General features: G+C 48.4%; 2 protein-coding genes across 3 annotated transcripts; one reads left to right on the top strand and one right to left on the bottom strand.

Moving 5' to 3' along the window:
* Positions 1 to 38,588: 38,588 nt before the first annotated feature.
* klhl31 (kelch-like family member 31) lies at positions 38,589 to 83,176 on the bottom strand. The gene is made up of 3 exons (XM_072498584.1): positions 83,066 to 83,176; positions 73,561 to 74,760; positions 38,589 to 42,954 (listed from the first exon to the last, which is right to left on the bottom strand). Exons 2-3 carry the CDS (start codon positions 74,730 to 74,732, stop codon positions 42,222 to 42,224), a joined length of 1,905 nt encoding a protein of 634 aa, XP_072354685.1. The 5' UTR covers positions 74,733 to 74,760; positions 83,066 to 83,176; the 3' UTR covers positions 38,589 to 42,221.
* Positions 83,177 to 83,270: 94 nt separating this feature from the next.
* On the top strand, positions 83,271 to 227,968 carry eloal (elongin A, like). Of its 2 annotated transcripts, none has more exons than XM_072498583.1 (11): positions 83,271 to 83,374; positions 137,355 to 137,411; positions 143,295 to 143,407; positions 171,447 to 172,392; positions 182,054 to 182,159; positions 189,557 to 189,709; positions 190,187 to 190,284; positions 209,339 to 209,519; positions 211,097 to 211,220; positions 225,977 to 226,089; positions 227,627 to 227,968. In XM_072498583.1, exons 1-11 carry the CDS (start codon positions 83,303 to 83,305, stop codon positions 227,686 to 227,688), a joined length of 2,025 nt encoding a protein of 674 aa, XP_072354684.1. In that variant the 5' UTR covers positions 83,271 to 83,302; the 3' UTR covers positions 227,689 to 227,968. The 2 variants fall into 2 exon arrangements, with proteins under 2 accessions (XP_072354684.1, XP_072354683.1); XM_072498582.1 differs by having other exon boundaries at positions 189,554 to 189,709.
* Positions 227,969 to 229,069: the final 1,101 nt, after the last annotated feature.

The following is a 229,069-nucleotide window of genomic DNA, read 5'->3' as shown; positions in this document are numbered from 1 at the left end:
AATTTAGAATTTGTAGAGTGCCTGGGCGGCACGGCGGTGCAGTGGTTAAAGCTGCTGCCTATGGTGCTGAGGACCCGGGTTTGATCCCGGCCCTGGGCCACTGCCTGTGTGGAAATTTGCACATTCTCCCCATGTCTGTGTGGGTTTCACCCCCACAACCCAAAGATGTGCAGGTTAGGTGGATTGGCCACACCAAATTGTTCCTTAATTGGAAAAAAAAAATTGGGTACTCTAAAAAAAAATGTATTTTTAATTTAGAAAGAATTTGTAGAGTGCCTAAAGTTAATTGTGCTGCTGCCCAATAACTGACTAAACATATATTTTTAGTCCACTGCTGTAAAACTTTCAACTTAATGTGAAGCTAATGATGGAATTGTGAACTTTTAACTGATCAAATTAACCAACTAATTTCTGTATGGTGATATGTGGGTTAACATTTACAGACAATGAGTATATACATCTGAGCTTAGAAAAGTATTGATACTGTTGGGAAAGCTTCTAATTTTGTTATAAGCAAATTTATAACCTATATTTCAAGGATGTGGAATGAATTTGCTGAAGGCATGAGGCAGAGTATTGGCACACCTATGTTGGGATGAAAAGATTGCAGGAAATTATGGCATGAGTGAGTAACATCATTATGTAATCCAGACCATAATTGTCTGGAACGTTCCGGTCTGTTCCACAGAAAGAGTTGCCAGAAAATCTCAACAGCAACAACTTGCATATACATAGTGCCTTAAAGGTAGTAGAGTAAGAAGTAGATAAGAAACTATAGGCACCTAGTGGGTACGGGTGAACGTCGGCACTAGTAGAGATAGGTCACTATTGTAATATAGCTCTTGTATTAAACATCACTTTGATCACCAGCAGATCCTGTCATTTCATGGTGCCATGCTCTGCAAACCCCCGTGCTCACACGGCACTTCATCCCTGTCAAGTGTGAGAATGACAGCACTATGTCTCTCCCACCTCCCACACTGACAACGCAGTAAAGACAAGCTGCTGCTGGCACTGGCCCTGCCCACTCCAGACCCACTCCCCCCAAACCCCCATCCATGAAAGGTGTCACCGCCCCCCCCCCCCCTCTCCCCCCACCCTCCCTCCTCCTCCTCTTCCCCCCCCCGGCATCAAAGATTGGGGCTTTCATGTCTTCCACCCTTTGCCAGTGATGTGGAAGCCAAAAGCTGACAAAGTGTTGAGAGACTGCCCACCTCGTAAGCTGGAGGAAAATACCAGGACTCCTGACCCCGGAAATGGCTGCAGTAGATGAGATAAGACTGTTCATTCATAGGGCACTTTCAGCTCTCTGTCAGGCAACAGTCAGACATATCGTTGATAATGCTAGGAGTATCGCAGGTAAGAAAGGGGCGGCATGGTGGCGCAGTAGTTAGCACTGCTGCCTCACGACGCCGAGGTCTCGGGTTTGATCCCGGCCCCAGGTCACTGTCCATGTGGAGTTTGCACATTTTCCCCATATCTGCATGGGTCTCAGCCCCACAACACAAAAAGATGTGCAGGATAGGTGAATTGGCCACGCTAAATTGCCCCTTAACTGGAAAAAATTAATTAGGTACTCTATAGAGAAAATAAATCATAGGTAAGAAAGAACGTGTATTGTCCTGTGGATTTGTGATGTGGCCCAACAGAGATATGGCTGAGGGCGTGGCGGAACCAGCAGCTCAACATTCCAGGGTGGCACGATAGCACGGTGGTTAGCATATAGGATCTTCAGGCAGGCCCCCGGGGGAGGGATGATATCTTCGAAGGATCTTCAAATGAGTCTTTGTGGGTAGAATTTAGAAATAAATAAGGGGCAGTCCACTGGGAGTGTATTATAGGCCCCCCCAAACAGTCAGCAGGCAATAGAGGAGCAGATATGGAGACAATTCACTGAGGTGTGTAGAAGTAATAATAGAGTAATTATATTTTAATTTCTCCAATATTATTTGGGATAGTCACATTGTAAAGGGTTTAAAGGGAGCAGATTTCTTGAAATGTATTCACGAGACCTTTTTATATTAACATGTTGACGGTCAAACAAGGGATGGTGTAGTTCTGGACCTAGTTCTGGGAATAAAGCCAGACAGGTGTTTGAGGTATCGGTGGGGAAATGTGAGTGATAGTGACCACAACACCATACGTTTTGAATTTGTCATGGTTAAGGAAAAGGCAGGTCTTCAAAAAATGGTTTTGGATTGGGGGGAAGGTTGACTTTATTAAAATAAGGCAGGATCTGGATAAAGTAGACAGGGATCAGCTACTTCTGGGTAAATCTACAGCAGAACAGTGGGAGGGGGGGTGGCATTCAAAACGAAATTGGTGAGAGTACAGGTCCAACATGTTCCCTTTAGAGGAGCAAAAAGTTCAGTGAACCCTGGATGTCTAGGAATATTCAGAACTGGATAGGAAGGAAAAGGGAGGCTTTTAACAGGTACATGGGGAGCAAGTCTACAGAGGCACTTGTGGAGCATAGAAAGTGCAGGGGGATCTCAAAAAAAGAAATTAGGAGAGCAAAGCATGAGAAAGCACTGACGGGTAAGATTAAGGAAAATCCTAAGATTATCCATAACTATCAAGGGGAAGAGGATAACGAGGGAATTAGTTGGACCCATTAGGGACCAAAGGGGTCATCTGTGCATCGAGCCAGACGACATCGGTTGGGTGTTAAACGAGTACTTCACATCTGTCTTCACTTTGAAGACAGAGGGACTGTGAGGTCCTGAGCAGTTTGACACAGGGAGTAAGGAGGTACTGAAGGTTTTAGCCAGCTTACAAGTGGTCAAATCCTTAGCTCCAGATGGGCTATTTCCAAGCTGTTGTGGGAGGCGACAGAGGGAATTACAGGGGCTCTGACTCAAATGTTTTAATTCCTCGCTGGCCACAGAGAAGCTTCCAGAGGACTTGAGGACAGCTAATGTGGTTCCACGTTTTAAGAAGGGTGGTAGAGATAACCAGGGAATTCAAGACCAGTGAGTCCCCCTCCCATCAGTGGTAGGGAAACTACTGGAGATAATTCTGAAGGATAGAATCAATCTCTTCTTGGAGAGGCAAAGTTTGATCAGGGAGAGTCAACAGGGCTTTGTCAGAGGGAGGTCATGCCGAACAAATTTGACTGAAGTTCTTTGAGGAGGTGACCAGATGTGTAAATGAGGGTAGGGCAGTTGATGTAATTTACATGGATTTCAGCGAAGCTTTTGACGAGGTCCCACATGGGAGACTGATAAAGAAGGTAAAAGCACATGGGATCCAGGGTAACGTGGCAAGTTAGATCCAAAATTGTGATAGGAGACAGAGGGTGGTGGTAGAAGCTGTTTGTGTGATTGGAGGCTGATGTCCAGTGGCATAATAATGGCTGGTCCAGTATTGCTTATATATATGAACGAAAGAGAGGAAAATATTTGGAGGATGATAAGAAATTTTGCAGATGACAACAAAGATTGGGTGGTTGGCAGTGAAGAAGAAGGTCTTGGGTTACAGGAGGCTATAAGCGGATTGGTCAGATGGGAAGATCAGTGGCAGATGGACTTTAGCCCTGAAAAGTGTGAGGTGATGCACTTTGAAAGGAGTAACACGACAAGGGAATATTCACTGAATGGCAGGACACTAGGAAGAGGAATCTTGGGGTGCTTGTCCACAGATCCCTGAAGGCGGCAGGGCAGTTGAATAGGATAGTTAAGAAGGTATATGGGACACTTGCCTTTATCAGTCGTGGCATAGATTATAAGAGTACGGTTATGTTGCAGCTATACAAGAATTTGGTTAGGCCACTGCTAAAGTACTGTGTTAGTTCTGGTCACTGTACTATAGGAAGGATGTGGGTATAGGTGGGGGAGAAGATGAAGGGGGGGGGGGGTGGGGGAGAAGATGAAGGGGGGGGGTGGGGGAGAAGATGAAGGGGGGGTGGGGGAGAAGATGAAGGGGGGGTTAGGGGAGAAGATGAAGGGGGGGGTGGGGGAGAAGATGAAGGGGGGATGGGGGAGAAGATGAAGGGGGGTGGGGGAGAAGATGAAGGGGGGGGGTGGGGGAGAAGATGAAGGGGGGGGTGGGGGAGAAGATGAAGGGGGTGGGGGAGAAGATGAAGGGGGGGGGTGGGGGAGAAGATGAGGGGGGGGTGGGGGAGAAGATGAGGGGGGGTGGGGGAGAAGATGAGGGGGGGTGGGGGAGAAGATGAGGGGGGGGTGGGGGAGAAGATGAAGGGGGGGGTGGGGGAGAAGATGAAGGGGGGGTGGGGGAGAAGATGAAGGGGGGTGGGGGAGAAGATGAAGGGGGGTGGGGGAGAAGATGAAGGGGGGGTGGGGGAGAAGATGAAGGGGGGGTGGGGGAGAAGATGAAGGGGGGTGGGGGAGAAGATGAAGGGGGGGGTGGGGGAGAAGATGAAGGGGGGGTGGGGGAGAAGATGAAGGGGGAGAAGATGAAGGGGGGTGGGGGAGAAGATGAAGGGGGGGTGGGGGGAAGATGAGGGGGGTGGGGGAGAAGATGAAGGGGGGGGGTGGGGGAGAAGATGAAGGGGGGTGGGGGAGAAGATGAAGGGGGGGTGGGGGAGAAGATGAAGGGGGTGTGGGGGAGAAGATGAAGGGGGGGTGGGGGAGAAGATGAAGGGGGGGGGTGGGGGAGAAGATGAAGGGGGGGTGGGGGAGAAGATGAAGGGGGGGGTGGGGGAGAAGATGAAGGGGGGGTGGGGGAGAAGATGAAGGGGGTGGGGGAGAAGATGAAGGGGGGTGGGGGAGAAGATGAAGGGGGGTGGGGGAGAAGATGAAGGGGGGTGGGGGAGAAGATGAAGGGGGTGGGGGAGAAGATGAAGGGGGGTGGGGGAGAAGAGGGTGGGGGAGGAGGAGAGGGTCCGGGGAGGGGGGTAGGGAGAGATGGGGAGGAGGGTAGGGGGGTGGGGGAGAAGATGAAGGGGGGTGGGGGAGAAGATGCAGGGGGGGTGAGGGAGAAGATGCAGGGGGGGTGGGGGAGAAGGGGTTGGGGTGGGGGAGAAGGGGTTGGGGTGGGGGAGAAGGGGTTGGGGTGGGGGAGAAGGGGTTGGGGTGGGGGAGAAGGGGTTGAGGTGGGGAGAAGGGGTTGGGGTGGGGAGAAGGGGTAGTGGTGGGGGGAAGGGGGGAAGATGGGGGAGAAGGGGGTAAGGATGGGGGAGAAGGGGGTGGGGAGAAGGGAAGGAGGTAGGGATGGGGGAGAAGGGGGTGGGGAGAAGGGAAGGGGGTAGGGATGGGGGAGGGGGGGGGAGAAGGGAAGGGGGTAGGGATGGGGGAGAGGGGTAGGGATGGGGGAGAGGGGGGTAGGGATGGGGGAAGGGATGGGGGAGAGGGGTGGGGAGAAGGGGGAGGAATGGCAGTGGGGAGGAGGGATGGCAGTGGGGAGAAGGGGTAGGGGATGGGGAGAGGCTATAGGGATGGGGGAGAGGGTAGGGGGGGAGAGGGTAGGGGGAGGAGAGGGTGGGGGAGGAGGAGAGGGTCCGGGGAGTGGGGTAGGGAGAGATGGGGAGGAGGGTAGGTGGAGATGAGGGATGGGAGGGGTATGGGAGATGGATAGGTATGGGGGAGTGGGGTAGGGATGGGGGAGTTGGGTAGGGATGGGGGAGTTGGGTAGGGATGGGGAGGAGGGTGGGGTGAGATGAGGGGGGTGGGGAGACTAGGGGTAGGGTGAGATGAGGGGGGTGGGGGAGACTAGGGGGGAGGGGAGATGGGTAGGGATGGGGGAGTGAGGTAGGGATGGGGAGAGATAGTGAGATGGGGTAAGGGGATAGGATGGGGAAAAGGGGATAAGGATGGGGGAGGGAGGGTAACGTAGCGGGGTTGGGGGTAGGGATGGTAATGTTGGAGGGTAGGGGCAGGTGGGACAGGGGTGGGAGTTGTAGGGGGTGATGGGGTGGGAGGGCTAGGGGCAGGATAGATGTGAGTGGAGAGGCATGGTAAAGATGTGTTGCGGGAGACAGGGTAGAGGTGGAGGTTAGAGGTTGGGGCGCAGGATAGAGGTGTGGCAGTGTCGTGTAGAATTTAAAGAAATGGTGCCAGAGTAAGGGGAAGGACAGATGACGGCAGAGTAGAAATGTGGTAGGGTGGCGGGGTGGGGGTAGGTCAGAAGAAGTCAAGGTAGAGTAGAGGGTGACAGAGAGGGGCAGGGTAGAGAGGGTAGTGCAGAAGGTAAGGTAGATGTCGGACAGGGCAGAGGGCAAGGTAGATGTCGGACAGGGCAGAGGACAAGGTAGATGGAGGGCAGAGGCCAAGGTAGATGGAGGGCAGAGGGCAAGATAGATGTCGGACATGGCAGAGTACAAGGTAGATGGAGGGCAGGGCAGAGGCCAAGGTAGATGGTTGACAGGGCAGATACAAGGTAGATGGAGGACAGGGCAGAGTGCAAGGATAGGAATTATTCAAATTCAACAACCTTTAAAAAAAATCTTGAACAGCTTTTGGTTTATTTGTGTTCAATTTCCAAGAATCCCCCTTAAAATGAGACAAGACTTTATTCCAATACATGTGAGCAGGAGCTTGTATTGTGACCATTGCACCATAAATAGTTAGCGATGAAACAAAGCAGACTTGTTGCCATTGAGATCCTGTCCTGTTTGGTGATTGCCTACACCCTTGTTTATGCAAAGCAATTATGAAGTTGTTTATTAAAGGACGTAGCTATTATATAATCGTCATCCATTTTAAATTTGGGGAGTTGAATTACTTCCATTATTAACTATTTGGCAATCATTTTCTGCCAGCTATTTATTCTGTATAAAATTCACATGGTCCACCAATATCCAGATTTGCAAATACCTTTTGCATGAAACAGGTGGTGAAAACATTGCTTTAAATTAGCTATGATGGAGAACTAACAATTTCATTAAAGTAACAACTTGGGGGTGGGGGCTGGATTTAATATTACTGTCAATTTTGCCATTTTAAATTCTCATTTCATCTTTGCAAATATAACCTCTGCACCTGAGGGAAATGGTATTTTCTGACTGCTGAGAAGCTAGGAACTGTGGATTTTGCACAGATGTTTAGGGGTCAAGTAGAGAAATGACTAAAAGTGAGGGGACAGGTACAAAAATAATTCAGAAAGTTAATGGAACTGCAACCGTTATGTCAAAAGGGAGTTAGTCATGTGAAGCTCTCTCTTTCCAGAGCACTTCTGCTCAGTTCTAAGTATTGCACCTCAAACAGATGTATTGATGCAGTGGAGAGTCACCAGAGTGATACCGGGACAAAAATGGTTAAATTATGAGGGAAACCTGCATGTACTAGGTTGGCATTCCTTTGAATACAGAATTTACGGGTGATCTAATTTCCATCAAGATGATTTAAGGGGTAGGTGGTAGAGATAGAGGAAAATGATTTCCCTGGTGGGGAAGTTAAATGCAAAATACTGTGGATGGTTGGAAATCTGAAATAAAAACAGAAAATGCTGGAACAACTCGGCAGGTCTGGCAGCATTTGTGGAGAGACAAACAGTTAACATTTTGAGTTCATATGACTTATTTGAAGGTATAATTTTAAAATCAGAGCTAGACAGGTTACACTGATATCTGGAAGAACTTCTTCATACAAAGAGTGGCGGAAATCTGGAACTCTGCTCCCAAAATGTTGAGAATTTCAATTGAAAATGTCAAAACTGGGATTAATAAATTTTTATTAGACAAGTGTATAAAGGGATATGGAGGCAAGATACAGGTCAGTCATAATCTATTATTGAGTAGACGACTCCTGTTCCTATAATGGAAATTTCATATAGAAACTCATTACCCTGTGCAACAGAGACAATGTAGCACCATTGCTAGCAGCAGAACATAATTTGAGTATGCTAACTTTATATTATTAATGTAGACATAAGAATTAAAAGTGGAAATATAAGGACAGGATGTTTTATACCTATGGTCTAATTATTCCCTTCCCTCTAGCCCTGCTTCACCTGAAGATTACAAGTGGCCTTGAGTTCCCTCCCACATGCAATGTTCAACTAGTGAAGCTTTTGCAATGTGTGTTATGCACTTCTTACCTTTGCATCACCATTCTGTTGTCGAAGTGACATCACAATATAATTTCCCATGTCGCACAGTCACACCTAAAGCTTTAGGTCAGCTTCTTTAATTACAAATTCCATACCTATTTTATAAATTTAATGCACCCAATTATTTCTTTTCCAATCGAGGGGCAATTTAGCATGGCCAATCGACCTATCCTACACATCCTTGGGTTGTGGGGTGCGACCCACACAAACCTGGGGAGAATGTGCAAACTCCACACGGACAGTGGTTAACACAGTTGCTTTACAGCTTTACAGGGTCCCAGGTTTGATTCCCGGCTTGGGTCACTGTCTGTGTGGAGTCTGCACGTTCTCCCCGTGTGTGCATGGGTTCCTCCGGGTGCTCCGGTTTCCTCCCACAGTCCAAAGATATGCAGGTTAGGTGGATTGGCAATTCTATACTGCCCTTAGTGTCCAAAATGGTTAGGTAGGGTTACGGGGATAAAGAGGATAGGGTGGAGGCGTGGGGCTTAGGTCGGTGCTCTTTCCAAGGGCCGGTGCAGACTCGATGGGCTGAATGGCCTCCTACTGCACTGTAAATTCTATGATTCTAAGAGGTGTGGAATTCCCACTAATTTAGAAGGCAAAGAAAAACTTTGGGATGACACCAATAAAGGTGGCAGCTATTGATTAAAAGACATGATTCAAAAGACATGAAGAATTTGTGATCTTGAAAAGTTGAAAGCAACAAGACTTTCATTTCCACATTGAAGGGCATTGAAAGGCATTAAGATGCAGAGGTTTGGCATTGCAAAGCAAGGACAATTGGAAATTGTGTGGATTAAGTGTCTGAAATGCAAAGGAAATTGATGATCGGTGGGTGATTTGAATGACAGAGAAAAGAAACTTTAATTAAACTACTATTTCACCTTCAGTACCTACACCAAACTCTATAATGATATTCAGCCTAATTCATTACTGCATAGAAAAGCAAAATACTATGAACACCGGAAATATGAAATAGAAAAACATAGAAAATGTGGGATTGGCACCCCAGTATGTGAGGGGGAACAGAAGTGGGAAAGTGCATAATTCTGTGCCACTAACTGGCATGCCAGTTTGTCGGCAGTATCTAATTCCTGGCGTATTTTTCTGGAAACCTCATCATGGTGAATGGCAACCCACCTGGTGGCAGATTGTGAGGCCAGTGCTCCAGGCTGACTTTGAGGCCCCCACCTGGTTACAGCTACAGCCACATGCTGCCTCGGGATGGAGGCACGACCTCTCCCTTATCAGAAAGGTAAAGACAGGCCCTCCATGTGCGAGGGCTTTCTATTCCTCATGCCTGATTGAAGAGGCTCGATCAATAGCTCATTAGTGACTAATTGCTTGTCGGCATCTATGTTTTATTAATTAAGGTTTCCTTTCTCTGATAATGACCATGGTCACAAGGATTCAACACCTGTGTCCATCTGAACAGAGCACTGTGCTACCCTTCGATGTGGGCTCTCTACAACTGTCTTTATACTATTGTCCGCTCTGCACACTTGTAAACAGTGTCAGGTGAAAACCCAAATATTTGCCTAAGTGGACCCAATTAAGCACAAGGATCTGAGCTGGTTCCTTCTCAGCATGAGACCTATAATAGTACACACTCAGAAGGAATCAGCGTGTTGAGGAGTCTTCATCCAGTAGGTCCACCAGCTACTATATTTTGTCTTTGCATCCTGACAAAGTATATGAATTATGGCAAGATGAGAAAGTTGCAATTTAGCATTATGAAGTTGATTATATGCTGCTGAAATTAAGTCAACATGATATATGTATGACATATTGGTCACTGATATTCAATTCTGTCACCAAGTAGCTATGGTATCGTAATCTTTCCATTTTCAATGGTCATGATCGGCAACATGCCATTAATGTCCATTACTTTGTCATCTGCAGCTGCTAGTGGAAGGCCATCGCCAGCCTCTACTGTTCATTACTCTCTTCTGCAACAAGAGAGAGAACAGACCAAGGAATAATAGTATTGTCCTGTGATTGTCCAATGAATTTGATGAGGGTAATTTTCAGGGAGAATGGTAGAGGAGTCAGGGTGAGTGGCTGTGGATGGGTAGATAAGGATGTGAAAAGGTGGACAGAAAAATAATATCTCTGAAGTCTGTTATCCCACTTTAAATCTGGTTACTCCAGTTGCCTCTTTAACTCAAAATACTTTGTTTACTCTTCCTTGCATTCTTCTGAACAATACCTTGGTCTCTTTTCTTAACTTCGGATTCCTTGGACACTTCATTTCTATAGTTTCCTTAACTAGCTTGACTTTAGATTTCCGCCATCTGTTTTCTTAACCGTTACTCCGTGGTATGCCTTTTCTTCTAGCAAAGCTGAAATAGAGGAGTTCCCTCTCGGGCCTTCTATACCCACTGCTTCTAGCAGAGCTGTGAGAGGTGCCTTCTCTCCCACCACCTATCTTAAACTGCCCAGAACTTCAGCTAAAACTAAAACTTAAATGCTTCTCTACCTTACAAGGCCCCAGTTGCTAAGCAACACCCACATGCTTATGAGATTTATTTATTCTTCATGCAGCAGCCCTGTCTAAGCACAATAGAAACACAATTGGAATTCAATCAATCTCACCCATACAAACACCTTTGCTAGCATCAATCTAATTATAAATATTACCCTTCTCAGCACAGAAATATGAAATAAAACACATTTAAAACTATACCTTATTTCTAATATTTACCAATATAGAAATAAATCCCTTAAAATGTTTCCTAAAAGAATGTTTTCCGAAAACAATGCATTTCAGAACCATTAAAATGTCAACTCATTAGTATTTATGCAGAACAATTCTATAGGGTGGCACGGTAGCAGAGTGGTTAGCACTGTTGCTTCATTGCGCCATGGACCCGGGTTCGATTGCCAGCTTGGGCCACTCTCTGTGCGGAGTCTGCACATTCTCCCCGTATCTGCGTGGGTTTCCTCTGGGCACACCGGTTTCCTCCCACAAGTCCCGAAAGATGTGCTTGTTAGGTGATTTGGACATTCTGAATTCTCCCTCAGTGTACCCGAACAGGCGCTAGAGTGTGGCCACGAGATGATTTTCACAGTAACTTCATTGCAGTGTTAATGTAAGCTTACTTGTGACACTAATAAAGATTATTATTATTACACATATCAAAATGACATGCACATTATAGTAACCAGCACATTTTGAAGGATATTATAATATCAATTATTAAGTTTAACCTGCTGCCCTAGATGAAAACTTGGTTTAAGCGTGACTTATAATACAGTATAGTAGACCACAGAACAATTTAGAATTTGTAGAGTGCCTGGGCGGCACGGTGGTGCAGTGGTTAAAGCTGCTGCCTATGGTGCTGAGGACCCGGGTTTGATCCCGGCCCTGGGCCACTGCCTGTGTGGAAATTTGCACATTCTCCCCATGTCTGTGTGGGTTTCACCCCCACAACCCAAAGATGTGCAGGTTAGGTGGATTGGCCACACCAAATTGTTCCTTAATTGGAAAAAAAAAATTGGGTACTCTAAAAAAAAAATTATTTTTAATTTAGAAAGAATTTGTAGAGTGCCTAAAGTTAATTGTGCTGCTGCCCAATAACTGACTAAACATATATTTTTAGTCCACTGCTGTAAAACTTTCAACTTAATGTGAAGCTAATGATGGAATTGTGAACTTTTAACTGATCAAATTAACCAACTAATTTCTGTATGGTGATATGTGGGTTAACATTTACAGACAATGAGTATATACATCTGAGCTTAGAAAAGTATTGATACTGTTGGGAAAGCTTCTAATTTTGTTATAAGCAAATTTATAACCTATATTTCAAGGATGTGGAATGAATTTGCTGAAGGCATGAGGCAGAGTATTGGCACACCTATGTTGGGATGAAAAGATTGCAGGAAATTATGGCATGAGTGAGTAACATCATTATGTAATCCAGACCATAATTGTCTGGAACGTTCCGGTCTGTTCCACAGAAAGAGTTGCCAGAAAATCTCAACAGCAACAACTTGCATATACATAGTGCCTTAAAGGTAGTAGAGTAAGAAGTAGATAAGAAACTATAGGCACCTAGTGGGTACGGGTGAACGTCGGCACTAGTAGAGATAGGTCACTATTGTAATATAGCTCTTGTATTAAACATCACTTTGATCACCAGCAGATCCTGTCATTTCATGGTGCCATGCTCTGCAAACCCCCGTGCTCACACGGCACTTCATCCCTGTCAAGTGTGAGAATGACAGCACTATGTCTCTCCCACCTCCCACACTGACAACGCAGTAAAGACAAGCTGCTGCTGGCACTGGCCCTGCCCACTCCAGACCCACTCCCCCCAAACCCCCATCCATGAAAGGTGTCACCGCCCCCCCCCCCCCTCTCCCCCCACCCTCCCTCCTCCTCCTCTTCCCCCCCCCGGCATCAAAGATTGGGGCTTTCATGTCTTCCACCCTTTGCCAGTGATGTGGAAGCCAAAAGCTGACAAAGTGTTGAGAGACTGCCCACCTCGTAAGCTGGAGGAAAATACCAGGACTCCTGACCCCGGAAATGGCTGCAGTAGATGAGATAAGACTGTTCATTCATAGGGCACTTTCAGCTCTCTGTCAGGCAACAGTCAGACATATCGTTGATAATGCTAGGAGTATCGCAGGTAAGAAAGGGGCGGCATGGTGGCGCAGTAGTTAGCACTGCTGCCTCACGACGCCGAGGTCTCGGGTTTGATCCCGGCCCCAGGTCACTGTCCATGTGGAGTTTGCACATTTTCCCCATATCTGCATGGGTCTCAGCCCCACAACACAAAAAGATGTGCAGGATAGGTGAATTGGCCACGCTAAATTGCCCCTTAACTGGAAAAAATTAATTAGGTACTCTATAGAGAAAATAAATCATAGGTAAGAAAGAACGTGTATTGTCCTGTGGATTTGTGATGTGGCCCAACAGAGATATGGCTGAGGGCGTGGCAGAACCAGCAGCTCAACATTCCAGGGTGGCACGATAGCACGGTGGTTAGCATATAGGATCTTCAGGCAGGCCCCCGGGGGAGGGATGATATCTTCGAAGGATCTTCAAATGAGTCTTTGTGGGTAGAATTTAGAAATAAATAAGGGGCAGTCCACTGGGAGTGTATTATAGGCCCCCCCAAACAGTCAGCAAGCAATAGAGGAGCAGATATGGAGACAATTCACTGAGGTGTGTAGAAGTAATAATAGAGTAATTATATTTTAATTTCTCCAATATTATTTGGGATAGTCACATTGTAAAGGGTTTAAAGGGAGCAGATTTCTTGAAATGTATTCACGAGACCTTTTTATATTAACATGTTGACGGTCAAACAAGGGATGGTATAGTTCTGGTCCTAGTTCTGGGAATAAAGCCAGACAGGTGTTTGAGGTATTGGTGGGGAAATGTGAGTGATAGTGACCACAACACCATACGTTTTGAATTTGTCATGGTTAAGGAAAAGGCAGGTCTTCAAAAAATGGTTTTGGATTGGGGGGAAGGTTGACTTTATTAAAATAAGGCAGGATCTGGATAAAGTAGACAGGGATCAGCTACTTCTGGGTAAATCTACAGCAGAACAGTGGGAGGGGGGGTGGCATTCAAAACGAAATTGGTGAGAGTACAGGTCCAACATGTTCCCTTTAGAGGAGCAAAAAGTTCAGTGAACCCTGGATGTCTAGGAATATTCAGAACTGGATAGGAAGGAAAAGGGAGGCTTTTAACAGGTACATGGGGAGCAAGTCTACAGAGGCACTTGTGGAGCATAGAAAGTGCAGGGGGATCTCAAAAAAAGAAATTAGGAGAGCAAAGCATGAGAAAGCACTGACGGGTAAGATTAAGGAAAATCCTAAGATTATCCATAACTATCAAGGGGAAGAGGATAACGAGGGAATTAGTTGGACCCATTAGGGACCAAAGGGGTCATCTGTGCATCGAGCCAGACGACATCGGTTGGGTGTTAAACGAGTACTTCACATCTGTCTTCACTTTGAAGACAGAGGGACTGTGAGGTCCTGAGCAGTTTGACACAGGGAGTAAGGAGGTACTGAAGGTTTTAGCCAGCTTACAAGTGGTCAAATCCCTAGCTCCAGATGGGCTATTTCCAAGCTGTTGTGGGAGGCGACAGAGGGAATTACAGGGGCTCTGACTCAAATGTTTTAATTCCTCGCTGGCCACAGAGAAGCTTCCAGAGGACTCGAGGACAGCTAATGTGGTTCCACGTTTCAAGAAGGGTGGTAGAGATAACCAGGGAATTCAAGACCAGTGAGTCCCCCTCCCATCAGTGGTAGGGAAACTACTGGAGATAATTCTGAAGGATAGAATCAATCTCTTCTTGGAGAGGCAAAGTTTGATCAGGGAGAGTCAACAGGGCTTTGTCAGAGGGAGGTCATGCCGAACAAATTTGACTGAAGTTCTTTGAGGAGGTGACCAGATGTGTAAATGAGGGTAGGGCAGTTGATGTAATTTACATGGATTTCAGCGAAGCTTTTGACGAGGTCCCACATGGGAGACTGATAAAGAAGGTAAAAGCACATGGGATCCAGGGTAACGTGGCAAGTTAGATCCAAAATTGTGATAGGAGACAGAGGGTGGTGGTAGAAGCTGTTTGTGTGATTGGAGGCTGATGTCCAGTGGCATAATAATGGCTGGTCCAGTATTGCTTATATATATGAACGAAAGAGAGGAAAATATTTGGAGGATGATAAGAAATTTTGCAGATGACAACAAAGATTGGGTGGTTGGCAGTGAAGAAGAAGGTCTTGGGTTACAGGAGGCTATAAGCGGATTGGTCAGATGGGAAGATCAGTGGCAGATGGACTTTAGCCCTGAAAAGTGTGAGGTGATGCACTTTGAAAGGAGTAACACGACAAGGGAATATTCACTGAATGGCAGGACACTAGGAAGAGGAATCTTGGGGTGCTTGTCCACAGATCCCTGAAGGCGGCAGGACAGTTGAATAGGATAGTTAAGAAGGTATATGGGACACTTGCCTTTATCAGTCGTGGCATAGATTATAAGAGTACGGTTATGTTGCAGCTATACAAGAATTTGGTTAGGCCACTGCTAAAGTACTGTGTTAGTTCTGGTCACTGTACTATAGGAAGGATGTGATTGGACTCGAGAGGGTGCAGAAGAGATTCACCAGGACATTGCCTGGGATGGAGCAGTTGAGCTATGAAGAGAAGCTGGATAGGCTCGGGTTGTTTTCTTTGGAGCATGAAGGCTGAGAGGGGTCCCGATTGAGGTGTAATAAGATTATGAGGCATAAGAACTAGGAGTAGGCAATTCAGTCCCTCGAGCCCTCACTGCCATTCAATATGATCATGGCTGATCTCTTCTTGGCCTCAACTTCACTTTCCTCTCTTTCTCCATAACCCTTCAACCCATTACTAATTAAAAATCTATCTACCTCCTCCTTAAATTTACTCAATGTCCTGGTGTCCACCGCACTATGGGGTAGTAAATTCCATGGATTCATGATCCTTTGAGAGAAGTACGTTCTTCTCATCTCTGTTTTAAATCTGCTACCTCTTATCTTAAAACTATGGCATCTGATTCTAGTTTGCTCCACAAGAGGAAATACCCACTTTACATCTACTTTATCAATACCTTTTATCATATATATCTCAATTAGATCTCCTCTCATTCTACTAAATTGGAGAGAGTTTGGGCCTAAACTGCTCAAACTCTCTGCACAAACCAAACCTTCATCTCTGGAATCAATCAAATTAATTTCCTCTGAACTTTCTCCTCAAATAAGGGGACTAAAACTGTACACATCACACCAGATGTGGTCTCACGTGTATAGTTGCAGCAATAGCTTCCTACTTTTCTACTTTATTCCTTTAGCTATAAAGGCTAAAATTCCATTTGCCTTTCTTATTATCTGCTGTACCTGCAAACTATTGTTTTTGCTATTCATACACGAGGACACCCAGCTCCCTCTGCACTGAAACACTCTGAAGTTTCTCTCTATTTAGTTAAGAAATTGCCTTTCAATTTTTCTGACCAAAATGGATAACTTCACACTTCTCCATATTGAACTCCACCTGCCAAATTTTGGCCCACTCATCTAACCTATTTATATCCATTTGTAAGTTTCTTATTTCCACCTTGCAGCTTACTATCCCATCTATTTTAGTGTCAGCTGCAAATTTGGTTATAGTACCTTCTATCCTTGCATCCAAGTCATTAATATATAGGTGGGCACGCTAACACATTGGTTAGCACCGTTGCTTCACAGTGCCAGGGACCCGGTTTGATTCCCGGCTTGGGTCACTGTCTGTGCAGAGTCTGCATGTTTTCCCCATGTGTACGTGGATTTCCTCCGGGCGCTCCGGTTTCCTCACACAAGTCCCGAAAGACGTGCTTGTTAGGTAAATTGAATTCTCCCTCAGTGTACCCGAACAGGTGCCAGAATGAGGCGAATAGGAGATTTTCACAGGAACTTCATTGCAGTGTTAATGCAAGCCTACTTGTGACACAAATAAAGACTATTATTATATATTGTAAATAGTTAGGGTCCAAGGACTGAACCCTGTGGCACCCCACTAGTTACATCTTGTCAACCAGAAAAATACCCATTTATCCTGGCTCTCTGCCTCTAATAAGATTTATTAGTCTTCTATCCAACTAATAAATTACCCTTAACCCCATGTAATCTTACCTTGTGTATTAACCTTTTGTGAAGCACCTTATCAAATGTCTTCTGGAAGTTCAGATCTACCACATCTACAGGATGGCATTATCCACTTGGCTCGTTACATCTGTGAAGAACTCCAGCAAATTAGTCAAACACTTCATAAAACCCTGCTAACTCTGATGGAGTACATTTTGACCTTCTCAGTGTCCTGTTATTACTTCCTTAATAATGAATTCTAACAATTTCCCGACAGATGTTAAACTAACTGGTTTATGGTTTCCTACTTTCTGCCTCCCTTTTTGAATAAAAGTGTTGCATTAGAATTTTTCTAATTCATTGGAACCTTACCTGCATCCAGGGAATATTGGAATATTATAACCAATAGATCCACTATCTCCCCAGCCACTTCCTCTAAGACCCTAGGATGTAGGCTGTCAGGTGCTGGGGACTTATCTGCCTTCAATCTCAATAGTTTGTTTAGTACTTTTTCCCGACTGATAATGGATAGGATGGATAGAAGGCAGCTGTTCCCATTAGTTCAAGGGTCAATAGCAAGGGGGCATAATTTTAAGATGAAAGGCAAGAGGAAAATATCTTTTACCCAGAAGGTGGTGGGAATCTGCAATGCACTGCCTGGGAGGGTAGTTGAGGCAGGAAACTTCATAATCTTTAGAAAGTACTTGGGTTATGGGCTATATACTGGGAAGTGGGATTAGTATAGATTTACAGTTGCTATGAGGGTGCCCCTAGCCTGTCATGCCATGCGGGCCCAGGCCATCGCCCGAGGCCCTTTCTCCTCCTCCTCGTTAGGGACCCATTGACCTTAACGAGACACTCTGCGGTGGTGTACAGAAGTCAGATCCGGGCAAGAATGTGCATCCCCAACCAGAATGCTCGCAGAGTTCCAAATACATATTCATGATCCACCCTGTTGAATGCATTCTCCTGGTTAAGAGACAGGAAGGCGCTCAATGGACCAACTCTCTGGGAAATGTGGATCTGATTCCGGACCATTGTTATCTCAGGCCTGGATGTTATTATGAATGGTCCAGCCCTGGACTGTGTAGGACTGGTCAGGGTGGATCATGTGGTCTAGTTGGCACCGTGCCAAGGCAGGAAGACATTGCCATGGCGAAGATTTTGGAATCTGTGCTAAGGAGTGAGACTGGACATCAGTTTTTCAGCAGGCAGAGATCCCACTTGTTGGGCAGCAGGACAATAACGGCAGTCTGCCACGAAAGGGGCAGCTCATCAGTCATGGTACTCTCCCCCTCACGACCTCTGCAAATTCGTCCCCAGGATGTCTCACAATGCCCTGAAGAACTCCATGGTCAGCCCTGGGGTCGTACTGCTGGAGAGGCTGTTGAGGGTGTCGGTCAACTCCCCCAAACTGATAGGAGCATCAGGTTTTCCGGCACTCTCCGGGCCGAGTTGTAGCAAGTCCTCCCACAAAATTCTGTGAGCATCCTCGTTGGACAGACCAGAAGAGAAAAGAGCAGTGGAGAAATTTTGGGCATGGGCCCTAATGCCCTCTGCTCCAAGACGAGGGATCTGTCATTGCCAGCAATGTAAGGAGCTGCTGACAGACCCCGTGGCTTTTTTCCAGCGAGGAGGAGAGCCGCGGTCCACATCCTGAAGGAACCGGATTTGCGACCTCACAAATGCACCATGGGACCCGACGAGTTGCAGGTCCCTCAGCGTGCCCTTCCTCTCTCTGGGCTGGGTCCTCATCGGGCTGACCAAGTCGTGACTCCAGGTCGACCACCTCCTTCTCCAAGTCCTCAACTGTGGATTTTCACCTCTTTGGCGAACCCCTTGCATACTCCTGCTAGAAGACATGTGAGTCTTGCCCACATCCCACCATAGCCTCAAGGAAGGGAAGCCACATGGAATATATCTTAAAGGGTGCATGTGTAAGCCATACAAAATATAATATGGTGTGATTCACTCCAGCTATACCTGGAGGATATCATCTTCAAAGATAAAACAATCATAAAATATTACACTGTTGCCAATGTGGGCTTTAGTCACTACCACTCCAGATTTCAGTTGGCTATTGAAAGTCCAGTTTCTGTTGTCAGAAATAGCAGTAAACTACGCACAAGGCAGTGGTTACTGAATTATTACTATCAATGATTTGGTGATGCTGATGTAACCATGCTGAGTCATGCTGATATTAGGAAAAGGGAAATAGTTCTTGCATAAGCTCTTAAATTTACATTAACAAAATATATTTGTGCTAGCTCAGGGTGAAAGATCAACTTTCACACATAAACCCAACACTCGTAACACTTTATGACTCAATATATTAAGTATGTTTTGTTTGCACTGGAGTTGTATTTTGAGAGCAGTTTTGGAGCTGTTAACTTGGCTTCCAGGAAGGTTTAAACCATGAATATGTAATTACACCAGTTCCGAAATACTCCCAAGAATTAGGACTACAAACGAGACCACAGTAAAATGCAGTACCAAATGAGATTTTACGATTTAGTACAATATTCAGATTTCCTAAAACATAGATATGAAAAATTCTCAGTTTCGAGAGGCAGCATCCTAGATCTACTCCCAAGAAAATTCAATTGGATCAGGACTCCTCCAATTAGTTCATCCTTCATTTGCCCTGCCTCAGCAATAGCTTCTTGTCTGCTTAGGAGAGCTTTTTGTGATCTTGTCTGTTTATTTCTTGATTTTCTACGATCTGGATTAATTCCTCTGAACTGACAGGCAGAATTTTAATGGGATTGATCTTCTGGCAGGTGCCAGCAGCAGGTGAGGATCCCAATCATTGCAGCAGCTGGAGACTTCAACAAAGTACTCCCGGATCCCACCTCTGGGTTTCCTGGACAATCACTGAGCTTGGGCGTGATGACAACCTGTAGCAGTCAATGGAAGAATTTCTAGTTAAAGAAACCGTGTCGAGTCAGAATGGCAGAATTCAACATTCATTTTTGAGGTTTCAACAGCCATGTGAATGGAAGCAAGATGTGGGCAAGCTGTTCCCTAGCTCTCTAACTGTTCCCTGGGGGACTTGATGTCGGACTGCCATGAACTGCTTCCATTAGATAGGGAGGAAGATGCCAGGCTCTCAAACCAAACAGGTAATAATAATAATAAACTTTATTATTGTCACAAGTAGGTTTACATTAACACTGCAATGAAGTTACTGTGAAAAGCCCCTAGTCGCTACATTCCGGCACCTGTTTGGGTACACAGAGGGAGAATTCAGAATGTCCAATTCACCTAACAGCACCTCTTTCGGGACTTTTGGGAGGATTCTGGAGCATCCGGAGGAAACCCACACAAACACTGGGAGAACGTGCAGACTCCGCACATACAGTGACCCAAGTCGGGGATCGAACCTGGGACCCTGACACTGTGAAGCAACAGCGTTAACCACTGTGCTACTGTACCGCCCAGATGTGGATGGAAGTGGCCAAGGATATGAGCAGCAGGAGTATGGGCCCTTGAACATGTATGCTTTTGTGCAAGAGTTTCAAAGATATCCTGAGGGCAAGATATGTGAGTGGCAAACAATTTCAGGTGGCAACCCCTACACTCTGACATGCCTCAGCATTCTCCTGCACAGCACCCACACCTTGCAGCGCTACCCATTCCTCGATCCTTACATCCGCATCCGAACAGCAAACGCTCCACAATCGCCTCATCTTTCTGTCGTGTCACACCATGCCTCAGTCACCTGCTACAGACATTGCCATTCTCCACACATTCAATTTCTCACACTCAGCACTTTGTTTTCTCTTCTGGCATGCGAAGAGAGCACAGAGCAAGAGGCAGTGAAACAGGGGCAGTTGGGGGGGGGGGGGGGGGCAGGGGAGGGGGGGGGGGGGAGACAGGTCACCTTCCAATGAGAGCCACCACTGGCCTCTGCAGAGGACAAAGCCTTGGAGATCAGCAGAGTGATGGAGTGATCATTGGTGATGGAAAAATTGGGGTCTCACGGGTACCCGGTGACAGGATTGGAAATCACACTGCCACTTGGCATAAAACCATCGCTCCAATTGAGTTGCCATGAACTAAAATTTGAACTGTGGTTGTATTTAACCCTTTCCCCGTGTCAGTTCCATTGTACAGCGTTCATCTCTCACAGGTCCGTCGAGCGTGGCACAGGAGCTGGAGCATGAGGAGGACAAAGCACAGTCGTCCTCAACCATTGAGAAGACCCTTTCAGGAGTTAATCCTTGAATTACTTCTTCAGCCACCCAAGGCTTTCTATATAAATGTCCTTGCGCTCGTTGTTCCCTTCTTCTGCATTAGTGATTGAGTTCCTTACAGGTGTCATCAGCCATGTCCCTAGATAGTGGCTGTTGTCTTCAAGGAACCACCTGCTGACTCTGTTTTGTCAGTGCACAGGCCTGTGAGAGAGGTGACTGGTGCAGAATAAAATTATTGGGGCAGCTTCAGGATATCTTCCACAGACATGCATGAATCCCTTTCATTGGTCACGTCCAAACTAAACATTGATTTTGACTAATAAATGCACCTGGATATGCTGCCTCACAGGGCTGAGGTCCCAGGTTCGAACCCTGCTCTGGGCCACTGTCCTTGTGGGGTTTCAGCCATTACTCCCCGTGTTTGCGTGGGTTTCGCCCCCACAATCCAAAAGATGTGCAAGCTAGGTGAATTGGCCATGCTAAATTGCTCCTTAATTTGAAAAAATGAATTGGGTACTCTAAATTTAAAAATAATTTTTTTTTAATGTACCTGGATAACATGAGGATATCTTATTTGCCACATATATGAAGTCTGTGACTCCCCAGATCAATGGGAGTTCAGATATTACAGCAAAAGAAAGAACCCACTGGCACAGGCTGGTCTCATCGGTAACAAAGTGGTCCGTACTGACTGCCAAACATGGCATTGACCACCTGGGCGATACACCTCTGGGCAGCAGTTGTCGCCAACAAATTCCTGGAAAGAATCTTTGAGGAAATTTAGGAGTTTGGTGACCTTGATGGCATTGGCAAATCATGCGCCCTTGGGCCATTTGCAAAGTATGCCTCCTTGGCCCTCTTCGAAGGAGATCTTGTTCCAGGAGACTGCAGATGTTAGCAACAACCTGCCATGAAAACCTGAGCCATTTGGGGCATGGTTACTCTATTATTTTGAGGCAGCTGAATGAATGGCATTTTATCGCGGGCCAGGCCACCATGTGGGCACCCCCTGGGGCCAGATCGCCCCGTGCCCCCCGGAGCCCGCCTGTGCCGCCTTGTCCCACCGGTAAGGTAGGTGGTTCAATCCATGCCAGCGGGACAGGCATCCTAGCAGCGGGACTTCGGCCCACCTGGGCCGGAGAATCGCGGGGGGGGGGGCCGCCAACCGGCGCGGCGCCATTCCCGCCCCCGCCGAATCTCCGGTGCCGGAGAATTTGGCAACTGGCGGGGGGTCGGAGAATCTCGCCCTTCATCCCTGATGAGTCACTAACTATCCCCTGTGGGCTGCACAGACCAAATTCAAAGAGAGCTATACAAAGGTCACCTGCATTTCATAACCCAGACTGTCAACAGGCGTCTGCTCATCTGCTAAGATAAAGTGCCCCACAACCTTCTTTTCAATTCTTAATGATTGAAACATTTAAAATTCTCAGGGACCCAGACGAGGGGTACACATCCCTTGTCAAAGAGAGTATGGAGAGTTGGATGTCGTGTGGCATGGATCTCTGGCTTGTGGAAACAGTAATATTGCCTATCTGAACTACAAAGTCCCAGTCTGCCTTTTTACCATCTGACTTGCAGCCTCACAGGAACTCTGGTCAAAATTGGGCACCTGGCCCCATCTACACTGTTTCTGCTAGAAATTCTGTCCCATTGCCTCCAAGACTGATTTATCTCTGCATGTCCATCTCGTCAGATGAAGTCAGCACTAGAGAGAGAGGTCACAGATATAGGTTGAGGTGGTAGATTTAAAACTGAGATGACGCCAAACTACTTCTTGCAGAGGATGGTGAATTTGTGGAATTTGCTGCCCCACAGTGCGGTGGATGCTGAATGATTAAATGGTTTCAAAAAGGAGATAGATATGTTTCCAATTTTAAAAAATGGGTTGAAGGGATATGGGAAACAAACAGGGAGGTGGATTTGAACCTGGAAGTGATCAGCCATGATCTGATTGAATGGCGGAACAGGCTCGAAGGGCTGAATTGCCTACTTCTGCTTAACACCAATGGAAAATGTTTTCAACCTGCTGACATCCGTGAAGAAATACTTCATTGAACTTTGATCCTGGACTCTGGATCCCACGTGAGATAATATTTCTTTTCTGTGTTGGTCTGTGTCAATGTAAATCTTTCTTTTCTCTAAACCTCTTTTACTGTAAGAATGCAAAGGAGACAACATTGCGACCCTCCTCCTGCGTTTGAGTGTGTACAAATAAACTAACACTTTGGGATCAGCTTATCTTGAGTTTGCAGTGCAGTTTTTAATAGAAAAATGGATCGCACTAAAACCGGGGGTGGAGGGAAAGAGGGAAACAAATCAAAGTACTTTTCAGTTTACAGATAGATGGTGAGAAAATAACTGTTTAAATTAGCTCCCCAATCTGCCCATAACAAAAGCATATTGATGTTACACTAGTGCCATTATACTATTCCAGAGGCACAAAGCACGAGCTCAGTCAAAGTAAAAAATATTTTTAAATTTCCAATATGTCAAAAAGTGTAAGTCTTCTTTCGCCAACTTGCTTTTCTCTTTTTGCATAAGGGAGTCTTTTTACGAACTAACTTTTGAAAATAATTTCTTAAATCTGTTAGGAATCATGCAAAATTATCATTGGGGTATTTCTGTATCAGTGGAAACGAATACGACATTTGCTTGCTTTCAAAACATTTGAACTTTAATGTTGACATAAGCATAACCGTGGACTACAGTACACCAGATTATTACATTTATTTAAAGCAAACAAAAATGCCATTTTATACATTTTGTTGAAATATTGACCTTTGGAAGAACATGTATAATGCTGTGTTTAGTAAACTCAAAAGACGTAGGTAATTTTACAGTCTGCTCATTAGACAGTTAACTTATGCCTCATCCCCAAATACTGTTTAATACTGCTGAATATAAAATGTTAACATGGAAAATACCATACCGCTATTACTGGTATGCAGCAGGTACATTATTACTTTGCACAAATCAAGTTGCCCATCTGGAGCTGTTCCTCTGCGATGATTTTTGACACATCTGGCAATTCATGACAGACGTTTCTGAAAGAGGGAAACTTGACACTTTGCCAGTAACATATGTATACAAATCTGTCAGACAGAAACACAGCTACAGGTTGTAACACTACTTACTCCTAGTTCTAAGGACTCAAATATTGTGAAAAAAAACTGTCAACATATACAATAAGCAAGCACAGTGAATTGGAGCAAAAATTAGAATATATGTGTGGCATGGTGCAACAGTGGTTAGCACTGCTGCCTCACAGCGCCAGAGACCTGGGTTCAATTCCAGCCTTGGGTGACTGTCAGCGTGGAGTTTTCACTTTCCCCCTGTGTCTGCGTGGGTTTCCTCCAGGTGCTCTGGTTTCCTCCCATGGTCAAAAGATGTGCAGGTTAGGTGGGTTGGCTATGCTAAATTGCCCCTTAGTGTCCAAAAATATGTGGGGCTACGGGAATAGGTGGAGGAGTGGGCCTAGGTGGGGTGCTCTTTCAGAGCGTCAGTGTTGATTTGATAGGCCGAATTGCTACAGTGCAGTCCTTCTGCACTCTAGCACCTTCAAAAAATATATATTTTATTCAGACATTTACAAAAAAAAAACTGAAGCTGAAGCAAAATTATACAACATTAATAAATAACCAACACCCACTTCCCTCCTGCTCCCTACTCTTGGCCCCTCCTCCTGTCCTACTTTCCCTATTTTAATCCCCTTATCTCCCCTTTCCCCCCCCTTCCCCTTTTGCTGACTCCTCAATCCTCCTTAAAGAAGCCAATGAATGGCTTCCACCTCCGAGCGAACCCATCAACTGACGCCCTCAGGACGAAATTGACCATGTCCAGCCTCAGCAATTCTGCCAAGTTGCTCATCCACAACCTTGCTTTCAACAGCTCCGAGTCCCTCCATCTAAGTAAGAACCGTCTCCGGGCTTCGGGGAGGCAAAGGCCAAAACGTCGGCCTCTCTCGCCCCCTGGCCGCCCGGATCCTCTGACACCCTGAATAGCGCTACCTGTGGACTCAGTGCCACCTTTACATTACACCTCTGGCATTACGTCTGTGAACTCCTTCCAGAACTCCTTCAGCTTCGGACATGCATAAAACATGTGGATGTGATTCGCAGGCCTCCACGTGCACTGCCTACACCTATGCTCTACCCCCTCAAAAACCTACTCATCCGCGCAACCGACATATGCCCTGTGAAGTACTTTAAACTGGATGAGGCTTAGCTTCGCACACGATGAGGATGCATTCACCGTCCATATGGCCTCAGCCCTAGTCCCGGCCTCCACCATCCGACCCAGCTCCACCTCCCACTTCTGCTTTATATCTTCCACTGGGGCCCCCTCCAAATCCATCAGCTCCTTAGAGACCTCGGCCACCTTCCCCTCCCCTATCCCCTCCTTCAACAGCACCTTGCCTTGGAACCCCATGGGCGGTAATCCAAGAAAGGACGACACCTCGCTTTTTTCAAAATCCTGAACCTGCAGGTACCTGAAGTTGTTCTGCCTGGGCAGCTCATACTCTTTCCTTCAGGTCCTCCAATTTCCCAAAACTGCCCCCTACAACCAGGTCACCAAATTGCTCAATCCCTGCCAGCCGCCACCCCCAAAACCTCACATATGATTATCACAGATCGGTGCCCACACCAAGGCGCCCTCCAGTCCCAAATGCTGCCTCCACTGCCCCACACCCTCAAGGCCGATACTATAACTTGGCTCACGGAGTACCTGGCCAGCGGGAATGGCAGAGGTTCTGTTAATAACACCCTTAAGCTCGATCCTCAACAAGAAGCCGCTTCCATCCACCCCCACGCTGACCCTTCCCCCATTACCCATTTCCTAACCATGGCGATGTTCACCACCCTGTAGTCATTCATTATATTCGGCAACACCAGCCACCTAGCCCCCGCTCCAAAAATGTGGTTCTGAAATGCGAACAGAAACCATCGCAGCACCGTCATCCTAACTGTCTGCACCTGACCCGCCAATGACAGTAGCCGTACACCCCACCTCTTGAAGCCTCCTTTCATCTGCTCCATCAACTGAGTCAAATTTAACTCGTGCAGCTGCACCCAACCCCACAACACCTGAATGCCCAGGTATCTAAACCTCGCCCCCACTGCCATAAACGGCAACTCCCCCAACTTCCTCTCCTGCCCTCTCGTCTGAATCGGGAACACCTTGCTCTTTCCCATATTCAACTTGTACCTGGAGGACTGGCTAAAGTCGTCCAAAATCCCCATAATGTCCCCAATGTCACCCAGTGGGTCCGAAATATATAACAACAGGTCGTCCGTATACAGCGAAACCCTGTGCTCGATGCTGTCCCGCGCAATCCCTTTCCAATCCCTTGACGCTCTAAGCGCCATTGCCAATAGCTCTTTAGCCAAGGTGAACAGCATCAGGGTGAGCAGGCCTTGTCCCACGATGCAGCCCGAAAGGTCCCAAACTCAACCAGTTCGTCCGCACACTTGAGACGGGTGCCTTGTACAGCAACCGGACCCAGTCCACAAACCCCTGCCTGAATCCAAACCCCCCCAGCACCTCCCAACAGATATTCCCACGCCACCTTCTCCGCATCCATTTCCACTACCACCTCCACCTCCTCCCTCTCCGGGGGCATCATGACCACATTAAGCAGCCTCCTCAGCAGCCGACAACTGTCTCCCTTTCACAAATTCCGTTTGATCCTCACCTATCACCACCGGGATGCAGTCCTCAACTCACGAAGCCAACACCTTCGCCAGCACTTGCTGTCCACATTCAATAACAATATTGGGTGGTACGATCCACACTGCTCTGGATCCTTGTCCTTTTTCAGTATCAGGGAGATGATGCCTGCGATAGTGTAGGGGGGAGTTCACCCCTCTCCCTCGGCTCATTGAATGTCTTCATCATCAAAAGCCCAGGTCCCCACATAAAACCCCACCGGGAACCCTCTGAGCTCGGTGCCTTCCCTGCCTGCATCACCCCCATACTCTCCATCACTTCTCTCAACCCAATTGGGGCCCCCAATCCCTGCAACATCTCCTCGTCCACCCTGGAAACTCAAACCCATCTAGGAACCGCCGCATTCCGCCCCTCCCCCCCCCGGCCATGGGCTCCGACTCATAAATCTCCTGTAAAATTTCTCAAACACCTCAGTCACCCCAGCCAAGTCCAGAACCATCCTTCCCGTCCCGCCCTTCACTCTGCCGATCTCCCTCGCCCTCCTCCTGCTTCCTCAGTTGGTGTGCCAGTATCCTACTCGCCTTCTCACCATACTCATAAGCTGCCCCTCTGGCCCTCCACAGCTGCCTCGCCACCTTCCCCGTGGATGCTAATCCAAACCCTATCTGGAGCCTCTGTCTCTCCTTCAGCAACCCTGCCTCCGGGGCCTCCGAAAAGCTCCTGTCAACCTTCCGAATCTGTTCCACCACCCTTGCCATCTCTGCCCGTTTCACCTTCTCCCTATGTGCCCGAATCGAAATAAACTCCCCCTTGAGTGCCTCCCACAGCGAGGCGGCCGTGACCTCCCTCCGTGTCATTGAGCTCCACATACCCCGGATGGCGGCCCTCACCCGCTCGCACACCTCCTCCTCCGCCAACAACTCCACATCCAGCCTTCACTGCGGGCGCTGGGTGCTCCCCCCTCCCCGGTCCACTCACAAATCCACCCTGTGCGGTGCATGGTCGGAGACACTGATCGCCAAATACTCCAAATCGGCCACCACCGCCAACAACGCCCTGTCCACCACAAAAAAGTAAATCCGGGAGTACAGGCACATGGGAAAAATATAAAAGTTTCCGGAGGGTTAGGATGTTGGCTGTTTGTTTATGCATCGTGTTTTGGAAATAGTGAATGTTAGGTATTTAGATAGTTTGATGGATATATCAATTTTGTCATAAGGTATTAAACCTTTCAAAAAATGAAAGCCAAGAAAAACCTTGTCAACCTGACTGATAAAACCTCTACACTATGATATGTCAGGAAGAAATGGCATTATGTCAATTTATTTTTCTATTTATTCAATATAGAAAAAGCAGAACGATAACTAACACCTTTCAGTCTCACTATTTAAACTTTTGACGAATGGTAAAACTTTAATCTTTATTGAGCAAGCTGGGTCGCATGCCAGACTTGGGTTGGGCTCAGTTCTGACTTGAACATTATCCGGCTTATCTCCTACCACTATATATTTGGTATCAGCTGGTTCCTGACAGTTTCCTCAAGTAAACAAATTTTACTTTAAACTTGTGTTAATAGTCACAACTACACCCTGTGTAATGTTTATCTTGCCAAGATATTGTTTGCATTTTCTTTGTCAGTTATTTTTCCCTTGAACATGTTAACTCCTTGCTGAAGTAATCCATGAATCAGCCTCTGGATCGTTGTTCAAGTGGACTGCATCTCCTCACATTTAAGCCTCAAAGATGAGTGAAAGAGAGGTTTTAGACTATACATTATTGCACATTTGTATCTCATTCTGGTCCCATCAGACACCCACACAAGTGCATTTGAAGCAGGTGTTACTGGATAATAACCAAAGGGGGAACATTGGTTGGTAAATCTCCAAATTCAAACCAAGAGGAACTCAGGCCAATGCAATACAGAGGGATGCTGATTCAACTGGTTGGATTGGTTACCTCAGCGCAGATTGTAGGTCAAACTTGGGACCTTCCTGATCTGCACGATTCAGCTGCTCTCCAGCCAATAAGGAAGTGTGCCAAGATATTTTCAGAGTACAAGTTGGTCATCATAGATATTGCATTAGAAGAGTCAAGAGCAAGTACAATATTGTGAGTTTGATGGCGGTGGAATATTGAACTCAGGCAGCAGCAGACAAGGCAGATAGGAGATGCAGCAGAAGAGAAGGGAAGTGTGGGAGAGAAACGGAAGAGGAAAGCAGGATTCTGGAAATGGATTTGGAGAGGAGAGAGAGTAGAAGAGGGCTATAAATGGAAAAGGTGGAGGTGGAAGCGATGGCAATGGGGAAATAAGGCAGAGAAACCAGTTCAGCAGGAAGTTCATGTCAGTTTATATGTCCTAGCTACTTTGACAAGCTGGGAGAAAAGGCAAGTATTTAAGTGGTTGAGTATAATGAGTCAGGTCAGAAGGATGGGGGGGTCCAGCGGTATAGTTAACTAAGAGTTAGAGCTGGGTTTAATCCTTTGAACTTTTCCTGGGTAACTCTTGAACTAAGTGAATCAAATCCACCTGGAGTCCCTGACTTTTAGAGTTTCAGAGGGTTCCTACTACCAGTAATTGCCCAACGGAGGTTGGGGCTTCCTGGGAAATTCCAACAGAGTCCTTGCATCCGGGCTTTCGAAAGGGGTACCCCCCAACGCAGATTCTGAGGTATGATCCTCCAGAGGATGCAAGATCTTGGCCCGTGACAGTGTGAGAGCAGCTTCATTGAGAGGAAAACTATGAAGCTCTCCTCTATTGGGCTGGGCATTTGAGCTGGGTACAGGAAAGATGGCGGCACGGTGGCACAGTGGTTAGCACTGCTGCCTCACAGTGCCAGGGACCCGGGTTTGATTCTGACATTGAGTGACTGTGTGGAGTTTATCCATTGTCCCCGTGTCTGCGTGGGTTTTCTCCGGGTGCTCTGCTTTCCTCCCACAATCCAGAGATATGCGGGTCAGGTGGATTGGCCACGCTAAATTTGTGTCCAAAGGTTAGGTGGGGTCACGAGGATAGGGCAGGGGAGTGGGTCGACGTTAGGGGGCTCTTTCAGAGGGTCGGTGGAGACTGGGTGGGCCGAATGACCTTCTTCTGCACTGCAGGGATTATGAAAGAAACAAACCCAACAGCATCTATGTCATTTACATTACAATGGTGACTGCATTTCAAAATGACGTCATTAGCTACAAATCACTTTGAATTATTCAGTGATCATGAAGAACGCTACATAAATGTAAGTATTTCTTTCTTTCCTCTCATATCTTTCATGTCAGTATATTGCATGGCTCTTTACAGCCAGTGAAGTACCCTTGAAGGGAAGTCACTGTTGAGATATGGCAGCCAACCTGAATGCAACATGGTGCCACAAATAGCAATGTGATACTTGAACAGATAAAGATGTTGAGGGGTAACTGGGAAACTCTACTGCTCTTCTTCAACACAGTGGCCTGGGATCTTTTGAGGTTAACCTGGGAGGGCAGGTGGGTCCATTGGTTTACGATCTCATGTGAATAATGGCAACTTCAACAGTGCAGCACTCCTCTATACTGCACATGGAGTGGCAGCCTACACTATGTACTCAAGTCTCTGGGGTGGGACTTGACCTTCTCACTCTGAGATAAGAGAGCAGCCCTCTGTAGAAAGGACTAGATTGAAGTCTGTAGCGGTTAGCACTGTCTGTGTGGCGTTTTCACATTCTCCCCGTGTCTGCGTGGGTCTCACCCCCACAACCCAAAGATGTGCAGGGTGGCGGATTGGCCACACTAAATTGCCCCTTAATTGGAAAAATAAATGAATTGGGTACTTTAAATTAAAAAAAAAATTGAATGAAGTCTGTGCTCAGAAATGTTAGGGTGGAACAAGGTACAAAAAGGAAAAAATAATGTTGGGCTGCTATGGAGCTCTTTGTGTAAACACTGAGGACCCATGAGCAGCAATGCAATGATTCACATATTTATGAATTCAAGACAATGCCAAGCAAGCAGCAACATGAAATCCAGACAGGTCAAATCATCACACCACAGTTCAGAGCAGTTGGAAATTAAATACTTTTTGAGATCAATGGGCGCGATTCTCCACTCCCACGCCGGTTGGGAGAATCGCCTGGGCCGCCAACATTTCCGGGGACGCCGGTCCGATGCCCTCCCGCGATTCTCCCAAGCGGCGGGAACAGCCCGGTCGAGTTTCGCGGGCCGCAGGCCGGAGAATCGCCGGAGATACCCAAAATGGTGATTCTCCGGCATCCCCGCTATTCTGAGGCCTGGATGGGCCGAGCGGCCAGGCCAAAACGGCGGGTTCCCCCCGCCGCCGTCTACACCTGGTCGCTGCAGTTGTGGGTGGTGCGTGAACGCTGGGGGGCGGCCTGCAGGGGGGGGGGGGGGAGGGAGGGGGGATCCTGCACCGGGCTTCACCTGGAATGTGGGGTGGCCCGCGATCGGTGCCCATCGATCGTCGGGCCGTCCTCTCTGAAGAAGGACCTCCTTCCTTCCGCGGCCCCGCAAGATCCGTCCCCCATCTTCTTGCGGGGCGGATTTAGAGAGGACGGCAACCACGCAAGCGCGGGTTGGCGCCGGCCAACCCGCGCATGCACAGATGACGTCCGTTATGCGGCGCCAGCTGCGTCATCTATGTGGCACCGCTTTTACACGGGTGACAAGGCCTGGCGCATGCAGATGACGCGGCCCCGATCCTGGCCCATTGTCAGGGCCAGAATCGGTCGCGACCGGGGCCGTTCCGCGCCGTCGTGAACCTCGAAGGCGTTCACGACAGCACGGCCACTTCGGCGTGGGAGTGGAGAATCCCGACCAATTAGTTTTAAAAGGAGTGCTATTAGTCCAATGTGAGGGGGGATGCTTGGGGAATTTTCTACGCCTGTTTTGCGCCAGCTGGCTGGCCGGCGGTAGGATCTTCTGGTCCCGCCGCTGTCAATGGGAATCCACCCCACGCTGCCAGGAAACCCGCTGCGAGGGCTCGCCGTCAGCAGGACTGGAAGATCCAGCTAGAGAGAACAGCTGAAAAATCCCCCAGTGTATACATCACAGGAATCCAAGGCATGCAGACTTTGATGCAGGGTACAAAGTATCATAAAGTTGCAGAACTCTGAGCAGAGAGACGCCCTAATAGAATTTTGAAGTTGAGTCTGGGAGGGGTTGAGGTAATGGTTTACCACAGGAACTTAAAAGTTCAGAAGGGCACATTTAAAAGAACGATCAGATTAGTCCTCCTTCACTGCGCTTTCCCCGTATCCCTACATTCACTTTTCTTTCAAATAGTCTCCTATGAAGTATACTGTCGAATCTGCTTCTACTATCTTCTGAGGCAGTGCATGCCAGATCATAATTAACTGCAGAAAATTTCACCTCTCGGGCGGGATTTTCCGCCCCTCCCAGGGCGGGGTTTTGGGTGGCTCACCATGGCTGCTGGCGGGATGTTCCGGTCCCGATGTTCATGGCATTTTGTGTGGCCCGCAAATCCCGTCTCCGTCCAATCCGCCTACGGTGGGACCAAATCACCCTTCTGAGTGAAGTGTTGGTAAATCCCGTGTTTTAGACATTTTTCTTGGGTCTGGTTACAAATGCTTCTGCAGGTCTTGTTATTACTTCAGAACCCTTGAAAATTTTGATAACTTTTGTTAAATCGCCCCTTAAAATTCCCTGTTGTAAGGAGATTAATCCCATGTTCTCTAATATCCCACAAATCTGCAGGCCGTTGTCCCCGATATAATTCCAATAAATCGCCTCTCCCATCTCCAAAGACTCGCTATTTATTTCTCTAGAGCGCTGCAAACCCCCAGAGCTACAGCCCACAGGGAACTCGTGATTTCAATATTTATTAGTCTGAATTTGTTTACTTCAGTTGAAAGTGTCCGCAAACTGCAACTGTTTGCAGGGGATGCCCTAGTTCAAGAACAGAATCGGGAAGCAGCCCAAGAGTTATGGGGAAGGCCATGGGGAAACAAAAGATGTCGCAACTGAACTAGGAGGTGCAAGGAGAAAGCTTGCGGGAAATCACTGACAGTTGCAACATCTTTTTTCCCCAATTGCCTTCCCCATGCTCTACAGGATGATCACTTAAACTAGAATTTAGCTCGTCTCAACAGGCTTGCAATCAAATACCACATTCCGAACATTTTCAATGTTGAGTACTGTGATCAATAGATACCGAGACAAAACTGATGTATCCCAAAGTTCAGTTCGTCCTTTCCTTTAAGTAAGTACATTTCTTGCACACACATGGTAGAAAATAGAATACTATCAAAGTTTCATATACTACACTGAAACAAATTAGAAATGATGCACAACTTTTTCAGTTCTGGTCATTGTTAAAATGCCGAGAACTCTCAACATTTTCAATTGATGAATCCATGCCCTAATTGTATGTCTACTTCTTATTCTTTACCTCGTCTTTGGGATTAGTGTTGCCTTCATGTTCATCTTTTTTTAAAAACTCTGCGACAGGAACCATTGATCGGAAAAATACTGCCGGTCAACATCTTGTTTTGACCATCAAACAAGGATACCTATTGTTTAAATGTACCCATGATCTAGAAATACATGACTCTTAGCACACCTATGAGGGGGCATTAAGTTGGATGCAACCTTAACAAATCTCTTGGAATAACAGTGGACACCAATAAGGCTAGTAAAAGGGAATGCAGTGTGAGTTTAATGTATCTATTAGATGTTAAAAACAGTAAATCTCTGGGGTGGCACAGTGGTTAGCACTGCTGCTACACAAATCGAGACTCCAGGATGGTATGTAGCCTCCCTGGTGCAAGGGTCAAGGATGTCTCGGAGCGGCTGCAGACATTCTGGGGGGGGGGGGGGGGGGGGGGGGGGGTGAACAGCCAGCTGTCGTGGTGTACATAGGCACCAACGATATAGGTAAAAAACAGGACGAGGTCCTACAAGCTGAATTTAGGGAGCTAGGAGTTAAACTAAAAAGTAGGACCTCAAAGGTAGTAATCTCAGGATTGCTACCAGCGCCACGAGCTAGTCAGAGTAGGAATGTCAGGAGAGAGAGGATGAATGCGTGGCTAGAGAGATGGTGCAAGAGGGAGGGATTCAAATTCCTGGGACATTGGAACAGGTTCTGGGGGAGGTGGGACCAGTACAAACCGGACGGTCTGCACCTGGGCAGGACTGGAACCGATGTCCTGGGGGGGGGGGGGGGGGGGGTGTTTGCTAGAGCTGTTGGGGAGAGTTTAAACTAATGTGGCAGGGGGATGGGAACCGATGCAGGAAGTTGGAAGGTAGTAAAACAGGGACAGAAACAAAAGGCAGTAAGGGGGAAAGTGTAAGGCAGAGAAGCCATAGTCAAAAATCAAAAAGGGCGACAGTACAAGGTACAGTGACTGAGGGGAGCTCAGTGAATAGGACCAGGAATACGAAAAGAAATAAAACGGGAAGTGAAAACATTAATGGTAAGCGACGCGACAGGTTGTTACATGAAGATATGGATTCAACGACAAGGAAAATTAGGAGAAAGGTTAAGAGGAAATATAACTTAGGAGAGGTTACTGATCGAGGTGTTAAGATTCAGAACAGAGGTAAAAAAGCCAACATAAGTGTACTTTACCGGAATGCTCGTAGTATTCGGAATAAGGTAAATGAGTTGATGCCGCAAATCATCGTGAATGACTATGCTTTAGTGGCCATTACTGAAACATGGTTAAAGGATGGTCACGACTGGGAGTTAAATATCCGAGGGTATCAAACTTTTCGGAAGGACAGAGTGGATGGTAAGGGAGGTGGTGTAGCTCTGTTATTTAAGAATGACATCCGGGCAACAGTAAGGGATGACATCGGTGCTATGGAGGATAAGGTTGAATCCATTTGTGTGGAAATCAGGAATAGTAAGGCGCAAAAGTCACTGATAGGAGTAATCTATATGCCACCAAATAGTAACATTATGGTGGGGCAGGCAATAAACAAAGAAATAACTGATGCATGTAGAAATGGTACAGCAGTTATCATGGGGGATTTTAATCTACATGTTGATTGGTTTAACCAGGTCGGTCAAGGCAGCCTTGAGGAGGAGTTTATAGAATGTATCCGCGATAGTTTCCTGGAACAGTATGTAATGGAACCTATGAGGGAACAAGCGGTCCTAGATCTGGTCTTGTGTCATGAGACAGGATTGATTCAGGATCTCATAGTTAGGGATCCTCTCGGAAGGAGCGATCACAATATGGTGGAATTTAAAATACAGATGGAGGGCGAGAAGGTAAAATCAAGCACTAGTGTTTTGTGCTTAAACACAGGAGATTACAATGGGATGAGAGAAGAACTAGCTAAGGTAGACTGGGAGCAAAGACTTTATGGTGAAACAGTTGAGGAACAGTGGAGAACCTTCCAAGTGATTTTTCACAGTGCTCAGCAAAGGTTTATACTAACAAAAAGGAAGGACAGTAAAAAGAGGGAAAATCGACCGTGGCTATCTAAGGAAATAAGGGAGAGTATCAAATTGAAGGAAAAAACATACAAAGTAGCAAAGATCAGTGGGAGACTAGAGGACTGGGAAATCTTTAGGGGGCAACAGAAAGCTACTAAAAAAGCTATAAAGAAGAGTAAGATAGATTATGAGAGTAAACTTGCTCAGAATAGAAAAACAGATAGTAAAACAAATACATAAAACAAAAAAGAGTGGCTAAGGTAAATATTGGTCCTTTAGAGGATAAGAAGGGAGATTTAATAATGGGAGATGAGGAAATGGCTGAGGAACTGAACAGGTTTTTTGGGTCGGTCTTCACAGTGGAAGACACAAATAACATGCCAGTGACTGATGGAAATGAGGCTATGACAGATGAGGACCTTGAGAGGATTGTTATCACCAAGGAGGTAGTGATGGGCAAGCTAATGGGGCTTAAGGTAGACAAGTCTCCTGGACCTGATGGAATGCATCCCAGAGTGCTAAAAGAGATGGCTAGGGAAATTGCAAATGCACTAGTGATAATTTACCAAAATTCACTAGACTCTGGGGTGGTCCCGGCGGATTGGAAATTAGCAAACGTGACACCACTGTTTAAAAAAGGAGGCAGGCAGAAAGCGGGTAATTATAGGCCAGTGAGCTTAACTTCGGTAGTAGGGAAGATGCTGGAATCTATCATCAAGGAAGAAATAGCGAGGCATCTGGATGGACATTGTCCCATTGGGCAGACGCAGCATGGGTTCATAAAGGGCAGGTCGTGCCTAACTAATTTAGTGGAATTTTTTGAGGACATTAACAGTGCGGTAGATAACGGGGACCAATGGATGTGGCATATCTGGATTTCCAGAAAGCCTTTGACAAGGTGCCACACAAAAGGTTGTTGCATAAGATAAAGATGCATGGCATTAAGGGGAAAGTAGTAGCATGGATAGAGGATTGGTTAATTAATAGAAAGCAAAGAGTGGGGATTAATGGGTGTTTCTCTGGTTGGCAATCAGTAGCTAGTGGTGTCCCTCAGGGATCAGTGTTGGGCCCACAACTGTTCACAATTTACACAGATGATTTGGAGTTGGGGACCAAGGGCAATGTGTCCAAGTTTGCAGACGACACTAAGATGAGTGGTAAAGCAAAAAGTGCAGAGAATACTGGAAGTCTGCAGAGGGATTTGGATAGGCTAAGTGAATGGGCTAGGGTCTGGCAGATGGAATACAATGTTGACAAATGTGAGGTTATCCATTTTGGTCGAAATAACAGCAAAAGGGATTATTATTTAAATGATAAAATATTAAAACATGCTGCTGTGCAGAGAGACCTGGGTGTGCTAGTGCATGAGTCGCAAAAAGTTGGTTTACAGGTGCAACAGGTGACTAAGAAGGCAAATGGAATTTTGTCCTTCATTGCTAGAGGAATGGAGTTTAAGACTAGGGAGGTTCTGCTGCAATTGTATAAGGTGTTAGTGAGGCCACACCTGGAGTATTGTGTTCAGTTTTGGTCTCCTTACTTGAGAAAGGACGTACTGGCACTGGAGGGTGTGCAGAGGAGATTCACTAGGTTAATCCCAGAGCTGAAGGTGTTGGATTACGAGGAGAAGTTGAGTAGACTGGGACTGTACTCGTTGGAATTTAGAAGCATAAGGGGTGATCTTATAGAAACATATAAGATTATGAAGGGAACAGATAGGATAGATGTGGGCAGGTTGTTTCCACTGGCGGGTGAAAGCAGAACTAGGGGGCATAGCCTCAAAATAAGGGGAAGTAGATTTAGGACTGAGTTTAGGAGGAACTTCTTCACCCAAAGGGTTGTGAATCTATGGAATTCCTTGCCCAGTGAAGCAGTAGAGGCTCCTTCATTAAATGTTTTTAAGATAAAGATAGATAGTTTTTTGAAGAATAAAGGGATTAAGGGTTATGGTGTTCGGGCCGGAAAGTGGAGCTGAGTCCACAAAAGATCAGCCATGATCTCATTGAATGGTGGAGCAGGCTCGAGGGGCCAGATGGCCTACTTCTGCTCCTAGTTCTTATGGTGCTGAGAACAATGATCAAAATGGCATGGCAGCACAAAGGCCCATACCTTTTTTATTTTTATAAATTTAGAATACCCAATTCATTTTTTTCCAATTAAGGGGCAATTTAGCGTGGCCAATCCACCTACCCTGCACATCTTTTTGGGCTGTGGGGGCGAAACCCATGCAAACACGGGGAGAATGTGCAAACTCCACACAGACAGTGACCCAGAGCAGAGATCAAACCGGAGACCTCAGCGCAACAAAGACCCATACCTGATCTGTGCAGATGTTTATGTCACTTCTAAATTGATTAGGGCATTTAAAAAATTTTTTTTTTTTTTTTTTTTTTTTTTTTTTTTTTAAAAAGGGGGCTAGCCGTAGTCATTCCCAAAATAGGTGCAGGTTTCATTCCGATATTGAAATTTGGCATTTTGGTCTTTGGTCTGGAGCAACCTGGCTCAGGGTCCTCAAAGGGCCATCTCAAGGCTGCTCAAAAAAGAGCCGGATAGCTTGCCTAGTTTCTCAGAACACCCAGTTGTTATCTTCCCAACTTCGCCATCAAATCAGATTACCTTAACTGGCCACCCGCACACACCCAAGACTTAACCCAAAGCTTATGCACAGGATACAATCTGTAAGGGTCTGGCAATGATCTTTGTTAGAGCCTGCAGCTCAACTGATGAGGCCCGATAGATTTACTTTGGTCATCCAGCCGCTCTGTTTCATCTCATCTGCGCTATGTGCCACTGAAATCGTTCTTGGTGTGATGTGCTGAGGAATTTAATGCCCAAGATTCGGCTCAATGTGCTGTACTATGTTGATCACATTAAATGATCGGTATGTTGTCTGTACCAATCCTGAACATCTCCATCAAGGCAGTTCGAATAAAGTGTCTTTTGTTGTCTTCATGGAATTTATTCAAAAGTAGCTGTGTTCTCTCTGATTCTCCCCATTGATTTGCAGGAAATTGAATTGAAAAACATTGGAAATGTCTGCAGGACATTTTCAGATGGGCACGGCACTCCCCAAGGCTTATGCATCTGATTACAGGCAATGTAATCCGCACATTGACAGGAAATCTCACACCCTGCAGTTGTGGCATCAATATATGCAAAATTGAATCAAATATATTGCCAGTTGTATTCCAAATTAAATCAAAATGGCTACATTTCTCTGCTAAACCTATTGTGTAAAGATTGAAAAATTTTAGGAGATCCAAATCATTAAGCTTGCGGCTTGATTTAAAATACCATGTTTATAAGTTAAGAAACGTCTTCATTCTGAAATAAATCAAGACAACATTTGTGGACATTAAAGGATGCTGGTCCCAGTGTAGAATATATTCTATGTCATTTTTGAGGATCTTTTGCATGTTTAGTTCTATCGCAGTTTGTGCTGCCGTCATTGGATTTTGACTGGAGAAGAATAGCAGTTGAAGTTCAATACTTGGCCTGGTAATACACACGGAAAAGTGAAAAATAGTTGACGGAGAAAGCTTCAGCACACTTGGTATTATCACTTGAAGCCACAATATAAATTATTTCAAATTACAGGAGTAAATAAATGCATGTATTCCTCAGCAGAAAATATGTTGAATTTATTTGTGCAAGGGAAGTGACCGAATAATTGAATGATGACTTGCGTTTGCATGTTTGAGACAGTTAAATACTAATGTTAAAGGGTTTACTTTCACTGCTGGAGATATTTATTGCACATGTAAGATGATAATACAACAGTGTCTGTGGGCCTTCATTACATATTATTACAATTGTTTTGTTTCTACCAACTTCTGCTGATATGTTCAGGTGTGCACAATTTGAATGAACACAAAAATCTGGCTTAGCTGTGAAAGAATCCCTGCAGAAATTCTACCCATCCTCACCCAAGTTTGAAATCTTGACCACTGTTGTTAGCAAATGCCATTTAAGCCTTAAGATTTGTTGCGTTACACCAGAAATCCAACTGATTTGCAGTTAAGATTTAAGCTTTAAAAATACATTTTCCAAATTTGTGTAAGAGACATGTAAAACAAAACCCCAAGTTTAATGATTCTACACAACTCCTCTTCTTCGGCGATCACTGGTTCACGAGTATGACTGTCCACCACTGGTCAGGATTCTGGCATGGTTGATGAGCCCCATCCAAGAGCGTATCATTGACCGCATACTTGGCAGGTGTTCGCGATATAAAACCAATATAGTCCTGTTCACCATATTGAATCGTAGAATCTGTACAGCGTAGAAGGAGGCCATTCGGCCCATTGAGTCTGCAGCAATCCTCTGACAGAGCACCCTACCTAGGCCTAGTTCCCCGCCCTCTTTCCGTAACCCCACCAAACCCAAACATGGTTGGATGCTAAGGGGCAATTCTTGACATGACCAATCCACCTAAGCTGCACATCTTTGGACTTATGAGAGGAAACCGAAGCGCCCGGAGGAAACCCACGCAGACATGGGGAGAACGTGCAGACTCCTCAGAGGCAGTCACCCAAGGCTGGAACTGAACCAGTGTCCCTGGCACAGTGAGAGCAGCAGTGCTAACTACTGTGCCACCGTGCCGCCCCTAGCTGGGTTAAAATGGGCTGCATCAGCTTTTTGGTGCCCCAATTTAATCTGCCATCTAAATGATGTCTGGAAGTGTACAAATATAGGATAACCCTAATTTTTAGGTGGGTGTTGGGTGGAATTTGAGAGGGAAGCTGGGGTAATTCATGTAGGAGGAAGAGAAGAAGTCAGTTGAGATAGGGGAGTAGAAACAACAGAAACAAAAACATCCACGAGCAGGCAGGATGGAGGGAGCAAATGTAGGGAGGTAGTTGATCTGGGAGGAATGAGGTTGTCTTTACACTCCAGAAGAGAGTTTTGAAATAATGCGATGAGTTGGCCATAAAATGGAGATCTAGTATTTATTGCAAAATTCAACCCATGGTCAATTGTATGCCATGTGACACATTCAAATTTATATTTCATTACATGTCCCTTCGCTTTTTTCATCAGATCTGCAGCTAATAATCCCCGATAAGTGTCCAATCAGTTGCAGGAATGAGCCAATTTGTAAAAATTGCTTTAATTCAACAAATAATACAAGCATATAACTCAATGAAGCACTGCTGTATCAGCAAAGCTCAAGTCTGCTTAGGATAAATGTTTTTAAGTGTATCCGTTCAATTGCCAGGGTGGATTCACAATGAAACACACCATCCCTAGGCATAGGGTCCTGACTGACGCCGGGGGCGGGGGAAATGAGAGGGTGTCCCCCATCCTGGAACATTCCGCTGGCCTGAACGACATTTGAAAGAAAAGTGGTGAAGAATGCAGTGCAAAATCAGAATGCATTTGAATGAGAAGCAAGGAGTGGGAGGGAAGGTGGCAAGAAAGAAAAACTTCAAACGGCTGAGTTGGACTTGGACCCTGGCAGCAGGCTGGGAGAAGAGATTCACGCGGTGGGGGGGGGGGGGGGGGGGGGGGGGGGGTACCCACTGAGCACCAAGGAAGAGGCAGCGTGGCGAGCACCAGGTGAGGCAGCGGACACCAGCCTGGCGGGAGGCGAGGTGAGGGAGTAGAACCAAAGGTGGCAGCAGAGTGGACAGAGTGCCCCAGAGGTGAGAGTGGGACTTTGTGAAGGCTGAGTATGTGTGGTGCACAAAAGAGATAATCTTGGATTTCAGCAAAGCAGTCATACAGGCATGTTTTTACAAGTGAAGAAGCAGTGACCAATAAGTGTATTCTTATGGCTTACGCCTTTGCTTTCTTGGGGGTGGGGTGGGGGGGGGGGGGGCAGAACAAAAGGTGAGTGCTGGGCACCACAAACTGTAAATCCACTTCTGTCTATTACTGAGAAAACAAACTACTGAGAAAACAAACTATGCCACATGTGGCAAAACTAACTCTGAAACCTCACAAAAACCTTTTCAAAACTTTGCAATATTATCCACAAATTTCACCGCTTATCTCTGATCATTTTCTTCCTTCTTTTCATAGCATAGACAACTAAAACAGATTATATGACAGATTATATATACCCGGCCAGCTCCTCATGCCATTCAGAACTCTGAGACTGCTTTGCACCTTAGGTAAAGATACAAATGCAATCCATTAAGTAGAAATGGGCAGTTCAGCCTTTGGAAACACTGTCCCAGTTCCCTTGTTTGATGTTTAGCTGTTACTTCGCAACATCTTATAATCAAAGATCAACCCTTCACAGCTAATTTAAAAGAACTCAATTTCCACGAAGTAACTAGAAAAACACAGACTCTAATAAATGAATTATGAGACTACTAAACAAATCATTAAATTAGTCATAAAACCTGGCTGTTGTAGACTTAGAAGATTTCCCACGTCCAGAGACACAGGAGACAAAACACACTCTGGACTCTATTTTTCGTAGCTTGTTTGTCCTGGAGCAGATTGCTAGCCTGAAGCCAGGGCTAAAGTTTGAGTAGCACCATTCTCCATCAAGCATGTCTGAGCAGTTGCTCCCTCTCTGACTGCCCGAGTGTTGGAAGGATTTTGCACGTTGATATTCCCTCAATCTGTTTGGCCGCATTATGAACACTCCTTCTGTGGCCATCAAGTCCTAAGGTGGGACTCTAACCCGGAGCTTCTGCATCGGAGGCAAGGATGCTACCGACTGCCCCTCTAGTCTCCCCCTCCTCTGCCATTTTTCAGAAGACATAAATGCTAAATAATTAGTCATTTACAGGCGGCACGTTAGCACAGTGGTTAGCACCGTTACTTCACAGTGCCAGGGACCCGGGTTCAATTCCCGGCTTGGATCACTGTCTGTGTGGAGTCTGCATGTTCTCCCCGTGTCTGCGTGGGTTTCCTCCGGGTGCTCCGGTTTCCTCCCCCAAGTCCCGACAGACGTGCTGTTAGGTAATTTGGACATTCTGAATTCTCCCTCAGTGTACCCGAACAGGTGCCGGAATGTGGTGACTGGGGCTTTTTACAGTAACTCTATTGCAATGTTAATGTAAGCCTACTTGTGACAATAAAGATTATTTTTATTAATTGGAGTATCCTTGAACTGCCTTTCTGACTACTGATATCTGTTGTTCCAAGCCACGCAGAGTCTAAAAATCACACTATGATCGATACTTTTTCCCTGTAAATGACTAATTAAGCAGAGTTTCATAATATGTACATCTTTTCAGTGTAATGATCTGCACCATTGTTCCAGTAGTTTCTTTTTAAACGTAATTCTGAAAATCAATTGCACCTAATTGTGAAAGCATCAGTTTAAGCATCAGTTTAAGCCGGAGCTTTCTTTCTGTGAAATTAGTTAATTTTTGATTTTAAAAGCTCTTTGGCTGCAAATCAGATACTGACTGGGGCTGAAGATACTGAACTGGTCCTGGATTCTTGTGTTCTTTGACTAGGCATGGTGAAAACACAGCAGGACAAGCCAACTATAGCTTCTGGCAGGTCATCTTCACTGGTCCATTCATTAAGATCTGGGTTAAAACATTGGACACATTTCTTATATTTCTTTTCTACCTCATTCCAACCTGCCAGGAGATAAATTTTACCGTCCAGAACTGTAACCCCAGCAGTACTGACACCAATATGGAGGGGGGCGACATAGCTCCATTGCCCTGTCTGTGGGCTATAGCGTTCAACAGGGAGCACATCAATCCTCTCACCCCGAGCTCCAAGCTGACTTCCACCCAATGTGTACACACAATCTGCAAGGGAGATGGCACAGTGCCAGCCTCTGGGTGTGCTTAGATTAGCCTTATCCTGACAACTGTCTGCTGATGGATCATAGGCACAAACTGAACGGGAATATGCATTATTAATGTATCCTCCAGTTACCAGGATTTTTCCATCTATTACAGCACTGGCATGACAGCACCTCGATACCTCTAAAGGTGTCTTAAGATGCCACTTGTTGGTGGCTGGTACATAGCATTCAATAGAGGCAAGAGGACCATCTGAATTCCTTCCCCCAGTTGCAAAAAGTAAACCATTAAAAACATTTAGGCTGAAATGAGTGCGTCTCTGGACCATGTTTCCCAGATGAATCCAACTGTTGAATCGAGGATCATATCTGTAAAATGAATAAAAAGTGAAAAGATTTGGATTGGATTTGTTTATTGTCACGTGTACCGAGGTACAGTGAAAAGTATTTTTCTGCGTGCATCTCAACAGATCATTAAGTACATGGAAAGAAAAGGGACCTAAAGAAAATACATAATAGGGCAACACAAGGTATATATACAATGTAACTACATAAGCATCGGCATCGAAATGAAGCATACAGGGTGTAGTGTTAATGAGGTCAGTCCATAAGAGGGTCATTTAGGAGTCTGGTAACAGCGGGGAAGAAGCTGTGTTTGAGTCTGTCCGCGCGTGTTCTCAAACTTTTGTATCTCCTGCCCGATGGAAGAAGTTGGAAGAGTGAGTAAGCCGGGTGGGAGGGGTCTTTGATTATGCTGCCCGCTTTCCCCAGGCAGCGGGAGGTGTAGATGGAGTCAATGGATGGGCGGCAGGTTTGTGTGATGGACTGGGCGGTGTTCACGACTCTCTGAAGTTTCTTGTGGTCCTGGGCCGAGCAACTGCCATACCAGACTGCAATGCAGCCAGATAGGACGCTTTATATGGCTCGAATATAATTTTTCTTACAATAGCGTAATAATGTATTTGCAGTCTTAATAATCTTGACTGAAAAGCATGGAAAGGAATAAAAATCATTCAAGATCTATGGAATTGGTTAAGTGTTGAATTACTTTTCAAAATCAACCACCCTCCAGATAGTTAACAGTAACTTTAAAAAGAAAATTTAATTGTTTAATTTTTTAAAAAATAACTTTTAATTTTAATTTACTAATTAATTGATGCAATGTCAGTTAGAGGGGTGCAGTGCTCTGACTGTGAGATGTGGCAGGTCCGGGAGGCTTCCAGCGTCCCGGATGGGTTCATCTGCAGAAAGTGCACCCAACTGGAGCTCCTCACAGACCGCATGGTTCGGTTGGAGCAGCAATTGGATGCACTTAGGAGCATGCAGGTGGCGGAAAGCATCATAGATCGCAGTTATATAAATGTGGTCACACCCAAGGTGCAGGCAGAGAAATGGGTGACCACCAGAAAGGGCAGGCAGTCAGTGCAGGAATCCCCTGTGGTTGTCCCCTTCTCGAACAGGTATACCCCTTTGGATACTGTCGGGGGGGGATAGCCTATCAGGGGAAAACAGCAGCAGACAGAGCAGTGGCACCACGGCTGGCTCTGATGTTCAGAAGGGAGGGTCAAAGCGCAGAAGAGCAATAGTAATAGGGGACTCTATAGTCAGGGGCACAGATAGGCGCTTCTGTGGACGTGAAAGAGACTCCAGGATGGTATGTTGCCTCCCTGGTGCCAGGGTCCAGGATGTCTTAGAACGGGTAGAGAGCATCCTGAAGGGGGAGGGCAAACAGGCAGAGGTCGTTGTACATATTGGTACTAACGACATAGGCAGGAAGGGGCATGAGGTCCTGCAGCAGGAGTTCAGGGAGCTAGGCAGAAAGTTAAAAGACAGGACCTCTAGGGTTGTAATCTCGGGATTACTCCCTGTGCCACGTGCCAGTGAGGCTAGAAATAGGAAGATAGAGCAGCTAAACATGTGGCTAAACAGCTGGTGTAGGAGGGAGGGTTTCCGTTATCTGGACCACTGGGAGCTCTTCCGGGGCAGGTGTGACCTATACAAGGACGGGTTGCATCTAAACCGGAGAGGCATAAATATCCTGGCAGTGAGGTTTGCTAGTGTCACACGGGAGGGTTTAAATTAGTATGGCAGGGGGGTGGGCACGGGAGCAATAGGTCAGAAGGTGAGAGCATTGAGGGAGAACTAGGGAATAGGGACAGTGGGGCTCGGAGGCAGAGCAGACAGGGAGAAGTTGCTGAACACAGCGGGTCTGGTGGCCTGAAGTGCATATGTTTTAATGCAAGAAGTATTACGGGTAAGGCAGATGAACTTAGAGCTTGGATTAGTACTTGGAACTATGATGTTGTTGCCATTACAGAGACCTGGTTGAGGGAAGGGCAGGATTGGCAGCGAAACATTCCAGGATTTAGATGTTTCAGGCGGGATAGAGGGGGATGTAAAAGGGGTGGCGGAGTTGTGCTACTGGTTAGGGAGAATATCACAGCTGTACTACGGGAGGACACCTCAGAGGGCAGTGAGGCTATATGGGTAGAGATCAGGAATAAGAAGGGTGCAGTCACAATGTTGGGGGTTTACTACAGGCCTCCCAACAGCCAGCGGGAGATAGAGGAGCAGATAAGTCGACAGATTTTGGAAAAGAGTAAAACAACAGGATTGTGGTGATGGGAGACTTCAACTTCCCCAATATTGACTGGGACTCACTTAGTGCCGGGGGTTAGACGGGGCAGAGTTTGTAAGGAGCATCCAGAAGGGCTTCTGAAAACAATATGTAGACAGTCCAACGAGGGGAGGGGCGGTACTGGACCTAGTATTGGGGAATGAGCCCGGCCAGGTGGTAGAAGTTTCAGTAGGGGAGCATTTCGGGAACAGTGACCTCAATTCAGTAAGTTTTAAAGTGCTGGTGGACAAGGATAAGAGTGGTCCTAGGATGAATGTGCTAAATTGGGGGAAGGCTAATTATAACAATATTAGGCGGGATCTGAAGAACATAGATTGGGGGCGGATGTTTGAGGGCAAATCAACATCTGACATGTGGGAGGCTTTCAAGTGTCAGTTGAAAGGAATTCAGGACCGGCATGTTCCTGTGAGGAAGAAGGATAAATACGGCAATTTCCGGGAACCTTGGATAACGAGAGATATTGTAGGCATTGTCAAAAAGAAAAAGGAGGCATTTGTCAGGGCTAAAAGGCTGGGAACAGATGAAGCCTGTGTGGAATATAAGAAAAGTAGGAAGGAACTCAAGCAAGGAGTCAGGAGGGCTAGAAGGGGTCATGAAAAGTCATTGGCAAATAGGGTTAAGGAAAATCCCAAGGCTTTTTACACGTACATAAAAAGCAAGAGGGTAGCCAGGGAAAGGGTTGGCCCACTGAAGGATAGGCAAGGGAATCTATGTGTGGAGCCAGAGGAAATGGGCGAGGTACTAAATGAATACTTTGCATCAGTATTCACCAAAGAGATGGAATTGGTTGATGTTGAGTCTGGAGAAGGGGGTGTAGATAGCCTGGGTCACATTGAGATCCAAAAAGACGAGGTGTTGGGTGTCTTAAAAAATATTACGGTAGATAAGTCCCCAGGGCCTGATGGGATCTACCCCAGAATACTGAAGGAGGCTGGAGAGGAAATTGCTGAGGCCTTGACAGAAATCTTTGGATCCTCGCTGTCTTCAGGTGATGTCCCGGAGGACTGGAGAATAGCCAATGTTGTTCCTCTGTTTAAGAAGGGTAGCAAGGATAATCCAGGGAACGACAGGCCGGTGAGCCTTACTTCAGTGGTAGGGAAATTACTAGGAACTGGCTAGGTCATAGAAGGCAGAGAGTAGCAATGGAAGGATGCTTTTCTAATTGGAGGGCTGTGACCAGTGGTATTCCACAGGGATCAGTGCTGGGACCTTTGCTGTTTGTAGTACATATAAATGATTTGGAGGAAAATGTAACTGGTCTGATTAGTAAGTTTGCAGATGACACAAAGGTTGGTGGAATTGAGGATAGCGAGGAGGACTTTCAGATGATACAGCAGGATTTAGATTGTTTGGAGACTTGGGCGGAGAGATGGCAGATGGAGTTTAATCCGGACAAATGTGAGGTAATGCATTTTGGAAGGTCTAATGCAGGTAGGGAATATACAGTGAATGGTAGAACCCTCAAGAGTATTGAAAGTCAGAGAGATCTCGGAGTACAGGTCCACAGGTCACTGAAAGGGGCAACACAGGTGGAGAAGGTAGTCAAGAAGGCATACGGCATGCTTGCCTTCATTGGCCGGGGCATTGAGTATAAGAATTGGCAAGTCATGTTGCAGCTGTATAGAACCTTAGTTAGGCCACACTTGGAGTATAGTGTTCAATTCTGGTCGCCACACAACGATGTGGAGGCTTTAGAGAGGGTGCAGAAGAGATTTACCAGAATGTTGCCTGGTATGGAGGGCATTAGCTATGAGGAGCGGTTGAATAAACTCGGTTTGTTCTCACTGGAATGAAGGAGGTTGAGGGGCGACCTGATAGAGGGTCTACAAAATTCTGAGGGGCATAGACAGAGTGGATAGTCAGAGGCTTTTCCCCAGGGTAGAGGGGTCAATTACTAGGGGGCATAGGTTTAAGGTGAGAGGGGCAAGGTTTAGAGTAGATGTACGAGGCAAGTTTTTTTACACAGAGGGTAGTGGGTGCCTGGAACTCGCTACCGGAGGTGGTGGTGGAAGCAGGGACGATAGTGACATTTAAGGGGCATCTTGACAAATACATGAATAGGATGGGAATAGAGGGATTCGGACCCAGGAAGTGTAGAAGATTGTAGTTTAGTCGGGCAGCATGGTCGGCACGTGCTTGGAGGGCCGAAGGGCCTGTTCCAGTGCTGTACATTTCTTTGTTCTTTGAAATGAGGCTCGGATCTACGTTCAATTATTTGCTCTCCTTGTGACTAACTTTAGTGTGCAGATTCATGGGCAACAGTCATTTGCCCAAGTATTATTTGACTGTGGAGGAGCACTACAAATGCGATTCTGTCCCGAGCAATATCCACATATCCACCATACAGCAACCTGAACTGAGGACTGTGGTTGATTTCTCAAACTCCCTAACAGAGGTACTGACGCCATTTTGAAAAATTATTTTTGTAGGTGTCGCTGGCTAGGCCAGTATTTGTTCCCCATCCTCAATTGCCCTTGTGCGGGTGGTCGTGTTCCCAAATATCTGCTGCCCTTGTCCTTCTAGGTGGTCACGGTACTGGGTTTGGAAGGTGCTGTCGAAGCAATCACAGAATTGTTGCAGTGCATGTTGCAAATGGTACACATTGTTGCCATTGTGCATTGGTGATGGAGGGTGTGAATATTCAAGGTGGTGGATGGGGAGCCATTCATATGGGCTGCTTTGGCATGGATGATGTCAAGCCTCATACGTGTTGTTGGAGCTGTACTCATTCAGGCAGGTGGAGAATATTCCATCTCACTCCTAACTCATGTCTTGTAAATGGGAGTCAGGAGGCGAATTACTCTTTGCAGAATTCCCAGCCTCTGACCTGCTTTTACGGCTGCAGTATTTACATGGCCGGTCCAGTTCAGTTTCTGGCTAATGGTAATGTCTAGGATTTTGATAGTAGGTGCTTCAGTACCTGATGAGCTGTGACTGCGTGGAGTGAGGTGACATGGGCAAGATGCTAAATCAGTCATTTGCATCGTTCTTTACCAAGGAAGAAGATGTTGCCAAAGTCATGGTGAAAGAGGAGATAATTGGGAGGAGGCTTTCGGTACGCTGGTTATGTTTAAAGTTGATAAATCACCACTGCCCAATCAGATGCACGAGAGGATAGAGAGGGACAGAAAGGTGGAAATTACGGAGGCACTGGCCATAATTTTCCAATCCTTCTTAAATACAGGATCGGTGCCAGAGGTCTGGAGAATTGCAAATGTCACACCTTTGTTCAAAAAAGGGTGTAAGGATAAATCCAGCAACCACAGGCCAGTCAGTTTAACCTTGTGGTTGGAAAGCCTTTCGAGATGCTAATTCAGGACATCAGGACAAAAGTAAGAGTCACTTAGATAGGTCAATAAAGGAAAGCACGTATGGGCAAATTTTGTTTCACTAATTTGACTGAGTTTTTGATGAAGTAACAGAGAGGGTTGATGAGGGTACGGTTGATGCAGTGTATGTCGTCTTCCAAAAAGCATTTGATATAATCCCATATAACAGGCCTGTCAGCAAATTTGAAGTCCATAGAATAAAAGGGACAGCAGCAGCATAGATACGAAGTTGACAGAGTGACAAGAAACAGAATGGTGGTTGATGTTGTTTTCAGACTGGTGGATGATATATACAGTGGGGTTCTAGGGGTTGGTGTAAGGACCACTTCATTTCTTGATCTATAATAACCCAGGCATGGGTACGCAGGGCACAATTTCAAATGACACAAAACCTAGAAGGAGAGTGAGCTGTGAGGAGGATCATGATGGACTTCCAGAGGACATAGACAGGTTGGTAAATGGACAGATAAGTAGCTGATGAAATTTAAATAAGTATAAAGTGACACATTTTGGTGAGGGGAGGCAAGATAAAATAAAAAACAATTCTAAAGCAGTGCAGGAGCAGAGGAACCTTGGGAAATGTGCTCACAAGTCATTGAATATGCCAGGATTGGTTTAGAAAGCAGTTAAGATATACGAGTTCAGGGGCTTTATAAGTAGAGGCCAAGGGTACAAAAGCATGGAAGTTACCATCATTCTTTATAAAACACTGGTTTGGTCACAGCTTTAGAAATGTCTCTCATTCTGGGCAGAACACTTTAGGGTGGATGTGGAGGCATTAAGTGAGTTTACAGAAAATACTTTTGAGATTAATTCCAGGGCTGAGGTACTTCAGTTCTGTGGATGGATTGGAAAAAAAATAGGGCTGTTCTCCTTCGAGAAATAATATTTGAGAGGAGATCTGATAGAGGTTCTGGTATCTGGGCAGAGTAGATATGGAGGAACTGGCCCCATTGGAGCAAGAGTCAAGAATCAGAAGACACCCATTCAAAGTACAATGACAAAAGAACTAAAGGCCATACGTGGTGGAACCTCTTTTTTGCCCACAGCAACTTGTTAGGATTGGGAGTGAACTGTCCAAGAGGACAATTCAATTGTGGCTTTCAAAAAAAGGGAATTATATAATTAACCGAAAAGAAAAAAAAAGAAAGAGGGCTACAGGGAAAAAGGCAGGGGCGCAGGACAGGAGAGTCAGCATGGATCCGACAAGCTAAATAGCTTTGTTCTGTGTTGTGACCATTCTATGGTTCAATGAAAGGGATTTCTAGATGTCAAAATTGGGTTTGCTCAGTTCCTCAATATTGACCTTCAAAAGAAGCAAAGAAACATCACTAAAGCTGTGTTTCATATTCCACAGGCTAGTCAAAAGATAAATTTCTTATGTTAAATGTTATAAATAAATATCCCTGTTGTGGATCATTAATTAATGTTGCATTTTTCTAGGTTTGTGGGGCGTTAGGTCTTTTATTAAAGTTTGATATCGAACTTATTTTAACTTTGTAATAGTGGCTTTATTTAGAAAATAAATCTAAGCACAAGACGCACTTCATGACACACTTCACAATTTAATTTATTAATAGCAAAGATAAATAAACTTTTAACAAGATTAATGTTTGTATTAGCATTTGGAGCAGTAACTAATTTTAAAGTTATACTGACAGTTAAAGTTGTACTGACATGATTAATTGAGCCCATTACTGCTGTGTTGACCATCTCTAGACTATGTGGATGAAATATCAGCCATTAAACAATTAAACTTCTGGATAATTACCAAAAAACTCTCTCCCCAGGGCCAAGGAAGGTGCTCTTTCAGGGCTTAATACACTCCTGTTGATGCTTAAACATTGCATCAGAAGTTGGAGCAATGATTGCTTGCTTTGCTTTTACTGTAAACCATGAAGAAATACCTTTCTCAATTATTAAGATGCAGTTTGCAGGTTGTCACTCCCACCTTTTAAAGGAAAAAAAAAGTGAAGTAGAGAGGCAGAGAGAATTCCAGAGCTTTCGGGCATAGGCAACTAAATCCATATCCACCATAGTGAAGAAGTTATGATTGTGAATACAACGAGGCGCCAAAATTAGAAGAGCACAGATATTTCGGCAGGTCATGTGGCTGGAGGAGATTACAGGTACAGGGAGGGGCAAGGTCAGGGAGAGATTTAAAAACAAGTTTGAGAAATTTAAACTCAAGACATTGCTTGACTGGGAGCCATGTAGATTAGCGAGCACAGGGTCATAGGGAAATCAAACTTCCTGAGAGGTTAAGACATGGACAGCAGAATTCAGGACAACTTCAAATTTATGAAAGGTAAAATATGGGTGACCAGTCAGAGCGTGTTGGAATAGTTTAGTTTAGAGGTAACAAAGGCATGGATGAAGTTTTCAGCAGAAGATCAGCTGAGGCAGGGACGAAGTCAGGTGATGTTACAAAGGTGGAAGTAGGGGGTCCTGGTAATGACATAAGAGGATGGGGGCGGCACGGTGGCACAGTGGTTAGCACTGCTCATGGCGCCGAGGACCTGGGTTCGATCCCCGCCCCGGGTCACTGCCCGTGTGGAGTTTGCACATTCTCCTCGTGTCTGCGTGGGTGTCAGGTGAGAGTACCTTTAAGAAGTGGGTGTGTATATAAGTATCTGTAGTGAGAGTACCTTTAAGAAATGGGTGTTTATTACTGCAGTGACGTCAGAGAGTGGGTGGAGCTGGGCTGTCAGCTTTTTACTTTCGTTTTAGGCTGTTTGCTGCAGGGCGTGTTTTAGTTTTGTTTTCAGAGCTGGATAGCTGCAGTCACAGCCAGAAGGTGTATTAGAGTCGCTCTCTGTAATCTAAAGACTGTAAATCTATCCTGGTTATTTAAAACTAATAACAGTAGTGACTTTAACCTGACATGCTTCTGGTAAAAGGTGTTTCAAGTCTTATGGATGTTAAAAGGAAAGCGTAAAGGATTACTTAGTGTTGTATTCTTTGGGGGTTGTATTTGAATTAATGGTTGCTAAGATGTTCACTGTATGTTTTAAAAAGGTTAACTTGAGTTTATAGAATAAACATTGTTTTGCTTTAAAAAGTACTTTTCCATTTCTGCTGTACCACACCTGTAGAGTGGGCCGTGTGCTCCCCATACCACAATCTAGTAAAAGTTGTGGGTCAGGTGAACTCCATGATACACTTTGGGTTCTCTAAACCCTGGCCCATAACAGTGGGTCTCACCCCCCACATTCCCAAAGATGTGCAGGGTAGGTGATTGGCCACACTAAATTGCCCCTTAATTGGAAAATAAAAAAATTGGGTACTCTAAATTAAAAAAAAAATGAATTATGAATGAGGCTAGAAGCTGACCTCAGAATCAAATGTGGCACCAAGCTTTGAAACAGTTGGTTTAATCTCAGTCTGTTTTCAGGGTGCGGGAACTGAAAACAGAGGTTTCAATTGTAGCCACCTGGGTTGGCCGCTTCCTGACTTAAAATGGAGAATCGCAAAGACTAAAGGGAAATTCAGCCAACACAGGCAAAGACTAGCAAGTGCAGAAATTATATATATTGAAACCTGCATAACAACCAGACAGCACTGAAACCAGCAGCCATCTGCATAGTAATGCAGCAGCCATCTGCATAGTAATGAGTGATTCCAAGGCACAATGGCAACAGTTAAGGTGAATAAAGCCAAGCCAGACTCCTCGGCGCCAGCAGGAGCCAAGACAAAGGAAGGCCAACGAACATTTAGGGTCCGCCCAACGATCAGGGAACAACTCCAATATTGGAGTAATCGATCACAGTGATCGGAAAGCAGTCCAATCATTTGGAACCAGGTACGGGGTCCGCCCCGAAGGGCTAAAGCCCCTGGGGACTATAAAAGTAAAGCCCTCAAGTTCAAATCGTCCTTCTTTGGCAGGGTCACTCAGCAACTTGAATCAACCCGTGAGAGTGACCTGTCTCAGCTGCCGCCAACCAAGTAAGTCTCAAGTCAATGCGCGCTACGGGATAGGCGTTCCTAGCTACCAGTCCATACCAGCTTTTGAATCCTGCAGACTCAGGACCTGAACAAAAGGCTATTTGTTCCCCTGAGCTGGTGGGCAAGTCCGAAGCTAAGTATAGGCCTTTTAGTGAAAGGAATAGCCTAGAAAGTAGAGTTTATGCATGAGTAGTGATTTACTATGTATAATAAATGTGTTTTAATTTGAATCTTACTAATTGGTGTGTTGAGTTATTGATCATTACTTGAACTTGAACCTCGTGGCGGTATCATAAAGATACCTGGCTACTCTAGAGCAAAGGTTATAAAACAGAGCCAACTGAACCACCCAAATGTTAGCAACACAATCTTCCCAATATTTAATTGGAGAAAATTCCTGCTCATCCAACACTACATATTTGATAAAAAGTCTGATAATTTAGCAACTGTGGAGAAGTCAAGAGAGGTGGTGGTGAGAGAGAGCGGAGTGTCATCGCTATGAAGTCTAATGCTGTGAATTGATATGATGCCATGAAGGGGCAGCATGTACATCAGAAATGGGGAGGTCGCGCAAATGATTGATCCTTGAGGGACACATTAGAGAATAGTGTGGGAGCAGGAAGAGAAGCAGTAAGAGAAGTAAGTGATCGCTGACCTTGATTAGATAAGAATGGAACCACATGAGAGCAGTCTAACCCAGCTGGACAAGAGTGAAGATGGAGGTATGGTTAGCTGTATGAAACCCTGCAAACAGTTTGGGAAGCTAGAGGGTGAAAGGTTTACCTTTGCCACAGTCACATAAGATGTAATTTGTGACTTTGATACAGGCTATTTTGGTACTGAGGTAGGAATGCAATTCTGATTGGAGAGAAGCAAACATAGAATTCCTGGAAGGACAGGAATGGATTTGGGAGGTGACAATGTTCAAAGACTGGAGAATAATGGAAGGCTGGAGTTGGAATGGGAGTTCGCAAGGTTGGTGGGTTTAGGTGACAATGGCAGATATAAAGAAGGAAGGGACAACATCTGAAGGTAGAGAACCATTTGCAAGATTAATTCATGTAGGGACTAGGAGAAAAGGTTCGGTGATCAGCGAATTAGTTTAAAATATAAAGTTAAAACATTTTATAAAACCAAGGCAGATTGTGGAGGAAAGCACAAAGAAACAAAATGGTGCAGAATACAAATAGTAAAATTATTTTTCAACTATTTTCTAATTTAGATTTAATACTGTAAAATTAATTCTGACGTCCAAGTAACTTTGTTGCTGAGAGATGAGTGTCTGAATTAGAATTTCTTGGGAGTTAGAGTTAAATGCGATGTATTAAAGTTTCATAATAAATATTTGAAACAGTGTATCATCGAGTAACAGTTAAGAGTATTAATATTATAATTGCTTTGCCTTGGACTTTCAGTGGCGGCCATGAGCTCATGGGTCACACACAAGGTGGCTCCTACTTGGAGGCTTTGGTTTTGGTTCCTTCTACCCGGTTAATGGGCACTTTGTTTGTAAAAAGTGCAAAATAATTGGAGGGAGTTGGTTTCTCCCCCTAAGTGGAATGTCGGCGGGTTACAACTCAAGAGTAGCGCAAAAACAGAGCATGGCGGAGTTGGGAGCATCATCATATGCCTCCCCCACTGCCTATGGAGCAGTTGATGGAGTTCATCAAGGTGAAGATTAGGCACCATTGACAAGAGATGCAAGAGGCCTGGTCTAAGGTGATTGAGGGAGCAGTCACCCCTCTTCATGGGACTTGGGAACAGGTAGAGAAACTTTTGGATGATCCTTGAGGTGGAAAGGGCGGTATCTGACCACAACGACCTGATTGTGTCGTTGAGGCAGAGGGGGGCGACGGTGGGAGAAGCCTCCAAGGTGTTGAAGGCAAAGATGGACAATCAGGAGAAGATTGAGCACGTGAAACTGGACCTGGGCCCTCGGGAGGCCATATTCAGGGTGTCGGACCAGCCGGGGTTGGAAACGGGTTCGGAGGCAGATGTTGTAGCCTTGGCCTCGTTGATCGCCCAAAGGTGGATCCTGATGGGATGGAGAGCAACCTGGGATGGCATGGCGTGGGGGGGGGGGGGAACACCTTTTGGAATTCTTGACTCTTGAGAAGGTTACGTTTGAACTGACGGGAAGGATGGAGGGGTTCTACAATTCATGGCTTTATTCATTATGCACTTTCAAAAGCAGGATAGCATTGAGCATGAATTATGGAGGGGGGGGGGGTGGTCTGTGTGAGTTAATGGTGACTGTGGGTGATTCCTTTTTGTCATTTGTTTCTGTTAACATGTGGGCTAATGTTTGGGGTTTGGTGGGAGGATGGGATCGTTGTTATTGATATGGGGATTGACATTATATTTATTACTGATTATTGTTTATTGATGGTGGGTGCAAATTTGGGAGAAAATGTGAAAAAGGAGGAAAATGAAAATATATATATTTTTTAAAATCAGGAGAAAACGGAAGACACCGGAGGAGGCAAATGATTTTATGTAGGAGCATGGGTTGAGGGAGGGCTAATGGTGGGAACATTTTGGTTTGTAAGTGTTATGTTTTGGCACATGTTGGTCTTTCTGTTGTTATGGGGGGCGGGGGGGGGGGGGGGTGGGGGGGGGGGTGGGGTTGATGGGGGTCTGGGATGGGTTTCCCCTCCTGCTGGAGAGGGGGAGCGTGGGCATTATGGATGGGGTTCTGTATATGAATCTCCAGGTGGGAGTTGGCATGTTAACAGGGATGCTAGTAAACGGAAGCAGTGTGGGGGAGGGGACTGCAGTGGGTAGCCAGGGTATGGCGGGGGGGGGGGGGGGGATGGTGACACAGGTGACTTTGTGGTTGGGTGAAGGCAAGAATGGAGGGAACGGCCATTTTTGATGATCCCGGACAAGAGGGGGCCTGGAGGTACATAGAACGATACAGCGCAGTACAGGCCCTTCGGCCCACGATGTTGCACCGAAACAAAAGCCATCTAACCTACACTATGCCATTATCATCCATATGCTTATCCAATAAACTTTTAAATGCCCTCAATATTGGCAAGTTCACTACTGTTGCAGGTAGGGCATTCCACGGCCTCACCATTCTTTGCGTAAAGAACCTACCTCTGACCTCTGTCCTATATCTATTACCCCTCAGTTTAAAGTTATGTCCCCTCGTGCCAGCCATTTCCATCCGCGGGAGAAGGCTCTCACTGTCCACCCTATCTAACCCCCTGATCATTTTGTATGCCTCTATTAAGTCTCCTCTTAACCTTCTTCTCTCCAACGAAAACAACCTCAAGTCCATCAGCCTTTCCTCAGAAGATTTTCCTTCCATACCAGGCAACATCCTGGTAAATCTCCTCTGCACCCGCTCCAAAGCCTCCACGTCCTTCCTATAATGCGGTGACCAGAACTGTACGCAATACTCCAAATGCGGCCGTACCAGAGTTTTGTGCAGCTGCAACATGACCTCCTGACTCCGGAACTCAATCCCTCTACCAATAAAGGCCAACACTCCATAGGCCTTCTTCACAACCCTATCAACCTGGGTGGCAACTTTCAGGGATCTATGTACATGGACACCTAGATCCCTCTGCTCATCCACACTTTCAAGAACTTTACCATTAGCCAAATATTCCGCATTCCTGTTACTCCTTCCAAAGTGAATCACCTCACACTTCTCTACTTTAAACTCCATTTGCCACCTCTCAGACCAGCTCTGCAGCTTATCTATGTCCCTCTGTGACCTGCTACATCCTTCCACACTGTCGACAACACCACCGACTTTAGTGTTGTCTGCAAATTTACTCACCCACCCTTCTGCGCCTTCCTCTAGGTCATTGATAAAAATGACAAACAGCAACGGCCCCAGAACAGATCCTTGTGGTACGCCACTTGTAACTGAACTCCATTCTGAACATTTCCCATCAACCACCACCCTCTGTCTTCTTTCAGCTAGCCAATTTCTGATCCACATCTCTAAATCACCCTCAATCCCCAGCCTCCGTATTTTCTGCAATAACCTACGTGGGGAACCTTATCAAACGCTTTACTGAAATCCATATACACCACATCAACTGCTCTACCCTCGTCTACCTGTTCAGTCACCTTCTCAAAGAACTCGATAAGGTTTGTGAGGCATGACCTACCCTTCACAAAGCCATGCTGACTATCCCTGATCATATTATTCCTATCTAGATGATTATAAATCTTGTCTCTTATAATCCCCTCCAAGACTTTACCCACTACAGACGTGAGGCTCACCGGTCTATAGTTGCCGGGGTTGTCTCTGCTCCCCTTTTTGAACAAAGGGACCATATTTGCTGTCCTCCAGTCCTCTGGCACTATTCCTGTAGCCAATGATGACATAAAAATCAAAGCCAAAGGTCCAGCAATCTCTTCCCTGGCCTCCCAGAGAATCCTAGGATAAATCCCATCAGGCCCCGGGGACTTATCTATTTTCAGCCTGTCCATAATTGCCAACACCTCTTCCCTACGTACCTCAATGCCATCTATTCTAATAACCTGGGTCTCAGCATTCTCCTCCACAACATTATCTTTTTCCTGAGTGAATACTGACGAAAAATATTCATTTAATATCTCGCCCATCTCTTCAGACACACAACTTCCCATCCCTGTCCTTGACTGGTCCTACTCTTACCCTAGTCATTCGCTTATTCCTGACATACCTATGGAAAGCTTTTGGGTTTTCCTTGATCCTACCTGCCAAATACTTCTCATGTCCCCTCCTTGCTCGTCTTAGCTCTCTCTTTAGATCCTTCCTCGCTACCTTGTAACTATCCATCGCCCCAACTGAAACTTCACACCTCATCTTCACATAGGCCTCCTTCTTCCTCTTAACAAGAGATTCCACTTCTTTGGTAAACCACGGTTCCCTCGCTCTACGCCTTCCTCCCTGCCTGACTGGTACATACTTATCAAGAACATGCAGTAGCTGATCCTTGAACAAGCTCCACTTATCCAGTGTTCCCAACACTTGCAGCCTACTTCTCCAACCTATCCCCCCCAAGTCACGTCTAATGGCATCATAATTGCCCTTCCCCCAGCTATAACTCTTGCCCTGCAGTGGGGAGTGTTTCATGTCAGGTTGGGATGGCGGGCTGCGGGCCTTAATGGAGGGGGGGGGGTTCAGAAACCCCTGTGAGGACAGTGCTGTGGAACATGGACTTCTGGTTGCGGCTATGCCGAGGTAGGTCGCATGTTCGGCAGCTCCCGCCAGGAACGGACATTTGGGCTCTTTAGAGGGGCCCCAACGGCAATTGTTCAACGGCTCCCAGTGTGGGAAGATGACAGCAAGGTTCCCCCGGCACTGTATGGATTGGACCAGGAGTGGAGCGGTTAAGAAAGTGATTCTGGTGCAGCGGAAAGTGCGAGGGAGGAGAAGCAATATGGCGGCGGGTGGAGACCAAGCAGCGTGGGCGCAGGAGCAGCAGGACTTCCTTAAATGCTGCTTTGCGGAGCTGAAGACAGAAATGCTGGCGCCAATGAAGACGTTGATTGAGAAGCTTGTGGAGACCCAGAAGGCCCAAGGGGCGGCGATCCGGGAGGTGCAGCAAAAAGCCTCGGAGAACGAGGACGAGATCTTGGGCCTGGCGGTTAAGGTGGAGGCACACGAGGCGCTGCACAAGAGGTGGGCGGAAAAATTTGAGGACCTGGAGAATAGGTCGAGGAGGAAGAATCTTCGGATTCTGGGTCTCCCTGAAGGAGTGGAGGGGCCCGATGCTGGGGCATATGTGGTCATGATGCTCAATTCGCTGATGGGCACGGGAGCTTTCCCGAGGCCCCTGGAGCTGGATGGGGCTCATCGGGTCCCGGCAAGGAGACCCAAAGCCAACGAGCCGCCAAAAGCTGTAGTGGTGAGGTTCCACCGCTTTATGGACAGAGTGCATCCTGAGATAGGCCAAAAAAGAACGGAGCAGCAGGTGGGAGAACACGGAGATCTGAATCTACCAGGACCGGAGTGCGGAGGTGGCTAAGAAGAGGGCTGGTTTTAACCGGGCTAAAGCGGTTCTCCATCGGAAGGGGGTGAAGTTCGGGATGCTGCAGCCAGCGCGATTGTGGGTCACGTTCCAAGATCGGCACCACTATTTTGAGGCGCCTGATGAGGCATGGAACTTTATACAGACTGAAAAGTTGGACTCAAACTGAGGGTTTGTCGTGGGGGGGTGTTTACTGCGTTTGGGGAATGTTCTTTTTGTTTTGGTGCTGGGTGGGGATAGGTGAATGGATTTGATGTGGGGGCTGTGGGAGAGTGTGAGCGTTGGAGGGGCAGGGCCCCGCAGAGGAAGAGAGGCCCGGGGATGGGGAGTTGGGGTAAGGCCGCAAAAAAGGAGCTGAGCCAGAGGGGGCGGGGCCGGCTCAGACGGAAAGCGCAGGCTTTTTTCCACGTTAGGGAAGGATGGGGGCGGGGCCAGGGGAGGGGCGGTGCTGGAGAGGAGCGCACACTGATTGCCAACGGGTGGGGGGATTCTCACACTGGGGGGGTCGATGGAATGGCGGGAGAGGCCAGGGTCAGCTGACTTACGGAAGTGTCATGGGGGCAGCAAAATGGCTAGATGAGGATCTAGCGGTGGGGGGGGTTGCTGCTGCATTGGCCAAATGGGAGCTGGAAGCAGGAGAGGTAGTCGGGGCAGGGGTCCGCCGCCTGGGGGACTGGAGGGTGCAGGAGGCGCGGGCACGTGACTGGCCTAGAAAAGGAGATGGCTAGTCGGCGGGGGGCGGAGGGGGGGGGGGGGGGGGGGGGGTGCGAGTAGCCCCCTGATCCGGCTGATAACTTGGAATGTGAGGGGCCTGAACGGGCCGGTCAAAAGGGCCCGGGTGTTCGCGCACTTAAAGGGACTGAAGGCAGACGTGGTTACTTCAACACGGTGCTGGACCCAGCACTGGACCGTTCTAGTTCCAGGACGGGTAAGAGGCCGGCTGCGGCCAAGGTGCTCAGGGGGTTGACCAGATGGGAGGAGTGGATCCATGGAGGTTTGCCAGGCCGCTGGCCAGGGAATTTTCCTTTTTTTCCCATGTCCATAGAGGCTACTCCCGGATAGATTTTTTCATCGAGTAGGGCGCTAATCCCGAAAGTGGAGGGAACGGAATATTCGGTCATAGCCATCTCGGACCACGCCCCGCATTGGTGGAGCTGGAGTTGGGGGAGGAGAGGGACCAGTGCCCACTGTGGCGCCTCGATGTGGGACTGTTGGCGGATGAGGGGGTGTGCGGGCGGGTGCGGGCGTGTATTGAAAGATACTTGGAGGCCAACGACAATGGGGAGGTGCAGGTGGGGGTAGTCTGTGAGGCGTTGAAGGCGGTGGTCAGGGGAGCGCTAATCTCCGTTAGGGCCCACAGGGAGAAGAGAGAGAGGAGGGAGAGGTTGGTGGGGGAGATTTTAAGGGTGGGCAGGAGTTATGCAGAGGCCCCCGGAGGAGGGGCTACTTAGGGAGCGACGGAACCTCCAGACGGAATTCAACCTGATGACTACGGGGAAGCAGAGGCACAGTGGAGGAAAGCGCAACGGACGGCGTATGAGTATGGGGAGAAGGCGAGTCGGATGCTGGCACATCAGCTTCGTAAGAGGGAGGCAGCGAGGGAGATTGGTGGAGTTAGGGATAGAGGGGGGAATACGGTGCGGAGTGCGATGAGGATAAACAAGCTATTTAGGGACTTCTCTGGGGATCTGTACAGATCTGAGCCCCCAGAGGGGGAGTAGGGGATGCGACGATTCCTGGATCAGCTGAGGTTCCACAGGGTGGAGGAGGAGCAGGTGGCTGGTTTGGGGGCGCCGATTGGGCTGGAGGAGCTGGTTAAAGGATTGGGGAGCATGCAGGCGGGGAAGGCCCCAGGGCCGAATGGGTTCCCGGTTGAATTTTACAGGAAATACGTGGACCTGTTGGACCCATTGCTAGTGAGGACTTTTAATAAGGCGAGGGAGGAGGGGACCTTGCCTCCGACAATGTCCAGGGCGCTGATTTCTTTGATTTTAAAGCGGGACAAGGATCCATTGCAATGTGGGTCGTATAGACCGATCTTGCTCCTCAATGTTGACGCTAAGTTGCTGGCGAAGGTGCTGGCTACGAGAATTGAGGACTGTGTCCCTGGGGTGATTCATGAGGACCAGATGGGATTTGTGAAGGACAGGCAGCTAAACACTAATGTGCGGAGGCTCCTCAATGTGATTATGAGGCCCTCGGTGGAGGGGGGAAGCGGAGGTAGTGGCAGCTATGGACGCGGAGAAGGCCTTTGATTGGGTGGAGTGGGAGTATCTTTGGGAAGTGTTGCGGAGGTTTGGGTTCAGGGAGGGGTTCATCAGTTGGGTCAGGCTGCTATATAGAGCCCCTGTGGCAAATGTGGCTACGACCCGGCGGAGGTCGGAGTACTTTCGGCTGTACCGGGGGATGAGGCAGGGGTGTCCATTATCCCCCTTGTTGTTTGCACTGGCAATTGAGCCGCTGGCCACGGCACTGAAGGAGTGCAGGAAATGGAGGGGATTGGTTCGCAGGGGGGGGGGGGGGGCGGGGGGAGAGGAACACCAGGTGTTGTTGTATGCCGATGACCTGTTGTTGTATGGTGCGGATCCAGTGGAGGGGATGGCGGAGGTCATGCGGATCCTTAGGGAGTTTGGGGACTTTTTGGGGCATAAACTCAACGTAGGGAAGAGTGAGCTCTTTGTGGTGCATTCAAGGGACCAGGGAAGGGGGATAGATGAGCTACCCCTGAAGGGGGCGGAAAGGAGCTTTCGGTACTTGGGGATCCAAGTAGCTAGGAGTTGGGGGGCCCTGCACAAGCTCAATTTGACGCGGTTGGCGGAGCAGATGGAGGAGGATTTTAAAAGATGGGATATGCTGCCACTCTCACTAGCAGGGAGGGTGTAGTTGATCAAAATGACGGTCCTTACGAGGTTTCTCTTTTGTTCCAGTGCCTTCCCATTTTGATCCCCAAGGCCTTTTTCAAACGGTTAAGCAGGAGCATCATGGGATTTGTGTGAGCGAATAAGACCCTGAGGGTGAAGAGGGTGTTTCTGGAGCGTAGCAGGGACAGGGTGGGGGGTGCTGGCGCTGCCGAATCTATGTGGCTATTATTGGGCAGCTAATGTGGCGATGATCCCTAAGCGGGTAATTTATTTTATTTTATTATTACTTTTTCAGAGTTACAAAGCCAGGGCTCAGAGAGTGGTCAGGGGCGAACCTCTAATCCAGCTCCTTGCCTGGTCCAAAAACCAATTCAAATTCAAACTGAATCCAATTCATGGTCCCCACAAGAGAGACATACCAGATCTGAGCCAAAAGGGCGAGCAGATACTATTCTTGGACGTAGCCAAAAGGCCTAGAAGCGATTTTTTAAAAAGGTAGTATTTATGGTGGCCAGCGAGATGTAGGGCCCGAGAGGGAGATATGTGATGGTGAGTGGGGTTTCGCAGGGGCGGTCATTGTGTTAGCAAACGTCTATGCGCCCAACTGGGACAACGCAGAATTTGTTAGGAAGACGTTGGCGTCCATCCCGGACCTGGATTTTCATCAATTGATAATGGGGGGGGGGGCACTTCAATTGCGTGTTAGATCCCAGGACAAGCACAAAGTCATTGGCCAAGTTGGGAACGGCAGAACAGCTGGGATTTAAGGATCAGATGGGTGCGGGGGAGGGGGTGGGTGGATCTGGGAGAGAGGGCATTTTCCTCTTTCTCCCACGGGCATCGGGTATATTTGCAAATAGATTCTTTCGTGGTGGGGAAATCAATCTTCCAGGGGATTGTGGGGGCGTAATATGCAGCGATTGTGATTTTGGACCACATACCACATTATGCGGACGTGAGGTTGGAAATGGGTCGAGCCCACCTTGTGGAGGTGCTCCTGGCAAACAGGATGTTCTGCGAGAAGGTGGCCTCTGTGATAGAGGACAACGTGGAGTTCAACCAAAACAGAGAGGTCTCATCCTCCACGTTGTGGGAGGCATTGAAGGCAGTGGTCTGCTGGGTGGTTATATCATATAACAAAGAACAAATAACAAAGAAATGTACAGCACAGGAACAGGCCCTTCGGCCCTCCAAGCCCGTGCCGACCATGCTGCCCGACTAAACTACAATCTTCTACACTTCCTGGGTCCGTATCCCTCTATTCCCATCCTATTCATGTATTTGTCAAGATGCCCCTTAAATGTCACTATCGTCCCTGCTTCCACCACCTCCTCCGGTAGCGAGTTCCAGGCACCCACTACTCTCTGCGTAAAAAACTTGCCTCATACATCTACTCTAAACCTTGCCCCTCTCACCTTAAACCTATGCCCCCTAGTAATTGACCCCTCTACCCTGGGGAAAAGCCTCTGACTATCCACTCTGTCTATGCCCCTCAGAATTTTGTAGACCCTCTATCAGGTCGCCCCTCAACCTCCGTCGTTCCAGTGAGAACAAACCGAGTTTATTCAACCGCTCATCATAGCTAATGCCCTCCATACCAGGCAACATTCTGGTAAATCTCTTCTGCACCCTCTCTAAAGCCTCCACATCCTTCTGGTAGTGTGGCAACCAGAATTGAACACTATACTCCAAGTGTGGCCTAACTAAGGTTCTATACAGCTGCAACATGACTTGCCAATTCTTATACTCAATGCCCCGGCCAATGAAGGCAAGCATGCCGTATACCTTCTTGACTACCTTCTCCACCTGTGTTGCCCCTTTCAATGACCTGTGGACCTGTACTCCTAGATCTCTCTGACTTTCAATACTCTTGAGGGTTCTACCATTCACTGTATATTCCCTACCTGCATTAGACCTTCCAAAATGCATTACCTCACATTTGTCCGGATTAAACTCCACCTGCCATCTCTCCGCCCAAGTCTCCAAACAAGCTAAATCCTGCTGTATGACAGTCCTCATCGCTATCCGCAATTCCACCATACAAGGTCCACAGGGACATGGTTGAAAGGGTGGAGAGACTGAGGGTGGTGGAAGCCATCGTGGAACAGATGGTATTCAATGGCTCCGACTAGGGTGTTGTTAGCAGAAAGGAATTATCTACAAGGGGAGTTTGATCTAATGATAACAGGGAAGGCACTTGGCCAGCTTCATTGCTCACGGGTAGTGTTTTATGAGCATGGGGAGAAGACCAGTCACCTGCTAGCCCATCAGTTAAGGCAACAGACAGGTGAAGGAATGGGGAGGAGGTTTGGTGATGGCACGGAGAAAATTAACGAGGCTTTCGAGCCTTCTACCGGGGGCTGTATAGGTCTGAGCCCCAAGGGGAGGAACACACAGATGTGTTTTTGGGGGGGGGGGGGGGGGGGGGGGGTAGAGAGAGAGGAGAAGGCCATACTCGATCTCTTTGATCCCAAATAAGGATAAGGAGCCAGAAGAGTGTGAGTCTTATCGGCCCATCTTCCTGACACCAATGTGAAGCTACTGGCTAAGGTGCTGGCGAGGTGGCTGGAGGGGTGTGTGCCAGAGGATCAGACAATTTTGTTGAAGGGTGACAGTTGTTGAGCAATATTATGCATCTGTTGAATGTGGTGACAACTTCGTCTCGGGGAAAAGAAGTTATTATCTCAATGCACGGAGAGAAGGTTTTTGACTGAGGAGAATGGAAATAGCTGTTTGAGATCCTGGGGCGGTTTGGGTTTGCCAACATTCATTCTGTGGATGTGACTGCTCTATTCAACCCCCAACGGCAAGTGTGCGGACAAACACCATGAGTTTGGGATATTTATGTCTACATAGGGGCACAAGACAGGGATGCCTGCTGTCCTTGCTGCTGTTTGCACTGGCTATTGAGCCTTTGGCTATTGAACTCTAGGTGTCAACAGGGTGGAAGGGATTGAAAGGGGAGGCAGGGAGCATAGGGTGCCATTGCACACATGTGATCTGTTGTTATTCTCAAACCCGCTGGAATCTATGGAGAAAATAATGGACCTATAAGGAACGTTTGACACCTTTTTTGGGTATAAATTGATGTGGCAAAGAGTGAGGTATTGCAAAGGTGATGCCCAGGGGAGGAGTGCTAATTTGGGAGCCCTGCCATTCAAGCTGGCTGAAACAAGGTTTCGGCATTTGAGAATTCAGGTAGCCCATGACTGGGCCACAATGCATAAGCGGAAGGTTGGTGGAGTGGTAAAAGGGGATATGAATAATAATCTTTAGTAGTGTTACAAGTAGACTTACATTAGTCCCTGGCGCTGTGAAGCAACAGTGCTAACCACTGTGCTACCGTGCCACCCCAAAGAGGTGGGATGCCCTACCGTTGTCCTTAGGGTGCAGACCATAAAGATGAACATTCTCTGGAGGATTTTTATATTTCTTTTCTAGTCCCTTCGAATATTCCTTCCAAAGGCATTCTTTCGGGTGGTAGATAAATTAATGGGTGGCATGGTAGCACAGTGGTTAGCACCGTTGCTTCACAGTGCCAGGGACAAAGGTTCGATTCCCAGCTTGGGTCACTGTTTGTGTGGAGTCTGGAAGTTCTCCCCGTGTCTGCGTGGGTTTCCTCCGGGTGCTCCGGTTTCCTCCCACATACGTGCTTGGTAGGCGAAATACGTGCTTGGTAGGTGAATTGGACATTCTGAATTCTCCCTCAATGTACCCAAACAGGGGCCGGAATGTGGCGACTATGGGATTTTCACAGTAACTTCATTGCAATGTTAAGGTAAGCCTACTTGTGACACTAATAAATATTATTATTAATTTCAGAATTTGTACGGGCAGGCAAGATGCCCAGGATTCGGAGGGCTTTTTTGCAGAGAGGACTGAGGGTTGATGGGAGGGGGGAGCTGGCACACCCAAACCAGCTGTATTATTATTGGGTGGCAAATGTGGAGAAGGTGTGACGGTGGTGGACGGGAGGGGGTGCAGAATGGGTATAGGTAGAGGAGGCCTCCTGTGTGGGAGCATGCTTCAGTAACCTGGCAACGACCTCCCCTCCCATTCTCCCTGCTTGGGGCCCCAATATGCAGGAATCATAGATTCATACCAGTAGAGATAGGCGCGACATACAGGAGTTGGCATAGGGAAGAGGAAGAGCGGGTAAGGGAGCGTTTCATGGAAGGGAGGTTTGCGAGGCTGGAAGAATTTCAGGAGTAGTACCAGTTGTCGAGGCGAGTGAATTCAGGGACATAAGGTACGGAACTTTGTGTGCAAGGAGCTCCCCTAATTCTCTCAGTTCTCTCTCCACTGCAGGCATTTCCAAAGTGATGGTCGTGACCCGCGGGTGGGTCACAGAGCCATCTATCGCGGTGTTCCCCATCACGGAATTCACGTGCAACAGCTGGCTTTTAACAATGCCGGCTGTGAGTGGCTTTAAAAAGGATGGCCGGGACTTCCGGGTGCGGCGATGACCAGCTAAGTCGCACGTTTCGGCAGCTCCCGGTGGAACGGACTTTTGGCCTCTTAATAGGAGCCCCATCGGCAATTTTAACGGCAAATAACACTGTACGGTAATCCAGAAGGGAATCCCCCCCGGACACGGATGGAAAAAAGAGAGGAAAGTAGCCGGATTGCGGTGGATCCTCAAGAGCAGCGGCCAGGAAGGCAGGCACAAAGCAAGATGACGTCGGAAGAAGGCAGTTTAATATGGGGCCCTGACCAACAAGAGTTCCTGCGGCGTTGCGTAGATGAACTCAATAAGGAGATGAAGAAGGAGCTGTTGGCCCCGATATTACAAGCGATTGAGGGGCTAAAGGAGGAGCAAAAGACCCAGGAGCAGGAGCTTCGGGTCGTGAAGGCAAAGGCTGCTGAGAATGAGGACGACATACAGGGCCTGGTGGTGAAAACGGAGATCCGCGAGGCACAACACAAAAGATGTGTGGAAAGGCTGGAGGTGCTGGAGAACAATGCGAGGAGGAAGAACTTAAGGATTCTTGGTCTTCCCGAAGGTGCAGAGGGGGCGGACGTCGGGGCATATGTGAGCACGATGCTGCATTCGTTAATGGGATTGGAGGCCCCGACGGGTCCGCTGGAGGTGGAGGGAGCCTATCGAGTTATGGCGCGAAGACCGAGGGCTGGAGAAATTCCTCGAGCAATAGTTGTGAGATTTCTCCGATACAAGGACAGAGAGATGGTCCTCAGATGGGTCAAGAAAACTCGGAACAGTAGGTGGGAGAATGCGGTGATCCGCGTGTATCAAGATTGGAGTGCGGAGGTGGCGAGAAGGAGGGCAAGCTTTAATCGGGCCAAGGCGGTGCTTCACAAAAGGAAGGTCAAATTTGGAATGTTGCAGCCGGTGAGACTGTGGGTCACACATCTAGGGAAACACCACTATTTCGAAACGGCAGACGAAGCGTGGACATTTATTGTCGAGGAGAAGCAGGAGTGAGCGGGCCAGAAGAAAAAGAACGTTTGGGACAAAAGTGGGGGGGTCAATTTGTGGGATGAAGGGGGGGAAAAGGGGGAAGAGAAGACTTCCCAGATTGTTAAACCTGCGACCCTGTAACTTCTCTCTCTTCCCCATGTCGTGGGGGAGAGGGTGAGGGAGGATGAGGAGCTGTGGGCGCCGGCCATTGGGGGCGGGGCCCATAAGGGGAAGCGCGGGCTTTGTTCCCGCGCTATGGTAATCATGGCGGGAACAGGGAAGCAGGAAGAAGGGGGCCTCGCACAGTGTGAGCCGAGGTCACGGGGAGAAGCCGAGGTCGGCCAGAGTTTGCTGACTTCTGGGAGTAACATGGGGGGTGCAATTACGCTAGCTTGGGATCTAGCGGGGGGGGGGGTTAACTGGGTTACTGCTGCTGGGGAGAAGGGGGAGCTGGTATGGGAGGGGGGGGGGGGGGGGGGGCACCGCCTGGGGGGGATACAGCTACGTGGGAACCGGGTGAGGAGCTGGATTGAAAAAGGAAATGGCTAGTCGTCAAGGGTGGGGGGTAAAGAGCCCCCCCAACCCGGTTGATCATGTGGAATGTGAGAGGGCTGAACGGGCCGATTAAGAGGGCACGGGTACTCGCACACCTAAAGAAACTTAAGGCAGATGTGGTTATGCTTCAGGAGACGCATCTGAAGCTGACAGACCAGGTTAGACTTCGCAAAGGATGGGTGGGGCAGGTGTTTCATTCGGGGCTGGATGCAAAAAACAAGGGGGTGGCCATACTAGTGGGGAAGCGGGTAATGTTTGAGGCAAAGACTATAGTGGCAGATAGTGGGGGCAGATACGTGATGGTGAGTGGCAAACTGCAAGGGGAGGCGGTGGTATTGGTGAACGTGTATGCCCCGAACTGGGATGATGCCAATTTTATGAGGCGTATGTTAGGATGCATCCCGGACCTACAGGCGGGAAAGTTGGTAATGGGTGGAGACTTTAATACGGTGCTGGACCCAGGGCGGGACAGATCGAGGTCCAGGACCGGAAGGAGGCCGGCTGCAGCTAGGGTGCTTAAGGATTTTATGGTGCAGATGGGAGGAGTAGATCCCTGGAGATTTAGTAGACCTAGGAGTAAGGAGTTTTCGTTTTTCTCCTATGTACATAAAGTATTTTCACGAATAGATTTTTTTGTTTTGGGAAGGGCACTGATCCCAAAGGTGACGGGGACGGAGTACACGGCTATAGCCATCTCGGATCATGCTCCACACTGGGTGGACCTGGAGATAGGGGAAGAAAAACAACAGCTTCCACCCTGGAGAATGGACATGGGACTATTGGCAGATGAGGGGGTGTGTTTAAGGGTGAGGGGGTGTATTGAAAGGTACTTGGAACTCAATGATAATGGGGAGGTACAGGTGGGAGTGGTCTGGGAGGCACTGAAGGCAGTGGTTTGAGGGGAGCTGATATCTATTAGGGCACATAAAGGAAAGCAGGAGGGTAGGGAAAGGGAGCGGTTGTTAAAAGAACTGCTGAGGGTGGACAGACAATACGCGGAGGTACCGGAGGAGGGACTATACAGGGAAAGGCAAAGGCTACATATAGAGTTTGACTTGTTGACTACGGGTAAGGCAGAGGCACAATGGAGGAAGGCACAGGGTGTACAGTACGAATATGGGGAGAAGGCGAGTACGTTGTTGGCCCACCAACTGAGGAAAAGGGGAGCAGCGAGGGAGATAGGGGGGTGAGCGATGAGGAGGGGGAGATGGAGCGGGGAGCGGAGAGAGTGAATGGAGTGTTCAAGGCATTTTATGAAAGATTATATGAAGCGCAGTCCCGGGACAGGAAGGAGAGAATGATGTGCTTTCTGGATCAGCTGGAATTTCCTAAGGTGGAGGAACAGGAGAGAGTGGGGCTGGGAGCACAGATTGAGACGGAGGAAGTAGTGAAAGGGATTGGAAGCATGCAGGCGGGGAAGGCCCCTGGACCAGACGGATTCACAGTTGAATTCTATAAGAAATATTTGGACTTGCTGGCCCCGCTACTGATGAGAACCTTTAATGAGGCGAGGGAAAGGGGGCAGCTGCCCCCGACTATGTCAGTGGCAACGATATCGCTCCTCCTAAAGAAGGAAAAAGACCCGCTGCAATGCGGGTCGTACAGGCCCATTTCCCTCCTAAATGTAGACGCTAAGATTCTGGCCAAGGTAATGGCAATGAGGATAGAGGATTGTGTCCCGGGGGTGGTCCATGAGGACCAAACTGGGTTTGTGAAGGGGAGACAGCTAAATACAAATATACGGAGGCTGCTAGGGGTAATGATGATGCCCCCACCAGAGGGGGAAGCGGAGATAGTGGTGGCGATGGATGCCGAGAAAGCATTTGATAGAGTGGAGTGGGATTATTTGTGGGAGGTGTTGAGGAGATTTGGCTTTGGGGACGGGTATATCAGGTGGGTACAGTTGCTGTATAGGGCCCCGATGGTCACGAATGGACGGGGGGTCTGACTATTTTCGGCTCCATAGAGGGACGAGGCAGGGATGTCCTCTGTCCCAGTTATTGTTTGCACTGGCGATTGAACCCCTGGCCATGGCACTGAGGGGTTCCAGGAAGTGGAGGGGAGTACTTAGGGGGGGGGGGGGGGAGAAGAACACCGGGTATCTCTATATGCGGACGATTTGTTGCTATATGTGGCGGACCCGGCGGAGGGGATGCCAGAGATAATGCGGATACTTGGGGAGTTTGGGGATTTTTCAGGGTATAAACTGAACATGGGGAAAAGTGAGTTATTTGTGGTGCATCCGGGGGAGCAGAGCAGAGAGATAGAGGATTTACCGTTGAGGAAGGTAACAAGGGACTTCCGGTACCTGGGGATCCAGATAGCCAAGAATTGGGGTACATTACATAGGCTTAATTTAACACGGTTGGTGGAACAGATGGAGGAGGATTTCAAGAGATGGGACATGGTGTCCTTGTCATTGGCAGGTAGGGTGCAGGCGGTTAAAATGGTGGTCCTCCCGAGATTCCTTTTTGTGTTCCAGTGCCTCCCGGTGGTGATCACGAAGGCTTTTTTCAAAAGAATTGAGAAGAGCATTAAGAGTTTTGTGTGGGCTGGGAAGACCCCGAGAGTGAGGCGGGGATTCTTGCAGCGTAGTAGGGACGGGGGGGGGGGGGCTGGCACTACCGAGCCTAAGTGAGTACTACTGGGCCGCCAATGTTTCAATGGTGTGTAAGTGGATGGGAGAAGGGGAGGGAGCGGCGTGGAAGAGAATGGAGAGGGCGTCCTGCAAGGGGACTAGCCTGCAAGCAATGGTGACGGCGCCGTTGCCGTTCTCACCAAAGAAATACACCACAAGCCCGGTGGTGGTGGCTACATTGAAAATTTGGGGGCAGTGGAGACGGCATAGGGGAGGGACGGGAGCTTCGGTGCGGTCCCCGATAAGAAACAATCATAGGTTCGTTCCGGGGAGAATGGATGGGGGATTTGGAGCATGGCAAAGAGCTGGGGTAGTACAATTAAGAGATCTATTTGTAGATGGGACGTTTGCGAGTTTGGGAGCGCTGACGGAGAAATATGGGTTGCCCCAAGGGAATGCATTTCGGTACATGCAATTGAGGGCTTTTGCGAGGCAACAGGTGAGGGAATTCCCGCAGCTCCCGACACAGGAAGTGCAGGATAGAGTGATCTCAGAGACATGGGTGGGGGACGGTAAGGTAGCGGACATATACAGGGAGATGAGGGAGAGATCATGGTAGAGGAGCTGAAAGGGAAATGGGAAGAACAACTGCGGGAGGAGATGGAGGAGGGGCTGTGGGCGGATGCCCTACGTAGGGTAAACTCATCGTCCTCGTGTGCCAGGCTAAGCCTGATACAACTTAAGGTGTTACACAGGGCGCATATGACTGGAGCACGGCTTAGTAAATTTTTTGGGGTAGAGGACAGGTGTGCGAGATGCTCGAGAGGCCCAGCGAATCACACCCACATGTTCTGGCCATGCCCGGTACTACAGGGGTTCTGGGTGGGAGTGGCAAAGGTGCTTTCGAAGGTGGTAGGGGTCCGGGTCGAACCAAGCTGGGGGTTGGCTATATTTGGGGTTGCAGAAGAGCCGGGGGTGCAGGAGGCGAGAGAGGTTGACGTGTTGGCCTTTGCGTCCCTTGTAGCCCGGCGCAGGATATTGTTAATGTGGAAGGAAGCTAAACCTCCGGGGGTGGAGACCTGGATAAACGATATGGCAGGGTTCATAAAGTTAGAACGGATTAACTTCGTGTTAAGGGGTTCGGCTCAGGGGTTCACCAGGCGGTGGCAACCGTTCGTCGACTACCTCACAGAAAGATAGAGGGAATGGAAAAGAAGTAGATAACAGCAGCAACCCAGGGGGGAGGGGGGAGAAGGGGGAGGGGGGGGGGAGGAATCGGACGGACTCTCAGGGCTGTTATTGTATATGTATAGGTATTTGGTATATGTAATTCTATATTGGATTGTTGGACTGTAATTTTGGAGAGTACTTATTTTGGACAAGGCAGTTGCCATTTAGTTTTGTTTTTCTTTTGTTTTTGTTTGTATATATTATTTATTTATTTGTTTAAAACTGGCCACGGCTATTTATATTGATTTATTGTTGTGTAAAAGAAACACTACGTATTGTTATGTTTGGCCAAAAAACTCGAATATATATATTTTTTAAAAATAAAAAGGATGGCCGGGTCCAGCTAAAAAAAAATGCGGGGGGGGGGGGGGGGGGGGTGGCGTACGGCGCATGGGTGCCCGCTCATCAGTGCGAATGCGCGGAGCCCAGTGAGAATCACTGCCTCCTCCCGACGTCAGCGCGCTGACCCAGGAGAAGATTTTTTTTTAAATTCAATGCAATCTTCCTGCCTGAAGTGAGGCAAAGAGCAGGTCACACGCCCCAAACGCTGACGTTACTTGCTTTGGGCGCGATTGCTATTCCTCAATTTTGTCAGCAGCAAAGTAAAATTTAAAGTGGATCATTTTGTAATAAGGAAGAGAGGGCCAGAGACACAAACAGGCCAGGATCTCACAACTTAATCTGCTGGAGAGAGCTGTTCAGGAGGGTCCACACCAGGACAAAGCAATGCTGGTGTGAGCTCCAGGGCCTCTGGTGAACAGCGCATTAAGAGGAAGCTGAAATCAGGAACAAAGCAGTATAAAGACGATTTTATAAGGTATGGCTTTATTAATTGTACCAATGTAAATCAAGATGCCAAGCCCATGTATGTTATCTGCAGGGAAGCACTGGCAAATGAAAGTTTAAAACCCTCAAAACGTCAAAGACATTTGAAGACTAAGCATGGCGAGTTCGATGACAAACCTCTTGATTTTTTTTTCGAAGGATGCAACAAGGACTTAAATCATCAGCTGAAGTCCTCAGCAGAAATGTTACATTGAACGACAAAGTACAATTAGCCTCTTACATGGTAGCTTACCGTGTAGGTAAAGAGAAAATGCCCCACACTGTAGCAGAGAGATTAATTCTCCCTCAAACATTATAGATATAGTTCGTACGGTCATAGACGAGAGGTTCGTTGAAAAAGTGAAATGCATCCCACTTAGTGATAACACAGTGGCTCGCCGAATTTGTGATATTGCTGAGAATTTAGAAGCCCAGCTTATTTCTCGTTTTAAATCAGTGCAGGAGTTCTCAATACAATTGGCTGAAAGTACTGACATTTCAGATTGTGCAACCTTATTAGTTTACGCAAGGTATATTGGGCACAATGAATTTGTTGAGGATTTGCTGTGCTACCTGACTTTACCAACTCACATGACTGGCGCAGAGATTTTTTAAGTATTGAATAGTTTTGTGTTTGGAAAGTGCGGGCTCGACTGGGTTCGTTGCAAAGGAATCACAAGCGATGGAGCACCCAACATGACTGCGGAGTTATAGTAAGTATTGAGGAGGCAGCTGGTCAGGACATTGTTTGGAATCATTGTATTATTCACTGTGAGGTACTGGCATCAAAAGGAATTCCATCCAATCTTGAAGTGGTGTTGAAAGGAATTGCGGAAGTTGTAAATTTCATTAAACGCAGCCCACTCAATACCAGACCTTTTAAGACGCTGTGTTCCAATATGGGGGCTGAGAATGGACATTTATTGTTCCACACAGGTTAATGTCGTGGCCTTCACCATTCTGATCGCCCGGTGGCAAATTTTAGGTTGCAGATTGGCAGCGCCACTGGAAGTATTGGCGTGGTTGGGGGGATATGGCGTAGTTCTTATAATTGGAAAAAATTAAATTCTCTCTTAAGAGGGTTGGAAGAGGGATTTCATGTAAGATGGAGGCTGTTTCCGTCTCGATTCAAGGATTTGTTTGTTGCCAGCTGGTTGGGGGTGGGGGGGTGGCAGTATGTTAATTAAGAGGAGAAAAAGGGGAAAAAATGACAATCTTTTGTTGACTATGTGATTTGTTGATTGTGTTTGGTAAAATATATTTTATTTAGAATAAATAAATAATTGCTTTGTCTTAGTTAGGAAAATTCAACCATGATAATAACAAGCTAAATGTGAGATGAAATATTTTTAAAATCAGCATTTAAAGTTATTCAAAAGGCACATTTGTAAAATGAAAACATGAAAATCCAAAAAATGAAACGCTTGATGAAAATGACCTGAATGGGGTTCCACTATGATGAGAATCATCATCAAAATCTTTAATTTTAACCTGGTGAAAATGTTAAATTTTCTGCTTTCAAATTTATGCAAGCTCAGAGACTATTCTGTTCAGGAACTATGAGATTTTAAACATTTATGATATATTGACTCTTGGTAATGAGTGTAGCGTTACCTGCAGAAGTTGCTCACTGCATGCTTTGCCTGATTCCTGGCATCGTTTTGATCTTCGCCGCCAGCAACATAGAGGAATCCATCCATCACAGCTACACATTGATTGAAGGTCTTATAAGGCATTTCAGCAAGTTTGTTCCAAACACGTTCAGAATCTCTATATAGAATATCTCTGGTGAGTGACTTCTCGGATAGGGCTAGACGGCCACCCACTATTACTAGAACTCTGAGGCCGCTACGAACCTTTGTTCTTCTGGACTGTAAAGTGTTCTGTTGATAGGGAAGCAGGTGATAGTTCATTGCCTCCACCAGAAATTTGTGACATTCTAGGTCTTGCATCATTCTAGGCACAGTCTGAACATAGTTCACCAGGTCTTGTGCTGAGATTGTAAAAAACCGAATGGTGTTCAGTAAATCTGTTGCATACTTTATCCGATTATTGTCAAAATCCAGCCATTTCATTACAATTTGGAATGCTGTAATTTCTGAAGGCAATCGCAGGCTATCATCCAGCATAAATTCCATGATTCGTTCAAAGGGGAGTTTCAAGAACTGGTCTCTTTCTGAAAACTCTAGGAAATTGTTACTAATGAATTTATGTGCAGCTTCCTTGGTATTTTTGAGTCCATACGTTTCTGCAATGTTAACAATGTACATGCAATTCTCAACATTGATTTCTTGCATCAAAAAGTCACAGCACATCTTTAGTAGAGAGTGAATTTTGAGCAGGTTGGCTGTTGCTATTGTGCTACCAATGGTGTACAATGACAGCGTTATCTTTCCACAATAGGCATAAGTAATAACTGTGACAAGACCAACTGGAGATATGTCATTGAGGTCTACTCTTTGGATTGATGGGTCTTTGGTCAGAATATTCCTGAAGTACTCACTGGAAGAAGCCATCACTAATTTGTGGACATCAAAAGATTTGGTTTTTGTAGCAATGGTTAAATCACACAAAAACTTGTCTTGCCTCATTCTGCTGAGTGCTTCCAACAGACTGGAACTGTAGGAGGAGTTGGATATCTCTGTGGAAATACAGCTAAAACCATGACTTCCATCCAAAAGGCCATTCATGCCATTCAAATGGATGATTGTACTTTCTTCCACAATAACAGTTGTCTCCTTGCTCTCCATTTTATTCTTTTTAACATTTTTCTTCTTTGGTGCCATGACTGTAATTCTGTACCACAGTCAAGATCTGGAACACATGAATTTATTTACAAATTTAGCACACAACTCTGTTATGCCCTGAGTAAATGCACTAACATTTAATAATAACTTATAGACTTAAAACATGCATTATAATGGAAATTAGATTTTTGTAATTCTCCTCCCCACAGAAAATACCTTGCAGTTTTCTTCGGTTTATGCATGCACTAAACATGATGAGCATCTTAATAAGGAAAAGTTGTGAATATGGAAAATCTAAAACAAAGTCAGAGAAATTCTGGAAATTTACCTCCGTACTTTTTCTATTTATTCACGGGGTGTGGGTTTTGCTGGCTTGCTCAGCATTTATTGGCCATGCCTCATGCCCTTGAGAACGTGGTGGTGAGCTGCCTTCTTGAACCGCCGCAGTCCCCGAGGTGTAGGTACATCCACTGTGCTGTTAGGGAGGGAGTTCCAGGATTTTGACCCAACAACAGTGAAGGAAAGACTATATATTTCCAAGTCAGGATGGTAAATGACTTGGAAGGAAATATCAGGTAGTCTTCCCATGTGTCTGTTGCTCTTGTCCTAGATGGTAGTTGTCCTGGTTTGAAAGTTGCTGTCGAATGAACCTTGCTGAGTTCCTGCAGTGCATCTTGTAGATGGTACACACTGATGGAAATGTGTATGTGGTGGAGGGATTGAATGTTTGTGGAAGGGGTGCCAATTAAGCGGGCTGTCCCGGATGTTGTTGGGCTTCTTCAATGGTGTTGGAGCGGCACTCATTCAGGGGAGAGTATTCTATTACACTCCTGACTGGTGCCCTGTAGATTGTGGACCGGTTTTGGGGAATCAGGAAATGAGTTAGTCACCGCAGGATTCTGAGCCTCTGATCTGCTCTTGTAGCTACAGTATTTATATGGCTAGTCCAGTTCAGATTCTTATTAAGGATAATCCCCAGGATATTGATAGTGGAGGTTGTGTTGGTTTCATGCCATTGAATGTCAAGGGACAATGGTTAGATTCTCTTTTGTTGGAGATGGTCATTGCCTGGCACTTGTGTGGTATGAATGTTACTTGCCAGTTGTCAGCCTAAGTCTTTATATTGTCCAGGTCTTGCTGCATTTGGACTTGTACTGCTGCAGCATATGAGTCATCATGAATGATGAACATGTTAGCAAATATCTCCACTTCTGACTTTACGATTGAAGGAAGGTAATTGATGAAGCAACTGAAGATGGTTGGGCCGAGGACACTACACTGTGAAACTCCTGCTGTGATGTCCTGGAACTGAGATGACTGACCTCAAACAACCACAACCCTTTTATTTTGTGCAAGGTATGACTCCAACCAGCGGAGTGCTTTTCCCCTGATTCCTATCGACTCCAATTTAGCTAGGGCTCCTTGATGCCACACTCGGTCAAATGCTGCCTTGATGTCAAGGACAATCACTTTCATCTCACCTCTGGCATTCACCTCTTTTGTCCATGTTTGAACCAAGGATATAATGAGGCCAGGAGCTGAGTGGTCCTGACAGAATCCAAACTGAGCATCAATGAGCTCACTGCTGTACACTTCCAGCGTTAATCTTAAAAAGTAATATTGTAAGATTAAATCTATTTTTCCACTTGAAGCTACTATACCTACCTATTCATAAATCACAAATTTAGCTTTTAGATCAATGTTGAATAGAATTTGAAATGTTAGATAAATACTGAAACAGTGAGAAGCACAGATCAACCAAGTTAGTGATATTTTTATTTCAATATTAAGAGGGCATTGGCAATCATGGATTTCCAAATTGGATTAGTCCATGGGTATGCTTGGAAAAGTACTGCAGTAATTTGCCATTATCTTGTGCAGTAATGCTGACCAGAAAACTCTCCTGCTTTTACCATCTGCCATCAGACGTATTTGAAGGACGTATAGACTGATAATCAATGTTTGTCCAATGCACTTCTGTGGTCACCAATTACTGAAGTGGGGCTTGAACCCTGGGCTTCTGAAAATGGGACACTACTGCTTTGCCACAAGATCTACACTGTGGTAATTAATAGATTCCTGTACAATTTTAAGTTATACAGTAGTATCCTGATTTTGGAATTGTAGTAAAATGGCCAATGGTCTAAATTTTAGGCCCTATACAGAATTGGACACTTAAAAGTAAATCCACAGTCAGAACCACAGATGGGCCTGATGGGAACTCGAATAAACTGGACAGAGACAAACAAACAGAGAAAGTTTGTACCTGCCCTGTAAACAAGACATCGGGCAGTACGGTGGCACGTGGCTAGCACTGCTGCCTCACAGCGTCAGGGATCCAGGTTCAATTCCGACCTCAGATGACCGTCAATGTAGAGTTTGAATGTTCTCCCCATGTCTGCGTGGGTTTCCTTTGGGTGCTCCGGTTTCCTCCCACAGTCGAAAGATGTGCGGGTTAGGTGGATTAGTCATGGTAAATTGCCCCTTAGCGTCCAAGGGCACGGTGGGGTTACAGGGATAGGGTGGAGGAGATGGGCCTAGTTAGTGTGCTCTTTCAGAAGGTCGGCGTAGACCCGATGGGCCGAATGGCCACCTTCTACACTTTAGGGATTCTAGGATAATCGGTCCCATTCAATGAATCAATTGTTGTGAATTGCCCAGATGAAACCAGATTTTCTGGCACCTAGATTTCCCGCTGTTACCTTATATGGGATAAGGTTACCTGCTGAAAATGCACCCAAGGATGGCCCCTGGGTTGGGGGGGGGGGGGGCGAGTAAGTGTTGGGGGGGGGGGGGGGGGAATAGAATTCCCGGTGTCTTGCGGAGTTGCAATTGCCAACTCCATTGTGTGTTGCAACCCCACCCAGCGACTTCATTGGCTGAGGGCCAGAGAAGAGAAACTTCTGGAAGGGTGCGAAGAGGGGGATAGGAACAGGACATCCAGAGACTCCATCGAGCAATGACTTGAAGCAGAGGCAGCGTAGAAGACTCGATGGTGGGTCAGAGCTCGCTAAACATCCAAAACAAAAACAGAAAGCACTAGATGGACAATCAGCAGGCCAGGCAGCACTTGTGCGAGAGACTATGAGACCCAAGGTTGTGACTAAGGGTCACCAGTATGTAGCATTAACCCTACCTTCACCTCTTTACAGATGCTGCCCGACCTGCTGAATGTTTCCAGTATTTTTTGGAAATAAAGATGAATTGCACCTTCCATGACCTCGAGATGTCCTAAACCACTTTCGGATGAATTAAGTACGTTTGAAGTGGGGTAGCGGTAATGGTCAGTACGCTTCCAGGTGGAGAAGGTGGTGGCAGATCCGGGGGGTAGATATGTGATTGTGGCAGGGGCGCTGGAGGGGAGGTTAGTGGCGCTGTTAAGTGTATACGGCCCCAATTGGGATGATGTGGGATTCACAAAGAAGGTGTTTGAGGCCTTCCCCGACTTGGACACACACCAACTGATAGTGGGGAGGGGGGGGGGGGGACTGGAGCTTGGTGCAGGAGCCAAGGTTGGACAGGTCACGGCTGCGCTCGCTGGTCCCATCAGCGAGGTTTCCCTTGGCGGTTTCTGCACTCGAGGGAGTGGGAGTACTCGTTTTTCTCAGCAGTCCATAAGGTATATTCGCGGATCGACTTTTCCGTGGTAGGGAAGGCTTTGCTGGCTGGGGTTAAGGGGTCGGAATACTCGGCAATTGCAGTGTCAGATCATGCTCCACATTGGGTGGATATGGTGCTGGAGAAGGGGGTAGCGCAGAGGCCTGAGTGGAAATTAGATGTGGGACTTTGGGGGGACCAAGTATTCTGTGACAAAATTGAAAAGGTAATTAAGGAATATGTAGGTTTCAACTGTACGGGTGAGGTGTTGAAGGCGGTCGTCTGGGAGGCTCTAAAGGCGGTGGTGAGGAGGGGGGGGGGGGAGGTGATTTTGTTTAAGGCCAGGGTGGACAAAGAGGAGAGGCTGGAGCGGCAGAGGGTAATAGATGAGATGTTGGAGGTAGATAGGAGTTATGCAGAGGATGGGGACCCACCAAAGCTGGAAAAGAGGAAGGAACTACAGGTGAGCTTTGACCGACTATGTACCAGGAAGGCGGTGCGCCAACTGAGATGAGCAAGGGGTGCAGTTTACGAACATGGAGATAAGGCAGGGCATACGTTAGCAGGTCAGCTCCGGAGGGAAGCAGCGGCAAGGGATATTGTGCAAATGAGGGATAGGGCAGAGAAGTTGGTGATGGCTCTGGATCTGATTAACAAGGTTTTTGAGGCATTTTATGAGAGGTTGTACAGGTCAGAGCCACCTGGGGGAGACCGTGAGATGCAGGAATTTTTAGATGGGTTGGAGTACCCTCGGTTAGGGAAGGGGGACAGGGCTACATTAGAAGGAGCGATAGTGGAGCAGTCGGGGAAGGTGGCAGGGCCGGATAGGTTTCCAGTGGAATACTATAAAAAATTCAAGGATAAGTTGGCACCCCTGATGGTGGGGATGTTTGAAGAGGCGATAGAGAAGGGGGTGTTGACACAAACTTTGGGGCAGGCATTGATTTCCCTGTTGCTAAAAAAAGATAAGGATCCGACAGAGTGTGGGTCGTATGGGCCCATATCACTTCTGAATGTGGACGCAAAAGTATTGGTGATGGTACTGGCGAGTAGGCTGGAGGAGTGCCTCCCGAAGGTGATAGGTGAAGATCAGATGGGGTTCGTGAGAGGGAGGCAGCTCTTTTCAAACAGTAGAAGGGTATTGAACATCGTTATGGCACCGGCAGAGGGGAAGGAAACAGAGGTGGTTGTGGCATTGGACGCTGAGAAGGCGTTCGACTGGGTAGAATGGGGGTACTTAATGGCAGTTCTGGAGCGGTTTGGGATTGGACCAAGATTTGTGAACTGGGTAAAGCTATTATATAAGGAGCCGAGGGCGAGTGTCCGCACAAATAATATCAGCTCGAGATACTTTTCTCTCCACCGTGGGACTAGGCAGGGATGTCCTATGTCCCCCCTGCTGTTTGCACTCGCGATTGAGCCGTTGGCCATCGCATTAAGAAGTTCGGGGATATGGAAAGGAATAGTGCAGGGGCGAATAGAGCATAGAGTGTCCTTGTATGCCGATGACTTGCTGTTATACGTGTCGGAACCGAGTGTGTCGCGAGGGGGAATATTGGAGCTGCTTCGAGTGTTTGGGTCTCTCTTGGGATACAAACTAAATCTCGACAAGAGTGAGTATTTTGTGGTGTCTCGGCCAGGGGTGGGGGCAGGGGGGCTGCCATTCCATAGGGCAGTGACTCACTTTAGGTACCTGGGGGTGCAGGTTGCCCGCGAGTGGGGGGGGGGCTCCGCAGGTATAACATTTCTAGTTTGGTGGGGAGAGTGAAAGCTGATCTGGCAAGGTGGGACAGTCTCCCTCTGTCACTGGCGGGTCGGGTACAGGCGGTTAAAATAAATGTGTTGCCGTGATTTCTGTTTATTTTTCAATGCCGGCCGATTTTCCTGCCAAAGGCTTTTTTCAGAGAGATTGAGGGAAGGATTACGCCATTCATATGAGGCGGGACGGTGGCCAGAGTTAGAAAGGTGCTACTACAGAGGGGAAGGCAGGCAGGGGGTTTGGGTCTTCCGAACCTGATGTATTACTACTGGGCGGCGAATGTGGAGAAGGTGCAGAGCTAGGTAAGGAGTTGATTCCCAGTGGGTCAGAATGGAGGAGAGTTTGTGCAGGGGGTCGGGATTGAAAGCACTAGCAACAGCGCCGCTCCCGATAGCCCCAGGTAAGTACTCAGGGAGTCAGATAATAATAGCTTCATTGAGAATTTGGAAGCCGTTTCACCAACACTTCGGGTTGGGGGGCAGGGTCAAGGGAAATGCCGATTCGGGGGAACCACAGATTTGAGCCAGGGAGGTGGGATGGAAATTTTCGGAAACGGGAGGAGAAGGGGATTAAGACACTGAAAGATTTGTTTCTTAGGGATCGGTTTGAAGGATTGAAGGAGCTGGAAGTGAAGTGTGGGCTGGAGTGGGGGGAAATGTTTAGATACATGCAGGTTCGAGATTTTGCCAGAAAGGAGATACAGAACTTCCCGGAGGAGCCGGCCTCCACATTGCTGGAGGAGGTGTTGATGACAGGGGGACTGGAGAGGGGGGTAGTGTCAGTGGTTTACGGAGCTATTTTGGAAGAGGAGAAGGCACCACTGGAAGGGATCAAAGTGGGATGAAGAGTTGGGAGAGGATTTGGAGGAGGTGTTCTGGTGTGAGGTGCTCCGGAGAGTGAATGCCTCCACCTCGTGCGCGAGGTTGGGGCTGATACAGGTGAAGGTGGTATACAGAGCACACCTCACGAGGGCGAGGATGAGCCAATTCTTTGAAGGAGTAGAAGATGTGTGTGAACGTTGCGGGGGGGTGGGCCTGCTAATCACATTCATATGCTTTGGTCCTTTCCAAAGCTAAAGGATTACTGGAAGGAGGTTTTTAGGGTAATTTCTAAAGTGGTGCAGGTGAAACTGGACCCGGGCCCCCGGGTGGCCATATTCGGGGTGTCGGACCAGCCAGGGTTGGAAACGGATGCGGAGGCAGATGTTGGAGCCTTCGCCTCGTTGATTGCCCAAAGGCAGATCCTGATGGGATGGAGGGCAGCCTCTCCACCCTGTGCCCTGGCGTGGCAGGGGGACTTGTTGGAATTCTTCTTGAGAAGGTTAAGTTTGAACTGAGGGGAAGGATGGAGGGGTTCTACAATTCATGGACATTATTCATGCACTTTCAAGAACTGGATAACATTGAACATTAGTTGGTGGGAGTGGGTGGGAGGGTTGGGGGGCGGTGTGTGTTGATGGTGACTATGGGTGATTCCTGATTCCTTTTTGTTATTTGTTTATGTGAACATGCAGGCTACTGTTTGGGGTTTGGTGGGAGGATGTGATCGGCAGCACGGTAGCACAAGTGATTAGCACTGTGGCTTCACAGCGCCAGGGTCCGAGGTTCGATTCCCTGCTGGGTCACTGTCTGTGCGGAGTCTGCACGGGGTCACTGTCTGTGCGGAGTCTGCACGTTCTCCCCGTGGCTGCGTGGGTTTCCTCCCACAGTCCAAAGACGTGCGGGTTAGGTGGATTGGCCATGATAAATTGCCCTTAGTGACCAAAAGAAACATTAGGAGGGGTTACTGGGTTACAAGGATAGGGTGAGGGCTTAAGTGGGTCGGTGCAGACTCGATGGGCCGAATGGCCTCCTTCTGCATTGTATGTTCTATGTCTATGTTATTGATATGGGGATTGACATATTTGTTACCCTCTTTACACAGAGGGTAGTGGGTGCCTGGAACTCCCTGCCAGAGGAGGTGGTGGAAGCAGGAACGATAGTGACATTTAAGAGGCATCTTGACAAATACATGAATAGGATGCGAACAGAGGGATACGGACCCAGGAAGTGTAGAAGATTTTAGTTTAGACGGGCAGCATGGTCGGCACGGGCTTGGAGGGCCGAAGGGCCTGTTCCTGCGCTGTACTTTTCTTTGTTCTTTGTTTATTGTTTATTGTCGGTGGGTGTAGATTTGGGAGAAAATGTGAAAAAGGAGAATAAAGAAATATTTTTTTAAAAAGTACGTTTGAAGTGTAGTTACTGCTGAAATGTCGGAATCGTGGTTGCCAAATCGGCACGCTTCAAATTTCCATCAATTTGATAAATGATCTGGCCAGAAATACAAGCTAGGACTTTTAAGGAGGTGAAAATTGAAGTTTCAAAGTGACTTTAAAAGCGTAGGTTTTAATTTATGATATTCTGGTTAGTAATGAACACCTGCAAAGGCTGTTAAAGGAATAAGGTCTCAGTGAGATGAAGACTCGGCCCCTTACATTCTTTCTCTCCTTGCATCTGCTCAAGTACATCAGTCAGACCCAGGAATAGTAACACAGCAGCTTCCACCCCAGCAAATCTCACAGGGCTCTCCATATTAAGATCGTTTCAAACAGAGACATTGACATTCTGGCAGAGGCGGTTGGGGGGCGGGGGTCCATATTTCATTCATTATAATCAGTTAATCAGAATAAAACAATTATTTTAAACCAAAAAGTAGGTAATTTACTTCAAATGGGAATACATTAATGAACTCATGCAGTCAAGTTAAATAATTATTTAAGCTTTATAAAAAGGCAGACAAAAATTTAATACTTCGTTTAATACTTCCACAGTCCAAATAAACTGATACTCTGGATCCATTTTTAAAGAAATTTACAAACTCGAAATAATACATTTTTTCTTATTTCATGCATTCGTTCCTCTTGAAATGCAGACGTAATATAAAACTAAACGTTACCGTGCAGTTTTTAAAAAAATTGTTTGAATAGAACGTTTTGCAATGTAATGGACTACCGGTTCCACACATTTTGAGAGCCTACCCCAAATGATGAACTTTCCTCCTGTAAGTGTGAGCAAACTTGTCAGCCTGGTTCTCCACTCTCTATTGCTGAAGACGAGAGGCAAAGCCAGCGCCGGGTGGCTTCAAAAAGATGATTCTGCGCGCTACGTCCCTGCGAAGCCCGCGGTGGCTGAGAACGTATTTCCGGGCGTGCAGTGTAAGTTCATTCAGAGCAGTGGCTTCAGGTGATCTTGACTCACTAAATGAGGAGCCAGGTATGGCAGAAGAGACAGTGCAAAATGTATTGCATCTGCAACAACGTCTGCTCGAGGTCAGCGACTCAAATAAGGTGTGTTTGTGTGTTGTCAGGTAATAGTTTCAATGTGAGCCCCCCCCCCCCCTTGTAACTGTGCAAAGAGCATTATTATTGCCACCTTATCCGACAGGAGTGAGGGCTGAGGAATTGACCAAGTATTTGACCTCTGAGGTGGATAGTCACCATGTTCTGGAGAACTTCATGGGGCAACAGTGTTTTTGGAATACGTGTTAAAATAGGTGACAAAACCTATTTAACCCACTTGAAAATTATTTAGATATTGTTTGCACCTGAAGCAACATTTCCAGGTTTACTTACACACGTAGGGACTTGTGTACGTGATGGACGACAACCTAGAAAGTAGCAAAAGCTGGCCCAGTGGCTCCAACAACATTTGATACATTTTACCCCCCACATTGGAGACTATGCCCTACATTGAAAATGTGTGGTGTGTGTGGTGTCATGAGAATGTCATATAAACTATAGCTGTACATTACATCTTTCAGTTCTGGTAGAGAAATTGGAGGTTATTTTGCTTCTTTATTGTGTGTTGAACCAGAGAAACGTTATGGTGCAGAAAGAGACCATTCAGCCCATTGTGACTGTGTCAGCCAAATAAAAGAGGAAAAAGAAACTAACTGTTCAATTTCATCCCAATTTCAGCACTTGGTCTGTAGCCTTGCAGGTTGCAGCATTTCAGATGTAGATGCCTATGTTAAATAGAAAGTTATTGATCCTCAATCAAATCAATAGGGGTCTCGTTCATGACCATAATATTGTGTTCTCTCTCTTCGCTCTCTTTCCCCCCCCCCCAGTGTATCCCCCCCCCCCAGTGTATCCCCCCCCCCAGTGTATCCCCCCCCCCAGTGTATCCCCCCCCCAGTGTATCCCCCCCCCCAGTGTATCCCCCCCCCCAGTGTATCCCCCCCCCCAGTGTATCCCCCCCCCCAGTGTATCCCCCCCCCCAGTGTATCCCCCCCCCCAGTGTATCCCCCCCCCCAGTGTATCCCCCCCCCCAGTGTATTCCCCCCCCCCAGTGTATCCCCCCCCCCCAGTGTATCCCCCCCCCCAGTGTATCCCCCCCCCCCAGTGTATCCCCCCCCCCCCAGTGTATCCCCCCCCCCCCAGTGTATCCCCCCCCCCCAGTGTATCCCCCCCCCCCAGTGTATCCCCCCCCCCCAGTGTATCCCCCCCCCCCCAGTGTATCCCCCCCCCCCAGTGTATCCCCCCCCCCCAGTGTATCCCCCCCCCAGTGTATCCCCCCCCCCCAGTGTATCCCCCCCCCCCAGTGTATCCCCCCCCCCCAGTGTATCCCCCCCCCCCAGTGTATCCCCCCCCCCCAGTGTATCCCCCCCCCCCAGTGTATCCCCCCCCCAGTGTATCCCCCCCCCCCCCAGTGTATCCCCCCCCCCCAGTGTATCCCCCCCCCCCCAGTGTATCCCCCCCCCCCAGTGTATCCCCCCCCCCCCAGTGTATCCCCCCCCCCCCCAGTGTATCCCCCCCCCCCAGTGTATCCCCCCCCCCCCAGTGTATCCCCCCCCCCAGTGTATCCCCCCCCCCCAGTGTATCCCCCCCCCCAGTGTATCCCCCCCCCCCAGTGTATCCCCCCCCCCCCCAGTGTATCCCCCCCCCCAGTGTATCCCCCCCCCCAGTGTATCCCCCCCCCCCAGTGTATCCCCCCCCCCCAGTGTATCCCCCCCCCCCAGTGTATCCCCCCCCCCCAGTGTATCCTCCCCCCCCAGTGTATCCCCCCCCCAGTGTATCCCCCCCCCAGTGTATCCCCCCCCCAGTGTATCCCCCCCCCAGTGTATCCCCCCCCCAGTGTATCCCCCCCCCAGTGTATCCCCCCCCCAGTGTATCCCCCCCCCAGTGTATCCCCCCCCCAGTGTATCCCCCCCCCAGTGTATCCCCCCCCCAGTGTATCCCCCCCCCAGTGTATCCCCCCCCCAGTGTATCCCCCCCCCAGTGTATCCCCCCCCCAGTGTATCCCCCCCCCAGTGTATCCCCCCCCCAGTGTATCCCCCCCCCAGTGTATCCCCCCCCCAGTGTATCCCCCCCCCAGTGTATCCCCCCCCCAGTGTATCCCCCCCCCAGTGTATCCCCCCCCCAGTGTATCCCCCCCCCAGTGTATCCCCCCCCCAGTGTATCCCCCCCCCAGTGTATCCCCCCCCCAGTGTATCCCCCCCCCAGTGTATCCCCCCCCCAGTGTATCCCCCCCCCAGTGTATCCCCCCCCCAGTGTATCCCCCCCCCAGTGTATCCCCCCCCCAGTGTATCCCCCCCCCAGTGTATCCCCCCCCCCAGTGTATCCCCCCCCCAGTGTATCCCCCCCCCAGTGTATCCCCCCCCCAGTGTATCCCCCCCCCAGTGTATCCCCCCCCCAGTGTATCCCCCCCCCAGTGTATCCCCCCCCCAGTGTATCCCCCCCCCAGTGTATCCCCCCCCCAGTGTATCCCCCCCCCAGTGTATCCCCCCCCCAGTGTATCCCCCCCCCCAGTGTATCCCCCCCCAGTGTATCCCCCCCCCAGTGTATCCCCCCCCCAGTGTATCCCCCCCCCAGTGTATCCCCCCCCCAGTGTATCCCCCCCCCAGTGTATCCCCCCCCCAGTGTATCCCCCCCCCAGTGTATCCCCCCCCCAGTGTATCCCCCCCCAGTGTATCCCCCCCCCAGTGTATCCCCCCCCCAGTGTATCCCCCCCCCAGTGTATCCCCCCCCCAGTGTATCCCCCCCCAGTGTATCCCCCCCCCAGTGTATCCCCCCCCCAGTGTATCCCCCCCCCAGTGTATCCCCCCCCCAGTGTATCCCCCCCCCAGTGTATCCCCCCCCCAGTGTATCCCCCCCCCAGTGTATCCCCCCCCCAGTGTATCCCCCCCCCAGTGTATCCCCCCCCCAGTGTATCCCCCCCCCAGTGTATCCCCCCCCCAGTGTATCCCCCCCCCCAGTGTATCCCCCCCCCCAGTGTATCCCCCCCCCAGTGTATCCCCCCCCCAGTGTATCCCCCCCCCAGTGTATCCCCCCCCCAGTGTATCCCCCCCCCAGTGTATCCCCCCCCCAGTGTATCCCCCCCCCAGTGTATCCCCCCCCAGTGTATCCCCCCCCCAGTGTATCCCCCCCCCAGTGTATCCCCCCCCCAGTGTATCCCCCCCCCAGTGTATCCCCCCCCCAGTGTATCCCCCCCCCAGTGTATCCCCCCCCCAGTGTATCCCCCCCCCCAGTGTATCCCCCCCCCAGTGTATCCCCCCCCAGTGTATCCCCCCCCCAGTGTATCCCCCCCCCAGTGTATCCCCCCCCCAGTGTATCCCCCCCCCAGTGTATCCCCCCCCAGTGTATCCCCCCCCCAGTGTATCCCCCCCCCAGTGTATCCCCCCCCCAGTGTATCCCCCCCCCAGTGTATCCCCCCCCCAGTGTATCCCCCCCCCAGTGTATCCCCCCCCCAGTGTATCCCCCCCCCAGTGTATCCCCCCCCCAGTGTATCCCCCCCCCAGTGTATCCCCCCCCCAGTGTATCCCCCCCCCAGTGTATCCCCCCCCCAGTGTATCCCCCCCCCAGTGTATCCCCCCCCCAGTGTATCCCCCCCCCCAGTGTATCCCCCCCCCAGTGTATCCCCCCCCCAGTGTATCCCCCCCAGGTCCCCCCCCAGTGTATCCCCCCCCCAGTGTATCCCCCCCCAGTGTATCCCCCCCCCAGTGTATCCCCCCCCCAGTGTATCCCCCCCCAGTGTATCCCCCCCCCAGTGTATCCCCCCCCAGTGTATCCCCCCCCCAGTGTATCCCCCCCCCCAGTGTATCCCCCCCCCCAGTGTATCCCCCCCCCCAGTGTATCCCCCCCCCCAGTGTATCCCCCCCCCCAGTGTATCCCCCCCCCCAGTGTATCCCCCCCCCCAGTGTATCCCCCCCCCCAGTGTATCCCCCCCCCCAGTGTATCCCCCCCCCCAGTGTATCCCCCCCCCCAGTGTATCCCCCCCCCCAGTGTATCCCCCCCCCCCAGTGTATCCCCCCCCCCCAGTGTATCCCCCCCCCCAGTGTATCCCCCCCCCCAGTGTATCCCCCCCCCCCAGTGTATATCCCCCCCCCAGTGTATATCCCCCCCCAGTGTATATCCCCCCCCAGTGTATATCCCCCCCCAGTGTATACCCCCAGTGTATATCCCCCCCCAGTGTATATCCCCCCCAGTGTATATCCCCCCCCAGTGTATATCCCCCCCCAGTGTATATCCCCCCCAGTGTATATCCCCCCCCAGTGTATATCCCCCCCAGTGTCTCCCCCCCCCCAGTGTCTCCCCCCCCCCATTTCCCCCCCCCCCAGTGTCTCTCTCCCCCCCCCCAGTGTCTCTCTCCCCCCCCCCAGTGTCTCTCTCCCCCCCCCCCAGTGTCTCTCTCCCCCCCCCAGTGTCTCTCTCTCCCCCCCCCCAGTATCTCTCTCCCCCCCCCCCCAGTATCTCTCTCCCCTCGTTCTTTCTCTCTCTCTCTCTCGCCCACTCTCTCCCTCTCGCCCCTTCTCTCCCTCTCGCCTCGCCCCTTCTCTCCCTCTCGCCCCCCCCTCTCTCTCTCTCTCGCCCCCTCTCTCTCTCTCTCTCTCTCTCGCCCCCTCTCTCTCTCGCCCCCTCTCTCTCTCTCTCTCTCGCCCCCCCCCTCTCTCTCTCTCTCGCCCCCCCCTCTCTCTCTCTCTCGCCCCCCCTCTCTCTCTCGCCCCCCCCTCTCTCTCTCTCTCTCTCTCTCGCCCCCCCTCTCTCTCGCCCCCCCCCTCTCTCTCTCTCTCTCTCTCTCGCCCCCCTCTCTCTCTCTCTCTCTCTCGCCCCCCCCTCTCTCTCTCTCTCTCGCCCCCCCCCTAGCTTGCGAGAGATCGAGTATTACTATCCCAGACCAGGTCCCAACAGTGGCTAGGATATTGAACCGAAACCCCAATATTTTAAGAATGATTCACTCCAGGAGTGATTGCATAAAAAGAAAAATAGGGCTTTATCATTTCTAAAACAAAAATATTTTAGAAATGCAATATTAAACTTTCAACTTCGCACCAGAAAAAGAACAGCTGACAATTACGGCGATTCGCGAGCACAGTGGGTCGCACTGTCACATCACAGCACCAGGGACCCGGGCTTGATTCCTGGCTTGGGTCACTGTCTGTGCGGAGTCTGCGCGCTCTCGCCATGTCTGCGTGGGTTTCCTCCGGGTGCTCCGCTTTCTTCCCACAAGTCCCGAAAGACATGCTTGTTAGGTGAATTGGACATTCTGTGTACCCGAACAGGTGCCGGAATGGGGCGACTAGGGGCTTTTCACAGTAACTTCATTGCAGTGTTAATGTAAGCCTACTTGTGACACTAATAAAGATTATTATTACCCCTTAATGCTACTTAATTAAACAACAAGAAAAGAAACATACAGCTCTCAATCCAGCTTAGAAATTGACAGGGTTTATAGTAACACTTGCTTTACAGAACAGATAGCACAGGACCTGCAAGGGACACTCTAATAGGAGTGGAAGATAAAGCGAGTGTGAGGCATGGGGCCCTCACTCTATTCAAGCAGCAGAGAGCACCGGGACCTTTCTTGAGGCTCAGGAGCTGTTCAAGCAGCACGCTGGGTTTTGAAAAAAAAACCAAGTGATGTCTCAGGAAAGCGGTAAGCTGATTGGTTGGTGAGTAGCTGGCATTAGGACTGGGACCAAATAGCTGGAACTTAAATAATTGAGAAAAGATAATAGTTAGGGAATAAAACTGGGCGGATAAAGGAGAAGTGAATCTGAAAGCAGAACCAAGAAATCAAAAGAGCTGACTGAGTGAGTACATTTATATATTGTTCTATACTAACAAGGAGATGAGAAGAAGGGCCCCAGTTAACATTAGTTAATATTGTTTGATATTAAAAGGATAAATTTAATTTATAGGGTACGACATGACAGCAGAGCTCCAAGCCATGGTCTGCTCTTGCTCCATGTGGGAGACGTTTCCATTTCCCAGGGCCAGCATGTGTGCAGTAAGTGTCTTTAGCTGCAGCTCCGTGAAACCCGGGTTTCGGAGCTGGAGCGATGGCTGGGGACACTGAAGAGCATCTGCAAGGCGGAGAGTATCATGGATAGCACATAGAGGTGGTCAAATTGCAGGCTCAGAATCCACAGGCAGGAAGGGAAGGGTGACCACCCGATAGATAATAAAGAAAACAAATGGAATGTTGGCGTTATAGCTAAAGGAATAGAGTATAAAGGTGGAGTGTTGTTGCAACTATACAAGGCCACATCTGGAGTATTGTGCACAGTTTTGGTCCCCTTATTTGAGGAAGGATGTAGTGGCTTTGGAGGCGGTTCAGAGGAGGTTCACTAGGTTGACTCCAGAGATAAGGGGATTCACTAGGTTAATTCCAGAGATGAGGGCTTGTTGTATGAAGAGAGGCCTAGTTTACCTGAAAGGTATGAATAAAATAGATGTGGAGTGGATGCTCTAGAACGTGAGGTCATAGTCTTAGGATAAGTGGTAGCAAAGGGAGAAACTACTTTTCCCAAGGGTTGTGAATCTGTGGAATCACTACCCCAGAGTGCAGTGGATGCTGGGACAGTGAGTAAATTTAAGAAGGAGTTAGACATTCATTGGTAATGGGTTGAAGGGTTATGGAGAATGTGCAGGACGGTGGAGTTAAGGCCAGAATGACATCAGCCATGATCGAATGGCGGAGTAGACTCGATGGGCCAAATGGCCTAGTTCTGCTCCAATATCTTATTAACTTCTAAACATATAAGATATAACGAGTAGAGTTGACCAGGGAGAACAGGTGGTTTATTGAGATTTTCAGAAGGCTTTCGACAAGGTCTCTCATTGCAGATTACAATGTAAAGTTAAAGTGCATGGGATTGCGGACAGTGTCTTGAGATGGATAGAAAGCTGGTTTGCAGACAGGAAGCAAAAGGTTGGAAGAAATGGGTCCTTTTCCAATTAGCAGGCAGACTAGTGGGGGACCAGAGGGATCTGTGCTAGGACCCCAACTGTTCACATATATATTTTCAAAATTTAGAGTACCCAATTATTTGTTTTCCAATTAAGGGGCAATTTAGCGTGGCCAATCCACCTAACCTGCACATCTTTGGGTTGTGGGGGTGAGACCCACACAAACACTGGGAGAATGTGCAAACTCCACACAAACAGGGCCGGGATTCTCAGCGCCTTAGACAGCAGTGCTAACCACTGAACCACCGTGTCGCCCCACATTATATATTAATGATTTGGATGAGGGAACCAAATGTAGTATCTCCAGATTTGCAGATGATACTAAGTTGGGCGGGAAGGTGAGCTGTGAGGAGGATGGAGAGATGCTTCAGTGGGATTTGGACAGGCTGATTGAGTGGGCACATGTATGGCAGATGCAGTATAATGAGGATAAATGTGAGGTTATCCACTTCGGTAGGAAAAATAGGAAAGCAAATTATTATTTGAATGAGTGTAAATTGAGAGGTGGATACTCAGCAAGAACTTGGTGTGGTTGTGCATCAGTCACCAGAAAGTAAGTGTGCGGGTACAGCTGGCAGTAAAGAAGACCATTGGTACGTTGGTTTTCATAGCGAGAGGATTTGAGTATAGCATTCGGAATGTTTAACTGCAATTTTTTAGGTGAGGCGACACCTGGAGTGTTGTGTGAAATTTTCATGTCCTTATCTGAGGAAGGATGTTCTTGCTATAGAAGGAGTGCAGCGAAGATTTACCAGGCTGATTTCTGAGATGGCAGGACTGTCATATGAGGAGAGACTAAGCCAGTTAGGATTATATTCATTGGAGTTTATAAGAGTCAGAAGGGATCTCATAGTAACTTATAAAATTCTACCAGGATTAGACAGTGGATTCAGAAAGAAAGATTCAGAAAGAATGTTCCTAATGATGGTGGAGTCCAGACTAGGGGTCATAATTTTAGGATAATTTTAGGACTGAGGTGAGGAGAAATTTCTTCACCCGGAGAGTGGTGAATTTGTGGAATTCACGACCACCGAAAGCAGTTGAGACCAAAATGTTTTGGCATTTCAAGAAGGAATTAGATATAGCTCTCGGGACTAAAGGGATCAAGGGATATGGAGGCGGGGGGAGGGGGAGGCAGGATCAGGGTATTGAACTTGATGACCAGCCATGATAATGAATGGTAGAGCAAGCTCAAAGGGCCAAATAGTCGTCTCCTGCTTCTATTTTCTATGTATGTTTCAATTTTCTATGCATGTTTCTATCAGAACAGATTCTGGCTCTTGTTAGAACCCCTTCAGGCTCTAGCTGAATGTCTTCAAATAGCTGCTTTAATAGGGTTGTTTCAGCCTCTTCCTTGTCTTCAGGCAAGATTGCTCTGCTTTTAAGAATATTATCACACATTTTTAATTCTCCTTCTGGGAAAGAAAACTGCTTTGACTTTTCCTGTTGGTCTAACAAAAACAAGGGTTTCCAGAAAAGACTGCACTTCCAATAGCCTTTCTCCAAAAACCCTGTCTCTCTAATGCTTTCAAAACACCTCTGTGCCTTTCTTGGTTCCACCCAGCAATGATCTCCTCTCCCCAAGCTAAAGAAACAAATTTATAGGGGCGGCACGTAGTGCAGTGGTTAGCACTGGGACTGTGGCGCTGAGTACCTGGGTTTGAATCCCGGCCCTGGGTTACTGTCTGTGTGGAGTTTGCACATTCTCCCCGTGTTTGCGTGGGTTTCACCCCCACAACCTAAAGATGTGCCGGTTAGGTGGATTGGCCACACTAAATTGCCACTTAATTGGAAAAAAATAATTGGATACTCTAAATTTATTTTAAAATAAATTTAGGACAGGGACAGAAAGTGTAGTGGTCTGTATATCTGCTGGTATGTAAAGGATTAACAACTGCATCATAGTGTTAGACAACCACTAGATGGCAGCACTAGATTCAGGTATATAAACTGAACCTGGAAGATCCTCCCTCTCTTCGAACCAGGAGTGACTAGAGAGCAGAGTGTTGGAGAGATTATAGCTTAGTTGGCAGGTGTAGTTAAACATAGTTAATACTTCTTCTGATTTACCTTATCATCAGTTATAGTTCTGGAGAGTGAACAAACTCATTCGTATTTATAATTGTTATTCATTAAGTATAATTTGCTTTAAATTGAAGATTGGTAGTTTCATTGAAATCCAACCATCAGACCATTCTGGAAGTCAAGCAAAAAGTAACGACGTATTACGATCACGTAATATAACAGAGAGCACATTAACTCCCCAGGTAAACCACTATGCATTAGCCCAGACTGAAAAACACATTCCATCGTCAATTTTACCTGCTGGTTGCTAAAACTACCCAGGCCTTGTAGAATAGAATTATTTTTTTAAAACGGTTATTGCAGTCAAACACATTCGAACCCCAGGCTTTTAACCCTAAATTGTCCAAAAAATGTATAATCAGATTTTCCTAAAATCTTCCCAATCGTGACATTGAGGTGTACAAGTGTGGGTCATGGGAGAGATAGGGGTGCACGGGTGTGGGCCATGGGAGAGGTGCATGAGTGTGGGCCACGGGAGAGATAGTGGTGCACGAGTGTGGGCCATGGGAGAGATAGAGGTGCACGATGTGGGGAGTACACAGGTTTTGAGGAATTCTGAATGCCTCAGCTATCTGTAATTGTGGGTGGATCTGAAACATGAAAGGGGGGGAAATATTCACTGGAATAAGTTGGAACTGTAGACTGTTGCTGAGGAAGGGGTTGTGGCTATGTATGTATAGGTATACAACTGATCAAAGATCAGAAGGTAAATAGAAAGCAATACCAGAGCTACCTTAATGGTTGACTGGCAGTGTCCTTTGTTGGCTTGAACCTGATACTTGACTAAAATGTGAAGTTGAATGACTACCAATGAAGTTGTACAAATCTGCGTAGTAAGCAAGATGAAGGTTATGTTTCTTTTCACAAGTCCACTTGTGACTGTTCCAGTGAGTTGGGGGATGGCTGTGGAGCAGAAGCCCAGGAAAATAATTTAGCCTCTTCTGAAGAGGAGCTGCTGCTGCATCTGACAGATTTTCCTGGAGCATACCAGAGCAGTAAAGAACTGTGTGCACTAATTTTTAAAATGAGTGTGTTAGTCCAGCCATTAACTCTCCCTAATTTACTCTTACCTGCAACATTATCTTGATCAACTCCTGTTCATTCATTGCAATTCATATGTTGACCTTCCTTCCACACCTACGCAAATTCATGAGCCCATAACTTCACGCTGCTCTATCCTAGGCATGTTTCACTCGGCCCATTGCCAGCTATCCCTGGGAAACTAGCTATCATTCCTTGATGTCCACCCATAATTGCATAATCTTTACAGCACTGCTGCATGACCACACGGCCCAACAAATCAATCGGTGTAATCTTCAATCGTGGTTTCCCTTGTTCCTGTATTAAACTCCTCAGGCCACATCCATTGACTCCCTCACGAGACCTTCCATTACTGGTCAACAGTGAACTGCCCTTTAAAGGCCCGCTTCTTTGTATACATGACCTTTCCCATCTATGGCTTTGCCCTAGATTAGCCCATTGACATCCTATATCTAAGCATTTAGATATAGGATGACAATGGACACTGACAGTGACTCCATTCTTCTACCGTGCCTCATTCATTCTGAAATCACCATCCGTAAAAACAGACTCCGTGCCTGAGAATTGGTTTTGGGTTCACGACCCACTCCAGGACTTGAGCGCAAACATCAGTGTTGACACTGTAGTGCAGTATTGAGGGAGTGCTACATTGCGAGGTGTCATCTTTCAGTTGATTTGTTAAACCAAGGCCTGACCTGCCCACTCGGATGGACATTAAAGAACCATAGCACTATTTCAAGAAAGAGAATGGGAGTCATCTCTGGTGTCCTCTTGTAATTATGGAGTATTGCTGAAAAAAGACCGTTTTTCATCTTGCGCTCATCAGAAGAATTGGCAGGCATGCCAAATCTGAGGATATCCCAAACCACTTTACAGCCAATTAAGTGCCAAATGTAAAGTGAACAATTTTATTCTTCATGAGAAATGGTGCTGATTGGTTGGCAAATGGACTTCGATTGGTAGAGGTGTTGCCATGGAGAATGCACCATTTAAATAACCAGACAGGTTGACTCTGGTCAGGCCGTTACCCCAAAGTGCTATACAGCCAATGAAGTCCTGTTGAAGTATAGTCGCTGTTGTAATGCAGGAAATGTGGCAGCCAATTGTGTGCACAGCAAACTGTTACAAACAGCGATGTGATAATGACTAGATAATCGATTGTGATATTTATTGAAAAATAATTATTAGTCACCAGTTGATAGTACAGAGTATTGCTGAAAGACACTTTGTCGAAACTTTATGAATGCACGTCTCGTATCTCCTTTCATTGCAACAGTAACTTCAAAGGCACTTGACTGCAAAGCGGTTTGGGATATCCTAAGATTGTGAAAGGCATCATAAAAATTCTTTTCCAGTTCTCCGTTCTTGACCCAACAAAAACTGCCTTGTTTTCAAAGGCCCGTAACTTCCTGGCTACCCAGCATCGGATTTGACGGGGCACCTCAAAGTGGCGCTGGGGAATCTCTCTTGGAAGTTCCCAGGGAAGGCTTTACCCGGCTATTGTCCAGAAATGTGAGCTTCCCTGGGATAATTACGCTCCACTGGGAATTGTCTGACAAAGCAATTTAAATCGCCAGTTTTACACCAATTGTTGCCGTGAAAGAATTGGAAGGGAAAAAAGCACTATTAACTTCGGAGTAACTATGTTAAAGTCCCAGAGTGAGCCACGCACAGTACAACCAACCCCTACCCAACCTGACCCCCTTTACCCAACTGGGCCTAATCTTACACCAACCCGGCCCCTCAGTGACCCCTGGCCTGTCATGGCCCATGCCCCCGACTCGCACGTGCGCATACATTCTCCCCAACCCCACCGATGTCTGAACCTCCACAACCCATTCACTTACCAGAGAGACTTTTTATCTTCTCCCTTTTAATGGGGCGCTCTCTGAACTGCTTCAAACGTATTTGCATCTTTCCTAAAATACAGTGACCAATACTGTATTCAATACTCCAGATGTGTCCACAAATGCCCTGTATAACTGAAACCTAACCTCCCTACTTTTGTAATCAATTCCCCTCAAAATAAATGTTGCGCTTTCCTGATTACTATCTGTGTCTGTATGCTAGCTTTTTGTAATTCATGTGCTAGGACACCCTGATCCCTCTGCACCTCAGAAGTCTGCAACCTCTCGCCATTTAGGTAATAAGCTTTTTCTTCCTGTCAAGATGGGCGACTTCACATTTTCCCACATTGTACACCCTTTGCCAGAGTTTTGTCCACTTGCCTACCTATGTCCCTTTGTAGCCTTCATAGTTTCTTTCCTACTTTTCTTTGTGTCATCAGCAAATTTAGCAACCGTGCTTTCAGTCCCTTCATTCAAGTCATTTATATAAAATGTAAAAAGTTGAAGTCCCACCACTGATAGCTATGACACCCCACTCATCACATCCTGCTAACCAGAAAAGACTCATTCATGTCAACTGTCTTGTTAGCTAGCCAATCTTCAATCCATGCCAATATGTTACCCCCTACACCATGAACTTTTATTTCTCGCTATAACCTTTGAAGTGGCTCCTTATCAAATGCCTTCTGTATAAAGGCAGCTTATTTTTATTCCTGCTACTGCCTCCATGAAATTCAGATGTGCAAAAATGCATCCTGCCCCTGTTCCTCCCCTAGTGGAAGTGGTAGGTTTTAGGGGCGGGATTTCCTGGCTCGGGGCTTTGGTGATATTTTGGCTAAGGTGCAGAGTCCATCCGACTCGTCAAAAATTCAGACCCTAGTATCAGTTTTCACAGTAAGGGATCAGGGTAAAATACCTGAGAAATGAGGAAAACTAAAACTAAACCTAGAGGAGGAACCCACCAGATCCAATGTAAGTAAAAGGACATTAATTTACATAGCATATTTCACAACAAAGGACATATCAGTGCTTCACACCAATGAAGTGCTTTTGTTTCGAAGTGCAGTCATTGTTGTAGAGCAGCAGAAAAATAGTGCTGGAGCAATATCCAGGTTTTCACCCTGAGATATTAGAAGAAATCTCTGGATTCGGGGATTGTTGCCTTCGATTGGAAAATGGTCAATTTCACACTACTATCTAAGATAGGAGAGAGAAACTATGAAATTATATCACTATTAGTATTTGAAAAGGGAACTCGTGTGATAGGTAAGGTAGTATCCATGAATGTTATGTAAAATGGACTTGCCCTCATGGCGCCGAGGACCCAGGTTTAATCCCGGCCCTGAGTCACTGTCCGTGTGGAGTTTGCACATTCTTCCCATGTCTGCGTGGGTTTCACACCCCCACAACCCAAAGATGTGCAGGGTGGGTAGATTGACCACGCTAAATTGCCCCTTAATTGGAAATGTTTTTAAAAATGGTCTTGCAGAAGACTTTGACAAAGTTTCATATTAAGTTAACATCTCCCTGGCCCTACACTCACCCCTGGATCACCTCAACAACAAGGACTCCTACATCAGGCTCCTATTTATTGACTGCAACTCTACCTTCAACACCATAATCCCAGCTATGCTCGTATCAAAGCAACAAAACCTAGCACTTGGATCCTCACTCTGCAACTGGATCCTTGACTTTCTGACCCACAGACCACAATCAGTAAGAATAAACAACACCTCCACGATAGTCCCGACTATACTCCCTATATACACACGACTGCGTGGCAAAATGTGGCTCCAACTCCATCTACAAGTTTGCTGACGACAGGACTGTAGTGGGACAGATCTCGAACAATGATGAGTCAGAATACAGGAGGGAGATAGAGAACCTAGTGGAGTGGTGCATTGACAACAATCTCTCCCTCAATGTCAGCAAAACTAAAGAGCTGGTCATTGACTTCAGGAAGCAAGGCACTGTACACAGCCCTGTCAGCATCTATGGTGCCAAGGTGGAAATGGTTGACAGCTTCAAATTCCTAGGTGTACACATCACCACAAATCTGTCCTGGTCCACCCACATCGACGCTACCACCAAGAAAGCACAACAGCGCCTATACTTCCACAGGAAACTAAGGAATTTTGGCATGTCCACATTGATTCTTACCAACTTTTACAGATGCACCATAGAAAGCATCTTTTATCCAAGTCATTTTTAGATATAACGAAAAGCTACGGCCCAACATAGGGACATCATTGGACAAATCCTGCTAAGTAAGAGTACATACTCATTATCCTTTTACCCTGATCTCCAAACTAATTCCCTATCCAAACCAGCAGGTTGCCTCCAGTTCCACGGCGATTGGATTGGTTAATTGTCAGGGATCGTTTCGGGTGCCTCAAATTTTAAAATGAGGTCCTGATCCCTCGCAACATTGGGAATTTCGGGTGAGCGGAGCTCTCCACTATACAAAACGGAGCTATGTGTGGCCTCGGCCGCACGTTCCCCATTCAGGCCCCTTGTGCAATGCGAGTTGCATTGAATAGCCATGTATTCTCGAGTATTAAAAAAACTGCGAGTGTCGGGAAACATGCGGTTAGACACGCTCGACAGGGGACTTTGTTCCCTTTTGGGAGAATCACATCCATAACTTTGCTGACTCCCAAATGCGCCATCTGCATTGGTAGTTCCTGGCACTTTGTTTAAAATGCTTGTCTTTTTGTATGTTCTTGACTGGATTACAAATGCTATTGGAATTTTATTTGTGTTGTGTTGGAGAATGACGGGAAGCTAATATTGTGTTGAGGAAAGAGAAATCTAACTTAATAAGATTAGTGCTGTCTTAATGTGTCTCTTAATGCATCTGTGTGTGAAGCAGATCGTCCTCGCTGTTCTACCTTTCCTGCTGAGGGTGAAATGGAGTGAGACTGCAGGAAAGGGGGATGCAGGAATGAAAGAAAAAATACTGCACACTCATTTTCTATTTAATTCTTAGGTTATGCATAGTGTGAATTTGACCCTTTATGTGATGTGTTGGGTACTCTGGATCTGTGGCGACTTGTTTACCTTAGCAGTAACATAGACAGGCTACCAACACTTGTAACAGTACAACTCTATTTTATTTAACTAAGAGCTGTTAAACACTGTGGGTCAACTCTATGTTAGATTGACTGAAGACCTATGCCTAACCTGACCAGCCTATACTGCTAGCACAAGGTGGATGGTTGTGCCACTGACTGCGGGCTCTGTCTGTCTCAGAGGCTGCATCCCGAAAGAGCGGGAAAACTAGTGCCCTCTGTCTTTATAGTGACCGTGCCCTAACTGGTGATTGGCTGCTGTGTTGTGTGTGTTGATTGGTCTTGCAGTGTGTCAGTCAGTGTGTGTCTCTGCACCATCATATACTGATGTGTATATTATGACATTATGTGTGGTATTTCTTTGGATAAAATTGTGCGCGCGCGCGTGAAGGGACACAATGAGCCGAAGTATCTATTCTGCAATCTGGCTTGAAGTGACTCAAGAAGTAATAGCACTGAAGATCATAATTTTTGAATCATGTGAGAGAGGGACCTCAGCATGTCCCAAGTGTTTGCAGCCAATTAAGTGCTTTTGAGGTGTAGTCACTGTTGTAATGTTGCTAAAGCCTGCTCAGCCCCACATTTTCCCTGTTCTTGTTTAGCTGTTCATCGCTCCAAACTCTTGACAGCTGTGCATAACTTCTGCCAAAGGAAAAGCTGTTGTAACTTGTACACATGTCACATGAATTAGATGGAATTCGACATTGGTGAGCCACACTCCTAATGCAGAGCCAATATTCTGTGAACTTTCAGTTGGGGGTGAAGCCAGAATGCAAGTCACATGCATCTTATGTTCCACATGTATCAGCACTTCCATCAAGAAAAGCTATATATCGAAATTTATAAATGTTTCTCAATTTTATAAAATTTAAAGGAACTGAGTATTTTCATCTGCCCTCAGGGGCTGGTTTAGCACAGTGGGCTAAACAGCTGACTTGAAATGCAGAACACTGCCAGCAGCGCGGGTTCAGTTCCCGTACCGGCCTCTCCAATCAGGCGCCGTAATGTGGCGGCTAGGGGATTTTCACAGTAACTTTATTGAAGCCTACTTGTGACAAGTGATTTTTTTTTTTTTTTAATACTGCATAATTCACAAAGCTGAATATATAACTTTTAAAAATGTATTTCAGGGGGCTAACGTGATGTGAGGATGGGAGTGGCTTGTGTTTTTTTTTTAGTAAACATTTTATTGAGGTATTTCTTTGGCATTGTAACAGCAACAAGATAAACAATTTGCATAAAAAAGGAAAATATTAACATAGTTGAAATACCACTGTTGCTAACTTTTGGTTGGTTCAATTGGCTCTGTTTTATAACCTTTGCTCTCGAGTCGCCAGGTATCTTTATGATACCGCCACGAGGTTCAAGTTCAAGTAATGATCAGTAACTCAATACATCAATTAGTAAGATTCAAATCAAAGCACATTTATTATACACACTAATCGCTACTCATGCATAAATTCTACTTCTAAACTACTTCTACAACCAACAGGCCTATACTTAGCTTCGGACTGGCCCACCAGGTCAAGGGAACAAATGGCCTTTTGTTTGGGTTCTGAGTCTGCGTGATTCAAAGGTTGGTACGGACTGGTAGCTAGGAGCGCCTATCTCGTAGCGATCGTTGACTTAAGACTTAGTCTCTTGGCGGCAGCTGAACTGGTCACTATCGAGGGTTGGTTCGCGTTGCTGAGTGACCCGGTCAAGAAGGACAATTTGAACTTGGGGGCTTAACTTTATAGTCCCCAGGGGCTTCCCGCCTTTCGGGGTGGACCCTGTACCTGGTTCCAAGTGATTGGACTTCGTTCCAATCGATTGGTTCGATTTCTCCAATACTGGAGCGGTTCCCTGATCGATGGGCGGTCTGGGGGTGTCCATTAGCCTCTTTTGTGTTGGCTCCTGCTGGCGCCGAGGAGTCTGGCTTGGCCTTGTTTATCCCAAATGTTTTGATTGTTCCCAGGGATCGCTCATTGGTATGTAGATGGCTCTACATTATTATGCAGATGGCTGTTTGTATCGATGCTGTCTGGGCTTTTGCAGAGTTTAATACACAGTAAACTTGCACCTGCTAGTTTCTGCCTCTGTTGGCTGAATTTCCCTGCAGCCTTTGCTGTTCTCCATTTTACTTCGGGAGTTGGCTAACCCAGGTGGCTACACTGCCTCCCTCTCCCACAGGTCCCACCATTACTTACCCCCCTAATCTACACTAGCCTAACCCCCCCCCCCCTCCCCCCCACCTTTTGCTGACGATTAATTCTCTGCGAAGAAGTCAACGAATGGTTTCCACCTCTGGGTGAACCCTAACAGAGACCCTCTCATGTGACCTTAATTTTCTCCAGGCAGAGGAAGCCAGCCATGTCTGATAACCAGGTCTCCGATTTCGGGGGCTTCGAGTCCCTCCATGCTAGCAATATCCGCCTCTGGGCTACCAGGGAAGCAAAGGCCAGAATGTCTGCCTCTTTCTCCTCCTGGATTCCCGGATCTTCCAACACCCCGAAAATCACCACCTCTGGACTCAGCGCCACCCTTGTTTTTAATACCGTGGACATGATGTCCGCAAACCCCTGCCAAAATCCCCTAAGCTTTGGGCATGCCCAGAACATGTGGACATGGTTCGCTGGTCCCTCTGCACATTTCGCACACCTGTCCTCCACCCCAAAGAATCTGCTCATCTGGGCCACTGTCATGTGAGCCCGCTGAACGACCTTAAATTGAACCAGGCTGAGCCTGGCACATGTTGCGGTCTTGTTGACCCTACTCAACCCGCCCGCCCAAAGGCCCTCCTCTATCTCTCCCCCGAGCTCCTCCTCCCACTTTCGTTTCAGCTCCTCGGTCTGCGTCTCTTCTGATCCCATAGCTCCTTATATATGTCCGAAACACTCCCCTCTCCCATCCATCCTCCTAGAGACCACCCTACTATCCTGAATCCCACTTAACAACAGGAGTGGGAAGGTTGGTACCTGCCTCCGCAGAAAGCTCCGTACCTGCAGATATCGATGTTCATTTCCCCCCGCCAGTGTAAACATTTCCTCCAGCGCCCTCATACTCGGGAAGCTCCTCTCTATAAACAAGTCCCCCATCCCCTCGATCCCCGTTCTCCGCCATATTCGGAACCCCCCGTCCATCCTCCTCGGGGCAAACCGGTGATTTTCGCAGTTTGCGGACCATACCGATGCCCCCTCTGCTCCCACATGTCTCCTCCACTGCCCCCAGACTCTCAGGGCCGCCACCACCACTGGACTGGTGGAGTACCGTGCCGGCAGGAACGGCAGTGGCGCTGTTGCCAACGCCCACAGACTTGTGCCCTTGCAAGAAGCCGCCTCCATATGCACACAAGCTGACCCCCCCCCCCCCACCCCCCAACCACCTCCTCACCATGGCTATATTAGCTGCCCAGTAATAATTGCTGAAATTTGGCAGCGCCAGCCCACCACCCCCTGACTCCTCTCGTGCATTGCCCTCTTCACTCGCGGGGACTTGCCCCCTCACACACAGCCCACAATAACTTTATTGACCCGCTTAAAAAAGGACCATGGGATGAAGATGGGGAGACATTGTAAAACGAATAGGAATCTTGGGAGGGCCATCATTTTTACCATTTGAACTCTGCCCACTAGAGACAATGGGAGCGTATTCCATCTCCGGAAATCCTCCTTCATCTGATCCACCAGCCGGGCCAAGTTCAATTTATGTAGCCTGTCCCAATCCCCTCGCCACTTGTATACCCAGGTACTTGAAACTGTCCCCTACCACTCTGAACGACAGCTTCCCCCAGTCGCCTCTCCTGACCCCTAGCCTGGACCACAAACATCTCTCTCTTCCCCATATTAAGCTTATACCCCGAAAACCGGCCAAATTCCCCTAAGATTCTCATAATTACTTCCATCTCCTCTGTTGGATCTGAGATGTACAAAAGCAGGTCGTCTGCATACAGCGAGACTCTATGCTCCACCCCACCCCCGGACCAGCCCCTTCCAGCCCCATGAGGCCCTCGGAGCAATTGCCAGTGGCTCAATTGCCAGCGCAAACAGTAGTGGGGAGAGGAGGCATCCCTGTCTCGTCCCTCGGTGCAGTCTAAAATAGACCGAAGTCATCCTGTTCGTCCGTACACTTGCCACAGGAGCCCGGTACAGCAACCTAATCCAATCAATGAAGCCCCTCCCAAATCCGAACCGCTCCAGCACCTCCCATAAATAATCCCACTCAACCCGGTCAAATGCTTTCTCCGCATCCATCGCGACCACTACCTCCACCTCCCTGCTCTCCGAGGGCATCATGATCACGTTTAACAGCCTTCTTACATTGGCCACCAGCTGCCTGCCCTTAACCAACCCCATCTGATCCTCCACAATAACGTCTGGTACACAGTCTTCAACAGTGGAGGACAAAGTTTTGGCCAGCAGTTTGGCGTCTACGTTCAACAAGGAAATCGGCTTGTATGACCCACATAGCTCCGGGTCCTTGTCCCGTTTCAGGATCAGCGAAATCCTGGCCTGTGACATCGTCTGGGGCAGAACCCCTCCTTCCCTTGGCTCGTCAAACACCTTCAACAGCATCGGTCCCAATATTCCGGAGAACTTTTCAAAGAACTCAACTGGGTACCCATCCGGTCCCAGGGCCTTACCCGACTGCATGGCCTTCAAACTCTCCACTATCTCTTCCAACCCAATCGGGGCCCCCAGCCCTTTCACCAGCTCCCCGAGCACCTTCGGGAACGTCAGCCCCTCCAGGAAGTGCCTCATGCCCTCCGGCCCTACAGGGGGTTCCGACCTATACAACCTGCTGGAAAAGTCCTGGAAGGCCTTGTTCACCCCTGCCGAGTCCCCAACTAAGTTCCCATCCCCGTCAATAACTTTCCCTATTTCTCTAGCTGCCTTCCTCTTTCTGAGCTGCTGTGCAAGCATTCTGCTGACCTCACCGTGCACGTACATCGCCCCCCTCACATTTCTGAGCTGCTCCACTGCCCTCCCTGTGGTTAACAAGCCAAATTCCGCCTGTGGCCTCCAGCGTTCCCTTAAAATCCCTGCCTCTGGAGCCTCTGCATACCTCCTGTCGACTTGTAGAATCTCTTTTACCAGTCGGTCTGTCTCTGCCCTATCCATCCTGTCCCTGTGAGCCCGGATTGAAATCAGCTCACCTCACCACTGCCTTCAGCACTTCCCAAACCACAGCTGCTGAGACCTCCCCCGTATCATTCACCTGCAGGTAGTTCAACATACAATTCCTCAGCCTCTCGCACACCACTTCGTCCGCCAATAGCCCTAGATCCAACCTCCATTGCGGGCGCTGCTTGCTATCCATGCTGACCTGCAAGTCAACCCAGTGCAGGGCATGGTCCGAGATCGTAATCGCAGAGCACCCCCCCCCCCCCCATATCATCTGCTCCATGAACCCTTTGAGTTCCTTTGCCATTGCTGGAACCCTGCCCATTCTCGAGCATGGCCGATCCAGGCTGGGATCGATAACTGTATTAAAGTCCCCTCCCATAATCAGCTTGTGCGAGTCCAGGTCTGGAATCTTCCGTCGCACCCTCTTTATAAATTCGCCGTCATCCCAATTTGGCTCATATACATTAACCAGCACTACCATCACACCCTGCAGATTACCACTAACCATGATATATCGACCTCCCACATCCGAGACTATTCTACCCACCTCCAATGTCACCCGCTTATTAATCAAGATCGCAACCCCTATAGTCTTTGTATCCAGCCCCGAGTAGAAAACTTGACTAATCCAGCCTTTCCTCAACCTGACCTGGTCCACTACTTTCGGGTGCGTCTCCTGCAGCATTACCATGTCTGCCTTCAGTCCCCTCAGGTGCGCAAACACATGTGCCCTCTTTACTGGCCCACGAACATTCCAGGTGGTCAGCCTAGTTGGGGGGCAAAGTGCCCCCCCCCCTCTGCCGAGCAGCCATCCCCTTTCTTGGGCCCGCCTCCAGCCCCTGCGTCGCATCTCCTCCGGCCCGCCCCACTCCTGACCTTCTCACTGGCCCTCCACCGAAGTCCCTCCCTCGTCAGCAGAACCGATTTCCCCCCACCTAGCAACACTACTTAAAGACCTAACCCATCTAGTAAACTGAACCTATACACACCCCCCACTGTGCTTCCGTGATCTAGCTCACGCAGCTAGCTTGGTGGCCCCCACCCCCGGTGCTAAGAAGTCTCCCACCTATTGTTCCCTCACTCCCCTCCCCCCGCTCATACAAACAAATTCCCTCATCTAGCAATCCCCAGACAAACACTCAACAGCAAGAAAACGCAAAAAACAAAAGCACCACCCACCGAAACTCAAACAGGCCCGTCTCCATCCCACATGAGTGCACATCAATAAAAACAAAAGGGGACTTCCGGTTGCGGCGATGACCAGCTAACGGCTGGACGTTTCGGCGGCTCCAGCTCGAACGGACTAGCGTCAGTTGAAGTCAGCTGACTTTCGGAAGCAATATGGGGGGAGTAACCATGCTAGATGGGGATCTAGTGGGGGTGGGGGGTGTGGTAACTGGGCTGCTGCTGCAGAGATCGAAAAGGAACTGGTAAAAGAAAAGGTGGTCGGGGTGGGAATGCGCCGCCTGGGGGACGGGTGGGTGCGCGGAACCAGGACGTGGGACTGGCCCAGAGAGGGTGATGGCTAGTCGACAGGGGAGGGGGGCGGGCAGCCCCCCAGTCCGGCTGATCACGTGGAACGTGAGAGGCCTAAACGGGCCGATTAAGAGGGCCCGAGTGTTCGCGCACTTGAAAGGACTGAGGGCAGACGTGGCCATGCTTCAGGAGATGCACCTGAAGGTGGCGGACCAGGTTAGGTTAAGGAAAGGATGGGTGGGACAGGTGTTCCACTCAGGGCTGGATGCAAAGAATAGAGGGGTGGCCATACTGGTGGGGAAACGGGTGTCATTCGAGGCTAGGAAAATTGTAGCAGACAGCGGTAGCATATATGTGATGGTGAGTGGCGGAATGGAGGTCGTGTTGGTTAATGTATATGCCCCAAATTGGGATGATGCGGGATTTATGAAGCGGATGCTGGGACGTATCCCGGACCTGGAGGTGGGAAACCTGATAATGGGGGGGGGGGGGGACTTTAACACCGTGTTGGACCCAGGGTTAGATAGATCTAGATCTAGGACCGGAAGAAGGCCGGCAGCGGCCAAGGTGCTTAGGGGGTTTATGGACCAAATGGGGGGAGTGGATCCGTGGCGATTTGTTAGGCCGATGGCCAAAGAGTTCTCCTTCTTCTCCCATGTCCATAAGGTGTACTCCCGGATAGATTTCTTTGTTTTGGGAAGGTCACTGATTTCGAGGGTGGAAGGAACTGAGTACTCAGCCATAGCTGTTTCAGATCATGCCCCACACTGGGTGGACCTGGAATTAGGAGAGGAGAGGGAGCAGTGTCCACTCTGGTGACTGGATGTGGGATTATTGGCGGATGAGGGAGTCTGTGGAAGGATGCGGGGACGTATCGAAAGGTACCTGGAGGCCAATGACGACAGGGAGGTCCGAGTGGGAGTAGTATGGGAAGCACTAAAGGCGGTGGTCAGAGGAGAGCTGATCTCCATCAGGGCGCACAAGGGGAAAACCGAGGCCAAGGAAAGGGAAAGACTACTGGAGGAGATTTTGAGGGTAGATTTAAAAACATGCGGAGGCCCCGGATGAAGGACTATACAGGGAGAGGCGACGACTCCAGACGGAGTTCGACCTGTTGACCACAGGGAAGGCAGAGGCACAGTGGAGGAAGGCACAGGGGATGAGATATGAATATGGGGAAAAGGCGAGTCGCCTGTTGGCCCACCAGCTTCGTAAGAGGACAGCGGCGAGGGAAATAGGGGGAGTTAGGGATGAAATGGGAGCCACGGTGCGGAGAGCAGGGAAGATAAATGAGGTGTTTAAGACCTTTTACGAGAAACTATATAGGTCCCAACCCCCTGAGGGAAAAGAGGGGATGCAGCAGTTTTTGGACCAATTAAGGTTCCCGAGGGTGGAGGAGCAGGAGGTGGAAGGCCTGGCGGAGCCAATTGGGGTGGACGAGGTTACCAAAGGGCTGGGGAACATGCAGGCAGGGAAGGCCCCGGGACCAGATGGGTTCCCGGTGGAATTCTATAGAAAATATGTGGACTTGTTGGCCCCGCTGCTAGTAAGGACCTTCAACGAGGCCAGAGAAGGGGGGACCCTACCCCCGACAATGTCGGAGGCGACGATATCGCTAATCTTGAAGCGGGATAAAGATCCGCTGCAGTGCGGGTCCTATAGGCCTATCTCACTGCTAAATGTGGACGCCAAGTTGCTGGCAAAGGTGCTGGCAACGAGGATAGAGGATTGTGTCCCGGGGGTGGTGCACGAAGACCAGACAGGGTTCGTAAAGGGGAGACAATTAAATGTCAACGTGCGACGGCTATTAGGGGTGATAATGATGCCCCCAGCAGAGGGGAAGTCAGAGATAGTGGCGGCAATGGATGCAGAGAAGGCATTTGATAGGGTGGAGTGGGAGTATCTATGGGAGGTGCTGAGGAGGTTCGGGTTCGGGGAGGGGTTTGTCAGCTGGATTAAACTCCTATATGGGGCCCCAACGGCAAGTGTGGTCACAAATCGGCAAAGGTCGGAGTATTTTCGACTTCACGGGAACAAGACAGGGATGCCCGTTGTCCCCATTACTGTTCGCGCTGGCAATTGAACCACTGGCCATAGCGCTGAGAGACTCCAGAAAATGGAGAGGGGTGATTGGAGGGGGAGAGGAACACCGAGTGTCACTCTACGCGGATGACCTACTGCTGTATGTGACGGACCCAGTGGGGCGGATGACAGAGGTCATGCAGATATTGAGGGAGTTTGGAGATTTCTCGGGATATAGGCTTAACATGGGAAAGAGTTAGCTTTTTGTGATACACCCTGGGGACCAGAGTAGAGGGATAGATGGCCTACCGCTAAGGAGAGTGGAAAGAAACTTCCGATACCTGGGGATTCAGATAGCCAGGAGTTGGGGAACCTTACACAGACTCGATCTGACTCGACTGGTGGAACAAATGGAAGACGATTTCAAAAGGTGGGACGTGCAGCCGCTGTCACTGGCGGGCAGAGTACAGGCGATTAAGATGATGGTCCTCCCGAGGTTCCTGTTCGTGTTCCAATGTCTCCCTATACTGATCACTAAGGCCTTTTTCAAAAAAATAGATATCACGAGCTTCGTGTGGGCAGGGAAGGCCCCGAGGGTAAGGAGGGGGTTCCTACAACGTAGCAGCGTCGGAGGGGGACTGGCGTTGCCGAATTTGGGCGATTACTATTGGGCCGCCAACGTGGCGATGATCCGTAAGTGGATGATAGAGGGAGAGGGGGCGGCGTGGAAAAGGCTGGAGATGGCGTCCTGCAAAGGAACGAGCTTAAAAGCGCTGGTGACGGCGCCACTACCGCTCTCCCCAGAAAAATTTACCACTAACCCAGTGGTGGCGGCAACATTAAGTATCTGGGGGCAATGGAGGCGACAGAGGGGTGTGCTGGGAGCCTCGGTGTGGTCCCCGATCAGGAACAACCATAGGTTTGCCCCAGGGAGGCTGGACGGAGGATTCCAGAGCTGGCACCGGGCAGGAATCGGGAGAGTGGGAGACTTATTTATAGATGGAACGTTTGCGAGCTTGGGAGCGCTTGAGGAAAAGTATGAGCTGCCCCTGGGAAATTTCTTTAGATATATGCAGGTGAGAGCGTTCACTAGACAACTGGTGAGGGAATTTCCGCTGCTCCCGACACAAGGGATCCAGGACAGGGTGCTTTCGGGGGGGTGGGTCGGGGAGGGCAAAGTGTCAGAGATATACCGGGAGATGAGAGAAGAGGGGGAGGAGCAGGTAGAAGAACTGAAAGGAAAATGTGAAGAAGAGCTCGGGGAGGAGATTGAGGAGGGTTTGTGGGCTGATGCCCTAAGCAGGGTAAATTCCTCTTCCTCGTGTGCCAGGCTTAGCCTGATCCAATTTAAGGTGCTGCATAGAGCACGCATAATGGGAGCAAGGTTGAGCAGGTTCTTTGGAGTGGAGGACAGGTGCGGGAGGTGCGGGGGAAGCCCGGCGAACCACACCATGTTTTGGTTGTGTCCGGCATTGGAGGGGAGTGACGGGAGTGATCTCAAAGGTGGTGAAGGTCCGGGTCAAGCCAGGCTGGGGGTTAGCTATATTTGGAGTAGCGGATGAGCCAGGAGTGCAAGAGGCGAAAGAGGCCGATGTTGTGGCCTTTGCGTCCCTAGTAGCCCGGCGTAGGATTTTACTCATGTGCAAGGAAGCGAAACCCCCTGGACTGGAGGCCTGGATAAACAATATGGCGGGGTTCATAAAACTGGAGCGGATGAAGTTTGCGCCGAGAGGATAGGCTCAAGGGTCCACCAGACGGTGGCAACCGTTCCTCGACTACCTAGCGGAACGTTGGGGGGAAGATAGATAGCCAGCAGCAGCAACCTGGGGGGGGGGGGGGTAATTTGTTTGTCTTTTTGGAGGGGGAGACTGGGTGGGGGAGCATTACTTTGTGTTATTTGGTTAGTTTACTATGTTAGTTAAACAATGTTATACAGCAGTTATCATGTTAGCATTTTTGTTGATTTGTAAGGGAAAAAATTGTGTTTGAAAACTTTAATAAAATATATTTTAAAACAAAATAAAAACAAAAGGGACATTGCCAACATCCAAGAAAACAGAACCCAAAAACGGAATGTCAACTTTCGCCCCCCCCCTCTTAAACAGAACTCCAGAAACAGAAACAAAACGGTAAGAGGAGGCAAAACCAATTTAAAACAGAAAGAAAAAGGGCCCAATATAGGCCAACAATTTGCCTCAAAGTTCGAGAGTTCTCAGACCCCCACCAGTCCTTTTCTTTTGGCAAAGTCCAGCGCATCTTCGTGTGTGACCCAAAGACAAGCTGGATGCAGCAGTCCGAACAGACAACATCGAGGGCCGAAGGGCCTGTACTGCGCTGTAATGTTCTATGTTCACCTTCTTGAAGAAGATTGACTTGACTTGGTTAAAGCCTGCTCTCTTCCTCGCCACCTCCATGCTCAGGTCCTGGTACACCCGCAGGATACTGTTGTCCCACTTACAACTCCGTGTTCGTTTGGCCCACCAAAGGATACACTCCTTGTCCAGGAACCTATGAAATCTCACCACCATTGCCCTCGGAGGGTCCCCCACTCGCGGCTTCCCTGCAAGCCCTGTCCACCTCCAACGGCCAGGGGAATGCCCTCTTCCCCCAGCAGCTTTTCTTTTTAAAAAAAAATATATTTATTAAAGTTTTTTACACAATTTTTCTCCCTTACAAACAATAACCCCCCCCCACCCCCCCCCCCCCTCGCAACAAAAAAAACCCGAGAAATCGCGCAGAGCAAGGTATATACATGGCAAAATGATATATTTACACAGCTTTGTACACTGGCCCTCACCCGTACGTGCCAGTTTCCCCAACCCTTCATGTTATCTCTTGCTCATCCACCCTCCCAGGCAGTCCCCCCTTTCTCGCCGCCCCCCCAAGGTTGCTGCTGTAGAACCCCTGCGCAGACCCTCTCAAGGTGAACTTAATCCTCTCCAACTTTATGAACCCAGCCATATCATTTACCCAGGCCTCCAGGCTGGGGGGCTCCGCCTCCTTCCACATTAGCAAGATCCTTCGCCGGGCTACTAGGGACGCAAAGGCCAGAATGCTGGCCTCTTTCGCCTCCTGCACTCCCGGTTCGTCCACTACTCCAAATATTGCTAGCCCCCAGCTTGGCTTGACCCGGACTTTCACCACCTGAGATATTGCTCCCGCCACTCCTCTCCAGAACCCCTCCAGTGCCGGGCATGACCAAAACATATTGACATGGTTCGCCGGGCTCCTTGAGCACCTTCCACATCTGTCCTCTACCCCAAAGAACCTACACAACCTCGCCCCCGTCAAGTGCACTCTGTGGACCACCTTAAATTGTATCAGGCTGAGCCTGGCACACGAGGAGGAGGAATTGATCCTACCTAGGGCATCAGCCCACAGACCTTCCTCGATCTCCTCCCTCAGCTCCTCCTCCCATTTACCCTTCAACTCTTCTACCAGCGCTTCCCCCTCTTCTTTCAACTCCTGGTGTATTTCCGACACCTTGCCCTCCCCGACCCATACACCCGAGATCACCCTATCTTGAACTTCTTGTGCCGGGAGCAACGGGAATTCCCTCACCTGTCGCCTCACAAAAGCCCTCACCTGCATATATCTAAAGGCATTTCCCGGGGGTAACTCGAACTTCTCCTCTAGTGCCCCTAGGCTCGCAAATGTCCCGTCGATGAACAGGTCCCCCATTCTTCCAATCCCCGCCCGATGCTAGCTCTGGAACCCCCCATCCATCTTCCCCGGGACAAACCGGTGGTTACCCCTGATCGGGGACCACACCGATGCTCCCATTGCACCCCGGTGCCATCTCCACTGGCCCCAGATCCTTAGCGTTGCTGCCACCACCGGGCTCGTGGTATACTTTGTCGGCGAGAGCGGCAGCGGTGCCGTCACCAACGCCCCCAGGCTCGTTCCTTTACAGGACGCCATCTCCATCCTCTTCCATGAATACCCTCTCCCTCCATAACCCACTTGCGGATCATCGCCACATTTGCTGCCCAGTAGTAGCTCCCCAGGTTTGGCAGCGCCAACCCTCCTCGGTCCCTACTGCGTTCCAGGAACCCTCTCCTTACTCTCGGGGTCTTATTTGCCCACACAAACCCCATAATACTCCTGCCTACTCTCTTAAAAAAGGCCTTGGTGATCACAATGGGAAGGCACTGAAACACAAACAGAAACCTCGGAAGGACCACCATTTTGACCGACTGCACTCTACCCGCCAGCGAGAGCGGTAACATGTCCCATCTTTTGAAATCCTCCTCCATTTGCTCCACCAACCTCGTCAGATTCAGTTTATGTAGGGTCCCCCAACTCCTGGCTATCTGGATCCCCAGATACCGAAAGCTCCCCTCCGCCCTCCTCAGCGGTAGGTCCCCTATCCCTCTTTCTTGGTCCCCCGCCTGTAATACAAAGAGCTCACTCTTCCCTACATTGAGCATATAGCCCGAAAACTCCCCAAACTCCCTTAGAGTCTGCATGACCTCCACCATCCCCTCCATTGGATCCGCCACGTACAGCAACAGGTCATCCGCATATAGCGACACCCGATGCTCTTCTCCCCCTTGGACCACCCCCCTCCATTTATTAGACTCCCTCAATGACCTGGCCAATGGTTCGATCGCCAATGCGAACAACAGGGGGGACAGGGGGCACCCCTGCCTCGTCCCTCGGTAAAGTCGAAAGTACTCCGACCTCCGCCGGTTCGTCAGTACACTTGCCATCGGGGCTCTGTAAAGGAGCTTAACCCAATTGATAAACCCTACCCCGAACCCAAACCTACACAGCACCTCCCAGAGGTACTCCCACTCTACTCGGTCAAAGGCCTTCTCCGCATCCATAGCTGCCACTCTCTCCGCCTCTCCCTCCTCCGATGGCATCATTATCATGTTTAAGAGCCGCCGCACATTGGTATTTAACTGCCTGCCCTTTACAAATCCCGTCTGGTCCTCATGGATTACCCCCGGGACACAGTCCTCGATCCTCGTGGCCAGCACTTTTGCCAGCAACTTTGCATCCACATTGAGGAGCGAGATCGGCCTGTACGATCCACATTGCAGTGGGTCCTTGTCCCGCTTTAGGATCAAAGAAATTGTCGCTTCCGACATTGTCGGGGGCAGGGTCCCCTCCTCTCTTGCCTCATTAAAGATCCTCACCAGTAGCGGGGCCAACAGGTCTGCGTACTTCCTGTAGAACTCCACCGGGAATCCGTACGGTCCCGGGGCCTTCCCCGCCTGCATGCTCCCCAAACCCTTGCTCAGCTCCTCCAACCCAATTGGTGCCCCTAAACCAGCCACCTCTTGCTCCTCCACCCTCAGGAATCTCAGCTGATCTAGGAATCGTCTCATCCTCTCTTTCCCCCGCTGGGGGCTGGGATCTGTACAGCTCTTCATAAAAGGCCTTGAATACCTCGTTTATTTTCGTCGCACTCCGAACCGTGGCTCCCCTTCCATCTTTGACTCCCCCTATTTCCCTCGCTGCCATCCTCTTAGGGAGCTGGTGTGCCAGCATCCGACTAGCCTTTTCCTCATACTCGTAGGTCGCCCCCTGCGCTTTCCTCCACTGTGCCTCCGCCTTCCCTGTGGTCAACAGGTCAAACTCCGTCTGGAGCCGTCGTCTTTCCCCAAGTAATCTTTCCTCTGTGTATCTCCTGCCCACTCTCAAAATCTCCCCCACTAACCTCTCCCTTTCCATACCCTCTGTCTTCGCCCTATGAGCCCTAATGGAAATTAGCTCTCCCCTGATCACCGCCTTCACCCCAGCAGCTTTTCAAACATACCCGCTACATATGCCCCAGCATCTGCTCCCTCAGCCCCCTCCGGGAGCCCGACAATTCTTAAGTTCTGCCGGCGAGACCAATTCTCAAAATCCTCCACCTTCTCCAGAAGCCTTTTCTGCTGGTCCCGAAGCATCCCAACCTCCAGCTCCACCGCTGTTTGATGCTCCTCCTGCTCAGCCAGCGCCTTCTCAACCTTCTGAATCGTCCGATCCTGGGCGTCCTATCTGTGCTCTAGCCAATCGATCGATTCTTTAATCGGGTTCAAACATTCCCGCTTCTGCTTGGCAAAACCATCCTGGATGACCTTCATCAACTGCTCCGTCGGTCGTGCGCCGCCACCCCAGGGGTCCGGTCCCCGGCCATGCTGTCTCCTGCTGCAGCTTCAACACCGCTCTTGGCTAACTTTTTATTTCTGCCTTTTCGTGCACTTCTGGTTCTTTGCTCCATGCACTTATATGTGGAAACAGTGCCCAATTGCCTCAGCCTTCGAATTCACTGTTTAAAACAAGAAAAAAGTCTGGGGGAAAGGTCCAAAAGTCCGACCAGAGCGGGAGCCACCAAATGTGCGACTTACTCCTTCATAGCCGCCACCGAAAGTACCGGGAGTGGCTGTGTTTTCACAAAGTCCGCCTCTGCTCGTCTTTTGACCCTTTTTATCTGTTTGCACATTTCTCTTGTGTCTTCTTCTTGACATACATAGTTGTCCTGAGATTTGTTGGTCAATATTTTGGTACTGCTGAGGCGAGACACAAATGCTCAATTCCTCCTGATTTATGGCAGCACGGTGGCACAGCGGTTAGCACTGCTACCCCACGGTGCCGAGGTTCAATCCTTAATTGGAAAAAATGAATTGGGCACTCTAAATTTATATATTTTTTAAAAATTCCTCATGATTCATGGTAGTTGGCCACCTGGTTCAGGTGAGACGGCATATTCGAAGATGAGGTTTCGTGCATCGATCGTTGGAAGTCTTAGAAGATTCTGAAGAGTGCTCATCGTCTTTGATCCTGCTTTATCCTTGATTTCTGCTTTCTTCATGCACCAGTGGAGAAATCTTTATCTTGATATCTGCCTCGCATCTCGGTTGTTATCCTGGACTTTGCTCTCTGATAATTATGTTGTTTGTCTGTTGATGTTGCCAATTTATTTGCTTGCAGGGAAATGAATAATTCAGGTGTGATGTGCACTACTGGTTATCCTGATTTTAATGTTTATTGAGGGAATTAAGAAAGAAACACGAGAGAATAGAGGCATGAAAGCATGACCATCAATTATGTCGAGATGACAGTGACTGGAAGTAGACTAGACCAGAATCAAAAGAGTATGTGCCGATGTAAACTTATCCAGCAAGGTTTCTGTTTGTGTTTAGAATGCTAGATGGCTAGGTATCCATCAGCTTTTCACATCTGTTCCCTCTGCTTGCGTTTGGGGTCATAAGTCTCAGTGGTTGGATGAGGTGTGGCCTTGGAGGAATTTAAAGCTAAGATCAAAAACACCATTTGTCTGGGCAGCACGGTGGCGCAGTGGTTAGCATTGCCGCCTCACAGCGCCGAGGTCCCAGATTTGATCCTGGCTCTGTGTCCCTGTCTGTGTGGAGTTTGCACATTCTCCCCGTGTTTACGTGGGTTTCACCCCCACAACCTAAAAATGTACAGGTTAGGTGGATTGGCCACGCTAAATTGCCCCTTAATTGGAAAAAATGAATTGGGTACTCTAAATTTATTTAAACACCATTTGTCCAATACTGCATAATATTTAAATCAGGTCACAATGCACATCTGATGTAGGTCAGCTGTACCAAACATGTGGTATAACGCTCTAACATGAGGGTGTGTAAAGTTTGATGATACAGAATGCAATTTAACAATGTCACACTTATGTTTGTGAAGCTCAAAGACAGGAGCATGACAAACTGAAAGTGGTGATATTGGCCATTGTGAGGCAATGATTAGCAGCACATTGCAGTCTGCTGCAAACAGAATAAATGGACAAACACGCGGCCTGAGGCAATTGCTGTTCAACCGCGCATTACCAAAGTGACACAGCTGTGCCTACAGCTCTTTCTTGTTATAACAGTCGGAGACCAGCATCTCATACAGTATAAATGTGATAAGATAAAGAACAAGTGGACTGCATAATGTGACTCTCCATGGCTGTGACACCTATAAAAACAACACATCCTCTGTCTCCCATGACTCAGCTGGTCTACCTATTGGTAGCAAAGCCACCCTGACCAAAATGATCCTAAATTTAATCCAGGTCTTAGTCAACATAACAAAAAGAGTGTTTAAATTAGCCTCCAGCCGCCAGGTGAAAATAATCCAGGTTTCCTCTTTTTCCCCCTTTTCCCCCATCACTTTTCAGCTCCCTTTGCACGTAAATTTGCTTTATCTTTGGACAAGGACAAAAGGTGTCTCGTGGCATGGCTGCACTAATGCAGGGCAGTGGGACAAGGGAGAAAAAAAATTGTTTTTGGAAAAAAAAGTTGAAGTCTAAATGCAAACAACTATACTGTTAAATAAATTAGTTTACATACTGAAGACTTAATATCGAAGGCTTACAAATGAAATCATTTATCTAGTAATGCTCCACTTGAAAGATGCAAAAGAGATTTTTAATGGTTATTCATTTAGATACTGAAGATTTAATATACAGGCTTACGAATGAAAACATTTATCTAGCAACTGTTCCGCTTGAAAGATACAAAAACAGATTTGTAATGGCTTGGCAATGATAACGTTTCAATCAACATACAATACACCTTTACTTCTTTCCAATCCCAAAACCCGACCACTAAACCCCCTTTTGCCTGTAACCCAAACCAAGGAAAAAAAGTAGTTGAATATTGCAACAGCATTTCTGGGGAAAAATAAACTGCGATTCATTCGTCCTGAAACAATTACAATTCAAAATATTCCAAACTTCTATGTTGTAAATCTTGTACTTTGGTTTGTGTACAAATACTAAACTACAAGAGGATTGGCAACAGCAAAATTGAAAAGATATTTCAATTAATGAAAGTTCTAATTGGCAAATTCAAATATCTGGCTATTTCTTTGACATCTCTGTGCAGCTCATCCACCAACTCTTCATGGTTCCAAGTACGTCAGAGTCAGTCAGAAAAGGAATAAGAAAATTCACTCAACATTTGGGATAAAGCACCATTGTCTCCATGGAATAATGGGCACGGTGGCAGCATGGATATCGGGTTGGCCATGTGACCGGAAACACAGGAGCGGTGAACAATTGTTGTGCAGACTGGAGGAAAACATTTAGTGGAGTTCCCCTGGGATTAGTATTGGGTTGATTGCTTATCCCAATGTATATTAATGGTCTGTGCTTGTGTGCACTGAGCAGAATTTCAAATTCTAGTTGTGTTCGACTTCAAGAGGACATAGACTGATGGAATGTGGCAGGTGAAATTTAGTGGGTGTGAAGTGTTGTATTTTAGAGCAAGAATGAATAAAAGAATTCTTACAGTACAGGAGGAGGCCATTCTGCCTATCGAATCTGCACCGATCCTTTGAAAGTGCACCCCAGCCCGATGACCATAACCCAACCTATTGGGGATCATGGCCAATCGACCTAACCTACACACCTTTGGACTGTGGTAGGAAACCAGAGCACCAGGAAGAAACCCACACAGACACAGGGAGAAAGTGCAAACTCCACACGTCACTCAAAACAGGATTTGAACTCGGGTCCCTGGCGGAATGAGGAAAGGCAATATCAAATAAAGATGCAATTCTTAAGAGGGTACAGGAAACAGAGGGACCCGGGGATGTACGTTCACAAATCGGTGAAAGTAGCAGGACAGGTTGAGAAAGTGGTTGTTACGTACAGGATTAGGGGCTTTATAAATAGCGGCCATGAGTACAAAGTATGGAAGTTATGATGCATGTTTAAAAACGTTGGTTGGAGCTTAACTGAAGTACACTGTCCAATTCTGAGCACTACACTTTAGAAAGGGTGTGAATCTATCAGAAAAGATTTGACGACAGTTTCAGGGATGAGAGACTTCAGCAGTTATGTGGATAGATTGCAAAGCTGCAGCTCTTCTCGTTTGAGGAGGGGGTTATTATTTTTTAGTTTATAATCCTTATTGTCACAAATAGACTCAACACTGCAACAAAGTTACTGTGAAAAGCCCCTAGTCGCTACATTCTGGCGCCTGTTCGGGTACCCATAGGGAGAATTCAGAATGTCCAAATTAGCTAACAGCACGTCTTTCGGGACTTGTGGGAGGAAACCAGAGCACCCGGAGGAAACCTGCGCAGGGGGAACGTGCAGACTTCTCACAGACAGTGACCCAAACCGGGAATCAAACCTGGGACCCTGGCGCTGTGAAGCAGCAGTGCTAATCACTGTGCTACCGTGCCACCCATTCATCGAGTTGTACAAAATCATGGAGGCCTGGACAGAGGAGATGAGGAGAAACTGTTGATCTGTTGGCAGAAGAGTGAAGAGACGGAGGATAAACGAGATGAAGAACAATCATTTTGTTCAATGAGTCACTAATCTGTGGAATTCACTAGCCAGAATGGAATGGATTCTGGGACATTGAGTAAATCTAAGAATAGATAGACAGATTTTTAATTACTGATGGGTTGAATGGTTATAGAGAACAGGCAGAAAGTGGAGTTGAGGCAGAGAGGAGATCAGCCATGATCGTATTGAATGGTGGAGCAGGCTCAAGGGGCTGAATTACCCAATCCTGCCCTTCGTTTTTATGTTCTGATATGGGTTTAACGTGGTTGGTCGAAGAACCAGAGACACTTCTTTTACACAACTAAATGGTTAGAAAATGCAGCGAATGCACTGCCTGAGGGTGTGGAGGAGCAGATTAAATGTGGCTTTCAAAGGTGAACTGGACAATTATCTGGAAGAGAAAAGAATAATAATAATCGCTTACTGTCACAAATAGGCTTCAATGAAGTTACTGGGATAAGCCCCTAGTTGCCACATTCCGGCGCCTGTTCAGGGAGGCTGGTATAGGAATTGAACCCATGCTGCTGGCCTTGTTCTGCATTACAAGCTAACTGTTTAGCCCACTGTGCTAAACCAGCCCCTTGTGCCCCAGAATGGTAGAGCAATGGAGAAAAGACCAAGGAGGCGAGGGATCAGCTAGGTTACTCGCAAAGAGCTGGCACAATCTTCCCTCGCACCTTTCTCTGCTTCAATGCCACTTTTTTTAATCGCCTCACTCCTGGTCCACTCCATACACTATCGGGGGAATGTTGCTGTCCCCTTCCCACGCCGGGAAACGTCGAACAAGTGCCATTACGGGCCCTAAAAAAAAGCCCAAAAGTCCGTTTTTAGCGGGAGCTGCCGAACGTGCGACTTAGCTCCTCATAGGCAACGGGACTCTGGTTGCGGCTATCTTTACTGATTGTGGTCTGTGGGTTAGAAAGTTCAGGATCCAGTCGCAGAGGGAGGAGCCGATGCCAAGGCCACTGAGTTTGGAGATGAGTTTCGTAGGAATTATGGTGTTGAAGGCTGAGCTGTAGGCGATAAATAGGAATCTGACATGGGTGTCTTTGTTATCTAGGTGTTCCAGGGTAGAGTGCAGGGCCATGGAGATGCCGTTTGCTGTGGACCTGTTGCAGCGGTAGGCAAACTGTAGTGGATCAAGGCAGTTGGGGAGGCTGGAGTCGATTTGTGCCATGACTAACCTTTCGAAGCACTTCATGACGATGGATGTCCGAGCCACTGGACGATAATCATTAAGGCACACTGCTTGACTGTTTCTTGGTACAGGGATGATGATCGTCTTCTTGAAGCAGATAGGGACCTCAGATTGTTGTAAAGAGAGGTTGAAGATGTCTGTGAATACCCCCGCCAGCTGATCCGCGCAAGACCTGAGTGCTCGTCCGGGTACTCCATCCGGGCCAGTGGCTTTCCGTGGGTTGACCTTCGAGAAGGCTGCTCTGACGTCTGGTGATCTCGGATACAAGTTCATCCGTGGCTTCTGGGGTGGAGGGCTTGCTCTCACTGACGTCTTGCTCAAAGCGGGCATAGAATGCGTTGAGCTCATCAGGGAGGGGTGCGTTGGAGCCGACGATTTTACATGCCTTCATCTTGTAGCCTGTTATGTCTTGCAGACCTTGCCATAGATGACGGGGATCCGTGTGGCTAGCCTGGGACTCGAGCTTGGTCCGGTACTGTCTTTTGGCATCTTTGATGGATATCTTTAGATCCTATCTGGCTTTCTTGTAGAGGTCGGGGTCGCCTGATTGAACACCTCAGACCTAGACTTCAGCAAGCAGTGGATATCCCTGTTCATCCAGGGTTTCCGGTTGGGAAACACGCGGATTTGCTTCTTTGGCACACAGCCTTCTACACACTTACTCATGAAGTCAGTTACTGTAGTGGCATACTCGTTCAGGCTGGTCGCAGAGCTTTTAAATACTGACCAGTTCACTGACTCTAAGCAATCCCGTAGGAGATCATCCAATTCCTCAGACCAACAATGCACAACCTTCTTTGACGGATTCTCCCGCTTCAGTTTTTGCTTATAAGCCGGGAGCAGGAGCACAGCCTTGTGGTCAGATTTGCCAAAGTGTGGGCGGGCGATAGAGTGGTAGGCATGTTTGATATTTGTGTAGCAGTGGTCCAGGATGTTTGGGCCTCTGGTGGAACAGGTGACGTGTTGGTGGTAACTTGGTAGTATGCTCTTGTGCTTGGCCTGATTGAAGTCCCCAGCTACAATGAACAAGGCCTCGGGATGTTCGTTTCAAGGATATTTGTGGTGGTGAATATTCCGTCCAGTGCAATTTTCACATTCGCATGGGGTGGGATGTAAACTGCCGTCAGGATAACAAAGCTGAACTCCCGCGGAAGGTAGAAGGGGAGGCATTTTAGCGTCAGGTATTTCAGGTCCGGGGAGCAGAAACTCGCCAGTGTTGCTACATCGAGGCACCAGGAGGTGTTGATTAGGAGGCAGACCCCACCTCCCCTTGTCTTGCCTGAGGCCACCGTACGGTCCATTGTGATTACACAGCCCTAGATTGGCCATGAGTGCGAACCATTGAGCCAATTCATTTAATTAATAAGAGGCTCTCCGCACATGCTGTTCAATACAATTTACTGGAAGATAAGCATTCCAAACAGAACATCTGCAGTAATAATTTGATGGTGATCTATTGACGTGAGCACAGAATGTTTATGCCAATCTAGGAGTGTGTGTGCAGCAAATTCAGCTGATGCACACCAGAAGCAAACAACATTGTAACTCAGTGAAAGCAATCTAACCATTACTGAGAGAGATGGGGAAAGGGGGGTACAGCGAACGATGAGCCACTTCAACTGTTAATATGAAAAATAAACACAAAGAAAGATGCAACAAGAAAATCTAGTCCAGCCGAGGTTGCGTGTTGTTTCACTCTAGTTCTTTGCATAAACCAGACCGATCATCTGGCATCAACCTGGGCACTGGACAACCCTGTCGACTTTGCTTTGGATTGTGCCAAAATTGTGAAAATGATCCCACAGACTAGATGAACAACAGCCTGACAATCACATCCAAGGAATCCTGCCTTACAGACAATGCCCCAGACACACCGATCACCATCCATGGGTATGTCCTGTCTCACCAGCTGAACACACTTGAGCAGCTGTGGTGGCAAGGTGGGATACAGTAGGGAGGGAATTATCATGGGTGTTGGACTCTGGACCGCATGACGCCTCAAGGCATCAGGTCAAACGTGGTGAAGGAAATCTCCTACTAGTTACTAACAACCGTGCCCCCTCAGCCGGTGAATCATTACTCCTCCATGTTTTTTTAAAAAAAAATATTTTATTGAAAATTTTTGGCCAACCATCACAGTACATTGTGTATCCTTTACGCAGTAATATAACAATATAAATAACAATGGCCAGTTTTATAAACAAGAAATAAATAATATATAAACAAAAACAAAACTAAATGGCAACTGCCTTGTCCCAGATAAATATTCTCCAAAAATATGTTTTAACAGTCCAATATACAATTATCTATAACAACAACCTGTACATATTATACTTATATATTAACATCCCTGAGAATCCCTCTGGTTCCTTCCCCCCCCCCCCCCCCCCCCCCTGGGCTGCTGCTGCTGTCTTCTTCTTTTCCATTCCCTCTATCTTTCTGTGAGGTATTCGACGAACGGTTGCCACCGCCTGGTGAACCCTTGAGCTGATCCCCTTAGGACGAACTTAATCCGTTCCAGCTTTATAAACCCTGCCATGTCATTTATCCAGGTCTCCACACCCGGGGGCTTGGCTTCCTTCCACATCAACAGTATCCTGCGCCGGGCTACTAGGGACGCAAAGGCCAAAACATCAGCCTCTCTCTCCCCCTGCACTCCCGGCTCTTCTGCAACCCCAAATATAGCCAACCCCCAGCTTGGTTCGACCCGGACCCCCACTACCTTCAAAAGCACTTTGGTCACCCCCACACAAAACCCCTGTAGTGCCGGACATGACCAGAACATGTGGGTGTGATTCGCTGGGCTTTTCGAGCATCTCGCACACCTATCCTCTACTCCAAAAAATTTGCTAAGCCGTGTTCCAGTCATATGCGCCCTGTGTAGCACCTTAAATTGTATCAGGCTTAGCCTGGCACACGAGGACGATGGGTTTACCCTACTTAGGGCATCAGCCCACAGCCCCTCCTCAATCTCCTCCCCCAGCTCTTCTTCCCATTTCCCTTTCAGCTCGTCTACCATAATCTCCCTATATATGTCTGACACCTTACCGTCCCCCACCCATGTCTTTGAGATCACTCTGTCCTGCACCTCCTGCGTCGGGAGCTGCGGGAATTCCCTCACCTGTTGCCTCGTAAAAGCCCTCAGTTGCATATACCAGAATGCATTCCCTTGGGGCAACCCAGATTTTTCGATCAGCGCTCCCAGACTTGCAAACGTCGCATCTACAAACAGATCTCTCAATTGTGTTACTCCTGCTCTTTGCCATGTTCCAAATCCCCCATCCATTCTCCCCGGGGCAAACCTATGATTATTTCTTATCGGGGACCACACCGAGGCTCCCATCTTTCCCCTATGCCGTCTCCATTGCCCCCAAATTTTCAGAGTAGCCACCACCACCGGGCTTGTGGTGTATTTCTTCGGTGAGAACGGCAACGGCGCCGTCACCATGGCTTGTAGGCAAGTCCCCCTACAGGACGCCTTCTCCAATCTCTTCCACGCCGCTCCCTCCTCTTCTCCCATCCACTTACATACCATTGAGATGTTGGCGGCCCAGTAGTACTCACTCAGGCTCGGTAGCGCCAGCCCCCCCCTATCCCTACTACGCTGCAAAAATCCCTTCCTCACTCTCGGGGTCTTCCCGGCCCACACAACTCATGATACTCTTCTGAATCCTTTTGACAAAAGCCTTCGTGATCACCACCGGGAGGCACTGAAACACAAAGAGGAATCTCGGGAGGACCACCATCTTAACCGCCTGCACCCTCCCTGCCATTGACAGGGATGCCATATCCCATCTCTTGAAGTCCTCCTCCATCTGTTCCACCAACCGCGTTAAGTTCAACCTATGCAATGTACCCCAATTCTTGGCTATCTGGATCCCCAAGTAGCGAAAGTCCCTTGTTACCTTCCTCAACGGTAAGTCCTCTATTTCTCTGCTCTGCTCCCCTGGATGCACCACAAACAGCTCACTTTTCCCCATGTTCAGCTTATATCCTGAAAATTCTCCAAACTCCCCAAGTATCTGCATTATCTCTGGCATCCCCTCCGCCGGGTCTGCCACATACACCAATAAATCGTCCGCGTAAAGAGATACCCGGTGTTCCTCTCCTCCCCTGAGTACTCCCCTCCACTTCCTGGAGCCCCTCAATGCTATTGCCAGGGGCTCAATCGCCAATGCAAACAATAATGGAGACAGAGGACATCCCTGCCTCGTCCCTCTATGGAGCCGAAAGTACGCAGACCCCCGTCCATTCGTGACCACGCTCGCCATCGGGGCCCTATACAGCAGCTGTACCCATCTAATATACTCATCTCCAAAGCCATAATCTCCTCAACACCTCCCACTCCACTCTATCAAATGCTTTCTCGGCATCCATCGCCACCACTATCTCCGCTTCGCCCTCTGGTGGGGGCATCATCATTACCCCTAGCAGCCTCCGTATATTCGCATTCGGCTGTCTCCCCTTCACAAACCCAGTTTGGTCCTCATGGACTACCCCCGGGACACAATCCGCTATCCTCATTGCCATTACCTTGACCAGAATCTTAGCGTCTACATTTAGGAGGGAAATAGGTCTATAGGACCCGCATTGCAGCGGGTCTTTTTCCTTCTTTAGGAGAAGCGATATCGTTGCCTCCGACATAGTCGGGGGCAGCTGTCCCCTTTCCTTCGCCTCATTAAAGGTTCTCATCAGTATCGGGGCAAGCAAGTCCACATATTTCCTATAAAATTCGACTGGAAATCCATCCAGTCCCGGAGCCTTCCCCGCCTGCATACTCCTAATTCCTTTCACTACTTCCTCTATCTCGATCTGTGCTCCCAGTCCCACCCTCTCCTGCTCCTCCACCTTAGGAAATTCCAGCCGGTCCAGGAAGCACATCATTCTCTCCTTCCCATCCGGGGGCCGAGCTTCGTATAATCTTTTATAGAATGCCTTGAACACTCCATTCACTCTCTCCGCTCCCCGCTCTATCTCTCCTTCCTCATCCCTCACTCCTCCTATTTCCCTCGCTGCTCCCCTTTTCCTCAATTGATGGGCCAGTAACCTGCTCGCCTTCTCCCCATACTCATACTGTACACCCTGTGCCTTCCTCCACTGTGCTTCTGCAGTACCCGTTGTCAGCAAGTCAAATTCTACGTGTAACCTTTGCCTTTCCCTGTACAGTCCCTCCTCCGGTGCCTCCGCATATTGCCTGTCCACCCTCAGAAGTTCTTGCAGCAACCGCTCCCGTTCCCTACTCTCCTGCTTTCCTTTATGTGCCCTTATTGATATCAGCTCCCCTCTAACCACTGCCTTCAGCGCCTCCCAGACCACTCCCACCTGGACCTCCCCGTTATCATTGTGTTCCAAGTATTTTTCAATGCACCCCCTCACCCTTAGACACACCCCTTCATCTGCCATTAGTCCCATGTCCATTCTCCAGGGTAGACGCCCTTCTGTTTCCTCCCCTATCTCCAAGTCTACCCAATGTGGAGCGTGATCCGAAATGGCTATATCCGTATACTCCGTCCCCCTCACCTTCAGGATCAACGCCCTTCCCAAAACAAAAAAGTCTATTCGCGAATAAACTTTGTGGACATAGGAGAAAAACGAAAACTCCTTACTCCTCGGTCTACTAAATCTCCACGGGTCTACTCCTCCCATCTGCTCCATAAAATCTTTAAGCACCTTGGCTGCAGCCGGCCTCCTTCCAGTCCTGGATCTCGACCTGTCCAGCCCTGGCTCCAGCACCGTATTAAAATCTCCCCCCATTACCAACTTTCCCACCTCTAGGTCCGGGATGCGTCCTAGCATGCGCCTCATAAAATTGGCATCATCCCAGTTCGGGGCATATACGTTTACCAAGACCACCGCCTCCCCCTGTAATTTGCCACTCACCATCACGTATCTGCCCCCGCTATCCGCCACTATGGTCTTTGCCTCAAACATAACCCGCTTCCCCACTAGTATAGCCACCCCCCTGTTTTTCGCATCTAGCCCCGAATGAAACACCTGCCCCACCCATCCTTTGCGTAGTCTAACCTGGTCTATAAGTTTCAAGTGCGTCTCTTGTAACATAACCACGTCTGCCTTAAGTTTCTTAAGGTGTGCGAGTATTACTCCTCCATGTTAAACATGTCTATCATCAAGAGTGACTCGGTAGCAACAATACTGACCGAACTGAAAAGAGTCCAAGGGAACACAGCTGCTTGGTAGTGAGGGAGCCAAAAGTGTGAAAAACCTACATAATATCTTCCTCCCCAAACTATCTGTTGCAGATGCATCTGTCCATGACAGCATTGGTAGGAGTGGCCTCCAGACAGTCCTTGTGGAGACAATGTCCTATTTTGTATTCATAGAATCTCTACAATGCATAAGTAAGTCATTCGGCCCATGGAGTCTGCAGCGATCCTCTGAAAGAGCACCCGACCTAGGCCCACTCCCCCGTCCTATCCCCATAATCCCGTAACCCCACATAACCTGCATATATTTGGACTGTGGGAGGAAACTGGAGCTACCGGATGTAAACCAAGCAATCCGGGAGGGAAATGTATAAACTCCATAGAGTCACCCAAGGTCGGAATCGAACTCGAGTCCTTGCCGCTCTGAGGCAGCAGTGCTAACGTGCTGTCTGTGTGGTGCTACCACCGTACTAAATGGGATAGATTCCGAACAGATCGAACAACTCAAGACTCCGCATCCATGAGGTGCTGTGGATCATCAGCAGCAGAATTATGTTCCACCACAATCTATAACCACATGACCAGGCATAACCCCCACTCTACCATCAACCTTGATTCAATGAAGAACGCAAGAGGACATTCCTGGCATATCAAAAAATAAGGTGTGAACCTTGATAAAGCAACAACACAGGACTACTTGTATGTCAAGCAGCACAAGCAGTAAGTAATAGACGAGCAATCCCACAACCATTCAATCAGGTCTAAGCTCTGCAGTGCTGCCATATTCAGTGAATGGTGGACAATCAAACAACTATCAGGAGAGTTGGCTCCACAAATATCCCCATCCTTAATGGTGGGGAGCCCAGCACATCAGTGCAAAAGACAAGGCTGAAGCATTTTCAACCATCTTCAGCCAGAAGTGCCAAGTGGATGATTCATTTCGGCCTCCTCCTGAGGTCTCCGGAATCATAAATGTCAGTCTTTAGCCAATACAATTCACTCCACGTGATATCAAGAAATGGCTGATGGAATGGGATACTGCACAAGCTGTGGGCCCTGACAATATTCTAGCAATAGTACGGAAGATTTCTTCGCCAGGACTTGCTGTGCCCCTAGCCCAGCTGTACTGGTATAGCTACAACACTGGCATTTACCCAGCAATGTGGAAAATTGTCCAGGTATGTCCTGTACACCAGAAACAGGACAAATCTAACCTGACCAATTACCATCCTATCTTCCTACTCTTTACCATCAGCAAAGTGATGGAAGGAGTCATCAATAATACCATCAAGCGGCACATAGTCAGCAATAACCTGCTCACTGACGCTCAGTTTGGATTCTGCCAGGGTCACTCAGCTCTTGACCTCATTACAGCCTTGGTTCAAATATGAACAAAAGAGCTGAACACCATCAAGGTAGAATTTGACCGAGAATGGCATCGATGAGCCCTAGCTAAACTGGAGGGAAATGGGAATCGGGCGGTGGGGGGGAATTCTCCGCTGGTAGGAGTCATACTTAGGACAAAGGACAGAGTTGTGCGTTTGGAGTTTGTTCATCTCATAGCCAAACCATCTTCAGCTGCTTCATCAATGAACTTCCTTCTATCACAAGAGCAGAAGTGGGGATGTTCGTTAACATGTTCAGCACCATTCACAGCTCAGATACTGAAGCAGTCTATGTCCATATGCAGCAAGACTCGGACAATATCCAGGCTTGGGCTGACAAGTGGCAAGTTGCATTCGCACCACAGAAGTACCAGACAATGACCACCTCCAACAAGAAACCATCTTCCTTTCACATTCAATGGCATTGCTGAATCCCCATCATCCAACTTGCAGGGAGACAGCACTGACCAGAAACTGAACTGGACCAGCCATATAAATACTGTGGCCACAACAGTAGTTCAGAGGCTGGGGGTTTGGTGGGGAGTAACCTTATACTGACTCTCCAAAGCCTGTCCATCATCTACAAGGTTCAATACTACCCACATGCCTGGATGAGTGCTGCTCCAACAACAATCCAGGAGCTCGACACCATCCACGATAAAGCAGCTCGCTTGATTGGCACCCCATCTGCTACCTTCAACATTCACTCCTCCCCCACTGATGCACAGCACCAGCACTGGTGCACCATCTACAATATACATGCAACAGCTCACCAAGGCTCCTTCAACAGCATCTTCCAAACCTGCTACCTCTACCGCCTACAAGAACACCAGATGCATGGTGGTTACAAGTTCCTCTACAAATCTCACACCATCCTGCCTTGGAACCATATCGGCATTCGTTGACTATCACCGGGTCAAAATCCTAACAGCACTGTGGGTGCTCCCACTATACATGATTAAAAAATTAAGTTTAGCACCTTTTCGGGTGTTGGGGATGGGCAATAAATGCTCTCTTGAGTCAGCAACACCCACATCCAGTGAAGTTTAAATTCAACTTGATTTTTAAATTATCTAGTTAAAGCAGTCCAGCAGCTAATGGGATCCTAAGTTACAATTAAAGCTACACTTGGATGAATCCGAATTTTCAGATCATTTAACATTTTCTTTCCACAATTTTCCTTTTGGCCTGCTTACCTTCTTGAAACCAGTAACAGGTTTATGAAAAACAAAGTCACATCTTGACATTCTGAAGTGTTTCAGGTAAGGGATTGATTAGTGCAGCTCCAGATCTCTCTTTCCACAAGACATCCGTGAGATAAATGTACAGTGGAGCACTGACTTTCTGCTGGACATGACTTAATTGGCATCATATCTAAAAATCATAACCTTTCTGGTATGTGTTGATAGCTGCAGGACAAGTTTGTTTACTGAAAAGGGAAAGAACCGTCTGCAGCAGAGACTTCGAATCACAGAATCCCTACAGTACAGAAGGAAGCCATTCAGTCCATCCAGTCTGCACTGACCCTTCGAAAGAACACCCCATTCAGGCCTTATCCCCGTAACCCTATCCAGCCTTTGGAGATTAAGGGACCATTTATTTTAGCATGGACAATCCACCTAACCTGCGCATACCATGCAGACATGGCGGGAATATGCAAAGTCCACACAGTCACCCAAGGTCAGATTCGAAACTGGTCCCTGGCACGGTGAGGCAGCAGTACTAATCACTGTTGTCATGTGAGGGTCCCTTGAAGAAAAGTATGTTTTATCAAATGGCGGCAGTGATGTCATCGTGTGAGTGGAGCTGGGCTGCGATTCCGTCTTTTACTTTCGTTTTGAGCTGGAAGCTGCTTTGTGGCTCAGTTTTTTTGGTTTTGTTTTCAGTTGGGAGCTGCATTCAAACAAAGGTGTATTTTTGGTCTCTCTCTCTCTGCATGCTAAGGAATGTCTCCAGACCACTTGATAACTTCAAAGTAATATCTGCTTTCTGTAAGAAATTCAAACCTACTGTTTTTGTAGAAAAAGGGTGTTTGGCTTCTGGATGTTGTTGGGAAAGTTTTATTAAAGGTTACATACAGAGTATTGTATCTTTGGGGGGGTATTTGTGTTGGTAGTTGATAAGATGTTTACTGTGTGTTTATAAAATGTTAACTGGATTCATATAATAAACATTGTTTTGTTTAAAAATACTTAAGATTTCCTTTGCATCACACCTGTAAGGTGCGTCCTTGTGCTCCTCAAAACCAAAATATATTAAACGTTGTAGGTCAGATGAACTCCATGATATACTTTGGTGTTCTCTAAACCCTGGCCCATAACACTGTGCCACCATGCACTTCTACTCCACTCATCCCCAACTCCAATTTAAATGCAGATGCAAAGTTTGTTGGCACGCACAAACGTGCAAACAAGAAAGTGACAACGTTTTCAAGAATAATTGGTCTTCAAACAGTTCGGTTTTGAACTGCACACCATCTTTGCATTAGAGAATAATTACTCCAGTTCCCCTAAGGTTAAAGCTTCTGCAAATAATGTGACGCGCTCTTCTGTTACACAATGCATTAATCATACAAAACTGTACAAAATCCCAACTATTAATGCTGTTCAGACTGCATTCCCCTCATTCTGTTCAAAAGGTTGTTGGCAAAGGATAAATGACCCTCTACTACAGGGAGCAGACGGGAGGACCGATATTTTGAGAATTTTGGCGCCGGGGGTGTGAACCTTGGTAGGGTGCTCTTCCAAGGTCGGTGCGGACTCTATGGACCGAATGGCCTCCCTTTAGCACTGTAGGAATTCTATTTGAATCTTAATAACTTCTGAAGTCACCTTGTCCATGCGGTGTACCTTTAAACCACAATTCAAGGACTCAAGGGAGTTTCATCACTGCCATTCCTTTAAACAAACAAGTTCTTTTTTTTTTGATAAACCATTTTATTGAGGCATTTTCGCATAGTAAACAACAACAATACAAAACAGTGAGCAAAGAACAATCAACATTGTGCAAAAACCAGCTCCCCTCCGACAAGGGCCCGCCTAACTACCCCCCTAATCTTTGTTACCGTAACCCCCCCAGCTGACGATTAATTTTCCACGAAGATGTCAATAAGTGGTTGCCACCTCCGGGCGAACCCTGACGGTGACCCCCTCAGAGCGAACTGAATTCTCTCCAGACCGAGACAGCTCGCCATATCCGATAGCCAGGCCTCCAATTTAGGGGGCTTTGAGTCCCTCCATGCCAGCAGAATTCGTCGCCGGGCTATCGGGGAAGCAAAGGCCAAAACGTCAGCCTCTCTCCTCCTGGACTCCCGGGTCCTCCGAAACCCCAAATATAGCCACCTCTGGACTCATCACCACCCTTGTTTTCACTACCCGGGACATAACATCCACGAATCCCTGCCAGTACCCCCTGAGTTTTGGACATGCCCAGAACATGTGGACGTTGTTGGCTGGTCCTCCCGAACATCTGGCGCACCTGTCCTCCAATCCAAAGAATTTACTCATCTGGGCCACTGTCCTGGTGGATGACCTTCAATTGAATCCAGCTGAGTCTAGCGCATGTTGCGGTCGCGTTTACCCTACTCAATGCCTCCACCCATAAGCCCTCTTCTATCTCACCTCCGAGCTCCTCTTCCCACTTGAGGTTCAGCTCCTCGGTCTGTGTCTCCTCTGCTCCCATAAGTTCCTTGTATATATCCGAGAACCTCCCCTCCCCCACCCATCCACTGGACACTACCCTGTCCTGGATCCCCCGTAGTGACAGGCGTGGGAAGGATGGAATCTGTCTGCGTAGAAAGTCCCGCACCTGCCGGTACCTGAACTCCATTCCCTCTCGCCAGCCCAAATTTCTCCTCTAGCGCCCTCATGCTCGGGAAGCTCCCTTCCAAGAACAGATCCCCCATCCTCTCAGTCCCAGTCCTCTGCCATGTTCGGAACCCACCGTCCATATTCCCCGGGGCAAACTGGTGATTGTCGTAGATTGGGGACCAAACCAATGCTCTCACTTCCCCCACTTCTCCATTGGCCCCAGATCCGCAAGGTTGCCACCACTATAGGGCTGGTGGAGTACCATGCTGACGGGAGTGGCAGGGGCGCTGTAACCAGCGCTGCCAAGCTGGTGCCCCTGCACGAAGCGGCTTCCATCCGCCCCCAAACCGACCCCGCATCCACCATCCACTTCCTTATCATAGATATGTTGGCCGCCCAGTAGTAATTACTAAAGTTTGGCAGCGCCAGCCCCCCTTCCCCTCGGTTCCTCTCGAGCATCAATCTCCTCACCCGCAGGAACTTTCCCGCCCACACAAATCCCATAATCATTTTATTAACCTTCTTGAAAAAAGACAACTGAATGAAAATGGGGCGACACTGGAAAACGAACAGGAATCTCGGGAGGATCGTCATTTTAACCGTCTGCACTCTCCATGCTAGTGTCAGTGGGAGCGCATCCCACCTCCGGAACTTGACCCTCATTCGCTCCACCAACCGAGACAAATTCAACTTGTGCAGACGGCCCCAGTCCTGCGCCATTTGTATCCCTAAGTATCTAAAACTGTCCCCCACTAACCTGAACGGCAGCCCCCTCAACCGACCCTCCTGGCCCCTCGCCTGGACTACAAACAACTAACTCTTTGCCATGTTCAGTTTGTACCCCGAGAATCGGCCGAATTCCTTCAGGATTCCCATGATTTCATCCATCCCAGCGACTGGATCCATGAAGTATAAGAGCAGGTCGTCGGCGTACAACGAACCCCCCTCCCCCCCCCCCCCCCCCCCCCCGTACCAGCCCCTTCCAACCCCTCGAAGCTCTCAGGGCAAATGCCAGCGGCTCTATTGCTAGCGCAAACAGCAATGGGGAGAGGCGGCACCCCTGCCTTGTCCCTCGGTACAGTCTAAAATAGTCAGACGTCATCCTATTCGTCCTAACACTAGCCTCCGGAGCCTGGTACAACAGCCTGACCCAGTCGATTAAGCCCTCCCCAAACCGTCCCAGCACCTCACATAAATAGTCCCACTCAACCCGGTCGAAAGCCTTCTCGGCATCCATTGCCACAACTACCTCTGCCGCCCTACTCTCCGTGGGTATCTTGATCACATTCAGCAGCCTTCTTCGGGTGGCCACCAACTGCCTGCCCTTGACGAACCCGGTTTGATCTTCCATAATAACGTCTGGCACACAGTCCTCAATCCTAGCCGCCAAGAGCTTGGCCAGTATTTTAGCATCTACATTGAGCAGAGAGATAAGTTCTTCTTATTTTGAACATTCTTTGAACCTATGACTGGTCTGATGCAGTGCTTGAGACACCAGCCTCACAATTCTACGACCTGGGTTGCATACCATACCATACTGATGGGACGAAAAGCCTCTTTTGCCTATTTGATAAGATTTTTTGAAGTATGACTGCCCCACTTCAGTTTCTAATCTGCCCTCCTCCATTAATTGGGTGAAGTCACTCAGACATACCTGAAGGTGAGGGATATGGAAAATGCAATTTGTTTCCTTTGGGGATTAGCATTAATGCACTTTGTTGTACAGGGCAGTATGAAGGGATCTTTGCTTTGTATCCACGCGCACTGCTCCAGCTATGAGAGCATTTGATGCTGACGCTGAAATAAAGTGTTCCATTCTCTACTCCTCAACATGAGAGAGAGCAAACCCAAGGGTGAGACAACAGTGTGAATGAGCAACAAGGAAAAGCAGGGAGACCTCGTGCAGAGAGTCCGAATGTTCAGTGAAAGTATGGGCTGAATGCAGAAAACTACAAATTTCAAGAGGAATCACTGCTCTTTAATTAAATTACATTTGTTTCACTGATGCTCACTTGATGCTCGATTCCATTGAGATTTAGATTTATAGATAATTTCCAGAGCACATAGTTACCTTTTTACTATCTTAGTATCGCTGTCTTTCAAAGGCAATTTCTGAGAATGTTATAGGTCACTTGTCTCTGGCGTCAATTTCTTAGGTTTTGTTGTGAAAGAGTTCAGTCCTTTCGTGATCAGAGTTTCAGTGATTTAGAGATCGGTGGATTGATTACTAGGGCAAGTCAGTCGGGACACATTGCATGCACGCCCTGCTGTTTGGGGGAGCTCCCATAAATTTCATGAAACCTGGAAAAACACGTGTTTCAGAGCTTGAGCAGCTGGAGTCACTGCAGTGAATCCTGAAGTTTCAGAGTTTCGCTTGAACTTGCGTTCCAGAGAGGTCACACCACAGCTATCGGAGGTGAGGGAGTGGGTGACTAACAGGCAGAGTTATCATGCAGGAATCCCTCAAGCCAGTGGCGCTTCTTAACCAGTTTTAGTTTTGATTACTGAGAGGGTGATTAATCCTGAGGAGGGATATAATCAAATTTCCATGACTACAGGAGACATGAATGCGCAGAGGAATATGGTTGGACATACAGCAGTCATCAGGAAAGTAACAGTCAGGGACACGGTCAGGTCTTTCTGTAAAAGCAGACTTGATTCCAGAGTGGTATGGTGCTTCTCTCGTGACCAGTGTAAAAGACATCACTGAGCGGGAACATTTGCATGGAAATGGGTAACAGCCAGAAGTCATGGTCCATGATGGAACCAATAAACAAAGGAAGAAAATGTTGAAGATCCTTTGGGCAAGAGATTCAGGAATGGGGAAAAAGCTTTTTAAAAGGGGACCAAAGAAGATTACTCCCAATGCCATGTGCCACTAAATGTAGAAACGGGATGGTAGTGCAGATAAATGCTAAACTGAAGAAATGGTGCTGGACGGAAGAGTTTCAGATTCTTGAACATTGAAACTGGTTCTGGAGGAAGGGACAAAAGAGAGAGTGGGGGAGGGGGGCAACGGGCACCAGCGCAAAAGAGAGATGGGTTGCACCTGGTTCAGGTGGTGAGGAGCCAGAAAGGAGCAGTTATGAGACCAGAAAACAGATACAAGCAGCATGAAAATTAGAAAATTGAAGACAATAGCAAAAGTGAAGAAGGTGGCATTAAACTGCATGTACGTCAAAGTCCATAGTACGTCAAAGAAACCAAGGGAGAAATAGCAGAGGCGTCATTCATAATCTTCCAATCCTTATTGGACACAGGAATAGTGTGGAGCACTCAAAGCTGTTAATGGCATATGCTGCAAGGGCAGGGCGTTAATCCAGGAAACGACATGTTAGTCAGACTAATGTCAGCAGAGGGGAAGTTACTGAACATCATCATCAGGGCCAAAATAAACTTTCATTTGCAAAGACAATGAATACTTTTCAAAATCCAAACACTGCGGTTGCTGAAAATCTTAAATAACAACCAAAATGTGCTGGGAAAGGTCAGCAGTTCAGGAAGTATCTGTGGAGAGAAATATGCTTTGAATCAATGATCTTTGATCAGAGCAAAATATTTTGCATCTGCCTTTACCAAAGATGGCAACACTACCCAAGTCATGGTGAAAGTAGATATAGTTGAAATAATTGATTGATTTAAAATTGATAAAGAGGAGTTATTAAAGGGGTTGCTGAACTTAAAAGTTGAAATAAAGACCAAATGTGATACACCAAGGGTACAGAGTTATGGAGACACTTGTCGTCATTTTCCAATCCTCCTCAGATCGCTCGGTGCTGCCAGTGGACTGCAGAATTGCAAATGTTACATCCTTGTTTCAAAAATGGTGCATGGATAAGCCCTGCATCAACAGGCCTTGGTGGTGGGAAGCTTTTAGATGAATAATTCAAGACAAAATGAATAGGCAAATACAGGTTAATTAAGGAAAGCCCACACTAATTTGTGAAGGACAAATGGTGTTTTACTCATTTTCTTTAGTATTTTGATGAGATAACATAGAGATTTGATGAAGGTAATGTTCTTCATGTCGTGGACATGGACTTCCAAAAGGGATTTAGAAGTGACACACAACCGGCCTGTGAGCAACATTATAGCTCATGGAATAAAAGGGACAGCAGCAACATGAATACAATTTTGGCTGAATGACAAGATTCAGGAAGCAGCGGTGAATGGGGACTGGGAGATGGCTTATACTGAGAATCCCCAGGGGTCAGTGTTAGGGCCACTGCTCTTCTTGATCGATATTAATGCCTAGACTTGGGATGTCATGATATGCAAGCATGCAACCAATGAACACTCAGAATAGGACACAACCAATGGCCGTCAGGACACTCGAGAGGTGGCATCACCACAAGGGGGCATGACATAAACACTATAAAAGGGATGAGGCACTCACACCCTGCCTCTTTCCACAGACCAACATCTAGAGAGTTAGACAGAGTTGATCAGCAGCATCACACCCCAGCACGTGGCTTAGAGCAAGCTGATACAGTTAGACTGAGTTACTACAGCTAGATTAGCAGAGCGTCAAACTCATTTGAGAACTGTGTTAATAGTCCAATAAACATGTTGAACTCATTTCAGAGTCTGGAGCATCCTTTAGTTAAGACTGCATCAAGTAGCAGCCTGTGTTATCCGAAGCAGCACAACACAACAGGATGTACAGGGCACAATATCAACATTTGTGGAAGACAGGATGCTTGGAAATATTCTGCTGGGAAATGTGGAGGCATTCATTTTTGTCAGAAGAACAGAAGAAAGAATGATAAAATAAAGGATACAATTCTCAAGGGGTTGGTGAGAGCAAATCGATGAAGGGGTCGAGCACGGTGAGAAAAACTTGTGCAGGACCTTGGGCTTTGTGAATAAGGGCATATAGTACAAAGGCCAGGAAGTTATGAAAAACTATTTTTAAAAACGTTCGGCCTCCAAGTGCAGTATTATACATTATTCTGGGTACTGCACTTTAGCAAGGATGATAAAGTTATCAGAGAGGGTACAGAAAAAAATCACAACAATGGTTTCAGCATTGAGTAACTTCAACCACATGGACAGATTGGAGAATCTAGGCCTGTCCTGTTTAGAGAAGAGATGGCTGAGAGGAGATTTGATCGAGGACTCTGGGCAGGGTAGAGATGGAGAACCTGTTCTCATTGGTGGAAGGATCGAGAGACAGAGGGCACAGATAGTGGTAATTGGCAAAAGAAGTAAAAGCGACATGAGGACATTTTGTTTTAAATGCAGCATATGGTTAGGATTGGGAATACGCTGCCCAAGAATGTGTTGGAGGCAGATTCAATCAGGGCTTTCATTATCTGAAGAGGAAAGTTTTGCAATATCACGGGGGAAACACGGGTGTGGCATAAGATGAATTGCTCTTGCACAGTTGCAGTAAAAACTCCACCTCCTTCTGTGCTGTAACAATTCCATGATGGCTGTGGCATGCGTTAATTGAGCAGAGCTAGCATGGATTTGCTGATGGCAAATCATCTCTGAGTAACTCAACTGAATTCTATGAGGTAACAGAGCAGGTTGATCATGGTAGTGTGTAGATATTGGATAAATGAACTTCCGGAAAGCATTCAACAAAGTGCCACATTGGAGCCTAAGAAGCTGGAAAGCCATGGAATTAAGGTGAAAGTGGCAGTATGCATACAGAATTGGCTTTGTGACAGAAGCAAAGGGTGATAGGGGAGGGATGTTTTCAAGAGTGAAAGATGATTTGCAGTAAGCTTCTCTGAGGGTTAGTTTTGAATCCAATACTCGTGTTTCTTTATAAATGACCTGGTATGGACAGCAGCATTCTAAACTTTCCAAATGATAAAACATTTGGCAGAATAATAGATTGTGATGAGAATAGTCACAGGCTTCATGATAACAGACACTGAATGAAATGGGCAGAAGCATAGCAAATGTCAATTAACGCAGAGTAATAGGAAGTAAAGCCGTTTGGGTGAAATAATCCGGAAAGGCAGCATATTTTAAATGGTTTTAATCCATATGCACAAGTCCTTACAGGTAGCAGGGCAAGGTGGTAAAGCAATTTTTAAAAAAACATGGGTTACTTGGGTGTATAAACAATGACATTGAACATAAAAGCCAAGAAATTGTTCCAGAAATGTATATATTGTTGGTTGGACTATTGTGGACAATTCTGAGCACCACATTTCAGTAAAGGCCAAGAAGGGCTCAAAAGGTTTACCAGGATGTCACCAGCGAGGGACATGAGAGGTCAGAAAAGTTATGTTCTCCTTGGAACAGTGAGGGGTAAAGGTGATGAGATAAGGGTTTTCAAGATGATTAAAAAGGTTGAATACAGGAAAAAAAATAGACCCTGTGGTGGGTGGGTCAATAACTTGAGGTCACAGATTGAAAATCATTTCCAAAAGATCTTGAGGGGAGATGAGGTGAAACATTTTCACTCACTTGTCGGAATCTGAACCTAAAAAGGTAGTGAGTGCCGATTCCATAAATAATTTTTAAAAGGAGTAGGATGAGTATTTACTAAAGTGGTGCACGTGAAACTGGACCCGGGTCCCCGGGAGGTCATATTCGGGGTGTCGGACCAGCCAGGGTTGGAAACGGGTGCGGAGGCAGATGTTGTAGCCTTCGCCTCGTTGATCGCCCGAAGGCGGATCCTGATAGATTGGAGAGCAGTGAAAGATTCCAGAGTGGCTGCTGGATAGCTTCAGTACAGTACATTTAGAACAATCCGTAGTAAATGGAATGTACCCTGACTTGTCTGGTGTCCTTGATGTTTTGTTGCTGTGAACATAACTCTTAGCTTTGAGACTGCACAGATTTCAGCAGTGTATGTTACGAACTTGCTTTTGCAGATGACAGAATTGAAACCAGCCCTGGCGAGGTCATGCTATTTTCTGCTGCGTGTGTAACTGCTGTCATTTCTAAGTTCATTTATAGTATAGGGTAAATGGAGTAGACCAATCCAGCATTCCCATAGATAGGCACTGAGCTCATTGCAAGCTCAGCTATTCCATACTTTCAAAGGAACAAGGCGTCATTTACCGTACATTGTACTTTCACCAACAAAATTAGAGCTTTAAAATTAATTTTATTAAACATTGTTATTCTGTTTAAAACATTTTCAAACACTTGTGCCTCAGAAACCATGCATTTGTGTTGTACTGTTTAATCCTCCTTGTGAAAATGAAAGGAAGTGCTCCATGGGCAGCACGGCCGCACAGTGGTTAGCACTGTTGCTTCACAGCGCCAGGGTCCCAGGTTCGATTCCCGGCTTGGGTCACTGTGCAGAGTCTGGACGTTCACCTCGTGTCTGCGTGGGTTTCCTTCGGGTGCTCCGGTTCCCTCCCACAAGTCCCGAAAGACGTGCTGTTAGGTAATTTGGACATTTTGAATTCTCCCTCTGTGTACCCAAACAGGCGCCGGAATGTGGAAACGAGGGATTTTTCACAGTAACCACTGTAGTGGTGATGTAAGCCTACTTGTGACAATAAAGATTATTATTATTATTTAAGGATTATGACCCGCTGCAAATTGTTTTTCCTCTTTAACATCCATTCAGGTTCTTTTTAGTTAATATCAAGATAATACCTTCCTTTGAGTTCCTTCTAAAGCATCAATTTGTGGATCTCTTTTAGGTTCTGAAATTGTTGAAGCAATTGCAGGAGTTACGTATCACGGTGGATATTCTGGTGGTAAGATGTATAAAACCGTTTTCTCAATTGACACCATTCTCTGTTCTATTCAGCAATTCTTAATGGGGACCTGATTGTATTAGAGTAAATTTTTCTACTTTTGCACAAATATGTGAAAGAGATTATATTTCCTCCGTGTAAACTCTGATGATGAGCCATTTAAGTTTCTCACTTGCTTGAGATACAGTTTTCAGTTGTTTGGTCAATGCTTCCAAGAGCAAGGAAATGCTTGTACAATACTGTGGCATCAATCCTTCCAAAACACCACTACTTTTAAAGATGCTACAAACAAGAGTAGATGTTACGAGATTGATGTTTGCTGAAACGTATCACCTAGCAGAATATGTGTAATTACAGGACAAAAGAATGTGCATTAAAACAGCCATGGCAAAACTTCAAAAAACCTTTTGACATTATCGTTGGTGATTTGGCTCACAAAACACCTTTCTTGGCAAAAACTGAACCAGAAATGTCTACACCGTATGAAAGAAACTACAGTACACTAGCTATCTTGTCTAGGTGAGATCCACCTATTATTATTTGAGGGTTTCGTCTGCACCAGTTGTGCTTTTACTTCAAGACAGGGCAAGGAAGCAGACATCAATCCTAACTCAACTGGAACAGGGAACACACTGGGAAATGTTGGAGTTATCCTGCACAACACGCTAGCCAACTGGGTTAAGTGTACGCGCACGATTAGCTACAAGCTATTTAATACTAAAATGTCCTGTTGGTTACGTAAAGTATCAGCCATACTTTTCCTGCTAAGATGCAGATTGGAAAAATAACTATGGTAAAGAATTACATGCCATAGAACAAAAAAAACACTTAAATATGAAGTTAAAGTAAGGCAGTCAAAAAGCAGTTCCCAGTCACTGAGAAATTATTTAATTTAACCTCTGCAATCTGGCACCAGTTACTTCTGTTTTTGGTTCCCATTATAGTCACAATTCTCTTCTTTAACTTGGGACAGTGTATAGCGTGTAGTAAGTTACAACTTTCTTACCCCACCATCAATTGTGGCCTTTAAGTTGGCAAGGATCTCATCCCTCTAGTGCTGGCAATTACCCAGCAGCAGGGTCTCTTGATGCAGGAAGACCAAAAACTAAACCCTTTTGGAGTTGCTGCTGGGCTTCGAGGGACAGGGTGAGGGTCCCTCGTGCAAATACTTCTAATGCCTGTGTGAGAAGGAGGTGCTCACTGAGCACCACTTGCCTGACTTCGCCACCTCACGTGCTCCTCTTCTGCCATCATCCACCTGTGTCCTGAAACCATTGGCACTTCTGGATTTGGGAGTGAGTGCATTAACAGTAGCAGCCCTGTTGGTGTTACCGAGCAGCTCTGGTGGTGTTACCGAGCAATGGAGAGAGGCTGGCAGCTCCCCACAGGCAGAACCTCTGACCTCCGAGCCCTTGATCATGGGGAAGGTCCACCCTTGCCCTATTTTAAGTGTTTTGCCCCTTTGGTCCAAAGTCAGCTGCACTGCCCAAGCATGCTACACTTCCAATGTGACATCCCAAATTCCACAGACAATGTTTCATAATTTTTAATTTTGGAAGAAATCCATCCAATTTGAATTAAATGATTAATTACCTCCATTCACCAGCTCCTCAAGAGTCTGTTTCTTTTCACTCTTCCTGTGTTTTTCTTTTGAGCCCTTGATGATTTCTCTGCATGCCCATCAGTACAAACAAGCAAGATAATATGGCTATGTTTGGAACAGTGAAAATATTCTAGTGAGTGTCAGATTTAAAATCATGTGCACAGAAAATGGCAGAATACTAAAAACAAATTCCCATTTCAACAATGGAGCAAAATGACTGCTGATTAAAATATCATGGCATTTCAAATCTGCATGAACTTTTACCCTTGTGCATGAAAAATAATTGAAAGCTTTTAGAATGGGTGGAGATTTGTTTTATCTTTAGAGATCATGGAATAGGCTTGTCTATTTTACTGTAACTACACACAGGTTTTAGCCCTAGCCATCCTTTGTTGTCAGCAATCTATTCTTCAGGTTTTGACCCTATTGCTCTCAACCGAGCTCCCATCATAATTGGCTCTTGGACAAACCTGTTTCCACCAGCAAATAAAATTCTCCCTCCTTTCTTTAGCTTCACCTTGCTGAGAAAAGGCACCACAACTTTTAAACCTTTGTACTACTTTTCACCACATTTCAGCAAGCAGTCACCTATATAATGAATGTGGCGTCTGTCATGATATGCAGATCATGATATACAAACAGGCAGCTAATGAACACCGAGAACAGGACATGACCAATGAGCAGGCAGGACACTCAGGGGTGGTATCTCACTATAAAAGACACGAGTCACTCACACTCCGCCTCTTTCCACTGATGCAGATCTACAGAGTGAGTCAGGGTGTATTTACACTATCACACCTCCAAAACGTGGCTAAGAGCTAGTCTGGTTCAGTCAGACAGAGTAACCACACTTGGGTTAGCAGAGAATCGAACTCATAGAGAACTGTGCTAACTGTGCTACTGGTTCAATAAATCAGATTGAACTAACTTCAAGGTCTGGAGTATCTTTTGGTTAAAGCTGCATCCAGTTGCAACCTGTGTTATCCCAGAGTTCATAACACGGCACTCTACTAATTGCCTTGTTGATACGCATGGTTCTTCTTTACCCGTTTTGTCAGAAGCAGTGTTGCGTGTCAATCATTCATGCAGGAAATACATGTTTGCCTACATTTTACGAGGCCATGTTCTACAATTTGAGTCTGATGTTTATGAATTCCTGGTATCTAACTGGTTGGCTTACTTTTGGCTGGTTGCTATCGGTTTTGGCGTCCGTGTTGAATCTCGTGGCTATAATGATTTCCATATGTATTAAACAGGCTCTAAACTAGTAAAGTGACTCTTCAAGACTATCTTATTTGTCAGAAGCTAATCCTGTGGGAAAAGAGCATCTAATTCTAATTGCTAAAATGTCATAACTTTTCTGCTCCACCTTTTTATGCTGCCAGTTTAAAGGAGGAATTGTATTCTGATAAACATGGCTCTCTGGCTTGATTTTAAAATAAACTTTTGATTGGGCGATATATCTTGATTCATAAGGCTGGGGGAAGGCATCCTACTGCTTTCAGGCTTAGTCTCCTTTGTTTCAAACCACATCTGACCCTGGCACTTTCTGCTTTCAATTGGGTTGACAAACATTAATACAAGAAATTCTGATCAATACCAAAACCAAACTAAGATCTTGATGACTATTTGGAGCTGTCAATCAAACTATGAACATGCAGCCCCTACCCCAACTGCAATAGGTTATGAAAGCATAGATAATACTACATTGATAGCACTCAGGCTTATGTCAACAAATCTTTTTAAAATAAATTTGGAGTACCCATTTTTCTTTTTCCAATTCAGGGGCAATTTAACGAGGCAAATCCACCTACCCTGCACATCTTTGGGCTGTGGAGGTGAGAACCACTCAGACATGGGGAAGAGTGTGCAAACTCCACATGGACAGGGACCTGGAGCCGGGATCGAACCCGGGTCCTTAGCACTGTGAGGCAGCAGTGCTAACCACTGCTTCACCGTGCCGCCCCTATGTCAACACATCTAGTGAAATTACAAGTACCACCTTTTTTCTTTGTTTTCAGCTGACAGCTGGCTATAGGGGGTAGGAGATTTAAATTACTTCACAGAGGCTATCCACTTTTTATGCACGTCCATAATCTTTATTGTCACAAGTAGGCTTACATTAACACTGCAATGAAGCTACTGTGAAAAGCCCCTAGTCGCCACATTCCGGTGCCTGTTCGGGTACACCGAGGGAGAATTCAGAATGTCCAAATTACCTAACCATATAACTTTCGGGACTTGTGGGAGGAAACCGGAGCACACGGAGGAAACCCTCACAGACACTGGGAGAGCGTGCAGACTCCGCACAGACAGTTACCCAAGCCGGGAATCAAACCTGGGACCCTGGAGCTGTGAAGCAACAGTGCTAACCACTGTGCTACCCTGCTGCCCTGTTCACTCTTGACAATCCCAAATCCCCTGGTAAGTTCAGACCTTTTTCTGAAATGCATAAAGCCCTTGTATAAATGACCAAAATTGCTTCTGTTTAAATGCAGCTTCACTTTCAAATATTCCATTATGTCCATGAAGCGTGTATATACGAAATGCGTCCCGCTCCCGTTCTTCCCCCAGCGAAAATGATGGGTGCTGGTTTTGGGGGCGAAATTTCCAGATTTAGGGCTTTGGTGTCATTTTGACTAAGACGTGGGACCCATCTGACTTGGTGAAAATTCAGGCTTTAGTATCCGTTTTCACAGTAAAGGTTAAGGATAAAATAGCAGAGATACGAGGAAAACTAAAAATACATCTAGAGGAGGAACAGGTGAGGTGCAGTATTGCAGCGAGGAAACTGGAGAAGAGGGTTTGGTGCAATGACACAATCTTGTTTAATCCCAGTCTTCATTGAGATCGAGTCTGTGGTGGTGACATGGTGGGGGTACATCTCTGTCATAGTTGCACAGTCTCCTATCACTCGTCAAGGAAGAGGGGGTGGGGTGGAGGAGAGTGCACTGTGAAGGGATGGTGACTATGTTCAAGAAGAGCGACCAGTCCAATCTGTCCGATTTTGTGGTAACTATAGAGGAATCTCTCTGCTGTCAGCATAGGAAAAATCATTGCAAGGGTCCTCCTCAGAATCCTCCTCCCAGTGACTGAGAAACTACTCCGAGTCGCAGTGCAGTTTTCACCCATTGAGAGCCAGCACAAACATGATATTCATTGCGTGGCAAATTCAAGAAAAACACAAGGAGTAGCACCAATCTCTCTACATCGCTTTTGACTATCAACTATGAAGGCTTTAGGGAGGTACTCCTCGAATTTGTCTGCTCTTATCACTGTACTCTGCCTAGTCCATCATGACATGTAAGGAGCCACAAGTAGTAATTTAAAATTACTTGGTGAAAATATAGGTCAGGATAAAGTTTTTTTTTTTTAACACAATAAATATGGAATGTTTAATGCCTGTACGCCATTGTCTCCCTTTAAAACTGCATGTCTATTTGAAATGTAGACATATACAGGCCTTGGAAGCAGGATTGGCCATTCAGCCTATTGCACCACCGGTCAGTAAGATCATGGCTGATCTGGTAGTGGTCTCGGAGCTCCATTTTCCTGCCTGTCTGCCTTAACCCTTGACTCCCTTGTCCATCAAAAATCTGTCTAACTCTGTCTTGAATAAATTCAATGACCCAGCCACCACTAGTCTCTCTAGGGAAGAGAATTGTAGACGCTGTCATAATATACACCAGTATATTATGGTGCAGACACACACACACACACACTGATGGACATGCAGTGGGACCAATCAGCATACACAACACCGCAGCCAATCACCAGTGAGAGCACACACACTATAAAGACAGGGGACAGGAGAGTTCCCGCTCATTCTAGTAGCAGCCAGCTCGGAGCACAGAGCTCACAGCCTGCAACACAGACATTCACCAAGTGCTGAGTGCATCACCTGATTAGGACTAGGCAAGGGTCAACAGTTAAAGCTGGTATTACATTTACCCACAGTTCAAGTATGTTAATATAGTTAACCTTATGATAAAAAAGAGTTGCACCACTTCCAGTGTTGGTGACCTGTTTGTGATCCAGAACACCCAACACATCAGATGCTAACGACTCTGAAAGAAAATAAATTCTCCTCACCTCCATCTTAATAGGGAAGCCTCTCATTCTTAAACGGTGTACTCTGGTTCTAGACAAGAACTTGCTTTTATTACATGGCCACTACTTTAAATTTGTAAAATTCTTGAATCCTGAATAAACGGTTTACCCATCCTTGCTGACGATTTTCAAGTTTTCCCAAATGACTTTGTTTTTGGTGATTGTTGTAGGAGACCGGAATCGGAAAAACAGTAAATGGATTCAGAAAAAATGGGGTGGTTGGTCGCCTTGCCAAAGAGTTGGTGTGCAGGTGGAAAAAATTAATTCCTGAGGAAACCTCCAGGTAGGCTCTCACATAGAATTTATAAAAGGGGTCTGAAATTGAGGCATAAGAAATAGAAGTGCAAATTCTTGTGCTGTGTGATGTGTTACCAAGTTGGTTGTTTCTACCACATGAATTGCAAACCATTTGCAAATAGGTATAAAGTGATTGTGAAAATGTCTGAATGCAAAAACCTAGGCTCTGAAATTCTTGTGGGCCAGAGGGGCTTTGGTTTCTGCCAAGATGGTAGCACAGTGGTTAGCACAATTGCTTCACAGCTCCAGGGTCCCAGGTTCGACTCCCGGCTTGGGTCACTGTCTGTGCGGAGTCTGCACATCCTCCCCGTGTGTGCGTGGGTTTCCTCCGGATGCTCCGGTTTCCTCCCACAGTCCAAAGATGTGCAGGTTAGGTGGATTGACCATGTTAAATTGCCCTTAGTGTCTAAAATTGCCCTTAGTGTTGGGTGGGGTTACTGGGCTGTGGAGATAGGGTGGAGGTGTGAGCTTGGGCAGGGTGCTCTTTCCAAGAGTTGGTGCAGACTCGATGGGCCGAATGGCCTCCTTCTGCACTGTAAATTCTATGATAATTCTATGAAGACTGGGTTAGGAATATGGGCAGAACCAGATTGTGCCAGGAATTCGACCTAAGACACTGACCCTTGGGGATCCAAAGGAAAGGGGTGGGGGTTGGGAGGTGTGGTATTATAGGTATTACGGTACCTGATTGGCTAAAGCACCATTGGTGGAAACTGTATGCTTTCTATTGGTTAGAGTGTATGATAGCGCCGCCCTGATAGGCGGGGTATAAGAATCCGTGCCGCCCCAGCAGCCCTCATTCTGGGGGAAACATCTAGCTTATTAAAGCCTTCCGTTCGACTACAACCTCGCTTTAGTGGTCATTGATCGTGCATCAATTTAATAAGCTACTTTTTTTTTAAGAAGAAAGGATGGAGCTCCGAATCAAGCCGGAGTGTCTGCAACTTAGCCCCCACGCGGCGAACTCAGCGGAAATCTTTAAGCACTGGCTGGCGTGTTTTAAAGGGGATCTCGAGATGGCCGAAAACGCACCCACGGGAGAGCAGAAACTGCACGTCCTGCACTCAAGGATGAGCCCGGAGATTTACACCGCCATCGAGGAAGCGGAAGACTTCGATGCAGCAATTGAGCTGCTAAAAGGACCCTATATTCGCCCGGTAAACCAGGTCTACGCCCGGCACCTGCTTGCAACAAGGCGACAAACCCCTGGGGAATTGCTGGAGTAATTCTACCGCACACCCCTGGTGCTGGACAGAAGCTGCGGCTGCCCGCAAGTTTCAGCGAGCGAACACACGGAACTCTTACTCCGGGACGCTTTCGTGGCAGGTATGCTATAGTCACAAATCCGCCAGCGCCTGTTAGAAAAGGACACCCTGGGTCACAGGGAGGCACGGGCCCTTGCAGGCACCCTGGACGTGGCCTCCAGGAACGCCCGCGCTTACGTTCCTGACCGTGCGCAGGCCCCTGGGCAGCGTGGAACCCCTCCGCGGCCGGCCCCGTAACTTCCCCCATTCCCCCACAGGCCTGCGCTGCAAGGCGGCCTGGCAACCCTGAGGGGCCCCGCTGCTACTTTTGCGGGCAGGCCAAACACCCCCGCCAGCGCTGCCCAGCCCGCGCATCCACCTGCAAGGGATGCGGCAAAAAGGGCCATTTCATGGGGGTATTCCAGGCCCGGGCGGTTGCCGCGGTCTTCAGCGGCGAATGCGGACCGCAACCACAAGCTTCTCTACGGGCCCCGTGCGGCCAGCGGTCGCCGCCACCTCCATATGCCAGGACCACGTGCGGACCCCGGGCACCACCATCGTGTTCCGTGGACGCCACGTTGGAGGGACGGGCGCCGCCATTTTGTGCACCCCCAGCCATGTGCGACCAATGGGAGACGCCATCTTGGATGAACATCCAGGACCCCAGCTCGGCTGACCACACACTGCCCGAACAGAACTCTCAACTGCTGCGACTAGCCTCAGTGACTCTAGATCTGTCTCGGCCTCGAACGCTCTCAACCGCTATGACGACCGTATTCATCAACGGGCACGAGACGTCCTGCCTAATCGACTCTGGGAGCACGGAGAGCTTCATACATCCCGACATGGTAAGGCTCTGTTCTCTCCTCATCTACCCCGTTAATCAAAAAATCTCCCTGGCCTCCGGTTCACACTCAGTGGAGATAAAGGGGTTTTGTGTAGCAAACCTCGCAGTCCAGGGAAGGGAGTTCAAAAACTTCCATCTCTACATCCTTCCCCACCTCTGCGCGGCTATACTCCTGGGTTTAGACTTCCAGTGTAACCTTCAAAGTCTGACCTTCCAATTCGGCGGCCCTATACCCCCCCCTTACTGTTGCGGCCTCACAACCCTTAAGGTCGACCCGCCTTCCCTGTTTGCGAACCTCACCCCGGATTGCAAACCCGTCGCCACCAGGAGCAGACGCTACAGTGCCCAGGACCGGATCTTTATTAGGTCAGAGTTCCAAAGGCTACTGAGGGAAAGGGTCATTGAAGCCAGTAACAGCCCCTGGAGAGCTCAAGTAGTGGTGGTAAAGACCGGGGAAAAACATAGGATGGTCATCGACTACAGTCAGACCATCAACAGGTTTACGCAGCTGGATGCGTACCCTCTCCCCTGCATATCCGACCTGGTAAACAGGATCGCGCATTATAAGATCTTCTCCACGGTGGATCTCAAGTCCGCCTACCATCAGCTCCCCATCCGTACTAGTGACCGCAAATACACTGCCTTTGAGGCAGATGTGCGGCTCTGTCACTTCTTAAAGGTTCCCTTCGGTGTCACCAACGGGGTCTCGGTCTTCCAGCGCGTGATGGACCAAATGGTTGACCGGTATGGTTTACGGGCAACATTCCCGTATCTCAATAATGTCACCATGTGCGGCCACACCCAGCAGGACCACGACACCAACCTGCGAAAATTCCTCCAGACCACAAAGATCCTTAACCTAACGTACAATAAGGATAAATGCGTGTTTAGCACCGACCGTCTAGCCATCCTCGGCTACGTAGTGCGAAATGAACTCATAGGCCCTGACCCTGAACGCATGGAGTTCCCCCTCCCTCACTGCTCCAAGGCCCTGAAACACTGCCTAGGGTTTTTAGCTACTACGCTCAGTGGGTTCCCAACTACGCGGACAAGGCCCGTCCCCTGATCCAATCCACAGGTTTTCCCCTGTCGATAGAGGCCCGCCGGGCCTTCAGCCGCATCAAAGCATACATTGCAAAGGCCACGATGCACGATGCATCGACGAGTCCCTCCCCTTCCAGGTCGAGAGCGATGCGTCCGATGTAGCTCTGGCGGCCACCCTCAACCTAGTGGGCAGACCCGTGGCCTTCTTCTCCCGTACCCGCCATGCTTCCGAAATCTGCCACTCCTCAATCGAAAAGGAGGCCCAGGCCATAGTAGAATCTGAGCGACGTTGGAGGCATTACCTGGCCGGCAGGAGATTCACTCTCCTCACTGACCAATAGTCGGTGGATTTCATGTTTGATAATGCACAGCGGGGCAAGATTTTAAAAAACGACTAGATATTGCGGTGGAGGATCGAACTCTCCACCTACAACTACGAGATCTTGGATTGTCCTGGGAAGCTAAACGAGCCTCCTGACGCCCTGTCCCGCGGCACATATGCCACCGCACAAGTGGACCGCCTCCGAGCCCTCCACGAGGACCTCTGCCACCCGGGGGGTCACACGATTTTTCCACTTCATCAAGACCCGCAACCTGCCCTACTCCATTGAGGAGGTCAGGACAGCCACCAAGGACTGCCAAATCTACGCGGAGTGCAAAGCGCACTTCTACCGGCCAGAGAAAGCGCACCTGATAAAGGCTTCCCGTCCCTTTGAACGCCTCAGCATGTACTTCAAGGGCCCCCTCCCCTCCACTGACAGCCACACTTACTTCCTGAACGTGATTGACGAGTACTCCCGGTTCCCATTTGCCATCCCCTGCCACGACATGACCGCAACCACCGTCATCAAGGCCCTCCATAGCATCTTTGCACTGTTCGGGTTCCCCACTTACATACATAGTGATAGGGGGTCGTCCTCAATGAGCGACGAACTGCGTCAATTCCTGCTCAGCAAGGGCATCGCCTCGAGCAGGACGACCATTTACAACCCCCGGGGTAACGGACAGGTAGAGAGGGAGAACGGAATGGTCTGGAAGACCGTCCTACTGGCCCTACGGTCCAGGAATCTCCCAGTATCCCGCTGGCAAGAAGTCCTCCCGGATGCCCTCCACTCCATCCAGTCACTGCTTTGTACGACCACCAATCAGACACCCCACGAACGTCTCCTTGTCTTCCCTAGGAAGTCCTCCTCGGGGACCTCGCTCCCGACCTGGCTGGCAGCACCGGACCCATCCTGCTCCGAAAACACATGCGGGCGCACAAGTCAGACCCGTTGGTTGAGAGGGTCCATCTGCTCCATGCTAACCCCCAGTACGCCTACGTGGCGTACCCCGATGGCTGACAAAATACGGTCTCCCTACGGGACCTGGCACCCGCCGGAACCCCACGCACATTCCAACCACCAGTCCCACCCTCCCCTCCACCGCAGCACCTGACAGGAGGATCGATCCTTCTGCCCCCCCCCCCACCGAAACCCCCCGCAGGCGCTCCCTTCCCAGGTCAGCCGTTTTCCCCACCAGCGCTGTCCAGGAGTGACGAAGCTGCCATGAAGATCGAAGCCACGCTCCCAGAGTCACAGATGCCCGAGCCTCCACCGGAGTCACCACCGAAGCTCGGACGATCACAGAGGACGACCAGTGCCCCCGATCGACTGATTGCTTCATTTTAACTGTAATCTGTAAATATAAACCATCAAATGTACATAGCTACCAGACTTGTAAATAGTTACTAAACACTGTAAGGAGGTATTACGGTACCTCCATAACTAATTATACCATGTTGCTATGTTTTGTAGTTTCTGGCCACCACCCCTGCCAGACTCTTTTTTTTTTTTAAACGGGGTGAATGTGGTATTATAGGTATTACGGTACCTGATAGGCTAAAGCACCATTGGTGGAAACTGTATGCTTTCTATTGGTTAGAGTGTATGATAGCTCCGCCCTGATAGGCAGGGTACAAGAACCCGTGCTGCCCCAGCAGTCCTCATTCTGTACCTGAGCTGCTGGGGGAAACATCTAGCTTATTAAAGCCTTCAGTTGGACTACAACCTCGCTTTAGTGGTCATTGATCGTGCATCAGGAGGGAGGTGGGGTGGGGTGGGGGGTGGTTGCAGCTCTTAGATGGGTGCGATTCTTGGGCTTTTCTGGAATTCTCGTTCGGCTTCAACAGAATTGATGAAAGCTCTTTTCAAGATGCCTCCAAACCGTGCAAACCGTGACTAGGTTATGGTAATTGACCCTGGATGACAGTGGACCATTTAGAATGAACAATTTTCTGGCCTTTTATTTCTTCAGCCCAGGAGAGTCTGATAGCTCAGAACAATTAGGCCATGGGCTCCTATGCTTTTTGGCAGATGTTTAAGGCTGGTACTACTGTACCAATTGCTATATCTTGGTCCTTCAAAGTAAGGTTCTTTTTGTGCCTGTGTCAGGATTGGGATGAATTCAAATGTCAAAACATATTATTAAATACTGTTGGGTTTATAAGTCTGTTCATTAATATTTTGGAAGTGTTAGGATAAAAGGTAGTTTTAAGGGATTTATAATTGTTACGGTATATTTTGAAGTGGGTATGATGGATGCGACTCTCCGAGCCCTGCGCCGGGCCGGAGAATTGCCGCAACCGTGCCACGACGCCCCGTCGCCGGCGCGCGATTCTCCGCGGTGCGGAGATTAGGCGCCATTTTCGCCGACGTGTTTGACGCGCTGCCGGCCGGGGGCCACTGGAAACGGCAGGGCCGCCGATTGTCCGGCCCGAGTGGGCCGAGCGGCCGTGCGGGAAAAAGCAGAATCCTGCCGGCGGCGTTCACTCCTGTTCGCTGCCGGCGGGAATTCTGTGCAAAGGGTCGGTGGGCGGCCTGTGGGGTGGGAAAAGCACTCCTTCACTGGGGGTTGGGGCGGGGGGGCTCCGATGGGGTCTGGCCCGCGATCAGGGCCCACTGATCAGCGGGCCGGCTTCCTTCTCTCTTTCTCTCCCCCCCACCCCCCCCCCCCCCCCCCCCCCCCGGGCCTACTTTTTTGTGCGGCCGGCCCCTGAACGCCTACGCCATGTTGCATCTGGGCCGGCGCGCTGAAGAAGTCCCCTTCGCATGCGCGGGTTGGCGCTGCGCCCATTTGACGCTGGGAAGGGAGGCTGGAGCGGCATGAACCACTCCAGCGCCTTGCTGGCCCCCTGAGGGGGACAGAATCGGTCATCCCCGTGCCCGTTTTGCGCCGTCATGAAACGTGACGGCGTTCACGACGCACGAACACATTGTCTCCATTTTGGAGAATCGCCCCCAACTCAGAAGACATTGTTTACTCTTTCTGTTTTTGTGCCTGGAAGGGTAAAGCCTATAATTAGATTCATGCTGGACAAAGGTGTCTTTATGTGTGGGGGCTGGCTCAGTTTCAACAGTTTTTTTTAATTGTGCTTAGAAAGGGCATAAGCATGTGAGGGTTGCTTAGCAACTGGGACTCTGTAAGGTAGCGAATCATAGAATCCCTAAAGTGCAGAAGGAGGACATTCGGCCCCTCTGGTCTGCACCAACCCTCTAAGAGCTCCCTACCTGAACATAGTCCCCCACCCTATTGCTGTAACCCCATAACCTAGCCTAACCTTTTGGACACTAAGGGGCAATTTAGCATGGCCAGTCCACCTAACCTCCACATCTTTAGGTAGGAAATTGGAGCACCTGGAGGAAATCCACGCAGCCACTGGGAGAATGTGTAAGCTTCACAGTCACTCAAGGTTGGAATTGAACCCGGGGGCGAAATTCTCCGTTATCGGCGGAAACTCCGCCGATCGGCGCAAAAAACGGCGCAAATCCCACTTGCGTCACGTCATAAAAATGGGCCGATAGTCTGCGGCCCGAAATGGGCTAGCAGCGACGTAACGGGATCCGCGCTTGCGCAGTGGTTCACGCCGTGCAGCGTCATACGCGCTGCACGGCGTGACGGCTCATAAGGCCGCGCAGCTCCCCCCCACCCGACCGGAACAGCCGACCGCAACACCCGACTTGATGGCTGGCCGTCGCTCAGCCCCGAGGTTCGAGTCACGCGATGTGGAGGCGCTCCTGGATGCGGTGGAGCAGAGGAGGGACGCCCTGTATCCCGGGCACGGCCGCAGAGTTGCCCCACGCCACAGCCGGCGTCTGTGGAGGGAGGTGGCAGAGGCCGTCACCGCTGTGGCCCTGACACCACGGACAGGCACCCAGTGCCACAAGAAGGTGAACGACCTCGTCAGAGCAGGCAGGGTGAGCGTCCCCCATATCCCCCATATCCCCTCTCCCCCAAATCCCCCCCTCCCCCATATCCCCCCCTCCCCCATATCCCCCCCTCCCCCATATCCCCCATATCCCCCCTCCCCCATATCCCCCCCTCCCCCATATCCCCCCCTCCCCCATATCCCCCCTCCCCCATATCCCCCCTCCCCCATATCCCCCCCTCCCCCATATCCCCCCTCCCCCATATCCCCCCTCCCCCATATCCCCCCTCCCCCATATCCCCCCTCCCCCATATCCCCCCTCCCCCATATCCCCCTCCCCCATATCCCCCCTCCCCCATATCCCCCCTCCCCCATATCCCCCCTCCCCCATATCCCCCCTCCCCCATATCCCCCCTCCCCCATATCCCCCCTCCCCCATATCCCCCCTCCCCCATATCCCCCCCTCCCCCATATCCCCCCTCCCCCATATCCCCCATATTCCCCCCTCCCCCATATCCCCCATATCCCCCCTCCCCCATATCCCCCATATCCCCCCTCCCCCATATTCCCCATATCCCCCCCTCCCCCATATCCCCCATATCCCCCCTCCCCCATATCCCCCCTCCCCCATATCCCCCCTCCCCCATATCCCCCCTCCCCCATATCCCCCCTCCCCCATATCCCCCCTCCCCCATATCCCCCATATCCCCCCTCCCCCATATCCCCCATATCCCCCCTCCCCCATATCCCCCATATTCCCCCCTCCCCCATATCCCCCATATCCCCCCTCCCCCATATCCCCCCTCCCCCATATCCCCCCTCCCCATATCCCCCCCTCCCACATATCCCCCCCTCCCACATATCCCCCCTCCCCCATATCCCCCCTCCCCCATATCCCCCATATCCCCCCTCCCCCATATCCCCCCCTCCCCCATATCCCCCATATCCCCCTCCCCCATATCCCCCATATCCCCCCTCCCCCATATCCCCCATATCCCCCCTCCCCCATATCCCCCCTCCCCCATATCCCCCCTCCCCCATATCCCCCCTCCCCCATATCCCCCCTCCCCCATATCCCCCCTCCCCCATATCCCCCCTCCCCCATATCCCCCCTCCCCCATATCCCCCCTCCCCCATATCCCCCCTCCCCCATATCCCCCCTCCCCCATATCCCCCCTCCCCCATATCCCCCATATTCCCCCCTCCCCCATATCCCCCATATCCCCCCCTCCCCCATATCCCCCATATCCCCCCCTCCCCCATATCCCCCCTCCCCCATATCCCCCCTCCCCATATCCCCCCTCCCCCATATCCCCCATATCCCCCCTCCCCCATATCCCCCATTTCCCCCCTCCCCCATATCCCCCATATTCCCCCCTCCCCCATATCCCCCATATCCCCCCTCCCCCATATCCCCCCTCCCCCATATCCCCCCTCCCACATATCCCCCCTCCCCCATATCCCCCATATCCCCCCTCCCCCATATCCCCCCCTCCCCCATATCCCCCATATCCCCCTCCCCCATATCCCCCCTCCCCCATATCCCCCCTCCCCCATATCCCCCCTCCCCCATATCCCCCCTCCCCCATATCCCCCCCTCCCCCATATCCCCCCTCCCCCATATCCCCCCTCCCCCATATCCCCCATATCCCCCATATCCCCCCTCCCCTATATCCCCCTCTCCCGTATCACCTGATCACTGCCTGATGTCTAACCATGCATGCTTCATTGTGTATCGCAGGACCAAACGTCCAGGCACCCATCCCCGCAGATGCAGACCGCCCGCAGGATGCCCCTCCGAGACCACGGGAGACGGAGAGACCCGAACCCTCCAGCATGCGACGCCCGCAGGATGCCCCTCGGAGACCACGGGAGACGGAGAGACCTGGAGCAACAGGGAGACGACACCCCCGTCACGTGCGGGAGCGACCACCCAGCGATGAGGGGGGCAGCCACAGGCCCCCGTCACATCCGAGCCAGGACACCACTATCCAGGACACCACTATCCAGGACACCCCTACCCGGGACACCACTACCCAGGACACCCCTACCCGGGACAGCACTACCCGGGACAGCACGACCCAGGACACCCCTACCCGGGAAGACGAAATACCGGACAGGGACTCAGAGTGGATGGGTGGAGACGAACCCCCACCCCAAAGTGCCATGGACTCAGAGTGGGACGAAGAGCACGACACAACGCCACTGCTGTCACCAACACCCTCCACCATCGCAGAAACACTCACCACGGTTGGGCACTTTAGTGATGAGGCGTCTGGTACACTCACTGGTGCGCACAACACAGCCGTCCCGGTACAGCAGGTGGAGGTAGGAGCAGCAGAGGGACCGGGCGGTCGGAGGGCAGCCCAGGCCAAGCGAACATCTGCCGCCCAGATGGATCCCGGGTTCCTGCAGTTACCACACCCACACATAGATCCGATGCAACCACCGACACGGAGACGAGCGAATAGGGTGACGGGTGGCTTGCGGCGGCTGCGGTCGCAGGTGGAGGAGTCCACCCGCGTCCAGGAGCTGGGAGTGGTCCCGGTCATGCGTGCCACCCAGGCTGACACCGCACGGGTGGCGTCCGCGGTGGAGGCAATGGGTGCGACGGTGTCAGACATGGGGAACGGTTTGCGAGGCCTGGGGCCTTCCGTGCAGGCGGCGTCTGTGGCCCAGGAAATGGCTGCCCTCTCACAGGAGGCCATGAGCCAGTGCCAGCGCCAGATGGCAGAGGCGCTCAACGCCATAGCCCAGTCTCAGCAGGCCATGGCCCAGTCTCAGCAGGCCATAGCCCAGTCTCTGCAGGCCATGGCCCAGTCTCTGCAGGCCATGGCCCAGTCTCAGCAGGCCATCGCTGAGGGCATCGGCGCCAGTGGCCATGTGCGAGCTGGCGTCGCACTGTCGCAGACAGGGTTCGACAACCCCCTGGGCTCCATGGCTGCAAACCTGCAGACCCCTGTCGATACCAGCACGGGCCTCCAGGACTGGCAGCGCCAGATGTCGGGGGCGCGTCGGATGGCCAGTCCGTTCGCATCCCCCACCCATGTAGAGGCCTGGGGGCCATCGGGCACCCCGAGGGAGAAGGAGGTGGTGTGGTTCCTTCCGGCTCCCTCTGTAGGGGAGGTCCCGGTGCACCGCGACACCTCGGACTCCCCCCCTTCCGTCCCAGGTGCATCGGGTGGGCAACGGGCAGGACAGGCTGGCAGCTCGCCATCCCAGTCGCCCGGGCCGCAGCCTGGCCCATCTAGGCCAGGACGCCCCAGGAAACGGCCGCCAAAGGGATCCAGTGTCAGAGGGCAGGAATCACAGGAGTCCACCTCCAGTTCTGCTGTACCGTCTGGGGAACCACGTAGACGTAGTCAAAGGGCCCGTAAGGCCAAACAATTAGACACTGAGTAAGTTGGCACGGGTGCAGGGCACAGATGAGTTTTAGGCGCTAGGGCACGTGCATGAACTCCTTTGGTTATTAAAGTCAATGTTACACCTACCGAAGCTGCCTTTGTGCTCTGTCCAAAGTGTGCGGGGGTGTCATGTACGTTGAGCGCAAGTGTGTGTGTGAGGGGTGGTCTTACCTCAGCCCCAGGTGAGTCTGCCCCCTTCCCCCTGGGCCGCCATCAACATCCCCCGGGCAGAGGACGGGACCGTGCGCTGCAGTGTCACAGCCGCATGCAGGGATGGTCCGGGTGGATGGTGGTACTGTGGCCATGGGTCAGACATAGTCCAACGATGTAGAGCCAGGAGCTCATCGGAGGCGGGCTGTCATCATTCTCCATGGCCTGCGATAGACACGCGTCCACCCGCAACTGGGTGAGCCCGGCCCGTTGTGCCGCCGGTGGATCGGCAATTGGGAGTGGGGGGGTGGTGTGCATGCGGGTGGGGTGTGTGGGGTTGGGGAGGGGGGTGATGGTGCTGGGTGGATGGATGGGTGGGGGGTGTGGGTGGTCGGCTGTTGTCATGGTGTGCGGTCTGTGGCCATACTACCCGATTCCCACGCCCATCTAGTCAGTGAAGCGGGCGTCTATCAGTCTGTCCCGTGCCCGCTGGGCCAGCCGGTAACGGTGGACAGCCACCCGTCTGTGTCTACCCCGTCTGCCCTGACCATTGCCCCCATCCCCCTCATCTGGGGAGGACTGGGCCTCTTCCTGCTGCTCCTCCACTCCGCCCTCCTCTGCCTGCGGCACATCGCCCCTCTGCTGGGCTATGTTGTGCAGGACGCAGCACACCACAATGATGCGGCCGACCCTATCTGACCGATACTGGAGGGCGCCCCCAGAGAGGTCCAGGCACCTGAAACGCATCTTCAGCACGCCAAAGCACCTCTCGATCACTCCCCTTGTCGCTACATGGGCATCATTGTAGCGGTTCTCCGCCTCATTGCGTGGCCTCCGTATAGGCGTCATCAGCCACGATCGCAATGGGTAGCCCCTGTCGTCCAGCAACCAGCCCCTCAGCCGGGGATGGCGTCCCTCGTACATGCCGGGGATGGATGACCGCGACAACACGAATGAGTCGTGTACACTGCCTGGGTAACGGGCGCAGACGTGCAGGATCATCATGCGGTGGTCGCAGACCACCTGTACGTTCATCGAATAGGTCCCCTTCCTATTAGTGAACACGGCCCTGTTATCTGCAGGTGGCCGCACGGCGACGTGCATCCCATCGATCGCGCCCTGGACCATGGGGAACCCGGCAATGGCAGAGAAGCCCACGGCCCGGGCATCTTGGCTGGCCCGGTCCACGGGGAAGCGGATGTAGCGGTGCGCCATGGCATAAAGGGCATCTGTCACTGCCCGGATGCACCGATGCACCGATGTCTGCGATATGCCGGACAGGTCCCCACTCGGTGCCTGGAATGACCCCGTTGCATAAAAGTTCAGGGCCACCGTAACCTTGACGGACACGGGGAGAGGGTGTCCCCCGCCAGTGCCACGCGGTGACAGGTGTGCCAGCAGGTGGCAGATGTGTGCCACGGTTTCCCGGCTCATCCGGAGTCTCCTCCTGCATTCCCGGTCCGTGAGGTCCTGGTATGACTGCCGGGGCCGGTACACACGGGGCGCCCTCGGGTGCCTCCGTTGCCGTGGGGCCGCGACGTCCTCCTCCCCCTCCTCGTCCTGTCGGTCAGGTGTCCCTCCAGCCTGGGCGGCTGCCGCCTGCCCCTCTGCGGCAGCCTGCGCCGCCTCTCTGGCACGCTCCTCCTCCTCCTCCTCCTCCTCCTCCTCCTCATCCAGGGCAACATAGACATGAGCGGCTGCCACCACGGCGGCCAACATCGCTGGATGATCTGAAAACATGACGACCTGGTGGGGGGGAGGGGAACGACGACATGTCATCATTGCCCATATCCCCTCCTCCCCCCAGCCAGGTGGCATGGACCGCATGGGTCCAACTGTTGGAGGCTGGCACCTGGCCAGGTGGACCAACTCATTTGCCCTCCCATCACCCACCCCGGCACGGACGCCCCCCCGCCCCAACCTCCACCCCGGCACGGACCCCCTCCCCAACCTCCACCCCGGCACGGACCCCCCTCCCCAACCCCCAACCTCCACCCCGGCACGGACCCCCTCCACAACCCCCAACCTCCACCCCGGCACGGACCCCCTCCCCAACCCCCAACCTCCACCCCGGCACGGACCCCCTCCCCAACCCCCAACCTCCACCCCGGCACGGACCCCCTCCCCAACCCCCAACCTCCACCCCGGCACGGACCCCCTCCCCAACCCCCAACCTCCACCCCGGCACGGACCCCCTCCACAACCCCCAACCTCCACCCCGGCATGGACCCCCTCCCCAACCCCCAACCTCCACCCCGGCACGGACCCCCTCCCCAACCTCCACCCCGGCACGGACCCCCTCCCCAACCTCCACCCCGGCACGGACCCCCTCCCCAACCCCCAACCTCCACCCCGGCACGGACCCCCTCCACAACCCCCAACCTCCACCCCGGCACGGACCCCCTCCCCAACCCCCAACCTCCACCCCGGCACGGACCCCCTCCCCAACCCCCAACCTCCACCCCGGCACGGACCCCCTCCCCAACCCCCAACCTCCACCCCGGCACGGACCCCCTCCCCAACCCCCAACCTCCACCCCGGCACGGACCCCCTCCACAACCCCCAACCTCCACCCCGGCACGGACCCCCTCCCGGCACTCCCCCGGAGCCCAGCCTACTCTAACCACCCCCCCCCCCCCCCCCGCCGCGCACACACACAAGCCGAGACACACCTCTCCTCAGGCAATCAGTCTGCGGCCACGCCATTTCCTGCCCAGAGCCAACCCCCCAGGCCGTCACTCACCTCCTCGCTGGTCGGCGTGAGCCTGGAGCACCGGGTCACGCCGATGAAAAGGAGGTTTGATTGACGTCGACGTGAACGGTCATCACGTCGACGGGACTTCGGCCCATCCGGAAGGGAGAATATCGGCAGGCCGAAAATCGGCTGCCTTGCGCAGGCCCGTGACATTCTCCGCGGCAGCGGCGCCATTAACGCCCCGCCGACTTTTCTCCCTTCGGAGACTTCGGCGGGGGCGGGGGCGGGATTCACGGCGGCCAACGGCCATTCTCCGACCCGGCGGGGAGTCGGAGAATGACGCCCCGGGTCCCTGGCACTGTGAGGCAGCAGTGCTAGCCACTGTGCTGCTACATAGATTTTAAGTTTTAGTTTTCACTTAATTTGTGGGCAGTTGGAGACAGGATCTCGGAGTGAACATCTTTATTCTGCTGGAAGAAAGACTGGACAGAACAGGAGTTTCAAAGAGCCACGCTTCCTAAATTACAAGTTACAGTCCAGATAACCAAGGAATTGGGACAGAAAAAGTTTTAAGACGACTGGAGTTAAGAGAACCGAGACCAAGGTATTGTTCAGAATTCAAGAAAGAGTAAACAATGTCTTCTGAGTTACAGACCATTGCAGTGATTATATTTAAAGTGGAACAGCTGACTTCAGAGGTAGATTAAATGTAATTTTACTATAGTCTGGAAATTGAGAGTTAAAGCAAAGACATCCTAAAGGGGTTGGTGTGAAATCCCGGACTAGATTTGTTGTTTAAAGTGGAGCATAAGCTTTGGTTTGAGTGTCATTTCTAGATTTCCGAATGCAAACCGCTAAGGGAATGCAGTATTATGAGATGAGAAGATTTTAAAACGTGGAGATTGGAAACGAGGCGAAATACACCAATGCTTAAGTTGGGTTCAGAGCAGAGTGCTTGTACTTGACCACCGTAATCTTGTGTGCTTAAAAGTAGTCCATCTTAATCTACACTGGTCTGATTTAACACCATGTCAATCCTAAAACCTGTGCGTAATTGTTAAGCCTAGGGCGAGCAAAAAAATATTGTATTATAATCCAATTTTTACATGCTTAATAAATATTTTTTTCTTGTCAAAACGAATTAGTAATCCTAAGACTCTGTTCCTTCATGTTTTTTTTTAAAGTAGAAAGTTACGGTCTTTTGGCCATGGTTTCATTCTGGGATCTGCCTGTCCAGTTATAACACAACTGGGATTGTAACAATAAGTCTCCTATTTTTTGCTGCCCATTGGTGTCTAAATAACATCTGCGAAAGATGTTGCGTTGTCTCAGCATCGTTTTAAAAGAGATTTAATCATATTTGCAGTGGAGATCTGTGAATTTATGCCTTCATGGTGGCATCAGAAGTACAGGATAGAATGGTTCATTTTAAATAATAATCTTTATTGTCACAAGGCTTACATTAACACTGCAATGCAGTTACTGTGGAAAGGCCCTCGTCGCCACATTCCGGGGCCTGTTCAGGTACACAGAGGGAGAATTCAGAATGTCCAAATTACCTAACAGCACATTTTTCAGGACTTTTGGGAGGAAACCCACCCACACCGCAAGATAGTGACCCAAGCCGGGAATTGAACCTGGGACCCTGGAGCTGCAAAGCAACAGTGCTACCCACTGTGCTACCTGTGTTGTTCCTTGTGTCTTAATAAAGCTCGTAGTCTTAAAGTTGAAGTAGATACTTTATTGTGAGTTTGTTTCTATTCAATGCTTAAACCAATGTTACATCTGTGCTGCCAGTCTGTCTTGCTACCAGCTCCCGTTCCTGTGAAGTGTGTCCTGACTTCCTGTTCCTGTGCATTGATATCTCTCCCATGCTCCCTCTAGGGCTTGCTCAGTTGTATTGCATCTACACAGATTTACAATCACCACATCCCCCCCTTTTTTCTTTACATATTTTCTGTACATTGTTAAAGAAAATTGTACAAAACAGTTAGATTACTTATGATATGTGTACAAATGATGATGATATTGGATATTTTACAAAGCCAATTAATATTTATGAGTCCAATCTTGATAAAAACATTTTTAAGTCCAAACGTGATTAATTTGTTCGTTGAGTGTTTTCGTTTTCGTTGTTGACGTGGTGATATTGATATTGCAACTCCGTTGTGAATGTTGTCGGTGTTCTTGGTTTTTTAAGTAACCAACAAGACATCCCGAGGTGTTTGAATGGTCGAACCACTGATGTTGACTGACATGAACTTTTTTCTGTGCTTGTGGTATCGATTTATTGTGTCATCTGCCTTGAAAGTTGGTGTGCTTGCTTGTTCTGGAGCAGATGTGAATTTGTGAGATTCGTTGTCATGCCATGGCATGTTTGTAGTCTTGTCATTGTTTCGCAGTGTGCTGTGCCATTGTCCTTCATGCGCAGAGTTGTACCATTTTGTACAGGTCATTGTTTCATTGTTGTTGTTTCTGTCGTTTCTGTCTTTGTTGTTTTCATTGTCGTTCTTGTTTTTCTTGTTGTGCTTGTTGTTTCTGTTTTTGTTGTTGCTGTTCTTGTTTCTGCAGTGCTTCTTGTGGTTTTTGTTTTTCTTGTTGCGCTCAATGAGTGTTCTGTGTGGATAATTTGCGTAATTGTCACAGTTATTGGTGCAAGTGTCCTTTGTGGTATCTGTTACATTGAGCCTTTCGTCTAGAGCATGGTCTGATGTTGCATTGATGTTGGTGACATCAGTCATTTGTGGTGGATTTGATTCCTCGTCTTTGCTTCCTTGGTGCTTCTCTTCTGGAGTCAAAATCTATACGATTTCATTTTCTTGTTGGTCTTGGTGCTTCTCTTCTGGAGTCAAAATCTTCACAATCTCATTTTGTTGTGGGTCGTAGTGCTCCTCTTCTGGATTCAAAATCTTCAGGATTTCAATTGACGTGGTCGCTCTGGACTCTTGAGTGGCCCTCCTCTGATTGTTCAGTGCTTCTGTATAGACGAGTTGAGATCTGATGGTCTCGCTGTGATCCTGCACATCCTGTATGTCGAGTGTGATCATATTGTCACTGTTTTCGCATGCAGTGGGTAGACTTACATTGTCTTCTTCTTGATTATATGAGCTTGGTAGACTTTCATAGTCTGCTTGTGGTTGCTCAGATATGGTGAGTAGACCTTCATGGTCTTGATGATGCATGGCGTTCGGTATGGAGTGTTTGCTTGCTTCCATTTTGGAGTCTGTCAACGAGCTGTCCGTGGAGGTTTGCGTCGCTCCCTCTGTGGAGTCTTTCATCGCTCTCTCTGTGGAGTTGTGCAGTGTTCTCTCTGTGGAGTCAATCTGTGCTCTCTCAACGGAGTCGTTCTGTGCTTTTTGTGTGGCGTCGTCTTCTTCTTGGGTATTGCTGTCATCCAATGTACCGACGGTCTGCCATGGCATCATGGTTTTGGATTCGTCTACCATGAGTAGAGTCGTGTTGAGCTTTGCAACCGTGTTGCTGATGCTGTGATCAGCATATCCGAATAACTCAGCCATGTCTGAGTAGTATTGTTCGAAAAACAAATCATCTTTTTTGTTTCGGTTTTGTTTTCATTCTCTTCACTTTGGGTGGTGCAGACTGCTTCTTCCAGGGTGTTGTGAAAATTAATTTCAACTGCTGGTGTTAATTCAGGCATTGTTCCGTTATTTGAGGTCGGAAATTTGTTTTACAGCTTTAAATTCCTTTTTGATCATTCTCGTGAATTTCCCTTTTAATTGGGCGTGGTCCAGGTCCTCTGACGTCATGACGCTCGTGACGTCATGCGCAGGAATCGATTGCGCATGCGCAAATCGATCTTCCTTTACTCTGCGTTTTTTGTACACCGCGCATGCGCGGCGTGCGCACGTGCAGAACCATCTTCGAATGGTGCGATCTTTTCTTTGAACTGGCCATGCGCACATCGATCTTCCTTTACTGTGCGCTTTTTTGTCCACTGCGCAAGTACGGCTTCGGTTTCCTGCGCAGACGCAGATTTTCATCTTTTGTTCCCCAGAGACTGTGAAATGTGCTCCGATGCCATTTTTACAGTGGATTTCAGTGTTTGTTCTTTGTAAGACTTTGTAAAGTTACTTTTTCCTTTCGATCTGGGCTTTTCAATCGCGATTTTCAGAGTTAACCCTTTCTGTTCAGGTTTTGATTGTTTTGAGTTTTGCATCACTCATTCCCTGTGCAATTTGGTCTCTGGGCATTGAATGTTTTAAAGCAGCATTGTTACTGATGTTACAGTGATCTACACATTTTTTCAGTATTACTTCTAATTTGGTGCTGTCTACACCTTTCAAGTATTTCAAGAAATTATAGATTTTTCTAGCTTTCTGTCCCACTGTTGCGTGTAGCAGCGCTATTTTTGTTGCGTCAGAGACTGCTTTCATGTCATTTGCTATGATACATATCTCAAACATTTGTTTAAAGCTTATTCAGTTATTACTTAAATTACCGGTTGTTTCCAGCTGCGGTGGAGGTCCAAATTGCAGTAAATCAGCGAAGTCTTCCAACATCTTTCTTGCCATTTTGGTCTTTCTGTGTCTGCAGCTTGTGTAATCTTATAGTAAGCGTTCTGAAGCCACTCTTGGTACCATGTGTTGTTTCTTGTCTCTTAATAAAGCTCGTTGTTTTAAAGTTGAAGTAGATGCTTTATTGTGAGTTTGTTTCTATTCAGTGCTTAAACCAATGTTACACCTGTGCTGCCAGTCTGTCTTGCTACCAGTTCCTGTGAAGTGTGTCCTGACTTCCTGTTCCTGTGTATTTATATCTCTCCCGTGCTCCCTCTAGTGCTTGCTCAGTTGTATTGCATCTACACAGATTTACAATCACCACACTACCGTGTTGCCCACTTTCCCCTTCCCTGGGTGAATGCAGCTTCAACAACTCTCAATATAATTTTTGATTATATTTTTGGAAATGTATGGGTTCATTGTTTACCAATACTTCTCACATATAACTGCCTAAATTAGTGAGGATGGGACATGTAAGCATATGGGCAGATATGCGCTGTGGAAACTGAGGAACTAACTATTTGATGTTTTGAAACAAAGAATGGTAGTATGGTGGTAAGTGTATTGGGCGGGATTCACTGTTTCAGAAACTAAGTGTTGCTGCTGGGACTGAATCGATGGACTTCTACGACAGCTAAATTGGTGCTGGTCCCAGAGCAATTCATGATCCATTAATGGGTTAGCAGCAACGGCATGTGGAACTCGATCGATTCCAATGAAAAACGGTGTCCGATTCGCCGGACTTGGGATTGCCACTCGAGAGGCTGACTAACTGCAGCTGCATATTAGCACTCAATTCCCCACACACACCATCCCAGCAAACAAGATGGCAGCACAGAGAGCGGCAGCTGGAGTCCTTGCTGGAGGAGAGGCGGGCTACCCTGTTCTCCGGGGTGGGCAGGAGGCTGCTGTTGTGTTCTCTATACGGATGGTTCGGATGCCTGGTGTTGAATAAATCCCAAAGTTTTTTCACGAACAAAACTATAAATTTATTACACTACTGACTAAGATTCCATCACATTCCTAAAGTAAAAGGTTTCTCTATTAAACTGTGCTATCTCTAACTAGCAGACTTTCTCAAGTACAACTGCACTCTCTCTCATGCCTCACTATCTTATCCAGCTCTCTCCTAACTCATGACTTCAGGGATTCTGGGAGTCACATGATAGATATATATGACTGTTCTGTGGTTCCCTCTAGAGGTAAGAAGTATTATCATTAACTTGTTAACTCTTTACATCCCAGTCAACATACATATCATTACAGCTGCCACCCACTGCCATACTCCGGGCCTGGGCGCAGGTGGCAGAGGTCGTGAGCGCGTGTGCCCCACCACGCCTGCGACCGGACAGCTATGCTGCAAAAAAACTGCACAAGCAACTCCAGGCGGCCAGGGTGAGTAGGCAGCACTGCGTCTCTGTCCGTCTCTGTCTGTCTATCCGTCTCTGCCCGTCTCTCTGTCTGTCCGTCTCCCTGTCTGTGTGTGTGTGTGTCTCCCTGTCTGTGTGTGTGTGTGTCTCCCTGTCTGTGTGTGTGTGTGTGCGTCTCCCTGTCTGTCTGTGCGTCTCCCTGTCTGTCTGTGCGTCTCCCTGTCTGTCTGTGCGTCTCCCTGTCTGTCTGTGCGTCTCCCTGTCTGTCTGTGCGTCTCCCTGTCTGTCTGTGCGTCTCCCTGTCTGTCTGTGCGTCTCCCTGTCTGTCTGTGCGTCTCCCTGTCTGTCTGTGCGTCTCCCTGTCTGTCTGTGCGTCTCCCTGTCTGTCTGTGCGTCTCCCTGTCTGTCTGTGCGTCTCCCTGTCTGTCTGTGTCTGTGCGTCTCCCTGTCTGTCTGTGTGTGTGTCTGTGTGTGTGTGTGTGTGTGTGTGTGTGTGTCTCTGTCTCTCTCTCTCTCTGCCTCTGTCTCTCTCTCTCTCTCTTTGCCTCTCTCTCTCTCTCTCTCTGTCTCTCTCTCTGTCTCTGTGAGTATGGCGACCCTGGTCAAGACGAGAGCAGGCCTCCAGGACTGGCAGTACCAGGTGGTGGGGAGCCGGAGGAGTTCACTCCAATCACACTCCCTTTCCATGGAGTAGCCCGGAGGCCATTGGGCATCACACGAGGGAGGAGGAGGTGATGGGGCCCTTGCCGGTGACTCCTGCTGGACCACCCCAGTGTCTCGGACTTCCCCCATCGTGGGCCGGTGCTCTTGGGGGACATGCATCCCGTCAATAACCCCCGAGATCTGGGTCATCCTGGCGATGGCAGCAAACTCTGTTGCCCAGGCATCCTGGTGGGTTCGGCCCACATGGAATTTGATATACTGTGGCCTACAGAGCCTCCGTGACAGCGTGGATGCACCTGTGCACCGAGGTATGTGAGATTCTGGACAGGTCCCCACTGAGTGCCTGGAAAACCCTGTGGCATTAAAAATCAGGGCGACCATCACCTTGACTGCCACCAGGTGCATGTGCCCTTCCCCATACCTGCACAGTGCCAGGTGCACCATGATCTGGCAGATTATGCTGTATGGCATCCCCTGCTCAGCCAAAGTATTCGACTGCAAGCGGGTCCTCAAAATGATGGGCGCTGCCAGTACACACGAGGCCTAATACAGCGCCACCTTCCCACCTCGTCCCTGGCCTGTTAATGGCCGGCTCTCGACCCTCACCGGCTGGCTCGTGTTCCTTTGGAGGCAAGCTCAACTGTGGCAGGGTCCTCCCGGAGCAGCTCCCGTTCATACAGCCTCAGTGCATCCCCCAGGGCTGCGGCGACCAGGAGGAAGGCCACCATTGCTGGTTGAATTAGTCCATTTTCTGCACCGGGTGAAACACATGCTAGCATGGTGCATATCCTCCATGTCCAGCAGGTGCATTGCGGCCCTAGCCTGCATTACAGCCCTTCCCCCGCATGTCAGTGCGGTGTGCAACAAGGTGGGTGTCTTGTAGGCCGCTGCAATGGCAGTCGTGCCTGGGCACACCAGTTCCCTTGGGGTGGAGGTGGGAGAACCCCGCCCCCCAGCACTGTCAGACGGTGCCAAACCCCCTCCCAGCCAGTGGCAGAACCGGCAGCTCAGTCGCGTCTTTGGGAATATGTCCTACCTCCGCACGGCTCTCCCTCAGCAGCCACGGCGCCCGTTTCCCGATTTTTTAAAACCATAAGTGAACCTCTTCGTCAGTAATTCCTCCTGCCGTAGGAGGAGCATTGCTGGAGCCCTGGATAATACCGAGTCGGGTCCGTTAATGATATGCCAACGGCGTTTACTATATGTGTGGAGTAGAATGCATTGATGCCGCTGTCAAGGCATCAGACGACCGTCCATGGCGCCGGCCATGATTTTCGGCTCACGTGCTATTCTCCGCCCGATTGAGTAACGCCGTTCCGCCGTCGCTGGAGGCAGAATCCTGCCCATTGCCTTTTCACCTCTGGAAATTACCTATTTGAAATTCTTCTCCCTTTGCTTTGAATCTTGTGTGCGAATTAAGTTTGCCCTTAAGCCACTTCCCAAATGTGAATGGCAGTACAGTGTAAAATTGTGTCACATTTTGGGACTGAATTAGCTTTCTCATTCGGGCTGGGAAATGGTAAAATGTCATGCTTGTGCAGTGAGCTATTCTCACGTTATTTCTTGGAACATTGTTGAATCAGAGTGAGATACCCTCAATTACAACTCGAGAGAGATGATTGGTAATACAAAGGCTTCAATTAGCAGAGAACCAGTCAGCTACTGAGAAGTGTGCTCACTGCCCACTGGACATTACCTTGTATATGGCTCCCTGGGGGGGTGGAGGCGGAGTCCTCCAGAGTTCCAAACCCAGTCCTAAAGGGATCATTACATTAAAGGCGCAGTAACCATTCATCACATTCACCCCCTGTCCGTCGGGGGTGAAGTGGAATTACATGTCCAGTCTTTTGGGTGGTCTGATTGTCCTTGTTGACCTTCTCAGCTCTGGCGATGGTGCGGCAGACACGGGTGTCTTCAGTGGGGGTATATCGGGAGCATGGTGGTCTGAGCCTTTGCCCATGGTGGAGCAGGGGGGGTAACTAGGGTGATTGGTGCCGGCGGGGGGGGGGGGGCACTAGAGGGGGTCGCTGTCTGTGTCGGCAGCCGGTGCGGGAAGGGGAGCGTCGGTAGAGGAGGGGGGGGGCATCAGTGCGAGAGCCAGCGGGTGCCAGGTCTCGCAGCGAAACTGTGTCTTGCCTTCCATCGAGGTGCTCGACGTAGGCGTATTGCGTTTCGCATGCAGCAGCTGGACCCTCTCGACTAGAGGGTCTGTCTTATGGCTCCTCGCGTGCCTCCGGAGGAGAACTGGTCCCGGAGTCGTCAGCCAGCGTGGAAGCGAGATCCTAGAGGTGGACTTCATGGGGAAGACAAACAAGCGATTGTGAGGGGTCTCGTTCGTGGCCGTGTAGTGGAGCGACGTAATGGAGTGGAGGGCATCGGGTAGGACCTCCTGCCAGCAGGTGGTTGGGAGACCTCTTGACCATAGGGCTAGAAGAACAGCCTTCCAAACTGTCACGTTCTCCCTCTCCATTTGCCCGTTTCCCCGCGTGTTATAGCTGGTTGTGCTCGAAGCGATGCCCTTGTTGAGCAGATACTGACGCAGCTCATCGCTCATGAACGATGTACTCTGGTCGCTGTGGATATAAGCGGGGAAACCAAACAGGGTGAAGATGCTGTGCAGCGCCTTGATTACAGAGGCCGAGGTCATATCGGGACAGGGGACAGCGAATGGGAAGTGTGAGAATTCGTCGATGACCGTGAGGAAGTAGATGTTGCGGTTGGTGGACGGGAGGGGCCCTTTGAAGTCCACGCTTAGTCGCTCAAAGGGCCCAGAGGCTTTCACCAGGCGAGCCTTGTCTGGTCGATAGAAGTGCGGTTTGCACTCAGCACAGATCTGGCAAGCCTTGGTCATGGCCTTGAATACCTCGGTGGAGTAAGGTAGATTACGGGACTTGATGAAATGAGCAAGCCGGGTGACCGAGGTCATTGTGGATGGCCCGCAGACGGTCTTTCTGTGCGTTGGCGCACGTGCCGTGGGACAGGGCATCTGGAGACTCGTTGAGCTTCCCCGACGATATGTAATATCGTACGCGTAGGTGGAGAGTTTGATCCTCCACCTCAAAATTTTATCATTTATTTTGCCCCATTGTGCGTTATCAAACATGAAGGCTACCGACCATTGGTCGGTGACGAGGGCGAACCTCCTACCGGCTAGGTAGTGCCTCCAGTGCCGCACGGCCTCCACAATGGCTTGTGCCTCCTTCTCTACTGCGGAGTGCCGAATTTCCATGGCGGTGAGGGTTCGGGAGAAAAATGCTACTGGCCTGCCTGGTTGAGGGTAGCAGCCAAGGCGACGTCTGATGCATTGCTTTCTACCTGAAAGGGGATGGTTTCGTCCACCGCGTGCATGGCGGCCTTGATGATATCGGCCTTGATACGACTGAAGGCCGACCGGGCCTCAGTCATGAGGGGAAAAACCGTGGTCTTAATGAGTGGTCGGGCTTTGTCCGCATATCTGGGGATCCACTGGGCGTAATAGGAAAAGAGCCCCAAGCACCGTCTGAGTGCCTTGAGGCTACAGGGAAGGGGAAGTTCATTAGGGGGCGCATGCGGTCGGGGTCTGGGCCTAGGACCCCGTTTTCCACGACGTAGCCGAGGATGGCTAGTCGGGTTGTGTGGAAAATGCATTTCTCTTTGTTGTAGGTCAGATTGAGGGCCCAGGCGGTCTGGAGGAACTTTTTTAGGTTTGCGTCGTGGTCCTGCTGGTCATGGCCGCAGATGGTGACATTGTCCAAGTACGGGTAAGTAGCCCGTAAGCCGTACTGGTCCACCATTTGGTCCAGCGCTCTTTGAAAAACGGAGACCCCATTTGTGACGCCAAAAGGGACCCTGAGGAAGTGAAAAAGCCGACCGGCTGCTTCGAAGGCCGTGTAGAGGTGGTCCTCCGGACGGATAGGGAGCTGATGGTAGGCGGATTTGAGGTCAGCCGTGGAGAATACCCGGTAGTGGGCGATCTGGTTAACCATTTCTACTATGCGGGGAAGGGGGTACGCATCGAGTTGCGTAAAACGGTTTATGGTCTGACTATAGTCCACCACCATCCGTTTCCCCAGACCGGACTACCAATACTTGTGCTCTCCAGGGGCTGTTGCTAGCCTCTCTGACCCCTTCTTTCAGCAACTGCTGAACCTCTGACTTGATAAAAGTCATATCTTGGGCACTGTACCGCCGACTCTTGGTGGCGGCGGGCTTACAGTCAGGGGTGAGGTTCGTGAAGAGGGGGGGTGGTGCAACTTTAAGTGTTGCCAGGCTACATACCGTGAGTGGGGGCAGGGGTCCGCTGAACTTCAGTGTCAGGCTTCGGTGGCTATACTGAAAGTCCAGACTGAGCAGCAGGGGGACGCAGAGGTGAGGGTCTATATAAAGTTTGAAACTGGCGTATTCGGCGCCCTGGATCGCGAGGTTCGCGACACAATACCCCGTGATTTGGACCGAGTGGGACCCGGAGGCGAGGGTGATAGTTTGGGAGGCGGGATAGGTGCGCAAGAAGCAGCGCCTTACCGTTTCTGGGTGGATAAAGCTCTCCGTGCTCCCGGAGTAGACGAGGCATGGGGTGTCGCTCCCGTTGATTTGGACCTGCATCATGGAGTTTCGCAGGTGGTTCGGCCGTGATTGGTCGAGGGTGATCGCTCCCAGTTGCGGGTAGTCAGAGTCCTCAGATGAGTTGGACTCACAAAATGGCCGCCACCGTCTGTCGCACGTGTCGGATTTTGAAGATGGCCGCCCCATGACTCGCACGAGACCAATGACGCGTCAGAAGGGGGCGTGTCCAGCAGGCGCGCTTCCGCGTCGCGGGCCCTGTGGGCATCGGAGCTCGATTTTTGGGCCCGATGAGACTTTTGTTTCTGGGCCTTGGGCCCAGCCAGGCAGACCTTTGCGAAATGCTCCTTCTTTCCGCAGTCGTTGCAGATAGCGGAGCGGGCTGGGCAACGCTGGCGTGGGTGCTGGATTTGCCCACAGAAATAGCACAGTGTGCCCCCGGTGTGAGCGGGTCGCCGCACGGCGCAGGCCTGTAGCGTGGCCGAGTCTGGAGGGGACCGAGAGGCGCTCGCAGGGTCCGTGGAGTACGTGCGGAGATTATGTTGGGTCACTTCCAGAGAGGAGGCGAGCGTTACCGTGCCTTGAAGGTCTTTTGCTCTGTCTTCGAGGAGTCGCTGTCTGATGTATGTGGCTCGCATACCGGACAGACAAGCTTCTCGGATGTGCGAGTTCATATGGACGTCTGCCGTCGCCACCTTGTGGTCGCAGTTCCTAGCGAGCGCGGTGAGTCTTTCCACCTAGCGTTTCCCCGGAGCGCTGCCGGAAGGTCGAGAGCAAATGCCGGCCGTGTACCTCGTTTATTGGCTTAACGAAGTGCTTCCGCAGGATTTCGACCGCTGCCTCGTAGGTCGTGGCCTTCTTGATCGCGGAGGAGAGTCTGTGGCCCACCCAGGCGTGTAGTAGGCTCAGCTTGCGAGGTCCATTGACTGTAGTGTCCGAGGAGTCCAGGCAGGCCGCAAAACACCGAGGCCAGTATTTAAACACCGAAGCCAGTATTTAAACGTTTCTGCGGCCTCGGTGACCGTGCGTCCAAATTGAGCTTTTCCGGCTTTAGACCGCTGTCCATCTTGAAGTAGTCTGCTAATTAAATTGAGATACCCTCAATTACAACTCGAGAGAGATGATTGATAATACAAAGGCTTTAATTAGCAGAGAACCAGTCAGCTACCGAGAAGTGTGCTCACTGCAAACTGCCCACTGGACATTACCTTATATATGGCTCCCTGGGGGGGTGGAGCCAGAGGCAGAGTCACCCAGGGTTCCAAACCCAGTGTCTTAAAGGGATCATTACATTAAAGGTGCAGTAACCATTCATCACACAGAGCTTACAGAATGTTTCTCTGCATGTAACTGTTATCCGACCTTGGGAGTACTTGAAATGGGAAAAGTGTTTACTTTTTCCCAGTGTAACTTGTATCAGCTTCATCTTCCTCGAATTCTGAAGCAGATGTTTTCAAGGATTTTGTTTTCCATGCATTAGCTAAACCGTGTGCCTCTGAAGCATACACGGTGAATTGAAATCTCGATCTTAGGCTGACCGACAGAAAGCTGCTACAATTTGGAATTAAATTGGCGCAATATTAGATGGAATGAATGTGGCGTCTGTCATGATATGCAGATCATGATATACAGCCAGGCAGCTAATGAACACCGAGAACAGGACATGACCAATGAGCAGGCAGGACACTCAGGGCTGGTATCTCACTATAAAAGACACGAGTCACTCACACTCCGCCTCTTTCCACTGATGCAGATCTACAGAGTGAGTCAGGGTGTATTTACACTCTCACACCTCCAAAACGTGGCTAAGAGCTAGTCTGGTTCAGTCAGACAGAGTAACCACACTTGGGTTAGCAGAGAGTCGAACTCCTAGAGAACTATGCTAACTGTGCTCCTGGTTCAGTAAATCAGATTGAATTAACTTCAAGATCTGGAGTATTTCTGGTTAAAGCTGCATCCAGTTGCAGCCTGTTATCCCAGAGTACATAACACGACTGCCTCAGCATCCCAAGGCAAGGGAGTGGAAATATGAATCGGGATTTCAGCTTTTAATAATTATCCAGAGCCTGTACATCTCATCAGGGTGTTGGGCTGATAGATTTGTCTCAGTTGTGATAGTTAGAAAAATCGAACAGCTTGCCTCATGCCCTGAGAATGTTAAGTTGTGCAGCCCTAGATGAGTTGCAGTTCTGGGCAGTTGTGACCCAAACCTGAGTCTTGAGGTGAGAAAGGTTGAAGGCAAAATTGAAAGAAATCTACTTTTGACATCTGGTGTCGGCAGGAAACACTGCCAAGGTGAATATAATGCTTTCAATGGTGTTTGAGAGAGGACTCCACTGATTATCCTTAACTAATGCTAATTCAGTACAGAATTTTTGTCAGTTAAAAAAAAAAGAGAATTGCCAGAGTCTAGTTTGAACCAACCCAAGCATATTTTAATTTGGTATTTGCACAGTTGACAGTTAAATTTAAACTCCTATTTGCACCACCCTGTTCCTGGATCTACTTTATTATTTTAAGATGTACTTAACTGTGGTGATATACATCACTAAGTACACAAAGGGTTAATGTACCTACACTATACCTAGCTAGACACTAGAGGGAGCACTAGAGACATGACACACAGGCAGTCAACCAATAGGTCCGTAAGATAGGACACGACCAATGGGCAGTCAAGATGCACACAAGAGGTGACACTACCACAGGAGGGCATTACACCAACCCATATAAAAGGACACATCACACATACTCCGTCTCTTTCCAGTGGAGACACTCAGTGAGTACAGACACAGGGTTGATTGAACATCACACCCACCACGTGGATTGTAGCAGACTGGTTCGTCAGTCTGAGTAGCTGTAGCAGGATTAACAGTAGCGTCAAATCCAAGTAGGAGAATTGTTAACCGTTAAATACATGTGTTAAAACTATCTCCAAGTCTGAACCTTCCTTTGTCAGAGTGCATCAAGGAAGCAGCCTATGCTACCTCAAGAGCATAACAAAACACTTACCAGAAGAGCTGTTCCTCTGGTTCTATTTGAAGTGTGAGGCAATGCTATGTAAATACATAGTTTATTCTTGATTGATTCAAATTGTTTACACTATTAATACATACCATCGCTATGGTAGAGCAATAACTAACTTTATGGAAATGGAGATAGTGAATTATGCATTCGGAGACTTAATCTTACTCATTTTTGCGTATGATATTTTTGTGTGTATTTTACATGTTCAAGACCTTTCACTGTGCACAAAGGACTGTTAATATGACGTACTGTGAACATATTCTTGTTATGAAGTTATTTTTGTGAGGTTTTTCTCTTTTCAATTGATCCTTAATTTTATTAGAATGTCAATTTTTTTTTTAGGAATATCAGTGAACAAAATGAAAGGATGAGGAATAATGACTTTGGCCATTTTGGGAAAAAGGAAAATACGGACAAATCTTCTGGGCTCTCCAGTCATGAAGAGACTTTGCACATGACTGATGTGAATAAGCCTGCAAAACTCAATGAAGGAGAAAGTCCACAAAAAAGAGAGGGGGCTATGTCTAATCAACAACCGTCAAAGATCAATTCCAATCGGTTAAAGACTGGTAAGCAGAAACCTTCATGGGGGGAGAGAAAAAAATACAGTAATTGTGCATCAAAAAACATATCTCTGCATGATGAACAATTGCCAAAAAATGTTCAGAAAAGTGACAAATCAAAATCATCAGATAAGGACCAAAATGACTTTTCTGGAAAAGCTGAAAAGCCTACAAGTGGCCTTAAAGTCAAAAAGTCAAATAAAAACCAGCACAAGAAGGATTCTTCACTGGAAAACCCTGCTACCTCCTCCGTTATGAGTCAGGAAAATTGTCTTTTGGAAAAGGGCACTGGTGAGAATGGTAAAAAGAATAAAAGAAAATCCATGGATGAAACAGAAAATTTGAAATTATCGAGCAAGGTGCAGAAATGGTCTTCAAAGGACAAAGAAAGTTGTGGAGCAGACAAATTACAGGACATGTCTTGTATGGCAAAGGAGAGCATTAAAGCCTGTAAAGTGGAAGGTGATTCTGAATTTGAAAAGGAAGAGTTTGAAAAACCAACTATGACATTTGAATCGTACCTAAACTATGAGGAACCAAAAAGAAAAGCAAAACGAATCCACACAAATAAGAATTTGACTATTCCGGGAAAACACAAGGATTCTAAGTTGAGCACAATAAAAAAAGAGAATGCTGGATCTCACAGTAAGGAAAGCAACAGAAGGAAGAATACAGACCGAAGACCGCAACATGAGGAAGATATTTGGCTTGCCACACCTAAAAAGGTATCTTTTTAAAGTAAATTGTAAGCCAAAGGTTTTGGAGGAGAAAGGAAGGAAGCAACATTGAGGGATTTAAGAAAGAAACACTAGAGAATAGAGGCATGAAAGCATGACCATCAATTGTGTAGAGATGACACTGATCGCAAGTAGACCAGTATCAAAAGAGCGTGCGCAGATGTGAACTTATCCAGCAAGGTTTCTGTTTCTGTTTGTGTTTAGAATGCTGGATGGCTAAATATCCATCAGTGTTTTACATCTGTTTTCTCTGCTTGTGTTTGGGGCCGAAAGTCAGTGGTTCGATGAGGTGTGACCTTGGAAGCATTTAAAGCTAAGATCAAAAATTTTGAAATCCAATTCTGGCACCTTGACTATCCCCAATTTTAATTGAACAACTATCAATGGCTGTGCCTTCAGCTGCCTATGCTCCATGCTCTGGAATTCCCTCCCAAAACCCCTTGATCTCGTTTTTTTCCTTCTTTTAGAAACTGACCTTGGAGCCAAGCTTTTGCCTTCTTTCCTAATAGCTTCTTATGTGGCTCAGTGTCAAATTTTACTTCAGAATTCTCTTGTGAGGTGCCTTGGGGTGTATTGTGATGTTAAATGTGCTGTAAAAATCGAAGTTGTTGTATTTGACATTGGGACAATGCAGAGTATGCCTTTAGACACATAATGTAACGACCAGCAACATTCTGAATCCATTATAATTTATAGAGTAGAATTGGGGATTTCGGCAATGGAATCGCTGGAGAAATCTGCATTCGGGTGCCAAAGGCATGGATTAGAATTTCTGCATCGAATGCTTTGGAAGTTATTCCGAGGTGGTTTACTAGACTGATACCAGGAATGGGAGTGTTGTCATATGAGGAAATATTGGACAGGTTAGGCTTGTATCCACTGGAGCTTAGAAAAGTAAGAGACAATTTGACCGAAACCTTTAAGATCCTGAGTGGTCTTGACCAGGTAGATCTGACGGGCTTGTTTTCTCTTGTGGGAGAATCTGCAATAAGGAGTCGCTGTTTGAAAATATGGGGTCACTCATTTAAGACCGAGATGAGGGGAGATTATTCCCGAGAGCCATGAGTCTTTGGAACTCTCTTCCTTGAAAGACAGTGGAAGCAGAATCTTTGAATATTTAGAAGCTGGATTAATTCTTGATTTAATAGCTATCCGAGGTGGGCAGGAATGTGAAGTTGAGGTTACAATCAGATCAGCCATGATATTATTGAACAGCGGAGCAGGTTCGAGGGGCTGAGTGGCCTATTCGTCCTAATTCATCTGTTACATATCTTAAGAGAGGCCAATTATGTTTGAAGACTTAGAGCGAAGCAGTCTTATGGAAGGCAACTAAGGGACTTCCAAAGGGGAACAAAGTCCCCTAGCGAGTGCGTTTAGAATGTGTTTTCCGGCTCTAGCAGTGCCGAGAAACATATGGCTATTCAACGTGACTCGAGTTGTATATGGGGCTGAGGCTGCACATAGCTCCGTTTTGTACAGTGGGGAGCTCCGCTCACCAGAACTCTCCAGTGTAGCAGGAGATCAGGGCACCATTTTTAAATGGCATCCTGATCTACAAGGCCCCTGAAACGATCCCGATCTCCACCCCAGCCCAAACGCACTATGGGAGGGGTCCCCGCTTCCCTCCCTAGCACCCACGCCAGGCACCTCCGGCCCAATCGTGTGCAGGAAATGCCAGCTTGGCCTCTTGTTAGTGCCAAGCTGGCACACTGGCAGAGCCACCTGGATACCTTGGCAGTGACAGGCTGGCACCCATATTGCAAAGTCTCGCAAGGCCGTGTTGAATCTCGCTAGGTGTGGCGAGCCGGGTCGGTCCAGGGAGTGGGGTCACCCGGCATTCATCGGCCGTGCTGTCCCGCGGCAAACTGCTTTTCTGGCGCACTGTGGCCGTTGAATTTCACCCTAAGCCCCTCTGACCAACTCATTACGATGCTGAACTTTTACAACTTTAGCCCATTTGTAAGTAGGCTCCTAGACAAAGTAAAAAGGCTCAAATTAATTAAAGTAATATATCTACATACATAGATGCCAATTAGTGTTGAGAGAGACTCTGGACTTGATCTCATCTGAGAGGAAGTTCTAGATGTTGGCCTGCCTCCCCACGGTAGGCTATTGCAGAAAATACGGAGGCTCCCCACGGTTCCCCACGGTAGGCCATTGCAGAAAATACGGAGGCTGGGGATTGAGGGTGATTTAGAGATGTGGATCAGAAATTGGCTAGCTGAAAGAAGACAGAGGGTGGTGGTTGATGGGAAATGTTCAGAATGCAGTTCAGTTACAGGTGGCGTACCACAAGGACCTGTTCTGGGGCCGTTGCTGTTTGTCATTTTTATCAATGACCTAGAGGAAGGCGCAGAAGGGTGGGTGAGTAAATTTGCAGACGACACTAAAGTCGGTGGTGTTGTCGACAGTGTGGAGGGATGTAGCAGGTTACAGAGGGACATAGATAAGCTGCAGAGCTGGGCTGAGAGGTGGCAAATGGAGTTTAATGTAGAGAAGTGTGAGGTGATTCACTTTGGAAGGAATAACAGGAATGCGGAATATTTGGCTAATGGTAAAGTTCTTGGAAGTGTGGATGAGCAGAGGGATCTAGGTGTCCATGTACATAGATCCCTGAAAGTTGCCACCCAGGTTGATAGGGTTGTGAAGAAGGCCTATGGAGTGTTGGCCTTTATTGGTAGAGGGATTGAGTTCCGGAGTCAGGAGGTCATGTTGCAGCTGTACAGAACTCTGGTACAGCCGCATTTGGAGTATTGCGTACAGTTCTGGTCACCGCATTATAGGAAGGACGTGGAGGCTTTGGAGCGGGTGCAGAGGAGATTTACCAGGATGTTGCCTGGTATGGAGGGAAAATCTTATGAGGAAAGGCTGATGGACTTGAGGTTGTTTTCGTTGGAGAGAAGAAGGTTAAGAGGAGACTTAATAGAGGCATACAAAATGATCAGGAGGTTAGATAGGGTGGACAGTGAGAGCCTTCTCCCGCGGATGGAAATGGCTGGCACGAGGGGACATAGCTTTAAACTGAGGGGTAATAGATATAGGACAGAGGTCAGAGGTAGGTTCTTTACGCAAAGAGTGGTGAGGCCGTGGAATGCCCTACCGGCAACAGTAGTGAACTCGCCAACATTGAGGGCATTTAAAAGTTTATTGGATAAGCATATGGATGATAATGGCATAGTGTAGGTTAGATGGCTTTTGTTTCGGTGCAACATCGTGGGCCGAAGGGCCTGTACTGCGCTGTATAGTTCTATGTTCTATGTTCCAATCTACTTCTGTTTCTCCAATGTGGTTACCGTGTTCAAGGGTGGAAAAACACATACAGTTCCATTAGGCTTTAATTCAGATCTAAATTTAGATTATCTGGAGAGCAATAAAGAACATGGATTCTCCTAACTGCTAAATTGCATCTGAGGTGAACTATTTTTTTTCTAGTTATTCTTTCATCTTTTTTCTAATCGTCCTTCTGAGTGGTTTGCTAAGCCATTTCGGAGACCAGGTAAGAGACAACCACATTGCTGTGGGTCGAATCCCGGAGAGGGTAGGGATGACAGATTTCCTTCCCCACAATGCATTTAACAGACTAGATTGTTTTGTAGGACAATAGACAGTAAAACTAAGTTTGTATTTAAGATTTATTCTTTGAATTTAAATTTCACAAGCTGCCATGGTGGGATCTGAACCCACCTCCCCAGAGCATTAGCCTGGGCGGCTGGACTATTAGTTGCCACAATATCAATTTCCTGTTGTGCCGGACTTTTTTTAAGGTATTTTTTTAAAGTTTCACATGAACCACTATAAATCAAGGTGAATGTATTCAACTGGCGTCATGGTCATTGAGAATTTGATTTCAGTTTTTTGAAATTGGAAAATGAAAAGCTGGTTCAATTTAGTAATTAAAAAAAAAAGGTTACCATTTAGTTATTGCGTTGTCAATAAAAACAACAACTGGTACTCTTTATTGCAGACTTCCCCAGCTTGGCCTGCATGCAACTCCAGTCCAAGCGACCACTCTTTACAAACCACTTGGTTATATGGAACCACCACAAAGAACAACAATGTTTGAAAAATGGACATTCCTAAAAGGATTGTGCAGTTCAAGAAGATGGCTCATCACCTCAAGGGCAATTAGGGATATGTAACAAATAATGGCCTTGCAAGCAAAACCCACATCCTGAAGAAAATGCATTAAAAAAAAAAAAAAAAACAAGCTGCAAAACTCTCAGCCACACCTGCACACTTGTTGCTATAATGATTCTGAACAAATTTCTTCTTGCGCACTAAATTGATGATTCAAGTCACCATCTCCCCAGATAGAGAATTACTATGTTAAAACACTTCCTGATTTTTAAATCTTCTCTGGGCCTTCTCTGCTCAAGTAGAAATAGTTCCAGCATCTTTCCTATGGTTAATTATAGTTTATCCCTGACATTATCCTATTCAGCCTATATTGTGGCTTTCATGTCATCATTTTTACGGATACCCAAAGTACATACAGTAACCATGAACTAATCTTTCCCTTGTACAAATTGGTCATTACCTCTCTTTTTTTAATCTCTATGCCCAAGGTTATGAAATCCAATATAGGCTTCTTCCACAGTTTTATCTTGTACTCCATTTGCTGTAGAGCTGTTAGTTGTCCTGAAATCATGACAGCAAGTCTTTCTATCTACCTACACTTGTAATTTCCCTGAGTTATGTATTTTTGAACCCTGAGGTCATAGTTCAGAAAGTGAGGATGAAGATGCAAAGAAAGAAAAACTGAAAAAGGCTCTTGTTGCTGAAGAAACTCGTTTGAAGCAAGTTGAACAAATTTTACAAATCGATGAACGTAAACGAGGCTACAACAGCATCTTTGAAATAAAGGAACCCACTGAAGAAGAAATAGAGGCATACAGAATGAAACATCAAAGACCTGAAGATCCTATGGCTTCTTTCCTGAGGCAGTAATATTAGATGATTAGATAAATCATCTCAAGCAGCCATTTTGTGCTGCTTCACACATTACCTTTCCTTCATTGTAAGGTCAGAGTGGGATGTTTACTGATGATTGCACCATTCACAAGTCCTCAGATACGGAAGCTGTCTGTGGCTGTGTGCAACAAGGCTTGGATTGATCAGTGCTAAGTAACATTACCTGGCATCTTTGTGGTATGAATGACCACCAACAAGAAGAGAGGATCAAACCATATACTCTTTGACCTTCAAATAGGCATTACCATTGCTAAATCCCCAACCATCAACATCTTGGGGGCCAATGTTGACAAGAAAAGAATGGACAACATACTGAAATGATATTTACGTAGCTAGAACAGACGTCAGGTAAGTGAAAGGGGATAGCAAGGAGAGGGGTGGAGTATAGGGTGTCCCTGTACGCTGATGATCTCATACTTTATGTGACAGATTTGTCCCTACCATGGATGATCTAATGGAACTGTGAGGCGCCTTGGCTCTTTTTTCAGGGTACAAGCTAAACTTGAGAATGCTTTCCAGTTAATCCCCTGGGGAGGGGAGTTATTATAGGGGGTGCTACCTTTACATATGACCTATTCCAGCTTTAGGCATCTGGGGGTTCAAGTAGCCTGAGATTGGCCCATCTCCGTAAACTGAACTATACGAGGTTGATAGGCGGAGTCAGGACCGATCTCCAAAGATGGGATAATCTTCTCCTGTCCTTGGCGGGCAGGGTTCAGCCAGTCAAGATGAACATTTTGTCAAGATTTTAGTTTTTGTTCCAGTGTTTGTCGGTCTTTCCCCCTAAATCTTTTTTTTTTTTGCGGGAGTTGAAAAGTTGGTCACTTCCTTTATATGGATGGGCAAGACCGCGAGGATTCGAAGGACAATCCTTCACAAGGATATACAGTCAGCGGGCTTGGTGCTGCCGACCCTGATATTTCATTACTGGGCAGCGAATGCGGAGAAGGTGTTGGGTGTGTGTAGTGATCCGGGAGCCACGTGGGTGCAGATGGAATCAAAGTCTTGTGTAGAGGGTCTGACCTGAGGGAATTAGCAACAGTCTGCTCCCTTTCTCAACAACAAAGTATTCGACAAATCCAGTGGCTGTTTCCGCTTGGAGACAATTTCAACAGCATATAGAACATAGTGCAGAAGGAGGCCATTCGGCCCACCGAGTCTTCACCGACCCACTTAAGCCTTCACTTCCCCCCCTATCCCCGTAACCCCATAACCCCTCCTAGCCTTTTTTTGGTTACTAAGGGCAATTTATCATGGCCAATCCACCTAACCTGCGCGTCTTTGGACTGTGGGAGGAAACCGGAGCACCCGGAGGAATCCCACGGAGACACTGGGAGAACGTGCAGACAGAGCACAGATAGTGACCCAAGCCGGGAATCGAACCTGGGACCCTGGTGCTGTGAAGCCACAGTGCTACCAACTTGTGCTACCGTGCTGCCCAAAGAGGAGCTCAGTTTAGTGAGCTCAGTTGGCTCCGATTTGTGCAAAACACCTGTTTGAGCCTGCGAGATTGGAAGCCACTTTCGCGGGGGAGGGGGTGGCGGGGTTGGAGAGAATTGGGAATTGGTGATCTGTTCCTGGAGGGCCGGTTTACCAGTTTGAAGGAACTGGGGAGAGGTTTGGGCTCTCGCAATCTGACTTATTCAGATATTTATACTGAACTTTGCAAAACCTGTTTTCCCAACATTCCCCATGGTGCCACCAACCTGTGTTTTGGAGAGAGTTCTTTGACTCGCAGGTTCGGAGGAAGGGAGCAGCTCCAGTATTTCTGGACCGATTATATCGGAGGATTGGTGGAGGGGGTTAAGGCCAGGTGGGAAGAGGAACTAGGGCCCGTTCTGGATGATTTTAGGTGTGGAGTGAGGCCCTGCGGAGGGTGAACTCCACGTCCTTGTGCGCGAGGCTTGGTTTAATGCAACTCTGAAGTAGTTTTTAAGGGTGAACTGACTAGGTCCACAATCACTCGTTTATTTGCAGGGGTGGAAGATAAGTACAAGCGTTGCTCAGGGGATCTGGCAAACCATGTGCACGTGATTGGGTCCTGCCCCAAGCCCGTGGGTTTTTGGGTCTCCTCCTTTGGTACCATGTCGGCGATTCTGAAAGTTGAACTGGAACCCTGTCCTTTTGTGGCCATATTTGGGGTGTCCGACTCTCCCGAGCTGCAGACTGGTGGGGGGCTGATGTCCTCGCCTTCTCCTCGCTGATTGCCCAGAGTCGAGTGCTGGTCAGGTGGTGCTCTGCTTCTCCACTCAATGCTTCAGTGTGGTTGGGAGACCTGATGGCGTTCCTATTCTTCGAGAAAGTAAACCGTAAGGGGTGCAATTGATGGGTTTTACCAGAGGTGGCAGCGATTATTGTGTATTGTGGTCACTGTTAGTGCTGTGGGGGGGTGGGGGGAGCGTGAAGAGGGATTACGTTTTGTGAGAGAGTAGGTTATGTTTTGGGGTTGTTTGTGTGTATTGGTGTTTTATTCTGTTTTGTTGTTTGTATTATCTTATATTATATATAAAATGGAAACATTTGAATAAAACATATATTTGCAGTTAATACTGTACCTCCATAACTTCTTAGAGGTGTATATATATTACTTAGTGAAATAGAAAATGAGAAATGCAGAGTGTTAGTTGAAGTTGAAAAAACAAATTTGGGGAAAGAAAACCTAATTAAAAACTGATTAAGCTTTGTGTAAAGGAGGCATTTGTGTTCCAGGGAGAGATTAATTCCTGGAATGATTTGAGTGAAGACCAAAGCTTGTGACGTATGAGGTATCTTTTTTTTTTTAAAAACGATGAAATCTGAGAACACTTACAAAAGCAAGAGATTAATACATGGATTTATGGAAGTCATTTGATGAGGTGCCACATAAGGAGGGGGAGCGTTAAAAACTCTAACACGGTATTTCAGATGAATGCAGTCCTATGAATAGAGAAATGTTTAGGAGGGAAACCACCATAGGGAGGAATTGATGTTTCATATTACTGAATGTGGCCAGGAGTCTGTAACAAGACTTTTTTTTGTTTGACCATTTATGTAAATGACCTGGCCACAGTTCCCTGAGGAATGATATTGAAACCTAAAAGATACAAAAATTGGGTGACATTGTGAGCAGTCGAGAACATAGAACATAGAAAATACAGCACAGAACAGGCCCTTCGGCCCACGATGTTGTGCCGAACCTTTGTCCTAGATTAATCATAGATTATCATTGAATTCACAGTGCAGAAGGAGGCCATTCGGCCCTTTGAGTCTGCACCGGCTCTTGGAAAGAGCACCCTACCCAAACTCAACACCTCCACCCAACACCAAGGGCAATTTTGGACATTAAGGGCAATTTATCATTGGCCAATTCACCTAACCTGCACATCTTTGGACTGTGGGAGGAAACCGGAGCACCCGGAGGAAACCCACGCAGACACTGGGAGGACGTGCAGACTCCGCACAGACAGTGACCCAAGCCAGAATCGAACCTGGGACCCTGGAGCTGTGAAGCAATTGTGCTATCCACAATGCTACCGTGCTGCCCTTAAGAACAACTAAATCTACACTATATCAAATGTAAGGTGGTCCTTGTTTGGGGAGCAAGAAAGTGAGAGGTAACCGTAAATTTTACTGACAGTAAAGAATTCTACTTTCTAATCAAAGGCTGGTTAGAAAAATATAAGAAGGAAATTGGGCAAGTGTTTGAAATCCAGAAACGTATTGAACAGAGCAGGGTAATGGAATTAGAGTTTGTAACTTTGGCCGATGAGCTATCACCAGACAAAAATGGGCTGATTTGACCACCTTGCGTGTTATAATTTCTAGGATTCAGGGTGGTATAACAGTGTACACCAGCTTTCCTTTGTGTAATGGGAGTGTCCCTTTAAGAAATGTGTGTTTATCAAATGACTTCAGTGATGTCATTGTGTGGGTGGAGCTGGGCTGTGGCTCTAGCTTTTATTTTCGTTTTGAGCTGGGAGCTGGCTGTGGAACTGGGTTTTACTTTCGGTTTACACAGTTGGAAGCTGGATTCAGACAAAGAAGGCTTCTCTTCTCTCTCTCTCTCTATGTTAAAAGGTGTCCAGATCACTTGATAATTTAAAAATGATAACTGTTTTCTGCAAAGAATTAAAACCTACTGTTTTGGTAAAAAGGGTTGTTCTGGTTTTATTGGATGTTGTTATCAAGTTGAAACAGCAGAAAGGGAAGTTATTAAGCGTTATTCATATATATAGAACTGTAGCTGTGTGGGGTATTTCTGTTTGTCGTTGATAAGTATGCTTACTATGTGTGTTTATATAAATGTTAACTGAATTCATAGAATAAACTTTGTTTTTGATTAAAAGTGCTTAAGGCCTCTGTTGAATAACACCTGAAAGGTTGGCGCTTATGCTCCCCATACCACAATCTATTAAAAGTTGTGGGTCAGGTGAACTCCATGATACACTTTGGTGTTCTCTAAACCCTGGCCCATAACACGTGCTGCTGTTAATTTAGGTCACTTGTTTCACCACAGCCGTGTAACTGAGTTGAATATTCACCTGCTTCTTCCTCCTTTTACTGAATTGCTCCATGGCAATTTTTATACATAGTGGTTCTGTGCGCGCTCGCCATTTCTCGGTAGAAGTTTTATTGTTCTGTTAACAAAAGAACAATCCAGTCAAAATTTAGTTTGCTTGGTTTCTTTTGTATTTTACAGGGGAAAATTGATATAAATACTTTGTTAGATATCCCGTTGCCTAAATTTCTCCCAGACGTTACTGATATGCCTTCTGATAGTCCACCTGCATCTCCCGTCAAGAAATGTAAGTGACTTCGCAAACGTTTAAGTCGGCAATTTTCTCTTTGCCGTTTTTTTTTTGTTCACCTTTCATGGCAACCTTTCCAGCATCTGTTATCGAGCTTTTAAAGACATGTCTTCCACCAATGCTCGGAGCTGGGTATCATGTGAGTCCGAGCACCTCAGTTATACTGGACAAAGCACTGTGCCTTTACTTACCCCTACAGTGAGGCACCGGGCCTCCACCTTGAGCTTTCCCATGATTAGAGATCAAAAACTCACTCATTTCTTTTGATTATTTAATATGCACTTCAAATGATCCTGCTGGATACTTCCGTCAGGCTCTGAATTCTTGGAAGGTGACGAACATTTCAGTTGGGAATTCATTCAGAGAAAGATCAAATTATCCGAGCGTAAATGCTGAATATAAATGCTTTTTTTATAATATCAACTGACTGGTCACCTCGGGCTGCAAAGTAAGAATGAAGTGACTAATTAACATTAGGGAGCTCTGTGCAATAACGGGGTAAAAAGTAAGAAACTTCTCGAAACGCGCAGTGTTTCAATTATGTGGGTCAGCTGCAAGTAGGTCAGTAGGCAGTGTTAACAAAGTACAGTGCAACTGGGAGCTGCCTGGTCGGATGGAACTGGTTTGTGACTCGGGTGAATGACCTGCCAAAGCCCAGCTGGTTACAGTGAGCTTGGAATTCGAATGAAGATCTTTTTAAAATGGCATATTTGTTGACTGGGAATTATTCCACATGCTCATTGACACGGAGATCAGCACTCGAGGAGTAAATCCATGGCCATTGTGAAGAACGGGTTTCATGTCACTAGACGCTGCAACCAGCATTATAACTTGATGGGGATGTACCACTGGGATGGGCTGCACCTGGATGGTTACAGTCCAAACAGGATAAATAGAAACATATAAAATAATTTAAATCAATACAGTGGAAGGTGGCTCTTTGGAGTAGAAGTAATAACCAAAAGAAAAAGAGGGGATAAGAAAAAAAGGTCGAAGTACTGTTAGAGATAAAGGTGATATAAGTGCGCAGAGTACAGAATAATAAAATACTTGTTCAAACGATGGAGGAATCATTAACAAAAAAAGTAAATGACATGTATGGTAATGCACGGAGCATCAGGAAAGAGTGAAACCTTTAGTGCTGTGGGAAGGGTTTAAGTTGATTTTGGTGTGGGATGAACAGTAGGTGATCCCAAGGGGAAAAGAAAATTAGGAGTGATGAACAATGCAGGAAGTAAATGGAACAGAAAAGGCAAAACTGACTAGGATGGTGTGAATGCAAGTTGTATTGCAAATAGGTTTGATTAGTTAATAGGTGCAAGTTGCTGTGGGGTCAAGGTGAGGGATTTTTATTTGGAGGAAGGGTTGGCCAGCCTAGAGGAACTAAGGGAGATGGTAGAGCTGCTGAGGCATAGTGAGTTCAGGTGTCTGCAGGTTAGGGACTATGCACGAAAGGTCTGGAAGGGGTTCCCTAGATTACCGGGATTCACCCTGTTGGAGCAACTGCTGCTTCGAAATGTGGAAGGGGAGGGAAGAATTGTGGATATATATAAATGGCTGGGGGAGCAGGGAGGCGAGCTGGTGGTGAAGATCAAGGAGAAGTGGAAAGCGGAGTTGGGAATCGAGATCAATTGGGGAGTATGGAGTGAGGCACTGTGAAGGGTAAACGGGACCTCCTCTTGTGCAAGGATGAGCCTGATACAGTTCAAGGTGATGCACAGGGTACATATGACTCGGGCGAGAATGAGTGGGTTCTTTCAGGGGGTAGCAGATGAGTGTGAGAGGTGTGGGCGGGGGCCAGTGAATCATGTGCACATGTTTTTGGGGTTGTGAAAAATTTGGAAGATTCTGGGCGGGAGTGTTCGTGGTCTTAGCCAGGATAGTGGAAGAGGGAGTGGCGATATTTGGGGTTTCAGAGAAGCCGGAGCTCATGGAGAGGAGGAAGGCCGATGTCTTGGCCTTCGCCTCTCTGATTGCACGGCAACAAATTTTGCTGGAGTGGCGGTCGGCATCGTCACCGGGGGTAGCGGCTTGGTTGGGTGACCTGTACGACTTCCTGTGGTTAGAGAAGATAAAGTATGAGTTCAGGGGCTCAGCAGGGGAGTTTGAGAAAAGGTGGAGGATGTTCGTGACCGTGTTTGAGGGTCTGTTCATCGCCGGGGGGGGGGTACAATTTTCCAACTTTCTTTCCGTACCCAGGCATGTTCTCCATTTTCACATGATCCATTTCTTTCTTGAATACCTTGATTGGACCTACCTCCACCACACTCAGGCAGCACATCCAGATCTTATTTTTTAAAACTTATTTTATTCCAAACTTATTCAAACGGTTACAAACATAAATAATCCGGGGAACATGCTCCCCCATCTCACATTTTTACAGTCTGTACAGGTTTAGCCCATTTCCTCCTCCCGTGCTCCCCTTCCTCCCGTGACAAAGTTCCTCGAACATGGCCACGAACAGCCCCCACCTTGCCTTGAAGACCACCGCTAAGCCCCTCAGTTCGTACTTGATTTTCTCCAAGCGAAGGAAGTCATACAGGTCCCCCAGTCGCATTCAGAGAGACGAAGGCCACGACATCACCTACATCAGCTCCAATGTCTCCGATATGCCGAAGATCGCCACCAATGGGTCCGGCATGACCCCCCCCCCCCCCCCAATCTTTGTTAGTGTCCCGGACACTCCTGCTCTATCTCTCTAACTTCTCACAGCCTCAGACACATGCGCATGGTTCGCTGGTCCCCGCCCACACATCCCACATTCGTCTGCCACTCCCTGAAAGAACCCACTTATCCTCACCCGACTCATATGCCCCTATGTACCATCTTAAACTGTATCAGGCTCATCCTCGCACACAAGACCATTGAGTTCACCCTCACTCCACACTCCCCAACTTCTCTCCCCACCCAGCTCCTCCTCCTACTTCTCTTTAATCTTCACCACCTGTTCACCCCCCTGCTCAACCATCCATATATGTCCCTGATCCTGCCCTCCCCTTCCACGTCCGAAAGCAGCAACTGTTCCAATAGGGGATACTTCTGCAGCTGAGAAACGCTGTTCACATCTTCCATGCAAAGTCCCTTGCCTGTAAATATCTAAATTCACTTACAATCGGGAGCTCAACCCTCGCCCTCAGCTCCTCTATGCTTGCGGACCCCTCATCCAAATCACTCGTGCTCACCAGCCCCACCTCTCTCCACTTCCTATACATACTGTCCGGCTCAAATCCGTGGTTTTCTCACAACGGCGTTAACACCAACATCCCCTCTGTCCTAAAGTGCCTCCTCAGCTGATTCCACACCTTCATTGTGGACTGTATAACTGGGGCTCTCCGTATACCTCCTTGGCAGCAGAAGCGATGAGGGACATCCCTGCCTCGTTCCCCTGTGCAACCCAAAACTTTGTGAATTCATCTCATTGGTCTGTTCGCTCGCCACCGGGGCCACATACAACAGGCGCACCATGCCACAAACTTCGGCCCGAACCCAAACCTTCCCAGGACCTCGAACAGGTACCGCCACTCCACCCGGTCAAATATCTTCTCCACAGCAATTATCTCCAGTGCCCGTCGTCTCAACAGGGTCATAATCACGTTCAACAATCGCCTTATATTACTTAAGAGTTGTCTGAACTTTACGAAGCATGTTTGATCCTCCACAACCACCCCTGGGACACATCCTTCCATCCTCCCCGCCACCAACTTGGCTAGTACTTTTATGTCCATGTTAACAATGATCTGGGCCTGTATGACCCACATTCTAACTGGTCTTTCCCCTTCTTTGGTGTTAGCGTAATTGTCGCCTGCGTCATCATCTCCGGCAGCTCCCCCTTCTCCAGCACTTCTCTAATCGCCCCCAGCAGATGCGGTGCCAATTCCACTGCGAAGGACAGCACAGTAGCACAAGTGGATAGCAGTGTGGCTTCACAGCACAAGGGTCCCAGGTTCGATTCCTCGCTGGGTCACTGTCTGTGTGGAGTCTGCACGTTCTCCCCGTGTCTGCATGGGTTTCCTCCGGGTGCTCCGGTTTCCTCCCACAGTCCAAAGACGTGAAGGTTAGGTGGATTGGCCATGATAAAATTGCCCTTAGTGACCAAAAAGGTTAGGAGGGATTATTGGGTTACAGGGATAGGGTGGAAGTGAGGGCTTAAGTGGGCCGGTGCAGACTCGATGGGCCGAATGGCCTCCTTCTGCACTGTATGTTCTATGAACTTATAAAATTCCGCCCAGTGACCATCTGGCCCCAGGGCCCTACCCAACGTTATCCCCCTTATGCTTTCTATTACCTCCCTCGGCCCTAAAGGCTCCTCTAGCGCCTGCCTCTTCTCTTCCTTCAGCTGCGGGAATTCCAATCCATCTAAGAACCACCTCATAACCCCTCTTCGCCTCCGGGCCCGCCCTGAACAGTTCCTTGTAATATTCCCTAAACGCCTCATTTATCTTCCCCTTCTCTGTCCGTACCCTGAATTTCCCTGGACATGGCCTGCCTCCGTAACTGAAGTGACAACATTCAACTTGCCTTTTGCCTGCACTCATACTGCACACCCTCGTCCTGCACAGCTGCCTCACTGTCGCCAACCTATTGAATGATCCCTGTAGCTTTTTCCTTCTCAGCACATCCAGATCTTAACCACTTGTGTGAAAATGTTTCTCTTTGTGTCTCCGTAGCTTCTTTTGCCATTTTCCTTGAGTCTATGCCCTCTCGTACTCAATCCTTCTCCCAATGGAAATATTTTCCCCAATCTACTTTGTCCAGACTCTTCATCCTGTCAAATCTCATCTCAACCTTCTCTTCTCCAAGGAAAACAGTCCCAACTTCTCCAATCAGTCCACATAACTAAAGTTCCTCATATCTTTCCTAAAGAATGGCCCCCAGAACTGGACGTAATATTCCAGTTGAGACTGAATCAGTAAGTTTAACATGTCCTTCTTGCTCTTGCACTCTATGTCCTTATTGATAAAACCTCGGACACTATATGTTTTATTTACTGCTCTCTCAATCTGTCCTGCCACTTTTTAATGATTTAAGCACAGCTATACGTAAGTCCCTTAGCTCGTGCATGTCTTTTAGAATGATGCCCTTTATTTTTAAATTGCCTCTCTGGGACCTTCTCACCAAAATTTATTATCTCACTCTTCGCTGTGTTGAATTTAATTTGCCACTTGTCCGCCCATTCCACCAACTTGTTCACATGATTTTCCTCACTGTTCACATGCTTCTGAGTTTTGTCTCAACTTCAAATTTTGAATTGTGCCCCTATGCCAAGATCTATGTCATTAATATATATTGGGAAAGACAAGAGTCTGAACACTGACCCCTGGGGAACACTACAAACCTTCCTTTGATCTGAAAAGCATCCATTAACTACCACTCTCTACTGTCTGTGACTCAGCAAATTTTGTATTCATGTTGTTACTGTCCCTTTTTATTCCATAAGCTATAACCTTTTTTAGAAGTATTTTTATTGAACTTTTTTACACTTGATATCAACATTTACACCACACATAAATAAAATTTAAGAAAAAACAAGAACAACCGTGTCAGCAACATGTATGTCACCGCACCTGTGACCATAGTCTTCATAATCACGTTTCCATATTTACAGTGGCGCACATTGGTTGGTTGTGCACCGCTGACGCTGCTCACACTTGTCCTCCACTTCCACTCATCCTTGGTTAGGTGCACTCTGTACACCACCTTGAGCTGTGTCAGGCTTACCCCGTGCATGAGGAGGTGGAGTTGATCTTGTGCAGCGCCTTGATCCACAGTCCTCCCTCCCCCAAAACCATGCGTGGGTTTCCTCCGGGTGCTCCTGCCCCCCCCTAATAGTCATCTATGTTGTTCTATATGAAGGGGACCCAGTATGGCTTCCAGTCATTAAAGCAGCCATCTGTCATCACCCTCTGTCTCCTATACCCAAGCCAATTTTGTATCCACCGTATCGCAATTCCATGTTATCCCATGTACATCTGCCCATCGTGTGGGCTGGCCATCAAGCACCCATCTATTCTAATCCCATTTTCCAGCACTTTGTCCATAGCCTTGATTGTTGTAGTTGATTACCTCAGTCCCAAGACATCATTGCAGGAGCTCCACAGAGGCTCCTCAGATTAGTGTCCGAGACTCAACTATCTTTAGTTGCTTCATCAATGAACATCCTTCCACCATGAGGTCAAAAGTTGGGACATTCGCTGCTAATAGCACAATGTTCAGCACCATTCACGACTCCCCAGATATTGAAACAGTCCATATCCAAATGCAGAAAGACCTGGGTGCGATTCAACGACCCCATTGCACACGACGCAGATCCGGGCGGAACAGGTAAATCGTGCGTGAACTCATTAAATCTTTACGAATCTCTTCTTTAGGTCTCAGCTAGAGTATTGAATACAATTCTGTTTTTATAAGATAGACGTCAAGGCCTTGGAGAGATTACAGAGGAGGTTTATCAGGATGAGAGCAAAGATTCTGGTGTTCACTTGCATGCAAAGATTAGTGAAATTGGACTTATTCTCCTCGGAGCATATTAAATATTAAAGGGGGATCTAATAGAGATGTTCAACATACTGAGGTGTTTTCATAGAATAAGTAGAGGAAAACTGTTCTCTGGCAAGTGAGTCCGTAATCAAATGTCCTAGATTTGAAATAATTGGTAAAAGCCAATGAGAAGGAAAATGAAGATCAATTTATCCACAAGAGAGTTGTAATGCACCTGAGGACTAATTGCAGGATTATGGGGAAACTGCTGGGATCTGGGACCAAATTGCGATTCTCTTGCAAAAAAAAAAACAGCGCAGGTATGACCGGCCAAATGGCCTCCTGTTGTACTGTAAGGTTCTGTGAGCATGGCATTTGGGCAGGATAGTGACAGTTATCCAAACAAGGCCTGTCATTGAATACATGTGACATAAGTATTAAAAGAACTGAGCTGGCAGCACAACATCAGCTGAAAGGATATTACGTAGCGGCCGTTAGAAAAAGCTGACCACAAACTCTCTGGTGATTGGGGGCTAACTATTCCAGGCTATCTGACCTTAGAAGTGATCAGGAAATTGGGAAAGGAGAAGGAACAACTATATTTTGATTTTCTTCAAAAGCACAATTGGAATAGTAAAAAGGAATTCACTGTGGATGAAGAAGCAGTGGAAACATTATGGGTATAAAGTAAGAAATAGCAAAGGATGCATGAGATTGGTGAGAGCTGACGATGGATCTCCTGTTCATGTTGTCGGCAGTGTTGTGTATAAATATGAGCGGAAGATGTTAAATGATCAGTGGAACGGACTCCCGTGAGTGAATGACATGTTATTGTCCCTAATCCCCACAGTTTTGTTTGTTGAAGGTAATTTTCTGCATTTGACACTGATATTTTGTTCCCTCATTTATACCAGCAGCAACGCCCAACGTTCCTGATAGTACCGTGGAGTTTACTGGTCGGAGGTTAAACTGTAAAATGCAAGTGTACTCTGGCTCAAAAACAACAAACATTTTGAAGATGATGTCCCTGTATGAACAGTGTATTCGAGTCCTCCAGAACAACATTGATTGTAAGGAATTGGGAAAATATAACTTTTTTATATCTTCAGATGGCAGAGGAGAAATAGCAAACGTGCAAATAGATCTCTCTCTAAACAACTTGTACCTTTTTCTACCTCTGAGCACGATTTGATCAGGAAATAATAAGATAATGACATATTTCTTGTTTTGGGACAGAGTGGTTTTGTAATTAACAGACAGAACACCCTTAAGGGCCTACCTTCTTACAATCCCATTGAGCTGAACCTAAGTGTGTAATCTTGTAGACTGCTAATATGTCACTGCCTGTCTTTACCTCATGATGTGCATGGGTGCATATTATGACAATTACTAAACAATAAATTGTATTTACGCTGAAGTAGAAGAACATCCAGATGTTTTTTTAGTCTGAAGCAGTTACAGGTAATCTTTACAGTCAAGTGCTTGTATATCACAAAAATGTTGATTATCTCAACTTTTATTCTTTCTCTTTCCTGTCTCCCACCAAGCTATTCATGAAGTAGGCGGGGTGCCATTTGAAATTATCGAGCCAGTGCTTGAACGGTGTACTTCAGAACAGCTCTGTCGAATTGAGGAATGCAACCCGGTGAGAAAGCTCACGATGAGATCTCTGTTTATAATGACAAGTAAATAGCAACGGAGGAGAATGTTTTCATAGTTTATTCTTAAAATAGGTCATCTGGAGCTCCTTGGGAGCAAAGTAAACAATGTTCCATTTTTGTGTTGGATATAATCTTAATTTTTGCTTCATCTCTGGAGTTTGGAGTGTCAGACTTCAGAAGAAATTTTGTCCTGAGTTTAGTCTTTTTTTCCAGGTTTCTGTAATTGTTGTGCCTACACCACTGTGTCTTTAACCCACATATGATGGACAAATGACCACAAGTTGTTTTGTACAATAATATACTTTTATTCACAAACAGACACTTGTTACTGTTACTCAATCTCACACACACATGCAAATTGAACTCAAAAACTCTCTAGCTTCCATGTCCATTCACACCTTCATTTCAAAACAATTTATCTTTGCGCACTAAGTTCAGAAAAATAGTGAAGTTAAAAGTTTGTGTTTAAATTGTGACAAGATTTTTATTTATTGGTTTAAATTGCCAACAACTGCCCTTAATGTTGTGGACCATGACTAGTTTTAAATTTATCTTGTTCCTCATAATTATTACCTCAAGTTAACTTTAGTCTCCGAGATATTTTGTTCCTCTTCAACTCAGAATTTTTTTGATATAAATAATTCTCCTATAATGCATCACCATATTTATGTGATATGTTTTGAAATGCAGTCACTTATTCTGAACAGAATTGCATCACCATAAGGCCATAAAACATAGAAGCAGATTTAGGCCATTTGGCCCATCGAGTCTGCTCTGCCATTCGATCATGGCTGATTGTTTCTCATCCCCATTCTCCTACCTTCTCCCCATAACTCCTGATTCCCTAATTAATCAAGAACCTATCCAACTCTGTCATAAAGACATCTGACTTTTCACCAGCTCTGGCTCAAGAAATTCCTCCTCATCTCAGTTTTAAATTGTCCCCTCAGTCAGAGGCTGTGCCCTTGGGTTCCAGTCTCTTCTACTAGCGGAAACATCTTCCCAGTGTCCACTCTACCTAGGCCCCTCCGTACTCTGCAAGTTTAAATGAGATTCCCCGCCCCATCCTTCTAAACTCCAACGAGTATAGACCCAGGCTGCAATCTACTGGCCACTTTAAGCCTGAAAGGCAACACGGCTGGCAGATGCCAGGCGATCCCTCTTCCTGGATCTACCCGGCTCGTCACGCTTCGCAAGATCTGGCGCAAAGATGATTGTTTCTCTCCAGTTTTTAAATCTCACTTGTCTTGATGTGGCACCGTTTATTTCAAATTAAGTCTACGATGGAATAATGACCACGTCTTGGTAATGCTTCATCTTGTACTTTATTTTCAGGTGCTTTCAATCAAACTTGAAGTTTATGTTCATGTTTTTTGAATGTTTGCTACCTTTTTGGGATTATTTTTAGCTTTTTATCTTTGCATGCACATGCTTGTCCTTTATCTGCTCAACCTATCTTTGATAAGCACTGTCACCACTTAAGATCGTGTTTCAGATTTTAAATGAAGAAAATATCTTTTACAAAAGCTGACTGTGTGCAAGTAGTTAAAAGTGCTGTATATTTACAGTATGATCCTTACCAAGCCCCGCCGCACAATGTCACCAGTCTGATGTGAAACTGTTCTTAAGTCTTCAAAAACCTGCAACTCCTACTGCCTAGAAACATTTGGGAATGGCATCACCTGGCAGTTCCCTTCCGAGTCGTACACAATCCTAACTTGGAAACACATCGGCATTCTTTCATAGTCACTGGACCAACTTACCCAACTACACTGTGTGAAACTCTCACTACTCGCTACAGAGATTTAGAAGATGACTCACCACCACCTTCTTGAGGCCAGTTAGATGTTGGACATGCCAACGATGCCCATATCCTATGGACAAATTCTTATAGCACTCTCCATCATTACAAGAGCTAATGATAACTCCAACAGGCTGTGTGATTGGACCAACCACAAAACCTTAAATGAAAATCCAGAAAATGTTTCCATGGATGTTCAGTGCCAACTGCATTTGGAAATAACTGTCCATCAAAGTCACACCATTTGTATTTGGTCGAAAGTTAGTCGACTCCAAGTTTTTTTTTAATGGATGAATCTTATGTTTGATACAAGATTTCAAAGATAGCTGGCTCTTTAAGTCTTGACTCTTTTCATGACTTGAAAGGGCAGGTGCCAACACAAAACAAGACAAAAGTACCAAGCACCCACCCCACCACCACCACCACCACCACCACCACCACCACCACACACACACACACACACACACACACACACACACACACACAAAAATCCTAAATCTGTCACAGTCTTTGCCTTAATGCAGACTATGTAGACTGAACGCATATAATGGGGTGAATTCTCCGTTCCGCCGGCATCGCCCCCCCCATCCCCAAGTTTCCTGGTGGTGTGGGGTGGCTACAATGGGGATATACCAGTGGCTGCTGGTGGTAACGGAGAAACCCGCTGCCAGCCGCCGCCAAGTAACTCAAGGCTGGGAAGGTGGTCGGTGAGCTCAGTTGGCAAGATTGCTGGTGCATATGTAGTTCAGAATAATGCTAACATCCGAGGGTTTAATTCCCATTCTGGATGCGATGGATTTGGGACCTGCCTCATCGCCGTGCCGCTGAGAGTGAAAGCCAAACCACGGCTGACAAAAACTGCCATGTATCAGCAAACACTGAGTCAAAGGCCCGCCTTCGGGGAGAACACTTTTGCAATGTAATAATATACTGTTTGTACTTGTTTCCACTGCTGTGTATGTTTTAGAAGCCACAATTTATCTCAAATAATGCTGTATCCTTAAAATTATCCTGTGTTCACTGAATATTGGATGAAATGGTCACGTGCATGTCCTTAATAAATAACTGGATAACCTGCACATCAAGGTGTGACAAGCTTACTTTTCAATTATGTTACTCTGCTATAAACTTGGGGAATGAGCAACGAAAGAGCAAAGCAGTTTTTGAAAAAGTGTAATTTTGGTGTTTAGTTCTGTTTAGTGTTTTAAAAAGGAAGTGAGGATCACAAATTAACTGAACTTATTGCAGCATTATTTTGAAGGAATACACACATGTAAGTGGGTCTGAAGTTGGATGTTTACATGCTCAAACACTGATAAGATTCCTCTGGTCACTTAGTTTCATGTAATGTCATAAATTTGCGTGTTCTGGGTACTGCACCCCAATCTCTTCCGCTCTGTTGTTGGACAGGATGCTGTAGGAGAGCAAAACCTGTTTCTCTGCTGACTCCACGTTGAGTCAACATTTTGTAAAGGCTGAAATTTAAACGGTTGTAAAATTTGTGTTCAATGACAAGTTGCTTTTCAAAAGATATTAACATCAACATTTTTACAGTATGTACTAAAGGACTTCTTACCTGCCAGATGTGGTTTGCTTTATACTAGCTAATGCTTTACAGAGAATTATAAATCAACAGCACAAAAACACATTTTCAGCCCAATTAATCTGTGCCCGCATTTGAATTCCACACTAGCTTCTTTATCTAAACCTATCATTATATGTTAATATACTCCTTTCTCCATCATGGTGAGGCACGATCAATTTGACTAAAGACGAAAGTTGAATCCAAACTGAGGCTTTATTGGTATCAGATGTGTGGCCTCCCACAGCAGCTGGTGAAATGGCTGCGACCTGGAGGACACGCATATTTATACCCCGCCTCCTGGGCGGAGCCAGCAGGCAGGGGCCACAGGTGAGCCTGTAGTGCAGGTTCTACCGTACATCCTCTAATATAAGTACAACAGTGGTTTACCACACATAGTTCGCCAGAGACCAAAGATGTGCAGGTTAGGTGGATTGGCCATACTAAATTGCCCTTACTGTCCAAAATTGCCTTTAGTGTTGGGTGGGGTTACTGGGTTATGGGGATAGGGTGGAGGTGTGGGGTTGGGTGGGGTGCTCTTTCCAAGAGCCGGTGCAGACTCGATGGGCCAAATGGCCTCCTTCTGCACTGTAAATTCTATGAGTCTCCTTAAATTCAACTGTGCTATTTGCATCAACTACTTCCTGTGGGAGTGTATTCCATGTTCGTACCAACCTTTGGGTAAAGAGATTTCTTCTGAGTTTCTTCATGACTAACTTCTACTTATGACCTTTTATAGATTCACCCACAAGTGAAAACATTTGTTTTCCAATGCCAATCATGCCAAGCCCCTTCCTAATTTTAAAGATCTCCATTGAGTCACACATTGGCCTTCTCTTTTTTGCAAAATACATGCATATTCTGTCACATTCTTTGTCAGTGTTACCCATACCTACCGCACCACACTGTTGTTCACAAGTTCTGAAAATGTACATACAATTCCCAAAACCAATTTGAACCCAAAATGATCCTCTGAACACACATTCCATCGAATCGTTTTGAGTTGAGTGCCAGTGGCCCTACGGTCCATCCCCATGAAACACCACTTCCCACCTTTTTGCCAGTCTGTATTGTTGCCTATAACCCCTTTTCAAAGACCTGTTGCAAGTCAAAACATTGTTGAAAAGGCCATAAGACATAGGAGCAGATTTAGGCCATTCGGCCCATTGAGTCTTGCTCCACCATTTAATCATGGCTGATTATGTTTCTCTTCCCCATTCTTCAGCCTTCTCCCCATAACCCCTGATCCTGTAATTAATCAAGAACCTATCTATCTCTGTCTTAAAGACACACCATGACTTTCGCCACCCTCTGGCTGAAGAAATTCCACCTCCTCTCTGATTTAAAGGATCCCCTCATTCAGTGGCTGTGCCCTCTGGTTCTAGTTCTCTCCTACTAGTGAAAACATTTTCTCCACGACCACTCTCTCTAGGCCTCTCAGTATTCTGCAAGTTTAAATGTGATCCCCCCCTCCCATCCTTCTGAAGTCCATCGGGCACAAACCCAGGCTGCGATCTACCAGCTGCATTATGCCTGAAAGGCAACACGGTTGGTAGATGCCAGGAGATCGCTCTTTCCAGATACACCCAGTTCATGAAATCTAACGGGAAGAAGATTGTTTCTCTCCAGCTTTTAAATCTGACTTGTCTTGATGAGGCACCATTTATTTCAAATTAGATACATGCTGTCAAAGATTTTTGTCTTAGACTATCTGCCGCCGGGGATGGGGGCCACCAAGCTAGCTGGGCGAGCTAGCTCTCGGAAGCACAGTGGGTGGAGTGCACATGTTTGGTTTAGTAAGGGGGTTGCGTTACAGGGTGTTGTTACTGGGGGGGAGGGAATGTTCTGCTGATGAGAGAGGGACTTGGGCTGAGGGACAGAGAGGAGGTTGGGGTGGGGGCTGCCTAGGGATGGACCGTTGGAGGCGCGGAGCACGGGCAGGAGGCGGGCCTATAAAAGGGGATGGCTGATCGGCAGAGAGGGGGGGCAATGAGTCCCCCAACTAGGCTGATCACCTGGAACCTTCGAGGGTAAAATCTTGGGGGATTGAAGGCGGACGTGGTAATGTTGCAGGAGACGCACCTTAGAGTTACGGACCTGGTTCGACTGAAGAAAGGCTGGGTTAGTCAGATCTTTCACTCAGGACTAGATTCAAAGGCTAGAGGGGTCGCGATCCTGATCAATAAGCAGGTGGTGTTTGAGGCGGTAGAACAGTCTCGGACGTGGGAGGTCAGTACATTGTGGTCAGTGGGAAGCTAGAGGGGGTGCAGGTGGTATGAGTAAATGTGTATGCGCCAAATTGGGATGATGTGGAGTTTACAAAGAGGATGCTGGGGAAGATACCGGACCTGGACTCGCACAGGTTGGTCATGGGAGGGGACTACAACACAGTTATAGACCCTGGCTTGGACCGGTCAAGCTCGAAAACGGGCAGGGTGCCAGCAATGGCAAAGGAGCTAGAGGGTTCATGGAGCAGATGGGGGGGGGGGGGGGGGGGGGGTGGATCCATGGAGATTTAGGCAGCCGAGGGGGAAGGAGTTCTCCTTCTACTCACACGTGCATGATTTCTTTATTTTGAGCAAGGCCTTGTTGGCTGGGGTGGTGGCCATTGGGTATTCGGCGATTACAGTCTCAGACCATGCTCCGCATTAGGTTGACCTGCAGGTTAGTAAAGACCGTAACCAGCGCCCGCACTGGAGGTTTGTTGTGGGACTTTTGGCGGTTGAAGGGGTGTGCGAGCGGCTGAGGAAATGTATTCAGACCTACCTTCAGGTCAATGACACGGGGGAAATTTCAGCAGCGGTGGTGTGGGAAGCACTGAAGGCTGTGGTCAGAGGGGAGCTGATCTCGATCCGGGCCCATCGCGAGAAGGTGGACAGGGCATAGACGGATCGACTGGTAAAGGAGATACTACAGATTGATAGGAGGTATGCGGAGACCCCAGAGGTAGGGCTTTTAAGGGAATGGCGGAAGTTACAGGCAGTGTTTAGCTTGCTGACCACAGGGAGGGCGGTGGAGCAGCTGAGAAAGGTGAGGGGGGCGATCTATGAATATGGAGAGAAGGCCAGCAGAATGCTCGCACAGCAGCTGAGGAAGAGGGAGGCAGCTAGGGAGATGGGGAAAGTAAAGGACAGAGATGGGAACCTGGTTGGTGATTCAGTAGGGGTGAATAAGGCATTTAGGGATTTCTACATCAGGCTGTACAGGTCGGAACCCCCTACGGGGCCGGAGGTACCCAGTGGAGTTTTATAAAACGTTCTCTGGGATATTGGAGCCGGTGTTGATGAGGATGTTCAATGAGGCAAGGGAAAGAGGGGTGTTGGCCCCGACGATGTCACAGGCAACGATTTTGCTGATTCTTAAGTGGGACAAGAACCCGGAGTATGTGGGTCCTACAGGCCGATCTCCCTGTTAAATGTGGATGCCAAGTTCATGACCAAATTCTTGTCCTCCAGGATCGAGGATTGTGTTCCGGACATTATTAGGGAGAATCAGACGGGGTTGTTAAGGGCAGGCAGTTGGCCAATGTAAGAAGGATGTTAAATGTGATCATGATGCCCCCGGAATGTAGGGAGGTGGAGGTAGTGATTGCAATGGATGCAGAAAAGACTTTTGATCGGGTAGAGTGGGACTATCTGTAGGAGATAATGGGACTGTTCGGATTCAGGCGGGGCTTTATCGACTGGGTCAGGTTGCTATATCAGGCTCCTGTGGCAAATGTACGGACAAATAGGACAACATCGGACTATTTTAGACTGCACAGAGGGACGAGACCCTCCAGGAAGCCCCCTCGCCCCACTGTTTTGCGCTGGCCATAGAGCCATTGGCAATTGCTCTGAGAGCCTCGAGGGGCTAGAGAGGACTGGTCCATGGGGGGGTTTTGCTCTATGCGGATGACCTGCTTCTGTACGTTTCGGACCCAGTAGAGGGGTTGGAGGAAATCATGAGGGCTTTAGGGGAATTTGGCAGGTTTTTGGGGTATAAGCTTAATATGGGAGAGTGAAATGTTTGTGGTCCAGGCGAGGGGACAGGAGAGGCGACTGGGAGAGCTGCCGTTTATGTTAGTAAAGGGAAGCTTTAGGTACCTAGGTATCCAAGTGGCACGGGAATGGGACCAGCTGCATAAATTGAATCTGGCCCGGCTGGTGGACCAAATGAAGGACTATTTTCAGAGATGGGACGCGCTTCCATTGTCTCTGGCTGGGAGGGTGCAAACGGTGAAGATGGCGGTCCTCCCGAGATTCCTGTTTGTATTTCAGTGTCTCCCCATCTTTATTCCACGGTCCTTTTTAAGCGGGTCAACAGAGTGATCACGGGCTTCGTCTGGGCGGGCAAGACCCCGCGAGTAAGGAAGGTAATGCTTGAGCGGAGTCGGGGAGAGGGCGGGCTGGCGCTGCCAAATTTTAGCAACTATTATTGGATGGATAAGATAGCCATGATCAGGAAGTGGGTGGTGAGGGAGGGGTCGGCATGGGTGCGTATGGAGGCGGCTTCATGTAAGGGCACCAGTTTGGGGGCGTTGGTAACTGCGCCGCTGCCGTTCCTGCCGGCACGGTACTCCACCAGTCCAGTGGTGGTGGCGGCCCTGAGCGTTTGGGGTCAGTGGAGGCGGCATGTGGGAGCAGTGGGCGCATCGGTCTGGACCCGAATCTCTGATAATAACCGGTTTGCCCCGGGAGTATGGACGGGGGGGGGTTCCAATTTTAGTGGAGAGCAGGGATTGAGAGGATGGGGGATATGTTCATAGAGGGGAGCTTTCCGAGAATGAGGGCGTTGGAGGAAAAGTTTGGGTTGGCGAGGAGAAACAAATTCAGGTATCTGCAGGTGCGGGACTTCCTTCGTAAACAGGTGTCAACCTTCCCGCTCCTACTGCTAAGAGGGATTCAGGACAGGGTAGTTTCCAGAGGATGGGTAGGAGCAGGGAGCGTCTCGGACATTTACAAGCAACTTATGGGGTCAGAGGAGACGCAGACCGAGGAGCTGAAGCGCAAGTGGGAGGAGGAACTGGGGGTGAGATAGAGGATGGTCTATGGGCAGACGCGTTGAGTAGAGTCAACACGTCCGCAACATGTGCCAGGCTCAGCCTGATACAATTTAAGGTTGTTCACCGGGCTCACATGACAGTGGCCCGAATGAGCAGATTCTTTGGGGTGGAGGACAGGTGCGCAAAATGTGTGGGAGGACCGGCGGACCATGTCCACATGTTTTGGACATGTCCAAAGCTTAGGGGATTTTGGCAGGAGTTTGCGGACATCATGTCTACGGTGTTAAAAACAAGGGTGGCACTGAGTCCAGAGGTGGCGATTTTCGGGGTGTGGGAACATCCGGGAATCCAGGAGGAGAAAGAGGCAGACATTCTGGCCTTTGCTTCCCTGGTAGCCCGGAGACGGACACTATTAGCATGGAGGGATTCAAAGCCCCCGAAGTCGGAGATCTGGCTATTGGACATGGCTAGCTTTCTCTGATTGTAGAAAATCAAGTTCGCCTTGAGAGGGTCACTGTTAGGGTTCACCCGGAGGTGGCAACTGTTCGTCAACTTCTTTGCGGATAATTAATCGTTAGCAGATGGGCAGGGGGGGTGGGGGGAGGGTGTAGTTTAGATTCGAGTAGGGGGTCAATAAGGGTGGGACCTGTACGAGAGGTAAGTGGCTTTTGCACTATGTTTATGGTTTCATGTATAATGTTTATTTTGTTGTTGTTACTGTACCAAAAACACCTCAATAAAATGTTTATTTTAAAAAAAAAAAAAAAAAAATTTTTGTCTTGCACTCTAGGCCAAATTCACAAGAATACCAATAGTGGAGGGAACAATAATTTATACTGCATGAGAAGGACATACAAAATCGGAGCAGAAGTAGGGCATTCGGCCGCTCGAGTCTGTTCTGCCATTCAATAAGACCGCCATTTTCAAACTCAGGGTCTCTACCAGCGGGTGGGTCGCGGGCCAGTGTGTATGAGGGTCGCAGGGTCATTGATCGCAGTGTTACTGATCCTGGAAGAAGTGCCCAACGGCCACGACCAGCTTTTACAAATGTCGGCCAACCCGTGCGTGCATGTCCCTGGAGCCCAGTGAGGCAAACTGCCTCCTCCTGACGTCAGCATGCTGACCCAGGAGCAGATTCTTTTTAAAAACGATGGAGGGTCTCTCCAGAAGCGCTGGCAGAGAGCAGGTCACGTGACAGATCCCTCCATTTTGTAGCTGCCAGCCATGCCGGACTTCTGCTCCAGGACTTCTGGTGAACAATCCATGAAGAAGAAGCTGAAATCTGGAACAAAGCAGCATAAAGATGATTTGAGGTATGGGTTTATTAATTGTGTTAATGCAAATCAGATTCCCAAAAGCTCATGTATATTATATTGAGGGAAGTACTGGCAAATGAAAGATTAAAAACCTCTAAACTTTGCAGACTAAGCATGGCAAGTTCGTTGACAAACCTCTTGATTTTTTCTTTTCAACGGATGCAGTGAGAACTTAAATCATCAGCTGAAGTCCTCAGCAGAAATGTAACACTGAATGACTGATGCTCGATCAATAACTCCAGAAGCGAGATTGGAAGACAATTGAAGGCTTTATTGGACGAGATGTTTCCCCCAGCAGCGCAGGTACAGAATGCAGCTGCTAGGGAGAGACAGGCTCTTATACTCCGCCTTACTGGGCGGAACCAGCAGGCAGGCTTCACCAATGATATTGCTGTCTCAGGTACCACCCACACCAATGGTCTTACAGCATCAACCTGGGTACCGTAATACCCCTAATACCGACTACCACATTCACCCCCTGTTAAAATAAAGAGTCCGGCGGTGGTGGTGGTCTCGTGTTATACAGTGGTTGAGGTTATGGTGGTACCCTGGTATACATTAGTACAGTGTTTTGCCTCGTTACATGACTCAACTATTTATAGTATTTATTTACATTCAAAATGAAGCAATTAGTTGGTCGGGGGCCCTGGTCGTTCTCTGCGATCGTCGCAGTTCGGGCGGTGATGCAGGCGCCGGCTCGGGCATCCGTGGCTCCGGGAGCATGGCTTCGGCTTCTTCGGCAGCCTCATCACCCCAAGATGGGACCAGTGGGAGAACCGATCCACCTGGGAATGGGACGGCTGTGGGGTGCGCCGGTGGGTGTGGGTGGTGGGGGTGTGGGTGGGGACACAGCGGGCGCCAGGTCCCGTAGGGAGACCGTATCCTGTCGGCAGTCGGGCTATGCCACGTAGGCGTATTGAGGGTTAGCGTGAAGGAGGTGGACCCTCTCGACCAATGTGTCCGACATGTGCGCCCGCACATGTTTGCGGAACAGGATGGGTCCAGGAGCTGCCAGCCAGGTTGGGAGCGAGATCCCAGGGGAGAATTTCCTAGGGTAGACAAGGAGACAGTCGTGAGGTGTCTGGTTCGTCGTGGTACACAGCAGTGATTGTATTGGATGGAGTAGAGAGCATCCGGAAGGACCTCCTGCCAGCGGGAGACTGGGAGATTCCTGGACCGTAGGGCCAGTAGGACGGTCCTCCAGACCGTTCCGTTCTCCCTCTCTACCTGTCCGTTTCCCCGGCGGTTGTAACTGGTCGTCCTGCTCGATGCAATGCCCTTGCTGAGCAGGATTTGACGCAGTTCGTCGCTCATAAAGGAGGACCCCCTATCGCTGTGTATGTAGGCGGGGAAACCGAACATAGATTACATAGATTACATAGAACATACAGTGCAGAAGGAGGCCATTCGGCCCATCGAGTCTGCACCGACCCACATTAATCCCTCACTTCCACCCTATCCCCGCAACCCAATAACCCCTCCCAACCCTTATGGACACTACGGGCAATTTTTAGCATGGCCAATCCACCTGCACGTCTTTGGACTGTGGGAGGAAACCGGAGCACCCGGAGGAAACCCACGCAGACACGGGGAGAACGTGCAGACTCCGCACAGACAGTGACCCAGCGGGGAATCGAACCTGGGACCCTGGCGCTGTGAAGCCACAGTGCTATCCACTTGTGCTACCGTGCTGCCCAACACGGAACAGTGTAAAGATACTGTGGAGGGCTTTTATGACGGTAACTGCAGTCATGTCGGGGCAAGGGATGGGAACCGGGAGTACTCGTCAATCAAGTTCAGGAAGTACGTGTTGCGATCGGTGGAGGGGAGGGGCCCTTTGAAGTCCATACTGAGGTGTTCAAAGGGACGGGAAGCCTTTATCAGGTGCGCTTTCTCTGGCCTGTAGAAGTGCGGCTTGCACTCCGCGCAGATTTGGCAGTTCCTGGTGGCGGTCCTGACCTCCTCGATGGAGGAGGGCAGGTTGCAGTCTTAATGAAATGGAAGAATCGAGTGACCCCCCGGGTGGCAGAGGTCCTCGTGGAGGGTCCGGAGTCGGTCCAATTGTGCGGTGGCACGTGCCGCGAGATAGGGCATCAGGAGGCTCGTTTAGCTTCCCGAGACGATACAAGATCGCATAGTTGTAGGTGGCGAGCTCGATCCTCCACCGTAAGATCTTATCGTTCTTTATCTTGCCCCACTGTGCATTATCGAACATGAAAGCAACTGACCGTTGGTCAGTGAGGAGAGTGAATCTCCGGCCAGCCAGGTAATGCCTCCAGTGCCGCACAGCTTCTACTATGGCCTGGGCCTCCTTTTCAACTGAGGAATGGCGGATTTCTGAAGCGTGGAGGGTGAGTGAGAAGAAGGCCACGGGTCTGCCCGCTTGGTTGAGGGTGGCCGCCAGAGCTACGTCGGATGCGTCGCTCTCGACATGGAAGGGAAGGGATTCATCGATTGCGTGCATCGTGGCCTTTGCAATGTCCGCTTTGATGCGGCTGAAGGCCTGGCGGGTCTCTGCCAACAGGGGAAAAACTTTGGATTGAATTAGTGGGCGGGCCTTGTGCGCATAGTTGGGGACCCACTGGGTATAATATGAAAAAAATCTCAGGCAGCGTTTCAGGGCCTTGGAGCAGTGGGGGAGGGGAAACTCCATGAGGGGCGCATGCGTTCGGGATCTGGGCCTATAACTCCATCATGCACTACGTAGCCGAGGATGGTTAGACGGTCAGTGCTGAACACTCATTTGTCCTTGTTGTAGGTTAGATTAAGGATTTTTGAGGTATGAAGGGATTTTTGGAGGTTGGTGTCATGGTCCTGCTGGTCGTGGCCACAGATGGTGACGTTATCGAGGTACGGAAACGTGGCCCGCAAACCGTACCGGTCAACCATTCGATCCATCTCCCATTGGAAGACCGAGACTCCATTTGTGACATTGAAGAGAACCCTTAGGAAGTGGTAGAGCCGCCCATCTGCTTCGAATGCAGTGTATTTGCGGTCGCTTGGGCGGATGGGGAGCTGGTGGTAGGCGGATTTTAGATCCACCGTGGTAAAGACCTTGTATTGTGCAATCTGATGGACCAGATCAGATATGCGGGGGAGAGGGTACGCGTCGAGCTGCGTATACCTGTTGATGGTCTGACTATAATCGATGACCATCCTATGCTTCTCCCCGGTCTTTACAACCACTACATGAGCTCTCCAGGGACTGTTGCTGCTAGCCTCAATAATGCCTTCCTTCAGTAACCGCTGGACTTCCGACCTAATGAAGGTCCGGTCCTGGGCACTGTACCATCTGCTCCGGGTGGCGATGGGTTTGCAATCCAGGGTGAGGTTCACAAAAAGGGAAGGCGGATCGACCTTGAGGGTCGCGAAGCTGCAGACAGTGAGGGAGGGGTATAGGGCCGCCGAATTTAAAAGTTAAACTCTAGAGATTACATTGGACATCTAACTCCAGGAGCGTGGCAGCGCAGAGGTGAGGAAGGACATAGAGGCGGAAATTTTTTATTCCCTTCCCTGGACCGTGAGGTTCGCTACACAGAACCCTTTGATCTCTAAAGAGTGAGACCCGGAGGCCAGGGAGATTTTTTGACTAACTGGGTGGATGAGAAGACAACAGCGCCTTACCATGTTGGGGTGTATGAAGCTCTCTCTGCTCCCGGAGTCTATCAGGCAGGATGTTTCGTGGCCATTGATGAGCACGGTCGTCGTCACGTTCGGAGCCGAGACTGGTCCAGGGTCACCGAGGCAAGTCGTGGCAGAAGTTGGAGGTTTTCCTCGGGAGGTGTGTGGTCATCCGAACCGGGGTCCTGAGACTCCAGCCAAGATGGCGGCGCCCACTGGTTGCACATGGCTGGGGGGGTGCAAGATGGCGGCGCCCATCCGTCGCACGTGGTCCCTGGGGAACAAGATGGCGGCGCCCGGGGCCCCCACATGGCTCTGGAACCAGGAAGATGGCGGCACCCGCTGACCGCACATGGCTCGTGGCGAGGGTTGTGGTGGCGGTCCCGGTTCGCCCCCGGAGACCGCGACGACGGCCCCTGGCATACCGCCACGAAATGGACCTTTTATGTCGCATCCTTTGCAGGTGGAGGAGCGGGCCGGACAGCGCTGCCGGGGTTTCTTGGCTTGCCCACAAAAATAGCAGCGGGGCCCCCCGGGGTTGCCTGGTAGTCGCTCAGTGCAAGCTTGTGGGGGGGATGGGGGATGCATCGGAGTCGGCCGCGGGGGGGTTCTACGCTGCCCAAGGGGCCGCCGCGCGGTCGGGTACATAAGCGCGGGCGTTTCAGGAGGCCACATCCAGGAAGCTAGCAAGGGCCCTTGCTTCCTTGAGGCCTATTGTCTCTTTTTCTATCAGCCGCTGGTGGATTTGGGAGGACAGCATACCTGCAACGAAAGCGTCCCGGATGAAAAGTTCTGTGTGGTCTCATGCTGAAACTTGCGGTCAGTCACGGTTCCTACCTAACACCAGGAGCGCACGGTTGAATTCCTCCACCGATTCCCTGGGGATTTGTCGCCTCGTCACTAGCAGATGTCGGGCGTAGACCTGGTTTACTGGACAAATATAGTGTCCTTTCAGCAGGGTCATTGCGGCCTAGAAAACGTCCACATCCTCGATGAGGATGTAGATCTCTGGGCTCACCCTCGAGTGGAGAACTTGCAGTTTCTGGTCCTCCATAGGTTCAGTCGTGGCCGTCCTGAGGTACCCTTTGAAGCACGCCAGCCAGTGTTTGAAGGTTGCCGCTGAGTTTGCCGCATGGGTTGCAGACACTCCGGCTTGATTCGGAGCTCCATTCTTTAAAATCTAGTCCAATAAATTGATGCTCGATCAATAACTCCAGAAGCGAGATTGGATGACAATTGAATGCTTTATTGAACTAGATGTTTTCCCCAGCAGCACAGGTACAGAACGCAGCTGCTAGGGAGACACAGGCTCTTATACTCCACCTTACTGGGCGAAACCAGCAGGCAGGCTTCACCAATGATCTTCATGTCTCAGGTACCTCCCACACCAGTGGTCTTACAGCACTGGGTCTTCACCATCAACCTGGGTACCGTAATACCCCTAATACCGACTACCACAATGACTAAATGTTTTTGAGGGAAAACCTTTTTACCCAGAGAGTGGTGACGGTCTGGAATGCACTGCCTGGGAGGGTGGTAGAGGTGGGATGCTCACATTCTTTAAAATGTACCGGATGGGTACTTGGTATGCCATAACATTCAAGGCTATGGGCCACGTTCTGGCAAGTGGGATTTGGTGGTCAGGTCAGGGCATTTCATGAGTCGATGCAGACTCCATGGGCCAAAGGACCTCTTCTTCGCTATCGTAGTCTGTGAAGTGAGATCGTGAGGATCCAGCAGGCTCGTCTGTCGCATTAAAGGTAAGCAAAAATGGTGGGTCTCTAAGTACGGTTGCATTGTTCCTGAGGTTCAGCCAGCATGATCGCGAAGGTCGGCCTGCTAGTATGCGAAGGATGGCTGGTTGGTAAAAATGGCAAAACGTTTGAAAAACGCTGCAATAAGGTCATGGCTGATCTGTTTGTGTTTTAGAGTTGCATATTCCCATCTATCCCCGATTAGTCTTTGTAGAGATGTTGCCTTGGAGAATGCACCAGAGATCGGTTAACTGCAAGTTCTTGTTTAAATTTAAACCAGGCAGGTTAACTCTGGTCAAGGCATTTCTCCTCGGGAATGAACCAGGGAATGGATGGCCCAAAGCTTTAATTGAATAAGATGCAATGCATGGTTGTTGCACCTTTTTCTTTTAAAAAAAAAAAATATATATATATTTTATTGAGACATTTATATATATTTACAAATCAAACACAACCATAAAACAAATAAGCCAACAGGGCTGCAAATAATCAAACCATCTAAATACCTAACACCCCACCCTCCCACCTCCCACTCCCCTACCTCCCACCCATGCACCGCCCACACCTATCCTCCATCCCTTCAAAAAAACCTGCTCATTCTGTCCACAGTCATATGTGCCCTGTGGGCCACCTGAAACTGAATAAGTTTCACATGCACATGACGAGGCTGCGTTCACCCTCTTCAAAGCTTCCTTCCACACTCCAGCCTCCCCCTCCCTCCCCAACTCATCCTCCCACTTATGCTTCACTACCCCTATCAGGGCACCCTCCCAATCCATCAACCCCTTATAAATTTCCAACACTTTACCGTCACCTACTCCTGTTTTTGACACCACCTTGTCCTGTAGCCCCTGGGGCAGCAGGTGAGGAAAGCACGATACCTGCAGATACTGGAACCCATTCCCAACGGGCAACTCAAATTCCTCCACCAAGCTCTGAAAGCGGCCCCCAACGAATAGGTCCCCAAAAGGCTCAATTCCCACCCGTTGTCACTCCCGATGCCCTCCAGAGCACACCTATGATTCCCACAGATAACTGTCCAAACAGAAGCCCTCTCCAGCCTCGGGTGATGCTGCCACTGTCTCCACACCCTCGGGACCTCCACCGGGAGTACCTGGCCGGCAAGAACGGTAAAGGCGCCGTCAATCGTGCCCCCAAACTCATGTCTTTACAAGAGGCTGCGTCCATCCGTTCTCACACCGACCCCTCCCCCACTACCCATTTCCTAACCATGGCTATATTCGCTGCCCAATAGTAATTCATCAAATTTGGGAGAGCTAAACAAACCCCCACCCCCCCCCCCCACCACCTCGGCTCGTTCCAGCAACACCGTCTTCATCCGTGGTGCTTTACCCGCCCAGACAAACCCCAAAATCAGTGCATTCACCCTCCTTAAAAAAAAAAGCTTTGGACTGAAGATTGGGAGATTCTGAAACACAAACAAGAACTTCGGGAGGACTCTCATCTTCACTGATTGCACCTGTCCTGCCAGCGGGAGCGCATCCCACCTCCTAAGATCCCCCTTCACCTGTTCCACCAACCGAGCCAGATTCAGCTTGTGCAACTGCTCCCAATTCCGCGCCACCTGAATACACAGATACCGAAAGCTTGCCCCCACCACTCTAAATGCAACTCCCCCGTCTCTTCTCCTGCCCTCTTGCTTGAATCGAAAAAACCTCGCTCTTCACAGTACTCCAATATACCCATAATCCCTCCAATACCTGCCAAAGGGGTTTGAAATATAGAACAGTAGATCGTCCGTGAGACCCGATGCTCCGCCTCCCTCTGCACTATCCCACACTTGTCCCTTGTTGCTCTCAGCACCATTGCAAATGGTGGGAGAGTGAGCATCTCTGCCTCGTTCCCCGAATGTTGCACCTTTTTCAATTAACAAAAGCTTGGGCGACAGTCATTCTCTAGGGGGTAATACGTTGACCACTCTGGTGTCGACCTACCTAGTTTGAATTAAACAAAAACTTGGATGTTTCCTGGGTGCATTCTCCATGGCAATGCCTCTATCAATCAAAGATTACTTGCCTACCAATCAGCACTCTTCTCCTGTAGTATAAACTGTTGTTCCCTTTACTACTGGTTTTCAAGTGAATCATTGGTGAGTGCAAGCCAAAAAGGTTCGATTGCATGCCTCTTCTTTTTTTTTTTAGCAAATCTTATTGTGGAATACCAAACCCCAGATATATTATGTATAATAGATTACACTGGTTACTCTTTTTCTGTTATTATTTCAACAAATGGCCTGCATTGATGCACTACCTTCTAATGTAATAAAACATGCTAAAGGTCTTCACTGGAGCAATTTGACACCAAGCCACCAGCTAGGTGACCAGCTTAAAGAAGCATTAATGAGCATCTTTGCCTCTCTGCATCTCTATCCTCCTTAATGAGGGGGGGGAGACATTCCAAATCTTATGGTCCAGACATCTGAAAACATGGATGCCAAGGTCTGTATGCGGGAGAGGTAAGAATTGGAGGGCTGCAGAGATCTGAGTATTTGGGGCTGGAGGGTTCTACCAGGATTGGGAGGGATTCCTAAATTAGGTAGAGCATTTTTAAATTGTGTTGCTAAACTGAGAGCCAACTGACTTGGGTGAGTGAGCATTGCGATTGGTGAATGGGGTTTGGTGCAAGTCAAGATATAGTCAGCAGAATTTTCAAGGGATACAGTTTCTGGAGGGTGGAAAATGGGATACTGGCCAGGTTTAAAGACATAGTGGAGACTAGTGATGATAAAACCAAGGATGCACGTTTCGGCAGCAGTTAGCTGAGGTAAGATCACAAGCAGGCGATGTTATAGAATTGTAAGTAGGGAATTCTTGTAATGGAGTGGCTATGTGGTTGGAGGCTCATCTCAAGGTCAAGTTTGACTCTTGAGCTCAAAACGCTCTGCTTCAGCCTCTAACAGTTGCCAGGGCAAGGGATGGAGACGGTGACTGAGAAAAGGAGTTTGTGGTAAGGACTGAAGACGATAGCTTTGGTCTTCCCAATATAAATTGGTGGAAATGTTTGGTCACCTCGTGCGTGGATATTGACAATCAATATAATAAAATCAGAAACTGTGGCGGGATTAAAGAATTCAATTAGGTTAATCAAGCATGACCATTTTGGAAATACACACAAACCTTTTATTTTCATTTGAGTTTTATAAGATATTTTGATGTCTTTTGAGTAAAGCTTCCATTACCTATTCCGACCACCAATGATGAGCTAATCTGTAATTCTCTGGTTTAGTTCTTTAAAGAGATTTCACACATCTCCATTTGAATTTCCTTTGCGACTTGCAAGGACAAAATGTTCAAGTTATAACATTTAATGCACTTATTAAACATAATTTTGGGTGAATCACCAAGAGAAGTTCTTCTTAAGATAAGTAAAACATTATGTAATTGATTAGCCACGAACAGGGGATGGTCTTGTTTTATTTGTTCTGAAACCCAAACAAACTTCTGTGAAATATTGTTTAACGAGTAATTTAGCTAATTGCTCAAGAAAACATTCTCCGAAGGTACTTGGGCATAAAAGAGATAACCATTTGATTGTTTTGTATTAAAGTACATTGCAATACTTAAAATTAATTTTAGTATTCCAAATGACTGAAGAACATGTGCGCAAGGGACAGTGGAGAGAGAATAGATTACACAATAAACAATGGTGGCAGCTTTAAACAGGTAAAAACCACCATGACTTTAATTTGTTAAAGGTATTATTGAATATCAGTAATAAAATTTAATCAACTTTAAAGAGAAACTGAACCATTCAAATCCATGATCCATTCTCTAGTAAAACTGATATCCTAATTCTGTATTTTTTTGAAAACACATTCTTTCAATCCCATATTCAGTATTTTAGTTTACAGGATGAGTCGCAATGATGAATGTAGTCCCAAGTGCAAAACTGGCATGTCAATCATATAGACCCTCTTTTTGATGAGCTCTGTGGGCGCTTTGTTTGTTTACCTTAAATAGAGCTTTATTGAACAGACTGACCATTTCTGGATGAAGCATTGTAAAAAAGATTTCAAAAGTGAGGAGCCCCAGGAGTACGAATCATGGCGTGAGCTATATCTGAGACTTTATGACGAAAGAGAACTGAAATTTAAAATGCTGACGCAAAGCATTAGTTCTGCACATGCTAATAAGCCCAAAGGTCAGTGTGAACTTTGTACACTTCGTTGAAGTAAAGGCCATGAAACATTTGTATTGGCAAGCTTTTATGGTGTGGCAAAAGATTCAAACTTAAAATTGTTCATTAAGTATTGGAGGTCACTAGACAGGGACCCTTTGGAATTGTTTTTTTTTACCTGAAGTTAAATGAAATGTTGTATGGTGACAAAAGTGAGTTGCAGTTCTACTGCTTGAAGGATTTCAAACGCGACATTGTAATAATCTGTTTTTGAAAGTGTGAGTCAGATTTTGAGAGGTATGATGGAATGTTGAGGGAGGCTGTGCAACAAACATGCATTAACTTCTATTTGAAGCTTGTGCCAAATTTCAAAAGTTCCGATGAGGCTCTGCCCACAGCATTAGTCTCTACCATAAAAGCAGGACATAAAAGAACAACTTCTGCATAGGCAATTCTGGGAATTTTTCAATGACACCCTGTTGAATTTTTGTTCCCAATCTAAATTGAGACATCACCTGTAACAAATCCAATTTGAAAACTGACGTGTTACTAAAACCATTTCAGTCCAGTAGCCAGGACAATGTAATTCAATAAGTTGGCACACAAAAGATCAGTACCTGACATAAGAGCTCATGGAATTGGGGTGAATATGGTCAGAGGATTGTTTAATGGACAGGAAGCAGAGCAGAACATGTATATTAAAGGGGCTTTTTCAAGTTGGCTGATGTAACCAATGGAGTGCTGCGTAGATACTTGCTGGGCCATAGCTAGTTATATTCTGTAATCATGACTTTGACAAAGAGATTTAATGTTGTGTCCAAGTGTGGTGATGTATATTCACCTATTTTTGTAAACAGTGAAGAGGATACCAGGAGGCTGCAGAAAGAAACAGGTTATGTTAGTGGGCAACAGGGTGGGGGCAGATGTCGTATAATATGGGAAAATCTGAGGCTACTCGCTTTGGCAGTAAGATGGAAAAGTTGAATATTTTTGGGAAGGTGCAAAATGCTTCATTGTCATGTATATTTAATTCTGAGGTAAATGGATTCTTGGACTGAAGGAATCGAGCGGTATGGGGAGTAGTTGGGAAAGTGGGACAGCAGATCAGCAATGGTTGTATTGAATGACGGAGCAGGCTTCGGGGGGGGGTGGGGGGGGCACATGGTCTGTTTGTATTTGTTATATTTGTATAATTTCCAGACCCATACCAGAGGCTTGACACTTTCGCTATTGTATCTATAGCTTGTGACTGTTGGTGTGTAGATGTGTATTTTGTTAAGGTCCCCACAATGCTTTCAATCGTGAACATCTACTTGATTTTTGTGACTGACCTCATTACCTTTCTACTTCAGCACAAAAGCACAGATGAATGCAAATTTGGTTTGAAAATAATTTGACTTTGGACAGAAACCTCTGACTTGTGCCTGCAAATGGAGTGGGGAAGAGAACATGAAATTTCCATAGTCTGTTAAAATGTGTCACCATCATGTCATTAGCCCAGCAGCAGAGATTGATGTAAATTTTATTGACTCAACAAACATTCAGTATGCTGTTGAAGTGTGCCAAAAATGGAATGATTTGATCAATGATTCCATCTTCAGGTCGTCAAGTGAAGTTGGCATACTTGAGTACTTCTGCAAAACCACCAAGAGACATTCTGCGCCAACAAGGAAAACATGGCACTGCTGGCTCTGCCCTTCAAAGTTCTCCCTTTGCCAAGCACAAGTAAGCATTTTTTCCTGTAGCATGTGCACTTTAACAGTTGGAACAGAAGGTCTTAATTCTCATTTTGTAAATGGAAAATCTAATGTTGGAACAACTTTATGAATGGATGGCTCTGTGTTTATATACCAGGAAGTAGGAGGGTGCACGTTAATGCCATTTAAAAATTTTTTTAATTTTATAAATTTAGAGTACCCAATTAATTTTTTCCAATTAAGGGGCAATTTAGCGTGGCCAATCCACCTAGCCTGCACATCTTTTGGTTGTGGGGCGAAACCCACGCAAACACAGGGAGAATGTGCACACGAACAGTGACCCAGAGCCGGGGTCGAACCGGGGACCTCGGCGCCGTGATGCAGCAGTGGTAACCACTGTGCCACGTGCTGCCCCTAGGTTAACACCATTTCTAATTTCAGTTTCAACTGTGAGTAACTCATCTCCTGACTCCTCAAAGCCTGTACACAGAAACCTGCTTGATTGGCACCCCATCTACCAACTTCAAACATTCAATCCCTCACCACATAACTCTTGATTTGCAGTTCTGTTCTTTGTACTTTTAGGAGTTGGTTAATTTTGTGTAAAAGATTCTCAAAGATTTCAATATGTTAACAAGAACAGCTCGTGATTACAGTCAATGCTGTGTCATGATTTTTTTTTTAATTCATTCATGGGCCGTGTGCATCGCAGGCTGTGCCAGCATTTATTGCCCATCCCTAAGCGCCCTTGAGGGGCAGCATTGCTGTGGGTCTGGAGTCACATGTAGGCCAGACCAGGTAAGGATGACAGATTTACTGCCCTAAAGGGCATGAGTGAACCAGATGGATTTTTACGACAATCACCAATGAATTCATGGTCATCATTACATTTTTAATTCCAAATTTTTATTGAATTAAAATTTCACCATCTGAAGTTGCGAGATTTGAACCTGGGTCCCCAGAGCATTATTCTCTGGATTACTAGTCCAATGACAATACCACTATGCCACCACCTCCCCAGTTTTGTGCACGTTTGTTCTCCTTATGGTAGTTAGTCAATGGACAGATTGGTGGGGGAGGGAGGAAAGATGTATGGCAGAATTTATTTGACCTACTTGTTATATTTTGCCTAAATTCCTTTTTCTAGGGCGGCACGGTAGCACAGTGGTTAGCATTGTTGGGTCCCAGGTTTGATTCCCGGCTTGGGTCACTGTCTGTGCGGAGTCTGCACATTCTCCTCGTGTCTGCGTGGGTTTCCTCCGGGGGCTCCGGTTTCCTCCCACAGTCCAAAGATGTGCAGGTTAGGTGGATTGGCCATACTAAATCGCTCTTAGTGTCCAAAATAATGGCTAGGTGGGGTTACGGGGATAGGGTGGAAGTGTGGGTTTAAGTGGCGTGCTCTTTCCAAGGGCCGGTGCAGAGTCGACGGGCAGAATGGCCTCCTTCTGCACTGTAAATTCTATGATTCTGTAATTGTATGATTTATAGGTTTCTAATAAACACGATGAACAGGAACTGTTCTGCGGATTGGTGCGGTGGAAGTTATTTCACCTGTTTAGAAGATGAAGTAACTTGATCCAGCTGAGTTTTATGGAATGTTAATTTATTTCATATGTTAGGAAAACAAAGGTAGTTTTAATGGAATTAGATTTATATTGGCAAACATTAGAAATAAGGTATTCGCCAAGGCATTTTTTTGGAAAATGAACGCGGCGATCCCGGGTTTTGTATGGGCTGGGAAAGTCCCGAGGGTGAAGAAGGTCATTCTTGAGCGGGGGCGCAGGAAGGGGGGCCTGGCCCTTCCGAAATTCATTAATTACTACTGGGCGGCTAATATTTTGATGGTTAGGAAGTGGGTAGTGGGGGAGGGGTCAGTGTGGGAGCGGGTAGAGGCGACATTGTGCAAGGGTGCGAGTCTGGAGGCTCTGTTAACAGCACCTCTGCCGTTCTCGCCGGCTCAGTACTTCACAAGCCCAGTGGTAGTGGCAGCCCTGAGAGGGTGGGGGCAATGGAAGCAGCATATGAGACAGGAGGTGGCGTCGGTATGGTCACCGATCTGTGACAATAACCGGTTCGCTTTGGGGGGAGGGGGGCTGGATGTGGGCTTTAGGAGGTGGCAGCGGGCAGGGATTGAGAGATTTGGGGACCTTTTCAGTGAGGAGGGTTTCCCGAGCCTGGAGGAGCTGGAGGAGGAGTTTGAGTTACCGGGTGGGAATGGATTTCAGTACCTGCAAGTACGGGACTTTATCCGGAGGCAGGTTCCAAGCTTCCCTCGCTCCCTCTGAGGGGACTACAGGATAAGGTGATGTCAAACGGGGGTTGGGGACAGGAGGGTACAATCATGTACATATGTTTTGGGCGTGTCCGAAGCTGAGGGGATTTTGGCAGGGATTCGCAGATGTCACGTCAGAGGTCCTGGAAGGGACGGTGACTCCGAGTCTAGAGGTGGCAATATTTGGAGTGTTGGAAGATCCAGGAGCCTGGGGTGGGGGGAGAAAGGCCGACGTCTTGGCCTTTGCCTCCCTGGTGGCCCAGAGACAGATTTTGCTGGAATGGAGGGACTAGGAGCCTCGAAAGTCGGGGGTGTGGGTCAGAGTTTCTCAGGCTAGAGAAGATTAAGTTCGCCTTAAGGAGTTAAGTACAGGGATCCGCTCGGAGGTGGCAGCTGTTCATCGACTTCTTTAAGGGATATTGCCCATATGCAGAAGTGGGGTGGAATGGGAGGCATGGAAGTGGAGAATAAGGGCAGGGAATCTAATGTATGGGTGGTTAGGAGTTAGGGCGGGGGGAAGTTGGGTATGTTACTCTGGGTTTTTTAAATAAATGTGTTTTATTGGGTTTTTGAACATAGTATATTTACAATTATGTACACAGATTGAAATATATATTTTAAAAACTGGTAAAATATTGTACACCAGCTCAAAAACAGCAACTCTGTAATGTTTACCATTGTCATGTGAGGCTGGTACTGTTCCCGTACCAGCCTCCCTGAACAGGCGCCAGAATGTGGCGACTAGGGGCTTTTCACAGTAACTTCATTTGAAGCCTACTTGTGACAATAAGCGATTTTCTTTTCATTTCATTTAACAAATAAGTAGACACATGTTTGCGGGGGGGAGGGGGGGTGGAACTGGGGAGGCACATATACATTTGGGTGCCGGAGAAACAATTCCAGTAGTTATGTCCAATACAGAGAGGACAATACGCGAATGGATCTGGTGTTGGTGTTGGTACTTGCTTGTTCCAGGCGGTTTTCGCTGCCGTTGTTGTTGCACATTCACCTCTGCTTTGGCTGTTCGTCCCGCCTTTCTCCCATCTTTTCTTGCTCTCTGTTACTGTATTTGCCAAGTTTGTTGTTTCCCGTGCTTTCCTTCCGGCTATCATCCCCTCGCCTCCCCTCCCTCTCTGGTTCCTCTCTCGTGTTCCCTGTCTCTTCCTCCTTCCCTCTTTCCCTCCCCCCTTCTCCCCACCCTGTTCTCCTGTGGTTCACCTTTCTCTTCGGTTTAACTGCTTCCTCCCCCCCCCTCCCCTCCCCCAGGTCTTTCCCTCCATCTCACGCCTTGGCTACTTTCCCCTGTGGAAGCCGTCGTCTGACCCTCGGATGGCGAATTTGATTTTCTCCATTTGGAGGGATTCCGAGAGGTTGGACAGCCAGTCTGCAGCTTTGAGTGGTGCTGCTGACCGCCAGCCGAACAGGATTCTACGGCGGGCGATCAGGGCTCGCATAGCAAGACATGAACATGGCAAGTCAATATGATACAGAACTTTGCACATTGGATTCCTCCCGTACATGTCAGTTTTCCGGATCATTCATGTGTTTTCTTGTCAAATGCCCCCCAGAAAAAAAACCTTCCCCCTCCCTCCCTCCTCCCCTCCCTCCCTCCCTCCCCCCCCCCCCCCAAAAAGATATCCCCCCCCTCCTCCCCTGGGTTGCTGTTGCTGCTGTCTAACGCTCCGCAAGATAGTCTAGGAACAGTTGCCACCGCCTGTAGAACCCCTGCGCAGACCCTCTCAAGGCAAACTTTATCCTCTCCAACTTTATGAACCCAGCCATATCATTTATCCAGGCCTCCACGCTGGGGGCTTCGCCTCTTTCCACATTAACAAGATCCTTCGCCGGGCTACTAGGGACGCAAAGGCCAGAATGCCGGCCTCTTTCGCCTCCTGCACTCCCGGCTCGTCCCCTACTCCAAATCGTGCTAGCCCCCAGCTTGGCTTGACCCGGACTTTCACCACCTTAGATACTATTCACGCAACTCCCCTCCAGTGCCGGGCATGACCAAAACATATGGACATGGTTCGCCGGACTTCCTGAGCACCTCCCACATCTGTCCTCCACCCCAAAGAACCTACTCAGCCTCGCCCCCGTCATGTGCGCTCTATGAACCACCTTAAATTGTATCAGGCTAAGCCTGGCACACGAGGAAGAGGAATTAACCCTACTTAGGGCATCAGCCCACAGCTCCTCCTCAATCTCCTCCCCCAGCTCCTCTTCCCATTTACCCTTCAACTCTTCTACCAGCGCTTCCCGCTCTTCTTTCATCTCCTGGTATATCGCCGACACCTTGCCCTCCCCGACCCATATGCCCGAAATCACCCTGTCTTGAATCCCCTGTGCCGGGAGCAGCGGGAATTCCCTCACCTGCCGCCTCACAAACGCCCTCACTTGCATGTACGTGAAGGCATTTCCCGGGGGTAGTCCAAATTTCTCCTCCAGCGCCCCTAAGCTCGCCAACGTCCCATCGATGAACAGGTCCCCATTCTTCTAATCCCTGCACGATGCCAGCTCTGAAACCCCCTGTCCATCCTTCCTGGGACAAACCGATGGTTATCCCTAATCAGGGACCCCACCAAGGCTCTCAACGCTCCCCTGTGTCATCTCCACTGCCCCCAGATCTTTAGCGTTGCCGCCACCACCGGGCTCGTGGTGTACCTTGTCGGCGAGAGCGGTGCCGTCACCAGCGTCCCCAGGCTCGTTCCTTTGCAGGACGCCATCTCCAACCTCTTCCACGCTGCCCCCTCTCCCTCCATCACCCACTTACGGATCATCGCCACGTTGGCTGCCAGTAGTAGCCACCCAAATTCGGCAACGCCAACCCTCCTCTATCCCTGCTACGCTCCAGGAACCCCCTCCTTATCCTCGGGGTCTTGCTCGCCCACAGAAAACTCATAATGCTCCTGCCTACCCTCTTAAAAAAGGCCTTGGTGATCACGATTGGAAGGCACTGGAACACAAAAACCTTTGGAGGACCACCATTTTAATCGACTGTACCCTGCCCGCCAGCGAGAGTGGAAACATGTCCCACCTTTTAAAATCCTCCTCCATCTGTTCCACCAGCTGCGTCAAATTAAGTTTGTGCAGTGCCCCCCAGCTCCTAGCTACCTGAATCCCAAAGTATCGAAAGCTCCTTTCCGCCCTCCTCAATGGTAGGTCGTCTATCCCTCTTCCCTGATCCCCTGGATGCACCACAAAGAGGTCACTCTTTCCCACGTTGAGCTTATAGCCCGAAAAATCTCCAAACTCCCTGAGGATCTGCATTACCTCAACCATCCCCTCCACTGGATCCGTCACATACAGCAACAGGTCGTCTGCGTACACTTGATCTTCCTCTCCCCCTCGGACCACCCCCTTCCATTTCCCAGACTCCCTTAACGCCATGGCCCAAGGTTCAATTGCCAATGCAAACAGCAGAGGGGACAGGGGGCACCCTTGCCTCGTCCCTCGATACAGCCGGAAATACTCCGACCTCCTCCGGTTCGTGACCACACTCGCCACCGGGGCTCTATACAGGCGCTTGACCCAACTGATAAACCCTCCCCTGAACCCAAACCTCCTCAACGCTTCCCAGAGATACTCCCACTCTACTCGGTCAAAGGCCTTCTCCACGTCCATGGCTGCCACTATCTCCGCCTCTCCCTCCACCGATGGCATCATTATCACATTTAGGAGCCTTCGCACATTGGTATTTAGCTGCCTACCCTTTACGAATCCCGTCTGGTCCTCGTGAATCACCCCCGGGACACAGTCCTCAACCCCCGTAGCCAACATTTTTGCCAGCAACTTAGCATCTACGTTGAGGAGCGAGATCGGTCTATACGACCCACATTGCAATGGGTCCTTATCCTGCTTCAAGATCAAAGAGATCGTCGCCTCCGACATTGTCGGGGGCAGGGTCCCCCCCCTCCCTTGCTTCATTGAAGGTCCTTACCAGCAATGGGGCTAACAGGTCTACATACTTCCTGTAGAACTCCACCGGGAACCCATCCGGCCCCGGGGCCTTCCCTGCTTGCATGCTCCCCAGTCCTTTAACTAGCTCCTCCACCCCAATTGGCACCCCCAAACCAGCCACCTCCTGCTCCACCACTCTCGGGAACCTCAGTTGGTCCAAGAATCGTCGCATCCCCTCTTTTCCCCCTGGGCTGGGACCTATACAGCTCCTCATAAAAGGCCTTGAATGCCTCATTCACTTTCACCGCACTCCGCACCATAGTTCCCCTGCCATCCTTGATTCCACCTATTTCCCTCGCTGCCATCCTCTTACGGAGCTGATGTGCCAGCATCCGACTCGCCTTCTCCCAATATTCATATATCGCCCCCTGTGCCTTCCTCCACTGTGCCTATGCCTTCCCTGTGGTCAACAGGTCGAACTCCGTCTGGAGACTTTGTCTCTCCCTGAGTAGTCCCTCATCAGGAGCCTCTGCATAGCTCCTGTCCACCCTTAAAATCTCCCCCACTAACCTCTGCCTTTCTCATCACCCTATGAGCCCTGATGGAGATTAACTCTCCCCTGACCACCGCCTTCAGTGCCTCCCATACTATTCCCACCTGCACCTCACCGTTGTCGTTGGCCTCCAGACACCTTTCGATGCACCCCCGCACCCTCCGTCTGCCAGCAGTCCCACATCCAACTGCCACAACGGGCGTTGGTCCCTCTCCTCCCCCAGCTCTAGCTCCACCCAGTGCGGGGCATGGTCTGAAATGGCTATGGCCGAATACTCCGTTCCCTCCACTTTCGGGATCAATGCCCTGCCCAGAACAAAAAAATCTATCTGGGAGTAGGCCTTATGTACATGGGAGAAAAAAGAAAATTCTCTGGCCAAAGGCCTGGCAAATCTCCCCCCATCTGATCCATAAACCCCCTAAGCACCTTGGCCGCAGCCGGCCACTTCCCCGTCCTAGATCTGGAACGATCTAATGCTGGGCCCAGCACCGTGTTAAAATCCCCACCCATTATCAAGCTCCCTACCTCCAAGTCTGGAATACGCCCCAACATCCGTTTCATGAATCCAGCATCGTCCCAGTTCGGGGCATATACATTCACCGGTGCCACCTCCGTCCCCTGCAACCTACCACTCACCATCACGTATCGGCCTCCCTTGTCCGCTACTATGTTCTTGGGCTCAAATGACACCCGCTTTCCCACCAGTATTGCCAACCCTCTATTCTTCGCATCCAGCCCGGAATGGAACACCTGTCCTACCCATCCCTTCCTTAAACTGTCCTGATCTGCCACCTTCAGATGTGTCTCCTGAAGCATGGCCACGTCTGCCTTCAGTCCCTTTGGCTGCGCGAACACTCGGGCCCTCTTAACTGCCCATTTAGGCCCCTCACATTTCATGTGATCAACTGGATTGGGGGACTACCCCCACCCCCCCCACTTCCCCCCCGCCGACTAGCCATCTCCTATCTTAGGCCAGTCCTGTGCCCGCGCCTCCCACACCCTCCAGTCCCCCAGACGGGGAACCCCCGCCCCGACCATCTCTTCCGTGTTCAGTTCCCCCTCGGACAGTGCAGCAGCAACCCTACCGTAAATGGCATTCCCCCTAAATTAGCCCGCTGTGCCAGCTCATTCACCGGGAATACCTCGCTTTTCCCTACATTCAGCTTGTACCCTGAGAACCCTCCAAACCTCCCCAGCAGGCCCATAATCCTTCCCATACTCTCCATCGGAGCCGAAACATACAGCAAGAGTTCATCGGCATAGAGCGACACCTAATGCTCCCTCTGTCCCCTCATAATCCCCCGCTACTCTGCCGACCCCCTGAGAGCCATCGCCAATGGCTCTATGGCCAGCGCAAACAGAAGAGGTGTCAGCGAGCACCCCTGCCTTGTACCCCTGTGTAAGTCAAAGATTTATGAGCTTATATCATTCATCCTCACCCTCGCCCTTGGTGCCACATACAGCAACCGCACCCATGCCACAAATCTTGGCTCAAATCCAACTCTTCCCAAAACCTCGAACAAGTACCGCCACTCCACCCGGTCAAATGCCTTCTCTAGGTCCATGGACACCACCACGTCCGGTACCAGAGCCCCCGACGAATTCATCACCATATTCAACAGCCGTCTTATATTACTCGTGAGCTGCCTGCCCTTCATGAAACCTGTTTGATCTTCTGCCACCACCCTGGGGACACACTCCTCCATCCTCCCTGCCAACAACATAGCCAATATTTTTACATCCGTGTTCAGTAGTGATATAGGCTTATATGACCCACATTCCACTGGGTCCTTCCCTTTCTCTGGATTAGTGTGATTACTGCCTGCGTCATTGTCTCCGGCAACTCCCCCTTCTCCAGTACTTCATTAAACGCCCCCAACAGATATGGTGCCAGGTCCGTCGCAAATTCCTTATAAAATGGTCCTGTGACTCTGACCCTCCACTTTTATTATGCAGTATTTGAGCCAGGCTTCCATTCTGGGATCTTCCCATTCAGTTATATCATCAACTGGGATTGTAACACACATGTCGATATCACTGAATAGGAATGACTTGACTCTAAATAACTCATATCCTGAAAATGTGACCCCTTAATTTTGACCCCTCCAGTCTGTCCAGTTTTGTCAACATTTTATATTTTTCAATGAGAACCTTGATGTGTTAAGTGAGTTGGTTCAACGTTGACTGCAATTGGATGCAGTGAAACTAGAAACAGGCTTCCGACACAGGAGATGGTCCAATACTGTTATATTGAGCTTCCTGATTGCTGTACATAATCTGCTGTGGGTTGACACTCTATTAATCTAACTGATAACCTCCTACTGGCTTGACCAGACTAACTCTCTACCTCATGGTGATAATGCTCACTGGTTGTGCACTCTTACTATCTCAGTAACTGTGTCCTGTGAGAGAGAGTGAGTCTTAATGCCCTGTGGGCATTATAGTGGTGGTGTCCTGTCTGGTGATTGGTTGTTCTGTCATGTGTGTTCATTGGTTATCCTGTGTGTCAATCACTGCCTGTCTGCATCTCATTATATACATGAGTGGATATTATGACATCTCCCCTTTTTAAAATAAATTTTGGAATGTGGCAGTATATACATGCATGACTATGTACAAGTGGTGAATGAATGAACATATGTACGTGGGAAGGTGTCTATCGTGCAGATACAGAGCAAACTGAAGAAAATTTACAAGACTTAAGTCTATAAATTCAGTCTTTGTGGCGGGCGACAAATTCTTGTCGATCGCCTCAGAGGTGGAGGGGGGGCGCCGGCACCTGGACAGGCGGGATTGCTGCCATTTCAGTGGCCTCGTGGACAGGTGAGATCGCTGCCAGATCGGTGACCACATGGGGCGAGATGTCCTGAGGTGGCATGATGACATGCGGAGAGGTGCGGTCAGGTGGTGGGCAGGCAACTGTGCGCAGCGCCCTCCTGTTGCGCCGTAGAATGGAGCCATCAGCCAATTGAACAATGAAAGACCTGGGGGCAGCCTGTCTGACGACAACAGCCGGGGCTGACCAGCCTCCTTCAGGCAACTGGACGCGAACAACATCTTCTGGAGCCAGCGCAGGCAGATCAGTGGCATGAGCATCATACGTGATCTTCTGCTGGTCCCTGGATCGCTGCACTTTCTGCAGCAATGTGAGGTGGTCAAGGTCTGGAACATGGATGGCTGGAACAGTCATCCTCAGGTTGCAGTTCATGAGCAGCTGCGCCGGAGACAGAGGGGTTGCCCTGTATGCCAACAGCGCCAGGTTGAAGTCCGAGGCTGATTCTGCAGCCTTGCACAGCAACCACTTGACAATATGTGGACCCTTTTTTCGGCCTTCCCGTTTGATTGGGGGTAATGGGGACTGGATGTGATATGCCTGAAGTAGTAGGATCATGCAAAGTCGGACCACTCTTGGCTGTAGAAACATGGGCCGTCGTCACTCATTACTGTGAGTAGTATCCCGTGCCTGGCAAACATCTCTTTGCAGGCTTTGATTAGTAGCTGGAGAAGTAGTCGACCAAGAGCACGTAATCACGCCCATTTGCGTGAAAGAGGTCTATCCCCACCTTGGACCACGGAGAGGTCACGATCTCGTGCTGTTGCAGCGCTTCCTTGGGCTGAGCTGTTTGAAATTTCTGGGATGTTGTGCAGTTGAGGACCGTGTTGGCAATGTCCTGGCTGCTGCCAGGTCAGTAAACTGCCTGCTGAGCTCTGTGTTGACATTTCTCGACCCCAAGGTGACCCTCATGGATCTGTCTGAGCACCATGGTTTGCATGCTTTGGGGAATGACGATTCTATCTAGTTTAAGGAGGATCCCCTCAACAACCGTTAACTCGTCTTTAACATTGAAGAAATGGGGGCACTGCCCCTTGTGCCAGCCATGGACAAGGTGTTGTATCACACGCTGCAGTAGAGGATCTTTGGCAGTTTCTCTGCATATTTGGACAACTCGTTCATCGGAGGCTGGGAGGTTGCTGGCACACAACTGCACCTGTGCCTCAATGTGGCCAATGAAGTCGCCCTGTTCACACGGCGTGGTGATGGATCGGGATAGGGCATCCGTGATGATCAGCTCCTTACCCTGTGTGTAGACGAAGTCATATCGGTCGAGGCGAAGAAGAATTCGCTGCAGCCGAGGTGTCATGTCATTTAAATCCTTCCGGATTATGTGGACTAAAGGCCTGTGGTCTGTTTCCACCGGGAACTTTGGCAGACCGTATACGTAGTCATGAAACATGACTCTTCCTGTCAGGAGACCCAAGCACTCCTTTTCAATCTGGGCATACCGTTGTTCGGTCGGAGTCATGGCCCTGGATGCATATGCCACTGGATCCAGGACGAGGAATCGTCTCGCTGGAGGAGCACCGCCCCAATGCTGTCCTGGCTTGCGTCTGTGGATATCTTGGTATCCTTGGTTGGGTCAAAATTGCCAGTACTGGGGCTGTGGTGAACATCGCCTTCAGCTCAAGCCACTCCGCTTGATCTGCGGGAAGCCACTGGAGCACTGTCGACTTTTTAACGAGATGCCGGAGGGCCGCGGTGTGGGATGCCATGTTGGGAATGGATTTTACGAGAAAATTTACCATCCCGAGGAAACAGAGGACCGTCTTTTTGTCCTCTGGGGTCTTTATGGCATTGATTGCCAACACCTTGTCAGCGTCAGGTTGCACACCCTGCTGTGAAATGTGGTCAACCAGAAACTTGATAGCGGACCAACCAAATGAGCATTTGGCCCTGTTGAGCTGGAGGCCATTTTCATGAATCCTCTGGAAAACCTGTTTGAGGCGAGCGATGTGATCCTCGGGCGTCGTGGAGCAGATGATCACGTCGTCCACATAGACTCGCACTCCCTCGATGCCCTCCATCATTTGCTCCATTATGCGATGAAATACTTTGAAAGCTGAGATGATACCAAAAGGCATGCAGCTGTAGCAATACCTGCCGAACGGAGTGTTAAACGTGCACAGCTTCCTACTGGACTCATCCAGCTGTATCTGCCAGAAACCGTGGGAGGCGTCCAGCTTGGTAAAGAATTTGGCATGAGCCATCTCACAGGTTAATTCTTCACGCTTCGGGATCGGGTAGTGCTCTTGCATTATGTTGCGATTCAGGTCTTTGGGATCAATGCAAATGCGGAGTTCACCAGAGGGTTTCTTGACGCAGACCATGAAGCTGACCCAGTCTGTTGGTTCCGTGACCTTTTGAGACGATGCCCTGGTCTTGGAGCACTCGTAACTGTGTTTTCAGACGATACTTGAGGGGAGCTGGCACCCGGCGTGGTGCATGAATGACTGGGGTGGCATTCAGCTTGAGCAATATCTTGTAGCGATATGGGAGTGTGCCCATCCCATCAAACACATTGTGGTATTGCGTGAGAATGTTGTCTATCTCAGCCTGGAGATTCGCATTGGGCGAGGCAGTCGCCGGTGTTGAGGACATGGCATGGACTCACTGGACCAGATTTAGGAGTTTGCATGCGCGAGCACCGAGCAGGGATGCCCTGTCAGGCCGGACGAGCTCTAATCTTAACGTCGCCTTGATTGCCTTGTGAGATACACCGAGCTGACGCGATCCACTGGCAGCTGTGGCATTACCATTGTAGTCGAGGAGCTGGCAGGCTGGTGGAAGAATGCTAGGTTGGTCTCGGATGCTGTCGAGGTCCAACTGTGATGAGGTTTGCAGACGCGCCAGTGTCCAATTTAAATCAGATGCGAGACTGGTTGACTGTGATGACAGCACACCACTCATCGTCAGGATCCACACTCAGAATTGAAAGGCAGTTTGCAGGCACGGTGGAGACCAGCTCGCGTGTGGTGATGCCCACCCGATATGGAGACTCAAGGCAGTCAGCATCGGGGTCCGTTGGCCTGTCGGGATCAGAATCCTGCATGCCTTGATGTACGCAGCGGACACGTCTGCGCTGCAGCTGGGATCGCTGGCTGTTGCTCGGAGGAGCGGACCTGCAGAAGGCCGCGTAATGCCCAGGCTTTCCACACTGTAGACATCGCCTTCCTTTGGCTGGACATTGCTGCTTTAAATGGGCGGAGCCACAATTTGGACACGTCATGACGCTGACGTCAGCGTGTTCTGTGCGCCATCACACATGCGCAGTGCAGTGTAAGTCCTCCTCACCTCCGTGTCACCAGGATTTGTGTTGTCAGCAAATTTGGAAATATTGGAAATATTACTTTTGCCTCCCTTCCAAATCATTGATCCATATTGTAAATAGCTGGGGCCCAAGCACTGACCCCTTCTGGACCCCACAGCCTGCCACATTGAAAACCTGTTTATTACTACTCTTGGTTTCCTGTCTGCTAACCAACTTTCAATCCATGCCAATATATAACTCCCAATCACATGTTATTTGCCATTGATGCTAGATGGCGGTGATCCCCTAACTGGTTTTGTTGGTAAATTTATTTGACTTTCTGTGCTGGACTATTGAATCAAGTCCTCTAAATTGTTTTTGTGCATCATGGTGGTCCATGCGAAGGCCATTTGGCCGTGCAAGCCTTCGCCGCCATGATGGGATTATGGTTGATCTGATTGTGGCCTCAACTCTACTTTCCCTCCTTTGTTAGTTAAGAACCTATTTACCTCTGTGTTAAAAATGTTCAATGACCCTACCTCCGCTGCTCTCTGGTGAAGAGAATTTCACAGCTCTCAGAGAAAATAATTCACCTAATTTCCATCTTAATCGAGACCCCTTATTTTGAAGTTGTGCCCCCTCCTTCTAATCTCCTGCATGGGGAACACATCCTATTAGCATCTACCCTCTCGAGACCCCTCAAGATCTTGAGTTTCAATAAGATCACCTCTCATTCTTTAAATACCAGTGGGCAGAAGTCTGACCATCTTCAATCTTTCCTTTTTCCTTTTTTTAATACATTTAGAGTACCCAATTATTATTTTTTCCCAATTAAGGGACAATTTAGCATGGCCAATTCACCTAATACCCTGCACATCTTTGGGTTGTGGGGGTGAAACCCACGCAGACATGGGGAGAATGTGCAAACTCCACACAGACAGTGAACCAGGGCCGGGATTGAACCCGGGTCCTCAGCGCCGCAGTCCCAGTGCTATCCACTGTGCCACGTGCCACCCCTATCTTCAATCTTTCCTCATAAGATAGCTTTACCTAGTGTTAGGTGTTCAAATTAAATATAGATTACTTGGCAATGCAGAATAAATGGTGGAAATTCTTAAATTGTAAATATTTTTTTAAGTCTGTACTGCAGTACATTGCCTTGGTATAAATTAGAAGGAGTAAGCCTTTGGTCCCTATATTGTATGGTTCCCAATAAACTAGCATCTTTTATCGTACTTTTAGTTGGTCATTTTCATTTAATATTGATTGTTTTTTATTATTTTTATTTGTAAACTCAGATTTGAAAAATAGGTTTTTATCATTGTATACATCCGTAATTAAGCCAAAGCCATGATGTTTGAAGAAGGGAGGTGCATGGTGTTTCAAAAGGATAATTAATGTTGTGGAATGTGGTTGTGATTTGGAGCACTAAGGCAGAACTTACACCAAAACGTTTGAGGGAACAAGATGTTGGCTGGCTTTCACAAAATATGGTGCGTCTGTCTTGATTGTTGAATTCTTGCATTGCATTGTTGCTATTGTGAACCAGCTTTATTAAACTGCTTTCTGCGAATGATGGGGTGGTGAAAACATTCAGACTTTGTTCATAATTTGAAAAATAGGCAAATTTATAAGTACGTGATTCCATTTTGTTTTCAGTGGAGTGTGAGGATACGAACTGGTCGTATGTTTCTACCTTCCACCAGTGATCTGCACCGAGCTCAGTCAACATTAAGAACTGTGTAAAGAAGACATTCCCCCCCCCCCCCCCCCCACACACACACCCCAAAGATGTGCAGGGTAGGTGAATTGGCCACGCTAAATTTCCCCTTAATTGGGGGGAAAAGAAGAATTGGGTGCGCTCAATTTTATAAAAAAGAACCGTATAAAGAAGGATTGCTCACTTTTTCCACTAATTGCATTGAGCATGTTTTATTCATGTTCTCAGCTGCATGTGAAAATTTTTTCTCATCTAGGAAGACGTCCAGTTTAGCTGGAGGAAATGTGTCCTCTGACAGAACTAAGGGCACCAGTGGCTATGTTGCTGTGAGCAGTCATTCAGGCCCAGAACCAAAGAAGCAAGTTAAAAGTAAGTAAAGTACACCATTTTCTGAAAAGTACAGTTTATAAAAAAAACTGAGGAGATTAATGTTGTGCTATTCACCCTGGGGTAACACGGACTGCAACAGGATGCAGGTGAACTGTAAAGTATACACCAAACGTAGGCGTTGGTTTAACATGATTTATTGAACTTCTGTAACAATGCACACAGCTGGCTGTGGGCTGACACTCTACTACTCTAAGTGTACTAACTCTAACTAACTAGACCAGACTAGCTCTGATCCACGTGTAGAAGGTGCTGACTGATATATACACCCTGACTGTCACTACAGTTGTCACCAGTGGAAAAAGGCGGAGTGCTGATGCCTTGTGTATTTTATAGTTGGAAGCCCCCCTCGGGTGTTCTGTCTGGTGATTGGTTGTGTTCTGTCCTGTATGTTGATTGGCTAACCTGGGTGTCTGTCACTGCCTGTTTTTACCTCATGATGTGCATATTATGACATCCCTCCTTTTTTAAATTGTCGCTTGCTTAGAGCATATACGACATATTTACAGATATAACTATTTACAGCAAATGGCGAGTGAAGGCATATGTACATGTAAGGTGTATAGCGTGCAGATACAGAACAATATGCACAAAGGAAATAATTATAAGTCCAATCTCTGGGGCTGGCGTTGGATCCTTGTCGATCGCCTGAGAGGTGGAGGTGGGGACGACAGCGCCTTGACAGGCGGGATTGCAGCCAGATTTGTGGCCTCGTGGAGCGAGGTGTCCGGAAAAGGCAGAACGACAGCTGGGAACGTGAGATCCGGTGGTGGGCAGGCAAGTTTGCGTAATGCCCTTCTGTTGCGCCTGACAATGGATCCATCGGCCATGCAAACCATGAATGACCTGGGAGCAGCCTATCGAAGAACAACAGCTGGAGCTGACCAGCCTCCACCAGGCAACTTGATGCAAACAGCATCTTCCGGAGAGAGCACAGGCAAATCAGTAGCATGAGCATCGTATGTCACCTTTTGCCAGTTTCGGAGTTGCTGCACCTTTTGCAGCACTGGGAGGTGATCCAGGTCGAGTAAATGAATGGCCGGAACAGTCGTCCGCAGGTCACGATTCATAAGGAGTTATGCCGGAGACATACCGGTGGTCAGAGGGGTTACCATGTATGCCAGGAGCGCAAGGTTAAAGTCAGAAGCTGAGTCCGCAGCCTTGCAGAGCAGTTGCTTCACGATATGGACCCCTTTCTCGACCTTCCCGTTAGATTGCGGGTAATGTGGGCTCGAGGTAATGTGAGGGGTATTATCTTGAAAAATACGTTTTCTTGGCGTGTGGGTGATCGACCAGACGGGTTATATTTTCACTTCTTGAATATTATAGCTTTTGAGATGTTGATTTTCACAATTTAAGTTTAGCAGTGGAATTGTATATTAAGAAAATGTATTTCTTTTGATATTTTAGCACTTCCATAATGGAATATTTCTAAATGTAAAATGCACTCAAAACTATGTTAAGATATCTTTGAAGTCAGGCATGGTTTTTTTCTTTAAAAAATGTTTTTTTCCCCCAGAAGTTGCCCCAATGATGGCAAAATCCTTAAGGGCCTTTAAGAACAGGCTGGGTCCACGATAAATAGGATTGAGAACAGCTGCTTCATTTGCCTACGTTGTATATAAGCTTATTGTTTAGAAGATGGAACGTTTACTTATTATTTTTGTACGCCATTTTGACCAACAAGTGCATCTTGTACATATTTATTTTCTGGGCGAAAAATTATTATTTGCAAAATTCTGGAGCAAGTGTGGCATGAACTTAAATTGAAAGAAATAAAGATGCAAGATTGAAATTGCAACGTTTTTCAAACAATTCAAATTGATGTATCACGTTCAGAATAAAAGCTAAAATGTGTTCTGTTCTTTAGATTTTGTTACCCTCAGCGTGTTGTAGAATCTAATTCATTTGTTTGTCGAGCGCTTGCATTGTTTTGATGTGGCATTGTAACCACCTGGATATTGACTGTAGGCACCGAAGCCGTACAACAAATAACGGATGGAATTTCCCCAAAATTGCACCGACTGCTCGATCACGGGAGGAAAATCTTCTCGCCTGATTAAACAACACTCATGTGCAATTTCAAAGTGCTGCTGGAACTCACCCCCCCCTCCCCCACCCCCCCCCCCCATCGTAGGCATTGGGCTCTCCCATCTTGGCACCCCCACCCGCACAAGGGTGATTTCCCACTCCTAATTGAGGAGGGTTGCCCCCTTGACACTGCCCTCTTAGCTGTGCCCCCAGCAGTTCCAGTCGAGGGCAATGCTGAGCCTTGTCCCTCAACTCCCGGGGCGTCCAGGCACTTCCGCGCTCCCGGTGTGGTCATCACAACTCATTTTTGCTCTTGAAAACCAGTAGAAATTCGTGCCAGCATGACATCACACCTCTGGGGCAGTGGGGGGAAGATACGTCATGGCAGATCTATGGCATAAAGCCCTTTATTTATGTTAAAATATATTTAAATTCATGGCAATCAGATCCACGCGCTTGCTGAGAATGAACCTGATCACGTCACTGGTGGTGGTGGGAAAGATCTCAAACTGAGATTTTGCTGGTACAAATCCAGTTTATGGCCGCTCACCGGATTTAGTGTCCATAATGGTTTTGCACCCAAGGCGAACGGGGCCGCTAGATCCTGCCCAGCAAGATCCATAGTGGGTGTCGACAAAAAGATACATTTTGTACTGTGACAGGTAGTTGTGGTTATGTGTACGCACATTTTCCAGTTGCGGGACCCTGACTAGAAATAAATTTTCCTGCAGCTCGTATTCTTCGTAAGTGTTTGATCTGAGGTTACATGCAGATAGACTAATTAAGAGCAGGATTAGACCATTCAGCCCTCTGAGTCTGCTCTGCCATTTGAGAAGATCATGAGAAGATCATGGCTAGTGTGATTGTGGCCTCAACTCTACTGTCTACCCCTTATACCTTCTGACTCCCTTGTCAATTAATAATCTAACTC

The sequence above is a fragment of the Scyliorhinus torazame genome, chromosome 4 (genome assembly GCF_047496885.1).
Source record: "Scyliorhinus torazame isolate Kashiwa2021f chromosome 4, sScyTor2.1, whole genome shotgun sequence".
NCBI lineage: Eukaryota > Metazoa > Chordata > Chondrichthyes > Carcharhiniformes > Scyliorhinidae > Scyliorhinus > Scyliorhinus torazame.
Note: the sequence above shows the minus strand (reverse complement) of the source record. Positions and strands in the feature narration are given on the sequence as shown.

What these genes read in the sequence shown, in the direction of transcription:
- klhl31 (XM_072498584.1), bottom strand. Translation starts at nt 74,732, where the DNA reads ATGGCACCAAAGAAGAAAAATGTTAAAAAGAATAAAATGGAGAGCAAG. An exon ending in GCAGTGAGCAACTTCTGCAG is followed by an intron (nt 42,955 to 73,560) that starts GTAACGCTACAC and finishes TTCATTTTACAG; the next exon opens with ATATGATCCTCGATTCAACA.
- eloal (XM_072498582.1), top strand. Translation starts at nt 83,303, where the DNA reads ATGGCAGAAGAGACAGTGCAAAATGTATTGCATCTGCAACAACGTCTG. An exon ending in CCTCCAGAACAACATTGATT is followed by an intron (nt 189,710 to 190,186) that starts GTAAGGAATTGG and finishes TCTCCCACCAAG; the next exon opens with CTATTCATGAAGTAGGCGGG. An exon ending in TCTCCCTTTGCCAAGCACAA is followed by an intron (nt 211,221 to 225,976) that starts GTAAGCATTTTT and finishes TTTCTCATCTAG; the next exon opens with GAAGACGTCCAGTTTAGCTG.